A 261,637-nucleotide genomic window follows, 5' to 3' on the forward strand; every position below is an offset into this window, starting at 1 on the left:
TAATTGCCTGTAAAATAAAAGGCAGATGGAGGCTTTATTACAGTTGAAGGAAGTCGGGAATATTAAGGTAAAATGTCAAATAACAATTGATTTTCCTCAGACATAAAGGGGCGATTTATGGCTTCCTAGTTACTACAAATGAGAAATTATTTGAAGTTCTCAAAAGTATGAGGCGAAATAAAGATTAAATAGAAGATGAAATCATAGGGATTTCTCTGGGAGGTGACTTCAGTGCCCCTGGGGGTTTGAATTCATGTGGCTGAGGGCCCAGGCAGCTGGGGCTTGGTGTGGCACTTTCAAGATTTAGAGGCGAGGTGTCTCTAAGGAGTGTTTGCTTTGTTGGAGGAAGTAGGGAGGGGAGACGGGGTGAGAGGTGGTAACAGTTGGGGTGATTTCAGGCAGAGGGACTCAGGGTGAGGGCAAGATGGGCTTATTTGAGCTGGGATACAGCTCTGCCCACCTCGCTAGCAGGGACTGGGTATGTGGGAGAGGAAAGGGCCAGTTGGCTTCCCCGGGCCCATGATGGCCATCTTCCGGTCAGGTGGGGGCCCGGCCTTGCTGATCCCTAGCCAGCAGTGAGCGCACACTCCCCTCCAGGCGGCAGCACTAGCCAAGGCCCTGTGGTGACTTCCTGGTCTGGGCCAACCTGGTCTCCAGCCCGAGAACCAAAGAGGACTCACTTTCTGGCTGTCAGACCCTGTGTGAAGGCTTGTCTTAGCCTGGGGGGGGGGGGGGCCTCCCAGAAGCCTACCCAAGACCAGGATTTAAGGGCGAGCCGTTAATCCGAGAGACGCTCACAGTAAACTCCGGGAGGAGGGCAGGAAGTGGGGCAGGGCAGAGAAGACGTCTTACGAAGAAGGCTTGGTATGAGGCTTCCTGTCCCCGTGGATAACTCATTAGGGCTTCATCTTGCAAGGGGGCTCGGGGAGCCAGTGTGGGAGCCACGGCCCAGAGTTATCCCGCCTGAGGGCTGAGGGAGCTGGAGTATTTATACACACGCTCCCCTCTGTCACTAGGTGAGCCTGTGGGGTGGGATGGGGGCCTTCATTCTCTGGCACTTCCAGGCCCTCAGGGGGTCAGACATTCGGTCTTCTGAGCTCCAACACGATGGGACCCGGGGGACAGAGCCTCTGCCTCTGTGCTTAAGGTATTTGTGTTAATCCTTACAATTCCCGGCCCGTGCACATCAAAGCCCCTGCTTTATGGGAGAGACTGGGGATTGGGGGTGTTGAATAATTTCCCCACACTAGGAGGGCTCGGCCCAGCCAGGAGGGTGCTGACTCCAGGGCACTGTCTGCTCCACGATATCTGTGGAGTGAGACGCACCCGGGGAGCGTGTCAAGCTGCACGTTCCCGGGCCCCCCCTCAGTCTCCAGTCTGGCAAGGCATTTCTGGAGTAAGAGGGGCGTCCAGGCATATGCACTTTAATGAGCTGCCAGCCAGGGTAGGCAGGCCACCTGCCAGCCTTCCAGAATGACTATGCCACAGCCACTGCTGGCCTCTTTTTCACAAGTTTCCACCTTCCCTCCTCCCCTCCATTTGGGTCGTTCCCCAGGCGCTCCCCCTGGACACTCACATGTCCGTCCCTGAGGAATCCAGACCCCCAAAGCTCAACTGAGGATGAATGGTCCCACTCTCTGGCTGCGGGGATGGTGGTTGAGAAAAGGATGGGGGTGGGGTGGGGAAGTGCCCTTGGACAAGGTCACTGTTTCTGCAGTTTCTCAGAGGTAAGAGGGGGCCTTGGGAAGAAGCAGGAGAGCTGAGGGTGTCGTGATAACCCTTGGGGGTTGTGGCTTCCTTTCCCGAGACTGCGGTGGGTCAGGCTGCAGAAAAGCTGCAAAGAACCAAGGAAATGGGAGAAGAGTCCCATCTCAGCCCAGCATGAAAGGGGGGCGTCACAAACCAGGGGGCAGCAGGCGGCAGCCAATGGTCCCGTGCCCCCCGACCCCTGCACGAGAGGTGCCACTCTCGCCAGGGATGACGTGGGGTGACCTTTGGGGTAGGGCGTCCCCCCTCTAGCACTGTCTGCAGACGTGGCCACGTGCCCTTTGCCGCGACAAACACAGAGTTAATACCTTGTGGTTCTGGGGGTGAGCAGTCCTAAAATCCAGGCGTCTGCCGGGCCGCGTTCCTTCTGGAGGCTCTAGGGGAGAATCTATTCCCTTGCCTCTTCCGGCAGCTAGAGGCCCTCGAAGTCCTGGGCTCGTGGCGCCTTATCATTCTGGCCTCTGGCCTCGTGTCACTGCTCGGTTGCCTCCCTCTTTCCTCTGCAAGGATGCTTTTGATTATATCGGATGCATCCAGGATAGCCTCCCATCTTAATATCCTTAATTTAATCACCCTGGGAAAAGTCTCCTTTGCCACACAAGGGTAACATATTCGAACCAGGGAATTTAGGGTATCCAGATGTGGTCATCTTTGGGGGTGGGAATAAGGACCAAGGGCTCTTGTCTCACACTGGCCTCAATCCGGTGAGCAGGAGCGAGGACATCCCTTTCCGGGCCTTGGTTTCCCCACCTGTGCAGTGACAGTGGGCCCCTCTAGATCCTTCCATGGTTTTTCATGGAGGAGCGTTGGGGGGAGGGTGTATGGTCATTCCATTTCGGGGCCCGCCAAAATCTCACAGTGGTGTCTCACAGTGGGGCATGTGTGTGTGTGTGTGTGTGTGTGTGTGTGTGTGCGTGTGTGTGTGTGTGTTTAATTCTCTACATTTGGATGTGGTCCTAATCCAATAAATGCTTAGGAGATTTCTCTAGAATAGATTAATTTTTACTAGAAAAAAATATAATTGGCTGATGTTAAGGCCACTGCCCTGACAAATCTGCCTGGGCCATATATCTGAGAAAGTAAAAGGCCCCATACACTCACACATAAATATGCCATCCTCCCCACAGGCCCTGGCGAAGCACTCCGGGGAGGGTTCCCTCTGTGATTTATTCTTCATTAATAAGCTCTATGCTATATTAGGATCAGATTTATGACTCTGCCTTTCCAATATTTCTGACATTTCATCTGCAAAGAATTACAAATGATATCTTGAAACTTTGCTGCCTCTCCCGGCTGGTGCCTGGGCATTGTATGACCAAGGGGAGACTGGCAGGATGGAGGGGCCCTGGAGAGCTGGGCACAGAGGCGCATTTCCAGGGGAAAGGAACATTCAGCTTGATTTTGGGTGGCCTTGGGTTTTTGAACAGCTCGGGAAGTGAATAGTTCAGGCCTGATGGCTGCGGAGTACAACCGCGGTAGCCGTGATATCAGTAACGTTTCATTCTTTCTTTCTTCTCCTTCTCCGTCTTCTTCTTCTTCGATGTTTATTTATTTTTGAGAGAGACGGAGAGAGAGCGCAAGTCGGGGAGAGAGGATCCCTAGCACGCTCTGCGCTGATAGCAGCAAGCCCGACGCGGGGCTCGAACCCACGAGCCGTGAGATCATGACCTGAGTTGAAGTCAGACACTTAACCGACTTAACGCTCAACTAATCAGGCGCCCCTCTATACTTTTCAAGCAGTTAGCTCTGATAGCAACATTTCTTAGAGGCCTGCTGTGGTGCTAGGCGTGGTGATTCATTCACTCATTCAATTCATTCATTCGTTAGTTCAACAAATATTTATTGAGTATGTACTATGTGCCAATCGCTGTGCATGTTGCTTGGTGATCCGGATACAGCAAAAAAAACAAAACAAAACAAAACAAAATGAAGCAAAGACCAAGATCTAGCAAGGGTAGGAGGGCTGCCAAGGAGGAAAGCATGAACGTCACAAAAAAGGAAAATAATAGAGTATGTTTGCAGGCGAGAAGGGCCTTGGCAAAAGGGGCAGGGTAAAGGGAGCTGACGTGCAGCATGGGCTGGGTTGCAATGTTAATTAAGGAGGCACTTGAACTCAGCAACTCGAGGAAATGCAACCCTTCCCAGTTCACAGATGAGGGAAGAGGGTCAGGGCAGGTAAGAAGCTACACGGGGACACTGTGACAGGAAGGGATGGTTTGCAAAACGCTGTCTCAGCCCTCAGTGTGCGTTCTTCCCTGTGCTGCAAACCAGAATCTCCTGGGGACCTCGGAAATTCTGTCGCCTGGGTCCCCGTCCCCCCACAAAGGGTCCGGGTGTTTAAAGCTCTCCACCACCCTCCCCCACCGTTAGTCTATTATTGTGTTGCCAGGGCTGAGAACCCCTGGCCTCAGGGCCAAGTTCAGGCATTAAAAGCAGGGACGGCTGCCTGTAAATTTCAGCCTCCGGGTTCTCACCTGTAAGGTGTGGGTAAAAACTTGTGTCCCTGTTCTTTGAGAGGATGGCACGAGAGTGGCACGTGGTGACGCTCCGGGTTCCTCAGCCCCCCCCCCCAGCCCCTCGCTCCCAGCTGGCCCCCCCTGACCCCAGAGCGGCTCTGATCATTCCACTCCCATGTCACCGCTTGGAGGCTGCTTGCTCGGAGACACAGAGCTCCCACATGGCAGGTGGGGACGCAGGTCGGAGGCCTCCAGTGCGACCAGAACTAGCTGTCTCTGGAGAACAGAGCTTTCAATTCAAGCTCGTGAATCACATCCAGTCCATGACCCCCGACACTGGACACAGTGGAGCCAGCCACCATCCCTGGTGTCTACCTGTGTGTGACACTGAGCTTGTGTGTGTCACACTGTGTGGGACCATGGGGCTGAGGGAGGATTCAAAGGGGGCGTGATAGGGACCTGCTGGCCACAAGGAAGAGCCAGAAAGTGCTCTTGGGTCACTCCAGTGCTGACAAGTGCCCCTTGAGGTCCCAATAGCCAGCGGTGATTTCTGCCAATGCCCTGGCAGGTAGGGTGGCAGGAGGGTGGGACTCTGTCATTCACCCCCATCCTGTCCGTGGACTCGCCTGGGGGGAGGGACGTGGGACTCTGTCTCCACCCACTCCCTTATTTCACAGACGGGAAAATTGAAATAACTCAAAAAAAATTAAGGTGCTGGGCAGAAAGGGCAAATGGCAGGTGTATGTGGGAGGTGTGTGTGTGGGGTGGGGGGCAGATAGGAGGCCCAGAGAGGCTGTGGTTGCCCTGCTGAGCAGTGGATATTCAACCAAGGCAGGGAGGCTTCCCGGAGGAGGAGGGGTTAGTAGAGGCGGAAGAAGTGAGGCCTGACATGGAGGTTTGGAGGGTGTTATGAAGGGGACCCACAGCCGGTCCTCACCGCCTGCAGAGGACCGCCTCCATTCCTCCCCCGCATTATATCTTCTGTCCGGGGGATACTCTTCAGAGGAATACGAGCAGGGAAGATGAGATAGACGGAAAGGGGTGAGGGGAAAGGCCAGGACATACAGGTGGAGGGGGAAGGTCGTTCCAGACACCAGGCCTATGCACTTGGACTTGATCCCTGGGGAGCCAGAATAGCTTCCTGAGCAAGGGAAGGGTGGGGTGAGGATCCAACTAGGGCTTGAGGGAGGAGCCAAGAGGCTGCAGGTCACGTGGGAAATCTGCCACAGGTGCTCCTGTTCACGTGCTCTGGGGTTTGGGACACTCACCACTGCCCCAAGCTCAGACTCAGGCTTATTGGTTTAAGGGGGATCATGGTGCTGATGCTTCAGGGCAATTGGGAAGAATCAGGTAAAGTCGGTGAAAAGTGGTTTGAAAGCTATAAACCACAGTGCGGGTTCTGTTGTTGCTGCCGTCTGAAGGACTCACTGAGGCACAGGGAGGAGAGTTGGGGAGGCCCGTGAGGAGGCCAGGGGGTGATAAATACACCCACCTGGGACCGGTGGGAGCTGAGAGAAAGGACGAATCCCAGGAAATGCTGGGACCAGGAGACAGGCCTTGTACGGAAGATAAAGGTGGAAATCGGCAAGAGTCAGAGCTAGAGAAGGGAGGGGCAGCGGCCAACTACTGAATCCTACTGGTGGCTACAAATAGTGCTGGGCCCTCACGGGGGGAAACTGAGGCGCAGAGAGGTGAAGTAACTTGCCCAAGATCACCCAGCCAGTAAGGAGCAGAGCCTGGATCGGAACCCACGTAGCCTCATTCCAAAGTCTTTCGAAAGCCAGATTGCCCAAACGCGCCCAACCGTAAGAATCTCCTGGGAGTTTATTACAAATGTATATTCCCAGGTCCCTCCTGCAGAGGGTCTGAATCAGTGACCCGCATTTGTCAGCAATGCTGCGCTATTACTCACGTGGGTGATAGCTTGTCTCTGGCAGTGGCCACACACAACCAAGTCCAGACATGAGTAATAGTAACACCAATAATAGCTTAACCTTTAACGAGCCCTTACGGGGTCAGGCTCTGGGCTAAGGATTTTATGAAATGATGCCGTTTAACCCTCACCACAACCTGTGAGGGGGGTGTGTTGGTCTTATTTTACAGAAGGTTAAGGCCCAGAGAAGTTGTGCGACTTGCCCAAGGTCACACAGCTTAGAGAACCTGAGATTAAACCCATTTTATCCCAGGTCAGAACTTTCCTTATCACTCCACTCTACCCCATTTCCCAGGTGATATTTGTGCGCCGCCCCTTGGAGAATGAGATTTTTTTCAGCTTTAGGAAGCCTGTGTCATGTAGAAATGCACCCAGAATGGTCTGCATGTTAAGGAGGTTTGCAAATGTGTCCACATCAAATACTTTTGCTCACTGTGTACTGAGAGCCTGCCCCTTGCCAGGTCCTGGTGGGGAGGAAGAAGGAGTCAGAATCCCTACCCTCAGGGAAGCCCTTTGTGCTCACTAAAGAAAGACGCTGAGCCTCAGTAGGACTGACATTGTTTTGTTTTGTTTTGTTTTGTCTTTTTAAGTAGGTCTCTTGCCCTCACAGAGCCCAATGCAGGGTTGGAACTCACAACCCTGAGATCAAGACCTGAGCTGAGATCAAGAGTTAGATGCTTAACTGACTGAGCCACCCCACTGCCCCAATACTGACATTTTGGACCAGATAATTCTTTCTTGTGGGGACTACCCTGTGCATTGTGAGATGTTCAACAGCGTCCCTCACCTCTGCTCACTAGACGTCAGTGGGATGCCCATGTTTTGACAAGCAAAAAATGCCTTCAGATATAGGCAAGTGTCCCCTGGGGGCAAAATCACACCCAGTCGAGACTTCTGTATCTTCCACTCACGGACTAAACTTCATTGACATTGATCTCAAATGACCAATTCCATTTCCATAGTGACATATTTTTTACAAGCTGCCACTTTATTTCCTAATAAGGCATCGATCAAACCGAAGGTGCAGCTAGATTTCCTTTTGTAAATAATGCCCAAAGGATTTACTTTTGTTGGTTGCCTAGGAAGTTCTGGTAGCTCGGACAGACGTGAAACACCAGTCAGTGGCATCGCAGCTGATGCCAGCACTCTGGCACCCCCGTTAAAAGCCATCTGTGTTTGGGATTCTCAGGCGGCCTATACCTGAAGAACAGATTCCTCCCTTCCTGTCTTTGAGGTTCTGTTTCTCTAGGTCAGGGATGAGGCCCTGTAACCTGTGTATTTTTGAAACTCTACAAATACTTTAGATGACCATCTGAGTCCATAGTATTTATAACAGAATATTCCCCCCCATTTCTCCAACATTTATTTATTTTTGGGACAGAGAGAGACAGAGCACGAATGGGGGAGGGGCAGAGAGAGAGGGAGACACAGAATCGGAAACAGGCTCCAGGCTCTGAGCCATCAGCCCAGAGCCTGACGCGGGGCTGGAACTCACGGACCGCGAGATCGTGACCTGGCTGAAGTCGGACGCCTAACCGACTGCGCCACCCAGGCGCCCCTCTTCCCCCCCATTTCTCATTGTCCTGAGTCAAGCTAGAAAGTAAGCCAGGCATTCTGCTAGGTACAGTTCCGCTAATGGCCACGAGATGTCGCTTTCCAGCCATAATTCCTGCCAGATGGCCTATGGACTGGCAGGGAGACAGGTGCTTGGCCTTCCATGATAGACCTTGGCTGATGGGTCAACTCCGTGGCATCCTGGCTCCTTCTAGATGTAAGGCCTCTCCACGGTTGTGAACTGTCCCCGCTCCCTGCCTGCTTCTGCCTCAAACCAAGCCTCTCTGCAGACTTGAGCTGACAGCTACCAACTGGGCTAATACTTGTTCCTTTTGTGTTCGGAACCACCAAAGGCAGGATTACTAGAGTCGAAAGGGACCTCAGAACATCTGGTGCAGTGAGCTGCAAACTTTTAAAATCATAGTGCGATCTTGGACAAGTTATCTGTCCTCTGCCTCAATGTCTTTCATCTGTAAAATGGGATATGAATTTATCTTGTGCGGACGGTTGTTAGGAGGGCAGAGAACGAGTACGTGCAAAGCACATGGTTATGTCATCCCTCCATAAATGGCAGCTTTTGTTGTTATCATGGTTTCACATATCATGGTTTCACATATGGGTAAACTGAGGCCCTGTGAAGGGAAGTGAGTTGCCCGAGTTCACCTCGTGAGATCCTGTTGGATCTGGGGATCCGTCTCAGAATTCCTCATTCCCAGTCTACTTCCATTTTCAATGTTCTGATTCCTCCTTTAGGCAAAAGCCAAAACCTCAGAAGACAGTGCAAAGAACAATAAAAGGTGGTTTTTGAGGCAGTGAGTTCCACTGGAAAGTCAGGAAAAGCTCTGATCCTGGCTTGGGGACAGAGTGGTGAGTTCCACTTTCTCTGGTGTGTGGGTGAGGATAAGTCTATCCCTGGGGCCATGAGGAGAACAATGGCTGAGCCTCTAGGGGCGCAGTGAGGCTCTGACAGACGACCTGACAGGTATCAGCGCTCAGTGTGATTGGAAACCCCGGGGACCCTTCCCCAGTCCCCAAGAGAGGTGGCCCTTACAGGGGGCTGTGGGTCCAGGACTTGGCACCAAATTCAGAGCCCAGGGACCTAGGTCTAAATCTGGTTCTACTGCAATTTGCTGTTGGGCCTTTGTCAAATCACTTCCTCATTTGCAAACTCGGGGAGTTGGATGAAATTATTTGGCAGCTTCCTTCTGGCTCTCGTCATCCTTCCATGGTCACTACAACCTCTTTGATTTGGCCAGCGTGGTCCCAGAAAGGGTTAAGCAACACGCAGCCCCTTCCCAGAGGCGGCAGCCCCTCTCCTTCTTCAGACAGGAAGGTCAGGGGTGAGGTCAATATGGGACGTGGCCGCTGTCGGTGGAAACCATAATATTTACTTCCTCGGCTACTTTCGTTCCCTCTCCCCGAAGCCTTGCCTGCAGTGCCTTCGTAAGGATGTTGGCATGGAGCAGGAGAGCGGCTCAGCCCCCCTCTGAAATGGATACGGTCACACCCCCTCAAGGCTGGTCTCATTTGCCTTCTTCATTTTTAGACACATTCCAAACTTTTCAGCAAATTACAGTGTTTGCCAACTGGCCGTCTGGGGCCCAGGAGAGACGCTATTTATAGCGGGGCTGGGACGCTGCCATCCCGGAGCAGCCTGTAAGAAACGGGTCCAGGGTGGCCAGCAGTGGCGTCCTGTGCCCTGGGGAGAGGCTGGTGCTCCTGGAGCAGGGTGGCGAAGCTGTGCAGCCCACCGGCACACCCCCACATCTGGGCCCTGGGGTCTGCCCTCCATGCCCTGCACCCCGGGGGGGCTCCTTGGAGATTTTCCCAAGAGCCCCGGGAGACACAGCTGTGCTCTGTGGCCACTGGGCAGAATTGAGGTGAAGACTCACCAGAGATTAGCTGTTGATCATGCTGACTGCCGCCCCATTTCACTTCATTTATTCCCTCATTCCTTGGGGTCTGAGTGCTAGCCCCATCACCAGCTGGGAGGGTCAAGTCACCTGAGCCTTGATTTTTCCCGTCCTGTAGAGGGCAGGTCTGAGCTCCAAGCTTCCTTTTAGCCTTAAGAGTGAGACCCCCCCCCCCCCCACAAGGTGTCTAACATACAGTAGGTGCATAATAAATGTGTTTGTATTGCCACCCTGCCCAGTGCTGGGCACTAGAGTGCACAGAGAAGAAATATGAATAAATGTGGTCCTTGTCCTCGAAGAGGCTCAGTACCCAGGCCAGATGTGGGACACAGAGCGGGGCCTTCTACAGGAGAGCAGCACACTCTCCCATTTGTGCTGGGCTTTACAGTTTCCAAAGGGTTCTTGCGGTAGCTGCTGTTCCCTACGAAGTGCGGTGACGCCAATTCTCGTGGGGAAACATGGCAACTCGGTGAGGCCAAGAGACTTGCTCAGGCTCACGCAGTCCATAAGTGAAGAAAGAGCTGGGGCCTCCTGGGGCCTTTTCAGGGCTCTGCCCTTCATTTTAACCTGCTCTCTTGGACTTCCCGGACTCTGGGTCTCCTCTCCGTGGGACCCCCCCCCCAACCACCACTTTCCATTAAGAACTCAATTCTCTTGTTTGTTCTTCCCTCCTCCCATCTCTAGAAAACTCTTCCCACTCCAGAAAAAGCTTTGATTCAGTCGTAGCCCACACCCAAACTACTGTGGGGTCCCTAATGCCAGCCTCATCTCCCACTGGAGAAATCAAGGCCGCTGTGCCCTCCTCTGCTAGGAAGGGGTATGGAGGGCCAGCGGCTGAAAACGCCTTTTTTAAAGAGAAGCCATAAATGTTCTTAGTCAGATTATGCATGGTTTTTCTCTTTCTTTTCTGTATTTTCCATATTTCCACAATAAGCATGCATTACTTCTACAGTTAAAAAAAAAAAAGTAAACCATCCTCTTAAAGAATAATCAGACACAAGGCAAGATACGCACAAGTGCCAAATGGCGGGAGAAGCATTGGTCCCCGAGGCCCTGAGTGGCCCAGCCTTGAGGGAGGGGCAGGAAGGGGAAGAGCAGGGAGGGTAGTGGAAGCACCCTAGGGGGCTCTAGAGTCTGTAGATTCTGTGAGGACAGAGGTCTGCTGGGTGTCCCTCTGCTCCTCAGCACCCTGGACAGTGCCTTGCACACAGTAGGCCCTCGGTAGATACCTATTAATTTCAAGGCAAGGCAAAGACCTAGATGCAAAGTACCTTGCCGCCAGGGCAGGGCGGTGGGGGACCCAGCTAGGCTGGAGGAAAGGTTTTCTCAGAGAGCAAAGATGAGCTGAAACCCAACTGGAGAAGCCCAGGAGGGCTCCTTCATCCCATGGAGAAAAGCAGCCACCCAAGGTAGGAGGCGAGGAGTGACATTTTGAAATCAGCATTTTAAGAAAATGGAGCTGGTGGCCCAGCCAGTGCTGACCTATGAACTAAATGGACTCTGGGAAGAGTCTACAAAGCTGCCAGGTTTCACACAGTCCTTGGAGAGCCCCTCACCTGCTGATGGGCTCAATTTAAACCGAGTCCAGTGTGAGAGGACCACAGGCCACGCCAGGGATATGTCCAAGCAGGGAGCTGTTGACAGAATGCCCAGAGTTCCAGAGACAGGGTGGGGCTCGAGAGCTGGGAGCTGTCCCCACCTCGAGAGCCCAGCTAGGGCTGGCTGGGAACAGTGGGAAGCTAAGGGCTGGGTGTCGGGGAAGGTCCAGTTAGGGGTAATGGGGAGCAGAAAAAGTGGCAGGGACTATTGGAGTAGACGAGAGGGGAATAAGGGTAGGGAAGGGCATTGAGACAATGCCCTTGGGGGAAGGGCGAGGAGAACCTCAAGGAAAAGCAGGGGAATGAGGACTGGGAAAGGCCCTGGACACTGGCTGGAATGTGGCTTACACTGGTCCTGTCCTTACAGATCCCAAACCAGGGGGGGCTCAGCAGTGACCCCACCCCACTCTGCCTTTTCACATATTATCAGGCTCTTTCATCAGACAGCTAGAAACAACTTATACTAGATGATGTTAATAAAATTCCATGTCCTTCCCACAGGATCTGGCCCTGGCCCCTGAGCCATCTCCCAGCACCCACACCCTGCCCCTGCTGGCTCCTTCTGCTCCAGCCACACAGGCTTGCTCCTATACAAAGCTCGTTCCTGCCTCAGGACCTTTGCACTTGCTATCACCGCTGCCTGGAATTCTCTGCTCTAGGTAACCACATGACTCATTCCCCAACTTCCTCCAGCTCTCTGCTCCCTTATCCGACAGTCTTTCCTGGCTGCCCAGCTACAGTAGCCCTCACCATTCTCTTCCCCTTCTCCAGCTTTCTTTGCATGCCTGTCCCCGTCACTACCTGACATCATACATTTCATTTACTAGCTGGCTTGTTTAGTTTTTGTTTCCTGCCCATCTTAGTCAGCTGTTGCTGACATAATGCTGTGTAACAAACCACCCCAATACTCGGGGGCTTAAAACAACAAGCATTTATTTGTCTTATTTATGAGTCCGTTAGTCAGCTGGGGTTCTTCTCATGGAGAATGGCAGGGACTTAAAAGCCACAGCACCTTTCAGGGTGCTTATGACATGCTGCTAACATTCTACTGGCCAAAGACGCATCATGGCCAAGTCTAATACCAGGGGAATGGGAAGTATACTCCCCCCACAACAAGTGTGTGAATGGGTGGATGGGGGCAGGTGGGGCGAGTTGGGGGGTGACTGTTTTCATAACAACAGTCCAAACTGTCACATCCTCAGTAGAGCATCAACTGCCCGGGGCTGGGGCTGCGGCTGTATCCAGCTCTACCCCGGCACCTAGAATAGTTCTCCTTCCGTAGCCAGGATGCAATGAACACTTGCTAATATACAGATCAACCACTTAGCATTCCAATGACAGGGCTGTCCCTCTCTTCTCAGCTTCTGGGATGAAAGGTGGATCGTCTCCCCATCTCCCTAACCCAGCTCTCCTGTCCCTACCTGTGCTGCCTAGGGGTTAGCTGCCGTAAGGAGGCACAGGAGCCTCCTGTCTGCGTCGAGTTCCTAGTGCCTTGGATAAACTTTGTGCCCCTCTCCCTGCTCACCTGGATTTCCATCCCTCGTGACCTTTTGGAAGAAGCTTCCAGGTCTTCCCAAGCCCAGCCAGCTCTTACATCCAGCCCCTCTTGTTATCCCAAGCTTGGACTTGTTTTCTGACCAAAACACAGCTTCATTCCTCCTACCTGATTTCAGAGTCCTGGCCAGCAGTTTTGGGGGGGAGGCAAGGGAGCCAGGTCCCTGGGGACCCTGACTATTGAAGAGTTTGTCAGGTAGGATTGAAAAAAAAAAAAGAAAAGCTACTTAGACCATCATTGGGATTCAAAAATGGACTGTGTAGGGGCGCCTGGGTGGCTGAGTTGGGTAAGCGTCCGACTTCAGCTCAGGTTATGATTTCACAGTTTGTGAGTTCGAGCCCCATGTCGGGATCTATGCTGACAGCTCAGAGCCTGGAGCCTGCTTTGGATTTTGTGTCCCTGTCTCTCTGCCTCTTCCCTGCTTGTGCGCTGTCTCTCAAAAATAAATAAATAAATATTTTAAAAAATAGACTATGTTAGATCATAGTATTGTGCTGATAGTCCATATCCTGATGTTGATCATTCTCCTGTAGGTATATAAAATAATGTCTTGGAAATATTTAGGGAGGAAGGTCGTGATCTCTGCAACTTACGCTAATGGTTCAGTGAAACAAAAGGCTAAGAAAAATACTGTGTCTGTTATTATATTGGATATACATATGTGTAGAGAGAAAGAACTTAAAGCAAATGTGGCAAAATGTTAAGAATGAGTGGATCTAGGTGATAGGTGTGTATCTAGGTAGGTCTAGGGAGTTTATAATATTCTTGCAACTTTTCTGGAGGACTGAAATTTTTCCAGATAAGTTTAAAAATAAACACAAAAGCTGACAGGGAGGGTCTTTTAAGCACCGTCCGAGGGAGCTGGGCCCCCCTTTTTCTGTCCCCTTGTTTTCTGCCAAGCATCCCTGCCCCCACTCAAGGGTCCAGCTTTTGTTTACTAAACAATGAGCTCTCACCGCCCGATTTCATCAATTATAAATGTGGTCGCTACTCGCCACAGGCCAATTTGTGACGGACTGTGGCTTGTGGTGAGAGTAGCACCATCCAAGTTCACCGCAGCCGTGAGCAGAGACGAGGATTAGGGCCAGACACAGGGCTGTGGGGGCGGCAGGGGCACCCAGGCAGCCCTACCACCTTCCTGTTTGTCAGCCAAGTTGGGCTGTGGAGGGCAGCGGGCAAAGGGGGTCACTGCTCAGGCGGGCGACTGCTGCCAGGCCAGCCTGGTCAGATCTTGGGCAGCCAGAGTTGGAGGCACCCCCGGATCGGAGGTGTCCCAACTCCTGGGAACTGAAGCAAACATTCTGGCTAGCCTTGCTTTAAGTACCTTATCTGTATAAATTCATTTAAAAAACAAAAACAAAAAAACAGGGGTTCCTGGGTGTCGGCTGAGCGGCCGACTCTTGATTTCGGCTCAGGTCACGATCTCACCGTTTGTGAGCTCGAGCCCCATGTCAGGCTCTGCGCTGACGGCTCAGAGCCTGCTTGGGATTCTCTGTCTCCCTCTCTCTCTGCCCCTCCCCCCCTCTTGCTCTCTCAAAAATAAATAAATAAGGAAGCATTTAAAACAACAGACCTAGGAATAGCTACTGTTATTCTATCTATTTTTCAGATGAGGAAACTGAGGCACAGAGAAGTAACTTCCTCAAAGTCACTGGTAAGTGACAGAAGCAGATTTTACTCGCAATTATGATGCCATATGACTACGTAATTCACACTAGTAGATCCTAACAGACATCTAAGGATTAAAAATCACCAGCAACAATTTCACTGCTCCCTTATTCACCTCCCTAAACACCGTGTGGATAACCTCTTTTCTCTGTGTAAGAGTGTCCGTTAGCTTTTGCTGCCAATTTATCAAGTACAAATCCTTAATCTGTATACAGTCCCCTTTCCCACCTAATTTCCTCTGTCCTGGCCCCCTTCTTCTGGTAATAGCCCTTTCCCTACCTGCAACACACCTAGTTCAGGGGGAACTGACTCCACCTTGCCTCACTCCAGACTGATCACATGACCCAGATCTGCCCAATCAGGTCACTGACCCGCCCCACTTCATAGTGATTGGCTTATGGAGAGACACGTGACCCATCAGGGCCAATGAGGCTGTATTCTGGGACTTCTCTCTGAACTCACGGGAAAAGAAAATCTCTCCTAAAGTTGGGGTGGCTGAGAGAGTGTATGTGAGTCAGGGGCTGTTGGCAACCGTCATGCTGTTCCCCCTCAACTTCCAAGTTATCACTCCTAATCATTCCAAATCTTCCCTCCCTGCCCCCCTCCCCCCCACCCCATGTTCTTCCTCCCACCAATAATACCACAGCACTCCAGGGTTTATGTGGTTTCTCAAATTTTTGGAGTTAAAAGCTGCCTTTTGCCTTGTGGCTTCCCTGGCCACAGTGAGGGTCTGAGTCCTGGCTGCTTTCTGCTGATCATGGGGAAGGCTTAGGCTGCCTGCCCTTCCTTTCTGGTTAGTTCTCAGAGTGCAGATTCCCTGCCTCGCTCTTCTCCCACACAGGAAACAAGAGAGTCAGGTGGTGGCCCTAAATGCACAAGAGACTGGTGGTGGAGCAGAGAGAGCTCCAGAGTTGGGGCTAGAAGACTTTGGTTAGAATCTAAACTTTGCCATTTACTAACCCAGCGTCATCAGGCATGTTAGTTAATCTCTCCTGAGGCTCAGCTTCCCCATCACTGCTGATGGCTAAATGAGATGTAGCCTTTAGAAGCGTTCTCTAGACTGCAGAGCACCATGCTTCCTGACTATTGTCTAAACAGAGACAGAAGTGGGGCGCGTGGGTGGCGCAGTCGGTTAAGCGTCCGACTTCAGCCAGGTCACGATCTCGCGGTCCGTGAATTCGAGCCCCGCGTCAGGCTCTGGGCTGATGGCTCAGAGCCTGGAGCCTGTTTCCGATTCTGTGTCTCCCTCTCTCTCTGCCCCTCCCCCGTTCATGCTCTGTCTCTCTCTGTCCCAAAAATAAATAAAAACGTTGAAAAAAAAAAAAATTAAACAGAGACAGAAGTGAGTTTCCCCTCATGGAGCTTCCGGTCACCGTGAGGTGGGTGACTGGGTGTGGGTCTTTGAACATCCAGATGTGACTGGTTCTCTATCTGTGGGGCTCTCCCAGCCAGCATCAGCAACATGGGTACCCGTCATCAGAGTTTGCAGAATCGGTGAGTAAATGAGAATTGTGTCAGAATACCAATGTAGATACTGTCTTGTTTTCGTTATTGTTACTCAAAGGGACCGTTCTCGCCACGGTAATAGCGCACAGGCTCCAGAAATTCCAGTGTCTGAACGGAGATGGTGTTAGGGACGTAAAGTGACTTGGGACTCTCTCCTACCTCAGAGTGGGCAGAAAAGTCATGGGCCTGTGGGAGGTGTCATTCAGAAACAGGAGATCACTCTTACCGAAGGAAATTTAAAGGAAGGTGGGAGACAAAAATAAAGTTGCATTTTGATGGTACGAGCTGTGCTTGTTCAGCGTACCGGTGATAACCTGCCATCACGGAAGTTACGAGTTAGAGAACCCGGCAGTCTAAAATTACATCCAAAAGGCCTCTGAGGGCATGGGAACAGGGGGGGCCCCCTGGTTAAAAGTGTGAATTAAACCCCAAGAGTTTTCTCAGCCTGTCAGCCCCCGTTTCTAGGGACTCTGTCCTTGACTCTCGCTGCTTCCCCCATAGGCTGTTAGAAGTCTGAAAGCTTCCCCCCAACCCCCCTCCTCCAGCTCCAGTCGTGGGAAGGGGAGCCCTTCAGCAGCAAGCCAAGCCCTGTTGGATGTGGACCCAGATTCCCATCCAAGGGGTGGTCTGGGCAGTGGCCAGCCAAAGAGCGGTAATTACTTCGAGGTGCGGGGAGCTCAGGTGGGGCTCCCCCATGCCCCCACGTCCATGTAGGCAGTGAATGGCCTTGGAAGAGATGGTGTCAGCAGGCGCCTGCCCACCCCTTGCTGGGTTCCCAGGCCCCTGGAGCCCTCTCATAATAGGAGCCATTTGCCCCATAACCAGTGGGTGACCAGGTTTTTAATCTCAGAGCCCCCTCGGATCGCAGCTGGGAAGTGGGATTTGTCAAGTGGGGAGGGGAGGGCCTGTCTGGGAATGCCAGAGGGCCTCTCAGCAGAAGGAGGTCGTCCTGGGGCAGTATGTCTCTGTTCCAGACCAGCCCCCCATCTTATCCCTCCAACCTCCCCTAACCCCAGAAGATGGTTTTGCCCCTCCAGGATGCCAGCAGCTGAAAGCAAATGTGTGGCTGAATTCGAAATCGGGATGGCTTATTTTGTACTAACTCAGAGGCATCCAATTGGGGTGCCTCTTTGCTTGAACCTCCTCCCTCGTCTTTTGAAATGTCCTCACTGTCTTGGTCCCTGTCAGCGACTGCCCTGTAAAGACCCTCTAACTGGTCACGGAAGAAGTTGCCTCCTGGCTGTCAGGAGGGATGAGAAGAACACTGGGCCCAAACCTGCCTGCTCTCTGCCACAACTTGCTGTGTGACCTGGGGCGAGTCACTTCTCCTCTTTGGTCCTCAGTTTCAGCAGGGGGACAGACTTGGGACTTCTTGAGTGCCCCGTAGGTACCATGTTCCCGATGTGCATGATCCATGACCCTTGCCAATGACCCTGTGACACAAGGTTCCCTCAGGTTACAGGGAAGAAGACACGGCCTGGGAGAGGGGGACCAGTTGTCTCAGGCCTCACAGTAAGTTGGTCCAAGGCCAGGCTCTGAAGCCAGGATCCTACTCCACTGCCTGAGCAACTTCTCCGCTGAGACCTCCAGGTGAGCCTTCCAGACTAAAGGTAGGGAGCTGAGATTTTAGCGCCCAACCTCTCATGCCTTCCCCGTGGCTTCTGCCGCCTGACCACTTAGCATCTTTCCACCGAAATTATTCCTCCGGTGTCCTCTTTCCCCCAACTTCTTTTCCCCCAATTTCACTGAAAAATAATTGACCAAGTTCATCGCTATAGAAGTTAAGGTGTGATCATTTGATTTACATATATCGTAAAACGATGACCTCAACAGATCCAGCTAACATAGATCTTCTCACAGGGACCCAATAAAAAGAAAAGAAAAAAAGGAAAAATAAATTTTCTCCTTGTGATGAGAATTCCCAGGATCTACTCCCTTAACAACTTTCCGGGATGCCCGACAGCAGTGTTAGCTGTAGCCATCACGTTGTATGTTCCGTCCCTGGTACTTCACCTGATAACTGGAACTTTGTACATTTTGACCACATTCCACTATTTCCCCCTCCCACAACCCTCCACCTCTGGTAATCACAAGTCTGACCTCGTTTGCTACGAGGGCTTTCTCTTTTTTCAGATTCCACGTATGAGCGAGATCGTACAGTATTTGCCTTTCTCTCTGTGGCTTATTTCACTTAGTAGACTGCCTTCAGGGTCCGTCCGTGTCGTCACAATGGAAGGATTTCCTCATTTTTTATGGCTGAATAATATTTCATTGTATGTACACAGCACATCTTCTTTATCCATTCACCCATCGATGGACACTTTGGTGGTTTCCATGTCTCAGCTATTGTAAATAACGCTGCTCTGACCATGGGGTGCAGATACCTTTTCGAGTTAGCGTTTTCATTACCTTTGGATATAGATCCAGAAGTCGGGTTGCGGGGTCATATGGTAGTTCTGTTTTGAATTTTTTGAGGAACCTCCATACTGTTTTCCATAGCAGCTGCACTAATTTACATTCCCACCAGCAGCGCACGGGGATTACCTTCTCACCACATGCTCGACAACATTTGTTATTTCTTGGCTTTCTGATGCTGGCCATTCTAACAGGCATGAGGTGATACGCCATCGTGGTTTTAATTTGCATTTCCCTAATGGCTAATGACATTGAACATCTTTTCACGGACCTTTGGCCTTGTGTATATCTTCTTTGGAGAAATTTCTGTTCGGTTCCTCTGCCCATTTTTTTTTTTTTTTTAAACTGGGCTATCTGGTGTTTTCTTTTTCTGCCGGCAGAGAGAGTTATATGAGTTCTCTCTCTATTTTGGATATTAACCCTCTTATCAGCTCTGTGGTTCGCAAATATTTTTTTCCCCATTCTGTAGGTACCCGAGCTTTTATGGCATGCACAAGCCGCCCTAACCTTGACCTTCGAACCTCAGTTTCCTTATCTGTGAAGCAGCCTCCTCAGGTACCACTTCCTTAGAGAAGTCTTCCCAGACCACACCTCGTGAGCCAGAACCTGTCACCCTCCCAAGGGGTCAGATCGTTTTGCATTTTCATTTGTTTATCGTCACCCGTCTCCCCACTAGAATGGAAGCTAGGTAGGGGTTCTATCTGGCACTTTTGCCATTTTATCCGCAGCCCCGGAAACCATGCGTGGTGAATGCAGCGCTCAGCATGTATCTGTGTGTAGGTATTTGTTCCATATGCTGTATGAACAAATAAAACGATTTATGAAGTGACACAGCTACCATTTCTGGAGTGTTTGCTGTGTGCCAGGGACCATGTCGGTCTTCACAACCACGCCACGGCCCCAAGGGAGGTCATTTATCATACCCATTTTACAACCAGGGAAATGGAGTCCTAGGGAGGTTGAATCACCTGCCCCCATCCTATGGTCTGGCCTTGAACCTCTGCGTGTCTTACTCTAGTGTCCGTCGGAAGGCTTTGTCAGTTGAAGAGTGCCCCAAAACTCAAGGGATTTACATCGACAGAGCTTCTCCTGGTCTTGCTGAGAGCCAGACCCCAGACATCAGAGACGCCCCGTGCACATCTGGCCCTCTCCTCAGCCTCTCGCTCTTGCCAACAGGGCAAAGCATCAAGGCTCCACAGGAGCCCTGAGCACAGAGCCCTGGATCCTTTCCCTCTCGTGGGCAATGGTCCAAAATTGAAAACAAACACTTTAAAATAAAAGCCATATTAAAAAACAAACCCAACTTTCTGCCTTAAAATATTGTGAGCCAGGGGGGCAATTAGCAATTATGCTGTATTTTATTATGAGAAGATGGAATTCTAATTGGACTGATTTGAATTCCACACACCTCCACAGATTGTTTTGGGAATTAAGGTATCAGTTGTATCGGTAATTATGGTTTACCATTAAATTACCTCCCCCCCCCCCCGAGAAAACTGTTAAATTGTCTGACGGTGCTTAAATTTAGCCCAGACCCATGTCCTATGAACACTGCGCAAGTCAATACAAGCCACCCGGAAACCACTGGGTGCCCTGTGCCAGGCGGTAATTAGGGGTTGAGGTTTCCAAAATTTCACCTGAGACAGCAGGGACAAGCCTTGGGCTGCAGGGTGCTCACGTGGAGGGTTTGGACGTCTCCTACCCGCCCCCCCCCCCACAAACACACCCCACCCCCTGCCCCCTGCCAGAGCAATGTTCTTAGATCTTGCCCTGCTTTGCTGAGCTGCAAAGCATTCTGGAAGGCTGTGTGTTTTCAGATGATAGGCGACACTTTGTGACACCAGCACAGCGGGAGTCCTGGGGCAAGGAGAGACAGCGTGTGGCTCAAGGGCATTGCAAGTACGCACATCTGGGAACCTCTCTTTGATGTTTCTGTGCGGGACACAACGACTGGACTAGTCGGGAGGGAAGGCTGGCTGTCCTAACGTTGAAGAGTTTTCGATAGGGACCGTCAGATGCTCGTGGGTTGCTTTGATGTGTGAAAGGCCTTCTCCCCCTCTTACCTCCATACGTTGGTTTCTGCTGTTTCTTCTACCCGGAATGAGGTCTTCCCATCGAGGTTTGATAATCCTACACATCCCTGAAAGCTGGATGGAAATCCCATGTTATGGAAGAAGTTTTCCCGATTTCTCTACCACGACAGACCTCTCCTTCCTCTGGCCCTTACAGGGTTTGCCCTCGTGGTCCCGGCCACGCAGAGTGTGGGCTTGTTGTCACAGCTGCCGACCTGGCCAAAACCCTGAGCTGTCCCACCTATCCCAGCCTGTCGCATGGTGCTGGATCCCGGTGACAATCACAGGGTGGGTGTTAAATGGAACACAACTGCTCTTCCCCGCTAACACAGTGTTTTTCCTTTTTTCAATATTCGCTACATGCCAGATACCTTATAAACCCATATTGTGTGTTCCCCCCAATCCCTATGAGGGGTTATTCTCTGTTTTAGAAATGAGAAAACTGGGGCACAGAGGAGGTTAGCTAACCTGCCCACAGTCATACGACTCATGAAGCAGGGCGGCTGGGATTCAAACCGGGGCAGCTTAGCGACATAGCCCCAAACATGAAACGGCCGTGACAGATCCCTCTGCAGCTGTCCCTCTGTCTGGTAGGGCCTTGAAAGGATCCAGCCAAAGCGGGAGGCTGTATTCTCTATTTCAGTGATTCCCCCTTGAGTCCATCGACTTGTCTCTCAGACCCAGCTAGGCAGCAGCTTCTGTGTGATGCTGTCCTAACTCCTTGGCAGGCCTGCTGTTCCCTTGACCCTTAGCCCCTGTCGTCCAGCCCTGACCACCGTGAGGATTAAATGGGGTGATGTCTGAGAAAGCCTGTGGACAGTGCCTGGCATGGAGTGGGTGCCCGTAAGTGACCAATGGAGTTGAGAGTGCTTTCCCATCTGCCTCCCTGGCTGGCTGGCTGGGGCCTGGCTGCTTCCTTCTGCCTGCGTTCCAGCACAGGGGGTGGGGAGCGGAGGGGTAACGCCTGCCACACTCTCAGTAACTGTTAGACATTTGTCATGGGGGGGGGCGGGGAGGGTACTCAGCATCCCACACTGGGGAGTGGAATAGGCCTGGAGTCGGCCTGGCGGGAAGGGGATCCTACCACAGAAGTCGGGGAGGCCACATCCTCTACCTCTGTCTGGGGTTGGACATGTAACCCTGGCTTGGCCAATCGGACGCTCCCTCATCTTGCCCAGAATTCACACTTGGCAGTGATCTCACAGCAGAGGCCCTGGCGACCAGCAGGGGTGGTGCCTGGGCAGCCTCCTAACCCAACTTCCTGAGGTGTGACGCCGGCTGGCTTCCTGTCCCCTGGCCCATTCCATCCCAGTGCTCAGCCTTCCCGTGGACCCCCTGTGCTCACTAATATCCTTCCAGGTAACTCCTTTGCTGCTTTCTTTTTAAGTTTATTTTCAGAGAGAGAGAGATTGAGCAGGGGAGGGACAGAGAGAGGGGAGGACAGGGGATCCGAAGTGAACTGTGTGCTGACAGCAGAGAGCTCGATGCGGGGCTTGAACCCATGAACTGTGAGATCAGGACCCGAGCCGAAGTCGGACGCTTAACTGACTGAGCCACCCAGGCGGCCCCGCTCCTTTGCTGCTTCCTAGCCGCATTGCTTCCTGTCACTTGCAACCAAGACCTCGTCTGCTAGTAGGCGGTGCTTGTGGGAAAACATGGCCCAAGGCAGGGAAGGACTGGCCTGAGGGAGCAGCCACATCCCCCCAGTTTATACCCAGTTTCACCCAATGGGGAGTCAGGCTGTAACCATTACCAGTCTAGGTAGCCTCTGTGCGTGGGCTTCCCTCTGTGTTCTCCGGCAGGGTAGCCAAGGGGTCATGAACTTCACTGGAGCAGACGAACAGTCAGAGGCACAGCTGGACCCCAGGGCCCAGCAGGCAGCTGGGGTGGAGGGGTGATTCTGACAGTGCTGCCCTCCGGTGACAGCATGGTAGCTTTCCAGCGGTCCCGTGGGAAGCAGGCTCTGGAGGCAGGAGCTGTGGGTCTGAGGGGTCAGAGGAAAGCACGAGTTACCTGGGTCTGGACCCTCGTTGGCGGGTACCAGTTTATCCCAGTTTTCAGACACCCTGTCCTGCCCTCCACCTCCCCTGTCAGACGTTCAGACTTGTCACTCCCAAGGCCTCACTGTCCTCCCACCAGGGAGTCCCTCTTGACAGGGCCACCTTCTGACCTCTTCTCTGTGGTGTAGCCAATGGGAGGACGGCTTGGGGGCCTTAAGCGAGACTCTGCCAAGGGCTCCCTGATCCCAGGGACAGCAGTGACGTGGCTGACCCACCCGGAGCTTCATTGTGATAGCAACGTTGGGACCCACATCCCGAGTGGCTTATCCCAAGAACACACGGGTGTCTACAGAAGAAGAGAAACCAAGTCTGTCTTCCCTTTGGCCAACTGTCCCCTACAATTGTCCCCTCTCTGTGGGAGACACGGCATCACACCAGATGGTTGGAGTGTAGTAGATATTCCGTCCTCAGTTTCACCTTCCGGTCCTGGTCTTGGCAAATCCAGAAGATTCCGCCACCACCCAAACTGGCGAGGGCCCGGATGCACTGAGAGGGAGATGGTTTCTCCCAGAGCAAACTCCAGCTGCCCCTCCTTAGCCTGTCACTGAGGGGGTCAGCTGTGCTACAGAAGACAAAGATGACGAGAAGCTGAAGGCTTCTCCCGATTCATAAGCTGGCTCAGCAAATCCCGCTAAAGGGAACCCTGCAGGGTGGACGCGAAATGGGGGCTTGGGAGTGACAGGTGTGAACATCTGACAGAGGGAACAGAGACAGCAGGCGAGGGAGTCCGAAATCTAGGAAGCCCGCCCTTCCAGAAAGTACCGACACTGGGGGGGGGGGGGGGGGAGGGCTCTCCTTTCCCCTGTGTCACCCTTCCCCTGTCCCCACCTGGAACGGCTCCCACGGACCTACCCTTTGGATCCCCAAGGTCGTACCCTTTGTGTGCGGGTAGGGTCGTGCAGTTTACACATTTGGCCAGCTCCTCCTTCCAAACTGTAAATCATCAGACACAACCCTTTTGGAAAGCAATTTAGCAATAATACCAAGTGACATAAAACTGTTCATAGCCTTTGGCCCAATAATCTTCCTCCCGGGAATTAATCCTAAGGAAATAATTCATCAGGAAGAGGGAACAATTCTATATCTACAAAGACATTTACTGCGATGTTATTTATGATAGGGAGGAACTGAAGGCCCCTCCCCCCCCCCCCCCCCCCAGGGGCATGGTCCCGTAAGGGCGGCCCAGAGTACCAATGGCAAACTGGAAAATTCTGTGACAACCAGAAACAGTATTTGGAAGTTAAAGGCATGTGGGGGGGGGGGGGAAGTGCACACGACTCTATATTTGCCACCATTATTACAGCGCCGACAGGCCTGTGCCTGTGGAGGGGTGAAGACCGGCCAGAAGCCGGAGGAATCAAAACAGCTGCTGCGTCGCGTGTTGGGGATGGGGAAGGTGGGTGTCACCGCGCTTCGCATGGCCTCTTCCACGGCGGCTGCCGAGTCCTACTGGGAAATCATTTGTGTACCATCGGAATTTGTCACCTTTGGTTTTGGCTTTCTTCATCGCGGGGCGGGAGGGGGCAGGCAAGCAGCCCATCTCCGACCTAGCCTCGGTGGTTCCGCGTCCCCAAAGGAAGGTGCCACCCCCCCACCACCACGTCCCCGCTTTGCTCGGAGCTCCCGGTGGCAGACAGAGACTTGGGGCGCTTCTTCATGGTCATGATTCAAATTACGTGTTGAAGCCGGGCCGAGGCACGAAAAAATAGCAGCGCCGCCCGCACGCGGGCCTGCGGGGGCGCGGGGAGCGCCGGGGCGGCTGCAGCGCGCTCTCCGCGGCGGCCCGGCCCTGAGCTCATTTCCTGGGGCGCGCGCGCCGGGCTATTTCAGCCCCGGCGCTGTGCAAACAGGACAATTTACTGCGGCCCAAAGGCGCCCAAATTACAATCGTATCGCACACAAATATCCGCCACGCCAGGCCTCCGGAGGCCGGGGAGGGGGGCCTCTCTCCGGGCGCTGGGGGCCGCGCGGGGTCAGGCGGGTCCGCGGGGCTCAGCCCGGAGCGCCCTTCCTCCCGGGCTCCTGCCGGCCCCGCTGCCCCGCAGCAGGAAGGGGGACCCCCCGCCCCTAGAGATCGTTCCTATCTGAGCTGTAGTGCAGATAAACCTTGCCCTTCCCGGCGGTTCTGCCTTGACTCAGGGCTGCTTCTCTGCACCGAGGATGACCCCCCCCCCCCCCCCAGTCGGCCACCGTAGGGTTCAAAATCCTATCTCCTTGCTCAGAAACCTCACCCTTTCCAACACCCTTCGGGAAAAATCCTGAGTCTTTAGCCCGACAGAGAGAGCACCCGTGTCCTGGCCCAGATCCCTGGCCAGAGTTAGCCCCCCCCCGGTGCTCAAGGCACTGAGAACACGCGGGACCTTTCCCCAATTTCACGGTTTGGCATTTGCCCTTTCCGCTTTGCCTGAAGATTTCCTGTTTTCGCTTCCTAGCAAACTCTTAACACGTTCTTCAAGACCCAGCTCACGCATCATCTCTACCATGAAGCTTTCCCTGCCCTCCAGGCAGGGGCGGACCCCTTCCCCTCCTAGCACCCTGCAGAAGTATGTGGTACTTCTCCCGTCCAGTAATGATTTGCTTGTAGGCCTGTGGCACGCCGTCCCTTCGTTCGCAAATATTCTCGCCTCCTCTCTGGAGAAGAATCCTGCTTCCCCGACCCGCGGGCCTCACTCAGGCTTGCCCCTGTGACTTGTGCTGGCCAGTGAAGTGGCGCGTGTGTGCGTCAGTGGGGAGTGGAAGCTTCCAAAGCCAAGTATGGTTCACCAGGCTCCCTATTCCCTCTGCTGTGAGGATGGCAGTGCCCCAGCCAGAAATCTTGCTGCCAGCCGGGCACTGGAGTGAAGATGGTGTGGAGCGCCCCAGGAGCTGACACATGACACGCAGGAAGTGTGAGAGACCAATGAACTTGGTGGCAGTTGAGGCCTCGGAGACCCTGGAATCATCTGTTACTGCAGCATAAACCAGCTGATCCTGGCTTTTACAACCTCTGCCTCCTTCCCGGGTTTTGCCATCACAAAATCAAGAATCTCCTCTGACTCATATTACAGGGTGGGCTCTCAGCCCAGGTTCTTGGAATGGCTGATAACACGCATAGCGAAGGTTTGTTGAGCGTTGGTTGTGTGCCAGGCCCTACAACAGCACCGGGTGGGGATACTCCCATATGGAACTTACAAAAGAGGGGTGCCTGGGTGGCTCAGTCAGTTAGGCATCCTACTTTTTCTTTCTTTTTTTCTTTTTTTTAGAGAGAGAGAGAGAGTGCAAATGGGGGAGAAGGGCTGAGGGAGAGAGAGAGAGAAAGAGAGAGGGAGAATCCAAAGCAAGCTCCGTGCCCAATGTGGAGCCCAACTCAGGTCTCAATCCCGCGACGACCTGAGCCAAAACCAAGAATCAGAAGCTCAACCGACTGAGCCACTCAGGCGCCCCAAGCATCCTACTCTTGATCTCAGCTCACGTCTTCATCTCAGGGTTCAAGCTTCACGCTGGACTCCATGCTGGGTGTGAATGCTACTTAAAAAACAAAAACAAAAACAAAAACAAAAAACCTTGTAAAAGAGAAAGGGGCTCAGAGGAATGTTAGGGGCTTGCCCGAGATCTTAAAGTCAAGAGAGGTGGAGCTGGGCTTTGAGCTCAAATCTGTCTGATGCCAGAGATCTCGGACTTTCTGCCATTCAGTCGTGTGTGTGTGTGTGTGTGTGTGTGTGTGTGTGTGTCCTCACTCCACCAGCACTTCCTGAAGGCACTTCCTGAAGGCACTTCCTGAGGAGGACTTGTGGAACTCGAGAGCTTAATCATCTCTGATTTCCCATTCATTCAGTCACTCAATAGAGATTTATTGAGTGCCTCCTCTGTGCCAGGCACCATCTTATGTGCTGGGGACACAGGAATAAATAGAGCAGTAGACATCTCTGTGATTAAACTAACTGATAGTGACAAAGGCAGATCAGGGTTGCCTGGGACGGGGGTAGGGTGGGAATGGGGAAAAGTGGGGATGGCTGCAATTTTGGGGGGTACCGGAAAATGTTCAGTATCTTGAGGGTAGTGGTGCTTTCACAGGTATATACATCCAACGAGCCTCAGAAATGCACATTTGAAATGGATGCTTATTATATGTAATGATACCTCAATTAAGTTATTTCTAAAAAATCTGTTTTTTTAAATTTTTTAAATGTTTTATTTATTTTTGAGACAGAGCACGAGCAGGGGAGGGGCAGAGAGAGAGTGAGACACAGAATCCGAAGCAGGCTCCAGGCTCCGAGCTGTCAGCACAGAGCCTGACATGGGGCTCGAACCCACGGACCGCGAGATCATGACCTGAGCCGAAGTTGGACGCTCAACCAACTGAGTGAGCCACCCAGGCGCCCCTGATTCTAAAAAATCTTTGCTCTTACGTAGAAACATTCCACTGGAAGAAACAAAAGATAAACACATGGATAAATGAAACATATATCAGAAGGAGGTAAGAGATGCTGAGAAAAATAAGTCAGGGTAAGGAGATCAGGAGTGCTAGGGGTTGCAATTTAAGATAAGGGGGTCCCAGGGCGCCTGGTGGCTTAGTCGGTTAGGTGTCTGACTCTTGATTTCAGCTCAGGTCATGATCTCACGGTTCGTGTGATCGAGCCCTGAGTGGGGCTCTGACTGATAGCACAGAGCCTGCTTGGGATTTTCTCTCTCCCTCTCTCTTTGCCCACCCCCCTCAAAATAAATAAAGTTAAAAAAAAAAAAAAAGATAAGGGAGTCCAGGGGAAGCCACCCTGAGAAGGGTGAATGCAACTACACCCTCATCTGGGGCACCCGCGCCCCCAGCCTGCAAGCCTTTTTGAAGCCACCTTTAGAGAAAAGACATAGAGAGATCCATGATCAGATTCTAGAAAAAGACAGTGTCCTTTACCCCCACAGTGAACAGCTTGGAACCCCAGGTCCTGCACGTTAAGCAAAATTGACCTGACTTCTTCTGGAAATCTGGCCCTCCCTTGGGCTCTGAAGAAACTTTGTAGCCAGTCTCTGCTCCCAGGGCTGGCACCACTTTCCGCACCTGGGAAATCCACTGCAAAAGTAGGTGGGACGAATACACTCCTCTTCGTCCACCCTCTTTGTCGCCCCGTCCACAGATCACGTGTCTGCACAGTCTGGCTATTTCTGACGCCCCTAGTGGGGGTTGCCTGCTCCTCCTACTTGAAATCACAGCTCGGGGACTCAGTGTCAGCTCCAGGCTGACTGGCCTGCTTACAACAGAATCAGAAACATGTGAAAAACCTCAAACCCTCAGTTTTTTGTTCAGAGGAAATCCTAAAGTCACCATAGCTCAAGGTTCAAGTGCTCCAAAAAAGACAGGAGATTGCCAGTGTTGGCGAGGATGTGGAGAAAAGGGAATCCCTGACCCAGCAATCCCACTTCTGGATCTATCTCCGATGGAAATGCAGTCACTACCTTGAAGAGATATCTTCACTCCCACATTCACTAAAGAATCATTCGCAATAACCAAGATACAGCAAACACGTCCGCAGAGAAAGATGGGAAATGTTAATATCAAAAGGAAAGAAAGCCCGTCGTATGTAATGACACAGATGGACCCTGAGGGCACCAGGCGAAGTGAGAGAAGTCAGACAGAGACAAATACTGGGTGATCTCATTTATATGTGGAATCTGAAAAAGCCGAACTCCTAGAAACAGAGAGTCGAGTGGTGGTTACCAGGGGTGGGGAAATGGGGAGATACTGGCCCAAGGGTGCAAACTTCCAGTGACAGGATGAGTAAGTTCTGGGGAGCATCTAATGTACGGCATGACTACAGTGACAACGCTGGATTGTATACTTGAAAGTGACTAGGAGAGAAGATCTTAACGTTACACAAACAGGTAATTATGTGAGGTGATGGAGGTGTTAGCTAACCTTATTGTAGCATCATTTCACAATATATACGTGTATCAAATCATCACGTTGGACACCTTAAGCCTACACAATGTTATCTGTCAGTTATAAATTTGTCAATAAAGCTGGAAAAAAGAGTGGAGATATATATATATTTTATATATATTTATATTATATATATTTATATATATTATATATAAATTGATTAAAGTTTTGTTTATTTAAGTAATCTCTACAGCCCATGTGGGGCTCAAGCTCACGACCCCGAGATTGAGTCTTATGCTCTCCCAACTGAGCCAGCCAGGTACCCTGAAACTGGATGTATACACATCTATATTTTAAAGAGTTTCAACAAGTTTTCGATGCTTACTTACTTATTTTGAGAGAGAATCTCAAGCAGGCTCTGCACTGTCAGCAAAGAGCCTGACGCAAGGCCCAGTCTCATGAACCACGAGACCATGACCTGAGCCAAAATCCACAGTTGGACGCTTAACCGAGCCACCCAAGGACCCCTGGATATACATTTTTAGAAAGAGAGGTTTTGGGGTGCCCAAGTAGCTCAGTCAGTACAGCATGTGACTCTTGATCTCGCAGTCATGAGTTTAAGCCCCACATTGCCTACTTTAAAAAAATAAAAATTAAAAAAAAAAAAAGATTTCAAGTGCCCATAGAACATCCACAAGAGGGAACTAGAAGTTTAAGTTCATTTCCACACCCGAAAGTTAAAAATCTTTGATCTCTTCCTAACCTTCATGGCCTAAGAATTCCACGGCATTGTGGGGGCTTTCTTTGAAGTAAACCCAGCCACAAAAATCATCCATTCAGCCCTCACTGATTAAGTCCTGTGTCCCAAGCAGAGGGAAAGCAGAAATGGGTAGGGTCTGTCTTCAAGGGGCTCAAAGTCCGTGGGAAGCGAGGACCTGGAAACAAATTAGAGCGCAACAGTGTGCTGAGTGCCATAATGGCCATGTGCATGGCTGGCTGAGAAAATACGAAGCAGGGAACCACCACCTCTTATGAGAAGCCCAGGAACGTACTCAAAGTTTGAGTTGGACTGAGCCTTGAAGGTTGAAGAGGAACTTCTCACAGAGAAGACAGAAGTGTCCTGAATACACTAGGAGCCAAAACGTCAAGTGCTTACCAAGCTCAGATAGGTAACATAAGTGAATGGGCCGGTGGGAGTAAGGCAGCAGGGACTGCTGGAGGTGGTGAACTGGAAGGCCCACCTTCTGCCTACAGGGCCTCTGCTGGGCACACAGTCTGGTCTGGGATTCGCTCCCATTTGCAGTGCACAACCCACACAACCCCACATGGCCGCCTTGACTGCCTAAGCTGGCCATCAGCTGCAGATCGCCCTGCAGAAGAAGAGAGCTTAGTTTTGCTACATCCTGCTTTTCCAAGAAGAGCCGGAAACCCAGATTTTCATGTAAAATGTTTCCAATTTGTCCAACACTGTCAAGGCCAAACAAAAATCTAACCTTAGACAGGATCTCCCTTAGAGTTCCAGTTTGTAGCTCCTTTGGGAACCAATCCCCGGGACACCTTTCACTCTCTCTCCTTCTCATTTGCACACACAACATAGTCCCTTTGCTGGGATTTGACAGGGAAAAACAGTTTGTTGGTGAACGCCCTTCAGGCTTCTGCAAAGCCCCGACAGAAAGACCATATTGGCCGCCGGACAGGAGAAAGCAACGTGGGGCTGCCCGACAGCGGCCACCCCATGAGATTAATGGGTAAAACTTTAATTTATCTAGGCGCTTTGCTTTGAGAGAGCCTCTCTGCCCTCTTGGCTGCCCCTACCCCAAACCCCTCCTGTTTCGCTAATGATAAATGACAAGCAGTGGACGTTATTAATGAAACTGCCCCCAGTTAGCCGGGGGTAAAAACCACGACCACCATCAGAGGAGGCATTCAAAACATTCCTGCTGTCCCCGTCCAGGGCATAGGCCCCAGGCTCCTTCCTGCCCTGGCTAGAGCAGGCCCCCGAGGCCACAGCCTAGCACAAAGGGCCTTCCTAGGAACCGTCTGGGCTCAGCTCTGTCAAATGGAAATCACCAATATGGGCCACACGGTAATTAAACTCCTGGCATTCTTTTGACGAAAAGTGTTCCTCTCGGGACATTCCCACAGGCCGCTGAAGGACTGTCTGGGCCCTACAAGCTCCCAGCTGATTACCAAGGGATTTTTGAAGTTGGCCTTGACTGTGGATCAAAAGGGGTTGGGAACTCAGGGCCTGAGGTTGGGGGGGGGGGGTGGGTGGGAAGTGCCTTCGAATGGAATTTATCATCTGGTCGTTGGGCCTGAAGCATCAGCACCTGCTTCTCCCGGACCGAGATGGGCAGAGATAAAAACAGATGGTCAAGGCCCATTTATTTATACATATGTACATATACATACATATATACATATGTTTATACATATGTATAAATGCTTATATATATGCATACATACACATATATTATATATATATATACATATACACACATGTATATGTATATATATATATATACTTCTATTGTTTGTTCACCGATGCATCTCAAGCACCCAGAACAGAGCCTGTCATATAGCAGGTGTTCAATAAATAATTTGTTGCCTGATCACCTGGAGATGCACTGTGGCCGATTCTTACAAGCGGCAGTGAGGAACAATTCCTAATTAAGGTCCTAGAACCAGTGGCTTCTAATTGTTTGCCGCCACAAGGTTGTGATAAGGATGAGGTCAATGTCTTATTCAACTGACCGTGCCCGGAACCAGGCACAATGCCCAGCCCAGGGCCTGTGCGCAGTGGTTTCTTGACGGTGTCTGTTGACTGAATGACTCAGGGCCAAGCCACACGCCAGGGCTGGTCCGGCCGAGCCCCACCGGGACCTGACCCGTGTGTACTTCCCTTGAGCTGCAGCGGCAGTCGCAGCAGCTGCTGTGGCAGCGACAAGGTCAAAAAGCTGAGGAATCAGACCCACGACAGACGTCACAGCTAGAAAAGCCTGAGAGCCCAGCCGGCCCCTGACCGGACGGCGAGAAGCAACAAATTAGCTACGATTCAGGGGCCTCTAAAAAACTGAACTTGGTTTTCCTCTGTCTCCCTTTGAGACCCTCATTCTGCCCAGTAGCAGAGAACAATGGCATCGATGTCAGCTGAACTCAGTAATTTCAGATTTAAGTTCAGTCTCTTCAAGGTTTTCTCATGTCCCTCCCCAGGTCGGCTCCTTAGTTCCAGGGGCTTCTGTGGCATAGGAGGGGAGTGCTGAGCCACGGTCTGTGGCATCTGTCTCAGTCTCTTGGGTGTGGTCACTCTACCTCCCTGGTATCTTTTCAACCCATGTCCTTTCTTCTGTGGCCATCAGTCCACACACTCTGTACCCTCCCCACCCTGTGCAAGAGGCCCTCCAGGACCACTCATCCTTGCCCAGCACCTTCCATGGCCTCCTTGAGAGTGTGGGGAAGCCAGCTGACCCCTCAGTACGCGAGGGTCCAGGGAGGCCCTCATTGCCCCTGGATGTAGTGACAGAGCAGGGCTATTACCCACTCAGGGCTCTGCGGGGATGGCGGGGACACAGGGCCTTCTGCTCTGGTACACTTCCCAAATCAGTGAGGAGGAAGGGGTTGGTGCTCCCCTCCCCCCACTTGACCGTTGTCTTCATTGTGACCTATGGATGGCCATGAAGGGGAGTGTCACCGGCAACAAGGACATGCAGGGGAGGGAACAGAGGTGACCGTGCAGCACTGAATCCCCTGAATGTCACATGGGCATATGGAGAAATGGAGGTCAAGAAAGCGGAAAGGCTCACGGCAGGCCATAAATCGTGAGTCTATGGCCGCATCAGGTCAAGGGCCTGGGACTTGGTAAATCACCCCTGAGCCTCCCTCTGAACCAGGCCCTCCCTGTCCCGGGTTCTATCGCGTCCAGCTGCAACAAGCAGGGTGTGTATAACGGTTTTAAACCACGGCTCCAAATTCTCTGACACTCTTCCTCTTGAAATCCGCGGTCTTGGCCTCCTTTCCTTGAATATTGTGACTGCTTCGATCATCAGAGGATAGTGAGGTGATGCTCTGTGACTTCCAAGTCTAGGCCATCCCTGGCCACCAGCTCCTGCCTTGTTACCTGGAACACGAATCCTTAAGACGTGAGCTTCTGTGCAAAAAGTCTAATTACACCGAGGCTGCCGGGCTGTGAGGAAGCCCAAACCTGAAAAACAGGTCAAAATGCTTGGCTCCCACCTTGAGAGATTTGGCTTCGGTCAGTCTAGAGCGGAGCCCGGGCCCCTATATTTTTACGTTCCTCCCTGGGCTCTGACGCACCGCGTTCCCGCCCCAGCATTTGAGGACCGCTGCCTTAGAGCATCCTCTCTGGCGCCCTCAGCAGACAGAAGAGGAAAGTGAAGTGAGAGAAGGACTGTGAACAGCACCCTTAGCCCTTGGCCCTTGAGAAGGCAGCGGGTCTCTACCCCTCACCTCCACCTGTTTTGGAATCCAGGGGAAATTCTGTCTTCCTGTTCTCACTGAAGGGGGCGGAGGCACAAAGCCATGGGCAGGGGAATCAGATGGGTTGGATGTGACACCCCACTCTGCTACTCACTAGCACTGGGACCCAGCAGCGTTGGTAAAGAATCGGCAGACCATTTTTTAAAGCACATTTCTTAAATTTTATAATCTGTATTAAGTCCTTAGAATAACCAAAAGAAGAGAGAAAGCTAGAACACTGAAAGAGATAGGTGATTGGGCAAATACATCATTAGATAAATTGGCTTCGGGCTGACGGTTTGGTTGCCATGACATTGGGCAAGTTACTTGTCCATTCCAAGCCTCGGTCTCCCCATCTGTAAAATGAGGCTGATAAGGCCCATTTCACGGCGTTGTTGTAGGGACGCCGTATGGCAGCGTGGGTTACACGCCAGGCAGATGGTAAGCATCCAAGAGATTCGACCTCCCTCCCTTCCTGAGCATTCGGACCACACAGAGGCCGCCCTGCTCTTGGCTTTGGCTTTAAGGAGCTTGTGGTCACTGAGAGGATATTTCACACTGGAAGTACATGCATTCCAAATTGATACCTAACTGTATATTTTTTGGTATAAACTATATGTCGACTCTAACTTTAGCCCGGGGGGAGCTTTGTTATTTGTTTCCCTCTCATGAGAGCTATAATAGAGGAAGCGAAAAACTTGCCCTGTGAGTTCCAACTCCTAAATACACAATTTCCAATTTCCTGGGATATTATTTAAGTTTATTTTAGTTCTGGAGTCTCACCGTCCCCATGAGTAGCTTATTGAAGTTCCGGGCGGGCTCTAGAAAGGCCCGGAACAGCGTCTCAAAGGGAGGGGAGGATAATCTTCATGTTCATTAAATAGCAGGGCCTGGGATCTTTGCTGGTTCTAGGGCCTGGAAGCTTCCCTGACACGAGCTGAGGGATCTCAGTAAGAGGGCCGAGCTCACACCAAGCGGTGTTTCTCTTGGCTTCTTTCTGACTTTTCCATTCTCTGCTCATACTGAGGCCAACGAGGGAAATGCTGGATCGTGGTCTGGCTGGGGGTTCACTTTCTTCTCTTCTTTCTGGAGTTGATCGTTGGCCTCACTGCCCGTGACTGTGCCCCATGTGTGAGAAAAGACCTGTGAGATTCTTCAGGTTCTCGGAGGGGTCGGGGGACTCCAGAAGAATAAATGCCACAGGCCATATGGTCAATGTCTACCTCTCTCCCACCCACTTCGTGTCCCAAGCGCTGTTCTTGGGACAAGGCCTTCTCTGGCACTCAATGGTAACAAGAGAAGCGGCTAAGGCCACGGTAGCACCATTGTGTTCTAGGTGCTGTTCTAAGAGCTTACAAACCACAGCCCCATGAAGGAGGCATGTTTTCACTTGCCAGATAAGGAAACAGGCACAGAGAGGTTGAGTGGGGTTTACCCTGGGGCTTCAACATGAGGGGCGCCTGGGTGGTGCAGTTGGGTAAGCGTCAGACTCTTGATTGCAGCTCAGGTCATGATCTCACAGTTTGTGGGATCAAGCTCCGTGTCAGGCTCTGTGCTGACAGCACAGACCCTGCTTGGGAGTCTCTCTCTCTCTCTCTCTCTCTCTCTCTCTGCCCCTCCCCCACTCAGGCACACCCTTTCAAAATTAATAACTAACCTTAAAAGAAAGAGTCTCAGGGAGATACAGCTCAGTCCACAGCAGGAACGGAGCTGGGGAAAGTACGTGTAGAAAACAGCAAGGAGAGGGGCGCTTGGGTGGCTCAGTCGGTTAAGCGTCTGACTTTGACCCAGGTCACGATCTCACGGTTTGTGAGTTCGAGCCCCACATCAGGCGCTGTGCTGTCAGCAGATCCTGCTTCGGATCCCCTGTGTCCCTCTCTCTCTGGTAAAGGTAGTTTGGCCCTTGTTGTATAATAAAGAATTTGTCTGGTCTTTGCCCTGGATTTATGGGAAGGAGCTTCTAAACCCTTGGAATTTCCCTACAGTGACAGGAGGGTTTGTTATTCATGGTAGGTCCCTGAGATCACCCTGAGTTTATGCTAACAAGGTGACTCATGTGAACCCTAGATGGTTTCAGGTTAGGGGCTGGTCATCTGGAAGCGTTGGGGCTCCGAACCACGTGATGTCAGCCTGACCTCTGGTGAGGGAAGGGGGCTGGAGATCGAGTTCAATCATGGGGCCGATGATCCAGTCACTAATGCCTATGTAATGAACCCCCAGCAAAATCTCTGGGGATGTGATGAATATATGAAAGTGACAAATCTTGATTTGGCGGGAGAGCACGTGGAAGGTCCGTGTGTCCCTGGTGAAATAAAACTGTAATTGCAAGTATAGTGCTTTCCTGAGGTCTGTGAGTCATTCTAGCAGATTATCAACCGTGAGGGGGTTGTGGGAAACTCCAAATTTATAGCCAGTTGGTCTGAAGTTCAGGTGGCCTGAAGACCCCCAAACTTGTGGCTGTTGTCTGAAGTGAGGGCAGTCTTCTTGGAGCCCTTACCCTGCAGAGTCTATACTAATTACTGGTAGTGTTGAATTGCATTGCAGTATTGTAAAGCTAGATGCATGAATGCCCGATTCAAGAATTGGACTTTATTTGCCTGGGTGGCTGGGAGTCATAGGTTTGCGAGAAGATGGTTGTCAGGATTAGTAACTGGGGTTCTGGAAGAATAATCTGGCAGAGAATGAGGATGGCCAGAGCTCTCCCTGAGTCCCAGGCACCCTTGGTCACGCATTCTCCACATTGACATGCAATGCTGGTTACCAAAGATGCTTCCTTTCAGAAAATAAGGAACAGCCCACATATATTGGTAGAGTTGGAGCCACTCGAGGTAGGCCAGCCAGGAAGCTGCAGAAAACACTCACTTCCGGGAGGAGAAGCGCATTTCTTTCCGGTTCACGCTCTGCAGATACTAAAGCTCATGTAAGAGTCCTGGATCCAGGCCGGGCCCAAGCCTTCTCTTTAAACGTAAGGGGAACATGGGAATGCAAACTGGTGTAGCCACTCTGGAAAACAGTATGGAGATTCCTCAAAAAACTAAAACTAGAACTACTCTACGACCCAGCAATTGCACTACTAGGCATTTATCCACAGGACACAGGTGTGCTGGTTCGAAGGGACACATGCACCCCCATGTTTATAGCAGCACTGTCAACAATAGCCCAAGTATGGAAAGAGCCCAAGTGTCCACCGACGGGTGAATGGATAAAGAAGATGTGGTATATATATACAATGGAGTATTACTCGGCAATCAAAAAGAATGAAATCTTGCCATTTGCAACTACGTGGATGGAACTAGAGGGTATTATGCAAAGTGAAATTAGTCGGAGAAAGACAAATATATGACTTCACTCACATGAGGACTTTAAGAGACAAAACAGATGAACATAAGGGAAGCAAAAATAATGTAAAAACAGGGAGGGGGGCAAAACATAAGAGACTCTTAAATATGGAGAATAAACAGAGGGTTGCGGCAGGTGTTGTGGGAAGGGGGATGGGCTAAACGGGTAAGGGGCATTAAGAAATCTACTCCTGAAATCACTGTTGCACTATATGCTAACTAACTTGGACGTAAATTAAAAAATAAATAATTTATTTTAAAAAACCATAAAGGGCAGAGCAGCAAAAGCAGGGTACAGCTTCCCCCTGGGTATTTGGGAAACCTGGGGCCCCTTTTCTTAAGCTTCCTGCGCTCTCCAGCCTGCTTCTCTCCAGCGACAGCTAAGCGCAGGGAACCTGTATTCCGACATTTCTAGAATATTCCCTGCAAGCGAGGCACTGCGCTGCAGGCTCCCCCCTCACTGGATCTGATTCAACCTTCACTGAAACCCTACCCGAGGAGATGACTTAATCTCTGGGCCGAGTGAGTGGAGCCACGAAGTTCAGACGGATTTTGCAAGACAAAAACCTAAATCTATTTTGTGGCTGCCGGTACACATTCCGACTTCGCCACATCCGCGGTCATTCCCACCACAAACACAAAAGGTGCTATAAATTCATTTCCATGCAGGATTCATTGTTTCTGGCATTGTTCATTTCTTGATAAGTCGGCCAGTCCAAATAGCCACTTCGGGTCCGTCACTGATCCCAAGAGCGCCATCGTGGTGTCCTGGATTTACTGACGGTGTTTGGCCTTAATCGCTTACAGCTGTTTCTTTTCACGAGTTGTATTTTCTCATCGACTTTGATGAGAAAAAATTTCAAGAGAGACGCTGGTCAAGAAGTTTAACTGCACATACGGAAGCAGGAGACTTGGCCATTTTTTATTTATTATTTGTATTAAGTCATGGCCATCAGAGAAGACTCGAAAAATAGGGATGTATAAAGAAGAAAACAGAGCACCCGTAACTTCATGGCCTGGAGATAACTGATGTTCACATTTTGGTGTGTTTTCTCCGTCTTTTTTCTGTGCACGTGCCTGTGCTTTTTGTCCTTGGTCCCAGCAAGCAGCAGAGGAAATCACCTGCGAGCTTGGCAATGCGGGATCTCAGGCCTTGCCCCACTCCTACTGAATTAGAATCTGCATCTTACCAAGGGATTTCTCCGCGTAGTAAAGGTTGATGAGTGCTGGTTTATCCCATGCTTTTTGCGCTCTGATTATATTGTAAGCATTTCCACATGTCATCAAAACATTGTCCCGTAAGGTGATTTCTAATTGCGTAATTGCATAATATTCCATCGTGCATGTGAACCACAATTTGCGTACTGCTTCCCCTCTCGTCCTCCACGTTATAAGGAACACTCCAGGGGAACACCCTTGAATCCACTTTGCTCCCTACCTCTGATGATTTCCCTGGAGCAATTCCTAGGAAGGAAATTACAGAGGCAAAGGCTATGGTGTTATACAGTGTTTTTCACGCTTTGGGGCTGCTCAGTACCTTTTGAATACACTTCTTATATCTGATAAATTTCCCACCACGTGAGTTCCATATGACCCTGGTAGAAGCCCAGGGGCGCCTGCATGGCTCGGTCGGTTATGTGTCTGACTTCGGCTCAGGTCACGATCTCACGGTCCGTGAGTTCGAGCCCTGCGTCGGGCTCTGGGCTGATGGCTCAGAGCCTGGAGCCTGCTTCCGATTCTGTGTCTCCCTCTCTCTCTGCCCCTCCCCCGTTCATGCTCTGTCTCTCTCTGTCTCAAAAATAAATAAAAACGTTAAAAAAAATTTTTTTTAAATAAATAAACACTAAAAAAACAAAAGAAATTTAATAGAACATTGACACAAGGGCCGAACTTAACCAAAAAGTAAAGTATAAAACCTTAAGAACAGGGGCTCCTGGGTGGTTCAGGTAAGCATCTGACCCTTGATTTTGGCTCAGGTCACAATCCCACAGTTTGTGGGTTCAAGCCCTGCATCAGGCTCTGCATTGACAGTGCAGAGCCTGCTTGGGATTCTCTCTCTCCCTCTGCCCTTCACCTGCTCGTGCGCTCTCTCTCTCTCTCTTTCTCTCAAAATAAAAAATAAATAAATAAATAAACAAACAAACTTAAAATGAATAAACTCTCAAAATAAATAAACTTTAGAAAACCACCTTAGGAACATGGCCCACCAGACATGTACAAGGGTTCTAATTTCTTTACACCTTGGACAGCACTCACCATTTTCCATTCTCTTTTTTTTTTTTAACTTTTTTTTTTTTTAATTTTTTTTTTCAACGTTTATTTATTTTTGGGACAGAGAGAGACAGAGCATGAACGGGGGAGGGGCAGAGAGAGAGGGAGACACAGAATCGGAAACAGGCTACAGGCTCTGAGCCATCAGCCCAGAGCCCGACGCGGGGCTCGAACTCACGGACCGCGAGATCGTGACCTGGCTGAAGTCGGACGCTTAACCGACTGCGCCACCCAGGCGCCCCTCCTTAGCTCATTTTAAAACTCGGTTATTTGTCTTTCCGTTGTTGAATTTCCAACGTTTGTTATATATTCTTGATGCTAACCCTGTAAAATATATGATTTGCAAATATTTTCCTTGTGGTTTGCTTCTTCGCTTTCTTGATAGTATTCTTTGATGCACAGTTTTTCATTTTGATGAAGCACAATTTACCTATTTTTTCTTTTGTTGCTTGTGTTTTGGTGTCATATCTAAGAAACCGTTGTCTAATCCGAGGTCATTGAGATATACAACTATGCTTTCTTCTAAGAATTTTATACTTTTAACTCTTACATTTAGGTCCTGGATCCATTGTCCTTTCCTTTTCTTTTTTTCTTTCTTTCTTTCTTTCGTTTATGTTTATTTACTTTTGAGAGAGAGAGAAACAGAGCATGAGCGGGGGAGAGGCAGACAGAGAGGGAGACACAGAATCCGAAGTAGGCTCCAGGCTCTGAGCTGTCAGCACAGAGCCTGATGTGGGACTCGAACTCACCAACTGTGAGATCATGACCTGAGCCGCCCAGGCGCCCACCACCCTCCCCTTTTTTTTGAGAGAAAGAGAGTGAGAACATGTGTGAGCAAGGGAGGGGCAGAGAGAGAATCTTAAGCAGGCTCCACACTGGGTGGGGCTCAGTTTCACAACCATGAGATCATGACCTGAGCCGAAATTAAGAGTTGGACGCTCAACCCACTGAACCACCCAGGCACCCCACCCCCCTTTTCTGGATCCACTTTTTAGTCAATTTTTGTATGTGGTATGAGGTAGGACTCCGAATTCATTCTTCTGCCTATGGGTATCTAGTTGTCCCTGCATCATTTTGTTGAAAAAACTATTCTTTTCCCATGAAAATGGTCTTGGCACCCCTCTCAAAATTCAACTGATGCAATAACATCAAAGAAATAAAATACTTAAGAATAAACTCAACTAAAGAGGCGAAAGCCTGTACACTGAAAACTACACATTGCTTAAAGAAATTAAAGAAGACACCAATAAAAAGACATCTTATATTCATAGATCACAAGACTTAATGTTATTAAGATGTCAATACTACCCAAAGCAAATCTACAGATTTGATGCAATCCCTAACAAAATTCCAATGCCTTTTTTTTTGCAGAAATAGAAAAACCCATCTTAAAATTCATACAGGATCTCCCAAATCATATTGAATAGCCAAAATAATTTTGAGAAACACAAACAAAGTTGGGGGTTTTACCCTTTCTGATTTCCAAACTTACTACAAAGCAACAGCAATCCAACAATGTGGTACTGGGATAAGTCAGACATCTAGACTGAATAGGGAGCCCAGAAATAGACTCTCATATATGTGGTCAAATGATTTTTGATGAGGGAGCCGGGACCATTCAATGAGGAAAGAACAATCTTTTCAACAAATGGTTTTGGGAAAATTGGATATCCACATGCAAAAGATGGGAGTTTGACCCTCACGTTATACCATATACAAAGATTAACTCAAAGCGGATAAAAGACCCAAGCTACAGTTTAGTAAGAACTAACACTATAAAACTCTCAGAAGGAAACCTTCATGACATTGAATTTGGCAGTGAGTTTTTAGGATATGACACCAAAGACACACATGACAAAAGAAAAATGGTAAATCGGACTACGTCAAGATTAAAAACTTAATGTGAGGGGCACCTGGGTGGCTCAGTCGGTTAAGCGGCCGACTTCAGCTCAGGTCATGATCTCGCGGTCCGTGAGTTCAAGCCCCGCGTCAGGCTCTGTGCTGACAGCTCAGAGCCTGGAGCCTGTTTCGGATTCTGTGTCTCCCTCTCTCTGACCCTCCCCCGTTCATGCTCTGTCTCTCTCTGTCTCAAAAATAAATAAACGTTAAAAAAAAAAACAAAACAAACTTAATGTGAATCAAAGGAGGTGATCAACAGGGTAAAAAAGGCAATCCACAGGATGGGGACGCAAAATAAATGGACAAGCAAAATGAATGACAGATAAAGGGGTAAACAAAATGTGGTAAACAATACCGTTCAGCCTTGAAAAGGAAGGAAATCCTCTCACGTACTACAATACGCCTGAACCTTGAGGGCATTACATTAAGTGAAATAAGCCACAAAAAGACAAATACTGTATGATTCCAGTTATATGAGGTCCCTAGAGTAGCTGAATTCATAGACAGAAAGTAGAATGATGGTTTGGGGGCATGCGGATGTGGGAAGTTATTGTTTAATAGGTAGAGAGCTTCAGTGTTGCAAGATGAAAGAGGTTGTAGAGACGAACGGGAAGTATGGCCACACAACAACGTGAGTGTATTTAATACCTTTGAACCGTACATTTTAAAATGGTTAAGATGAAGGGGTGCCTGGGTGGCGCAGTCGGTTAAGCGTCCGACTTCAGCCAGGTCACGATCTCGCGGTCCGTGAGTTCGAGCCCCGCGTCGGGCTCTGGGCTGATGGCTCAGAGCCTGGAGCCTGTTTCCGATTCTGTGTCTCCCTCTCTCTCTGCCCCTCCCCCGTTCATGCTCTGTCTCTCTCTGTCCCAAAAAAATAAATAAACGTTGAAAAAAATTAAAAAAAAAAATTTATAAAAAAAAAAATAAAATGGTTAAGATGGGGGGCACCCGGGTGGCTTAGTCGGTTGAGCGTCTGACTTTGGCTCAGGTCACGATCTCGAGGTTTATGAGTTCGAGCCCCGCGTCGGGCTCTGTGATGTCAGTGTGGAGGAGTCTGCTTCAGATCCTCTGTTCCCCTCTCTGTCCCTCCCCCACTTGCGCTCACTCTCTCTCTCTCTCTCTCAAAATAAATAAATAAACTTTAAAAAGACGGTTAAGATGGTGAATTTTATGTTGTCTGTGATTTACTACAATTAAAAAATATATTCAGGGGTGCCTGGGTGGCTCAGTCGGTTAAGCATCCGACTTCGGCTCAGGTCATGATCTCACAGTCCGTGAGTTCAAGCCCTGTGCTGACAGCTCAGAGCCTGGAGCCTGCTTCAGATTCTGTGTCTCGCTCGCTCTCTGCCCCTCCCCCACTTGTGCTCTGTCTCTATCAAAAATAAACAAACGTATAAATTTTTTTTTTAATATTTAAATCAATTCACCATACATGTATGGGTTTGAGAAACTTTTTTTTTTAAGGACATTTTTCAAATGCTCAAAGAGTATACCGTTCTTTGTTCCAATAAGGGGCCATACCCTGTCAACCTGTCTTAGGATGTGGCGACCTCCAACATTTTAGCAGCTTGGCTAGCCACAAGAATTACCTCTCTCCCATTCCACGCAGTCCCAATGCCACACTGTCAGTTATGGGACACCGACCTCCCACCCCTGTCCCAGCTAGAGCAATCGGGCTTAACCCCCAGGCATTTGGATCTGGAGGGAGTCATCAATGCAAAAGAGCAGGGATTCCTGCTGTGAGAACCACACTGCAATGTCAAGGCCTTGTGGGATTTCTGAGAACCACACCCCATCTGCCCAGCTCTGAGACCGGCAGAAAGCCTTTGGGATATTCGCTTACGGGTTCAGTCCGGCAACATCTACTAATGACCCTTAAATCCTGTGCAAATGTATTTGAAGTGGCCCCGGGGGTTAAGAATCTGACCATTGTCTCTCCAGCAACAGCACTTCTGCCCCACAGCCTGAGGGATTTTCCGTTCTGCTTGCTATTAAATATTTGGTTATTGCATATTAATATACATCAGAAGGGACACCCTCTTCCAGCCTGTTTGGGTCACAGGATTGCAAAGTGGTACCTGTCTTCTGGAAAGCGATCAGACAAAATACGTCAGGAGACACAGAAATATCCCCCTTCTGGGAAAATAGATAATCCTAAATACAGAAAAGTCGATTGGGGCAGGATGTCCAATGTCCACGGTGACACAACCGTCTGCCTTGTATCCCTCCAACCTCTGACTGGGGGACTCGTGACAAAATCAGCCTCTTTCTGCTTAGGGTGGAACCTCAATGTGCCGCTCTAAAGATTTAGGATGCTAACAGATTCCCTCTCCTAGGGATGAGGATAGAGAAGGGAAAGAAGCTGACAGGGCCGGAGAATCCCATCCACCATCCTGACAATAGTGAAAACATTATAAACCATCAGATGTTTCAAATGCCCTCTTGCATAGCCAGAGCAGGGTCCCAGGAGCTGGGGCTAGACAGGGGAGTTACTCTAAGCAACAAAGCATCAGATCTAAGCAGGGCAGGCCAAGGCCAAGGTCCAGTTGTAGAGAAGCATTCTGGATTGCCTGTTTTTTTCAATTGGGTATGGGTGTGGGGGGTGTCTGGAGAGCCCTTATTCTGGGTCTAATCATCTCAATGGGTCTCACATTTAGCCTTCTGCTATTATTTGTTTAATGTTTTAAATGTTTATTTCATTTTGAGAGAGATAGAGCATGAGCAGGGGAGGGACACAGAGAGAGGGAAACACAGAATCTGAAGCAGGCTCCAGGCTCTGAGCTGTCAGCATAGAGCCTGATGCGGGGCTCGAACTCACAAACCACGATCATGACCTGAGCCAAAGTCAGATGCTTAGCCGACTGAGCCACCCAGGTGCCCCTCTGTTATTATTTTCAAATGCAGTCGCATGCTTAGTCCTAGACAGCAAGTCTAACAAGCCCAAAAGAGGACATTTGTCACTTGGCCTTGATCTACCCCTGGACAGTCAGTACCACCCATGCTGCCTTATGAATCTGTACTTTTCTTGTGAGTCTCGTAATACTGTTTTACCACCTTATTGTCTAATAAGAGTATTCACCTGTCCAATGTAAATATTGAAATTGCTGGCAATCTTCCTAACTGGTTCTCTTTCGGCATATCTTCATTTTGTAATATACTAAGAGTCTCAAAAATGCTAGGTAATTCAGGATTTTCCAGTCTTTGAGAGGGCCTTCTCGAGGCCAGATCTGAGGGTTGAGTGTAGTGCACCAACTGGGAGACGAAGCATAACGTCTGCAGCAGTGAGGACTCAGGAGGGGGTCAGGGCGTAAGGGGCTGGATTGAGGGGAATAGGGCTTGGGGCTTGAACAGGGCCGGGCACTCTGAGTGGGGGGCCTGGCCCCAGGATAGGACACGGTGTGCTAACGGCGGGGCGGGAGTGGTGGTCAGAAGGCAACAGTCAACCCTTAAGGAAACCATGGCCTATCATCTCAATGGCCCTGGCAGCCACTGGGAATAATGGCTACGAAGGCCCCTGTAGCACCGTGAAAAATGCTTATGTTATCATGGAGAATACATAACTTTGTGGGCCTATATCACACATATACTCATGCAAAGGAAGCAAGACTAAGGCTTGTGCTGACTGGGACGGGTGGGACTGTGGGTGGGTTCATTTGTCCTGTATTTTAAAATAAAATCATGGCACAAATCAGGAGATAACTGAGTCACTATCTCATCCAGCAGCACTCAGACCCCTTGGGAGAAGCCCAGGGCAAGCCGAATTCCCACACCACGGCCGAGAAGGTTGGCTGGGATGGCTGAGAGTCTCTCTCTCTCTCCCTCTCCCGGGACCCTGAGTCCCACTCCTTGGGGGACCAGGCGGGGATTAGGAGCAGATGTTGAAGCTGGCAAGGCCCGGCTGTGTGGAAGCCAGCATGCTGTGGCTCCTGTCCTGGTTCCAGCTCCCTGGCTGTCCGTCTAAAGCAGCCCTGAGGCCGGTCGGCCCTGCCCCACACATGCCCACATCCCCGGCCAATCAGGCCCAAGGGACCTCCAGGACAGCATCTTCCTCACCGATGTGCTGGAGAAAGAATCTGCTTCCTGTTCCAGCTCCTCGGGAGACCCACGTGGGAGGTCCTCAGAGTACGGGCTGCGGTGGCACCCCACCCATGGATGGCCCTGAGCCCACCCACCATCCACTCATTTCTTCCCAGCTGCTTCCTTCTCAGAGTTCTCAGCATTCCCAGGACGGCAAGGAGACTTTCTTGGGGCCAAGGCGTCGCTGGGCCTCCGTGTCCAGGCCAGGCCCCTGGCAGGGCTCCACACCTAACCTCTGCACTTACCCCCGCTGCCATTCCCCTGGTGCTCCCCCGGTAGCCCTTTAGGAAATGTGGGAACATTTAAATCCCATTCAGGGCTTTCAGTGAAAGCAATATATGATCTCTAGGGACTTATAAATAGTTTGACAGTAATTATCGTTAATAAACTAGGTAACAGTCATTAATTTTTCGGTTAGAAAAAACAAGAAGTTTCCTCTATTAAAGAATCCAACTCAGGGGCACGCGGGTGGCTCCTCCCATTAAGCGTTGGACTCTTGGTTTCGGCTCAGGTCGTGATTTCACAGTTCATGAGTTCAAGTCTCACGTCAGGCTCTGCTCTAACAGTGTGGAGCCTGCTCGGGACTCTCTTTCTCTTCCTTTGCCCCTATTCGTGCTCCCTCTCTCTCTCAAAATAAACACTAAAAAAAAAAAAAAAATGATAAAGAATCCAACTTAAACTATAAAAAACAGATTCAGCCCCCTCAGAGTCAACCCAGTGTGGTCAACTGCTTACATCAGAACCACTCATGGCGTTTGGTAAAAATTGCAGATTCCTGGGCTCAGCTCCAGAATCAGAATCTTAGGGAGGTGAGGGCTGGGAACCTGAATTTTTAAAAAATGTTTATTTTAAGAGAGAGAGAGAGAGGGGCGCCTGGGTGGCGCAGTCGGTTAAGCGTTCCGACTTCAGCCAGGTCACGATCTCACGGTCCGTGAGTTCGAGCCCCGCGTCAGGCTCTGGGCTGATGGCTCATGATGGCTCAGAGCCTGGAGCCTGTTTCCGATTCTGTGTCTCCCTCTCTCTCTCTCTGACCCTCCCCCGTTCATGCTCTGTCTCTCTCTGTCCCAAAAATAAATCAACATTGAAAAAAAAATTAAAAAAAAAAAAAGAGAGAGAGAGAGAGCGTGAGCAGGGGAGGGGCAAAGAGAGAGGGAGACGCCAAACCGAAGCAGGCTCCAGGCTCCGAGCTGTCAGCACAGAGACCTACACAGGGCTCGAACCCATGAACCGTGAGATCATGACCTGAGCAGAAGTCAGAAGCTTAACCAACTGAGCCACCCAGGCACCCAGGGAACCTGAATCTTTAACAAGCTCCTGTGGTCATTCTGGAGGACAGCAAAATGAGTAGCTGAGTGGCTTCTCTGCTGAGGGAGTCTGGCTCCCTCCCCTAAACCCCACACCCTGAGCTGGGCACTGGCCGGCCCGCACGCACCTCGGGATCCCCAAGAGACCCTGAGAACCTGGGGGTGTGGATGACGCAGCAGGCAGTGGGAGCTGTATTCCGGGTTTATACCAAGTTCTCTAGGAGCACAGGAGAGAGCGGGACTCCGAGAGAAGAAAGACGTCTAGGAGAAAAGGTCTCAAGGGCCACATCACAAAGTGGCCGTAGAGTTGACCAGGGAGCAAGGCTCTTCCAGATCAAGGGCGCAGCATGAACGGTTCAGGGCCAGGGCCCAGGGAGGGGGTGGGGTGAAGCAGGGGCAGCTGGGGAGCTGCAGGGGGGCAGGAGAGGGGTGGTTGGGGGGTGGGGGAGGGCAGCTCCACCCATTGGTTTGGCTAAGCTGAGAACCTCCTTCCCCATGGGGTCTGGGGCAGAGTTGCTCTGAAGAGGAACTTCCAGGAGATTTGGAAAAGAGAAGCATCATCATGGCTTTCAGAGGGTTGTCTCCACCGCTGTCTCCAGAGGCAGGGGCCTCCCCCCACCAGAGCCAGCTAGTTTGTCCTCGCGCTATTCTGCTCCCTGTCCCGCCCGAGGGCCTTGCTGGGCAACGGCCCCCACAGTCCTCTCCATCGGCTCCCTGCACGCCTCCCCCTTGGGCAGCTGGACGCACTCACATTTCCCTGCAAGCTCCAGCTTGTCACCCAGTCAGGACTTTCTCTGATTGTCCAACTCTCCTTGCTGAACATTATTCAGCCCGTCCCACGTTTGGGTAAGGTCTAATGCCTATAATAATTCCCTTATTCCCATATAGGCTGCTTCCCTGGTTGGACCCTTTCCAAACAGTCCTTGTCATGAATCTTTTTAAGAGCAGGAAAACCCTTCTGTGTAAGCATCTTACACACACACACACACACACACACACACACACACACATGCACACAGCTCATCTGGGGTAGATCTCTTACTATCCAGGGCTGAAGAAGGAGAGGTCCCTCTCACCCTCACATGGTAGGAGAGCTGTGCCCTCTTTCCCGCCACCTGCCGGGGGCAGGAGGGTGGGGGGGCCCGGGTGGTCCAGTCCTTCACTGACGGGCCATCCTCAGCTTCAGATCCTCTCCAGAAGCTCGGAGGGCTGTCCTCTGATGTGCCCTTCTGAAACGCAGTCATGGCTGCTTGAAGACAAGATCAGACCACAGGTTGCCTAGGGCCCCTCTTTTCCCAGAAGCCTCTAAACTCAAATCAGTTTCCCTCCCGGGAGATCAGATCTTCCTCGCCGGGATTTCAAGGTAAAGATGGTCCAATTTCTATCCTTCAAGGCTGACTCCTCCTGCAAGTTAAGTCACAGGATTTTCACATCAGGGGCTTCTCTGCAGTCCTGAGCATGACAGCCAGCCCCTGTCCTCGCCACCTGGCGATTCGAGAGCACTGTACGAAGAGCAATATGGGAGAAACTACATCGTGCCATGAGAATACGGGGGCGGGCCCTCACCTAGGCAGGGAAGCCGAGAGGGGGCTTCCGGGAGGAAGTGATGTAAGCCGAGGCAGGAGCAGCAGGTGGGGCCGGAAAGGCTTTCAGGTGGGGAGTGAGCTGCATGAAGGCAGGAGGTATGGGAGAGGAGGGGCTGCGGGGAACTAAGTGGTGCCCAGTGAGGCACCTGGGAGGCCGTGGGAAGAGAAGGAGCCGGAAGGCTGGGAGATCTGATCAGGTTGAGCTGAGGGCTCTCTATTCTGGGGCCCCAGTCAGCAGAGGAGGGGCAGGGTCAGATTCTGCTCCTTTGGGAAGACAGGCTTGGAGGAGGTGTGTCCGGAGGCCAGAAAACCTCAGAAGCCAGGACAAGGGAAAGGTGGCTGAATCAGGGGGCAGCCCTGGAGAGAGAGAGAGAAATGGATTCGAGGGTCATACGGCTGCTGGAAGATGGGGGAAAACCATGCACGTGGTGGTCGGTGGGCTGGATGCAGGGGATGAAGGGAGCAGGAGGAGCCGTGGGGGATCCCAGGTATCTGGCTGGAGCCCCTTGAAGGGCTGGAGGCGCCCAGTTGGTCGGCCGAGCGGAAGCTACAGTGTGAACAGTATTGTCGGTAAGGTGAAGTCTCTAATGAAGGCGTGACTATCAGGAAAAAAAAAAAAAGGAAAATAAGATGATCGAGGGGAGGGAAGCATTTCGCGCCTGAAGAGACTAAGAATGAGAACTAGAAAAGCTGAAAACGTGTTTCCGGGTCTGGGGCCTCTCACCCCTGCACCAGAAAGAGGGCCACGTGGACCGACGGAGGCGCGACAGCGTTTGGGGTGTGGTATTTTTTTTTTTTTTAATTTTTTTTTTTCAACGTTTATTTATTTTTGGGACAGGGAGAGACAGAGCATGAACGGGGAAGGGGCAGAGAGAGAGGGAGACACAGAATCGGAAACAGGCCCCAGGCTCTGAGCCATCAGCCCAGAGCCCGATGCGGGGCTCGAACTCACGGACCGTGAGATCGTGACCTGGCTGAAGTCGGACGCTTAACCGACTGCGCCACCCAGGCGCCCCTGGGGTGTGGTATTTAACTGATGGCTGCAGTGGTGGGCTAACAGTGGCAGCAAGGCCCACGGCCACTTCCCCTTGCTGGTTCACTAACTCGGCAAACACCTACAAAGCACCTGCTTGCCACGTGCCTGGCCCCGTGGTCTCAGCACAGGGCACACGGCCCTCAGGCCCTGCCTGATAGAGCTTCTGATTGGGTGCGAGAAGCAGACATGAGGCGACACTGATACGAAATGACAAATCGTGATAAGCGTTGGTAAAGACGAGAGTGGGGTCCTGTTTCAGATGGGGACAGGCCTCCGAGGAGGTGACATCTGAGCTGAGATTGGAAGGCACAGGACTCAGGAAGAGCATTCCAGGCGGTGGGAATAGTGTCTCCCTCCCGGTGCTTTCGAGGAATGAAAACAGAGGCAGTGTGGGTGGGGGGGGGGCCAGAGCTGGGTGAGGGTTGGGGACACCGATAGGAGATCGGCTGGAGAGGCAGCAGGCGCTGGCTGTGCTGTTTGGAATATTTTAGCCAAGTCCGGGCCAAGTGATTCCTCAGGGCCCTCGTTACCCCAAGTTTCAAGGACATTTTTTCAGAGTCATCCTGATCCCTTCTGTCATAACAGGCTCTGGAGTCTGTTTCCATCACCAGCTCTCCTCTGAGAAGAGAGGGCACTCAGGCTCTCACGAAACAGGTGACCCGGAAGATGCCCCTTGGTGCCCTGCCAACCGCCGGGCAACATTTTTAGAAAAGTTCCCTTTTAAACTCAACTTCTCTTAGCCAAATTGACCGGGGAAAGATAAGTCCCTACAAATAGCGATCGCCAGTGCATAAGGAGAGTCATTATCTTAAATTGAGGCTGGCTTCTAAGAAAAAAAGAAAAAAAACCCGCACGCCACTGGCCAAAACCTCACCCCCACCCACCCCCGGCACAGACGTGAGCGCGGTGGCTCCATCACCCTCCTTGCAAGGACAGGGCTCGACATGGGCCTCTGTGTAAAGGGAAGGAAACAGGCAGAGGAAGGAAGGCCAGAGATTAGAGAAGTTGACAGATGTAAATAGCCTCAGAGGAGCCACACTGTCCCAGCGATGCTCCCCAGGGAGCCTTTTGTACCAAGGAATCTGGTTGCCTGAATGAAAAATGATATCATTTATTTCTTTAGTCAGAGCTGAGCTGTTTTCTTCAGACACAGAAATAACTCAACACCGCAACACCAAATTGTTGGCCAAGTGCTAGAGGTATCTGTAATTTGGGCGCTTGGTAACATCCTAGGTAAAGGGCCAAGGACTTGGTTTCTTGGGAGGGGCCCTGCTCCCCGCAACAATGTTGCAAAGCTCAGAGGGACGGGAATGAAAGAAAAGCTCTTGCAAAAGTCCCAGAACTCTAGCGTGCTGTGGAGCTGGAAGGGAGCTGGACTTTTCATCACTGCTGCTCAAACCATGCTCCGCCGACCAAACCTCCATTCATTCAACAAGTATCTACTGAGCACTGACTGGTCCAGCCTGTGCAAAGGCCCCGGGGGCTACAAATGTGCAAAAGCTGGGGCCCTGCCCTGGAGAGACCCAACCCAGAGGGGAGACAGCCAAGTTCAGCCCGTGTGGCAGCCCCTGGGATGCAGTGGTCTGCCCCCACGGAGGAGGCAGCGTTCGAGTTGACTGGAAGACAAAGAGGACTTTCCAGACCAGCGAAGTGGAAAGAGAGTGTCCTAGATGGAACGAACAGCATGTGCGAAAGCACAGAGGCTTTGAAACTACGCCCTACTCTTTGGCAACTAAAAGAAATACAATATTGCAGGGAATAAAGTGTTAAGGAGGCCAGTGGTTGACGATGTGACTGGACAGGTAGGCAGGAACCGGATCCTATCTTTGTGAGCTAAGGAATTCAGAGTTTATCTTTTCGGTAAAGGGGGCCAAGGAGGAATCTTCAGCAGGGAAGTGATACGATTAGATTTTTGTGTTAGAGCACTCACTCCTTTCTGTCTTGAAACTCTACCATACATCACGTCGGAAAACTAATGCAAGCAACCTCTTTACGGCATTGTTTGTAAGAGTGGGAACACTGGAAACAAAATAGATGTCCAGGAGTAGAAAAATGGAAAAGCAAATACTGGTGGAATTATAAAATGTCATAGGGCTCAATAGTTAGCATGGCTCGATCTTAAAAGCATGATTTTGAGTAAAAAAGAGGTGAGTTTCAGATTATGTATGGTATGGTAAAATGTGTGTAAAATTGAAAACCACACACGTTTGTATATCGTTATGAAGAATATATATGTAGAAAAGCATAGAAACATGGATTGGTGCTTCTGGAGAGTGAGGGAAAGGCATGAGGAAGGGGAGAAAGACCGAGAGACATTTATCTAGAATGTTCTATTTGTTTTTATGTACAAAAGAAACAAGGGAGCAAAAGCAGTAAATTTCCTGCATTTAAAAAACTTTGAACTTTGTTTTTTAAAAAACCAAAGATCCATCTGGTGGTCCTGTAGAGGATGATACGGGAGAGGCTGAGAGAAGGGAACCCCGGCTGGCCTCGCTGCCTCCATACGGCTCCTCCTGGTTGGGGGCGAGCTGGGGGCAGATCCGAGGACCCCCAGAGGGCAATGCACAAGGAAACACCCCACCTTCTTGGGCTGCCTTCAGCCTCTGGACAGAGCTGATATGCAATTCTGGCCTCTTGGCTGGTGTCCCTGGAAAACACAGCCACTGCTCGTCCCGTCCAGCTCACTGACAGGAATGTTCCTCAACAGTTCAAAGAAGTAAGAATGAATCCTTCCAGAAGGAATTCGTTTTTAGACAACTACTTACCACTCAGATCTCCACCCCCTGACCTAGTGGGAGCAGGAGGAGCATGTATACATCTACATATGTTTATGTGTCTGGGCTAGAGACATGGCAGAAAAGAACAATCAATGCATTTACGTTTATGCTTTCCTGGGCCAAGCTAATCCTTGCTTCCATCGGAGCCTGGATTTTGTGAGCATCCAGTAAGGGAAAACTGACTTTTCTGCAATTCCATGCAAATCTCATAACTTAGGTGTATCCTAGAAGGAATACATCTGCCCAAAGCCCACAGCCTTACTTAAACAAACCTATCATGCTTTTTTTTTTTTTTTTAAGTTTATTTATTTATTTTGAGAGGGAAAGAGAAACAGCACCAGCTGGGGGGTGGGGGGCAGAGAGAGAAGGAGACAGAGAATCCCAAGCCGGATCCGTACCTTCAGCGCAGAGCCCAACACGGGGCTCGATCTCACAAACCATGAGATCACATGACCTGAGCCGAGATCAAGAGTCAGATGCTTAACTGACTGAGCCACCCCGGTGCCCCTATCATGCTTTTTAAGAACAGAGGCATCCATAGCTACATAATTAATAATATGCAAATTATTCTTCTTGGGAGGGGAGGGAGGGCACCCCTTGGTCTTTAATATATAGAACCAGGAGAACATACCAAAGAGAGACTCACTCTCTTTTACACACACACACACACACACACACACACACACACACACACACCTCCCCACTATAATTATAATTACCATGCTGGTTTCCAGATCAGGGGTTAATAGCCTTGGCATGGAGACGCCTGAAAGGCACCCAAGACAATTAGTGGTGTCCCTTCACCACCCCCCTACATGCTGTCAGAGCCTTTGCATCCCCCAGGTCCCTGTGTGGCTCACTCCCTTGCTGCACTTAAGTCTCGGCTCAAATGCCACCTCCTCAGAGAGGCCTGACCCGGCCACCTGGCTCTCTGTCTGCTTACCAAGCTTTATTATTTTTTTTTTACAGAACTTTTCATTGCTGGGCATTATGCTGTGCATTTCTTTGTTTTCCAGCATCTGTCTCCCTGCCCTAGACCGTGAGCTTCATGAGACTTCATCATCACAATAACATGTCCGGAGCCTGGGGCAGTGCCTGGCACACAGCTGGCATTCTGTCCATCATAGTGGGACGAATGAATGATCATCCCTCTTTTTCTCTCCATGCCTACTTCTCCTTTCCCCGACTTCCTCTCCTGCCCCATCTCTCCTGCCTCCGTCTTAAATCTGCTGGCAGGATCAGCCCTCAGGAAGTTGTGAGGCAGGTGAGGTTCTTGCCTCCTCTCCTCATGTCCCTTGCCCAGCCTCCCTCATGAGTACCTGTCTCCCACCTGACAGCTCCGGCCTTCTCGGTGGGCAGGACTCAAGCTCAGGCACGCCCGATGATTATAGGAAGTTGGGGAGTGGGGCTGGAAGGAAGAGTGTAAGAAACGTAGGGCTCAGTCTCCAAAGCAGCCCTGCCAGGTCACAGAGAACAGAAGGTCATCCGGGGCACCCGTTAGTACCCAGGACCCAGCTTCTTGCCTTTCGCAAAGGAGCCAGCACTGCCATTGTAGGGACTCAGCCCCTTCCTCCTTGCCCCTGGGTGCGTCCTCTCTCCTGCCCCGAAAGACAGTATCTGACTCTGCCCCACCCCCACACCGCTGTTCCTTCTGGCTTCTGCTGCTTTGTGTAATAAGCTGGGATAGAGAGATCTAGCTGTGTGCCTGGTTCCACGCCAGCATCACCCCCCACACCTGGTGTGTGTGCACCCCCCAACCCCAGCTCTTTTTCTTCCACTGCCTCTCCTCTCTGCCCCTCCTCGTCCTGGCAGCCTGCAAAGCTCAGCTCGGCTGGACCCCACCACTACCTTGCTCCCTGGAAACCCACACCCCCTCGGGTCTCTACCACTCTGGCAGCAAATGATCACATACTCCATGGTGGTATTTTCCACTTGATTCCCCAGCAAGATTACAAACTGCTTGGGAGTCAGGGCTGTGTCTTAACCTCAGAGACCTAACCTGCAAGGACGGACTCAAGCTACTTCTTTTCCCCAGAAGGCAGATAGCCTCCTCCCTCTTCCCAGCATCATCCATACATCCCGGTCCGTTCTATCCAACCTAATCTCACAGGAGAAGAAATCCTGGATAAACTGAACAACTGTGTAACCACAAGGCACACAGGCGCCTACTGTATGCTGGGTGCCGGCGGTGCTCTGGTGAGCAGCGACAGACCAAGAATCCCTGCTTTCCTGGGTCCTCCAGTCGGGGCGAGGGGAGAAATTAATCAAACACTTACATGATTAAATCTATCATTGTGTGACTACTAAGGTGAGTCCTTTGAAGGAAGGAAGCGTCGCTCATGAAAGATGAAGCATGGTTTCGTCGGCCAGGGGAAGTGACACTTGTCTGAGGCCTGCGGGACAGACAGGCCTTGAGGAGGTACGCAAGGGACTTTCCAGAGGGGCCAGCATTTGAAAAAAGGCATCTGAGCCCCAGCCTTTCCACAGAAAGCTGTATCTCTTATACTTGCGTCTATAATAGCCACGTAGGGGCGCCTGGGTGGCGCAGTCGGTTGAGCGTCCGACTTCAGCCGGGTCACGATCTCGCGGTCCGTGAGTTCGAGCCCTGCGTCGGGCTCTGGGCTGATGGCTCAGAGCCTGGAGCCTGTTTCCGATTCTGTGTCTCCCTCTCTCTCTGCCCCTCCCCCGTTCATGCTGTGTCTCTCTCTGTCCCAAAAATAAATAAACGTTGAAAAAAAAATTTTATAATAGCCACGTAATTTATTGCTCGAACAGGATATTTCTGAGGATAAATGTGGGAGCTATTAATAATTTCACTGGGCCAATAGGTGTCAGTGCCTGGGCAAATTGGGCGCATGGTTCCATTAGTTAAGAGTGACAATCCCACCGCCTCCTGCCCCTCTAGCAATGAAAGGAACTTCCAACTATCGGGGTGGAAGCCGCCAGAAGCCTGAGGTTCACCTGCCGGTGGACAAGGGAGAAGACAGAGGATGCACTCTAGGAACATTGTGGGGGGTGGGGGGCAGGGAAGTTTACACAGGCCCCAGGGCTAGAACCAATGATCAGGAACTAGGGCAGACCTGCGTCAGGGGACAGGTGGGAGGTGGGCGGTGACACCAGTTTCCAAGGGCAATGACTCCAAGCCTGGCGTGTGAGCTCTCCGCCCTCTCCAGCTGCCCAGGTCCTGCCTGCTTCAAGGGAAATGGGGAAGTTTGGGTTCCTGTGGCTTCTTTGAGTTTCTTTTGCTTTACCTCCTTGTGCAAAGGTGGCCTGATTTTACTTGGAGTGCAGGTAGAGCCTGATGGATTGCGTGTGTGTGTGTGTGTGTGTGTGTGAGAGAGAGAGAGAGAGAGAGAGAGAGAGAGACCTGTTTCCCTCTGCCCCTCTGTCTGACTCTCAAGACTATTAATACAAACCCCATGTCTGGCTGTACCGCCAGAACATGTGCTCCCCACGGCAGAACGCCACCCCCACCCCCCACCCCCCCCCCAGCTGAGCCTGTTGTCTGTTCTGTTTCTGATCGGCGCCAGGCTCATAGACCCCATGTAGGTAGAATATAACTTTCCATAAATAACCCCTAGCCCGACCTACAATTTAGGCTTTGGGTTTTTTTTTCCCCCTCGTGGTAATGAGATTATAGCCTGGGCTGATCCCTCCTGGTCCTGGGGTCCCAGAAAGCAGACCCTAGGTCTATCTGGGGTTGGACATTGCTTGAAATTCCCCGGCTCCCCCACGCTGCCTGGCACATGGTGAGGACTCAGTGCATGTTGAGCAATGTGGTGGACCGAGTCTCATGCCCCCTCGCCCGGCCACGCACCTGCAGCCTCAGTGCCTTTGTTTGGGCCAATGCCCTCTGCTTAGAATGCCTGTGCCTCCTTCCCCACCGGGCAAACTTCTAAGCAGCACCCACCTCTGCGACAGCTTCCCGGAGCTTTCCTCCTCATTCCTACCACAAAGGGAGTCCTCCTGCGCTCTGTCCCATAACGCTTTGTACAGACAGTGTGACCTGATGGCTTGCCCACGTGCCTGCCAGGCTCCCAGTGGCTTAAGTGAGTGTCAGAGCAGGAACCGAGCCCACATCTGGCTGCGGGCAGACATTTAACCCCTTGGTGCCCCCACTTTCCTTCGAATCAAACACAAGCCTGGCTCCAGAGCCTGTGTCCCCATCCCCTGTAGCACATGGCCTCTGGGGCTGGACCATGTGTCTGTTTCCTACCTGCTCTCATTCCCCAACTCTGAGATATTCCTCACGGTGCATGGATTCCCTGCAGGCTCTTGCTGGGGCCTCCTCGGGGCCTGGAGGCAGATACTGACAATTATCAAAAACTTGCTGCTGATGATAAGGAATTTAGGAGGGTTCGTTGGGAGTTAAAGTGAAAAATCGGCGAGGCTGGGAGGGCTTTGGGGTGGGGTTACCCCGAGAGGGGCTGGACTGGATTCAAAGCTTTGAGTCATCCTTCCTTGTGGCAATTGAAGGATATTTCCTGAGTGTCAGCCAGCGTCCAGCGCTGTGAGGCGCCTTGGTGAGGCCACGCTGAGAGAAGGGTAAGACGTCGGCCCTGCTGGTGAAGATCGTTCATTTTTACCAGGGAGGCGTGAGGTTCACGTTTGGAAAAACGCCTGAATGAGCCCCCTGTGAGCTCCAGGACTCCGCAGGGCTTGACCAGGTGAGACACACGTCCACGAATGAGTATCGCACGGAAGACAGAATCAGGAAGCAAAGCGGTGGCATGGACAAAAGGCCTGGGGCACATGAGGAGAGATCAGTGGGGATTGCAACATCTCTGGAAAGTACAGGCTCGGAGGTGACAAGGAACATGAACTCCGAAGTAAGAGCAGGCGTCATTGGGGGTGGTCTGAGGCTGGGGGGTGGGGAGGATCAACTAAAAAGGCAGGGGCGAGTATAGTATAGTTCGGCCTCTTGGAGTCAGGAAGGAAGTTTGGTAGAGGGGGGATGGGAACCCAGCAGGGGAAGGCTTCACGTGTCAGGCTGAGAAGCCCCAACTTGATCTTGGGCAAGGAGGAGCTATGGAAGGATTTTGAGCAGGGGTGAGGCACAATGAGAACAGTGTTTCTGGATGACAGTGTGGAGGGCAGGCTGCTTCAGGGAGACCAGGCTGAAGTTATTACAATGGCCACGGGGAACGAATGAGGTTTAGGTTTGGAAAGGAAGGGACAAACATGACTTTTCAAAGGGAGGACATAATTGCCACAAGGGCCACCACAGCCCAGGCAAAGGTGCCTCCAAGGTTGCAGTCCTAGCGCCGAAGAAAAGGATGTCAACTTTGACAGGAATGGCTGTGTGTGGTTGACAAACATGAGACCACATCCTCTCGGAAATGATTCATTGTCTTTATTAACAATGCCTCTGGAAAGAACAGACTGGTATTTCATAAAGCAATATTAACGTTGTCATTTCTCTACAAGAAAAACTTTTGCATAAATAACTTAAGTGAGAAAATAAATATGTAACTTAACTCTTTGTAAAAACCACGACTTTCATTCTTGTGGACAAATCCCACATGGAAGGATTGTGGAAAGGACCAGCCTGGCGGGATTTCACACGGCATGTGCTTCTGGTCTGGTGTGTGTGCGTGTGTGTGTGTGTGTGTGTGTGTGTTACACAATTAGAAACTACACAGAAAGTAAGAGGTGTCTGGAAATGACTTTCAAAAAGATTTTTGGATGACATCTATCAGGCTTTGTGGTTTCTCGGCATATGTACAGCACTTGTCATTTTTTTCCCCAAGTAATATTATTTCAGTGTAAGATATGACATCACAGGTAACAGCACTAAGAAGCTAGGTTCTAGACAGAATTGTGTCTGTGAGTGGTAGGCAGGAGGATGTCTGCAGAGGGATTTGCTGGTCTTTGCATGGGTGGTGGCTGCTCCCTTGGGCCTGCAACTCCAGTGTCCCGGGACCTTCTCCTTCTCGACCCCAATCAATGGCATTGTTTCTGCATCCTTTGGGATGGAGGGGTGAAGACAGGCAAACATCCGGGGAGGGCCAGGCTGGGAGAGAACACAGCTTCTTCCAGGAGTTTGTCAGCCCTAAAAAAGACGCCAACCCCGCACCCCACCCCCACGGCCGCACTTGTTTTTCATCTTTGGCTGTCAGATCCGGGCATCACAACTCTGAATTCTGGACATGACCGTGGCAGCATTTCAACCCAACCTCTCTCTCTCTCTCCTTTGCCCATTCAAAAGACACGCAAGGCCTTGGAATCAGGTGACCGTAGACTCCTGGAGATACAAATCCCACCCCCACCTCCATTTTCCGAATAGGAAATTGAGGACAAGAAAGAGAAGAGTGTGGTCCAAGGTCATCCAGCACGTTAGCGGCAGAGTCCGGACTAGAAACCATACCTATGGACCCCGGTCCTGTGTTCTTGGCACAACAAGGCACTAAAGGCTTTTTGAGGGGCAGAGAAGTGGAGAGGGAATCTTCTCGCACTTTCTTAACCAGTCCCGGGACTTTCCTCCTCCCCCACTGCTCCCTTAGAACCCCTGGGCGGTGAAATGCTTGCTTTTCTGCCTCCTCGGAAGCGGGACCAGCAAAGGTGGGCGGCCCCTGTAGGCGGGGCTGCGTGTCTCAGTGTCTGTGACTCTCAGCGCCCTCCCCTGCCCTGCGGGACCCCCTCGGAGACGAGGGAGTGGGGGCTCTGCTGGCGCCCGGGATCCGCAGGGCCTGGCTACCTCCTGCCGAAGCCCAGAAGGTCTCAGCCCCCTGCCCTGGGTTGCAGGCATACAATGAGATACAAACAATCAAACCGCGCGCCGAGGGCAGAAACCCGGGCGCCTGGGCTGGGGCGCGGGTTGCGGGGGGAGGCGCGGCGCGGCGCGGCGGGCGGCCTCTAATAGGCGTTCTCCAGCTCGGCCTGGTTGGCTTTGGCGCCCCGGGCGCGGGGGCGCGGCTTTCGGCCCTTCTGCGGCCGCGCGGCCTCGGGCCCGAAGTCCTTGAGCTCGGACTGATTGTGGAAGCGGGTGAGGCGCTTGCACTTGCACGAGGCCACCAGGCGCACTTTGCGCGCGCGCGGCGCCGCGTCCCCGGGGCACAGCAGCTGCACCCGCTGCGCGCGGTAGCGGTCGGGGATGCAGCGGAAGTCGGGTCCGCTCGGGCGCCACCACTTGCCGCGGCCGATGGCGTTGGGCAGCAGGCGCGCCGGGCCGCACTGGCCGGAGCACACCAGCTCGGTGACCGGCTTGGCGCTGCGGCAGGGCCCGTCCGTCACGTAGCGGGTGAAGTGGAGCTCGCGGCAGCTGTACTCGGACACGTCTGCGGGAGAGACGGCTTGTGAGGCCAGCCCGGCTCCCTCCGCGCCACCAACCCCCCCAGCCCCCAGCCCCCAGCCCAGGTCTTTTCCAAACCTGCGGGCTCTCCAGATGGGCATCTATTACTGGGAGGGAGGGGGTGGCGGCTGGTGGAAAGAACGCTGGCCCACCCTTTCCCCCTAAAACTTTGGAGCCAAGCGTCTGTTGCCGTTCGAATACCAGCCCCATCACTGTGTGATCATGGGCAAGTCACTTAGCCTCTCTGTGCTCCTTATCAGAAAAACGGGTTGTCCTAAGGAGTTAGTTGCGTATATGATGCAGGGGACACTGTGAGCACACAGTAAGAGCTGGAAGCGTTGGCCGTGGCTGTGTGTTATTCTTCTTCTTCTCCAAGGGGGCCCTTTTCTCCAGATGGAAGTCACATCTGTGCCACAGAGGGCCTGGTCGAGGCAGAGTAGGTATTAGCCACACCCTTTACATGGTCTTGGCTTCTCCTAAATTCTTTTTCCAGCCACTTGGGAGGGATGGTGAGGGGATAGAGAAAGGAGTAGGGGTTAATTGGAGGTAATAAATCAGGGCAACTGCCGCCAAGGACAGGGATGGAAGGGGAGGTGGGGAGGAGAAGTCATTAGACGCGAAGAGAGCCAAAGGCAGCTTGTCCAACCCTCTCATCATCGCTGAGGACACGGAGGCCTCGAGAGGGAATAACACTTGCCCAAAAGGCAGAGTTGGGTCTCCTCACCCCAGTTCCCTGGGGCCCCAGCACCTCTGGGGTCCCACAAAGGCAGAAGCTATGTGCCTGAGCACCCAGGTGGGAGGCTGGGCTGGGGGTGGGGGCAAAGGGCTGCCTTTTACTGCAGTTACTTCCTGCCCCAGGGGACAGAGCTCTGACTGAAAACCTACAGGTTCGCCTGCCACAAACATTTATTAAGCACCTGCTGTGTACCAAGCACTCTGCCGGGGACATCTCTTGTTTTGTGCCATTTAGATGGATCTCCGAGGGTGACACAGGCTTGTTCCTGGGTTGGGGGGGAGGGGGGACTGGGCTCTGTGGCCTGGCTTCGTGCCCTGAAGGCACCTTGATCAACTCTCCTACTGTGGGCTTAGACAGATGGCAGCCTGTCCACCACCCGAGGGTCTCATGGGGACAGTTCCCATGTGACACAAGGGATGAAAAATAGCCCACGACCAAAACCAGAGAGAAGCAGAGAAGGCTCCACTCCCCAGGCCCTGCAGAACAAGCATGGCAGGGGAGATGTGGGGTCCGCCTTCCTCCCGTGGCTGACCTGGTTTCTGCGCTGGTTTGGCATCCTCACCACTGTTCCCGGGCTGCAGGGGTAGCGTGTGGGGGTGTCCTGTTTGCCCAGGGAAGGAGGTGTTTTGGACTTTCCAAGAATAGTGCCCCTGGGTCAGGCACTTCCTCTGCAGAGGGTGACTTTGTTTTGAGCTCACAGCCTCCTCGGGGCCTGTGGCCTCTTATAAGAGCCCGGGGAAGTGGATGGTTTGTACTTGGGACCCAAACAGCGGCATGAAGCAGTCGAGCTTAATCAACCTTGCCCGGCGGGGGGTGGGGAAGGGGGTGATGTGTTGCCGCCCTCCTCTTGTGAAGACTTGAGGCCCCAGGCCTCCTGTGGGGTTCCCCAGCCTTCACAATTGTGGGGCAAGGAGGGATGGGTCGAGAGGGGCCTGGGCAGTGGATTCCTCACCAGCCCGCCCAAAGACCGGAGGGCAGTGAGGCCCTCCCTCTGAAGTGTCATTCCGGCCCCCGCCCCCAGCCATTCCTGCCAGCTGCGGAGCCAGCTGTCACCCCCCGCCCTCCCCGGGCTTCTCTGCGCAGACCTGACCAGGAACCCAGATGTGCCCTCCAATGGGGCTGTTGCCTTGTCACTGGGGTCAGGCTCCCTCCCTAGGAACGAGGCAAGGCCTGGTCTGGGGGCAGAAGATGGGGGCACCTGTGTCCACTCCCTGCACGGAGGATGCCACCTCCCCTCCAGGGCCCAGCCCCAGCTGCCGCCCAGGTCCGAGGCTAAGACTGTCCCTGCAGCTTGCGTTCCTTCAAGTGCCAGCTGGCTGGACAGACCGGGGGCAGGGGGAATGTCCCTTTCTCATGGCTCTGTGTGGGGTTTTCTCTGGCTCTCAGTTCCCCACCCCCCCCCCACACGATCCCCCTCCAGGGCTGTCTTGGAATGGGATCAAACTGGGGTCAAACCCGAGCTCTTCTCACTACCACGTTACTTAGCGTCTGGAGATCTCATTCCTTTACTTGCCAGCTGAGAGGTCACCTCATGGGGCTCCCGCGCGGTGGATCCCCGGGGTAAGGTTCAGGTGTGGCCTGTGTAAAGGATCTGCATACGGCAGGTGCTCACAGCTGTGAGGCTCCCTTGCCTTGTCCCCTCTCCCGAGGTGCCAGCTGGGGGACCTATCTCCTGTGATCTCCGGAGGGGATTCTTTGAAACTGTCTCCGTTCTGAGGCTCTGAGCCTGTCCCCGAGTTGGGCTCTCACCACCTCAGCCTCCTTCCTGCCCCGGGCTCCCGCGGCCAGCCCCCTGCTAGCCCCGGGTCCCCTGCACCTCAATGCCAAGGCTGCCTTAGGCATGCTGTCCTCCCCTGCCTCCAGGCAAGACTGTCCCTCCTGGAGCACCGGCAGCGGGGGGGGGGGGGGGGGGACTGTCTACCCCAGTCTTCAAAACCTCCCAGAGAGAACCCTCCCAGGCCCCTTGTGCTAAACATGCCCTCCTCTACCCCATACCTTTGGTCTCAAAGGGATGGTGAGGAGGTCTCCCTCCGTTCTCCGCTCGGTTCATGGTCTTGTTCTCCAGCTCTGGCGGAGGCTCGGGGTACTCGCCCAGCTCAGGGATGATCTCCGTGGCATCGTTCTTGAAGGCCTGCCAGCCCTGGCCCTCCACCACACGGAAGGCTGCGTGCACCAGCAGGCAGACAAGACACAGGGCGAGAGAGAGCTGCATGGCGCCAGCCAGAGGAGGGCACCCAGCCTTCCAGTAGCACAGGCTCCCGGTCCCCAGCCTGGGACACGTTTGCCTTTTTAAAGCCCCCTCTGCCTCGTGCCAACCAATGAGGACAGGCTGGGGCAGGGCTGGTCCCACGTTTCTCTCAGCCCAGGGGGAGGGAACGGGTGTGCTCGGAGCAAGCCCTCCCCAAAGACTTCTCAGGCACAGCAAACTCCCTGGGAGCCGGTGCTCCCAGGTGACCTAGAGAGAGGGGGGGGCGTGTGAGGCGAGCCTGCCCTCCAGCACCTCCCACGTGCAGGCAGCTGTGGTTTTCGGATATCAAGATGAGCTCCAGCTCACAATCTTTACCTCTTTGGGCCCCTCGGGCTTTCTCAAAACAAGCTTTGGGCCAGCTTCACAAAGAAAACTACAGCCCGGAGCCCTCCACAAGGCTAAGCCCAGCCAAGTGCCTTTCTCAGGCCAAGTTCGTTTGTTACCCCACCGACAAGTGGCCCGAGGGGTGTATCTTTGGCCCCCACAGACCCAGGCAGGGGCAGAAGGATACTTTTTAAGAAACCCCATTGGTCCCGGTTCCATGAGGCTGAGCATCGATTACACTGATCAAGAAAGCCCCCGTTGGCACCCTCTGGAAGGCAAGAGAGAAAACTGGAGGGCCGCGGGGAGAGTATCTGCTTGGGCGAGGGGGCGGGGATTCTGGTTCCAAGGCCAGGATGAGTAAGTCAAGGGACAGTGGTGATGGAGCGCGAGGAGGAAACCGTGGGGATTCTGCGCATGGTGACAGGCACTTCTTGGCCAAGACACTCACTGCTGCTTGCGGACTGATGTGCCCAAGGCAGTCATTTCCCTGGCCAGGCTGTGGGTAGGAACGGAGAGCACAAAAATCCCTTTTCGTAGCAAAGACCAAGGCCGGCATTTTCAGTGCTGACATCCTTTTTTTCTTCTGCATCATCTTTTTGTTTGGTTGGTTGGTTGGTTTCTCAGACGATTATATTTTTCAAAAACAGCTTTGAGTCCTAGATGGAAAACCTTATGGGTCCATGCTATGGGGTGCATTCCATGAAGCCATCCCAGGTCCAGCTAGCCACAAAGAAATCAAAAGGAATTGCTACCTTAGCCCTGGAGCAGAACCAGGGGCCTGGGAGGGGTAGAGGCACTGGGGAGGAAGGTTCACACCTGAGGTGCAGGAAAAGAAAGGAGAGCCAGCGGAAGCTTTCACTGCAGATGGATTGTTCCAGGAGGCTGGGAAGAGGGCTGTGGCCCGGGTCCCCTTGGTATTTTCACTGGGCAATGAATCAGTATGCCCCACCTGCAGAGCCTCCGCGAGGCCTTTGCCACCTGCCTTGACTTGCAAGCCGCTGTGTCCATCTGAAGCCGTCTGTCCCTCCTTTCCACCATCCATCACTCGACACATGAATGCAGCTGCCCTGACAGTTTTACAAGCCAGACAGAAGCCCCTGCAGGAAGGGCCCTCTCTGATACCTGCTTCCTAAGTCAGTTTCCTTCGGGGCAGACGAAAACAGCTGTGGCCATTGTTGGAGGTGATCTATCTCTCCCAACAGAGCCCGTGGGTGTTGTGAGAAGCCGGCCCTCTGCGCCCCCTCCCCCTGTCTGTGACCCTCCAGCCTCCTTTTCCCTTGCTCTGGAATGTAGACCATTAACCCTATCGTGGCCGGACAGCCGCCTTCTTGCCCTGGATTTGGGAGAGGGCAGTTCCCGATGCCCGGATTCCTGAAACTTGGCGCTGTCTGCGCGGGGGAGCCCCACCTGCTGTCCGGAGCTACAGACCCATCCGCCTGAACCGGAGCCCGTGGGGGCCCATCCTTGGGACACTCCTGCCACCTGCTGGAGACCGAAGGGGGAGCCAGCGGCCCGAGGATGGCGAAGGATTTCATTTGGCTTCAGGGTTTTATTTGAAACTGAAGTGAGGTGAAAAGAAACAAGAGAAGAATCCAGTGGATTTGAACCGATGAAGTGTGTCCATCCTTTCGAATTCTTCTCTGCCAAGGTATAGCCGTGCTCTCCACGGAACGGCTCACAGATGCCATCGATGCTATGATGCTCATCTGCTTCACTTCCTGCTTATCCAGCTTTATATGTACTCAGTTCAGGAGTCTGTCCTTCAGAGTTAAACCCCTAGGGTTTTAGCTCACTTCTGTTGTGGATACTTTAGGCTATTTCAATGCTCCCCTATCCTCAGTAGGGATGCTATGAATTTCCTTGCCCAAAGCAATTTTTTGAGTTAAACTTTTTGAGATCATTGTAAATTCACATGTACTTATAAGGAATAATACGGAGAAAATTCCATGTACCCTTCAGCCAGTTTCTCTCTATGGCAACATCTCGCAAAGCTATAGTACAATATCATAACCAGGATACCGACATTGATACAATCCACCAATTTAGTTCAGATTTCCCATTTTACTTGCCTTCTTGTGCGCATGCACACGTGTGTGTGTTTCGGTCCATGTAAATTTATCACATGTGTAAGTTCAAGTATCCATCACAGCTAAGATAATGAATCACTCTGATCACAAAGATCCCTCTCACTGCCTTTTTATAATCACACCTACCTTCTTCCCACGCCCTCCCTCTTCACCCCTAACCCATGGCACCACTAACCTGTTCTCCATTTCTATGATATTGTCATTTCAGAAGTGTTACCTGAATGGAACCAAACAGTATATAGCCTTTTAGGATTGGCTTTTTTCGCTCCACATAATTCCCTGGAGATTCATCCTGGTTGTTGCATGCTTGTATCAATGCTACATTGCTGCACAATAGTCCACAAAGTAATTGAACAGACAAACAAACAAAACTTTGGGGTTATTTCCAGAAGCGAACGCTGGGTCTGAGAGGGTGAACAGTTGGCTGTGTATTGCAGGGTTGTTCTCCAGAAAACTCAGCCAGGTCCCCGCTCCCACGAGTGACATACCAGTAGGCCTGTGCGTAGGTCAGCCAGGGCTGCTGAAACAAAGTACCACAAAGTGGGTGGTACAAACAACACAAATGCATTGTCTCCGGGCGCCTGGGTGGCTCAGTCGGCTAAGCTCTTGATTTCGGCTCAGGTCATGATCTCGCGGTTGGTAGGATTGAGCCCCGCGTCAGGCTCTGTGCTGACCCTGCAGAGCCTGCTTGGGATTCTCTCTCTCCCTCTCTCTGCTCCTCCCCTGCTCACGCGTGTGCACACGCGCCCTCTTTCTCTTTCTCAAAATTAAAAAACGAAAGAAAAAAAGAAATGCATTGTCTCACAGTTCTGGAGACTGAAACTGTGAGACCCGTGTTGGAAGGGTTGGTTTCTTGTGATGGCTGTGATGGGAGAGTCTGCTGCATGCCTTTGCTCTAGCTTCTGGAGCCTCTCCTGGCAATCTTTGGTGTTCCTTGTTCCTTGACTTCTAGAAGCTTCACCCCGATCTCTGCTGTCACCTTCACATGGCGTTCCCCGTGTGTGCTTGTCTGTGTCCTAATTTCCCCTTTTTTATTTATTTTTTATTTTTTAATTTATTTTTGGGACAGAGAGAGAGCATGAACGGGGGAGGGGCAGAGAGAGAGGGAGACACAGAATCGGAAACAGGCTCCAGGCTCTGAGCCATCAGCCCAGAGCCCGACGCGGGGCTCGAACTCACGGACCGCGAGATCGTGACCTGGCTGAAGTCGGACGCTCAACCGACTGCGCCACCCAGGCGCCCCAAATTTCCCCTTTTTTATAAGGACATCAGTCATATTAAATTAGGGCCCACCCTAATGACCTCATCTTCTCTAATTACATCTGCAACAAACCTGCTTCCAAATAAAGGTCACGTTCTGATGCACCAGGGGTTAGGATTCATGATATGAAGTTTAGAGGGGGCACAATTCAGCGCATAACAGCATGTGTCTCCACAAGGTGGCCAACACTGGGTTTGGGCTAAACAATTTTTAATTGCATTTAGTAATTTACTCGTTGTAACTAAATTTCTAGCAAGGCTGTTTTTCTTTTTCAATTTTTTTTTTTTTTAGTGTTTATTTCTGAGACAGAGAGAGACAGAGCATGAGTGGGGGAGGGGCAGAGAGAGAGGGCGACACAGAATCTGAAGCAGGCTCCAGGCTCTGAGCTGTCAGCACAGAGCCCGACGCAGGGCTCAAACTCACGGACCGCGAGATCATGACCCGAGCCGAAGCCGGACGCTCAACCGACTGAGCCACCCAGGCGCTCCGCAAGGCTGTTTTCCTACGTGATGATTTGCTGGTTTTCATTTCCACCGAGCTGCCTGTTCATATGCCCACTTGCCAAACATTTAACGAAGCAAGACCTCATCTCCTGCTAGGAGGTGTGGACTGATTCGTGCCCCCCTCCAGGAGCTCCTGTACCAGGGAAGAAAAGAGTTCTTCTACAAAGAAAGCGGTTAGTGCCACTGAGGAAAGGTGCAGATGCTTTATTTTTTTCTTTAAAGGGACAAAGTGTTATGAGCTTTCAGAGGGGAGAAGAGTCTCTCCCACCTGGGATGGATCAGGGATCCTCACAGGAAGACGAGGCGTTTGGACCACGCTCTGAAGGACAGGCCAAGTTTGGAAAGCAAGCTCTGCTCCTTTGAATCCTCAGGATTACAGGATCTTTGATCTGAAAGGACGCTCCAAAGGCATCTAACTCTTTACTTGGTACTCAAGCCACCTGTCTATAATTCATGGGACCTGAGACTTCTTGTTGGCTGCATTTTTACACAGACTTTGCTCCCACAGGTCGGGGTAACATGGGGTCTCTGGATTCGGAGGGCAATCTGTTTATAGGCAGCTGCCTGCATTGAGGGACGTCCACACCAGCCTGTCTTTATTCACAGCTGAGAGACTGTTTCCTGGAGAGCACAGGGTCTCAGCACAGGTGGAAAGTGGAACCCTTTGACTTGTTCAGTCAGCAGCTTCTGAGGGACAAAGAGGAGAGGGGTCCCAAAGACCATTGTCACTTACCCCCACCCCCTACTCCATGCTTAGAATGGGCCAATGGTTCCCCCAGCCCCAGGATGGAGCCACCGTGTTCTTTCTGGAAACCAGGACAACTCATTCCAGAACCTCCCCAACGGCCATCCAAACTACCACCCTCTGCCTGGAGGGCCCCTGTCTGAAAACCCTAAAGAAACAAGTATTCGTGACACTTGTTAAAAATGGTAAAGTCAGGGGTGCCAGGCTGGCTCAGTCAGTTAAGCGTCGGACTCCTGATTTCGGCTCAGGTCACGATTTCACGGTTCAGAAGTTCAAGCCCTGCATCAGGCTCTGTACTGACAGTGCAGAGGCTGCTTGGGATTTTCTCTCTCTCCTTCTCTCTCTGCCTGCCTCTCCCACCCCACTCATGCTCGCCTGGAAGGCTCGGTCAGTCGAGCATCTGACTTTCCGCTCAGGTCATGATCTCGCGGTTTGTGGATTCGAGCCCCGCGCCGGGCTCTGTGCTGGTAGTTCAGAGCCTGGAGCCTGTTTCGGATTCTGTGTCTCCTTCTCTTTTTGCCCCTCCCTGTTCACACTCATCTCTCTCTCTCTCTCTCAAAAATAAACATTTTAAAAAGTTAAAAAAAAAAAAAAAAAAGAGTTCAGGAGAAAATGAGTAAACTCTGGCCAAAGAGAGGTTCTGTCACCCCATGTGTTTGGAGACCGATGTCCCTCTTCCAAGCCCAGCTGCACCTGTCCTCTGCTCTCCATTCTCTTTTCAACTCTTCCCTTCCTCTTCTTTCTGTCCTCCTGCCTCTCAGGGCGGCTGCCCCAGTGCTCCAGTGCATGGAGAACGTTCCACTGGAAGGCCATTTAGCTCATGGGCTTGCAGACCAGATCTCTCAAAACCTCACATTTCCATAGGGATGTCTTAACGTTTTAGTGTATGTGCTGCCGAAGAGAGCACTTAAGGTTTTAAAAATATGTACATTTCAATTATTTAAAAATATAATAAAAGCACATTGATCATACATGGTGTGTATCTGCTTTTAATGAACTAGAGACCCCCCCCCCCATTCATTGTATTGCTCTAGGTTAACTCATTCTAGTGTAGACTGCCGAAATCGAATCTTTGCATTTGAACTTCTTATAAATGAGTCATCAATTCAGAAGGCCATGGCTCAGAGACTGCCTTTCTAAAAATTAGGCTTGGGCTGCCACCCCCATAAAATCATCTTTTTTTAGGGGTGTCTGGATGACTCATTCAGTTGGTTAAGCATCCGACTTCGGCTCAGGTCATGATCTCGCGGTCCGTGAGTTCGAGCCCCGCGTCAGGCTCTGTGCCGACAGCTCAGAGCCTGGAGCCTGTTTCAGATTCTGTGTCTCCCTCTCTCTCTCTCTGACCCTCCCCCGTTCATGCTGTCTCTCCCTGTCTCAAAAATAAATAAACGTTAAAAAAAAATTTTTTTTTTTAAATAATCTTTTTTTAAAAAAAAGTAATCTCGGGGCGCCTGGGTGACTCAGTGGGTTAAGCGTCCGACTTCGGCTCAGGTCATGATCTCACAGTCCGCGGGTTTGAGCCCCGCGTTGGGCTCTGTGCTGACAGCTCAGAGCCTGGAGCCTATTTCAGATTCTGTGTCTCCCTCTTTCTCTGACCCTCCCCTATTCATGCTCTCTGTCTTAAAAATAAATAAAATGTTAAAAAAAAAAATTTTTTTTTAAAAGTAATCTCTACATTCAACGTGGGGCTTGAACTCGTGACCCTGAGACCAAGAGTCCCACACTCCACCGATTGAACCAGCCAGGCATCCCATCGGGCCCCCATGAAATTGTACGGGCGAGTACAGAACAATCCTCCTTAGCTCTGAGTATGGGGATGTGCTTGACACTGTGCCACCACGAGAGATGACAGAAATTAACAGGATATAAAGCAGATAAATTGCAACTGTCACTCACCTCATTTCGACATTCTGTGCTCCTTTAAAGCAGCCTGGACCTTTAAAATAAGAGTACAGGGGCACCTGGGTGGCTCAGTTGGTTAAGCGTCTGACTTCGGCTCAGGTCATGATCTCGCGGTCCGTGAGTTCAAGCCCCGTGTCGGGCTCTGTGCTGACAGCTCAGAGCCTGGAGCCTGTTTCGGATTCTGTGTCTCCCTCTCTCTCTGACCCTCCCCCGTTCATGCTCTGTCTCTGTCTCAAAAATAAATAAACGTTAAAAAAAATTTTTTTTAAAGAAAAGAAAATAAGAGTACAGAAACCACCATATACCATACACAGTGGAATGCTATGTAGCAGTAAAATGAATGCTACTGTAAGAAACAATTGTCCGTTAAGCAAAAAAAGCCAAGTGCAAAACATTTTCTATGGAATCTCTCCACATGTGCCTGGGATTTTCCTAGCAGGATATACTTCTTAAGAGTGGCTTCCTGGGAGAGGAGGGATTAAAAGTTTGGGGGTAGGAGACACTTTTTGTGATAAGCCTTTTGTATTGCTTGAATTTATACTATGTATATATAGCATTAGCTTTTCAATGAAAAGGTTTTTAAACTTGTATTTTAAGAAACACTTTTCCCAGTCTCCTAGATTAGTGTTTGGCCCTAAAATCCTATGTAAAGATATAAAGATTATATTTGTCCAAAGAGACTGGACAAATAACGAGTTAGTCTAGGTGCCTCTGCTACGGGGAACGAGAGATGAAAAAGGTTTTTTTCTGTCATGGAGAAAAGGCACCCAACTCTTGAGGTTTTTATTCGGAGAAAAAGAAAAAAAGCCAATGTTTATCATAAGGGAGATAAAAGCTAATGGTGGAGTCCAAGGCGTCTGAGGGCGGGGCCAGGTTTGGGGACTGCCCATTTGCAGGACCCCCCAAACCCTAAAAATGCCACCCAGTCATCTTCACGTGAGGCCACCTCGAGACTGTCACCCCCAGTCTCCTACTGTCTTGGGAACATAGATCTACCTCCCTCATTTGGGATGGGCCACTCTAGTCAAGAATATTCCAGTCAATTATCCCTCACAACAGCTGCAATTTTTAGAAATTAAATAAATAAAAAGATTATTCCTATCACAGGAAATTTCTGGTACAGGGAAGATGTTTAACAAATATCTACTGCATAGGGCACCTGGGTGGCTCAGTCAGTTGAGTGTCCAACTCTTTTTTTATGGTTATTTATTTTTGAGAGAGACAGTAAGAGCACAAGCGGGGGGGGTGGGCAGAGAGACAGGGAGACGCGGAATCCGAAGCAGGCTCCAAGCTCTGAGCTGTCAGCACAGAGCCCCACACAGGGCTCGAACCCACGAACCGTGAGATCGTGACCTGAGCCAAAGTCAGACGCTTAACTGACTGAGCCACCAGGTGCCCTGGAGTGTCCAACTCTTGATTTCAGCTCAGGTCATGATCTCGAGGCGATTTGGGCTCTTTGCTGACAGTGCGGAACCTGCTTGGGATTCTTTCTCTTCCTCTCTCTCTCTGCCCCTCCACCCTGCTCGTTCTCTCTCTCTCAAAATAAATAAACATTTAAAAATAACGAAATAAATACCTACTGCATAAATACAATCATCGTGGAAATGAGAACTAGTTCAGGAGGGCTAATTTTTAGATGATGCTTATTTTGAAAACTTAGAAAAAGCAAACAGAAGAGCAGGGAAGAAAATCAGCTGCGGTAAGAAGGACAAAAAGACCATTTCTATGTAATGTAAGACATTTATTTTGGTTACAGTTAGTGTTTTAACACTGATTTGTGATACAACAGACGTTAAGCTTCCTTTCCTTTAAAACCGATTTAATACCTTCCCCTTTTCTGCCCAGAAAATTCACGCTTTCACAATCAAATCACCCTAACAGCTGGCAGGAGGTAAGTTGAGCTTCCGACGGATCTGCTCTCTCAACCGGAGAGGGTTTCTATTTCCAATCAGGATAAAATCTTGACTTGGAAAGACCAACTCTGTTGGCTCTTCGGTGATTCCTGACACCGGTTTTACGACAGAAAATTTCCTGCGAGGAAAGTTCGTATCTTCATATTATAAGATCAGTGCTTATTTTAATTAAAACATTAGCATCTTAACATTAACTTGTGACACAAAAGGCACCAACTTTCCTTTTCCAACCATCCATCACCATGGGTGGAACACAGTGCCACCTGCTGGTCATCATGTTATTACATACCCTATAATTTCCAGGTGGTGGTAAATTCCAGGTGGGGGTTCTCAGAGAACCCTACAGTGTCAGGGCCAAAGGGACCTTAGAGGTCTTCTAGATGGGCCCCCTTGTTTGACAGATGGGTGGTTTCTGCTCTCCAGATAACTCAGAGTGGCAGGGAAACAGACCAGCCTGTGGAAAGTGTACTGCTTTAGATTTGAGAAGAAAGCCATTTGGTGCTCTAATTCGACCTATGTGAGGGTCTGCTAGTCAAAGAAGGGATCAGGTCAGGGGAGGGGGTAAGGGGGTAAGGGTAAGGGCACCCTGAGTTCCTATTCCACCATTTCCCAGGGGTAGAGAGCTGTCCAGAAACAGCTTCCACTCACAGCTGGGCATATGCTGGCTCTTACACAAATAAGAGTTTTATTTTACTCAAAAATTAGGAGCTAAATCTCATGAAGTAAATACGGGGTTTCTGGGACTAAAGACTACCAAGAAATCCCAAATTATCAGCATAAAAGTAGCCCCAGAGTAAAGGCAGTAATTTTCTCAATGGCCTTTTCTCCCTCGTGCCCCCACAAAAAGGCCTTCGAGAGGTCTGGTTAACTAGCCTAAGTAGCTGTGGCCGTCCTGTGGGGTGACCACTGCCTAAGTGTGGGAGGGGGAACCCTGGCCCCCCAGCCCCAGAGCCTCTTCTGGAAGCAGAGCAGAAAGCTCAAACTTAGGGGTGCTACATGCTTCCTGGAGGAAGAGCCACACATTCTAACCAAATCGGGGACCCACGTTTTACTTCCGTTTCCTGGAGCAGGGATGGGTTTGTACCAACTCCCCCCCCCCTCCCCCCCCGCCTGCGTGCAGACCCCCGGGCAGTACAGCTTGAACCACTGTACTCCATCCAGAGCACCAACTGGCTCTTGTGCACACAGGCTGGGTCAAGGGCATGTTCAGGGCACCTGGGCACTCCCAGGGAGCTCCCGTCTTGGGGGAGGAGGGTAGCATGAGACAAAGAATTCAGCTTCAGGGAGCAGCAAACTTCAAAGTCTTGCCTTGGCTCTGCCTTAAGAGGCCGGGACAGCCTGGGGGCCATGCCCTCCCTCGGTGTGAACCCCAGCTCCTTTTTCTTAAAAAAGGTAACCATACATGAAGAAGCTCTACCAACTTGATCGGGTTACTGAAAGGATCAAGCTAGATTACGTGGGACAGTGCTCTGGTAACCGTGAGGTGAGGTACACAGGTTAGAGAGGATGGCCGTTTCACTTAGGTGGGTCTACGTGGGCAGTCCGGTATCTGGAAAAGACGACAGACCCTAGTTTGTCCAGGGTGACTGTGGTCACAGAGAAAAGGGACCATGCAGCAACAGAGGTCACGACACCCATGAGGCCCTGCGGCACCCTGCTTCTCCTTGTCTGGCCGGACGTTCCAGACGTTCCCGGTCAACTCTTGAAAAAGGCGCATTCCCCGCCTCGACGGGTCAATGCTGCCAGAATTCAAATTTAAAACGGAATTTTTAACTACTCAACGAAAGTCCTGAATTTTTCCCTTCAGGCCTTCTGGGAGCTTGATACACCCACCAGAACAACACCCTGCACACGTCTGGTGCTCAAAAAAAAAAAAAGAAAGTTTAATTCCACCAACTTTTATAGACCTCTACGTGCTAGGACCTGGGGGTGTGGCTGAGGGCCACCTCTCTGCTGGCAGGGAACCTGGAGAGACAGGAACGCCTCACTTTCCACGGTGACGGTCATGGAAAGTCCTAACAAGACCGTGTTTGAAACAAAACTCCTATATTCTGACAAGCGTGTGCACGCGTGTGCTAGTGCGTTCCGACATCATCCTTACAAAGTCCTAAAAAAGGCTGTTCCTGTTTGTGGTTTGCTCTACCAGCAGTGAAGGCTCCATTTGGACGCGCCGCCGTGTTTCATTTCTGCCTGGCTGAGTCATTTTTGCTCCCGGGGCCCCAGGCTCGCTCCTGGCATCACAGAGCCGTTAAGAACTACCTACAAGCGGGCACGGTGAGGAGCCACTCGTCCATCCTCTGCCTGTGTTTCTGAGACACACACCCCCCCGACACACCCACACACCCACACTGTAATCGGCCAACTTCCTCCCGTCCTTGGAATAGCAACCGAGACAAGAAAGCAGTTAGCATGAGAGGCTGGCGCTGGCCAACACGGTCATTCAGGACAAACCCTTTGTAATTCTTCAAATGGTGGGGTTTTTAAATAGGCTGGAACTTCAACACTCTGTTTTCTAAAAATAAAAATGAAAATAAAAATAAACCATGCCCAAGGCATCACGCTTCTAACAGACCAAGTGACCTGAGAGCAGTCCAAGGGGAACATTCCAAAGCAGGGGATTCTGAACGCAAGCCTTCCAACGATTCGCACATTAAAAACTATTGACTTAGGGGAGTCCTCCGGGGGGAATCTGTTTGCCCCTCCGAGGGCCTCTTCGTTTAGGTATCTTTAATCCTAAGGAAATAATTACGACGCAGTCTCTTCATGGGAATTTCCACCCGCTAACAACTGATGGCTTCTCCAGGCCAGTTCAGACCTCACGATGGGCCTCTGCCTCTGAGCAAGGTGCGGACAGCTGGGAGGAGCAGGGGGAGACAGGCATGGTGGAGGGAGAGGAGCCTGCGTTTGCATAGTTCCCTTACAGGGCTCGAGGTGGGGGGGTCCCCGCTCAGGAGAGGCCCCAGGGGTGGATGGTAGGGAGCAGGGGGGAGGGAGGCAGGGGGCAACGGAGGTCAGGAGGGACCCCCGTGGGCATCTCGAGCCTTACACTTGCACAGACCTCCTGCCTTCGGTCATCCAGGAGAAGGACACATGCCACACGCCTTCCCCCTCTGCGCCCCCACCTCAGGGAGGGGACATCATAAACTGCAGGCACAGGACACACACCAGGGAGCAAGAACGCCCTCCTTAGCCGGCTTCTTTATATGCTCCCCAGGGGGAAAGTGGCCCAGGGCTGTGTTGGGACAGACTTGTGGGCGAGTGCCTGGTGATGCTAGGAGCAGGGTGCACTGTGTTTCCTAAACTTGGTGGCTTGGGACACCTCAACCGGGGGCTCCCCTGTCTGCCTCTAGAGAAGAGGCGGCGGGAGTGCCCTAGAGTTTCAATTTCCCCTCCTTGACTAGTCTGTCATTGAGCTGGCAGAGCTGAGCCAGGAAACCATCGTTGGGGCCGATCTCACGGTTCTGCCTCACGATGCTCAGCGCAGACTTGACATCCATCTTCTGGCGCATCATGAGGTACGCGATGACTAGGGTTGGGGAGCGGCTGTAACCTTCCCGGCAGTGGACAAGCACCCGGCCTGTAAGAAACAGGGACACGTGAGCTGGAGCTGGGGCCGTCCAATCACAGAAGACCCTAGTCAAAACTCTCCCGGGGGCACCTGGGTGGTTCAGTGGGTTAAAGGGTCTGACTCTGGATTTCGGCTCAGGTTATGATCTCAAGATTCTTTTTTTTTTTTTTTTTTTTTAATATCTATTTAATTTTGAGAGAGAGAGAAAGAGAGACAGAGTGTGAGTGGAGGAGGGGCAGAGAGGGAGACAGAATCCGAATCAGGACGTGGGGCCCGAACTCATGAAGCATGAGAGTATGACCTGAGCCAAAGTCAGATGCTTAACCGACTGAGCCACCCAGGCGCCCCTGATCTCACGATTCTCGAGACTGAGCCCTGCATCAGGCCCTGTGCGGACAGCACGGAGCCTGCTTGGGATTCTCGCCCTCCCCCTCTCTCTGCCCCCTCCCCTGCTTGTGCTCTCTCTGAAAATAAATAAATAAACATTTTAAAAAATGAAAACCAAAACCAAAAAAAAAAAAAAACAAAAAACCCTTCCGGGGAAATGCAAATGAAAAGTAGAGTAAGAAGCCATTGTGTGCCCACCAGAATGACTCAGTGAAAAAGACGGAAAACACAAGGTGTCAGTCAGGCCGTAGAGCAGCGGGACTTCTATCTGTGGCTGCGGAGGGGGCTGTGCCCCAGCAAAACGTGGGGGCAGTAGGTGCTCAGCCTGGACACACGCGGCCCCTACGGCCGGGTGGGAACGTGCGCACACGTCCACCAAAAGACACCAGAACATTCACAAGGCAGCGCCCGTCACCATAAGCCCCGCTGGCAACTCCCAAAGGCCCACCAACGGTAGAAGAGATAAAGCACCAAGAACGAACACCAGAAACAACACAGATGAAACACACACAGAGCATTTGGGACCCCATGGAGCAGGAGAGCGGGCAAACTGCTCTGTGCTATCGGAAGTCTGGATGGTAGTGATGGGGGGACTGGGAGAGAACACGTGGCTGGCTTTCTAGGGTGCTGGTGGTGTCCTGTTTTCGGATCCAGGGGCTGATACGTGGGTGTGCGCGGCGCACTGATCCACACGCCTGTGATACGGGCGCTTCTCCACATGAGAATGCTATTTCAATCAAGAGCAGAACATGGAAACAACCCAAATGCCCGTCAACAGGTGAATGGACAAACCGGTACATCCACATGTGGGAAGACTACTTGGCATTAACAAGGAGCGAATTGTTGATACTTGCAGCAACATGGATGAAATACCCAACAATTACACTGAGTGAAAAAGGCCAGGCCAAAAGAGCGTACATATAATTCCATTTATACAGAAGTCTACGAAACGTATACTCAAGTCTGGTGACAAAAAGCAGACCAGGGGTTGGAAGGTGGAGAGGGGCAGAGCGGAGAGGTCACGAAGGCTTATGAGGAAACTCCAGGCAGCGGGGGAGGGGATGGATGTGCTCACTATCTTATTTGTGGTGATGGTTTCACAAGTGCATCCGTATGTCAAAACTTCAAATTGTAGGTTTTAAATATGTGTGATTTACCGAATGTCAATTATACCTCGACAGAATGGTTTAAAAGATAAAAGAAACATGCATGTCAACTACAAACACAAAGACAAAAATACCAAAACACACCCAGGGCACTTGGGTGGCTCAGTGGGTTGAGCATCTAACTCTTGATTTTTGGCTCTGGTCATGATTTCACGGTTTGGTTTGTGAGTTCGAGCCCCACGTCCATCCGGCTCTGCACTGACAGTACAGAGCCTGCTTGGGATTCTCTCTCTCTCTCCCTCTCTCTCTCTGCCCCTCCCCAGCTCGTGCATGCGTGTGCACGCGCTCTCCCTCTCTCAACATAAATAAACCTAAAAATAATAATAATAATAAACCACACCAACAAAAAACACTCTCTCATGGCCCTTCAAATGGCCCACGAGGCCCTACTAAAGCTGGCCCCCCACGTCCAACACCATCTCCCCCTATCCCGTTATTAACGTTATTAATGCTATTAACGCTATGACCTATCTAACCCCATGACGCCTCAATTTCCTCATCTGGGTTAAGAGCACCCATTGCATGATGTTGTTAGGGGACTGAAGGAAATGACATATAAAGCCCTTAGGCTAGAGGGGCGCCTGGGTGGCTCGGCCGGTTAGGTGTCCGACTTTGGCTCAGGTCATGATCTCACGACTCGTGGGTTCGAGTCCCACACCGGGCTCTGTGCTGACAGCTCAGAGCCTGGAGCCTGCTTCAGATCCCGGCTCTCCCTCTCTCCCGCTCACACTCTGTCTCTGTTTTTCAAAAATGAATAAACATTAAAAAAAAATTATTTTAAACGCTTAGGCTAGAGCCTGGCACATGTAAACACTCAATAAATAACTATCATCTGGCATCAGGAGTCCTCTAGTGGCACCTAGTATCTTCCACTATGGCAGCCCAGCTCTATGTCACTGTTGGCCTTGCACAGATCCACCCCTCCTCTGCCAGACTGTGAGTTCCTTGAGGGCAAGGCCTGTGGGGTATTGGTTTCTGGATGCCCAACCATCCCTAGTATACACTGGTGTTCAATGAGTATTTGCTGACTAGCCAAGTAAATGATTACCCACCAATACATGTAGACTGCCATTACTTTGAAGGAAAGCGGCTGGTCCAGAGTCAAACACAGTCTCTTCTGTTCCCATCACCCCACCCCCAAAACATGACTCTATTTCCCCAGTGCCTCCCAAGCAGGAAGGGGGAGGCCTCCACTTTCCTGCCCATTCACTCTCCGGCCAGTGTACCCAAAGTCCGCAGAGCGGGGGGACTCCCATCCATGCCCTGACCCTGGCAAGGGGACCATCTGCACAGAGGCTTCCTCACCACCTGGAACAGACTCAGAAGCCCAAGACGCACAGAACCAATGGGGAAGGGGAGGGCTCGACTCCCATCCTTCCAGGCCCCGCCCAGACGCCATCCTCCTCCATAAAGCCTCCTTTGATCTTCCTGGCTGGAAACGACGGCTTCCTCCTCTGAGCACTCCTGGCTGTTCCCGCTTCTCCGAAGTGATGGACACCTGGTTCCCCTGAGCCCTGCACACTGTTGGAGGCCAGTGCATTTCTGTTGACTCACTCGGCCGATCAACCCCAGAAGCATTTACACTTGGCATTAGAGTCCTTGGAATTCGTTTTTGTCACTCACTCGGTAATTATTTGCAGCGCTGTCTGCTATGTGCCCAATACTACATCAGGGGCTGGGGAGACAGACAGGGGGACCCAGTGGACCCAGCCTGAGGGCAGGCTTCATGGAAGAGAGAACACTGTGCCCAGTGCTAAAACGCAAGGTGGAGTTTGCCAGAGGACAGGGTAGGGAGAGGCAGAGAGAAATTTCCAGACTCAGCCCACGTGGCTCCTGCCAAGGCAGGAGGTCACAAGAAGTCAAGCTATGCTCCTAGTTGTATGGAAAGAGAAAACAAAGTCAGAAAGCTCTAAGCTCCCCGAGTGGATGACCAATCCATATACAAGATGAGCAAAACGCACCCCCTTACCTGTGCCCCTTGTTGCCATCCACACAAAAACTCAGTACAGCCGAAGCCGGGGTTGGGGGACACAGGAGACCACGAAGGGCCTGACAGTGAAGTCTGCAGATTCCCTGCGTGATAACACTTCCCTCCTGAGCCCCAGATACGCCATAATCAGCATGTGGTACAAACTGGTCATTGGAAATCATTCTGGGGCAGAGGCCAGGCACAAGAAGCATTATGTAGTAAAGACAGCCTAGAATCAGGGGGACGAGGCTGACCGTGCCTTAATGGGGGGGAGGGGGGGCACTTCCCCTGAGAAGGTTGTGGGGAGGGGAGGAAGAGGCTGGGGGAAGCAGCTTGAAGGTAAAGGCAGCTGCTGAGAGAAGTAAGCTAAAAGCAGAAAGGGCAAGAGACCCAGCCTGCTCAGCTGATGTCTGCCTTCTGCCTTCTAGGATTTCCCCCAGGGACACCTTCCCTGACTGACAGTTCCTCACCAGTTCTGCTTCAGTCTAAGGTTTGGGAGCATTTAGAAAGTAGCTGGAAGACGTGGCCCATGGGCCACAGCTTGCTGAGCACCAGCCTAAGCCAGCCACGGCTGCCCCCATTCCTCTGGCCAGGCATTCAGGTAAGCCAAGTCCAGCCAGCGAGATGTGAGGGGAACCCTACTGAGGAGTTTCTGAGGACCATTCTACTCTTGAAAGGAAGGAAGGAAGGAAGGAAGGAAGGAAGGAAGGAAGGAAGGAAGGAAGGAAGGAAGGAAGGAAATACATGAGAAACAGACGGCGGCCTTGTCTTTGGCTGCACTTTGTCCTGCTGGGATGCGGTGACTGGGTCTGCCACTGCCGTGGTGGGACCACTAGGGGACTGTCCAGCACGGAGGGCGGCAAGAAAGAGAGAGGAGAAACACCTTGTCCTGATGCCATCACTGAGCTGCTGAATCAACCGGCCCCAGAGCTCCTTCACCTCAGGACTTCTTACCACGGAAGATAAACTGTTATTACTGAAGCTATTTGAATTGGGGACATGTGGGGAGTGGCTGGAAATGAACTCTCAGCCAAAGTCAACTCAAACACAAGGACCCCAGGGCTGCCACCCGGTGAAAGGTTTGTACATCTTGTGTAATGTAGCACCACTTGATAGGTTCCAAGAGGAAGCCCACTGCGGGCCTCTTTTCCAGAAAAAAACCCAGTCAAAGTTGCCTTGCACTGTTTCCTGGGAGGCAGGTGCCTTACCGTTCTTTTGAGCCAAGGCCTGGTCAATGAAGTCTGCAGCCCTTTCAAAGTAGGCGCTGAGGTTGAACTCCTGCGTGTCATTGGCTTTGATGCCCAGGTAGGTGATGCCGGAGTCCTTGTAGAAGTTGGCGTTGGTGTTGACGTGCATGAAGGACCTGCCCTCAGCAGCATTCAGAACATGGGTGATGCCTAGTTTCTGCAGCTTGGGGATGTCTTGAGCCACAGACCTGGACAGAAGAGAGCAGCAGGGAATGATTAACTGACCCAGTGGCAGCCCCAGGGGGAGGAAGACAGGGAAGATTCTAAGTCTCTTGGCAAAGCAAGGAACTCTCCACGCTCAGCCCCTGCCAGCTTCTCCCCATCTTATGACCCACCTCCCTCACGCCAGCCATATCTAATTGCCGGCAGCTTCCCCAAATAGACTGGGTGGTTTCATACCCGTGTTGTTCCCGCTCTGGAATGCCGTCCTCTAGCTTCTCCATGGACACACACCCTCTCATTTTTCACCACCCTCGGCAGTATGTCCCGGTCACCCCTCCATTCCATCTGGCATTGTGTTCCCTATGCTGAGGCGGTGGTAGAGCCCAGTGGCTAAAAATGGGCTCCAGAGCCGGCCTGCCTGGGCTGAGTCCAACTCTGAGACTCACCAGCCAGGTTAACCTTGAGCAAGTCCCTTGACCTTTTTGTGACTCCAGCTTCCCCGTCTGTAAAATGGGGATGGTAACGGCAGCTACCCCGGGGGGGGGGGGGGGTTGTCATTGAGTGTTAAATGTGCTATTGTGTAGACAGAGCCTGACACTGAGGACAGGGCTTTTCTAATGCCTGATGGTGCTTATTTGTTTTGACGGGCAGGCTGTGAGCTCCTGGAGGGAATGACCACGTCTGCATGCCTAGCACCTGCTATAGCACCTGGCACATAGTAGGTGCCGAATAACATGCAGTGAATCAGAGGAAAAGAAGGAAATCGGCACCACCTAGGCAGCCCCCCTCCTCGGATTATAAAGCACGGCAGCCCCGCCAGTCCCCCAGAGGGACCCTTTCCGCCACAGACCACCAACCACGGTTCTGAAGCTCTCTCGGGTGAGGAAGCACTTGGGGACCAAGTGGCGCCACCAGAACTCTGGGGGTTACAAAACATTTGATCTGAATAGTCAAAGGGCTCCTTTATTTCATCTCACAACAACATCCCAATTCAGACAGCAGTGTATACTTTACAGAAATGCCTTCTCCTACAGGATCCTGTTTGCCTATCACAGCAGCCTGTAAGGAAGCAAGGACTCGGCTTAGACTCGGGCCCAACAGGACAGCGGAAGGATGTGCTTGCGCTCACGTGGGCTGCTTGGAGGCAGAGCCGGGAGGAGACCTGACGCCACCTCTGTTCTGTCTTCCCCTCACTCTGCCTGTCATGTCCACATCAACTGCAAATCCTGAGTTCTAGAAAACAAGGCTCATACAGGATCCTCTCTGCCCTGTGAACCCTGATTTGGTTAAGGGGCTCCCACCATGTGGGAGCACCGCCCCCCCCCCCCCACACACACCCTCATGGCCAAGTCGAAGCCAGATTCACTAACTGGGCAGGGGATGTGTTTTCTACAGTGGCTGTCAGCACTTGCCAGTCTGGCTACCACCAGACATCCACAACCTAGGTTTTCACTTGATAAGTGGTGGCAGCCGAATGTGCCAAACTGCCCAAGACAGCGGGTCCCAAGGATGCCAAGGCCACTTGCTGCTTGCGTTGACTGGACAGGGGGCTGGCTTTCCTCAGAACTCTGCAATTACTGAGCCGTCTGGCTGAGGCTCTGGGACTGTTTTAGCTTGTCCCTGCTCACCATACTGCACACGGTTGTATTGTAAGGCACTGGTTGATGAAAACAAACAACTCTGAAGGTGAACTCCCATTCACCTCCCTTCTCTATTACTTGACATTCAACAAATTTACCATTATCATTAATATCCCTATGAATGCGCATTATACAGTGCCTGACACACAGTAAGTGCTCAATATGGTGAATGAATAGATGCAATGGAGGAGACGGTCCCCCATGAAGGTGGGACCTGCCTTATGGACCCCTTTTAGCCCCGCGATGATCCCCGTTTTTGTGGCACTCCTTAGGGTAAGCAGCAGTCCTGTAGTACAGGACAGGGGGTACAGACATGAACAAGACTTTGACCCTGTCCTCACAATCCCTCAACCACTCTGGGCCACCATTTCCCCCTGGGTAAAAGGAGAGAAGAGAGTTAGTTCTGGGTTTCCAACACGTAGACCCTGGCCCACAGAGCTCAGGGCGTTGGTTAATCAAACCCTATGTGCAAGGCAGGAAAAGGAGCGAGGAAACCCCGGCCCCGCTCTCCGGATCCCACATTCCTTGATCAGGCCTGCCCAGCCGGGAAACTTCCACGCCCGGTTTGTGACGTCAGTCCGTTGCCATGGTAGCGAAGGCAGACATTCCGCGGTGACCTCACTGCAGTGCCAGGCAGCTGTCACATGACGCGCGGGCTGGAGACCGGCCGGGTGACTGAGGGCCACCTGTTAAGTGATCACGGTAGCCCGACCCCGCCCAAAGCCAAGCCCCTAGCGGGCCGCACGCCGGGCTCCGTGCCCCCCGCGAGGGGGAGGACCTCGTGGGGCCGGGGCGGGGTCTAGCCCCTCCGCCCCCACGCACGGGGGCGGGCGGCGACTCCAGCCCCCTCTGTGTTCCCGGACGGCGACCACGCCCCGCACCCCCCCCTCCCCACGCCCGCGACGCCCCCACCCCGGCTTTCGGGTGGGCGGGGCGCCCCAGCGGCGACTCACGCGTTGCCCACGTAGATCCTGGGGGTGACCTCGTTGCAGGGCTGGCTCGGCAGGCTGTAGCAGCCGCTGCCGTCCGAGAGCAGGTCATTGAGATCCTGCACCGAGAGCTCGAACGGGCCCGACATGGCGGCGGCCGGGCCCAGCACGCCGGGGCAGCAGCCTGCGAGGGGAGAGCCGCCGGGTCAGCTGGGCGGGGGCTCGCGAGCCGGGACCCGCCCCGTCCCGCCCCGGAGGCGGGCCCGCCGGGCGCGGGAAAAGGCGGAGCGCGGGCGGCCGACGCGCCCCGCTCCCCGCGAGAAGGCGCGCCGCTGGGGTCGCGCGGACGCTCCGAGGCCCCTAGGCACGTGCCCCGGCGGAAATGGCGCCGCCCGTGTTGGGGGGGGAGGGGTCTTCGGCCCACCCGCGGCCTTTTCTGTACCATTATCCACTGGGAAGTGCAGTGGCTTTATTGGACTAAACTCGGGACGCAATAAATGTTCCTATTGACCAGGCTCCGCTTGACACCACAGGTGTCGCTTAGTTTTGCAGGGTTACCGGGACACCAGGGTTGGGCTTGTGACCTCTGACTGCCTGGTGCGGGACCAGCAGCCCAGACCTCGCCCGGGGAGCTGGTCCGAAGGGCAGAATCTGCGCCCCAGCCCAGACTTGCCGAATAAGAATGTGCCTTTTACAGCACACACTCCCTTCCCCCACCGCGATTCCTACAAAGGTTAGAGTTTGAGCAGCACAACTCTGAGGCACGTTTCTTCCAACAGTTATGGAGACCCAGCATCGTGCCCAAAAGCTTGGGTTCTGCGCAGCCAGACTTGGCATTCTGACGCTGGTCTCTCTGAACCTGTTTGCTATTTAAAAAAAAAAAAAAAAAAAAAAAAGGATACTATTGATGTGGGAAACAAAGACAAAAGAAAAAGTTAAATTTCCCTGCTACTCACAGCCCATTGATCAGTCCTTGAAACAGGCAGAGTGACCTTCCTCTGGGAGCTCAGCTGTCTCCACGTTGATACTTTGCTAAGGGCAAAAGGGAATCTTAGCTTAACGTTACCCTCCCCCCCTCCTCCTCCTGCCAGGATCTTGTGAGTCTACTTTAAACATATAGAAATTCCTTTGGAAACTTCCTTTACCTCTACCCCCCAAGATGTATATTAGCAATCATCCTCCAAGCATATGGCCCCCGGATATACATCTGAAAGGGCTCCTGACTTTTTAGGAACAGTAATAAATGACTTCTTCGTAACAATAGCTAGCCTCCTCAGGGTCCTGGAAATCTTGTTTCCAAAGTTCCTTACAGACTTTCTCTGTCCCTAACCCCCTCCCGACTTGAAAGTATATATTCAACTTTCCACAACCCCAGTGCTCTTTCTCCCCACTGGTCCTGCCCTCATGCTTTAAGAAAACCACCGATGGGGCGCCTGGGTGGCTCAGGCAGAGCATCCAACTTTGGCTCAGGTCACGATCTCGAGGTTTGTGGGTTCAAGCCTCGTGTCGGGCTCTGTGCTGACAGCTCAGAGCCTGGATCCTGTTTTGGATTCTGTGTCTCCTCCTCTCTCTGCCCCTCCCTCATGTGTGCTCTGTCTCTGTCTCTCAAAAATAAATCAATGTAAAAAAAGAAGACCACTGTTTTGCCCCAAAGATGTCTCAAGAACTCTTTCTTGATCGTTTGCCCCAACATTTCCACATCATTTGTGCCTCGTTCCTAGGGTTGTTTGAAAGATTAAATGTGACGCTCAAGGAAAGCGCCCAACACTGTGCAATGAGCACTCAGTGGGCGTTCTCCTTCTACTTTGGCCAATGTAATGAGCACCCACTGGGTGCTACTACACCTGTGATACTGTGGAGGTGAATCAGGCTCCTTTGCAGCCGGTCCGAGAGCAGCTGCCAGCCCAGGGTTGGCTGCTCCTCATTTGCTGAGATCCCACTAAGAGCGGACGCCAGTCTCCGTTCTCCCCCACTGCCGATGGCAGATTACCCACACCCACCCTTACCCCTCCCAAAACCAGATGTCCCGGGAGTTCAGGAAACCTCATCCTGAGTCCAGCCCGGCCACTAAGTTGGTTCTTGAGCAGCAAAGCAGGCTGTGACTCTGGACTTCAGTTTCCTCATCTGCAAAAGGAAGAAATTGGAGGAGATTATCCTTCAGGCCATCTTTCACCTAACCACCCCCCCCCCCCAAAGCTGGTGGTCTCACGGCTCCAGGGGATCCATCGCGGTGGAGACTAGTTAGCTTAGAGCCCAAGGTGTATAACCAAGGCTGGACTCCTCCACCCCAGCCTCCACCCGGAGCCTTCCCACCCCTCCCAGCGCACCAAGCCTTTTCCCGTAGTGCTGGCGGCATCTGCCTGCGAGGCAGGTGGGAGAGCGAGCTTCTGAGTCTCGCCCCTCATCTTGACTTGGACCTAGATTAGCTTTCAAGCAGAAGCCCAGGGGTGGCCAGGCATGCTCCGCCACTCCTCTTCCTTCCCTAAGACCCGTCCCTGATGTCATAACTGGGTAACTATGACAACGTGTCACGGGGACGGCTAAGGACCTCACAGAGGAGACTGAGTGCCTCATTTCTGAAGTGAGACTAGGAAGAGAAGATGAACAATTGCCTGGATTATCTCGCCTACCCTGTAATCGTCTCTAATCACAGGCAGAGCACGACCTTCAGGAAGAAACTGGACTTTGGCCACTACGTATTTCACAAGAATAGGATACAAATAGGTATGTGGGCCATTGGGGCAGGACACTGTGATTAGGGGTTCTGGAAGGGTCCACCTTAGAGAGATTGACAGTAAACCAGACCAGGACAGGGCTTTGCAGTGATGTGGCCTTATCTGCTGGGTTGGGTCAAGAGAACAGCGTCAGTGACAAAATTTATCATCCACCTGGAGTCCAGTGGGCAGAAATGCTCATTTAAACTCATTAAAGCCAAAGAAAACTAGAGAGGCTCCCAACAGGCTAGTCCTATTTTGGAGGATGAGAGAGACGGGTTTTTTTTGTTGTTTTTTTTTTTTTTTTAATGTTTATTTATTTTTGAGACCGAGAGAGAGCATGAGCAGGGGAGGAGCAGAGAGAGAGGGAGACACAGAATCTGAAGCGGGCTCCAGACTCTGAGCTGTCAGCACAGAGCCTGATGTGGGGCTTGAACTCCCGAACCGTGAGATCAGAACCTGAGCTGAAGTCAGACACTTAACCAACTGAGCCACCCAGGCACCCCGGGAGAGGCTCTCTCACTGGGTGCAAAGAACATCGATCTCTACGTTTTACTTGTTCCCGCCCTCACGTTCTTTTCACGTCTGCTAAAAAACTCATCAAAGATGTCAGCTTGGGACAGTTAAACTTCCCGAACTAGAGTAACGTCGGAATTCAAAATCGTAATGTGTATTAGTAGGACGGTCATTTAGAATGAGTGGGTTTTCCGAGGTGGCTGAGGGGACTCCTGTGTCGTAACGTGGCTCTCTTTTATCCTTCTCTAGTGAAGCCTACTGTCGATACCAAACCTCCGGTGGCACACACGCATCACATTTTAAAGCTGAGCAAACTACAGGTATTTGTTCTTGCCATTTGCAGATGTACTTGACTGATCTTTATCTATGTCCTGAAGGGGTCCAGCTTCCCAGAGCCTCATAAATACCCACCTAACCCAGAGATTTGTTACTCCTCCCCTCCCCTTGCACACCAGCCATTTCCTGTGCTCTGCTCCCGTCTCCATGGTGGCCCCCAATTTGCCCCTCCCCCACCATCCCAGAGGACGGTGATCCTGAGCCGTTGGGTGTTGGACGATGTCACCATGCTGGGGTGTGGTTTCTCGCCAGGGTGAACAAAAGCGAATCGACAGAATCGAATATGAAAACAAGCAACTGTGTCAGAAAATCGCAAACGCCCATCGCGGCCCTGCCAGGGTGGATTGTTGGAACGAATATTTTTCCAAGAGGTAGTGTTCTTTCTCCCCTTTTCATTTTTGGAAAGTCAGAATTGACCTGCCCCTCGTTGAATTTTAGTGCGAGCTTCCCCTGAGCAGGAGGAGGACTCGAAGGAAGGTATCTTGACGGGTAAGCCGGAGAGACCAGATTAAGGAGAATAGAAACTACTCAAAAGGGGGACCTTCCTCTAGCGTTAAAGACTCCTAACTTTTATTGCATCTAAGAGACTTTTTGGAGTCCTATTCAGAGTTTGTCACGGGAAAATACCACATAGTTTTGTCAAATGGTGACCAGAGGTGGGACTCTGAAGCACAGTGTTCTTAAGGATCGGTTCCTCAAATATTTCCTGAGCAACTACTATGTGCTAAGTGCTATGAATAGAGATGAAATATATATATATATATATATGATGAAATATATATAGATGAAATATATCCTTGTATATCTGAAATAGTTGCAATAGTTGAAAGCTGAAAAGAAGCAAAGCAGAACTTGTCCCTGGCCCTTTGTGATGTATCCATAGGCAAGCCCCTTCCCCCCATGACATAAACCAGACATTCTCAGTCCTGGTTTCACATAACCATTCCTGGGGTGCTGCTACCAAATGCCAATGTCCAAGCTGTACCCCAGACCAAGAAAGTAGAATCTTCTAGCAGACATCAGGGTTGAAAAACCACTGATACAAACCTACCAATGCTGTGCACGTTCGCCAGAGTGTAGTCGATTTAAACAGGTATCTGGGGCCTCAGGGATCAGCAGGACAGTGCGTTCCCTGCGCTTAGGCAGCCTGGATTTATGACATCACGACTTCATCCGAGAGGGGTATTTTATTCTTCAACCATCTCAGGATTTTGTGTTTTTCAGCTTGAACAGAGAAACAAGAAACCGGGAGCTAGTGAGAATCACCGTGGAAAACCAGGGCATTCTGAAGAGGCTTGGCGATCGAAAACCGCACTATGACCGCAGATCATCCGAGATAGATTGGCAGGCATGTGGATACTCCGCCCTATTCCCTCGCACACACAGAGTTCGTCTGTGTTCAGAGTAGAGTCGGTCTCAGAAGAGACCCCTGAGTGGCTGAGGGAGCGATCATGAGAAATGCAACAATCGGTAAAAGGGAAGCTACCCAGAGCAAACAAAGCTAAGGACAGGAGCAAGCCACCCTCCTTGGTAGCAAAGCTGCTATGCGTCAGTTTCAGAAAAAAATACCTCCTAGCGTCTTCCTTCGGGCTTTAAAAGCCAAACGTACAAGCAGAGAGGAGGAAGGGTATACCATTCAGTGTGCGGTTGATTTCCTTCACTTAGGAATGACCCTTCAAGAAGGAAAAAAAGAAAAAAGGCATCTGCGGTGTTTTTAAAAACCCCCCACTCCCTGGCTTTGGTCTGTAAGCCTTTTCTAAGCCAGCCTTAGGAGTTAGACTTTCAACTTAAAAAAAAAAAAATTTTAACGTTTATTTATTATTGAGAGACAGACAGAGAGAGAGCAGGAGCATGGGAGGGGCAGAGAAAGGAGGAGACACAAAATCGGAAGCAGGCCCCAGACTCCGAGCTGTCAGCACAGAGCCCCACGCGGGGCTCGAAATCACACATCCTGAGATCATGACCTGAGCTGAAGTCGGACACTTAACCCACTGAGCCACCCAGGCGCCCCTAGACCTTCTACTTTAGCACCAGCCCCCTGGCACTGACATAATTCTCTCTGATTTTTTTCTTTCAAGAATTCAAGGCGCTATATCAGAAATACAACAAAATATCTTCTCTCCGGAGATGAATAGGTATGTCTTCCCATGGCTGCTTCTTACTGTGAAATAACAGTGATCACAGTTGATATCAAAGCCCTAAGAACTGTGTAGATGAAGAACAAGGGGCCCAGTTAAAGGGATGGATTTTGCTCTTCTGTTAGTATAAGGGAACTTAGGGCTGTGTCTTCTCTCCCTATGAGTAGGAAATGACTGGCTTTTGTCATCAGCTTTTGAGTCTTCATGTGAGTCTTAAGGGGAAGTGATTTGTTCCAATAAAACATAAACAGGAGGTCTCGTGGCTTTCCTGTTGTGCCAAAAGTTGAATTATATGTCTCTGTCACTGTTCAAAAGTACCGTTGTGTTGGCATTTTGTATTATTTAACTTTATTAGTAATGGCCAAGTTTGGGATTTTTTTTTTTTTTTTTTTTTTTTATCCCTGGGGAGAAGGATAAATGGACACGCAGGCTTTCCAAAGAATAGGTCTGTGTAATTAATGTGTCTCTATTTCTCTCCCTCTCTTTTCCCCTGAATACAAGGTTACTCACAGTGGAAAAGATACAAGAGAAAGCCCTAGGATTTCTTAGCTGCTTAGACTCTCAAAACACTCCTAAGTGGCTGAATGCTCAATCCTAGGATGCTACAATAAAGCTTGGAACATAAAATGAGTAAGTTACATTTAAGGTACCTGAAGGCTTTAAGTCCCATCCCAAAATGGAGACAGAGTGGGGCAGGCAGAAGGAAGGATACAACCATTTTTATTTGGGGCTATGAAAAGAAGTGTCTATGAGAGAGAAAGCAAGAGAAGCCTACACCATCACCACCATCGTAGAGGGGAGGAAGGCGGGGTAAGATGACCCAGCCACAAACACAGCTCTGTCAAAATGGAAAACAGAAGCACGTGATACGATTAAGGTCCTGACAGCACAGAGAACAAATGCCATTTCTCTGTGAATACACAGAATTGGAAAAGAATGCTTCATTGAAGTTTCCGTGTACTCTGTTCATTTATAAAGGGGCGGCCACAGTGAAAATGTCAAACGTATCTCAAAACATATGGCAAGACAACATTTCCCTGACTGCTGTGACTGGTCATGCTGGGGTTGAGCCTGACTTGATTTAAACTTTTTATTTTGAAAGAGAGTAGATCTTAAATGTTGTCATCACAAATAAATAAACTGTTTTAAAATAGATTCACAGGAAGTTGCAAATAAAGCATGGGGTGGGAGTGGGGCACTCCCACACCCTTCACCCAGCCTTCTCCGCAAGTTAGCATACTTTTTTTTTTTTTTTTTTAGTATCTTGCACAACTGACAAGATGTAGTTTCTAGCTTTTTGGACTATTACGAATAAAGCAGCTATGAATATTTGTTCCAAGGGTCTGCATGAAAATCAGTTTAACTTCCTTGGGATAAGCACCCAAGAATACAATTGCTGGGTTGTATGGTAAGTCTATTTTAGAAGGAACTCGGGGCACCTGGGTGGCTCAGTCGGTTAAGCGTCCGACTTCCGCTCAGGTCATGATCTCACGGTCCGTGAGTTCGAGCCCCGCGTCGGGCTCTGTGCTGACAGCTCGGAGCCTGGAGCCTGCTTCGGATTCTGTGTCTCCCTCTCTCTCTGACCCTCCCCCATCATGCTCTGTCTCTCTCTGTCTCAAAAATAAATAAACATTAAAAAAAATTAAAAAATAAAATAAAATAAAAAATAAAATAAAAAGGAACTACATCAGGGTACCTGGGTGGCTCAGTCAGTTGGGCATCTGACCTTGGCCCAGGTCATGATCCCGCACTTTGTGGGTTCAAGCCCTGCGTCGGGCTCTGTGCTTCAGCTCAAAGCCTGGAGGCTGCTTCGGGTTCTGTGTCTCCCTCTCTCTCCCCTCCCCTGCTCGCCCTCTCTCTGTCTCCCAAAAACATTTTTTTAAAATTTTTGTTTTTCAATGTTGATTTATTTTTGGGACAGAGAGAGACAGAGCATGAACAGGGGAGGGTCAGAGAGAGAGGGAGACACAGAATCGGAAACAGGCTCCAGGCTCTGAGCCATCAACCCAGAGCCTGACGCGGGGCTCGAACTCACGGACCGCGAGATCGTGACCTGGCTGAAGTCGGACGGGACCGCGAGATCGTGACCTGGCTGAAGTCGGACGCTTAACCGACTGCGCCACCCAGGCGCCCCACCCAAAAACATTTTTTAAAGAAACTACAAAACTATTTCCAGAGTGGCTGTACCATTTACCTTTCCACCAGCAATGGATGAGTGCTGCAGTTTCTCTACGTCCTCATCAGCGTTGGATATTATTCTCCATTTTAGCCATTCTGATATGTGCGCAGTCACATCTCATGTGGTCTTCTCATCTGCATTTCTGTAGTGATTAGTGACGTTGAACGTCTTTCACATGTTTGTCATCTGTATATCGTCTTGCATAAAATGCCTGTGAATATCTTTGGCCCATTTTCTAACTGGGCCATTCATTTTTTTAATATTGCATTTTGAGAGTTCTTTATATATTCTAGACCAAATCCTTCGTTGGATCTGTGATCTGCAAAATATTTTCTCCCAGTCTGTCATTTGTCTTTTTGTCCTCTTAACAGGGTCTCTCATAGAGCAAAGTATTTTATTTTAATTTTTTTTATTGTTTATTATTTATTTTTGAGAGAGAGACAGAGAGAGACAGAGAGAGAGAGAATGAGCAGGGGAGGGGCAGAGAGACAAGGAGACACAGAATCTGAAGCAGGCTCCAGGCTCTGAGCTGTCAGCACAGAGCCCGATGCGGGGCTTGAACCCACGAACGCCGAGATCATGACCCGAGCTGAAGACGGACGCTTAACTGACTGAGCCACCCAGGCGCCCCAAGAGCAAAGTATTTTAATGTTGATGGCATCCAATTTATCAATGATGCAAGTGTTCTGTGTTTTGACTATATCGATGTCAATATCCTGGTTGTGATATTGTGCCGTAGTAATGTGCTACCCCTGGGGAAAATGGGTAAAGGGCAGACAGCATCTCTCTGTTATTTCTCACACCCACGTAAAATCTACAATTATCTCGGGGCGCCTGGGTGGCGCAGTCGGTTAAGCGTCCGACTTCAGCTAGGTCACGATCTCGTGGTCCGTGAGTTCGAGCCCCGCATCAGGCTCTGGGCTGATGGCTCAGAGCCTGGAGCCTGTTTCCGATTCTGTGTCTCCCTCTCTCTCTGCCCCTCCCCTGTTCATGCTCTGTCTCTCTCTGTCCCAAAAATAAATAAACGTTGAAAAAAAAATCTACAATTATCTCAAAATAAAAAGTTTAAAGAATAAGTCCATATACCCAAATATAAATTAACTGGGTCCAGTTTATCTCAGTTTGAGGAATTACCTCAATCTAGATTCTTCTAAACATCCAGGTTAGAAACCCGGGGTCATCCTTTACTTTGTACCTCTTTCTCCCTCCCCTGACTACATATTTTATTATTTTTTTAATGTTTATTTTATTTTTGAGACAGAGAGAGAGCGTGAGCATGAGTGGGTGAGGGGCAGAGAGAGAGAGAGAGAGACAGAATCCAAAGCAGGCTCCAGGCTCTGAGCCATCAGCACGGAGCCTGATGCGAGGCTCAAACCCACGAACTGTGAGATCATGACCTGAGCCAAAGTCAGAGGTTCAACGGACTGAGCCACCAGGCGCCCCTAACTAGGTATTTTAAATCGAGCACTCCTATCGCTTTGTCTCTGTGTGTGCTGTTAGTTTCCCTTCATCTGAGAATGTCCCTTCCCTTTCATTCCTTAAGGATAATTTCATCACATATAGAATTCAAGATTGACAGTTCTTTGCTTTCAGCACTTTATAAGTGTTGTGTGACTTCTTTCTGCCTCCATAGTTTCCTTTATAGGCAATACTAAAATAGAACTTGAATTGGTATCCCTTCCTGGTTGTTTCCCCGTTTTTCATACTTTAGCTAAGTGTTCAGCTTTCAGAAGATTAATTATGATCTGTCTAGTGGATTTCTTTGGTCTCAACCTACTTGGAGTATATCAGCTTCTTGAACCCACAGGTTTCTAACTTTCACCAACTTTGGGGAGTTTTCAGCCATTATTTCTTTGAATACCTTTCAGCCCCACATTTCTCCTCTCCTAGGATTCTGATGACACAAATGTTAGCTCTTTTGTTATTGTCCCATGGGTCCCTTATCCTTTTTCTTTGTTGGGATTGAGTAAATTTCATTGATCTGTCCTTAAATACCCTGATCTGATCTTTTGTCGTTTCCATGCTACTACTACTGAGTTCATCCAAGTTTTAACTTTCATAGTAATTTCTCATTTCTATCATTTCCATGTGGTTCTTTCTCATAGCTTCTATTTCTTTGCTAAGCTTTTCCAATTCAAGAGAATTTGCAGTTGATTGTTGCAGCATTTTTATTATAACTGCTTTAAAATCCTTGTCAGATAAATTCTAACATCTGAATCATATCAGTATTGGTATCAGTTGATTGCCTTTTATTTACATTGTTGTTTTCCTGGTTTGGGGTATGATGAGTGATTTTCTATTGTATCCTGGACATTTAGGTCATTACGTTAGGGATCTTTTAATTCTATTTACATCTTCTATTTTAGCAGGTGGGAGTCCTGTTTAGGTGTAGTATATTGGTTCTTTTATGGGTTTTACTTCCAACGACCGTTTCCTTCTTTGCTTTTTCTTTCTTTTCTTTCTTTCTTTTTCTTTTTTCTTCTTTCCTTCCTTTCCTTTCCTTCCTTTCTTTCCTTTTTTCTTTTCCTTCCTTCCTTCCTTCCTTCCTGTTTTTCTTTTCTTTTCTTTCTTTTCTTTTCTTTTCTTTCTTTTCTTTTCTTTTCTTTTCTTTCTTTTCTTTTCTTTTCTTTTCTTTTCTTTTCTTTTCTTTCCAGTTTTATGTTTTATTAACACGAATATGACATGTACATAAGCTGTCTATTCATTTTCTTCTCTGAGCAGCCTCGCATTGGGGTTGGTGACTCCGATGGCCAGCTGGGCTCCTCTTTCCACAAGGACTTTGTGGTTCTTGGAGGAGATGCTGGAAACGATCTCTGCACAGGAAGGTTTGCTGCTCTTCAGTGGTACTTTCAGCTCCTTGGCATTGTAGACTAGGAACTTCCAGAAGCCACTGGGCAGCATGGACTTTCTTTTCTTGTCACTCCCATAACCAATGTTGGGCATCAAGATCTGGCCCTTGAATCTTCTGCGCGCCCTATTGTCCGCGCCTCTGGGTTTCCACCATTTGCACTTAACTTTGACATATCAGTCTGACTGGTGCCAGATGAGCTTCTGGGTCCTCTTTTTCACGATCTTGGGCTTCCCCAGGGGTCTGAGGGCAGCCAGGATGCCGAGTAAGAGCTGGCTGCCACCTCCACAGGCAGCATCGAGGAAGAGACGGCAGTTCGGTTTGTTTTTTGAGCCCTTGCAATACTATTCTGGTCTGCGTTGTTCTTTTGGTGCAGCTGGGGTTCCTGCTCAACCCCTGCCGGTGTCTTCTGTGGTGTCAGAAGGTGCTTCCCTGGGTCGCATGGTGTTGCTGGGCCTTCTGCAGAGGGACAGGCAGGGAGACACAGGACTTTGCAGCTGCTGTGAACAATTCGGGCCACCTGCTGGCACGCTGGTCTGAAACTAGGGCTGGGGTTCGCCGTAAGTCTCTACTGGGCTCCCCCTTTCTTGTCCTTTGGCTGAGAAAGCAAGCTTTCCACTTTTTTTTTCTTCCTCCTCTTTCTGTTGGTGGCTCTGGGTTGCAGGCCCCTTCAGAGCTTAGTCCAGGGTATATGGGAAAGGAAAAGAAAACCCAGGGAGATTCACCACTTTGTTGTTCCTTGACTCTCAAGGGCCCGAGCCAGTCCACCATCTTCTTTCTAGCTTTCAAGGTTTCTAGCTATCATGGTTTTTAAGCTTTCAAGGTTTTTAGTCGTACTTAGAGAAGGAAAAACTGATTCTGCACCATCTGGTTCTAAAACCACAAGCCTGCCTTTTAAAGGAAGCAGTGGTGGGGCGCCTGGGTGGCGCAGTCGGTTAAGCGTCCGACTTCAGCCAGGTCACGATCTCGCGGTCCGTGAGTTCGAGCCCCGCGTCAGGCTCTGGGCTGATGGCTCAGAGCCTGGAGCCTGCTTCCGATTCTGTGTCTCCCTCTCTCTCTGCCCCTCCCCCGTTCATGCTCTGTCTCTCTCTGTCCCAAAAATAAATAAACGTTGAAAAAATAATAATAATAATAATAATAAAAATAAAATAAAGGAAGCTGTGGTTGGAGACTGTATTCAAAGGGCAGGAAAAAATAAAATAGATAAAGAAATTGACCCACATCAGCTCCCCCAGTTGGTTCCTTGGTTCTGAACCGTATGACTCAAAATTGGGCCTTGAGCTTGGTCTGGTCTGTTGTCATTAAGTAAGTCATCAAGGGCTATCATTTTGGTATGCATGATTCCGGGGACTGGTGGCACAAATGGTGTGACGCTGGGTAAGTGGATGGATGTAAAACTGTGATGGGCTACGTGTCTTTATGTGCGTATTCAAGCACACAATGGTTTTAAAAGCACAATTGGCTAAGGTTTATCCTAGCTGAGCACTGCCTGAAGGAGGATGGTTGTAACTTTCTTAAACCCCTCTCCTGCAGAGAGTGGAGGGGGTGGCAGGCATGGTTACAAACTACTGGATCAGGGATGGCAAACAGGATTAACTCATTTGCTAATTCTGCTGAATCGATGCCGGATACTTTGTCCTGAAAGATCCAAAAGCAGGGCTTAGATTCAGGGACATGTTCCATGAGTTCTGTGTGCCGTGGATATAGGAACGGGTGGTGGCAGCACATATGCCTCACCCGTTTAACATCCCCGATCTAGAAAAGTCCTCCAGAGCTCACATTCTTCCCATAGACACAGGCAGGGCTTACCTGAGTTTGAAGGCCCAAGGGTGGAAAAAAAAAAAAAAAGCGATCTATCTTGAAGAGTATGTAATAAAGAGATTTCTTGGCATGGGGGCCCAGAGCGATGGGCTTTTGCAAAGATTTTGCCCAGTGGTTCAGCACGTAAATAGTTCTAGTTGGAATGAGACTTGGCCTGATATTTACACAAGTCTTACCAACATCTATTTGTAAACAAGTGCGTGTTTTGTCTTGTTTTGTTTTTTAGCAAGACTTTTCTGCCTTTTACAAAGAGTAGAAACACTTTCCAAATGACCTCTGACTCTGGGGCCCTACCTGTTCTACTCACAGACTCAGTAGCAGACAAACAGCTGTAGACACAGCTCATCTCAGGGGCCAGGAGGTGATTCAGATGGGAAATAAAGCAGGAATCACATTTCCACGCCTTGCTTCATCATATACAGGAAGAGAATTATTACCATTTTATCTGACAGTTGTGTAAAAATACTAAGAAGCCAAAAACGCCTGTTGTGTAAATGAAATACAAAAAAAAAAAAGAAAAAAGAAAAGGAAAAAGAAAAAGAAAAGAAGGCTTTAGGTGCTCAACCACTGTTCATATACTGGAGGAAAAACCACCAGAGGGGACTTGGCTAAGAGTTGGTTGTTGTCTCTCAAGGGTCCTTTTGACCTCTGCGTTTTCTGCCTCGGTGCTGACTTTAGATCCTGGCTCTCCTGTGTAACAACACAACTTTGTACGTGTCATTCACACGTCAAGGGCCAGCTGCCTCCCTGCCCTGCTGCCTTGTGGAAGAGGTCAAGACTCCTTTCACTTGTGAGGAATCTAGCACCTGGTCAGTGCAAAGAAGTCTGCGTCCTTTTGCTTTTTTAGAATGTGATCCTGGCAGGTGGACCTACCAGGTTAGTGAGCTACGAAGTTGCAAAGGTGTCTTTGTAGGAGAAGGCAAAAATGGAAATTTCGACATGGGCAGCAAATCTCACAAGGGATAGAACTTGCAATGGGTAAGCAGCCTCCTCACAATCTTAACAGTTACACCCCCCGCCCCACCCCTGCATTTTGTTGCAAATTCTAGCTGGAAACACAGCCCTCACATATAAGTCAATTCTTTAACGGGTGGCCTCAATTATGGGACCACAAAAGGACGAGGCAGCGGAAGATACGGATTAATGACCATCTCTGGTAGGGAGACTTGAGTTCAAACCCTATGGCTCTGCCATTTCTTTAGAACTATGTGAGCTTGGACATGTTGCTGAAACTTTCTAGGCCTGTTTTCCTCATTCGGGTAATGGGGTGATAGGCCTACGTCATAGGCTTGGTGTATTTGTCAAAGTAATGTATATAGTGGCCTTAGCATAGCTCCTGGCACAAAATCAAGACTTATACACACTGGCTATTAACAAGAAATCAAATTCTCTGAGCAGCTAAGATATATCACAAATCCTGTGACGTTGAGCACTTTTGCTCAAGGACAACCCATTAGGCCCGCACTGAATCTTTATACTTTGATTTTGACAGTCAGGACCGATTTGTCTTTGACAGGGGATATCATTTGGTTTCCCACGACCTAGCATGGCAAAAGCCTCTATAATCTGAAGGTGGGGGTAGGGGAGAAGCAGGGCAATTGTCAGGGACAAGAAGGACAAGTGATGGAACAGAACAGAGCAAAGCCAGGGCTCCATTCTAGGAATCTTGAGGGTATTTAGAAAAGGTACAAGCAGCCTTGTATTCCTCCCGAGTCCCTGAAAACACCACTGTGTCGTCCAACAGCCCAGTGATTCATGACGACGGTGAAGTGTGCCTTAGGCTTCAGATAAAGTTTGTGCTCGATATTTAAGAAGGCAGAGAGCCAAGTTTTCCACTGCCAAGCAAACACTATCAGGGAGGTCAAAATCAACACGTTAGTGCTTGATGACAGGGGAGTCTCAGTTGCATGGAACATCTCGGTGGGCAAAACAACTCAATTCCCAACAAAGCTGAATAAATGAAGCGTCGCTCTGTTTATAAAGCTTAAACATCTCTGGGGCACCTGGGTGGCTCAGCTGGTTAAGCAGCCGATGTCGGCTCAGGTCATGATCTCACGGTTGGTGGGTTCGAGCCCCGCGTCAGGCTCTGTGCTGATGGCTCGGAGCCTGGAGCCTGCTTTGGATCCTGTGTCTCCCTCTCTCTCTGTTCCTCCCCCACTCATGCTCTGTCTCTCAAAAACAAATAAACGTTAAGAAAAAAAAATGTTTAAAGCTTAAACATCTCTGCAAATCGGCACTGCATAAATTCACCCCCGCCTCCCCCAAAAGACAGTGGCCACTTCACTTTGGTGCAAAGAATCAGGGTCAACTTGCCTGTGACACTTTTAATGAATGAAATGTGTTCTTTTGTGATATGCCCCCTCTCAATTCGTGTTTTCCGCTCCGAAGGGGCGCAGTGAAAAACAGCAGACAAAATCCAGTAACAAACAAGACCTCACGCACGTACTCTTCTCGACAACGGAGTTTATGGAAAATTCTGCTCCTCTCCACACTTGAGGTTGCTTGATGGTTGGCCCGGGGGAGGCCGGACTAGGTGGTGTTCCAGGTCCCCTCCGACCCGGCCGTTCTAGGATACAGTTACCTGACCCAACTAACAGGTACCCAGTGAGTGTCCTTGGTCAGCTTCTCTAGGAGCGCTCTGAGCTGGCTGTGTGCGCTCTGGAGGTCCTCCTTCACCAACACAGAGTCTACCAGGTGTCCGTAGTGCTGGTCTATGAAGGCGGCGGAAGCGGCCATCTCCCGCTGCTGTTCATCCTGCAAGGAAAAGAGGCAGTTACGGAGCAACTGGGTGGTTCTCGCTCAAAAGAAGACACCTCCAGTCTTCTTCTCGGGCAGTGTTCCAGCCTCTCGTTTTCCAGCGATGAGCCGGCGACTGGGGCCCGTGAGTAACCGACGGCGCGCACAAGAACAGGGTGTAGTGGTGACAACCCATCACGGCCCCAGAAATGTCGCCAGGCGGTAGACCTCATCATCGTTCGTCCTCTCGAAATACCTACTACGCATCTGTTCACCTCCAGCCATGGCATGTGCTCTGGGGGGGGAGGCCGATTCTCTACCCATGCGTACATCTATGTCAGTATCACACTTCCTATTGGAAGAGATTTCCAAAGAAGCGGTACTGCTGTGCTGCACGTCAACTTGGTTGCATAGTTACAGCAAAGCACTACAAACACTACTAACTAGAAGCAAAGCAAGCATTTCTGGAATCGACGAAGGGGAGAAAGGAGAACGAGTAACTCTAATGCCTTCTCAAAACTCCTAACTTCAGCACCTAGAACTGAATTCTTCTTGTCATTTCCTCAGACGCAGAGCCAAACACTAGCACAGCAGCTAGAGTTTTTTTACGCAAGGGCTGGGATAATCCCGACCAAATGCCCCATTTCCTTTCATCAGACTGCTTTTCTGACACGTAACGGGTAAGGGACAGGTAGCCAGTGACCCCTCCTTTGCTCAGCCTGCTCAGGGTTTGCGTCTTCATTCAAAAGCACTTGGAATAAGCAGAAGCTCAAGCGGATAGCTGACTGACAATGAGCTTGATTTGGGCGGGGAAAGGCCAGCGGCAGATCTTACTTTAAGTAACACTGCAAAATGAAAACGGGCCTCTGGCACTCACCCACCTCCCTTTCTATCTCTTTCCAGTCTTTTTTTTTTTTTTTTTTTTTGAGTTTTATTTATTTTGAGAGAGAGAGAGAGAGAGACAGCATGAGCAGGGGAGGAGCAGAGAGAAGGGAAGAGAGAATCCCAAGCCTGACGCGGGGCTCAAACTCACGACCTGTGAGATCATGACCTGAGCCTAAATCAGGAGTCAGACACTTAAACCTGACCGAGCCCCCCAGGCGCCCCCACCGCTCTCCAGTCTTGGGCTTAACAGAGACTCAGTGCTTTTACAGAGCAGGGCAAGCTGTCCTCCCCCAAAGAGACCCACATTCCAAAATTCTCTCTCCTCCTCTTCTCTCTGTTGCCAATCAGCCCCAGACTCCTACTTTGGTTTAGAAGATATGTTCTAAAGGTCTAGGAAACAGGTTGGCATGCTACCACAAAAACGATAGAGATACAAGAGAAGGCTGAGGCTCCTTCTTCTCCTTCTTTCTCCCAAGAGGGGAAAAAGTAGATGACATTGGGAGAATCTTTCCTTTTTTTTTTATCTTTGAAAGAGAGACAGAGCACGAGCAGGGGAGGGACAGAGAGAGGGGGAGACACAGAATCCAAAGCAGCTCCAGGCTCTGAGCTGTCAGCACAGAGCCTGACGTGGGGCTCAAACTCATGAACCATGAGTTCATGACATGAGCCAAAGTCAGATGCTTAACTGACTGAGCCACCAGGCACCACTTTAATTTAAAAAAAAAAAAAAAAAAAACTAATGTTAATTTATTTCTGAGAGAGAGAGAGAGAGAGAGAGGCAGAGAGAAAGGGAGACACAGAATCCAAAGCAGGCTCCAGGCTCTGAGCTGTCAGCACAGAGCCTGATGCAGAGCCTGAACTCACAAACTGCAAGATCATGAACTGAGCCAAAGTTGGACGCTTAACTGAGTCACCCAGGCACCCCCTTTTTAAAAAAAATTTTTAAAGTTTATTTATTTTGAGAGAGAGAGTGAGCAGGGGAGGGGCAGAGAGAATTCCAAGCAGGTTCCACACGGTTAGTGCCTAAATCAGGAGCTGGACGCTTAACCGACTGAGCCACCCAGGCGTCCCCAGGAAAAGCTTTCTAAATAAATACTCTCTCCCACAGGGCTCCTCCCCTACTCAAAAGCACTCTTCAGTAAGCCAGCGCTGTCCCTGGATCTTCAACCCCACCTCCCCATCCACCCCACATACACACCTCCTGTGCACCTGTCCCCCGCTTCTGGAGTTTCCCCACCTCCAGGCACCCTCATTGTTCATCTTGGAAGCATTTAGCTCTTTAAGAAATCATAGAAGGAAGATTTTTGCCACTAAGTACCTCAATCCTCCTAATATTTGCATCTTGAGGGAACTCAAGTAAATCTCTCACGGAGTAAAATGGATGACGTTTGTTTTACAGCCATAAATCCCCTGAACCCTTTTCCTGGCCTGTAAAGGTGGAACTCAACCACCTGTGGCTTTAGCAAGAAAGTCACAGGGGCACCTGGTGACTCAGTTGGTGAAGCGTTTGACTTCACCTCAGGTCATGATCTCAGAGTTTGTAGGTTTGAGCCCTGTGTCGGGCTCTGTGCTGACAGCTCAGAGCCTGGAGCCTGCTTCAGATTCTGTGTCTCCCTCTCTCTCTCTCTGTCCCTTCCCCACTCACACTCTGTCTCTGTTTCTCAAAAATGAATAAACATGAAAAAAAAAATTTTTTTTAAAGACCGTCAGTCCTGAATAGCAGACAGGACGGATTCCTGCCGTGCTGTCGTCTGCCCCATGTTGGATTCACTTGCTGGATCCAAGTTGGTATTTTAATTAAAAACTACTTGGGTTTGGCTTGGGAATTTAACAGATTCGTGTGATCAAGTTCTTGACAGATGTCCTTGATTTTCTGGGAGGGTGCTTATGTGAAAGAGTGAAGCGTGGGGAGCCCAGGCAAAGTCATTGCTGTCTGAACTGGGAGGAACTTTCAGATGCCCCGTTTTGTGCCTTCTGGTGACGTGACCATCTAAGTCTGGCCAAACAGGCAAATGGAAAGACGGTCCTGTCCAGAAGGTACAAGCACCCTTATGCAGCTGGAACAGGCCTTTTTAGGCCTTCAGAAATGATCAACTTTAAACTTACAAGCGGGGCTGCTGTGTCCTCACAAGCTGGGGATGTAGGTGGCGTCTTCCTTTTTTCCTGTATTGCAGGCTTTACAAATATAACATAGGGCTTGAACTCTGAGGTCCTCAGTTGTTGCAGTGCCTGTGAAAGAAAGTTCAAGAATAGTATGCGTTTCGGAAATACGTTACTGTGAAAACGCTTTTCGAATGCTCAGGAATGGTGTGCTTCATCATATGACCTCGGTGGCAAACGTCCTGAGCACACGGTCCTATGACACTGGACCTCAGCTGGGCAGACCAGCTGCTCCTTTTCCCGTCCTCCACTTTGACACTGGACTTGGCTGGGCCCCAAAGGCCCACTTGCTGCGAACGAACGTTCCAAAGCTCCAAGAGTTGCCATTTCTTTAAGCCCTGACCCCACAAGCTCTGATTAACCTTCTTATGCCCTTCTCCACCTGCCCAGTCCTGACAGAAGAGGCAGCAAGATTCAACGTGCTTCTATTTAGTCAACTGTCGTCAATTTGGACTAATCCAAAATATGTGTTATCACACAGGCCTCCTTATGATATTCAAAGAAGAAAAGGTTTGCTAAGCAAATGAGGAGACGAAGAAATCATTTGAAACAAACCCTAAAGACTTTAGAAGATGTTCAATATGCAAATCATCCTGTTCATTAGCACATATGACCTATGACATTAGGGCGTCAATTTGGAAATACTGCTAAATGTACAAACTGTACCCTGGCCCCCAAAATCAATAAAATCACTTTTCAAAGAAAATGCTGAAATCTAGACTTTTAATTTCGATTACCAACCCCCAGTAAGTCCAAATGAGAGAGGGTTTTCCTCCCTAGACATAATGTGCTTGCTGGAATCTGTTTCAAGCCAACTTCTGTAAAATAAAGCCTTACAGCTTATAGTGTAAGCTGTGTCTATAGAGGAAGAAAAATCCCCAGATTGGGTTCATGGCTTAGAAGTTTTTCTCAAAGACAAGGTTAAAAAAGATGGTTAGGTCCCGGTCAAACACACAGCATGCAGCGTGTGCAGAACTGGAAATGTTTTTGAAGCACTTCACGGGGTCAGGTCTCCCTCTCTTTTCCCTTTCAAACTGCTCTCCTGATCGCCTCCTTCGGTGATTCCCTAAGTTACTGTTTCACTTGTCTGGGGAGGTGGTGGGGCTTGGGGGGGGGGGGGGGGAAGGAGGCACTAGGGATGCGGGAGGGGGGCGGTGTCCTGACACCGAGAGCTGAGCCCCAGTCTCCACCTGCGCACGGACATCTAATTCCCGGTCACGTCATGGGTGACCACTCGGTGCCACCGTCTACTCCATGATTTACTCGATGCAGAGGCTACTGTCCGAGGCCTGCAGGCCCGCAGAGGGTCCACGAGCGCCCTGCAATTAATGCGGCTTCGTGTATAGATGGGCACAGTCGGGGGTACAACAAGGCTTCCGTTAGATTCTCAAAGGGAGACTGAAGGACATGCAGTACTCTGGACTAGAAAACCCTAAAACTGAAGTTCAAATGTTCTGTAAAATACACAGTCCCCTCGTTTACGTATCCCGTCAACAGAAAATGCCCAACTGGCCCAGAAACTCACGTCTGGCTCCACGTCCACCAAACACACTTTGTTTCTGGCCATCACGGCCTGAATGGCGTCCAGGCTGGTTCCATAGAGATTTTCCTTATATTCACCATGCTCCAGGAACCTAAAACACCAACGGAGATCAGGCCTTTAGTTCCCAAGCCTGTCTGCGTGAGTGTGGAAAGACGGGCAGACTTTGCACCGCAAATTCTCTCCCGCTTCCCCCATCTCTTCCGAGAGCCCTCCCATGAGGTCAAGTGGACCACTGGACAAGCGCAAAGAGCCCCAGCCGCACCGAGGCCAGCCGGGCCGGCAAGTCCACATACTTGTTATGATGTAAGTCGGCCTCGAATGCTTGCTTAGAGACGAAGTGATATTCCACGCCCTCCTTCTCGTGGCTCTTTCGGGGCCTGGTGGTATCTTTTAAAGAAAGGAAAAGGGAAACTGGGCAAAGAAATGTCACCTCACAGTGAGCGAGAACAGCGGCAAGCCCGTGGCCGCCTTCCTCTCCGGAACCCATTGCTGCTTTGCGGATAAACGATTTGTCTGTGTCCCTGTGGGGCAGGCACAACCTGTGACGTAGGAAAAGGAGGCCTCCCACTTTGCAGGTGAGGACACTGAGGTGCAGTCTGTGGCTTTTATTTATTTATTTATTTATTTATTTAATGTTTATTTATTTTTGAGAGAAAGAGAGAGAGAGAGAGAGACAGAGCATAAGCCGGGGAGAGGCAGAGAGAGAGGGAGACACAGAATCCAAAGCAGGCTCCAGGCTCTGAGCTGTCAGCCCAGAGCCCGACGCGGGGCTCAAACCCACGAACCGTGAGATCATGACCTGAGCTGAAGTCTGACACTCAACCAGCTCGGCCACCCAGGCGCCCCAAGACCGTGGCTTTTAATGAATCACAGAAGGGATCCCTAATCCTAACCTTTGATGTCCAAATTGTTTTTCTTTTTGAGAGCAATGGGGCCCCAAATAGAGATGACGCTACTGTATGCTTTTAATTCCTTATTCGGCTAGTTCTCATTTTGCAAGAAAAGGCATGAAGACAGTCCCGTTATGGACTAGATGTGTCTCAGCAAAGCTGGCTCTCACGCTAATAATTTAAAAACACACACCGTTTCCCCACTGATTTCTCTAGCAGACTTGAGATGCACACTCTGGGGAAAATCCAGTCCTTCACAGAACAAGAGCACACGTGAAGTAACACACCGTTTTCCGGAGCATTCCAAAAGAAAAGATGGGATCTTGAGGGACGTTTTCATGCCCTTGAGAACTACCCGGGGATGCTCTGTGCTCCATATGTGGCATCTCTGTCCAACCTCTCGCAGAGCTGCGGGGTCACTTTTCAGACCATGCCATTCACTTGCTTAAACGCTTTTTATTCACCGCCGATTACACTCTAAAGACCTTAGATGAGTCTCTCCTCCCACATCACCCACACTAACTTCCCCAGTCCCTAACGCTGCTACCCTGGGTCACACCTCCATCCCCGTGGATGCACAAAGGGAACTATTCCTTTCTTCTCTGCCTGGAAAACTCCTATTTATGCTTCAAAACCCAGGCTAAGAGTCACTGCCTCTCTAAAGTGGGAAGAATCGGGAAGCCCTCCTCGACTCTCTTAGTTCCTAAAAGCACGGGGGAAAGTCACCTACCCGTGGTGTGCCTGGAAGCAGGTAGGCCAGACCATCCATATACCCCTGCCCCGGGGGCTGGATCTGAGGGTCTCCAAAGGACCAGAAGCAGTAGGCCGCAGGTGAGAGGCCTTTTGTGTGGCCTCATTAAGGACACGACTGGGCAGGCTGCCTGGTTTGAAACTTGGCTCCGCTACTCACCAACTGTGTGACGCTGGGCAAGTTACTTAACCTTTCTGAGCCCCATGTCTTCCTCTGCAGGACAGGGTGGTGATAATCCTTCTCCGCAAGGGTACTGGGAGGGCTGTCCAAGCTACCAGTCTTGCTACACGTCCTAGACTCTTCATTTTCCTCTTCCTTATCACATCCGGAACCAGGACCTCCTGCCTACTGGCTCTCAGCATCCACAGCTGCTTCTAGACTCAGGAACTGGCAGGGGCGTTAGCACCTAGGAGGATGCCCAGCCCCTCCGAGGGGCTGGAATCCAGCTACAAGGGCTCTCTGGCTTCTCTGAACTGCTCTCTTACCCAAGCAGAGGGCAGCGGCCATCGGGGTCAGAGTCATTGTGAAGAGGAAGCTGGAATGCCCCCTGAGGTTTCCACTTTGCCTGCAATGTGCTCTAGACTCACCTCCCACCCCAGGAAGGAACTGGGCAAGTGGACTGCACTGAGAGTGGGCAGAAGTGGCCTTCTTGCCTCAAAGGGTCCTAGTGGACCACTGACAGTGGGTTTCCTATCATGTCTAGGTCTCGTGATCTGCATATAGCAGGCAGTGTGTCCATCGGTCCCTCAGACCCAAAGTAAGGATTAGGATGGATATGGGGAGTCAAGCCCCCATGAAATATCCGTGCACGTGCACGTGCGCACACACACGCACCGCCCCCCGCCCATCCCCCTCCCCGCCCCACCGCCATGTGGGCCCTCTTCTCTTACGTGGAACAGCAACACCAAAGTGCTGTGGGTTCTCTGCCACCACCTTGTGCTTCAACTCGTGCAGTCGGGCTCCCAGAGATCCTGGGAAACAAAGGGAAGGTGACCAGGGTCCCTGCTGAGCAACCTCCCCACCCTTCCGGGAGGAAACCAGGGAGGAAATCCTGCATTTGTCCCTGGAAATGCAGGACATCACCTACCAATCAGAACCACCAGGCGGGGCCGCTCACCAGGCTGGTGCTGGTACCTGGTTACCTCCTCATAGGTCAGCAGCTCTGGAGACTCGGCTACTGCGGACACCTTTCCCTCCTGGGGGCTTCCCAATCTCTCCCTTCGGCCCAGCCGGAAGCTTCTCCGAAGACCAGCTTTGGGGGAAGGGCAAGGGGAACCGCGGCATTAGTCCCAGGATCTCCCGGTAAAGACTTTCTCCCCCTGGCCGGACCTTGGAAGGGGGACTGAGTCCCACCGGCCTGCATCCCTTCCCTCCCAGGGCTCTGCTCCCAGTGTCTGCACCCCAAAGCCTGGGCAGGTCAGCCCCTCTTCTGGCTGACAAGAAACTGAAGGGAAATGTGAGCCCCCCAGGCTCAGCTGTTCCTCAAGGATTCCTGGGGATGAGATCACCCTGCCTGGTTTGGGAGCCCACAGCCAGCTGTGCACGGGCAGGGCAGCGTCCCCACTACTTACCCACATAGTGCCCTTTGAGGTACCCCTCACAGTCAGACGTCTCTGGGAACCAAACAGAGAAAGGGCGGCCAGTGAGCCATGCTGGACACATCCTCTGACCCAAAGGTTCCCGGCCCCTGGGGGCCAGGCGGAACCCACTGGGATGGTGTCTCAGGGGGGTCAGGAAGAGACGCCATATCCTGGCCCCCCAGGAAAACAAGCTCTTCTGTTTCACTCAGTGCTCCATGCCGAGGCCCCAAACAGCCTTTCCAGGCCCTGGCAGGGGTTTCTGGGCCAGCAAGCCCCTCTGGGCTAGGATCAGTATGCATCAGGAGGGGACATTCACTCGCCCTGTCCACCCCCTGCAGTCTCCTGCCTGCCACCAGCACCGGCAGCCCAGCCCAGCCGGCGGGGGCCCGTGTGCTAGGCGGGCAGGGAGGAGCTCTGTCCCCAGCAGCTCTTCACACCTCAGGGCACAGGGAGAAGGCAACAAGCCCTTCCAGACATTCTACAAAAAAAGGAGTCTCATCCGGGTGCACAGGGGATAGATACCAGCCTACCTTTGTCACAAGGCTGATCATCTGCGGTTTGCACAAAAGACAGATGGAAGAGCGTTAGCGGAGGGGAACCAGGAGGCCCTGAGGCTGACAGGCAGCCGTGGCCTCGTGTGCGGAAGCAGCCCTCCATCTGTCCCCTCTTTCTTTCCTCCGACAAACCTGTGATCCGAGCTGCGGTGCACTATTAAACTGAGACTAGCTCTAATTAGTCTTCCTGTGTGTGTCTCATTAGCGGCCCCAAGCAGGCCAGCTCATCACCGGCGTTAGCAGCCTCAAGGCCAATTTACTCAGCAGTCCTTCTGACTTGAGAGCAAGTCTGGACAAGTGGCCGTGGGCGGTGGCCCGGAGCCAGCAGAGCGGCTCACTCCAGGATGCCTGCCGGCAGCGGGCTGGAACCTGCTCTCTCTTTTCCGGGGCTTGAGACCTGCCTGGGCAAAGGCAGGTGCCAGAGGACGGAGTGGCACCGAGCAGGGCTGCGGGCCAGCTGTCCCCCGGTCACCTGACACCCGGTTGGCCCCCTTGCTTGGTTCCGAGCCCCCCTGAATCCGAAAGGCCATACCACGGGGAAGCTTCCTCTCTATACGCGGCCCTAACCTGGACACTCTGGCCACGGGCCCTCTGAAAACCTGACACCAGCCCCCACTCCGTTCTCCCATGTTGGAAAAGAGGATGTCCTGACTCCCCTACCTCACACTGTGATGATTAAAAGGCAAGGTGAGTGTGTTTTCGAGAAGGTAGGTGCTACACAGAGTAAGCTGCCAGATAAAAATACAGGACACTCAGTTAAACCTGAACTTCAGATAAACAACAATTTCTTAGCATAAGTAGATCCCAAATATCGCATGGGTTACACTTATATTAAAAACTCATTCATTGTTTATCTGAAATTCAAATTTAACTAGTCATCCTTTATTTTTACTTGCCAAATTTGGGTCACTCACAGCCTTCTCCACTCCTCCACCATCAGTGGCTCTTGAAGTGTCAGGGTCAGAGAGCCCCTTGGGAATCTAATGAAGGCCGTGGACACTCTCCCAGACAACACAAACACACAAACACAGACACACACAATTTGCACACAATTTTGGGAGAGATGTTTAACATGTCCCCCAGTATCATCTATGGGCCCCAAATATAGTAGCTTCTCTCCAGGGACTAGCCCCCCTGACCTACCCCATTGCCCCTCCGCATCCCTCTCCCCATCCCCTCCTTCCTCTGGAGGCCTGTGAGCTCAGACAAGACCCATCGTGCCCTCTCCAGTCCAGTGCTTGCTTCTTCGGGGCACAAACCCCCCGAGTCCCAACCCCGGCCCCTCCCTGAAGTGCTTCCCTGCCCATCTACTCACAGGGGGGCTTCCTGAGGCTCTGTGGGCTCGGCAGGGTGCCTGTGGCTCTCCGGTAGCTTAGTCGCCTAGGAGAACACAAGGAGATGGGCAGGCCCATGAGCTGGGCCACAAAACCAGTCAGAGGGACTGTAAAACTTCTGTACAACTCAGGGAAACTAAGGCCTGGATTGCACAGGTAGGAACAGCCTGGCACTCCAAGGGCCTCCCAGCTTCACAGTCAGTTTCCATAAAGAGAGACACTTTCACGGGAGCTCAGTGGTTCGCGAGGAGGAAGAAACCAAGTCTTTTGCTCTGGGAGAAGCAAGACAGTCCGGCCCAGGACGGTCAAGCGATCAGTCGGTACTTTCCTATGACTGATTCTCAAGGAAAGGAGGTCTTTTCCTCACTCTCCCCTGGCCTCCCCATCTCCAAGAAAGCTAGGAAGCAGCAGAACAACTCCCAGGAGAGGTCAAGGGCAAAAGTGACTCTAATTTAACAGCCTTTTCCCCCCAAATCAGAGAGCTCAGCCAGGCACGTTGCCCAGTTTGGCCATCAGTGGAGAGACCGTCACCAAGGCCTCATCTCTGATCTGAGAAAACACTCAGGGCTCTTAGAGGTGTCTTGAGTTCCATATTTAAATGCAGCTGAAGACCTCTCCCCCAAGACCTGTGAAACCAAAGACGCATATGGGTCTGAGGTTCCCCTGAGGGAATAGGGCAAAGGTTCGCAAACTTCGCCACCTCAGAATCACCTGGAATGTCTGTTGGGACACAGAGCTCAAGTCTGCCCCTAGAGCTCCTGATGGCAACAGGTCTGGCGCAGGGCCCAGGGGTCTGCATTTCTAACACGCTCCCAGGGGATGGTTCCCAGGGGATGCTAATGCGCCTGGCCGGAGACCACACGCAGGGGCACCGAAACGGCTGAAGCCTGAAGTCTGTCCCTAGAGCATTCCACACCCCAAAAGATGGAGGCGGGCTACAGGCCTCAGAAGAGGTGACGCGGTCGTTACTGCCACCCCCTCTGAGGCACGATTTACACTTTTGGAAATCTATCCTAAGGAAATAATTTGAAGCATGAGGAAGAGTCTAACGTGCAGGGTGATTCCTGCAGTCTCGTAGCACTGAAACAGTGCAGACACCTGAAAAGTACAGCCCCGGGGAGGCAGTGAAGTCACCCAGGTATGATCCTTCCCCAGAGACACCTCCCTGCACGCCCCGATGAGGGGCGACCCTCGTACGATGTGACCTTGCAGAGCACGGGTCCTCCTCCCCAGCACCCGCCACATTTATATAAAGTGTTTGTCTGAACCCTGTGTGACTTGCCTGCTAAACTGTCAGCTCCTCGGGGGCAGAAACCACACTTGCTGCCCATGAGTAAGCGGTCTGTTTTCTGATGCGATATTATACAGCCATTAAAATCACACAGTAAAGAAGAGGCAATAATGTGGGAAATGCTGACGTCAAAATATTGAGTTATATACACACAAAAAGCAGGACTTCCGGGGGCGCCTGGGTGGATCGGTCTGTTAAGCGTCCGACTCTTTGATTTTGGCTCAGATCATCATCTCGAGGTTCGTGAGATCGAGCCCCGTGTCGGACTCTGCACTGCAGTGTGGAGCCTGCCTAGGATTCTCTTTCTCTCCCTCTCTCTCTGCCCCTCTCCCCCTCGTTCTCTCTCAAAATAAATAAACGTTAAAAGAAAAGGAAGACTTCCAATGCTACGTGCATCACTTACATAAAAAGCACAGGAAGGAAATAAATGATGCTGTCTCAATAGGGGCAAGACTTTGGGCAATTTTCTTTTCCTCGCCCTTCCCTTCTGTATGTTTATGTCTTATTTTTCAACTTTCTTTAGGTGTGTGTTATAAAATATACGTTAATTTAGGAACATAGATTTCCATGTGTTTGTTTAAATCTCCAACAGCCATCACCACCGGTTAGGGCGCAGAAGACAAAACACACAAACAACCAGTACTTACCTCAGGAGCAACACACAGTGTGCCCCTCCGGCCATGGTGGCAGAGATTTAGGGCTCTGCCAGCTACCTGTGCCTCTAGCCACTCCAGAGCGCCCCCCCTTACAACATACCCCAGACCCACCTTTCCTGGAACTGCTTGGAGGGGATGAGACCGGCCCGGAGGTTGGTGTCCCCTACTCGCTTGGCCTGCCACCACGTGGGATCATCCTGGCTCACCACCTCCAGGACCTGCCTGCGCTGGAAAGGCAGGCCCGCCTCCTGGCAGGGAATGGCCCGGTCCTCCCGAGGGTTGTAGTGGAAAAGAGCCCGCATGAACACCTGAAGGGGGCGTGATCACAGACAGGTCTATGCTGCATCGAAGGCCAAAGGACAACTATCGCCCTCAGTCAGGACAAGCAAGTAGCCTCGAGAGCAGAAAGCTACTCAGAAACACGCTGCACGTATTTTCCTATCGTTCTTCAGCCATTTTGAATATTATAGTCAGGAAACCCATCAAGGTTCAGAAAATTAATAGATGGGCTCTCTATCTGAATTTCTCGTTCCAAAACTAAATATTTCCTTATTTACCGGATCTGCTGTCCTTATAACAACCTCTTAGCGTAGACAAAGCGGCAATTAGTCCTGGGAACAAAAAGTAAAGGCAAGCACGATTTTAACTAAAATGTTATTTTTGATATGCTAACTGCCCCTGATGAAGTCAGCAGCCATCTGCTAAATAAGTAATCTAGATATTTTGGTAAGAACCCAAATACTAACAAAACTACTGCTACTGACTCCTCACCATCCCCTTTCAGTGGGTAATTGACATCCACATTTTTTACAGCTCAGTCCTGCCTCCTCTGTCACCTACTGGGCCAACCCCCAACTCTCCCCTTTACCCTGAAGTCACCCTCTAGAGAAGATGATGGGAAAACAATAGCATTTTGTCACACTTCCCTGTTCTATAACTTAGTGGATAGATTTATTTTATTTCTATTTCCAGACCATTAAGGCCCAATTACATTAACAGCAAACAGGAAAAAAAAAAAAAAAGCCAGGGGGCTTCCTTAAACAGATCCAAGTCATATTCCTTTATGCACCAGTCAGAAAAGATCCAGTTAGACAACAGTAAGAACTTTCTGGCCAGATATTGCAAGGACAGACACCCTCAACCAGCCACAGATATCATCAAGGTCCCAGGTACCCGTAAGAGAGTATAATCTTAAATGCCCAGCCCAGATCAAGCTTCTGGATCAAGAATATTTAGGAAGGATGGGCTAAGGCACAGGCTACCCATTTTATCCTCCAGGAAAACCAAGTTTTCTCCCTGTATCGAGTTAGAACCTGCAAAAGCTGCTTACAGAGATCATATCAGCATGTCCAAGAAAGAACCACCTTCCATCAGATAAGAGTCTACATTAGGTAAGCCCTGGGATTTAATCAAAGTGTGCAAATAAGAAACAGTCGCGGAGGGGCGCCTGGGTGGTTCAGTCAGTTAAGCGTCCGACTTCGGCTCAGGTCACGATCTCACAGTCCGTGAGTTCGAGCCCCGCGTCGGGCTCTGTGCTGACAGCTCAGAGCCTGGAGCCTTCTTCAGATTCTGTGTCTCCCCCTCTCTCTGAACCTCCCCTGTTCATGCTCTGTCTCTCTCTGTCTCAAAAATAAATAAACATTAAAAAAAAAAAATTAAAAAAAAAAAAGAAACGGTCGCGGAAAGACTATGTGTTCATTTGCTGTGAAACACGGACATCAAAGACGTTGTCCATTACTGATCCCCATTCACCAAAATGTTTATTGACAGCTACTCTGTGCCAAGTGTTGTAATGTCCCTTCTTTCATGCACTTAGTGCTGGGAGGCAGGAACCGGGAATCACCTTTCTTGAAAAACTGGCATGCTTCCTTCCACCTACTAATGAAAAGTATGTTGTGCATTTCATCTCCTTTCTGCCTTGGCTGCCAGGAAGACCAGATCCAAATTTATTTGAAATCAGAGCAACGCCCTCTTTTCCGCTCTACCCACCACCTCAGCTCGGGTCATAATAATCTCTCACCGAGGCTTTTACAACAGCCTCCCCACCAGGTCTCCTTGCCCCCAGTCTCTATCCACTCTAGCCTCCCCCACGGAGCTGCCTGGGAGCTCCCGCATCCCCCGGGGCCTTACCATTCCAGTGCGCGCCAGGCAGACTTCCAGCAGCCAGCCCCGGCATCTCTTTGTCCAAGGGCTTTCTCTGGCCACTGCTCTACTCTAATCCAGCCAGCAGGGATTGCTGGGAATTAATTCCCGGGTGCAGCCTGGTGCGAGTTGGTGCCCAGATCTCCCAGCTGCCCTGGCTCTTGTGGTGGGAAGACGGAGGGCGTGTGTCTATAGGGCAGCCCTGAGTTTGTCCCAGCAGGATTACACCCACAGTGGTAACTTCCTCCTCTCCACACCCTTGAGCCTCCGCATAACGCAGACCCCTCTGCCTGAACCTCCCTCCTCCTCATCTTCACCGGGGAAGTCCTACCAGTCCTCACCTTCCTCCAGCCCCACTTCTAACACCCTTGCTACATGACACCTTCCAGGGCACCTGTAACTCTGCTCGGGATCCTTCTGAAGCACCAATCATCTAGCAGTGAAACACTTGGTCCCCTGCCTGCCCCCCCGCCCCCCGCCCCTTCTGAACTAGGAATCCTCAGAGCTACTAACTGTCCCTGTCTCCAGCACCTGGCAGAGCGCCCGGCACAGAGGAGGTGCCCAAAAAAGGGTGCCTCACCGAAGAATTAAACAAATGGCAGTTACTTAATTGGTCCCGAATCCAGCACATTTGGTACCTTCTCCTCTTCGTGGCCCTGATTTTCTATTTCAATTAAAATAACCTTGTCTTTTATTAGTAAGCTACGTCAAATCCTGTTTAGAAAGAGACAGGTACAAATACATGAATCACACTGTGACTGAATCACAGTTCTCCACTGAGCGTGCGGTCCAAGGACCAGACACGTGATCTCTTCCGGAATGACTGCTTCAAAGCCCTCCCCCACTTCCAACCCTGCCATACCTTGCTGTCCTTTAACCGGCCCTCCTCCTGGGTGGCTGGGATGATTTTCAGGGTAATGGATCCCTGGGACTGCGCCTGAAAGGGGAGAGGGCGAAGCTTACCACCTCCCACGTCCAAACCTCCGTGAGTTCAAGTCTTACTGTCCAGATCTGGAAACTCGCGTTCAGAAGGAAGTCAGACTCGCCACCACCCCTGTGGCCCACTGTCCCATGGTGGCACCCAGTTGGATTAACTAAAGGAAAACTCAAAACCAAGTACCATTTGCATTTTCATGGGACAAAGGGACAAAGGAGCACCAAGGACAGCGCATGCAATGAATTCCACTTTCCCATCCCTCCTGACCTCCCGTGCCCCAAAGGGCTGACCTCTCATGCCTCAAAGGGCCGCCCTTCTTTCTATTCTCTCAGGTTATTTTAATAACCAAGTGCAGTTTCCTTTCCCTCCCTTGCTTCCATTTTCCCTACACGGGTTCTCCAATCTCAAGCCACTCCTCCTACCTTTCCAGGGGTTCCCCTTCCCTCTACCCGACACAGACTCTGCACCCCCACGTGGGGGCCCACGAGGCAGAATGCTGGCAGCCCACGAGAGCACGTCTCGCCCAACGGTCTCCCCGGGCCCAGCACCACCCTAGAACACAAGGAGGCCAGTGCCCAGAACCAGGGAAAGGGCAGTGGCGGCAGGAACACCAAAGGAGCCTGCCCGCTCCCTACAGCGGGGCCTCCTCTCTTCGGATCTTCCCATTTCTGCCCCTTCCCGAGCCATCAGAAGTTAGAAAAGAGGGTCATGTTCGGGGAGGATGCCTTAGGGTAAAGAAGACAAAACTGTGATTGGGGCTTCTTACAACTGCAGCTTGACTTGAACTTCCAGTATGGGCTCTGGAGGTGGTTTGCGTCCCAGCACGTAACACCCTCTAGAATCCCCTTACAGATTCTACAGGAAGTGCTGTACCCTTTCCCAGATGTTTGCATCCTAATCATAACCGCACACTGGATGAGAAGCCACCCCTGCTCCGACTTTACAGGAAAGTGAAACGCAAAGTGAACTAATGACCTGCCCGAGGCTGCACAGCTAGAAAGTAGTGCAGGCAGGATTCAAACCCAGGACCCGCTGACCCCAAAGCCCTTGCTCTTGGGCCTCCCTGTGCTGCAGCTTCTTGTTCCATATTCCTCAGCCCTTCGGAAGAGGGGGCCCTTTTGAGGGGATCTCCCAGAAGGGTCCTCGGGAAAGGGACAGGGGGAGGGGGAGGGCTGTGCTGAAGAGACGGTCTGAGAGGCAGGAGGCCCGGAAGCGCCATTCTTCCTGTTCCCCCCCGCCCTCGCCCCTGGACACGCTGCAAGGCCACTTTGCCTGTAGCCTCTAAAGACCCCCCCCAACCCCCTGCTCCCCACCCCCCTTCCCTCCCCCAGCATGCGTGCAGCACAGACCAGAATCTGGCTGATCTCGTCCGGGCGCTTATGCAGGACTGTGATCCCGTTCACTTCTCGGAGCTCATCTCCAACGTGGACCAGACCTAAGAGACACAGGGGCTGCCCCTCAGCACAGGAAGGGGCCTCAGCCCCAGGGCCCCACTGGCGCCCACCCGAGGAACCCGCCGCACGCACGGCAGACCCAAGGTGTAAAGGCAGCGGGTGGGCCCGGGACTGGCTGAGCCCTACTGCACGCGGGGTCCCTCACTCGGCACCGCGGCCTCAAAACCACCCAGGGAAATCCCCAGTTTACAAGGGCGCAGCTGAGACCCAGAAAAATAACGCAGCTTGCCCAAGGCCGCTCTGCCAAGAAATAAAGGAGCCTGTGTTCGAACACATTTATTTTGACATAGAAGGCCTGTGTTCTCTCACTTATAACCTTTGCTTCTTTAAAAACATTAACTCTTCACCTTCCCGGATTAACAGACACACTCTAAGAATGTCTTTCTCCAGTCTTAACAAGAAAAACCGAAGGGCCTCGGGAAAGATGGCATCAAGGGTGTCACACACACCTGTCCACTGGCCTCTGCTTGAATGACAAGAGTCTCTACACACTGGGCCCTCTTTGCTAATCAAAATGAGGCCGGCAGCAACGGCCCCCAGAAGGCAGGCAGGAGTGCGGAATCTTGGGCCCGCCCTCGACCTGCTGAATCAGAACTGCATTTTAACAAGATGCTCGAGAGGGTGGGGGGGGGGGGGGGGGGCTTCTGTGCTTGTTAATGTTTGAGAAATCACTGGACTTCACAACAGCGATCCCCAGACTTCTGGGGTAACACCTCTCTACACCAGAAGGTTTGCCTCCCAACGGAGTAGCTCTTTCACACAAGTGATTCTCAACCTGTTTCCCACCCAAACAAATCTGGGGCGTGAACACCCTTCCCTCTGTAATAGTGACAACCGGGGTGGTGGGGAAGGGTGTCCCGGCTCCTCAGTTAGAAATTACCCGTCAAGCCCGTGCTGTGGGCTGAGCTACCATAGCCCTCGGCTAGGCCACGGGGCAAGAGCCCGACGTTCTCCAGGCCCAAGGTATTTTCAGACGATCGAAATTTCTACCAGGCTTGGGAAGAAGAGAAATCCAGCCACACTTCCCGAAAGCAAAGCACATCCCAAACAGGGGCCAGAGAGGAGGAAAGGAGACTTGTGGGCCAAAGGGAGAAGGCTGGGGCACGCTGGCCATCACCTCGGCCAGGCCAGCACTGACGCCACTCACCGCTCCGGTCTGCTGCGCCCCCTCGCATGATCCGGGCCACCACAACAGCCCCTGAGTGCTCATCCCGCCGGATGGTGGCACCCTGCATCAGAGACAGAGCGGGCGGGATCCTAAGAGGCAGCCCCAAACCTCACACCCCAACTCTCTGGACCCAACAGAGTGTCCCCATCTCTCCTTTTGTCACCCCAGAGGGCAGATCAATGGGGCTCTTTCCAGTGCTGAGGACATCATAAAACCGGCATCTCACATTAACACAGCACAGCAATTTACACCTTACAAAGCACAATAACACTGGGGCGCCTGGGTGGCTCAGTCGGTTAAGCGTCAGACTTCGGCTCAGGTCATGATCTCACGGTTTGTGGGTTCAAGCCCAGCCACGGGCTCTGCGCTGCCAATCACAGGGTACTGGGCCTTCTGTGGTTGCCGAGGGGAACCAGTTATGCACCAGCCAGAGCTTCGGGACCAGGACCTGGCCCGTGGACCACAGCAGAGATGATGTCTAGGGTGAGAGGCGCTAACAAGCCCTCAGTTTCGTGCACCATGCAGGCGGGACTGTGGCAGGCAGGGCAGTGTCAGGTGAAGGGCCGGAGTTGGATGACCCTGGATTTGAATCCTCTCTGCCATTCACTGAAAGCATGCAGCCTTAGCAAGGAAGCCCCTTATCTTCTCTGAGTCTGTTTCCTCTAGGGTGTGGGATAGCACTTAACTCCGGGGGTTAGTACAAGGGTTCTATCAGGTAATGCAGGCAAGCCACGTAGCATACAGTCAGCACTCAATAAACGTTAACCTTTTATTGTTGGCTGTTCCTGCAAACGCATTGGCACACCCGTTATTAACTTTGTTCACGCCGCCTATTTGAAGTCCATAGGACAGATACTGCCAGAAACCATCAGCCAAGAACCCCACGGCTTCTTGCTCCCTAGACCTTCAAACTTTCTAGCATCTCTGTCCATCTTTCCTCCTTTCCCCCCTCTCAGAGGAGGGGCGCCTTCCGTCTGGGCTGGTTCTTCTGTCCCCTCCCTTTCTCTGCCGCAGTCTCAATGCCCCATCTCTGCTGGCTCCTTCTCCTGGCTCCAAAAATATCACATCCCCTTCATCAATAAAAAGCCTGCCCCCCTCCCCCCATCCAGCAGCCACCGGTCTCTTCCTTCGGAGCAAATATCTTTTTTTTTTTTTTTTAATTTTTAAATGCTTATTTATTTATTGAGAGAGAGAGAGAGAGAGAGAGAGAGAGAGAATCCCAAGCAGGCTCTGTGCTGTAAGTGCAGAGCCCAACACAGGGCTTGAACTCACAAAATGTGACATCATGACCTAAGCCCAAACCAAGAGTTGGATGCTTCACAGACGGAGCCCCCCAGGCGCTCTTGGAGCAAGCTTCTTAAAGAAGCAGTCGCATCTGCTCTCTCCACTTCCTGCCCCCCGAGTCCCACCGGCTGCCAGCTCCCATGTTCCATCTTCTCTCCTCTCTCTCCCATCTGACTTTGGTGCCCGCTCTCCCTTCGGGATCTTCTCTTAGCCTGGGCCCTGGTGATACCCCTCTCTCCTGGGTCTTCTCGGTGACAACTTGTGCTCCTCAATCTGTCTTTCAAACGGTGATTAAAAGGCCAGGATCTGGCCCTGGCCCCCTTCTTGCTTCACTGTCTACTCTCTACCCAAGCGGTCTCGACCTCTCAGGTGTGATTTTCACCTGTCCGGGATGCTGGCGGCTGCCCACTCTGTATCTCTGAACAAATAATCCTTCCACTTCCTGGATGCCTCCACTTTTGAATTCAATGGGACCTAAGCTCCCTATTCCTCCCTTGAATGATGGCCCCAGTGCCCACCCGGCCGTCCCAGCTGGATACCTGGGCACTATCCCAGGGATCCCCCCCCTGACTCCTGACCAGAGCGGTGCAGCCACAAAGTGACATTAATTTTTTTCTGAAATACTTCTTGGCTTTCTCTTCCCCGTTCCCACAGGCCTAAGTCAAGCCCTCTTTCTGAACCTCCACCTATCTGGTCCCCACCTTCAAATCAGTCCTCTGCTTCTGGCCTCCTCCTCCAGGCCACTTTCTATCTGGCGACCAAGATGATCTTTCTTTTTCTTTTTTTATTTAAAAAAAATATATTTTTTTAATGTTTATTTATTTTTGAGAGAGAGACAGAGTGTGAGTGGGGGAGGGGCAGAGAGAGAGGGAGACACAGAATCCGAAGCAGGCTCAGGCTCTGAGCTGCCGGCGCAGAGCCCGATGCGAGGCTCGAACTCACAAACCGTGAGATCATGACCTGAGCCGAAGTCGGACGCTCAATCGACTGTGCCACCCAGGCGCCCCTGGGATGATCTTTCTAAACTGCAAATCTGACCATGTTATCTCTTACCTAAAACCTTACAATAGCTCCCCACTGCTTTCAGGATCAAGCTATGACACGCTGCAGGGACAAACAGCATCTCCCTCCGATCCGGCCCCACCTCTGTCTCTCCTAACCACAACTTAGCATTCTACATCCACACTGGGAAGCCCAGAGCTCCCTGAATATGACAGAGCGGGCAATTAACCAGATATAAGCAGGGAACAAGTGCTTTCTGACTGATAAAATAGCGGAGGCCAAGTTCCAAACAGCCAGAACAGACCCTAGGGGATACGCCCGAGTTCCTCCCTCTGATCACTTCCCTACAGTAACCGATGGCTTCATTGTAATGCACTTACATTGTGGTTTTTAACCCCTTGCCCCCGCCCTCCCCCATTGTTGCCCTGACAGGTCAGACAAGGACCATATGGGGCTAAAAACTCCCCCTCCCAACTGACAGGAGGAGTCCCTGGACAGGAGGAGTCCCTGGCTGCAGCCTTGGTCAGGAACCGCCCTATCTCTGACCCATAACCTATCCAAACAGAAAAATGGAAAGACAACCCTGACCCACAGTGCAGCTGTCACTTCTGGGCCTGCCAGCTCTCCAACGGTGGAGAGTGTACTTTCACTTAAACTGCTATGAAACCCTTGCTTGCGGGGCGCATGGGTGGCTCAGTCGGTTAAGCGTCCGACTTCGGCTCAGGTCATGATCTCACGGTTCACGGGTTTGAGCTCCGCGTTGGGCTCAGTGCTGACAGCTCAGAGCCTAGAGCCTACTTTGGATTCTGTGTGTGTGTCTCTCTCTTTCGGCCCCTCCCCTGCTCGTTCTCCTGCCTCCCCCTCTCTCTCAAAAAAATATATTAATTAACATTTTAAATAAATAAAAATAGACTAAAATAAACCCTTGCTTGCTTTAGAGTTTGGTTCTAAATTCTTTCTTGGCCAAACTCAGGAACCAAGGCCGGAGAACAGGACTGCCCGTTGACAAATACACCATGCTGTTTCCCTCACCATGATTTTGCTCAGGTAACTCTAATGTGCGGAGGGCCCTTCCTCTCCCTTTTCCTTCTGGGAAACTTGTTCCCTCTCTTGGAATTCAGCCCCGGCCTCACCTCCTGCGGGACCACCCCCCACCCCGCCCCGTCACTCTTCTGTGACCTCCCAGAGGGCAAGGACTAAGTCTTAGTCATCTCTGAACCTCCGGTGCCCAACACGGTGCCTGGCACATGATATGCTCACTGCATCAGTGGATGCCTGCCCCATTTTGCAGGTGGGGAAACAGAGGAGCACTCCTCTTCCGTTTGCAGAAGTGGTTTAGCTGGGGGTCCTTGGTGAGAGTGGAATGGGGGTCCCTGGAACGCCAGCTGCAGTAATTATCCGGGGCAAACACTCAATTCTCTGGACTTCCTCCACTTCCCTCCATCTAATAAACACCTCTGTCCCTTTGCTCGGTAAATCGGTGCTGAACTAGGACCAGAATGATGACAATGTGTCAGCTGGGGAGGAGAATGGCTGCTGCCCCGCGCTTCCTCAGTATTCAGAGCAGGATTTGGCCAACTTTTTCTGTAAAGGGCCAAATGCAAATATCTTAGGCTTTGCAGGCCACACCATCTCCGTGGTAACCACTTAGCACCGCTGTCACGGGGAGAGGCGGCCACAGACAATGCGGAAGTGAAAGGGCATGGCCATGTGCCAGTAAAACTTTATTTACAAAAACTGGCAGCGGGTTGGGTGCGGCCTTCGGACTATAGTTTGCCAACCTCTGATTCGGAGCAGGATGATCAGGGTGGCCCTGTACAGCTGCGAAGGTTATTTACTGCACAAAGGAGCTCGGCCACAGTTGAATGAGGCCGTATACACCCACAGAAAGAGGTACCCTGTACACAGTGGTGCCACGGGGGACTCGTGGCAGCCGTGATGAAGCTGCCGTCACTCACTCCAAAGACCTCGGGGCTGGGGGGGTCTCTTCCCAGTTTTCTGGGTGGATGAGGGACGGGTACAGCGACAGGGTGGCGGGGGGAGAGGTGAGTGTCACGTACCAGGGGCTCCTTGTTCTTCACCAGGCGGACAATCTTCACTGATTCTTCATCAAAATCCTCGTCAATATTCTCGGGCAGAGGGGGGAGAACAGGATCGAAGTTCTTTTGGGCAACCGTATCGTGCACCATGAGCATGGCCTGTCAGGAAAGCGAGAGAAATGAAGGGCTCCAGCCCCGAAGCTCACAGGGGCCCCGGGGAGACCTGACTGGGCAATGATTTGGAGGTCCCCGATCTCAGGCCAGAGAGACCACCGCCCCCCAGACACCGGCACTGAGGACCCCCCCCCCCCCCCCGCTCAGAATTCTCCTTCCTTCCTCAGCCTCCTGGCCGAGCGCTCCCTCCTGCCCCCATCCCAGGAGACGCAAGCTGCGGGGGCAGGCAGGGACTGTGGCGTGACTACCTTGAGGTGGGGGGTGGACAGCAGCTGGAGCAGCTCCCTCTCGTCGCTGTGCACGGAGGCGGCCTGCAGCTCCTCTATCACCTGTAGAGGAAGGACCAAGACAGAAGGCACCTGCCGGAAGTCGCCCAGGGAAAGACACCGCTCCCTGAGCTTCAGACCCAAGGGCCCTCGCAGGAACCGTGACAGCACCCAGGAGTTCACTGGCCCCTCAGCCACCCCAGGACGGTCGCTCCCAGGGAACTCACAGCAGGGATCAGAAGCGCCTCGGTAGCTCCGTAAGGTATTCCTAACGGGAGCTAACTTCTTAAGCCCTTCCTACGAGCTCTTCTGCTTTATGCAGAGCTCCTCGCCTAACTGGCACAATGAACTGAACACAGAAGGTGCTGTTGTTTCGCCGTTTGGCAGGCGAGGATCAAGTAAGAGAGATGAAACATCTTGCACGAGGTCAAAAAGCCAGGATTTGAACCTGGGCTTAGCTGGCTCTATTATCTGTGTCCTCACCACTGTGCTATTTTATAGATGAAGCAGCTGGGGCTCCGAGAGGTTGACTGACTTGTTGAAGGCCACAGAGCTAGTAGGAGAGGCAGTGCTGACAACCTAACATGCTCTCAGTCACATCACAGGAGCGAGGGAAGGTCTGCACCCACAGGCTGCAGCCGGGCCTCGCCAGGCCGTCTCCTGAGGTTAGGTGAGTTTATTCAGGAGCTGGTCTTGGCAACCAACTGGGACAGCTTTTCCCAAGCCATGCAACACAGAGGACAGGTCTAGAAGAAATTAGGAAGCATTCCTTTTTTTTTTTTTTTATTTTTGTTAATGTTTATTTATTCTTAAGAGGGCGACAGAGCGTGAGCTGGGGAAGGGCAGAGAGAGTCAGAGGGCAACAGAGAATCTGGAGCAGGCTCCAGGCTCTGAGCTGTCAGCACAGAGCCTGATGTGGGGCTCGAACTCATGAACCGAGAGATCATGACCTGAGCCGAAGTCAGATGCTTAACTGACTGAGCCACCTAGGCACCCCTAGAAGCATTCCTGTAAAAAACAAGAACGCTGGGGCGCCTGGGTGGCTCAGTCGGTTGAGCGGCCGACTTCGGCTCGGGTCATGATCTCGCGGTCTGTGAGTTCAAGTCCCGCGTCGGGCTCTGTGCTGACTGCTCGGAGCCTGGAGCCTGTTTCGGATTCAGTGTCTCCCTCTCTCTGACCATCCCCCGTTCGTGCTCTGTCTCTGTCTCAAAAATAAATAAACGTTAAAAAAAAAAATAAAAAAAAAAAACAAACAAGAACGCTGGGGCGCCTGGGTGGCTCAGTCGGTTAAGTGGCTCTTGGTTGTGGCTCAGGTCATGATCTCGCAGTTTGTGGGTTTGAGCCCCGCTGGTAACACAGAAACTGCTTGGCACCCTCTTGTCTCCCTCCCTCTCTCCCCCTCCCCTGCTCGCCTTCTCTCTCTCTGCCTCTCTAAACAAACAAACAAACAAACAAACAACAAATAAATAAATAACAAGAACCCCGAACCAGTAAGCAGGGACGCACTGCAAGTCTTTGGATCCTAGGGCTTTACACGGGGCCTCCCCCAAAGCACAGAACAAGGTGATTGTTTGACCTTCATATCGCCAGTCCTCAACAACGTGAGAACTGCTGATCTGATCCAAATGCTCTCATTTCACAGCTGGGGGAAGAGACTTTCTCGGGAACACACAGTAAGTGGGCGTCATCGTGTCCCCTGGCCTCGTGCAAGGCTCACAGGTTCTTTCCTGCCTGTTAGGAGGCCCAAGGAGGAGCAAGAAGGGAAGGGAAAGAGATGCCTCTTCACCTCTGGGCTCCGAGCCCCTCTGTCCCCTAGGCTAAGCGATGGTGACAGGCAACGTGAAGGAGCCCTATGGGGTAGGGAGCAGGGCTAACACCATAAGGAAAAACCTGGCTTACATCCTCAGCAAGGGCCACAGCGCTGTGCAGAACTGGGGTTGGACTTTGCCTCTCGTAATAGCGCAGCTTCTCGTGAATCTGCAAAGACAGCCGATTTCAGGCTGGGGCCTCCCAAGTCAGCTGCCCCGGTGTGCCCCGGATACCACACAGCCTGCCCATGACTGTGGGGCTGCACAGTCTCTAGCCTCTAGAAATTTCTAGCCTCTAGAAATGAGGCTTTTACCTTCATTAAGTAACTGAGGCTTTTTTCACTGAACACATCCCTCAAGAAGCCCATCTCTTCCTTGTGGTTGGAGTCAGGTCTGAGCTGAGAAGTCAACAGTGCCAGGGTTTCGTGCAAACCTGAGGAGAGTGGAAGAAACACAAAGTAGAGCCAATGCAATGGGTACTTCCTGGGGACCCCAGGGGACCCGAAGTGGACCCTGCCGTATGGACATGTTCTCTCCCCAGGCCCTGGTTCCCAGGGTTCGCAGGTAAGGCCGCTCCCGTGAGCCAGGGCTGGGTCCACCTGCTTTCTGTCCAGCCTCGGGCTGCTGAGCAGGCTCTTGTCCTTCAGGGCTATGGCAGCCCAGCCAGGGGTCACACTCACCGGAATCCTCAGACAACACTGGCATGTCTGTGCTGGTCAGCTCCTGAGCTCCGCCTGGGGATCCTGGGAGAAGGAAGGTAAGCGCTGTAGCTCCGTCAAGCATGTTCATTCAACAAACAGTGATTACACGTCTGCTGTGTCTGTCCGTGATCAATCTGGGGACAGAGGGGTTGGGAACAAGTAACTGCTCCCTTTTGTCAGAGAGCAAAGGAAGACTAAGATTTGCTAGTACCCCCGATGTGCCAAGCATTATGCTGGGTGGTTTCATATGACATTTTTCTTAATCTGCACAAAGCTCTGAGAAATGGATACTAATATCCCCGTTTTAGCCTGATGAAGCCTGATCAAGAAACAGGCTTGGAGGAGTTGAGCAGCTTGCGGGTCAGAATCCATGCTCTGGTGGCCCTTCCAGGCTGGTCTCAAAGGTACAAAGTGGCCTCTGCCCGACAGTGGGTGCTCTCCTCTGCAGCATCCCCTGTGCCCTGTTACCTTCTAAGAGGTCGTGGTCCGGTCCCTTGGCCTTCACAAGTCCCTCGTTCACCTCCAAGTCCCTTGTCACACCTTCAACAAGTACCTGGCTGGGCCTACGAGCTCCCTCCTTCCCCACCACCCCCAAGTCCCAAACTGAAGGGAGCCTCCCCCAGAATGGAGTGTTAGAGAGGAGCTGGAGAAACGGGAGTCGGGTTTCTACTACGCAGGACTGGGGAGCCCTAGTTCAGGAGCCACCCCCCCCCCCCCAACATGCTCTGCAGCACGTGGACCTCAAAAAGTCCTCCTTCGGAAGGGGACAAGGAGAGTAATGATTCATTCATTCCGCAAACATGGAGCACCGGTGACACCAAGATGCCAAAGAATGATCCTGGGCTCTCCAGCCACCGCGCCCCCCCACCTCCATCCAGGCTCACCCTCCGGTTCCTTCTAGCCGTGCCTCCCACCCCCCCCCCCCCCCACTCCCCGAGGCGGCCAGCCACGCACTCCAGCTCGCTTTCGGAAGGAACCTGTGGGACGAACAAGGAGCGCGGCTGGCCGAAGGGGAGGCGAGCCCCAGGGGCCGCTCGGGGGCGGTCGGGAGAATGCGGAGCGGCGGGAAAGGAGAGCGGCGCACAGCCGGGAGGGGGGGGAGGTGGCGAGCGCGGGGAGTGGGCCGGGGGCCGAGGGGCGGGGACGCGGCGCCCCCTCCCCCAGGAGGGGAGCTCGGGGGGCCGCGAGGCAGCCGCGCGCACGAGGGGCGGGGCTCGGCCCAGCCTCCCCGCCCCCCGCCGCGCCCCTCCCGCCGCAGCCCCGCTCCCGGGTCCGTTCCCCGCGGGGGTTCCTACCTGGGCGCGCCGGGATCTCCGCTCCACCGCCGGGAGCCGCGCGGGTGCCCGGAGCCTCGGCCGCGGCTGGCTCCGCCTCCCCGGCCCCTCCCTGCCGCGGCCGCGCGGGGCGGGGGTGGCGGAGCCGGAGCGGGCGGGGCGCGGGAGGAGGCGGGGGAAGGGGGCGCGGGAGGGGGCGAGGGGAGGAGCGCGGGGAGCCCGGACGCCCGGCCCCGCCGGTCCTCTGCGGACCCGGGCTCCGCTCTCGGGCCCCGTATACCCCCACCGGGTGCCCACCCACCGAGCCCCGAGGAGCCCGCGCCTGTGTCCTTCTACCCGGCACGCGGCCAGCTCTCCCTTCTGCCCCCACCGCCCGCACATCCCCCACCGCCGCGAGTTGAGGGCTGGACGCTTGCTTCACGTATTATTCAATATCGCAAACATTTATGGAGTGCTCTCCAAGTACCAGGCACTGTGCGGGGAGGCTGGGGGTTCAAAGACGACCAAGACAGACAACCTGGATTTAAGGAACTCCTAGGCCGGACCGGGGACAGTCAGACGCGAGGGCAAGTGGCTGTAACAATGCAGCGTGCTGGGGAAGATTTATCGGTGCACCGTGCCCAGGGGGCGCGGAGAAGGGAGGGAGGAGAAGTCGAGCTGGGAAGACAGCCAGGCTCAATTCTGCCCCGGTGTAGGGGGTGGGGCTGTGGGGCGATGGGGGCGGGGGGCGCGGAGGCAGCTTGTATGCTGGGACTTCTGGGCGACAGGCACTGTGAAATGGCCGTGAAGATCACTGACTTTTATTGTGCTGTCTCTATGCCCAGGTGCTCCTTAGATCGCTTTGCATCATATCAGCCCCTGAGATAGACACCATTATTATCTGGGCTCTGTAACCGAAGAAACTGAGGTTTAAGGGTGCAAGGATGTGTATGGAGGAGAGGGCAGAAGCTGCTGGGTGAGTGAGCAGGTGGCTGTGGGTATTAAGAGGGTGAGGAGTAGGCGAGTGAGTTCCCTCCCCTGTCTCCCAGCAGCAAAGAACGCGCCGCAGCACTTGTCGGGACTGGTGGACCCTGAGATTGCTTCTGAGAGTAAGCCTAGCGTCTAAGAAGAGGAAATGAGTTCCCAGGACCCCGCAGCCTGCAGTAGCATATAGGGAGGCTGTCCGCGGTGGAGTGTCATGATGACATTTCCCCCACCTTCATCAAAAATGATCTACACCAGTGCTTCTTTCTCAAAATGTAATGTGCCTGTGAATCATCTGGAGGTTGTATAGGACTGGAATGGGGCTGGAGTCTGCATTTCTAACAAGCTCCTAGGTGGTGTGATGCTCCTTGTGCTGGGTATTCACTTTGAGCACAGAAAGACTGCACAGACACATTTTTACCAGAGAGCTGTGTTGGAGAGATACCAAGAGCCATCCGATATAGAGTCAAATGATTTTTTATGAGCACACCAACAAATGATGCTGGTACAACTGGGTATTCATGTGTGTGTGTGTGTGTGTGTGTGTGTGCGTGTGTGTGTGTGTCGGGGGGGGGGGTACTGCAATCCTTACTTCACACCGCAAAGTTCAATTTAAGACGGACCATAGTCCTAAGCATAAACTGAATTGATAAATCTTCCAGAAGAAAACATAGGAGACTATCTTCTCCATCTTTTGGTAGATCAAGATTTCTTAGAAAGGACATAAACAAGAGAGACACTAAAAAAAAAAAAAAAAAAAAAAATTGATAAATGGACCTCATGTGAATTTAAAACTTCTGTTTATCAAAAAGCACTATCAAGCCACGGACTGAGAGGAACTATTCAGAGCAGATATATCTGACAAAGGACCTGTACCTGGAATAAAGAACCCCTGCAACTCAGTAATAAAAAGGCAAACCACACAGCCAACACACACACACACACACACACACACACACACACACACAAGCAAAAATGTGAACGCACACTTCACAAAAGAAAATATATAAATAGCCAATAAGCATAAAAGAAAGTGCTCATCCCATATCATTTGTCAGAGGGAAATGCACCAGCCGCCAGCAGGTAGCACTATCCGTGCACTGGAGGGTGAAAGTGAAAAGTACAGGTAAGGCGGTGAGAACACGGAGCACCTGGAACTCTCCAACTGTGAGTACAACATGGTACGACCACTTAGGAAAACTGGCAGCTTCGTTGGAAAATTGAACATGCATCTACCGTGTGATCCAGCAATTCTAGCCCTACGTGCTCATCCGCGAGATATAAAACCATGTGGCTACAACAGCTGTACAAGAATCCGATGCATCTTTATCCATAATAATAAAAAATGGAGAACAATCCAGATGTCCTTCAATAAGTGAACGGATAAGTTGTGGTGTATCCACATGGGAGTATCATCCTTAAAAAGAAATTCCTCTTCGAAGATTATCCTCACCATGCAACAACACAGGTGAATGTCAAAATACATAACAGTATGATTCCTGGAGTGTTAGGATCTTTTTTAAAGATCTCAAAAGTGAGAGAGAGAGATAGCAGGTGCACACCAAGGGGAGGGGCAGAGAGGAAGAGAGAGAATCCCAAGAAGCACGGAGCCCAAGTTCATGTTCCCATGAACAGTGAGACCATGACCTAGGCTGAAACCAAGAGCTGGACGCTCCACCGACTGAGCCACCCAGGTGCCCCATGGGGTGTTAAGAGCTTGATGCTGTCACTGCACCCAGAGGACTTGATTGGTCCAGAAACCCAGTTTATTATTATCATTATGCAAATTACCTAAATTATCCCAGAGGAGAGAGAGCTATTAACAGACCCATTTCAATAGAGTGGAGTTGTTGGGGCACGTGGCTGACGCAGTCGGTAGAGCTTACAACTCTCGCTCTCAATCTCAGGGTCATGAGTTCAAACCCCGCATTTGGGCGTGGAGCCTAGTTAAAGTTAAAAAAAAAAATAGAGTGGAGTTGTCAAAAAATTGCTCCTTCGAAAAGCACCAGATAGTGCTGCAGAATTTAACCACGTAAACAGACACCTTAACCTCTTCTAAAACATAGAAACAGAAGGAAGTCTTCAGAATTCTTTTTATGAAGCAAACACAGCACTGAGATGAAAACCTGATGAAGAAAGCAAAAAACAAAGAAACCCAACCCCAGAAACCTATCTCACTTATTCCTGAAAACTGCATGAACTGACAATTTCACCAGAACACCAAAAGAATACATCATTATCAAGTACAGTATACTCTAAACGTGGCTTAATATTTGGAAATTAAGTGGCCTACCGTTTGTAAATCTATTACTGTAACTCCATGTAAAGTAATATATTAACGTAATAAAAAGTGAAAATTAATATTAAGTCCATAGATGCATCCGTACATGATTTTCTTAATATCTTTGAAAAATGAAGGTGAACAAAAGGTTAAACCTACAGTTACCGTATGAGCCAGCAACTCCACTCCTAGACATGTGCCTAAGAGAGATGAAAATGAAAACACAGAATTTGTACAAGAATGTTCAAGCAGCATTATTCGTAATAGCCCCAAAGTGGAAAAAACCCAATGTCTATCAGTTGGTAAATGGGTAAATAAAAAGGGGCATCACCATGCAATGGAATTTTTTTTTGACTTTTTTCAATATTTATTTTCGAGAGGGGGGCAGAGGGGCAGAGAGAGAGGGAGACACAGAATTCGAAGCAGACTCCAGGCTCTGAGCTGTCAGCACAGAGCCCAACGTGGGGCTCGAACTCGTGAACCTCGGGATCATGAACTGAGCCAAAGTTGGACACTTAACTGACTGAGCCACGCAGGTGCCTCACGGAATAGTATCAAGTAATAAAAAGAAATGAAGTACTGATATATGCCACAACCTGGAAGAACCTGAAAACGTGATGCTCAGTGAAAGAAGTCAGTCATAAAAGGCCAATTATTGTATGATTCCATTAATAGGAAAAATCCAGAATAAGCAAATTTACAGAGACAGAAAAAGGTGTGGTTGCCTAGGTTGGGGGAATGGGAGGTGAGGAGTGAAAGGTAATGGGTACCAGCTTTCTTTTGAAGGTGATGAGAATGATCTAAAATTAGATTATGGTGATGGTTTTACAACCTCTGTTGAATATACTAATCTCTGTGAATCTACTAAAAATGCTACTATTCAGTCTCTGAATAGACTACAAGCCATTGAGTTGTACAGTTTACATGAAGAGGTTTTATGGTGTGTAAATTATATCTCAGTAAAGTTGTTTTTATAAAAAGTAAATAGACTAAATCCTCCAATTGTAAGGGATTGTCAGACTGATTTAAAAAGCAAGACTTGGGGGCTCCTGCGTGGCTCAGTCGTTTGAGCATCTGGCTCTTGACTATGGTCTCACGGTTTGAGACAGCCCCACACTGGGCTCTGAGCTGGCAGTGAGGCTCTCTCTCTCCTTCCCTCTCTGTCCCCCACCCCCCCCCAACTCGTGCTTTGTCTCTGTCTCAAAATAAATAAATAAACTTTAAAAAAAAAAAAAGGCAAGACTTAACTGTAGGCCAGCTAGAAGAAACTCACTTTGTACATAAAACACTTGGGTTCAGGTCATGATCTCTCGGTCTGCGAGTTCGAGCCCTGTGTCAGGCTCCGGGCTGACAGCTCAGAGCCTGGAGCCTGCTTCAGATTCTGTGTCTCCCTCTCTCTCCCCCTCCCCTGCTCATTCTCTGTCTCTCTCTGTCTCTCAAAACTAAATGTTGAAAAAAAAATTTTTAATAAAAAAAAATTTTTAAGTTTGGTACCGAAGAAACCACCAACAGCTAGACAAATAGAACAGGCTAGAAAGTGCAGAAATAATCCTCATGTATATGGTAATTTAACTTTTTAGAAAGATGACATTATAAATAAGTGTGGAGAGAGGAATTACTAAAAAAAAAAAAAATAGTGTGGGGACAACTAGCTTGTCTTTATGTAAAAAGAAAAAATAAGAAAGCTGGATCCCCACCTCACTTCTCACACCAAAATACTTCTCCAGTGGATTTATTTTTATAATCTTGGAGTGAGGGAAGGCCATTCTAAGCCAAAATCCAAACCCAAATCTATAAAGGAAAAGATAGACATGTGTGACTAAGTGAAACGTAAACACATTTATGGACAAAATATTATTTGTAACATGATAGGATATGGTACACAACGTGACCCATAGTTAAATTCCTTAATTTATAAGCATTCACACAAATCAATAAGATGGAAAAAAGGGGCCACCTGGGTAGCTCAGTCGGTTAAGCAGCTGACTGGTTTTGGCTCCGGTCATGATCTCACAGTTTGTGAGTTCAAGCCCCACGTCGGGCTCCGTGCTGACAGTACGGAGCCTGCTTGGGATTCTCTCTCTCTCTCCCTCTCTCTCTGCCCCTCTCACTCTGTCTCTCTTTCTCTCTCTCAAAAATAAATAAAATTTTTTTAAAAATTTAAAAAATAAGGGGCACCTGGGTGGCGCAGTCGGTTAAGCGTCCGACTTCAGCCAGGTCACGATCTCACGGTCCGTGAGTTCGAGCCCCGTGTCGGGCTCTGGGCTGATGGCTCAGAGCCTGGAGCCTGTTTCCGATTCTGTGTCTCCCTCTCTCTCTGCCCCTCCCCCGTTCATGCTCTGTCTCTCTCTGTCCCAAAAATAAATAAACGTTGAAAAAAAAAAAAAGTATTAAAAATTTAAAAAATAAGATGGAAAAAGGAAAACTGGCTAAAAAAAGTAGTTTGCTACAAAAGAAATAGATACAGTCAATAAACATACAAAAAGATGCACAACTCATAATCACAGAATTCTAAACCAAAATAAAAAGCGATGTCCCTTTTCACCTACTAAGGCAAAAATGCTTAAGTTTGTTGACATCCAGGGGCGCCTGGGTGGCGCAGTCGGTTGGGCGTCCGACTTCAGCCAGGTCATGATCTCGCGGTCCGGGAGTTCGAGCCCCGCATCAGGCTCTGGGCTGATGGCTCAGAGCCTGGAGCCTGTTTCCCATTCTGTGTCTCCCTCTCTCTCTGCCCCTCCCCCGTTCATGCTCTGTCTCTCTCTGTCCCAAAAATAAAATAAAAAAAGTTGAAAAAAAAAAAAATTTTAAAAAGTTTGTTGACATCCAATGCGGTCAAGGACATACATGGAAATAAACAGCTTTATACTGGAAGGGGCGTTGGTGCATGCCTTTGGAAGATGATTGAGCATATTAGTTACTAAAATGTTTATATGTCCCTGTCCTTTAGCCCAGGGGATATTTGGGCCAGCAAGTTGGAAGGAAAAATACGCAGAGAGAGAAAGACAGGGATGCTTGGGTGGATGAGAGTCTGGATTGGAGAGCTAGGGAGAAGCCTGCACCCCAGGACAGAGATGACTCAGGGCAGAGTGGGCCAGGATGGCTGGGGGCCCAGGCAGGGCTGGCGTCAAGGGCCAGGTCGGGGGTGCTCTGGGCGGGTCAGCTGCACGCGGAACAGGAAGAGGAGCTTGGTGGCAGAGAAATGAGTGGCTTGGGGTCCGTCCTTACAGGGAGAGGAGGGTAAAGGAAGCAATTCTGAAAAAGACAGACTGTCAGCGATCCTCAGAGAGGTGACGCAAAGAATCCTTGAGGCTACAGGTCTGCCTCGTTCGGTTTGGCACTTGGCCCAGACACCGAAGGGAACAGGGAATAATTCCAAGACGAGAAATGGGCTCCCTCCCAGACACACATCAGGAGGGTGAGTCAGAAGGGTCTGAAGAAAGGGCGGGTTCAGCCCATTTACATCTCACGGAGAACAAAGGAAAGTACTTGTAACTACTTTTTTTTTTTCTGGTAACATTTCCCATTTGTTGCTATTGTTATCCCATCTCAAAAAAAAAAAAAAAAAAAAAAAAAAAAAAAAAAAAACCATGGTTTAGGGGCGCCTGGGTGGCTCAGTCGGTTAAGCTTCCGACTTCAGCCCAGGTCGTGATCTCACAGTACGTGGGTTCGAGCCTCTTATTCCTGCTTTCTGGATTTACCATCTAAGTGTATGCACGATGTGTCTGGTCCGTTTTTAAACTTTTCTAAATGGAGTCCTACGGTATGTCTTTTGTATGCCTGGCATCCTTCACTCAGCGTAATCTTCTTTTATGATTTATCCAATTTATCCGCGTTGACTGAGATGTATGGCCAATATTTCTCCCCCATGTGGGGACCTAAGTGTCCAAACACTACTTAATGAAAAGACCACCCTTCCCTCACTACTCTGTTGTGCCACCTGTCACCACTGGGTGTCTATACTGTGCCTCCCTGAGACCCAGGCAAGAGGGTCCCCTGCCCCAGGCAGCAGGTGCTAGCACCCCAGTTCGCTATTATCATCTCAACTGTGTCTGATCCGAACCCCGTCCGTTGGATTCTTCATCACAATGATCATACTTTTTTCAGTTCTAGAATTTTATGTCGTCCTTTTTCGAGTCTGCTATGTAATTTTTTATAGTTTCCACTTCTCTGCCCAGCATTTCAAGCTTGACCTGGACCTCCTCGAACATAGTAAGAATGGTTGTGTTCAGGCTGCCGCTGCTGTTTTCAACATCTGGAGTCTCCACGGGTCTGTTTCTATGCTCAGCTGTCTCTGCACGTTCTCGCTTATGGAGTCTTGTCTCCTCATACAGCTGGTTATCTTTGATGGTTTATTAGATGGTATTTTCTTTTTTTTTTTTTTAATTTTTTTAACGTTTACTTATTTTTGAGACAGAGAGACAGAGCATGAACAGGGGAGGAGCAGAGAGAGAGGGAGACACAGAATCTGAAACAGGCTCCAGGCTCTGAGCTGTCAGCACAGAGCCCGACGTGGGGCTCGAACTCACGGACCGTGAGATCATGACCTGAGCCGAAGTCAGACGCTTAACCGACCAAGCCACCCAGGCGCCCCCTAGATAGTATTTTCAAAAACAATTTTTAAAATAACTTGAGACTCAGGCTGATGCTATTTTCCTCCAGAAAGGATTTTTTCATTGGTATCTTTAAGGTATCTTTACCTGGGGGTAAGGGTAGGGTCTGAAACCAGACCAGGACCATTTTGAATACAGGTTTAAAGCCTGAAATTTCCTTTTTTTTTTTTTTTTTTTTTTTAATTTTTTTAATGTTTACTTTTGAGAGAGAGAGAGAGAGCAGGGGAGGGGCAGACACACACACACACACACACACACACACACACACACACACAGGATCCAAAGCAGGCTCCAGGCTCTGAGCTGTCAGCACAGAGCCCTACTCGGGGCTCAAACCCACCACCTGAGAGATCATGACCTGAGGCCAAAGTCAGATGCCCAACTGGCTGAGCCATCCAGGTGCCCCAAAGCTTGAAGATTCCTAAGACACCTAAATGACAGAGGAAGCTGAGTGAAAGTCCATGGTGGCCTCATTTATTTGCAGTTCACCCCTCTCCCAAAATGCAGCCCTTAGGAGTTCTAGCCTAATGTGATATTATGTATAGCTATGTATGATACCTAAGGGTGGGCAATCTGGTGGATACATATTGAGAGAGAGGGCCACAGACTCCTAGCTCATCTTCTTAGCTGCTTCTTCTGAATCAGTACATACTCTCAAGGACAAAAGCACCTTGAACACTCAGCTCATCTTTCTGGGTTTCGACTTGTAGACCTCGGCATAGTAACCCCTCACACTCTTATTAGCTCTTCCCCGCTTGCTCTAAAACAAAAAACAAACAAACAAAACTTGTATTGTGAAACAATCTTAGATTTACAGAAAAGTTGCAAAGATAGCCCAGAAAGTGCCTGGATATCCCTCACTCGGCTTCCCCTCAAGTTAACATCTTACATAACCTGGTACATTTGTCACAATGAAGCAATTAACATGGGTACGTTACTATTAGCGGAACTCTAGACTCTATTAGCATTTCACTAATTTTCTTCCACTAATAGCCTTTCTCTGTTCTGGGATCCAACCCAAGCGACCACACTACTGCATTTAACTTCCAAAGTTTTTTTTAGATTTTAAAATCTATGTCTGTTTCATCCAGCTTCTGAGGGAGGATGGTCCTCATCAGCTCATGCGCTTTGCTGCCCTCCCCCCAGGATTTCACAGCTACTCCTGGAAGTCAGATGTGTTTCAGAGGTGTTTCAGCGGAAGGGATTGAAAACTTCAGTTTGCGACTGGCTGGGGATGGGGGAGCCACAGGAGGGCTAGAGAATGGGATGTGTGTGAGGGAAGCCGACTTTGTGGTGGTTTAGGCTATGTAGCCTCTCTTTGTTTTAGCAAAAAACAAATTGAAGGGCTCAATGGCTAAACACATCAAAGCCTGCCTCTTGCTCACGCCTAGTCCACTGCAGGCTTGGAAACTGGGGGGGTGGGGGGGGTGGGGGGGGCAGCTTTCTTCCAAGCGTGATTCAGGGATGCAGACTTTTTCCAGCCTGTGGCTCATCCATCTTAGTTGGGGGACACTTCTTCCCTCTTCCTGATGTTTCTTTCCTTCCAAGAGGAGAGACCCCCAGTGGTGTTAACACCCTTGGTCTCTCTCCACACCTTTATTTATTTGATTTGAATTTGGAAGGAGATACAAGGCGTGTATCAGGCAGCCTGCTTTTCTTCTCTTTCTCCTGGGAGCTGGCTCGCCTGCAGAGGGTGTGTTAGGCGCTGCCACTCCCGGGCTAGGGTGGGACAGGGACAGCCCGGCCCTCGGTGGGGGGAGGGCTGCAGTTTTCTAGCACTGTCTATGACGGTAGAAAGTCGGTCTGATTCTGGGGTTCAGATGAGGAAGCCCACTCTGCTCTACCCAAAGCCTTGTGTGTGCACCTGTGTAAACACAACTTACACAATTTACACTTTTTTTGAAGAATTTCCTCTTTTTTTTTTTAATTTTTAACGTTTTTATTTATTATTTTTGAGAGAGAGAGAGAGAGAGAGAGAGAGAGAGAAGGGCAAAGAGAGAGGGAGACAGAATCTAAAGCAGGCTCCAGGCTCTGAGCTGTCAGCCTAGAGCCCGACGTGGGGCTCCAACTCATGAACCGTGAGATTGTGACCCAAGCCGAAGTCGGACGATTGACCCACTGAGCCACCCAGGCACCCCACGCTTTTTTTTTTTTTTTTTTTTCATCGATTCAGTCATCATCCAAGGCAGTGGCTCTCCACCTAGAGTAGTTTTTCCTCCCAGGGGGGCATTTGACAATGTCTAGAGACATTTTTGATTGTCACGACTTGGGGGGCAGGGAGGACACTACTGGCATCTAGTGGGTAGAGGCCAGATATGCTGCTAAACATCCTATAACGCACAGGACAGCCCCTCATAACATAGAATTCTCTAGTCCAAAATGTCAATAGTTGTGATGTCCAGAAACCCTGATCTAAGAGGAACAAATCTCCGTCTTAGATCAGCGGAAGCGGCTTATTCCAGGCACGTCCAATCCAGAGGGGAACCAGACCCGGTGACTGTCAAGCTGGGCTCTTTTCTGGCCAGATGTTGTCTGCCCTGCTTACAAGTCTTTCTAAACCCTGCCCCACAGCTGGAACTTCGGTTTCAATGAAGGTTTTCTCAGATGGCTCAGAGTAAACTTGAGAGTATCTGCCCCACTCTCCTTTCTCCCTAAGGTGGTTCTAAGTCTTGGAGGTCATTAATTACCATTAGGAACTAGAAAAGTAGGGGGCAGCCTTGACCATTATCTACCTGTGTCAGCATCCGCTGGGCTCTCCACTTCCTGGGGGGCTGTTCCTTCCTCCCCTGGTCTGCCGCCCACCCCATCACCCCAGCCGTGGCACCTCCAGGCTCACGGATGTCATAAGGATGTGATGAGGCTGCCACACAGAGCCACAGATCCAGGAGCCCCTTTTCCCCACTGCTCTCCCATCCTGTGATGGCTGGGCACCTCCCAGCACTCTGGTAGGAAGCAGGACACAAGGGCTGCTCTCAGATCTCCAAACCCATCGGGGGCATCTATCTGATGCTCCTCACATCCCCCATGGGATAGGACTAGCCACAGCGCCCACACCGACCTTCACTCTAGGCCCTTCTCCCCAACTCACGCACTACTTTTGGGCCTGAGGATCTATTTCTTTTTTTTTTTTTTTTTTTCAACGTTTATTTATTTTTGGGACAGAGAGAGACAGAGCATGAACGGGGGAGGGGCAGAGAGAGAGGGAGACACAGAATCGGAAACAGGCTCCAGGCTCTGAGCCATCAGCCCAGAGCCCAACGCGGGGCTCGAACTCACGGACCGCGAGATCGTGACCTGGCTGAAGTCGGACGCCCAACCGACTGCGCCACCCAGGCGCCCCTGACGATCTATTTCTAATGGAATCTTCAAGCCTAGCTCCTGGCTAGGGGTGGGGCTGGGAGGGCAGAGGGAAGGACTTCACAATACGCTCGCCTGGAGCAGGGACGATGCATATTGGACCCAAGACCATTTTCATAAAAATAAAATTTTTGTTAATGCCTCCTTTACTCTCCGTAAATGACAACCATAAATAGTATGCCTTCTCATACACTTAATTTTTAAAAATCACAATACCGTATCTGTACCGTAACTGGGAGGGGGGAAGGAAAACAACTTGTAATCATATAACACATATTTCAAAATGTCAGTGCTCACGCCCCATGACACTGGAAAACATAATAAAGTGTCAGATGCTTGCCTCTGCTTATAATAAGTAAGTTCGGATTTAAGAAAAGTAAGAAGATCAGAATTTACTCTGTATAAGGACAAAAACAGGAAAGAGAGAGATAAAGATCAAAGGCTAGAATAAATATTATTTTAACCTGTGTTTTTATTTTATTTATTTATTTTGAGAGCGACAGAGAGAGCAGGGGAGGGGCAGAGAGAGAGAGAGGATCCCAAGCAGGCTCCAATGGGGGGGCTTAAACCCAAGAACCGTGAGATCATGACCTGAGCTGAAATCAGAAGTCCAACGCTTAACCCACTGAGCCACCCAGGCGCCCCAGCCTGTGTTTTTAAAACTGCAAAAATTGATTACCTTTTGTAGTCTGTACATGTGATGGGAGTCAGGTTCCCAGGTCCCTGCCCATTCAATGCCAGCCGTACCTCCTAGTCATTGTGAAATTAAGACATGTCTCCCCACATTGCCAGAATCACACGCAAATACAGTCACGGTTCCTTGAACCACTGAGTTAATGCTTCAAATAAATATTAACCCACCAAATGAGAAAAATTCCAACTGTATATGTGGCAGCATATATCCCAAATGTTAACCGTCGTTTTCCAGAGGGAAGGGGAATTACAGGAAACATGCCCATTCTTTTTTACTTTATTTAACATTTCCCAATAAAATGTTGCTTGCAACCACTATGAAGTTTTGCGACCAAGAAACCCCCGACAGAGCTATCTTGAAGAACGGTGTGCCAGGGCTCCCTCTAGTGGGCGTGTTTGTTTTTGCTGCTTTAAAGGCGGATTCAATTCTGTGATGAGACATTGTCAATTCACTTTTTTTTTTAATGTTTTTATTTTCTTTTTGAGACAGAGAGAGACAGAGCACGGGCGGGGGAGGGGCAGAGAGAGAGGGAGACACAGAATCCGAAGCAGGCTCCAGGCTCCGAGCTGTCAGCACAGAGCCCGACACGGAGCTCAAACTCACGGACCGTGAGATCATGACCTGAGCTGAAGTCGGACGTTTAACCGACTGAGCCACCCAAGCGCCCCATTAACTCACTTTTTTTTTAATGCCAAGATAACGCAGACGGGGAGCCCCGCCTCACAGCGCGGTCTGCAGGTGGTTCCAGGTATCCCGCTCCTCCCAGTCCTTCTGCTTCCCTCAGCCTCTTCCGCATCGCCGCCCGGTGGCCAAACGCGGTACTGCGTCCTCGGGAGGCGACGCAGAGGGAGGGGGCAGTGGGCGCTGCCACCAGGACCCCTAACCTCGGTACCGTTGACCACTTAGTCTGGTAAAGCTTATGGACCTCCTCTCAGAAGAACCGTCTTTTAAACATGTAAGATCACATCCATATGCCTAAAAGAAAGCCAATAATATTGAAGTGATTATCAAAGTACTTATAATTGTGTAATATAGTAATAAATGTGTTCCATCAGCGCTTTCAAAAATCAGCTCTGGTGGCAGGCCTAGTAACTCTTTTCCAAGTCCTGAGGGACACATACGGTATTTGGAGCTGTCGGCGACAACTTGATGTGCTCTATCTAGTGTCTGCCTTTTTTTTTTTTTTTTTTTGGTGACAGAGTCACAGGCACTGCTAACACTCACACTAGAAGGAAAAGATAAATCCCTTAAAGGTTAGTAAAAGTCAATGTGCAAGTTTTTTCCCATCCAAATTCTTGGACTCCCTGAAGGCTACACTCAGACCTTCTGGGGTGCACGGCGGCGGGCATGGTTAAGACCCCTCCCCCCCCCCCCAGGGGCACGGGTTTGGGTGAAGCGCCCCGGGGGGGGCGGGGCTGGGGAGGGAGGGGGACGGTAACCCGAGGGGCTGGCGCTGCACCGAGGGTCAGTAAAGGGAATGGCAGAGGCACCTCCCCTTGGGCGCGGAGGGGGTGACCGACACGGCCCCTCCCCCCCTTCCGTGTCCTGATCTCGTGCCTCTGGAGGAAGTTAAAGCCCCGCGTGGCCCGGAGAGGAGCTCCCAGTTCCCGCGTGTGCTCCTGCACGTCTAGCGCCCACCATGTGGCCCCTCGTCCTGGTCCTGCTGTGGGGCTGCCTCTTGTTCCCAGGTGAGGGGAGGGGGGCGGGGAGGGAGTATGGTGGAGGGATGCGGGGCTCAGGCCCCGGCTGGCAGAGAGAGGACCTCTTGATCCCAGCGTCCCTTTTTGTGACCCAGCCTAGCCGCCTGATCCTTCCAGGTTCAGTCCACCGCACTAGCCCTCAGCCCGCAGAGGTTTGGGGGGGGGGGGGGAACGGGGGGGGGTGCTGTTTCTTAGAGCCGGGTTTTCTCCCTGCCCTTATCCGTTCCAAACCCTCCCTGGTCAGGTGGCCATAAGGGAGGTTTTTCCTCTCTCATCTTTCTTTTCCTACTCCACACTCAGCCTGGAGGGAGACCGGATGCCCCCTATGTGGTTGCCATGGTAAACTCTGCAAATATGTCTAGAACCTCCGCTGGTGAGACATAAAGTATCCTGTCTCATCACTTCACGGCCCGTCTTTTTTTTTTTTTTTTTTTTTTTTTAACTTTTTAACATCAAGTATCAGGATGCCTCTTGTCCCCGATGACAATCGTTCGAGTGACGATGCTTTTTCTTAGCGGTATATAAAATTATGGTGTCTCTTCCATGCGACAGCGTCTGAATTTCAATGAAATAGGACGGTATCATCATCATCATCTGTAGATGAGAAAACCCAGATGGCCAGGGAGGTCAAGCAACTTCCCCCAAGGTTGCACAGCTACTAAATGGCAGTGCCGGGATTCAGACTCTGGGCTGTGTGACTCTAGAACTTCCCCCATCACCATCCTTCAGTACCCCCAGTTTAGGGGACCAGCCACGGCCCTGTCCTAATATCCCTTGGCGGGGAAGGGACTACCAGCTCTTAGAGGGCAGCCGCAGGAGGGAGTGAGAGAGGAGGCGTCTTGTGGTCTTGACCCTGGTACTTGCATCCAAGGGATTCCGACCTCCGTCCCTGCTCTGGCTGCAGGTTGTGGAGCCCTGGTGGGCCCCAAGGAGATCAGCGGATTTGAAGGTGACACCGTGTTCCTGCAGTGCACCTACAGGGAGGAGCTGAGGAAGCACAAGAAATACTGGTGCAAGGAGAGTGGGTTCTTTATCTCCCGCTGCTCCAGCACCGTCTACGCGGAGGACGACGGCCAGGAGAGGACGGAGGGCAGGGTGTCCCTCCAAGACAACCCCCAGGAGCTCACGCTCAAAGTGACCCTGAGGAAACTCACCCTGCAGGATGCCGGGAAGTACTTCTGTGGGGTCTCAAAACTGGGCCGAGATGAATCTTTCCTGGTCTCTCTGCTTGTCTTTCCAGGTAACAAATGTCTCTCCTTCCCCGGATGGGGCATGGGTGATATGGAGGGGAAGAGGGACAGGTGGGCAGCTGATCGGTGCTGGACCCGGTTCCCCATCACCAAAGGGTGGAGTGCTCGCATAACCTCATCAGGGCGGGGCGCGGGCTGGGGGGGGGGGAGAGGGCGGGTCTCAGGGACTCGGTGAGGTGACACCAGGGTGGCCTGAGCCTCAGCGGCTGCTTCACAAGGTCACATCTCGCAGATCCGTCAAACTCTGTGCTCAGTGCCTTTCCTTTTTGCCCAGATGCGGGAGAGAGATTGCCATGGGCTGGGGTGGGGGGCGGGGTGGGGGACAAGGTGAACGTCCCACAGAATAAAAAAGCCTCCCTCCTCAGAGTCAGAGATGTTCCTGAGGATTCCGCAGGCAGGACCCACCATCGTGCATCCCAGACCCACTCCACCGCACTGCCAAGCCATGGCCACACGGGCCTCGCCTGGCTTGTGGCCCCAGCTCTTCCTTCTTGCTTCTCTTCCCCAGATCTTGAAGTCCCAAAGTCAAGTGTGAGGAGGGCCTGGGAACCAGCCTCGGAGGAGCTCGTTGAGCTCAGGGACACTAGGGGACTGAGGCTGGAGTCATGGGGCTCTGGCTGGGGACTGAGCATTTCTCTGGATGCCCAGAATCCTACCTGGCTCTGCAGAGCTGAGAAGAAAGAAGTCAGAGAGGACCCAGGGAGGTGGGCAGCCCCCGTCCACTAGCCAGCGAGGGTGAGGCAGGTCTTTGCATCTTGTTTGACACATCAGGGGGCCGAGACTGCAGAGATGGAATGATTTGCCCAAGGTCTCATGGCAGGGAGTGGTGGAACCAGGATTCCAATCCAGATTTTTTCCGGCTTTGGTGTCTCCTCTTGCCCTGTCCTGGCCCCGTAGCTGAGCCCCATCCCACCCCCGGCCCCATCCCCACTGCCAGATCCCCGACATCCATGGGTCTTTATTTTCATTCAAGGAAATAGAAATGCGCTCACGAAATAATAGCAGCAGCACCAAAACCACATTGAACCTGTTCTCCATGATTTACAAGATTCTCTGATTTCTTCTGATGTTCATCGGTATTCAGACCTCATCCTTACCTAGTGGTGGTCAATTTTATCTGTGTTTGGGCTCTCTATTTTCAATGTTTACCTCACTTGTAAATATTCATTTGTGTATGATGTATGCATTATTATGTTACCCTGTGTCAGACGTGGTTAACCTTTCTCTGATAACATTTGGGATACAGAACATAAAGAAGATTGACGGCCGTGGCATGCTGGTGAATGACAACCGGCTGCAGAAGCTCTGATTTGCAATGTTTGCCAGTTTCTGTGGTTTAAATGCCCCTGCCCTTGCCAATTTCCAGCCACCAATAGTTTAACAACCAGCTCACAAAATTCCTGAAAAGGTGGGCAGTCCGCTCTCCCGGGTCAGTGTGAGCTGTCTCCAGCGCACCACCGAGTACGGTACAAGATTAGAATTTCTAGAAAGGTCAGAACAAGACAAGAACCCGCTCTCATTTCTTTTGTTCACCATTGCCTGGAGGCTCGAGGCAATGAAATGCGACAAGATAAAGAAGTATAAATATTGGAAAGGGAGAGATAAATACTCTCTATTTGCGGAAGATCGGAGAAAGCTTGACCTTGTGTTAGAATAGAGAATGGTGGGGAAAGGGAGTGAGTGAGTCCGGGATGGCTTTCCAGCACAGAGGTGACTGAGGGGCACTGGGGAGTCAGGGAGCTCGGCGGCTCCCGGGGGATCGGCCACACCACGTTTCTGCCCACTGTGCTGGCAGAAGCTAGGCATTTTGTTCTTGAGGGGTCCTAGCCTCGCAGGGAGTCCCAGGAAACTACGTGTTGCAACATAATTGGGCGCAGGGTACTGTGGCTACGCAGGAAGAAGGGACTTGCTCCTTCTGGGGAAGGCGTGGTGGAGGAGGGGAGGACAGAAAGAAGGTGGTTTAGGCCAAGATGGAGAGGAGAGGCAGGGGACACGCAAGGCATAGAGGCGGGCGGGACACCCTTAATTAGGCACAGAGGGCAAATAGTGGTGTGGCTGGTATACCAGATGGCAAAGACGTAAAGCCAACATAGCGAGCGGAGATCTGAGTTTTAATGCTTATTTATTTTTTTGAGAGAGAGCGCAGGCAGGGGAGAGGCAGAGAGAGAGGGGGACAGAGGATCTGAAGGGGGCTCTGTGCTGACCACAGAGAGCCCCCGGTGGGGCTTGAACTCCTAAACCGTGAGGTCATGACCTGAGCCGAAGTCAGCTGATCAACGGACTGAGCCACCCAGGCGCCCCAGGGTCTGAGTTTCAAAGACTTTGAAAGGCATGTTGCAAAGCTTGAGCTTCCGCTTATAGGCAAGGAGGGGGCCATTAACTGCTCTAAAGCAAGAAGTGATGGGATCCGGTATATTTTTAGAGACAAAACCCCTATTGGTGCAAAGCGAGCCATGGAAAGGGCAGGCTGGTGGGCAGCTGGGGACAAGGGAAGCCGAGGGTCTGAGCTGAGTGGGAGGCCAGCCGTCAGCTAGAATCTCTACCATCCATGGCTCCCAAGCGGCTGAGGGGAGACTGCGAAGGCTGTGAACAGAGGTGGGGGCGGGAAAGCCACTGGCTGCAACCAAGGCAGGAAATCTGGCCCGGAGCAGTGATCCTGGCCTCCCCTGAGACCAGCCTCTCCCTTTCCCTAGGTCCCTGCTGCCCTCCCTCCCCCACTCCCTCCTTCCAGCCTCTCGCTACAAGGAGCCTCCAGCCCCAGGCAAAAGCTTGGCAAACTCCGCTCCCAGAATTGAGTGAGTGAATGGTTTTTCTGTCTCTCCTCCATTCCTCTCTAAAGAAACACCCCGGGAGTGCCTGACCTGGTGCCAGGCACTGCCCTTTATGGGCCCCCAGAGCCTGGGAGCTGTACTGTCCGTGGAGGAATCAGGGACTCAACGGGGTTAGTTCAGGCGAGAAGCCGTACAGCCTGACCCCTGGACCTGTCCCTGTCGCCCTGCCCTGTGGACCCCGTGGCTGCTGAGGGAGGTCAAGGCCTGCAGAGGCATAGGTGGTGAGGGTGGGCCTGTGATGGTGACAGGAGGTGAGGGCAGAGGTGATAACTCTCCAGGACCGTAGGGGGAGGGCGGGAGGGCGGGAGGACGCCTGTGTACTGAGTGCTCATTGGATAGGTCACAGAGGTAGGGGTGGGGTGTGATCACACAGGCACCGAAAGGGGCTGAAAACCACACACGGGTGTGGGGTGTGCCTGAGATAAGGCCTGCTTGCTCAGATGGCTTCGTCTAGGACACCCGGGGTGTCCTTTAGCTGGGATTGTTCTGAGAAGTTGGTCCTGCGTCCAGGGATCGAGGGTCAGAGGTCTGGGAAACGCTGGGATTCGAGGATCAGAGGAGGTGCTGAGGCATTGCTTTTGGACTTGTAGCTTCTCCTGGTCTCCACCAAACAGTCACCACAGCCACGCGGGGGAAGACAGGGGCCGAGGCCTCTCCATTCCCAGGGACTACTCCGTCCAGGCCCACAGGAACCACCCCGTACGCAGGAACCTCTCCATATGCAGGCACCTCTCCTCACGAAGCAACCTCTCCTCATGCAGGGACCCTCCGCCCATCCACACAGCCGGAGCCCGCCTCGACAGAGGACACTCGTCTGGCCCCCAGCAGGACCTCCCTGTCCAGGTGAGCCCCAGGCGACCAAGGTCACCTTTCAGGCCATCCTCAAAGCATAAGGTGTCTTTGAGCAAGTGAGGTCCTAGCACTTCCCCCAGGCCAACACAGCCTCCTGTCACAGTGCGGAGGGCAGACGCGGTCCCCAGCCCCCTCAGGAGAGCCCTTGAGCAGTGAACGACCTACACGGCCGAGCCAGAAGCCCTGGTGCTGTGGACACACAGACCCCGCCCCCCCCCCCCCAGGTGAAGAGTCCACCGTGGCCCCAGTCCCCACCTCTCTCCCTGCCCCAGCCTAAGAGGCAGCCACCCCAGTTTTGCCTGCATACTTTGCACTGGGCCCTGGGCCAAGCATGAAAATATGGAACCCTACCCCCCAAAATTGGTTTTTTTTCTCACCCAAATGGAGTTCCAGCCTGAAGGATTGGTTCTTGGGGGTTATATATCATTGCGTTCAGTGACTGACTGAGGCTTCCTGCCTGACTGTTGCCAAGTCCAGACCTAGCTGAAAGTGTTTCCTGGGGTTGGTAGTGGGGGCGGGGGTCCCTTCCACCGGGACCAGACGCTGCAGTCCCTGGTGCCCTCTGATCTCCTGGGGAGAGTCAAAGGACATGGCTGGGAAGCAGACTAAGAATGCCACGGTGCACGGCATGCCACTGACGTCTGGTGACAGCTGCTGGGCTCCTCCCGCCTCACCCACAGGGTCTCCATCCCAATGGTCCGCATCTTGGCCCCCGTCCTGGTGCTGCTGTCCCTTCTTCTGGCTGCGGGCCTGGCTGCCCTCGGCAGCTATCTTCTCCGCTGGAGGAAGGAAGGTGAGCAAAAGTGGGGAGGAGAGGATGGGAGGCCAAGGACCTCACTGAGACCTGCAGTCCCCCCACCATTGCAGGGACACCTTATGGGTCAGTGTTTCCCTCTGAGATATGGGCATCAGGAGCCCCCCCCCCTTCCCTTCAGAGGGAGCCCCAGGTCAGTCAACATTAGGAAAAAGCAATTCAGATGTGGGAATGGGAGAATGGGAGCTCTTGGCTTGCTCCCATCTGTCCGAACTCATCAGTCACTTCTGTCCCTACCGATCCCAGCAAACCCACGTCCAGCCTCCGCAGATCTAGCTCCCTGTGTGACTGCTGTGGGGGCGGGGCGGGACGAAGGAGGGCTAAGAGACTAAGCACTTGACCAGGATGGACCCTGCCTCGGGGTCTTGAGCCGTGCTCAGCTCCCGTCAAGGCGTGGCTTCAAATCCCAGCTCTGCTATTTTTTATCTGTGTGACCTTGGGGAAGTCACCTAACTTCCCTGAGCCACAGCTTTTTCAGATCACAGATAGAGAATACAACAGAAATAGAATACAAGCCACACATGAAGTCTAAACTTCTCGAATCGTTAACATGAAAAAAAGGACAAAGAAACCGGAGCTGTTAATTTTAATCATATACTTTATAAACGTGATCTTTCCAAAACGTTACCCTTTCAACGTGGAATCAGTATAAAAAGCTTAGTGATACATATTCCACATTCTGCATTTTTTTCATATGGAGTCTTCAAAACCCGGAATAATTCAGAGTAGTCATGCCTGCATGACTGTGGCCGTCGCGGCTCGTGGCTCCTTTGATGAACAGCACAGTGTAAGAGGGTTGGCTGAAATGACGGTCACAGGAGCTGCTATGTGCCTTATGTCGCTTCTGTTGCTTCTGTTGCTTTTATCCCCTTTAATGCTCTCAATACTGTGGCATTAGAAACTTACTACAAGTGCCCCCGTTTTACAGGGGAAGAAACTAAGGCAGGGTGGTTACTCGGCTTGCCCCGAGTTTGCACAGCCAGGAAACGGTGGAGCCAGGAAGAAGGGTGCCAGAGCCCTTTGCAAATGAGCAATGTTGTCCTAGTGCAGGTGGCCATGGGGGGGATCCTGGCCATGGGAGGGGGGGAGGGGGGGATCCTGGGCCTGCCTCCGACTTCTTCCTGTGTGGCCCCCAGGAAGAAATGTCGGCTTTGCCCATGTCCCCAGGTCACCGCAGAGGAGTCAGGGAGAGCACACAGAGTGGGAGCATTCCTGATCAAGACCTCAGAACTTTTTAGCACCTTGCCTCTCAAATTGTGGTCCCCAGCTAGCAGCAGTGACATCCCCTGATAGCCTGTTAAAAGATTCTCAGGCCCCGAGGCGCCTGAGTGGCTCAGTGGGTTGAGCGTCCGACTTCGGCTCAGGTCATGATCTCACAGTCTGTGAGTTGGAGCCACGCATCGGGCTCTGTGCTGACCGCTCAGAGCCTGGAGCCTGCTTCGGATTCTGTGTCTCCCTCTCTCTCTGCCCCTCCCCTGCTTGTGCTCTGTCTCTCTCTGTGTCAAAATAAATAAAAACATTAAAAAAAAAACCTTTTTTTTTTTTAAATAAAAAAAAGACTCTCAGGCCCCACCTCCAACCTGCTGAATGGGAGTGGGCATTTTTTTTTAAATTTTTTTTTTTGTTTCAACGTTTATTTATTTTTGGGACAGAGAGAGACAGAGCATGAATGGGGGAGGGGCAGAGAGAGAGGGAGACACAGAATCGGAAACAGGCTCCAGGCTCTGAGCCATCAGCCCAGAGCCCGACGCGGGGCTCGAACTCACGGACCGTGAGATCGTGACCTGGCTGAAGTCGGACGCTTAACTGACTGCGCCACCCAGGCGCCCCAAGAGTGGGCATTTTTATAAAATGTCCCGGGATCCTGTATGCACACTGAGGTTTAAAAGCAATGACCTTAGCCCATGGAATTACTTCCCCAGCCAGTTTCCGGCCCACACAAGGGGATGTCCGTGGACTGATCCCAAAAGGCTGGATCCGTGCTGAGGAACCGAGCTGGAAGGAGCTTCTCTGCACAGCCTGTCTGCCTGCTTCCTGTAGGGAAGGCCCTGCTCTAAAGTACAGGGGGGTCAGTCCACCTCTGTGGGAGCCGGTGCAGGCTTCAGGGTATTCCTGCTGGTCTCTTTCAGCTCAACTGGCCACAGAGACACAGAGGAACGAGAAGGTCCACCTCTCACACTTGGTAAGGAAGGCAGCTGGCCCAAGCTCGGATCCCTGTGGGGTAGGACATCAGGCTTCCCGGCCCTGCCTCTGCGTCTCCCTACCCGGTTGCCCATGACCGTCCTCCAGGCAAGGCTTGCATTCCATCTCTGGGGAGTGTGAGTGAGCCCCAAAACCAGGTGCAAGCCACAGAGTGCCCCTCCTCACCCTGACTCCCCAGCGGGTACCAGGCAGGGGTCTTTCCCGGGGACCCAGCGCCCTCTTCCCCTCCCCCTCTTAGAACCAGACATTGTCAGAGCAGGATCCAGAGGAGTCTTTGGGAGGGCTGCAGAACCACGGGCTCAGGACACAGAAGCCACCCCTGCCTCACCCAGCCCCCCACCCCTCCCTGGGCTGTTTACTGAGATGCCTCCACTCCATTCTCTTAAACATGGGGGCAGGAAAGGGGGGCCGCCATTGCCTTCTTTCCTGGCGCCAGCAAGGACAAAAGACTCAGGCCTGATCCCCCGGAGGAGGGGCTGGGGCAGGAATGGGGTACTGGGCTTTGGTTTAGGAAGCAGCTGCTGTTGTCTCAGGAAGCTCGACAAGGCCAGAGATGGCGGACAGAAGTGAGAGAAAGGTCATGGACAAGGATGGGAGGGGGGCTGCCAGAGCCCCGCCTCCTGGCTATGCCTCCTGGGGTGCACCTTGCCTTCTAGAAGAAGGGCGGGGCAGGAGGGAGAACTGCTGGGGAGGCCAGAGTGCCTGCACCAGCCCCCTGTGCCCACACTGGGGAAGGGCTGCATGGGACTCTTCCTGCTTAAGTGGGAGGAGACAGGAAAGGGCACAGGGCCGAGAGGTTGGTGGGTGGCTGGGGGACCCTTGTCGAGGGAAGGATGAAACAAGGTCTCCCGAGAGGGTCCGAGGCAAGAACCTGTGAACATGACCGATTGAGAGCTTTTGGTTTTCTTTGGTTTATTTCCCTTTTGGCTTCTTTGCAGTTTTTCTAGCAGAGTCTGCAGGTGGAATTTAAAGGGCTTGGGGTTTTCTTCACCCACATTCAGGTCCAAGAGGGAAGGGGACGCTCTGCCGGCTCTGCCAGAGAGCCCCAGGGGTGTGTAAACCTCAGAGGGAAGCATGAGGGGTCAGACCAGCATTTCCGCTGCCCAGAGAGCTATTGCAAGAGGTTCTCATCCCGAGAGGGCAGTGCTGGGCTGCGATCAGGACTCGACTCCCACTTCCCAAGGCTTCCCTGATTCCCTGCTATTTTTCTAGCGCCTGGACCAGGAGGCTCTCCTATGTAGCTTGTATGTTCAACCACACAGAAAATGTCTCCACACTTGCTGGAGCGGGCCTGTGGCCCATGGCGTGGGCAGAGGGACCAACGAGGGACCCGCCCTGGACGTCAGGTGGTGGTCCTGGCTACTGCCTGCATGCATGTGTGGTTTAGTCTCTGCTCCATGAGGCTCTTTCCTCAAATTCAGTCACCCTTGAATAGGTGACACTGGCGTGGCTGCTGGTGGTCAGCGGTCAGCAGTCGCCGGGTTTGGGCCAAATCACAAAGCTATAAATACGGGGTTAATGGAGAATGGATATGACAACGGGAGTCCTCTGATCGAGCCCCAGCTATGCCGGGTCCTCACCGTAGGCAGGGCCGGGAGAGACCAGGGCCATGAGTGACAGGATTTGTGACTTCTCCTTCCCCTTCCCCTGTTCCCTTGTCCCCTCGTGTCCCCAGTCCTAGCCTGCCTGAGAAATTGTGCTCTGATTTTCATCTTGTCCTGTGAGCCTGGATGTGTCACCAGAGACGGTTCAGATGTCCGCCTCTGTCTCCATCCCCTGCTGCTAGGGCGGTGATAGCAACAGGGGGAAGGGGGCAGTTAGGAGACAAGGGACATGGAAACAAGAAGTGTGAGTCACGCCCTGCCAGGTCGGCAGGCGGGCAGTGTGGTATAGGAAAAGAACTGGGGTCTGAGGTCACATGGTCGTGAGTACAATTCCCAGCTCAGCTACTCAGCAGCTGTGTGACTTCTGGCAAGTTACATCACCTCTCTGAGCCTCAGTGTCATTGGGTTGTGGTGAGGCACAAGTGAAGTGAGACACTCAGAAAACGGGGGTTTCTTTCTTTGTCTTTAGTGCCCACTGGGCCATGGGACTTACTGGCTGGGACACCTAAGGGCAGCTATGCCCTTGGGAGACTTGGTTGGGGGAAATGGGGGAGGGGCTGGCATTCCCGACCTGGGGACCTGTGGGGACCGCCAGGCCTGGTCACAGGATGACTCCTACTCACTCGGCCTTGGTTTCCTTATCTGATCAAGGAGGGGGTGCTCAGACTTAACGATTTGTAAAGAACTTTTCCTTTGCGGTTTGTTAATCGGTGAACCTTTGAGGTATTCACATTTGCTCCCCCCGCCCCCCCCCCCCCCCCACCAGGCCCTGCGGAGAACCTTGAGCCTGTACATTCTTTCTGCCTCAAGGATAGAAATAACAATAATAAAAACAAAATCCTTCCAGGAGTTCCCAGGTGTTGAGCTGTAAAACGCTGCCATGAATAGTCATTACAACCCCGAGGGAAGAAAAATTCTTATCCCCATTTTACGGCTGAGGAAATTGAGCCTCAGAGAGGTTAGGAGGCTTGCCCAAGGTCACTCTGAGATGTAGGAAACAGGACGGAAGGACTCTGACTCCACAGCCTGTGCTCTCCACCCCCACCCCCTTGTTTCCCTCCCCTCGCTGTGGTGGGGGAACATCACCCCTGCCAAGAATGGACTGTTCTGAGTCTCTGTTTCAGTCGCTGGACTACGCCGTGATCAACCTTGCAGGGCCCCCTGGGCCTCGAGCCAGCCCAGAGCCCTCCGTCAACCCCTGCACAGAAATCCGGGGCCTCAGCCAGGTATGAACAGAGGGCACTGGGGGCTCTGACAATGCAGGGAAATTGGTGGGTGGAGGGGGGAGGCTTTCTTCGGCATCCGCTCCCTGAACACTGCCCCCTGCGTCCACCCACCTACCCCATCATAACTCAGGACTTTTCATTCAGAACTCAGGACCCTTGACCTTACATCCTCTTTTCCCCCCTATCCAGAAAGTTCTTGAATAGCTTGTTGGTAGTCACAGTTGCAAGAGCTCTGGGCTGCCAGAGGCTATGAAGATGCTCTCCCAAGGGGTGGATGTTTGGGAGGAGGTGAGGGGCATGAATCAAAGCCTGAGAGGTCTGGGGAGAACTTGTCAGTCTCTGCCCCTTAGATAGAGGCCCAGAACTGTGGAAAAGGCTAGGGTGGACCCCGCAGGCACCTGGGCCACCCCCCCTCCCCCCCCCCCCCCCCCCGGCCCAGCTGGACTCTGCTTTTCATTGCCTGACTGTTGTCTTTACAGACTTCAGAGGAAGAAGAAGTCTATTTCCAGGACCAGGAGGGGGACATGATCCCAGGGCCTCCCCTCCACATGTCTGGGGAGGAGCTCGGCTTCTCGAAGTTCATCTCAGTGTAGCGGCGAAAATGCTTACGGGGGATCTGAATGGCTGGCTATGCGCTAACCCGGATAAGTTTCCTGCTACAGCTTTCAGAGTGCACCTGCCAGGCTCTGGAGCTGTCCCCTGACCCTTTCCAGGCTCTCCTCCTTCGTGCCCCAGCCCGACTGGAAGCTTTTGTCAGCCCTGGAGCCTGCAGTGGGGGTCTCACAGTCCCAGCGGGAGCCTGGGACCTGCCCAGTATGTTCACATGCTGGCCTAGTCGTGCGGCCAAGGAACTTACAGCCCGTGGAGCTCACCAGAGCCGGGCCCAGCTCCGGAGATCTGGTCTGACTTTGTATCTGTTGCAAGAAATCCCCTGGGCCTGGGCGCCCAACAACAGCCACCCTCTCCAGACCTCACCATCTTCTCTCTTCCTTCCTGACTCAGCACCACTGTCTCCTGCATAAGTGAGTGAGAAAGAAATCTTGCTGGGGACAGACGGGGTTCTGATTTTCGAAATGTGCCTGTAAACCACCTGCACCGCAGTCCTTCAGGAGGCTGGTTAAACATGTGATTCCCTGGGGGTCCCTGGGTGGCTCAGGCGGTTGAGCATCTGACTCTTGATTTCAGCTCAGGTCATGATCCCAGGGTGGTGGGGGCGTTGAACGTGGAGCCTGCTTGGGATTGTCTCTCTCTCTCTCTCTCTCTCTCTCTCACTTTGTCCCTCTGCCCTCCCCAATAAAATTTTTAATTTAATTTAATTTAATTTTAAAATATGATTCCGGGGACCTACTGTGGGCTGGGCTCACAACCCTGCCTTTCTAACAAGTGTCTGGTGACTCTAATACTTGAGTTTGAGAACCAGTGGGCCTGTTAAATTTTCGGGTTCATCCAGCTTAGAGTCTACATTCGGTGTCTGGGGACTCCCACCTGCCCCCCCCCCCCCCCACACACACACAGAGGCTGCTATGTCCACGAGAGGTGAGTTCAGGGCTGGCAGGGACGGTTGCCTTTCCCAGATCCCCACCCAGACATGCATCCCAGGCTTTGGAAGTAGGATGGAGAAAAGCTTGGCTCCTTCCTTGTCTGGAAAGGGTTAATTGCCTATGGATTGGGGCTGGGGGCGGCGGGGGGGGGGGGGGGGGGTGGAGGTAGGAAACCACAGGGTGCAGGTGGGCTTCTGAAAGGCAGGAAGGAGAGGACTGGACAGGAACCTTAGAGGAACCTGAACGTGACCCTGAGTCTGGATCCCTGGGGAGGGGACAGGGGTGGGGGTAGAATACCAGAACTGCTCTATTTTCTTTTTCCACTTTCTTTAAAAAATGAAATGAGGGATTGCTCAGTATAGATAAGTTAGAAAGACAGAAGGGGAGGAGAAAAAAAACAGGTCGCCCAGATTCATTACTGCAGGAGACCATCATTGCTGCATTTTGTTGGATTTCCTTCCAGTTTTTTTTTTTCTCCACATCATTTGCTGTTGTTCTCTTACAGACTCTTTTGGATATACAACTTTATAGCCTGCTTGTCATGTCCCACTTAATTCTTTTTTTAAAAAGATTTTTATTTTTACATAATCTCGACACCCAACCTGGAGCTCGAACTCACAACCCCGAGATCAAGAGTCGCACCCTCCAGTGACTGAGCCGGCCAAGGCACCCCAGGAGAGATTTTTCTAAGTTCCTCCAGGAGGCGGTGGCTCATAGGCTAAGAGAAAACAGAAGCAGAGAAGGTAGAAGGGGGTCATGATGAGCTTTCAGGCACCTCCAGAGCAGGAGACACGTGCTCTCCATATGCACTTGGAGAAGTGACTTTGCAGAAGTGACAGGCACCCAGCGCTACAGCAGGGGGAGGCATCATGGGGCTCGATCTGAGCGATCTGAGCGTGAGGCCCCCGAGCCTAGCGCCAGAGCAGGAGGTCTACTCCTCTTGAATGGATCACATGGGTTTATCCCTTTTTTATGAAGTTTATTTATTTATTTTGAGAGAGGGGGAGAGAGAGAAACCTAAGCAGGCTCTGCAATGTCAGCGCAGAGCCTGATGCAGGGCTCGAACCCACGAACCGCGAGATCATGACCTGAGCCGAAGTCGGACACTTAACCGACTGAGCCACCCAGGTGCCCCCCGAAACAAATTTTTTTCATAAAAATAAAAAGAGATGTTGAAAGCAGACATTCTTGCCTTGTCCCTGATCTTAAGGGGAAGGTACTCGGTCTCACCAAAAGTATGATACTGTCTATAGGGTTTTCATCTTTTATCAGGTTGGGAAGTTTCCCTTCTGTTTCTAGTTCACTGAGAATTTTGTTTGCTTTTTTTTAATGAAAAGTGAATATTAATTTTGTCAATGATTTTTCTGCAGCTATTGAGATGATCATATGTTCTTTTAGTCAAAAAACAGAGTCAAAGACTCTGTTCTTTGACTTTCTAATGTTAAACCAGCATTGTGTCCTTGGTGTTACTTTAGCCATGAAGAATGTTGGCTGGTAGTTTTATTTTTGTTAAGCACTCTGTCTGGGTTTGGTATCAGTGTAAGCTGGGAAATATTACCTCCTTTTCAAGTCTCTGGCAGAATTTGTGTAAATTACTAATCGTTCTTCTTTATACACTTGGTAGAATTCAGCAGGAAGGCATGTGAGCCTAGAGTTTTCTTTGTGAAATGGCACAAACTAGACATTGTTGTTGTTGTTTTAAATGTTTATCTATTTTTGAGAGAGAGAGAGAGAGAGAGACAGAGACAGAGACAGAGAGAAGGGATGGGGCAGAGAGAGGGGGACAGAGGATCTGAAGCAGGCTCTCTGCTGTCAGCACAGAGCCCAATTTGGGGCTCAAACCCATGAACTGCAAGATCATGACCTAAGCCAAAGTCGGACACTTAACTGAGCCACTCAGGCACCCCTAAACATGTTGTTAATTGCTATTTTACATGGATGACACTGGCTTAGATTCTTGCGTTTCAATTCTTCTTTTTTTTTTTTTTTTATGTTTATTTATTTTTGAGAGAGAGAGACACAGAGCACCAGCGGGAGAGGGGCAGAGAGAGAGGGAGACACAGAATCTGAAGCAGGTTCCAGGCTCTGAGCTGTCAGCACAGAGCCCGACGCAGGGCTCGAACCCACCAACCGCGAGATCATGACCTGAGCCGAAGTCAGACGCTCAACCAACTAAGCCACCCAGGCGCCCCTTGAAAATATATTTAAAAAAAAAAAAAAAAAAAAAAAAAGCACACTGGCACTTTGTTCACCACTCTGCCTGAACTAGATTCCAATTCCCATTTTCCAGGCGCTGTGTAAGTCCTTTCGATCTTTGTAGGACTCCGGGGAAGAGAGGAAGCCCTCCAAAACAGGAGTGAGATTTCATTTCTTTCTACTCTGATGAGCAGAGACTCAGGGAAAAATAAGATTCAAGTTAGAAGGAAAAGGAAGTATTTCTTACGTTGGCACATAAGATAAAATTCACAATCACTGCGTCGGAATAAAATAGAATTCTTAAACTTAAATCTGTTCGGCTTAATCGTAAACTTTCCGCTTTGTTCTTAATTTCCTCGTATCGTCACAGATGAGATGGTCCGCAGACCAGTGCCTGGGCGCCTCTGCCGCACGTTATGAGGGCAGGTTTCTGGGGAGCTGCAGAAAGGGGAAGATGTGTTTCTGGAAGGAAGACGAAGCCCCGAAAAAGATGGGTGGGGTGGGGGCTTTAAACGCTTAGGTAATTTGTGAAATTGTCCGGCACTGCGCCAACGTGCGCGGAGATGAAAAAAGAGGGAAAGAAATCGAAGCAACCTCCAGATGCTGCCGACACGGCCCTTCCCCCTTCCTGGGCAGGGATGATGGTCAGAGGGGCACATTCACGACTCACACCTGCCACATGTGGTCTTTCCCAAAGACGTGTGGTTGCTCCCATGAACTGGACTCCCGCCACGAAAGAGATGTCCTTGGGTAAGCGGGTTCAGAGGACTGCTGTAATCATCAGTTTTGTCTTCTGGCAACCCTCCAGAAGGTTGACCCCTCGGGGTCAGCCTCGTTTTCCAACAGCTTTTCTCCCTGGGCCTTAGCATACAATAATTTTCTGATTTACCGGACCGAGAGTCCTGAAAATGGCTCTCCACCTGTGATTTCATGACTATTACAGTCATTATTGAAATTACTAAGTATTTCGAATCGTCCCTGTAGCGGACAGGGCCCATCCCACGGGTGCAGCTGTAGCTAAGGGTGTCTGCGTTTAAAGCTTCATACTATTTGCCTAATTGGGGCCAAATTTACCTTTATCCTTTTGTATTGTCCCAGAAAGGTCATGCTTCAAGATGCTTCTAGGTCCTTCGTCACGAATGCATGCTGCAGGCTGACTAACGGTGACAAAGAGAATTAAGCTCCTGTTCAGAACTTATACAGGGCGCACCCACCCCCTCCGTGTAAAATCGGGAGTCACGCTGTATCTTATAAGGCCCTTTCCTATGCAGAAGTTCAGAGACCACCGCCCAACTCATACATCTTTTAAGTTTATTTACGTATTTTGAGAGAGAGAGAAAGTGCGCGCTCGTGAGCGAGTGCATGTGAGTGGGGGAAGGGCGGAGAGGGAGAGACAGAGAGAGAGAGAGAGAGAGAGAGAGAGAGAGAGAATCCCAATCTGGCTTCACATTCAGCATGGAGCCTGATGAGGGACTCCATCTTCCAAACCGGGAGATCATGACCTGAGCCGAAATCATCAGTGCTTAACCGACTGAGCCACCCAGGTGCCCCTACGACGCATATGTTTTTAACGGAAGAAAATCTCAGCAAATGTACCTCGGATGGTTATATTCACTTGTTCAAAGATGATTTGGGGTTCATTATAATTGTACTAAGATTCGTGCCAAAGTATAGGAAAGCCCTTTTATAAAAAGGAGACCCTTTTGGCCCCTAAGAGTAGAGGACAGAGAATCTTAGGGTCAAGGGCAGTCCTTTCAAAGAAACGAATTTTGTTTTACAAGACAGTCACGGGGTCTCCTTGGTATAAGTCTGCTGCCGACTGGAGAGCACGCCAGTCGGACCAGTGCTGCTTGGAGGGCAGGTGGGGGGTGGGGGGCCTGGGCTGGAAGGAGACCTGAGTGAAAGGGAGACAGACCGGGGTCTTGCAGGAAAAGACTGCAGAGCGAAAACCCTTCTCAATGAGTGGCCCAGTTGCATGCAATTCCAATTAGTATCCCCACGGGAAAAGGGCGTACTCCGACAAAATGATCCTGGAGTTCACTTTCTAGAAAAAATAATTACTGAGAAAAATAACACTGATCAAGAGAGTAGTTGAAAACTTTCCTTACTAGATAAGTAAAACATAGAAGTTTCTAAATAATTAAAACCTTGATCATAACGACTAGATTAGATACACAGATGAATGGAATAAGCTAGAAGTTCTCCCTGCTCCCTTGCACATCCTGCTCAGTCCCCCCCAGGGCTGTGGGGTCACCACTACACCCAGTTCTGAGGGAGGGGGGGGCCGGGGCTGGGCGAGCTTTAGACCATGGGCACCCTCAACCACCTGGCATGCCTGGATCTCTTGAAGAGTTGAATCTGGGGATGGCAAGGTAGCCCACACTTCTGCTCATGGTCCCCTTTCTTATCCCATGTTCCTCCTCCACCAAGAGCACCCCACCCTGACTCTGCCAATCTGCCTCGATCTTTGGGAAGCAGCACTGGAAGGAAAGCCCCCAGCCTGAGAACCAGGAATCCAGGGGTCTGTTTCAGCTCCGCCAACGGCTTTCTGTGTGACATTGGACAAAGCTCATCACCTCTCTAGGTCAGTTTCCCAACTATAATATGATAAGAATCCATTCTGCCCTACTAACCATATGCTACTGTGCCAGGAGGGAAAAAGAATTTTTAAAATGGTGGCAGAATTCCTTTTAGAAATTCAACTATCTTGGGGCGCCTAAGGGGGTCAGTTGGTTGAGCGTCCGACTTCAGCTCAGGTCACGATCTCACGGTTCGAGAATTCGAGCCCCTCATCCGGCTCTGTGCTGGCAGCTCAGAGCCTGGAGCCTGCTTCAGATTCTGTGTCTCCCTCTCTCTCTGCCCCTCCCCTCCCTCTCTCTCTCTCAAAAATAAATAAACATTTAAAAAAGAAATTCAACTATCTTTATCAGGAAAATAGCTTGAGGCCAATTCGGGGCTAAAAGGAGATTTCCTCCACCCCCAAAGTTATGGCGAAAATAGGTGAACGGTGGTTGGCAATCTTGGCTACAGATTAGAATCACTTGGGGAGCTTTTAAAACAGGGCAGGGGCACCTGGGTGGCTCAGTCGGTTAAGCATCCGACTTCAGCTCAGGTCACGATCTCGCGGTCAGTGAGTTCGAGCCCCGCCTCAGGCTCTGGGCTGATGGCTCAGAGCCTGGAGCCTGCTTCCGATTCTGTGTCTCCCTCTCTCTCTCTGCCCCTCACCCGTTCATGCTCTGTCTCTCTCTGTCCCCAAAATAAATAAACGTTAAAACACAGGGCTTCCCAGACTCCACTCCCAGCCTGGCAGAGACTGGCTAGATCCCAGTTCCTCTTCCTGAGTACCAAGGAAAACTACATTTCCCAGGCTCCTTTGCAACAATCCAGGGCAACTTGATGAGATTCTGGCCAATGGATGTGGGCAGGCTGACCTAGCCAATAAAATCCCTGAGTAATACGCTACACTTTATTCCTCTTCCGTGACCTCTATGGAGCCTGTTTGTTAAAGACGGTGGTGTCAAAAATGGAAAGAGGCTGGATCCCTGAGTCACTGCTAGGAGTGACACCCAATTCCTACCAGATGTGATGTGAGCAAGACATTAATGTGAGCGAGAAATTAATGATAAAGCAGTCAGCCTTTGCAGACCTTCCGATTTAACTGACCTGGAGTATGGTCCAGGCAATTGGTTTTTTGTTTTGTGTTGTGTTGTGTTTTGTTTGGTTTGGTGTTTTGTTTTCCACACTTCCGGCGATTCTAATGTGCAGCCGGAATTGAGACCCACTGGATTAGGACAAAAATACAAGCGCGGGGTTGCTAGGTATGGCAATGAAATATCCATTTTCCAAGGACGCCCTGGAGATGGGCAGAAGGTTGTTCAACAATGAGAGGAAGAGGGTCCAGAAACACGGAGGGAGGCGGGGGAGCCCAAAGGGAAAGGTTGACCAGAAAAATATTCTATGTGCTGGGAATGATCAGGGAACATTCAGAGTTGGGGTATTTAACATTCAATTCTAAATTCTCATCAGAGCCGTTAGGTGGAAGACGTAAGCCCCTATGGTTGCCTCCAAATCACCGGTAAAGTCAGCCCCCACGCTTGTCCTTGTGCGAGTGGATGCTTTGGGGGAAATGGAAGGAAGAAAGCCAGTTCCACATTTGGTTGTTACAGGGAGAAGGGAACAGCTAGAGCCCCCTGCCGAGAATCCCCAGTGAACATTCCAGGCTCCCCTGAAGAATGCAAGGTGGGAAGGAAGGCTGATGCCTTCACCCTGAAGGATCTGACACACACACACACACACCCATGGGGACATGTGGGTGACATTTCAAGCAGCTCTCTATGGCATGTATGGTTGAACACCTAGAACCAATCCTAGCATTAGCGCTGGGAGAGTCCATGATACTTTTACAGAGAACGAACCTAAGAGGTACAGGGGCCTGCTCCACACAGCCAAGTTCTGGGTGAAGTGATTAGCCATGGAGTCCCTGGGTCCCCTGGCCCCCATGATTGTTCGCAGACCCCCGGCTCCGAACATTTAGAACAAGCATTTTCTGGGGACGGGGCATGTGGAATGGTGGAATGCGAATCTTAGAAGACATCACAGGACACAAGATGATTCACTCCAACTTCCATTCCAGAATCACTTGTGCTGGGTTCCCCCCTCTCACCCTGTCCAGAAGCCATCCACCGGGCCCCAACCAAAGACAAACAGAGCCCAGAAGCCTTTGTTTTCACATTTAATCAAAGGAAAAGAAAGAAAACTAGTCAGAGCAAAACTCAAGAATTGACTGAGGGAGGAGAGAAGAGGGGACAGGGCCACCAGGCTGGCACTGAGTGTGGACAGTGGGGGGCAGAGTCCTCATTATCCTGAGGTGCCTCAAATACAAGCGTCTGGGGCGAGGTGGCGGGGGGGGGGGGAGATGTAACATGGTGGGCACACACCTGTTCCAACCCAGCCCTGGGCCAGGGTGGGGGGGTGGAGGGGGGTTGGGCAGGGGAGGTAGGATGAAGTTCAGGGAGGGATGAAGACAGGAGAGGAGGGACCCAGCCCAGTCCCCCAGGCATCACTAGAGGTGGCAGAACAGCATCAACACAGGAGATCTGCCCTAAAAGGCCAGGTGCCAATGCTCCAGCAAGGTGCCCAGCCTCCTATGCCAACCTCCCTCCACCCCCGTCGGAGGATGGTCTCTCCATCAGGGCACTTTGGAGGTTAACCAAGGGCAGGGGGTTTGCACCAGCAGATCCTCGGGTGCCTCTACTCCCAAGTCCTCCAGGGGAGGCGGGAACTGGCAAAGGATACCACTGATTGCCTCGGGTGTTTTCCTCCCACTCCTGGTCCCCTTGGGCTGTGGGTAAGGGTGATGCAAGGAAGAGCTGACTTGAGGATGAAAAGAACATTGGCCAAAGGGAAAAGGGGAGTGTCAAGGCGACTGCATAGTGGAGGCAGAGCTACGCAAACGAGATGGGAGCAGGCTTGACCTTTACATCTCATTTGCATACCCTCTGCGAATGCAAATGGGATCCCTACTATAATAAATATATTTCTAACTTTGTAATAAATATTCTGTCTCTTCTCCCTCCCCTTCCCTACGAAATGGGCACACAGTGGTTCAGGGGCCAGCTTGGGCTGAACCTGCAGCGAAGACGGATTAGACACTCAGCAGAACTGGGAAGTCACGGGGGGCGGGGGGGCCGGTGGGGGCGATGGGGTGGTCCCGGCAAGGACAGACTGACCCCAGGCAGGATCACAAAGAAGGACGAGGGACAGATGCCTGGGGAAGTCTAGGACGGCATTATTTTCTTAAAAGGGATTCTCCTATTTTACACAATTGCCTTCCCCAAGGACTCGGGGGTGTCTTTTAGGATAAGGGAACAGCAGGAGAGGGGGAGGAAGACATCTGGGGAGGGCCAAGGCTCTGCAATCTGGGATAAGAGTCTCATAAGAAACGGGGGCTGATGGGGAACCCCCAAAAAGTGACCTCCAAAGCAAAACCACCCTTTGCTTCTTTTCTCCAAAAAACCAACACTGATACAACACACACCAATGGCACACACACAGACCAGGTGCCGCAGCATGAGGAACAGAAGCTGCGCTGACACCGTGTGGATAGCGCCCCCTGGAGTTGCTCAACAAGAAGCTGGCTAGAGCACAAATGTCCTACGCCCGAGCCCAGGCCCCATGGCCTGCTCACAAGGTCCCCTCTGCGCCCCATCCCCAGCGCCACACCCCAGCAGATCTGATGCAAGTGGGCCACCTGGACCCCCCCAGAGAGACCACAATGGACAATGGTCATGAACAGGGAGTCCAGATATGCCCCACCGTGGGCCACGATCAGTAGGAGCAGGCTCCCTGTCACTTGGCTCGGTCTTCAGCCCACCCCTACCCCTGTTGAGCCCACTCACCCCTGCTGGCCTTGCCCTGCGGGGGAGCAGAGCTGACCTGTCAGGGGCACGTTGGAGAAGTCTGTGGAGAGACTTCGGCAGTGAAAAGCTGTGGATGAGGGAAGGACAGGGTGGGGTTCGCTTGTGGGACTCTGCCCGATTCCACGGGAGCTGGGACGGCCTTGCTCCCCCCCCCCCCCCCCCCCCCGGCCGTGGGAGCTGGTTCAAGCTCGGGTTCCTCCAGCCTTCAGGACGGCACCAGGCTGCCACCACCGCCCAGGACTGCCTGGCTGCTGGGACCTGCACTCCCTGGTCTGGAAACAGCCCAAGGCCCACTCCTAGGCCACAGGTGTGAGAGGTGGGAGGAGCCCAGGAATTGGGTGGGCGTGGCTAGCCCAAGGAGAAAAGGTAACTGCAGAGAGGTGCCCTGGGGGCAGTGTACCTACTGACCACAGGGTCCCAAAGCAGCTTTTCTCTACTCTGGACTGAGCACTATGGAGGTGACTCTGACACTCCTGGGCACAGCCTGGCCCTCAGAGAGGGACATCTGGTGGCCAGTGGGCATGGGGAGTGAGCAGCACCTGGGCACAGAGGTACCCCATGAACACCCCATCTCCTTGGCAGTGCATGCCTCTGTGCTGAAGCCAGATTAGGGCCCCCTAGGAGCCATCACCCAGGGAGAGCCAGACCACCAGGGATGAGAGCTAAGGATCATGGCTGGGGGTCATGGCTGGGGAAGGGGATGGGTCGCAACCCAGAGGGGTGAGGTCCACATGAACAGGCTCAGTACACCCAGCTGACAGGCACCCACTGGGGCTCTGTCCGCAGCTTCTCCATGGCAGCCTGGAGCTCACGAAAGGTCCTCTCCAGGTTGGTGTTGACCAGGCTGAGGTCAAAGTAGTGCCCGTAGCCTCTCTGGATGCGGCTGCTCTCTTCCACTGTCCTCCTCAGGTCTGCCTCCTGCTGGCACAAGGGGACCTCGCGGCCATCAGTGTCCCCCAGTCACCCCCATCATCACGGGGAATCTACAGCCTCCCCCATCTATCCCCCTGCCCAGAGCCCAGCCATATCAGGTACAGACTCCCTGGCTAGGGAGGCAGGAGCCATCGCACATCTCCGGGCGGCTCTCCTGCAACCAGGGACAGACAGATGGGTGAAAAGAAGGAAGGAAGGAAGGAAATAACCTTTAGTCAGTGCCAAGCGTGGCACTAACTGCTTTGCAACCCACGTGATCTTCGCGATAGCTCTGCTAGGCAGGACTAATGATTCCCCATTTCCAGCAGAGAAAATTGAGGTTCAAAGAGGTCACCCAGCCAGCCAGTGGCTGCAGAGGGTCTGTCTGACCCCAAGGTCAGTGCTCCCTCCAGTGTGACCAGGCGCCTGAGATGCACCTCCCAAGCACGCCCCCACTAAGGCAATCCACGGGTGCCCCAGGCCACCGCTACCCCACACCTAATCAAAGCTGGCCAGCTGACTGAGCAGGGGTAGAAAGGACACTTTGAATGCTGACTTAAATGAGCAGAGGTGGAAGTTCTAGGGCTGGCCCAGCTTTGTCCCAGTGGCCCCAGTTGGCTATGTTTGTGGCCAGGGGACTTCAGAGGGGAGCCCAGCCCAGACAGCCTCTGACCAGGGGCCTGAGAACTGCAGTACCAGGCATGGCCAGCAGATGGACCCCTGAGCTCAGAGTTCTGCAAACCCTACATCCGGAGAAGGCGGCTCCAAGGGGTACCTGAGGGGGGAGGTAGGCGCCCTGGTGTCCTGTAACCAGTGACTTGAAGCTTCTCCTCCCAGCCTCCTCCCTGATGCTAACTCATCCCTCCAGCCATCCTTCCAGCCTCCAGCCCCCTCCTTCCTTTCAGCTTTTCCCTCCAGCTGTAAATGCCTGGCCCACTTCTGCCCAGAGATCACCCACCGGCCCTCCGGGCTCCCTTAAGCACTCTGTCCCCCCACAGTGGACGGAGTGGCAGGCCTTTCAAAAGCTCCTGCACCCCAGGCTAGCTGTATCCCTGACTCTATGAGACTCTGGGCACTTTACTTCCTTGCTCAGATCTCCGTTTCCAAACCGATAAAGTGGGAGTCAGGAGTCCAACCTCACTGACACCTTGGGTGGTGCCCTCTCTCCTTTCCCCAATGTCACCTTTTTCTCCTCATCAGCTCCAGCCTACCTTCTCCCTGGGCAGCCATCAGACCCCTCCCACCGCACCTCAGAGTCCTCACCGTAAGCTGCTTGGTGGACAGCCCACTCTCCAATGCAGCCCGGTTCATGGCCCGGAGGGTCTCGTAGTCAGGGGCCTCGATGAACACCACATAAGGGACAAACTCAGCTGTTCTCAGCACTTTCACTGCCTGCGGGAGAAGAAGGGGGTGGGGGAGTATATCCCCACGGACATCCTGGAAGGGGGAGGAGGGATAGCTGGGGGCTACCTGGGAGGGTGGGGAAATGGAACCTGGGGATGGATGGGAGAGGAACAGCTGGCAGGTGGCCGGGAATGGGAAACCGGAAGAGGCTAGAGAAGGAGGGGGCCTGGGAGGGCGAGAAAGAGATTCCAGGTGGGTTGGGTCCCTAGCAGTAATCGGGGGATATATGAGGGTGCTTGGGAGACCAGTGCCTGGAAGCATAAGGGGAGTGCTGGGGGTGGGGCAGCAGAGTACCCAGCGGGGATCTCAGACCGGCTGGGACTTTACCTGGGGGTTGACATCCAGCACGCACACTTTGCCGGCGGCGACCACGCCCCGGATGGAGTCGATGCGCGTGCCATACAGGTTGCCCTCGTACTCGCCATGTTCCAGGTAGCGCCCAGCGCGGATGTCCGCCTCCATCTCCCCACGGGACACAAAGCTGTAGCCCTGACCTTCCCGTTCGGAGTCCTTGGGCCGCCGGGACGTGTCTGGGGGGAAGGAGGGGCTGAGTGAGCACAAGCAGGCTGTACCATCTCAGCCGCGCACGGTCGTGCAGCCTGGGAGGGGCGGCCTCCTTCCGCCTTCAAAACGCTGCCGCCTCCCCACACCCGCGCCCTCACCCTCACCCTCATCCTCACCCCTGCCACACACGCATTCGAGACTCCCACATTGACAGGACCTTCAGAGTTCACTGTGCCAACCTAGTGCTCACAGATGGGGGGCTGAGGCCCAGAGGGGGCGATGTGCACCCCAAAGCCACACACCAAGGTCAAGGAGATCTGGGGTCAGCACTCAGGTTCCCGCCTCCAGGAACCAGGGGCTCTCACCACCCCAGGTGGTTCTGTCACCAAGAAGCCCCATTTTCCACAAGGCCACACGCAGCCCTGTTTCACAGGGGTTCCCAGCGGGGCTTCTCGTAAGTGAAACTTGAGAGGAGGAAAGGCGAGGCCTGCCCGCAGCCCACCCAGGCCACCCAGATTCAAAGGACAGCTTCCCCACCCCTCTCCAGCCTGCAGTTCCCCCTACCACCTACAGAGGGCGCACTCCCCCCACTCAAAAGTACCCCTTGACTTGGGAGTCCATGCAGATGCCTGCTCAGTGGACCCAGCCCCAGCCCCTGCTCCCAGTCCCCTGCCCACCAAGGCCCGGCTCCCACTCACAGGGCACGGTGGTGCCATAGCGATCTGGATCCCACATGATGAGTTTGTTCTTCAGGCTGCGCCGGCCCACACCCTGGGCTCCGATGAGCACCAGGGTTTTCCGGCGGAAGGGGGGCATGCGGGCCACCTCCTCATAAATGAGCAGCTCATGCCGGTCAAACTCTGAACACAGGAGATGGCGCTCATCAGGCTAAGCGGGAGGCGTGGGTGGGGCCGGGCCTCAGCGAGACCAAGGATAAGAGGGCGGCGGCGGCGGGGGGTGGGGGGGGGTGGGAGGGGCGGGGGGGGGGTGCAGCAAGAGAGAGACTGGGCAGGTCCTGGGGATGGGACTGGCAGCATCAGCACCAACAAGTCACTGGCAGGGGCAGGAGGGCGCATGCCATATCAGAGGAGGACAGGGAAGGGGGCCCCCAACACCCACCTGCATTCTTCGTAGTCAAATACATCATTCGCTTCTTTTTCTTTCCTGAAAGGCTGCCACATAGGGTCCCTGGCCACAGGGAGATGGGCGAGTGAGGCCAGGCAGGCTTGTGTCACATCCCAGATTAGGGGTCATGAGGCGGGGGAGGGGGGGGGCGGGAACCCTCATACCTGAGGTGGGTGTCAGCTCCAGATCCCGTTTGACAAAGGCTTTCCGCTTCTCCTCCAGCAGCTGGCTGGGGATGAGCCCAGCGCTGCCCCCTTCGACGTGGCATGCCTGAAAACGGACAAGGGAGAAAGATCTGCCTGAGTGAGAAGACACCTCCCTGGGCGCTCACCTCCCCCACACACCACGCCTGGAGAGACAGACACCGAGGGCTCACCTGCCACCAGTTAGCATCGTCCTGGTTTACAATCTGCAGTAAGTCCCCAGCACTGAAGCGCAGGCCGGCTTCCTTGCAGGGGATAAGGCTGTCTCTTGCAGGGTCGTAGTCGAAGTGGCATTTCACAAATACCTGGATGGGGGATCAGAGAAGGGTCAAGGGAGGAAGGTAAGGCTGGAGGTCAGAACCCTTCTCAGACCAGCCCCCTACCCCACTTCCCCCTCTGAGGGTGGGGGGACCGTCACCAGGTCCACTGTCTTCCCCAGGCCCTCACAAAGGTGAAAGAGGCTAAGGCGTGGCCCCCCTAGTAGGGGCATGGTGCCCCCAGGCCCCCCTGGTAGCGGCCTCCCTTTGCATCTGGAACAAAAGGACTCAGACTGATGGGGCCTGTGGTCAGGCCTGGGGCCTGAGGCGGCCACCCGCTGAGGAGGAGGCAGATCACTGGGTAAGGGACACAATCCTGGCTCTGGATCCCTCAGTCCACCCACAGCCGCCTCTTGGAAGAGGGGGCTCTGGCAGATGGCTACAGAGCCAGTAGGAGAAAGTGGACAGAACGGCCAGACCCCCCACCTTCCACCAACCAGGAGGCAGCTGTACAGGGCACCTGGCAATTCAGCATCGCGCATGCGCGCACACGGTACACATAGGCCCAGGGCTGCATCGATACAGGTTGCCTACGCGGGTACAAACGCGCGCACGTCCCTTGCACATGCGTATGAGTGCCCAAGACTCAGGCCAATGCACGTGTATGTGGGCCTGTGACCCTGGTGGCTGGGAGTCCCGGCTGCCCCTTGGGCCTTGGGCTGGGTGGGGAGGTAGGTGGAGGGACCCACCTGGCGGGGCAGATGGGGCTCCTGGTAGCTGGGCAGGATCTTGAGGATGACGCTGCCGCTGGCACTGCGCAAGAGTTCCTGCAGCGCGCGGGGGTCGCTGCCCACTGGCTGCCCGTTCACCTCCTTGATGATGTCGCCCACGTGCAGCAGGCCTTGCTGAGCCACCATGCCGCCGTGCAGAATGCGCGCGATCACCAACTCGCCGCCCTCCACACGGAACGTCACTCCCTGGGGGGTGGAGGGCGGGTGTGACAAGGCCCCAGCTGCTCCAAGGCAGAATCTTCACGTGGGTTTCCTAACGGCCCCTCCATTCCCACCCTCACCCCTTCCACCCCGGACTCACAGAGTCGCCCTCTTCCATTTTTCTGCCCCAATCCTTCACTTACAGGGCCACTCATGGAGGGAAGGGGGGCAGAGTGGGGAGGGTCCTGGCACGCGGACGTGTGCAGCTCAGGTGCACGGTGTCTGCGGTCTCCTGGGGCTGCACGGGCCTGGCCCGGGGGCAAAGCTGGAACCATCTTCCCCTTCAGCCCTCTCCGGGCCAGATCCGGCCTCCACTGCTTACTCTCCACCCCGCCCCCCTCCGGATCCCACCCCCAGCCCTGCCCCGTGGCCTCACCAGATGCTCTCCAGCGGTCTTGCGGATGCCCACCATGCGGACCGCGTCGGGAGGCACCGGCTGGTTGCTGAAGGTGGGGTCCAGGCCAGGGCTGGGCGGGGGAGTCTCATAGGTTTTCGAGGCCACAGAGTCGTGTGTCTCCAGGAGGGACTGGGGAGGCGGTGGAAACAGGAGGGACCGTGGGACAGTGCCCCGTGGCTCTAACTCCCCGCCAGCCCCTCTCCCAGGGGCCTACCCAGCCACCACCCCAACTTCCCGCCCCCCTGCCCCTCCGGGCTGGAACCTGGAAGTGAGGCTCTTGGAGGATGCGGGCCAGCTCCGCGGCTGTGCTGCTCTGCTCTGCCAGCTGCGCCAGATCCCGAAGGATCTCCTGCACCAGCTCTAGGTTGTTGTCCCGCACGGCCTCCAGCTTGGTCTCCTCCAGCCGCTCGTGGGCCTGGTGGGTGAGGGCGGGGCAGGTAACACCTGAGGCTCCCCAAGAACCCTGAGCTACCAAACACTGCCCCGCCCCCCCAGCGCAAATCCTGACTTCAGACCCCGCCCTTGGCACCGCTTCTGACGTCAGCTTCAGACCCTCACTCACCCAGCAGCGAGCACACTCCCACCTGCGCAGGCACACCTTGCCTTCTCCTTTCACCCCCAAAATGGTGATTGGGACCCAATTTAGGGAAGGGAGAGTACAAAGGATAAACCTTCATCCTGTTGCCACAGAGGGCCATGAAACTTATCACGCTGTCTCCAGCAACCCCCCCCCCCACCCCCGGGGACCCTATAAGCATGTGAGTTCAAGGACAACTTATTCCACCCAACATCATGGTCTTGGACATCCTATAGCCCAGGATGAAGAAGCCGGGGAGGTGGAGTAACTTGCTCAAGGTCACAGGCCCAAACTTGGGTCTCCAGGCCTTCAGCCTAGTGCTCCCAGTGAGGGAGGGGACCAGAAACCGGTGCAGTTGACCTTGAACGACACAAGGGTTTGCCACACCAACCCCGGCACAGTCAAAAATCCACATATAACTTTTTACTCCACAAAGACTTAATTACTGATAGGCTACTGGTGACTGGAAGCCTTATGGGTAGCAAAGAGTTGGTTGGGGTGCCTGAGTGGCTCAGTCGGTTGAGTGCCCAACTCTTGATTTCAGCTCAGATCGTGACCTCAAGGTCGTGGGATTGAGCCCCTATGTCAGGCTCCGCACTGGATGTGGGCTTTCTTGGGATTCTCTCTCTCCCTCTCCCTCTGCCCCTTCCCTTCTCACATGAGTGTTCCCCCCGTCTCTCTCTCTCTCAAAAAAAAAAACAAAAACAAAAACAAAGAGTTGGTTAACACATATTTTCTACGTTATATTATTACATACTGTACAATAAAGTAAGCTAGGGAAAAGAAAATGTTAAGAGAGTCATAAGGAAGAGAAAACATTTACAGTACTGTGCTTTATTTATTGAGAAAAGTCCACAGACGAGTGAACTCGCACAGCTCAAACCCACGTTGCTCAAGGGTCAAATGCACATGGCGCCAGGAGAGGACCTTGCACCTGCTTGTTGATTTATGGACTCTGGGCTCCATGTGCTCTGCAAAGGGGGAAGGAGGGTTTTACCAGTGACCAGTCCAGCAAGGAGAGTTATGTTAGTTGGGTCAGGAAGTAAGGAGTCTTATTTCAGGGATATAAATGAAGACTTTTTTCTCTCTGAACCATTTGAAAAATAGACCTAAGTCACTTCACCCCAGACTACTTCAGCGTACATCACCTAAGAACAAGTAGGAGGCCAGCTACATAAACTATAATACCACCACCACTTGGAAGAAGTTCAACGTTGACACATTGATGTAATATCTAATAGACAGTCTCTATTTAAATACTGGTTAGTGTCCCCAAAGTATCCCTTATAGTTTTGGGGGTTTGTTTTTGTTTTTTTTTTTTCTGATCAACAATCTCATCAAGGAGCAGGTGTTACATTTGGTTACAAAAAGGCCACATCTTTTTATTCCCCTTTAGACCAGATCCCAGTAACTTCTGGTCTTTCGGGACATTTTTAAGTTCAGGCAAGTAGTTTGTAAAATGCCCCACAACTGGATTTCTCTGATTGTTTTGCCATGATTAGACTCAGGCTAATCATTTTTGGCCAGAGCTCTACATAAGCAATCTTGTGTCTTTGCCACATCTTGAGACTGTGACTATTCTGTTCCCCAACAATCTTTCATTGATGTATTTAGCATTCATTTTTCTTTGTCCCATTTTTCAAATGTGCTCTGTGTTGGAAAGATAAGCCCTTTATCTGCGCTATCTCTTGCAAATATTTTCCCCCAGTTTGTCATTGTCTTTTGATGCTGCTTACGGTTTTCTGTCAATGCAAAGTTTGTTAACACATGCATCTGATTTTTAAGGCATAGTTTCAAAGGGGGGCTTTCCCAACACACAGATCCATGTTCTCATCCAGGATATGTATGGTTTATTTTTCACATTTACATCTCCGATCTGCTTTGAGTTTATTCTGGTGGATGGTGTAAGTATGGATCCGCTTTGATATCTCTCCAAAGGACAATCCAGGTATCCCAATGCCATTGTATTAAAAATCTATAGGAAATTTTGTTTAATTTTCTATGTGTGACAATGGTAGTGTGAATATATTTTTAAGAATCTTTATCTTTTAGCTATATATGCTGAACTACAGATAAAATTATGTCTGAGATTTGCTTCAAAATAATTCAGGAGAGAGGGATGTAGGTGGAGGCATGGATAAAGCAAGATTATTCATGGGTTGTTACATGTCAATGTGCAGCAATGAATGATGCAGGTTCAGGAGACATGTTTTTCAAGCCCAAGAGAAGAGATTTTTTTTTTTTAATTTTTTTTTTTTCAACGTTTATTTATTTTTGGGACAGAGAGAGACAGAGTATGAACGGGGGAGGGGCAGAGAGAGAGGGAGACACAGAATCGGAAACAGGCTCCAGGCTCCGAGCCATCAGCCCAGAGCCTGACGCGGGGCTCGAACTCACGGACCGCGAGATCGTGACCTGGCTGAAGTCGGACGCCCAACCGACTGCGCCACCCAGGCGCCCCCCAAGAGAAGAGATTTTAATAACACCTCATAGGGATACCCTGAGGATTCGGGGAGATGCACACAGGGCCTGGCACACAGTAGGTGCTCAGTAAAGGCTAGCTCTTTCTATCTTCTCTTCCCCAAACAGGCCAGGGGAACAGCATCCGCAGGGGGAGGCACGTTAGCCCCACAGTCACTTAAACCAGCCTCTGGCAGGTGAGAAGCATTTCAGACAGACGCCCACAGCCTGGCAGGGCAGAATGTTCCTGCGTGGGAGAAGCAGACAATTGAAGGGGCAAAGGAGTAGCACCCAGAAACCACTTATGCCTTGGGGCACCCAGGTGTCCTAGTCAGTTAAGCTATGGACTCTGGATTTCAGCCTCAAGTCATAATCTCACGGTCATGAGTTCAAGCCCCCCACGTGGGGCTCCTCACTGAGCATGAAGGCTGCTTGGGATTCTCTCCCTCCCTCCCTCTGCCTTCCCTACCTCCCTGTGCATTCTCTCTCCCTCCCCCCCCAAAAAAAATAAACATTAAAAAAAAAAAAAGAAAGAAAACAGTTATGCCTTGATGTTCCTTGATATTCCCCAGGCGCTAACTGAGGCATGTCTCTGAAGGTTCCACCAAAACATATCTGCTCTTGTCATTTAGCTCAGCACAGCACGCCAAGCTTTCCGGGCCCTGTTACCAGTGACTAGGACAATGCCTGGAGTCCAGGGCCCAGGAACTGCATTTCAAGAATGAACAGTGGCACTGGGGCATGCAACCATCTCACAATGGCCACTTTAGCCGGTCTGTCTCTTCAGCTTAGCAGGGGAGAACAAATTTCCCCAGGGGCCCTCACTAACTGAGCCGGAAGCCAGGGCCCTTCCCAAGCTGCCTACCTCCCATCCCTCCCTTAATGACACCTCCCTGCAGGCTGGTCCATTCGTCCTCCTGTGGCTGCCCCGGGTGTCTCACCCGCTGATATAAAAGCACAGCTCTCCAAGCTGGACCTTCACGGCCCAGCTTGGGCTGGGTTGAATCCAACCCAGAATTGGATTCATCCTATCCTTGCTCTGTGATATGTTCTCGTCATTGGTTTGGTTTGTGCATGGCTCCCTTTCAGTTTAGTCGGCATCGAGTTAGACATTTTTATAGTAATATAACAAGGATCGAAGAACCCACCATTCAAACCATAAATGAGGATCTTGACAATATCCTACATCTAACCACATGGCCCAGGCACCCATCCACTCCCAGAAACCGCCATCTTGATTCCCTGTCATCATCCTGCCCCGGCTTCCATCTTACGGTTTCATTGTCTCTATGCATTATACATATTTCTAGAATTAATATCATTTTTAATTATTCTTACCTTTTTTAAAAAAGGGCGAATTATGCTATATATAATTCCTGGGGGCCTGATTCTTTTCACTTAACATTATTAAGTGAAAAATTATTTTACCTACTATTTCTTTACCCACTATTATCTTGCTAAAATTTACTCTCACTTTCCATATTAAGAGATAACATTTTACTTTGTTTCACTTATTATTTTTCACTTAACATTATTCTTCTATGATTCATTCTTTTCCCCCCCCATATCACAGTTGTTCATTTTAACCATATTATATTCCATTGTGTGAATATGCCACATTTGATTCATGCCCTCTCCTTGGGAAGCACCTGGGTCATTTCAGGATTTGGGCATCGTGAACAGCACTGCTACGAACATTCCAGTCTGTATCACTTGGTACACATGTAAGAGTTTCTCCCAGAAACAAAATTGCTGGGCCATGGGGTATACGTACGTTCAATGGTAAAGCAGCACATTTACAAAATATCTCATTTAAATGTCATACCAGATGGGTGCACCTGGGTGGCTCAGTTGGTTAAGCGACTGACTTCGGCCCAGGTCATGATCTCACGGTTCGTGGGTTCGAACCCTGCGTCAGGGCTCTGTGTTGACAGCTCGGAGCCTGGAGCCTGCTTGGGATTCTGTGTCTCTCTCTCTCTCTCTGCCCCTGGCCCACTCATGCTCTGTCTCTCTCTCTCTCTCTCTCTCTCTCAAAAATAAATAAAATTAAAAAAAAAATAAATGTCATAATGACCCTGTGAGATTACTAGTCCCAAGGTCATTATCTGAGACTTGAGTGGGTGAAACGAATTCCTTCGGAGCCCAGAACTCATCTGTGTACCTCAGGGTACACAGTCAGTTTCCTGGGCTCCTCCACGTCTGTGGTGCCACCATCTGGGCACCTGTTTTGAGAATGCATGCAGTTGAGAGGCACTAGGCCCCACTACCAGGAAAGTTTTGAGTTTATGTGGTAACCATTTGTTGAATTCTGCTCTGACAATCATCTTCGGCACAGCAGGGGCTCAAGCTTATTACAGACCAGAAGCCTGGGCCAAGTATACAGTTAGCTAATGGTGCAGCTGGTACTTGAACCCTGATCTGTCAGCTGCTGGTCCGGAAGCAGACTGCAAAAGCAGAAAGGTCACACGGCCATTTCTCTGTGAGTTTTTCCCCCTCTGCCCTCACACTCCGACATCTCTGATTGTGGCAAAAGACAGGGAATTCTCATTTGACGCCTATGCTCATAATTAAATAGCTCAAAAACGGAAAGAAGTCCCAGAGGGTGGTGTGCCAGAAGGCAAAGTCACTCTTCAATCGTGATTTGATGATGTGATTTGCTTTGGTCGGGGGACATTAGCAAATATGATGCAAAAAGAGGCTTCGAGGCTTGTCCTCCCTTGCTGCTGAGACCGCCATGTGAAGAAACCTGGGCTCTCTCCTAGAGGGTGAGGGACCACACCATCCTAGACACTGCAGCCTTCTCAGCTGAGACACCAGATGTGTGAATGAAAACATCCGAGACCACCCTACTGAGCAGCCCAGACCAGAAAAACCACCCAAACCATCCAAAAAATCATGAGAAATGAATCATGGTTGTTTAAAGCCACTACATTGTGGGATGGTTTGTTACACAGCAGAAACCGACTGATACACTGAGCTCCTCACCACCGTAGCTTCCACTCACCACCGTCATGTCCCTTGGTCAGAGTCTCTATTTCAGTGACACCCCCCCCCCCGACTCCTTCATTCTTCTAGGACTCTCTCACCCCAGCCTTATTACAGGAGTGGAGTCTCCCAGTGAACTCTAGTCAATGGACAAGACGGCATTGTAACAACTCTTTATGGTTTGAAATGCACTTCTACATCCATGACTTTCCCCATCCCTACTACAACTCTGAAAGAGAGACATCATCATCCCCACTTTTCCAAAGAAATAACTAAAGCTCAGAGAGGTTGTCAGACAAACTAAAATCACACAGCCAACCAAGGACTCTTCTGACTCCAAACTCCATGTTCTGTCTACCTCATCTCATGTGGATTAGATCACAGGCCCCCCAGCTGGCAGATGTCTCCACTGGTAACAGTTTGCCAGAATTTCTGAATGTCAGCTGACTTGGATTCCTCACCTTCGACTTGCCTGTTGTTGGAACACCTGCTGAGGAATCCAAGTCGGCCCTTCCCTATGTCACCCGCCTGCTAAGGCTGCCACCTGTTGTCTGCAGCCAACCCCCTGGATTTATGATCTGTCGGCCAGATTTGATTTCCCTCCAGAGCCTTTACTCTCTGGCTTTGTCCCCTCAGGCCCCGCCCCTTCGTCCTAGATCTACTCAGCCCAGCCCCTCCCAGGCTGTCTGCCACATCCCCAGAGGGGACAGGCAAGCCCCACCCCATAGGGGAAGGGGCGGGGGCTTAATAGCTACCACTCGAAGTTCCAGCTTGTTTATGGGCCACTTTGCCAAGAGAACCAAGTTTTTACAACTGGATCTTTGATCCGAGCCCTTTTGTCTGGTAAGTTGGAAATGTATCTCTGTATGCAAGGCCATTAAAATTGTGAGAAGGAATAAGAAATAGGTCCTGTTGTCCAAAGCAGGTCATGGGGTCAAGCCCAGACTGAAGAATGGAGAAACTCTGCCACTCGATGAGACAAGTGACAAAGTTCCATTGCAAAGGGTCACACGTACAGGGATGGGAAGGATTCTTACTGGGCTCAGACAGGCCTTTATGGAGATGCACCTCTTGTCTGTCTCACAGCTCAGTGGAGAGAAGTCACAGGGTCCTCTTGGCCCGTCAGCCTGGCACTGGGGGGTCTCAGAGTTGAAGAAAGGTCCACCCTATTCTCTGTTGGGCTTTATGCATCTGGAACCATCCTGGGAATCTCTTGGGAGGAAATTCTGACCAGCTTATCCCCCAAGAACAAGTCTGGAGAAGGGAGTTGATGTTTCCAGTCTGATACGGTTCGTCGGTAACTTCTCAGGTAGGCTGTACCGTGACACCCCAGGGCGACAGACTCGGACTCCATCCGGAGAACAAACTATCTGACCGCTCCCTCCCATAGCCCTAGCACTGTGCCTGGTACTCGGTAAGCACGCAATGGATATTCGCTGTATCAGTGATGGCTGACCGGGTGAGTGATGGGAAATCATACAGCCAGCAATCCCCTCACTGGAGGGCCGTCTCGTGGATCAGACAAAGACACCGAAGAAGGACGCTAGCAAGGGCAATCATGCTTCAGAGGGACCTTCTAACCCCGAGATTCTGCTATCCTAAAAGCTCTCTATTTCATTGGCTGTCTCACTGTAGAAGCAACAGCTAACGTGACCCAGAGGGGACAACGGTCTAAAAAATCCAACTCTGAAATTGGCTTTGGCAGGTTACAGGTGTTGAGGGTCAAAATGTGCATATTCAGCAATGCCACTGCCAAGTGTCCACCCTAGAGAGACTCACACACGTGCAGAAGCAGCTGAACGTGAGGACACTCACCGCAGCGCTGTCCTTAGTAGAAGAAAGTCAACAACATCACACCTTTTCTCAGTAGAACCGATAAATAAATACACCAGGCTCTATCTCATAAACTGGAATACCACACAACAGAGAGGGAGACACAGAATCTGAAGCAGGATCCAGGCTCTCAGCTGTCTGCACAGAGCCCGCACGGCAGCGCTTGAACTCACGAGCTGTGAGATCATGACCTGAGCCGAGATCAAGAGTCGGACACTTAACCGACTGAGCCACCCAGGGGCCCCTACGACAACATCTTATTTCTTGCAAAGAAACAACAAGCACTAAAGAAAACAGGGCCAGCACTCACGACCTGGAGATAGGTACTTACACAGCTGTTGGGTTTAACTCCTACACTCTTTGTATTCATTCATTCAGCAAATATTTAGTGACCACCTACTATATGCTAAGGGCTGTCCTGCGCTCTGGGGATGCAAACAGAAGGACACCCCTGCCCTCCGGGACCTCACATGCTCTTTGTTGCAAACATGCGTGATGCCTTGTTTTTATTTTTTTCAATGCTCATTTATTTATTTATTAAATTGGGTGGGGGGCAGAGAGAGACGGAGAGAATCCCAAGCAGGTTCTGCGCTGTCAGCGCAGAGCCCGACAAGGGGCTCAGTCTCACGAACCATGAGATCATGACCTGAGTCGACATCAAGAGTTGGACGCTTCACCGACTGAGCCACCCAGAAGCCCCTTCCTGTTTTCACTTTTAATACACGAATACAGTCCTTGACCATTGAATGAAAAGCAACTGGCCTTTTCTCCAATTCCCCCCAGTCTGCTCACTTTTCTCCTCCCCAGAACATCCCACTACTGACCATTTCAGCCCTTGCCCCCTCCGTGGTTAGCAACCTCCCCAGGTCTTCATATGGAACGTTCCACACGACCAGGCTCTGTCCCCGGGGCACAGTGTCCCCTGAGTAGCTCTCTCCCTCCAGTGGGGCCTGGTCCCTCTCACACCCCATGCTGGAGCCAGCCACAGCTGTCCTGTGCCAGAGTCCCCATCCCTACCCTGAGGAAAAGCCACCACCTGGCTGTACCGCCCTCTACCGCTGTCTCAACAGCATCATTGTCACACTCCTGGTCACTCCATCGCCACTCCTTGAAACCCTGGGCCTGCCTCGGTCTTCTCCCACCCCAATGCCTGTCGTACCCTAGATTCCCACCCCACCCCCACACAAACCTTTCCTTTCTGAGCCTCTTTAACATCAATGACCTCCCCATCCACTGCAGCCACATCCTAAATTGTCGTGTTACCCCCTAGAGCTGTGCTCCTTGGAAATCTTTCACCTCCCGCCTCCCTCTCTCTAATCTCTGCCTTCCCTTCCAGTTATGCACTCTCTCCCCAAACACTCTATGACCTCAGAGAGCCCCCAGGCCTCCATCTTTTCCCTCCCTCCCCGCTCTCCCAGTCTGGGCCCCAGAAGTGATGCTCTGAGTCCCTCCCTCTCACTGGTCCCCTTCACACTGCCCCCCTGCATCCCAGCCTCCACAGCCCACAAGACCTAGACCAAAGCCACCCCCTTTCCTCCTGGCATCCCGGGACTGAGCCCACCCCCACCTCGAAAGTCCGGCATCTGCCACGGGCAGTCTGGGGCCCTGTCAATCCTGCTCCCTGGCTTTAGTGGGGACCCCTTGCCCTCCCTTCAGCGATTAGTCAAATCTTCATCTCCAAATCCCCCTGTTCCATCCGGATCCCTAATTTCCAGCAGACCACTGCTCCCCGCTTCTCTGAAAACTCTGAGCAATCACACATGATTCTCTGCAACTCTGCTGCCTCCTCCCCAGGAGACGGGGTGCCCTTCTACCCCCCCCCACCCCCGCACCTCAGCTGAGGGCACCACCAGCCTCTTACTTCCCCTATGCAGAATCCTGGGTGCCTTGCAACCTCCACCCCTCACCTTCCACACCCAAACACCAAACGCTGTCAATTCACTTCCTCAATAATTCTTTCCTCTTTCCCTCCCTCAAGCCCTGTTACTAGAGGTCTAATTCACGGCCATCTCCAACTCAGGTCTTTCCAGCTCCAGCCTTGACCCTCCAACCATCCTCCACATGGCTGCCAGAGGGATGCTCCTAAAATGACCATGTGCCATCAAAACGCCCTTGCTTAAAACCCACAAAAGGCCCCATGTCACTCACAGGACATCACAGGACGAGGCCCAAGTCCCCAGCACAGCCCCCGGCGCCTGCCACAACCTGTCAGCATCTCGGCAGCTTATACTCTCTGTCTTGCACCCGAAGCTCAAGCCTCACACCGACACTCACAGTCCCCCGCATACTTCTGGCTTTTTCTCACTTCTGTTTCTGCTCAAGCTCTTCCCTTGTCCCCAAATGCCCTCTCCCTCTTCTTTGTTCTTCCAGACTCAGCTCAAGTGGCCCTTCTTCCAGGAAGCCTTCACTGGCTACATCGGGCCAGGTTAGGCATCTGTCCTTATATTCCCCAAACACCTAGTGCATCTGCCTCTATCACGGCCATTACCAACGCGTTTCATGACTTTCTCTCTCAGTGAGTTTCTCCCCCACCTGATGTGTGGCAGGTGGCTTTAAAAAAGACACCTGCACAAAATGCTCGAAGGCAGGGAGAGACAGGCAGGATGAACTCTGGAGATTCCAATGCACAGACGTGCCCACCCCTCGGCAGACGCACCCTCCACAAGCTGGCAGTCACATCTGCCCACATGGGCCTGTCCACGCTCTCACCAGCCAGGCACGACACAGCCCCCTCACCTGCAGTCATGCAGATCCATCACCTGGGCACCATCATCATGCAGAGCCCCTCCCAGGGTCTTCTAAGTGCCACATGCCCCATTCCCAGGCACCCTGTGGCCAACACCCCACAACCTCCCCAGACACCGTGCTCTTATGCCCACCTCCCTGAAGCACTATACCTTGGCCAGGGATCTTACTATGGGACTTTCCATAATGCCTCGAAGGAAGATCAGGTCCAGCTCCGCGGCCCCCGTGGCATTGGGGAGGGATCCCAGGTTGTCCAGGACTTGCTGCATGGCTGGGAAGAAGGGACGGGCAGTGAGACACAGGTACCAGCTGGGCACAGGAGGCCAAAACACACCACAGCAATCCCACCCTCCTGCTCTGTGGACCACAGAAGACAGCCCCTCTCCAGCAGCAATTCCCTCAATGCCCAGCACCGACACTCCAGGCGCCTGAATGCCTGGGGAAGGGAGGTAGGGGGACGGGGGCAGTTTGCTTGGCTTGTTCTCTAGGCCCTAGGTAATGCCAGCCGGGGCAGGTGGGAGGCTCCTGGAAGCAGAAAATGGACTCGAGGTGCGAGGGGGGAGAAACGGAAGCAGTTGTCAGGTTCCAGGTTCTGTCCTAAACCAGAGAACCACAGATTCCTGACTCAAGCTCTGGATGGGCTGGTCCCGGGACTCAGCCACCTGCACCTAGAGGGTTCAAGGATAAGACAGACAGTACCCTGAGTGCAGGCCCAGAGTCAAGCAGGCAGCCATGCAGGCGGCCAGAGCCTCTACAGTACCCAGTACAAACAGTAGCACTAATTCAGTGTGATTTTTCAAAAGTCACGGTCCCTCACCGGCCTCGGTCTTTCCCTCCTATAAAATGGGTGGGTGCAACTGTGTCTACAGGCCCTTCAGTTCTGGCAGAGAGTGATCTGTTACCATTGAGAAGTTAACGTAGAACACAGAGAGCCAAAGCTGAGGCCCGGAACATTGGCAGGAGCTGGGGAAACGGGCACCCAAGGGCAGAGGTTAGACGAAATCGGCCCAGGGATCAGCAAACCCGCAGCCTGGCATGGGACATGACAAGGACGTGAGAATACCTGACACTGGGCCACCACAGTGGCTGCTGAGATCTGAGGTAGGGGCTGTCTTCACCCACCCACAGAGGTGGGAGCTCCTGGCTGTGGCAGGTTCTAGGGGGAGGATGGGAGAAGCAGAATGTGCCCAGCTGGGGGCAGAGATGGGCAGGGGGTATCATTACTCTCCCACCCAGCCACCCACGCCTGCATCTATGTAACAGCACTCAAGCTATGGAGGAGGGGCGGATACAGTCCCTGCCTCCTCTCACCACTCTTATCAGCGCCCCCTCCTCCAGGCAGGAATGGAGACGAGGAGGAGGGGGCTCTGAACTGGAGAAGCAGTCATGGCTCAAGGACCCCCTCTTTCCCTCCTCCCCCCCACCTTCTCCAGAAACAGCATCCAAGCCAGCCCTCTAGACCCCTCCTACTCAGGTCCGGGCTTGGCATTGATCAGAGACCTGCAAGGCCTTTAGTGGCCTCGGAAAGAAGCCAGGGTAGGGACTCTTCCCGCTCTGCGAGGGCATCCTGGGATCCACCCTCCCCGGCCATCCTCACGTACAGGCTCACAAGCCTGTCAGCCTTGGAGGAGGACAGAGGCAGGGGAGTTAATGCCCTCTGTCCAGGCCAGCTCTCCTGGCAGGCTGTGCCCCCAGACCTTTAGGCTCCTGAGAGCCCGCTCCCAGGACACGCTCTCCAGATGCCCAAACCCCTAGGGAGGAGAGTAGATTAAGGGTCCAGCTTTCCCCCCAGCCTCCCGCCCCGCCTTTCCCTACCTTCCCTCTGGAGATCGGCTTCCTCAGAAGAGCCCAGGGATATACCCTCCAAGGAGGCCCCGCTGCCCGGACTGCCCGCCATGGCTACCCCCCCACCCCCGGCTCCGGGGCTCCTGGAGTAGCCTCCACGCAGCCGTCGCTGCCTTCCCTGCCCAAGGAGGGCAGCGCTGGAGGAGGCGGGACTCGGGGAGCGCCCTCTGCAGGATCAGCCAATAGTTAGGCTCAGACTCCCTGCCCGCCCTGCTGATTGGCCAAAGCCCGACTGGAGCAGCCGGGTGGGGAGGGGCGGTGGTAGGGTGCGAGTGGGGCGGAGGGAAAGGGAGTCCTGGTCTTCCTGGTGCCCGATCACCCCCCGCCCGTGTTCGCATCAGCGGGGGTCGGGAGGAGGCGGCAGAGAAGAGGTTTGTGGGGCAGGGGGTTCAGCCTGCTGCCCCTTCACAACTGAGGCGGTGCTCAGAGACCCCTCCTCTCACAGTCCAGCTGCAGGAAACCTAAGGCGGGGTGGGGATTTGGCCCCAGCTTGTTCCCGCCCCCCTTTTCTGGAAGTCTCTTCTCCAATATACCCAGGCCACTTCCTCCTCTGACCCTCAGACCTCTACCGTATGTTCCTTCTCCAGACCCAGTTTCCTTTACGATGACCCCCTCAGGATCAAAGGAAGCCCCCAAGAATGACTCTCAGTACCAGGGGCACTCTCACTGCCAGGGGCAGTGGCAGTGGCATGGGGCAGATACCGCAAACCCCAAATGCCTCCCCCTACCTGCTAGCCTTGGGGGAGTGGAGGGGGGCGCAGAAGAGGTGTGGGGGGGAACAGGGAGGAAAAGGAGGGGAAGGGAGCACTATTACTGCGGGCAGGGGAGGGTGCCTCAAGCCCTTCTGACCCCACACCTCAGCCGCAGCCTCTCCCCTCCCCCATCACGCATTAGCTTCTCCCCTTAGATGAGGGATGATGCCTGGTGGGCAAGTCAGGCATCTGGGAAGGGAAAAGGTAAAGGTGCATTCTCGCAGCAGGGACACAGGTGGGCAGGAGCAAAGGACTTGGCAGTCACCCCAGCCCGGTGCCTCCATTCCTCTGATACCCTGTACCTATGAGGCCACCTCCAGACACTGCTGCTGCCACCAGCCAGCCAGCCAGCCAGCCAGCCAGCCATTCCCTGAGGAGTGGCACCAGGTCCTAACGCACCCCTGGTTGCCATGGCAGCAGGAGGGATTACACACCAGGACATTAACCCAGGGATGCAAGAGAGATTTAAAGAGACAGCTCCACCTCAAAACAGCCCACATCCCAGCCTCGATTCAAAGACAAGGGGGAGTCAAGTAAAGAGGGAAGAGAGGGTAGGGCTGCAGGTCTGAAGACTCCAGGGGTAAGTTCTCTAAATACCCAGCCCATGCCATAACCCACATATCTCCCAACCCATCCCCAAGAGGGCCCTCCACTCTACTAGAAGTAGAGTTGGGTCTCTCTGCGAGAATCCCACTCCACAATGACAATGGCCATGTTGACCCGTGGGGAAGGGTAGGAGGACATTGTTAGCTTCACTGTGCAAATCCCCAGGCTGGGATCTCTCAGGGAAGGGAGTGAGGAGAGGGAGGGTGACCCTGAACTCAGAGGCAGGGGCACTGCTATCTGTCTATCAGGCCTGTAGAAAGTGTAATGGCCACAAATGAGAAGAGGCAGATCCATCATTAGATTTTTGAGGCCAGGGGCCAATCCAGCCTGGGGCAGGCAGAGAGCGCTGCCTGCAGGAAGGACTGAGAGGCTCATGGTCTCAGGGTCTCACATCACCTCTTTACAGAAAGAAACTCAGGCTCCAAGAGGTTAAGCAGCCTGCTCCTGTGCTCCTTCCTTTGGATGTGGGAAGGCAGAAGTAGCCCATGGCAGAACACCAGGGGATCAGGGTCCCCAGGAGTCCTCAGAGGAAGCAGACTGTACCCATGCCCCTAGACTCCCCTCCCTGCCTGGCCCCCCACTGCACCCCCACCATGCCCCCATCAACTGGCCTGCAACAAAGAAGTCAAATTCCCCTCCCTCTACACCCCTTCCAGGCACTATTAATGGGTTTACTGGGCAGCCCCAGATTGAGAGGCCTTTAATCACGGGCTCAGGGATGGGCTTAATTAACTCCCAAGCAGCTTACAGTGGGGCCCAGGCAGACTGGAGCCGAGCGGGAGCAGGCTGGACAGGAGGTAGGGGCACTGAGCCCTCCAAGGCTGTCAAAGCTGGGGGACGTTAGTACAGTGCCTCTACTACATGGAGAAAAGGCCTTTCTTGTGGGGACAAGGGTGTCACAGTTTAGGGTCTGGCCTACTCACAGCATCCTTCACTTTCCTGGCTCACTTTCTCAGAGGAGAGGGACAGGGGAGTCATTCTAACCAAATTGGGAGGCCTGGAATGTCTTGCAGAGGCAAGGGAAGGGGCTGCATGGACAGGAGGTCAGATAGATCAGAGCAAAACAGAGCAGATTACAGTGTGAGGGCCCCTAGCCTCGAGCATAGGGAACTTCACCTGGTGGGCCCCTGAATGCACAAGGGGGTCCATGAACCCCTGGGGTAGAATGCAGATTTTGTACATAGAAGCATTGGTCTCTGATGAGGGCCCACAGCTGTCATCAGATTCTCACAAAGGGATTCAGGACCAAGAAAAGTTAAGAACACTTCTCCCGTCCAATCGCCTCATGTTACAGACGGGAAAACCTAGGTCCCAAACAGGACTCAAGGTCACAGCCTAATTGAGGTAATAACCCAGCAGCACAGCATAACAACTGTGAATAGTCCTATGATGGAAATATCATCATAGCCTTTGAATTTCACATCAACCTCTTGATAGAAGAGGAGACGCAGGCCCCAAGAGGTTAAGTAATTTGCTCCTGAGGCTTCCGAGCTCAGCTGGGCGGCTCACTCCCTTGCCCTAAAACCTCCTACAGAACCAGGTCCAGGCTTCCTGAACTGGCACTCCCCACACACAGGTCCTTATGTCCCAGCACACATAGACGCACATGTCGCTGGCACATGCTGGTTTACTCCACCTGTCTGGTGGGCACCGCACTGTGGACTTCTCAGCCCCAGGCTGTTCTGCTATAGTCCCTCTACTCCCAAGCCATCCTCCAAGGGCCAGCTCCTAAGGGCCACCTCCCCAACCAGCCTGGCCCCGTGCCATTGCCCTCCAGCAATACTGTGGATCGTCTCCAGAGCGCACAAGTCCCTGCCCTCCACGGAGGTGAGCTGTGCCACGTCTCTAGCCCCACCCTGGGGCAGACGCAGCAGGGCCATAGAAGCAGCTGGAAGGAAAGGCTGAGTGGCAGGATGGAGCAGCAGTGGGGGCCAGTTTATCCTTAGAGGTAGCCAGGTAGCCGTGGACGTGCCCAACTGCTGCTCTCCAACCCCAAGTCCCTGCCTGGCACTCTCTGAACCACTGATACAAACTGACATCCTGAGACCCTTCTTACCAGACTCAGAGTTGGTGGCAGCAACTGGCATGGTGAGGTCTGCAAGGGCTCTGCAGTGTCTCTCCTGGAGGAGGGGAGGAAAACGAATGAGAAGGAACAATGGCACAGCAATGGGGAAGGAACGGCGGTGGTGGGGGGGGGGGTTCCCCTCAGGATCAGGGCATTACCCAGAGACTATATGATCCCACAGGAAGGCAGGAAGAGCACATATTACATGCCCATTCCTCCAAGGAGGAGGAAATGAAGGATCAGAGAGGTTCATTGCTTTGCCTAAGGTCACAGAGCTAATATAGAGAGCTACAATGAAAACCCGGGATTTTAACTGTTTCTGTCTGCCATCTGTCCTTTATTCATTTATTTTTTTTTTTTGAGGGGGGAGGGTAAGAGTCCAGAATTCGAGGCAAAAGCAGGAAAGATGGGCATTCCCAGGCTGTAAGCTTCGTGAAGTCGAGAACTACACCTGTTTTATTTTGCTTCTGGAACCTAGACGTAGCCAGTGGAGATGCTCTACAATCGTTCGTCTGTCTGGCCGACAGAAATGAAGTCATACCTTCCCAAGCCCTCTCTGACTTCCTCTTTCTCCCTTTGCCTCTTTTTAGCCCAGAGCTGGGGCAAGGAAAGCAGTGGGCTCCCCAGTCTCCAGTGGGGGGCGGGGTGTGTGCAAGGGAGCCACCCACTACCTTTTCCTCCCTTCGCCTTCCTGGGCACTTGCTGCTGGTGAAAACCCTAATTCCCAGTTGCCGTGACAACTAGAGGCAGTGAGTGGCTCCCAGCAGGGGTGGGGGAGAGGAGGGAAGCAGCTGGCAGTGCCCACTTTAGGACTGAATGCCTGCTGGGCCCTGGGCGTAGGGAGCCACACCTTCGCCTCCCCCTAAAAAAAGGACTCTCCCCAGAGGGACCAATACCAGATTTTAATACAACCCTCCCTGGTCCCATGCCTGCCACCCCCAGGCCAGAGCTGGTCACCTGAGCTCAGGTAGCAGAAATTACAAAGGCTGGGGGAAGACTTCGCTTCCTCCTGGATCTGCCCCTTAAAGACATGGAAGAAAGGAGTTTTAGGGGAGAAGAAGGGCACCCCCCCCTTCCCCGTGAGGTTAGCACCCAGGCTGGGAGAAATGCCCAGCATCTACTGTGCCAGCCAGTGCCCCCACGCCAACCCCTGCTGTCCGGATTCCTTCCCTCCTCCCCCATCCAAAGTCCTGACCACCTGGAACCTGGGGCATTCTCCTGGCTGGTGCCGTTCTCCCCGACAGTTATTGGCAGAGGGGACTCCAGACATCTTCCTTCCTTAGAGAGCGGAAGGTGAGAAGAGGCAGGGAGGCTCCTGTCCCCTGGAGTCTTGCCCAGCCTGCCTGGGTTTTTCTCTGGGTAATCCGTTCCCACAGCATCGGCTAGCTCTTCCCCACCCCCACCCAGGCCTCTGAGAGGGCGGGGCCTGGCTTGTGCCCACATGAGAACAGCAGTGCCAGGCAAGCCAGGCTGGCTCTGGGCCAAGGTCCGGGGCCCAGGCTTCTGGGAACGCGCTCCTCGGCTTCCAAAAGCCTGCGCCTCGGTGTCCTCTCACCCCTACCTCCAGACCATCCACACCACCCAGGGTCAGTAGGTGATGCGGACCCCTCCGTCAATACACATACAAAGAGATGTTGAGGAGAAAGGTCTGACAAAGGAGCTTTGAAGACCGATAGATCGTGGGGAGGGGTAGACAGCCTAAAGGATGGGGGTCTAGGGACGTGCGGACCTGCACGCACCGACAATCAGAGAGCCCCAGCCCCACCGGCTCGGCCCTAACCCGCCGGGCGCTAGGACCTGGGGGAAGGGGGGCGTGTTGCGAGCCATCAAAGAAGGCTCTTTGCAAGCGCGCCCGCGGGAGTCTAGGGGATGAGGTCACTGACTGGATGCCCCCCGCCTCACTCCCCCCGCCCCTTAGTTGACCTAACTTTCTGACCCCGGCTCCTCGCTCCTGGCACCGATCCCCTCCCAGGTCTCCAGGCCGTAGCCCTGGCCTTCGACCCCGACCCGCCCCCGCTACAGCCTGGGAGGCGAAAGAAGCAGCGCGCCCCCCTTCCCAGGACCCCTTCCCAGGGTAGGTTGAAGTGTTGACCTCCCAAGGGGGTCTGAGGGGCCACGGGGACCCACGCAACCTCTGTCTCGCGCCCCCACCCCCCGGAAGCGCTAACAGCGCGGTTCTTACGTAATGCCCGGCTCCAAAGTCCCCCGAATCCGCACGGCCCCCGAAGAGGCCTCGCGGATACCGGAGCCTCGCTCAGCTCACCAGCTCTGAGCCCGATGTCACTTTACAGCCCTAACCGCGGGGGCAGCATCACGGGACACCGGGCTTTGATTTCTCCCTAGGAGCCCCCCGAGAGAGGAAGGGAGGAGGGAGGTGGAGAGGGAGGGGACGGACCCGAGGGAAGGGACCCGGGGAAAACCGGACCCAGAGAATAGGGCCCCAAGTGCTGTACCTGCACGAAGAGGAAGCAAGGACCTTGGGGTGAGCGCTGGCCCAGGGGTGGATGGGGGGCGCCTACCTGCGCCCCGGGGAGTCCGTAGCTCGGTGCGGCTCCAGCGCAACCCGGCTCTCCGCGTTTATTGCTTGTCAATCGTTACCCTGGCTCTTAAAGCGGCGAGGCCTCCTCTGCGCGAGGGGGCGGAGACGGAGAGGGGAGGGGAAGGGAGGGGGATACGGACGTCGCGGGAAAGGCCGGAGAAAGTAGCCTTCCCGAGCGGCTGGAGGGTAGGCGGGGAGGTGGTGGTTTGGGAGACACCGCACAGCCCAAGACCCCCTGCTCTCTTTCCACTCGGGGAAGCACAGGCTGGGACCTGTACCCACCCGTGTCCCTCGGCGCCCAGCGATCCCTTAAAAGGGCGATGGTGAAAGATTGCTCCCTTCTCTCCGCTTAGACCCGCGCGTTCCAGTTTCAGGCGGGCCTCGCCTCTCCCCGCTATCCTGCTCCCCGCTTCGGAAAAGGGAACAGGAATTCCCTTTAGGGAGACTCTCCAAGGGGCAAGAGACCCATCCCCAGAGGGTCTCGGGCTCAGGGGCAGCTTCGAAGGACTCGAATGGTGGATAGCTGGATCCCAGCCACTCTGGAAGAATTTGCAAAAATGGGGGAAATGTCTTCCAGGAGTAGTTTGAGATCTTATTTTAAGTCTGGATCGGAGAGCTAGTCCATACCCTTCCTACGGAATAGGGAAAGAAGTAACTTGCTATCCGTCTTCAGAGTTCCATCTCAAGAAGTAAATAAAGTGTTAAACCCAGTTAGTTGCCTGCCTTAGCCCAGCCTCTGGCTCCACCCCAGACCTGCTTGTAAAAGATAGTGTATGGCCTTGAATACTTGGAAGTTCAGCCTGGAGACCATCCTTGGTTCAAAGGGCTGAGCATTTGGGGCCAGCCACGGTACCTTTCTGACTTCAGTGTTCTCCCACCCCCTCCAATTGCCTTCCGGAATATGCAGAGATTATCCCTCTTTCTTGCTAGCTGGGATCCTAATGTCAGAAATGGAACGAAGCTCCTGGCTGTCTCAGTGGTGGTGCTTGCGGCTCTTGATCTCTGAGTTGTAAGTTTAAGTCCCACTTTGAGTGTCAAAATTACTTTTTAAAAAATCTTAAAGAAGAAAGAAAGAAAGGGGCGCCTGGGTGCTCAGTCCGTTAAGTCTCTGCTTCTTGATTTCAGCTCAAGTCGTGATCTCATGTGAGATCAAGCCCCAAGTCAGCTCTGCGCTGACAGCTAGCTTGGGATTCTTTTTTTTTTTTTTTTTTCTCTCCCCCTCTCTCTCTGCCGGTCCCTGACTTGCATGTGCACGCTCTCGCTCTCAAGATAAACATTTTAAATGAGAGAGAGAGAGAAATGGACTACATCCTGGAATCTTGCTTGGAAATCTCAGAAATGGGCTTGACTTGCGATTCCATCCAGGGATCAGGAGACTGGCCTCAGGGCCCCCAAGAGACTCAGTTCACCCCTGATGAGCTCTGGAGGGCTCCTGGTTATATAGGTATAGGGAAAAGGCATAACACCAGGCCAAACTCTGCTGAAAGCCATGAGCATCCATGCTCTCCACGCTTACTGAGGGAGGAGAAGAAAAGTAGTTAGCGACCCCAGATGGTGAAGACTGGAATTGCAGGCTTCAGTTGCCATCCAGAAGCTTGCTGGAGCACGGTTGCCAACCCCCTCCTCAGCCCTCAAACCAGAAGATCCTCCTAATTCAACTCAGAAAAAAAGTCCCCTTCCCATTATGAAGGCTACCCTCCACTGTCACCTGTCCATGTCTGAGTAGAGAATCACTCAGCTCATTGCATTTGGTTGGGAAGTGGAAGGATCTTGAATCCCTCTGAAATATTAATTACTTCTTTTCAATCAGGCAGCTACTATGCCATAGCAACCCATAACAAACCTTCAATTCCATTCAGGATCCCCAAGACAAGGTGGAATCTCAGACTCTGGCCCACGAGGGAGGTGGAGCCCAATTTGTTATTTTTACCAGCTGCTTGCCCCCACATACACACCCCAGTAGTCAGTCAACAAGTATCTTTCTAAAAGGGCCTTACAGAATGCCAGCCCCTCACATCTTTTTAGGACCTTACAATTGATAAGCTGATTCTCACAACAGCCCGGTGAGGTTCTGGTGTGGGGAGAAGAACTTCTTGATGCAGAGTAGGATGCTCCTATTCTGTTTCAGACAAGGGGCCAGCTTCCATCATACTGAGTCAGATGCCAGCTTGGATGCCAGGTTCAGTGACTCCTGATCTCCTGGAGCTCACAGACTGGGGTGGAGATCGGGGAGGTGGGTGGTGCCTGGTGGTATAGTTGAATGTCATAACAGAGGTGCAGTAATCGGTCCCCAAGGAATGAGAGGTACTCCTGGTGGGAGATAGAGTAGCTAAGAAGGGAAGCCGGTTGGAGAAGTTCACAATGCATCCCATGCCAGTCAGTGGCTGCCCACCGTGCTGGGAAAAGGGGGAAAGGGCGAAGGGGATAGAGTCTTCTCTGTGGTCTGTAATTAGTTCGGTCTTCCAGCCTCCGCAGGTCACAAGGGTGCAGGCAGTGTCTCTGCTTCCTCTAAAATCAAGGCTTTCCTCTGGTGGATGTTCATCCCAGGGCTTTGGGAATCAGGACACAGAGAGCGGCTGTTGTGAGTTATAGACAGCTCTGGCGCGGTGTAGAGTGATGTTACACTCCCGATAATGGCCAGCAGGGGCCGCCAACAGCTATCCCAAGTCTGTCTACACCCACCCGCTTCAACTTCTCACCCCCCACCGCTGCAACTTGCCAGTCTTGTTCTAGAAATCTTTCCTATTGGCTATATCTCTCAATAAAATAAATAAATAGATAAATAGATAAAAAACAAACAAGTTTGAAACTCTCACTGCATATATATACGTGGGTGATGTGTGTGTCCCAGGCCAGTTACCTCTCTGGGTCTCAATTTTTTTCATGTGTACAATGGGCATAACAGCCTCCGCCTTGGGAGAGGATGGATGTAAAGTGGCTGCCACAATGCAAGGCACACAGAAAGTGCTCCGAAAATGTTCCCCTTTGGGTCTGGATCGAAGAGGCTCTAGCAAGGTGCCCTCTGGGCAGTGGATGTTTAATCTCTGCCTCTGGATATCTGGTGTGCCCATAACTGACCTCAGGTCCTCCAGGGCATGGGACGTCCCAGGGCTTCTGGATCCCCAGGTATTTGGTATGGATTGTGTGTCCTCTTCCCGCTGCCCACACAACCATTGGTGGCATCTTGCCCAGCCCTGTCTGTGCCACCCACTTCTCTTTTCCTCTTCTTCCTCCATTTCCCCCACCAGGGTGCCGAGGGCTTTGCTGTGGACACCATATCAGGGGGCCAGAAATAAGTAGCCCATCACCAGAGTGGGGACGAGCTTGCAAAAGGCAATGCAGACCTTAAGAGTGGGAGGGAGTCTTGCTAGCCACCCCAATAGCCCCAAAACCCAATATCCATTGCTGGAGACCCTTGTAAACCGATTATGCCTTGGACTGCTCCTGTAGACCTGGACAGGCAGGGATGAGGGGCCAAAGGGGGAGAGAGTGGAGGGAGGCTATAGACAGTGGGAATATACGTATGCCCTGTGGGCTGTGTGAGGCACTTGAGTTGTTGTTTAGAGACAGAAAGAAAGGAGAGAGGGGTGTCCCTGCTTGAATCGGTGACCTGGAAGAGGGCTGCGTGTGCGGGCGTGCATGCACGCACCCACACCCTGGGCCAAGGGAGCGCTTGCAGAGTGGGGCTGGGGCAGAGACAGAAGGGACGGGGGCTGTGGAGATCATTAGGGCGGCTTGCTGGGAGACTTCAGGCAAGACCAGTTTGGCCTGGGCTGGGTAATATCCATCTCACAGGCTCTGTATAGACTGGAGCGGGTGACCCACATAAAAGTGCTTTGTGAACCATGGCAATGTTGCTCAGGGCATGCCCTGGCCATGGGCCCTTCCCAGGAATGCAGGGAGGCCCCAGGCCCCGATCCATTTTCTGCCCCTCCCCTGACACACACAGCAAAGGCTCTTCGCCCCCAGCCCTGCTTGGCTCCAACTGCTCAGCTCCAAGCCTCCCCACCACCATCTTCTCCTGCCCTCCTCATCGGGGTTTAGGCACACTGGGCCCACGATGTGCACTCTCCTGTCTGAGGTCACCACCTTCGGGGTCACAGCTAACACGCAAAGCCTGCTTTGCCCCGAGCTGTCTCTAGTGCCTGACGTGAGAATTGAACTCTGACAGCACCGAAGGGCCCCAGCCTCCTACTTCCTGGGCCAGATGGCCAGATGGCCCCTATTCCATGCTTCCTGGGGGAGGAGGAGAAATAGTATGGAATTAGGAGAAGTGGGGTAGCTCTTTCCTTTCCACTGTGTCTGGGGCATTTGCCGAGTCACTTCACCCCCACTGCTGAGATTTGCCTCCTTTTAACTTTCAGAAAGCTTACTCATAATTCAAAGCTTTATCCTGCACTCGTGGGCTGCCGCTCCGTGCTCCAACCACGATCCGCACCACAGCGGCCGTTTGTGAACCCTCGGCCCGCAACAGTTCCAGTCCCTTCGCCCGTATACATGCCTTTGGTCCTCATAACAACTCGTCGAGAGGCGGACTACTATGACCCCATTTTACAGATGAAGGCACTGGGGGCCACAGAGACTAAGAAATTTGCCCAGAGGCATTCCACTGCTAGGTGATGGAGCGGCGATTTGGCCCCAGGTCGTGCGGCCTCGGGCTCCACGGTAGATGCTGCGCCTTACTTCATAGGTACTATTTCTGGCTTTCATTTCTTCATAGATGAGTTCAGTGACTTGTCTGCCCAGGATCGCACAGCAAGCAAGTGGCAGAGCTAAGCTTTAGCAGGTTTTGTTAGTAAAGAAACTTGCTTAGTTTTCTATAAATTGTTCTCCAGTCTACAAAAATATGATAACTCACAGAAACTGCTGCACTTACGTAACATTTAAATGCGACTTAATTTAAGACAGTGCATAAAATTATCAGCATTACAAGAAATTAACTTCTAGACACAATTTGTAGTCTTTCCAGCTAATCCTTCGCTGTTACCCGTCACAGCTGAAAGTAATCTTGAATTTGTCTAGGCTTGATTAAAATACTGTTGCGAGTGGGTCCTAAATCTTTTATTAACTTGGCATCCGACCCTGGGCTTGAGAACAGCTGAGCAGTTCTCAAGAGTGGCTAGCAGTGAAGCCCTAAGGCAAGAACCTTCTGGCTTTTAGAGACCCCCTTCCTCCTCGAGTGTAGAAAACCTGGCTACTTGGCCTTGGCTTTTCTCATCTACAAAATGGGAGGTTTGGGAATTGGAATCCGTTTCCTGAATTCCCTTCCCACTCCATCAAAATATGTATCCAAGCTGACAACTTCCCACTCTGCTCATAAAGGGGCTAATAACCTTCTCTCTCTTTTTTTTTAATTTTTAAAAAATGTTTTAATTTATTTTTTAAGGAGAGAGACAGAGCATGAGCGGGGGAGGGGCAGCGACAGAGGGAGACACAGAATCCGAAACAGGATCCAGGCTCTGAGCTGTCAGCACAGAGCCCGACGCGGGGCTCGAACTCATGAACCGTGAGATCGTGACCTGAGCGGAAGTCAGGCGCTTAACCGACTGAGCCACCCAGGCGCCCCCCAAAACCCTCAGGCTTCCGGCCCCAAGTCCCCAACAGGGATTTCCAAGAGGTGGTATCTTGGTAGATCGTTCTTGAACTATTAACTAGTCCATTCGAGAAGTACCTACTCCCACTACTGTGAGGTCCTTTGAAGATAGTGCCTATATCTTATTGACTACTGTAACTCCAGCACCTGCCTGCCATCAGGTGGGTGATCGATTACACGGTGCGGACTCTGGGGGCAGGACCGTATAGTGGTAGTTGGAAAGTCCTCCGGGTCATTCCAGTGTACAGCCAAGGATGGGAATAGGTAAGGGATCATCATCAGACGATGGGCCTGGCGTGCGGACGGGTGAGGACTGCCAGGCTAGTTAGTGGATATCTGCCTCTCGATATCCGGATATCCTCTCTGCAGAGGAGCCAAGGACCCCGGGGTAGGGCAGGGAGGGGACGGAGGAGGCTTCGCAGAAAAGGAACGGCCAGAAGGGAGTCCCACCTGGGACTGTGCCAGGCAGAAGAGTGGAAGACGCTCATTCCAGATAGAAGGGACAAGCAAGGGCTGGGGTACAAAAGTGCGGAGCTGTTCGGGAGGCCCCTGGAGTCTTAACAGGCGGAGGGTCGGACAGGTACGTTGAGGGAAGAACCTGCCCACGAGCAGGTGATGTGGCTAAAGAGAGTGGGTGGAAAAGCCAACTTCCAGGACAGGGGAATGATAAACCGATGGTCGGTACATCCTCATCCAGGGACAATTCTACTCAGCAATAAAAAAAAAAAACAAATGGCCGATGTGCCTGGCAATACCAGAGAATGTCAAAAACGTTATGCTGAGTGGAAGAAGCCAGACAAAAAGAACAGACTGTTTGATGCCATTTATACGAAGTCGGAAACAGGCAAAACTAATCTATAGAGATCAAATCACTAGTCATTTGGGGCCAGATGAACTGGAAAGGGGCAGGAGCGAACCAGCTCAGGCGATGGAAATGTTCTGTGTCTTGACTGTGGGGGTGGTTACACATTTGTCAAAACTCATCCGCCTGTACACTTCAAATAGGCGAATTTTATTGTGTTTAAATTATACTCCTATAAAATTGTGTTTGAAGGCTTTGTGTGTTTTTTTAAGTGGGCTGTGGTCACATTGTGAGCGACCTCAAACGTCATGCTAAGAAGTTTGGGTTTAATCCAGGAAATAATGGAAGGCTTGTTAGCCAAAGTTTTTTTTTTTTTTTTTTTTTTTTTTTTCAGTTTGCCTTGGTTTGGCTCAGTAGCAAGTAAAAATCCGATTTAAGACCAGATGAAGCAAAAGAGGGGGGTTCTCTGAAGGGTCCTGGGACAACTCACAAAATTCAAGGAAGACTTGGGGCCGGAAGCCTGAGAATCCTTCTCTCAGCTTCGTCTCCCAATAGCCCCATGACCTAGCCCTGGTGTTTCCCCCGTAGCTGAGGACACCATGATCAGAGAAGCAAAGCGACTTGTCTAGGGCCACACAGCCAACGAGCGATTATGCCAGGCTTGGAACCCAGGTCATTCTGATACCAGTGCCTGTGTCTTGACCACCAGACCTGGAGGAACAGGGAAGAGTTTACTCAAAAAGGCGTCTAGGAGAAACAGAGCCAAGCAGATGGAGGGAGAATGGAAAGGGGGGAGGGGGCACAGAGCATGGCGAGAAACCCCACTCAGAGTCAGGAGTAGCTGACAGGCCAATGGACTGAGAAGTGATCGAGGGGAACTCCAAACTGCAGATGGCCTGAATCCCGAGGGACAGAGACAGGGTGGCTTTCCAAGAAGCTGGGACCGCTTCTCCAGATCTGAGACAGTCCTGAGCTTGCGTCTCAGCCCCACTAGCCTTGGGTAGTCTCATAACTTCTCTGAGTCCGTTTCCTCAAATGCAAAAGCAGGTGATGATGCCTGCAGGCGTCACTGAAATTAGAGACGCTGCATCAGAGTGCTTCTCCCGGTACCCGGAACTGAGCAACTGCAGTGATTATCAGTTATTAGTAAATAAATAGATAAGATACTCGGCAGGGCTATGAGGACTGTGATAATATTTTGTGATTGTGATAATAATATTCAGTGCTTTCTGCCTCCTTCCCCAGCCTGCTCACCCCATCAAGCATTTTCTCTTCTTCTGCCAGGAAGGAGGGTAGAGGAACACCATCCCTCAGAAACGTGACAGTTCCTGGAATGAGTGAGTGGAGAAGAGTGAGGGACTGAGAGTGAAAGCCCTGGGGTTTGTAAGGGCAGTTTGGGTCCTCAAAGCCAAGGCTGTACGAGGACACATCATTTGAGCTCTTTCAGGCATGGGGTCATCAACAGTGGGCTTGTGCCTAGATGAAATAAAAGATAGCCTGTTTGTGGGCACCCGGGTGGCCAGCCAGTTAAGCATCCAACTCTTGATTTTGGCTCAGGTCATGATCTCACGGTTCGTGAGTTCAAGCCACTACTTGGGAGTCTCTCTCTGCTCTGCCCTCGCTTAAGCAAGGGCATGCTCGCTCTCTCGCTCTCTCTCTCTCTCAAAATAAACTAACTTAAATATATATATGGCCCATTTGTTGGGATTTGATATCTACATCTGATACCTACATTTGATATCTACACTGATATCTACATCTCTCCTCCCAATCTGCACTATGGAATTTTATCATAGGAACCTCATTTCTTTTTCTTGAGAGTCTTGGCTCTCTGCGAACGCAGTCCCGTCTCACTTGGCTGCTGAACCATCGTAGAAACTTCGGTGACACTGACATTGAGTTTCTCATCCCTTCCCCCAAGGGAGAAGTGAGGATGGGGTCAGAGGGTGCATCCCTGAGTGGAGGGGCTCACATCATTGTGTGCCAGAAGCTGCCCAAGGGCTTCAGCTACATCATCCTACTCAACTGCCCACAACAACCCCAAGGCTATAGGTGTGGTCAGCTCCATTTCACAGGTGAGGATGCGGAGGCTCAGGGAAGATAATGCCCCTTAATCAGCGTCACATGGCCAGGAAGTGGTAAAGTGAGGATTCCTACCCAGAAGCCCCTGCTCTTCCTACTGTGTCCCTTCTGGGGGGGGGGGGCAGGGAGACAGGGACTGGCATGAAAAAGCTTCAGTCCGCTTTTTACGACCCCGCCACAGAAAAGCAGCACCATTGGGCAGGTAGAGGGGCCCTGACAGGCCGCACGGCCAAAGCTCTGTGACCTGAGGCAGCTCAAGGCCTGAGTTCATCACTGAGACAGCCAAGGCCCACCACACTTTAGAAAGTTCTGCAGGTCTCCCATCAGGGTCTCCAAGGTGGCTACACAGGCCGTGAAAATCTCCAGGATGAGCAGTAGGGCTTGCAATCCTAAAGGCAGAAACCTTAACTTCACCCATGCCCCTGCCAGCAGCCCTGAAGCCAGGAGTAGGGCTGCTGAGGCGGGGGGTGGGGGTGGGAAGCGCACCTGGTCTCTCAGCACAGCCCCCTCCCAACCCCAAGAACAGTCCCCGGGCAAAGCTCAGCCCCTTCTCAACCCCAGAGACTGTCCCTCCCTAGAATCTTTAGACTCGAAGCAAAACGTGACCCTCCTCCCCGGTGCCTCCCGCCTCCGCCGCCCACACCTCTGGGCCCCTGGCAGGAACTGTGCCCAGGTTGGGACAGCTGGCAGTCCCTGTGCTTCCACCCCCGCTTCCTCCCTGTTCCCAACTCCCAGGTTACGACACAGGGGCGGGAGGAAGCCGAGCTGGGGTGGGGGGACCTTAGCGGGGAAGGGGGCATGGATATAAAGAGCCCCGGGGAATCCTGGACAGATGCCCTTCCGCTGTGCCGCGCCTGCCCAGAACCATGGTAATGTCTGATGGCCAACTCCGGGACCCCTGTCAGCTGTGCTCTCCAGGAGCTTGGAGACGGAGGCTGGCACCAAGGGCCCTTCCTCAGGCACTAAGGGCATGAAGGAGTGAGGCCAGGGCACCCCTTCTGCCAATCTGATGGCCAGAACAGCTGCCAGGGTCTCCTGCCCCTGCTTTGGGCAGGGAGGATGAGGGGCGTGCCTGGTCAAGAGAGGGCTGAGGGTCCCAGAGGCCCTGGAGGGTGTGTATTAAGTGAATGGGCATCACAGTCTGTGAGTCACCAGACGTGCGCGTGGGTCGCCAGCACAAAATTCTCCGTGCACAGCTGGGGGCATACGTGGGGATCCCTGGGCGGGCTTTCCAGGATGTGGCCACATTAGGTATTCACGTAACATGTTTTATTGAGCACCTGCGAAGCATCAGGCACTGTTCTAGGTGCTTGTGCTACATCCGTGAGCAAAACAGGCAAAAGGCCCAGGGGTGATGGTGCTTCCACTGGCCGGGGGCGGGGCGTGCAGCCTGGGAGAGATGAAGACAATTTTTAAAAGCACAGAATATAAAGGTTAAAGCTGAAATGGAGGGGGAAAGTAGAACCAGATGAAGGGATGGGCTGCAATTGTAAACAGGGGTAGGACCCATTTAGGAGGTTGATTTTGAGCTGATGCCCGAGGCGGGGAAGAAGTTGGCCCTGTGGACCCCTGGAGGACGTCTTCCAGGCAGAGAACGGCCTGTCTGGCATTTTTGAGGAACAGCAAGGAGGCGAGAGAGAGAGAGAGAGAGAGAGAGAGAGAGAGATTGGAGGGGGGGAGCTGACCGCTGGCTCCACGCAGTCCTCCCGGTCCATCCGAGGGCGCGCGTCCAGGTTCATCTCCGCCAGCAGCGTTTCCCCGGTGCTTTGCGCGCGCAGGCGCATCACTGCGGGTCCAGCTGCGCCCCTCTCGGTCGGGACACCTGGGCACCGGGATGTCCCTGACGGCCTCGCGCGCCTGTGTGCGTCCCAGAGGCAGACTCGCCGCTGAGCGTGAGCGCCGGCGCGAGGCGCGGGGCTCGCCCACCAGGCCACTGGACCCCCGAGTGGGCGTCACGTGACACGCCCCTCCCCCGCGGCTCTGTCTGCCCCCCCCCCCGACGCCTTCTCTGCGCTGCGCGTGCGCACTGGTCCTGGTGTGCCTGGTGCCGCTGCTGCTGCTGCGGCCCCGGGGCGCCCTGGGCGAGGAACTGCGGCTGCCGCAGCCCCCCGGGCCCAGGGCGGCCGATTGGCTCTCCAACTTCACCCACTTCAACAAGTACCTGGAGAAGCTCTTCAACAGCAGGTGGGCGGGGGAGAGAGCGGGAGGGAGGACGGAGGGTGGGGGTGGGGGAGGAAACGGACGCCACCCGCACCCCCACCCACCGCTCCTGGCCGCCCCGTGATCTGTGCAAAGACGTGTGTTCCCCAGCGTGAAGTCTAAGGACCCCAAGAAATCGAAAAACGTTCAAAACCCCAAGAATGCCGCGAACACCACAAAAAGTCCACCAGCAAACACCGCGAAACCGCTACCAGAGAATGCTAGGAAACCTCCCCAACAGAACACCGGGAAACCCTAACCACTGACCTCCTCCCAGGGCCCCAGGTAGGAGAGCCTGGGCAGGCTGGCACCGATCCATTGATCGATCGATCGGGAGCTGCAGAACTGGGGGCAGGTTGGGCTGGAGGGAGAGGAAGCCCCTGGGGTGGGGGTGGGGATCCCGGGGCCGCAGGGACTTCCTTCTCCAGGCCGGGCCTTGACCTCTAGATGCCTGGCTCAAGTCTCCTCGCCCGCCGAGCCGCTTTATATTCCGCGAGGAGCCTTAACTTCTACCTGCCCACCTCCCCCACCCCCAGTGAGAACAATAAAGAGAAATCTTTCTACGGCTTTGGTGACTTCTGGGGGGTGACTTCTGGGGGCCATAGGCTGAAGGGGACCTGTCCTTCAAGGGGGAGAGGGGACCCTGGAGCACCTACTGCGAGTGAAAAAGACTCCCCTGCAGTTCTTCCCCGCCTTCTCCTTGCAGCCCAGCCACCTGCCCTCACCTTACACACATGCACCATTAGGGGGGGCTCTAACTAGAGGGCGAGCAGAGGTGAGAGGAGCCGGTCCCAGCAACCTCAAAGGAGGGACTCCAGCCATGACCCCCCCTCCCCCACACACATACACAGAAGCTTTGATGCTAGCCCAGATGTCCGTGTTGGCACAGGAACAAGCCGCAGTGCCTTTGCCTGCCCCTCAGGGTAAACAATGTGTCCTGCCTTTCCTTGCAGGTCTGCCTCAGCGCCTCTGGCGATGAGCAGAGCAGAGGAAGAGGCAGGAGCCCAGCCTGGGGCCTGCCCCTGAGACGCTGGGTGCCAGGGTGCCACTCTCCTCTGGGGGCTGGTGGCCATCAGAAGGCCTGGGCAGGGGCAGGGGCTGTCAGCAGCAGACGCATCTCTCCTGAGCCAATTCTCACACACAAGTGTGTCCTGAGCAGGATCCTAATTCCTGCCCCGGGGAAGTGTCTACCTCTCTCCCTGTTCAGAGCCTATCCTCTTAGCTGCCAGAGAAAATTCTGGGGCTTTGGCCTCCATCATCCAAACTCAGACTTTGTTCTGCTGAAACCGGCCCCCTCCCATCTACCCACTTGGGTTTGAGAATCACCTTCAGCCATGCCTTTGCCTCATAGCTGCCACACACACACACACACACACACTATCCCATCCCACCTACTCAAGGTGTCCAAGAAGGGCAAGGGCTGGAGAAGGCTACTGGGGCCCACCAAGACTCGAGACTTATCCTCAGTGCTGGCCTCCCTGGGGCAGAATCCGGGTCCTCAGCCTCATGGAACCAGAGTGTGGAAGCCGAAGACTGGACTCCTGGGGGTGGCTGGAACTCTCGGTTAACCCAGCCTCCTCCCAGAAGGCCGACTCCCCCTGCGGCCTCCCCTCCTGCAGCTGCGTGAGCAGCTCCTACACCAGGATTTCACTACTTCTCAGGACAAGTTCTCTCTAAGTTTCTGGTCCTCCCAAGACGCTTCCTTCTCATCACTGAAAGCCTGCCCTCCAGAGCCCCATCCAGGAGCCACACGGAGTTCACCGTCACCCTCTTCCAGAAAGTGCAGCTTCGCGTGTTTGAAACACGTTTCCTCTCTGCTCATCTTTCTACCTGCTTCGTGGATCCAGCTGGTTGGCCGGGAGCCGCAAACCAGTCTGCCCCTCAAAGGCTCCCATTTACTAAGCATTTACCTGGGTCGAGGACCACGCTAAGTGTTTTATATGTGTTAGTTCACATCACGCTCACGACAACCCTGTCATCCTTCCCACTCTACAGATGAGGAATCTGAGGCTCAGAGAGGTTATAGCCCTGCCCCCAAAGCACACAGACAGAAAGTGGCAGATCCTGGAATGAGACCCAAGTTCATCTGATTCTATAGCCAATGCCGTAGCCCTGTATTACTAGCTTGCTGTCTGCGCAGGACCTTGGATGAGGGGCTGCACCTCTCTGAGCCTCGGTTTCGTCCTCCGTAGAGTGAGGCTAACAGTATCTCCCACAGCGTTGTTGAATGCGCCTGGCACACGGTAAGCTCCTTTTCCCAACAGTCTACACATGACCCCATCTCCAGATCCCTCCCTGTCACAGTCCCCCTCCACTGGCCATGCTTCTGCCGGGCCCCGCACCCCCTGATGAGCCGTGTTCCTACTGAACGTGCACAGTGACACATCTCTGACCTGTCCAGGGAAGGGTGGCTCTTAATGCCGCTGATGCAGCACCAGTCATGACTTAGCACCAGTCATTCCTCAGGGCTGGGTGGTTGCCCCTGCCCACCCACCCACCCCACCCCACCCCCGCCGTGTCAAGGACACTTTAGTATAAATTAGTACTTCACCTATTGCCTGGGTGTAGGAAAGAATTGGTGGAGGACAGGATACATTTAGGGGCAGGGCTGTCATCAGACTGTTGACCAGGAAAGTCTAAAGTGCTGAAATGGGAAAATTCAAGTCTCACTGACTTGCTGAATGGCCTTGAAGGAGTCCCCGCCTCCCCTGGACCTGCCCCTCTGTGAAGTGGGGAGGAGGAGGTGACGGGCTCTGAAGACCCCACAGACCTTCTGGATCATTGACAATACCCTCCTTTCCCTTCTTCGCCTCCCTCCCCTCCCCCTTTCTCTCCTGAGCACTCGGCCTGCTCCTCCCCCACCCCCCGGCCCCCCCAGGGGTCCACAGAGACACACAGAGAAGCTATGACTTTGATTTGCTTTATTTAGTCTGCGGAGGAGCAGCAGGGAGCAAGCTTTGGCCATTGCCAAGGGCGCAGAGGGGAGAGCTGGGCCGGCACTGCCCTTGGAGCCAGAGGAAGCAGGCGGTGGCATTACACGTCCATCGGGCTGAGCTCCCTGTGAGAAGAGGGCAGGACATGGCAGTGGGGGTGGACGGTCCTTGTGCCCTCGCGACATCAAGCCAACTCTGGGCCTGTGTTCTCCCCTCCCCCCACCCCCATTACAGCCCCCGGGGATCTGGGCACACACAGCAGGGAAGCAAACCTACCTGGGGGCAGCTACGTGGGGAGAGCTCCACTCCAAGATGTCCAGCATTTCTCCTCTGTCTCTTTTCCCATACCTGGGGGGGTAGGGGGGCGTGGAGAGGCAGAAGGCGGGAAGACCTGTGCCCAGGGGCCAGCCCACCCGCCTCATGCCCACCCTTGGGCACCATCCCACCCAGGGCCCAGGGCTCCAGGCCTGGTCAATAGACATGCTCTGCTTTCCCAAGAGCATGGCTGGGCTCATGGGCCAGGGCCGCGGGGACGGGGATTTCTCTCCCTCTCTCTCGCGCACACCTGGGCCTGGTCAGCATGTTGATGTATCTGCGGAGCTCGGCCGCATACTGGGCCATCTGCTCCGGCGTGGCATTGTCCCCCGGGTACACCGGCTCCAGCGGGGCCCCCCGGGCACCCAGCGGTGGCTGCAGCAACAGAGCCACACAGGCAGACAGCAGCAGCAGGGAGAGGCAGCGGCGGGCGACAGGCATCTGAGGAACGAGGAGCAGGAGGATAGAGAGGCAGAGCCGAGTCCACCTGCCCGACCCCTTGACCCATCACTCATTTGTCCAAGCCTGGGGACAAAGGGGCAGAGTGAAGGGCTATTCGGCCCCCACCACCCCACCTGCTAGACCCTGCCCTGGGGGAGCACGGACAGCCAGGTCACCACTTGCCCAGCAGCCGGAGCTCAGCCAGGCCCTCGGCACAGTCGAAAGTGTGGCAGAGAAGGTGGGGGACGTGGGGCAGGGGAGCCAGGGCTCATGACATCCAGAACCTTGTGGCTCTGAGGAGGCAGACGCGGGGTGGGATGTAGGGGTGCTCCAACTCACCGACCGAGTGGGAGCACACAGAATGAACTTGGGAACCCAAGGACGGAAATCCCCAGCCCGTGGGTCTGCCGCCCCCCTCCGCCGCCAGGGTTGACATCCAGGTACAGCTCCTGGAGAGGACGCTGTCGCCCGTGTCACCCTCAGCCGATAGGCACGGTTGCACGGTCAGACCCCCCCCCCCACCAAGGTCATGGTCACGCACATTTGTGTGCGTGGCCACCACCCACTCCCCGCACACGTTTTCTGCCTTCTGGTCAGCAGACTGCTCTTCCAGGGTGGCAGATTCGTCCAGGTGTAGAGTCCACTCCAAGCAGGACCTCAGGACCCCCGACACCCACCCCTGCTCTGCAAGGCATCAAGTCCTTCCCCCATCCCAGGCCCGAGGCCCAAGGAGTCTGCAGAAGCTGGCCCCCACCCCGGCTGAGACCGCTTACCCTGAGTCCTGAGTGCGCGCGCACGCCTGCCTCAAGCCGAAGGGTGCCCGGGCCCCTCAGCCGTACCCTTTTATAGTCCTCAGCCCCCCAGAGTCCCCGCCTCCTGTCAGCCTCTCTCACTCCCCTGCCCTCACCCCTCCTCCCACCGTCTCCCTGGTACCCACAACGCCAGGGCCGGGAGGGGGCCAGGGCAGTGTTGTGGGTGCCAGGCCAGCCGCATAACAGGTAAAAGTGAACCACGGTAAGTCTCCCGTGGGCCCCCGCCCAGGCACCATCACAGGCTTGGTTCCAGGAGGACGTGGGTTCTAGGACCTCAGGATGACTGAAAGGCTCTGGTCGTAGGCCTTGGGACAGCCCCTCAGGCCTCCTGGGGATTAACTGGGATCCTCAGATGAAATCCCTCAGGGGCCTAAGATTGAGGCTCTGGGTAGGAGACTCCAGGACCGAGTCTGGACTTCCTTTCCAGGTCATGATGAGAACAAAGGGGGAACAGGGCGGTTGCCTGAGGTAACTAGACAGTGTGGGAAGGAGTGGGGACCCAGGCAGGGAGGAACCTTCTCCCTGCTGGTGTGTAGGGTGAACCTGAGAACTGATATGACTGGGGTTGGGGGAACTGGCGTGGGGGGATCGGGTGCCAGACCCATTTCCCAGAGCTCCTTTCCAAGCCACTGATGAAACCAGCATCATCTGCAAAGCCTTGAATTTTCCAGCGTGCTCCAAGCCCCATCAACTCACCGAGTCCTTTCGACAACTCCTCGCACGGACTCAGAAACCAACTCAGAGATACTAAGTAACTAGCCTCAGGCCACGTAACTCGTCCTTGGCAAATCCAGAGTTTAACACAACGCCTGACTCCAAAATCTGGACTCCTTTTTCCTAAGCGGGGCTGTCAAAGTATCCTTATAATTGGCCACTTTTTGGCCAAGAAGTGTGAGGCTCACAGAGGTGAAGACACCTGCCCGAGACCACACAGCTGCGTAAGACTCAAGTTCTGGCTTAGAATCCCCACCCCAAGATCGCAGCAGTGCCGCCTCACCTGCACCCCCCAGGAGCCGCTGGGTCTGCCCTACCAAGCGCCCCTTCCTCAACCCCAGCCCCCTCCCCAGCTCAGGCCCAGGAGCAGTAACTGGCTGGGTTACCGGGACGGCCACATCCTGGCTCTGCCGTTGGCTTGGTGTGAGCCTGGGCAAGAGTCCTTTTTCCGCCTCTCTGAGTTTTGATTTTCCGCAAGACAGGATAAAAAAGCAAGTCTCAGTAAATGTCTTGTTTCTCTCAATTCTTTTGTTTGTTTGTTTTTAAGTTTTTATTTATTCCGAGAGGAAGAGAGAGCGCGCTAGCGAGCTAGTGGGGGAGGGGCAGAGAGAGAGAATCCCAAGTAGGCTCCGCACTGGCAGCGCGGAGCCCCAAGCGGGGCTCGAATTCACCAACCACCCTGGGGTCATGACCCGAGCTGAAACCAAGAGTCTGACGCTTAACTGACCGAGCCACCCAGGCGCCCCTTGTTTTTCTCAATTCTGATTTCTGGTAACAAGAAGAACAATAATGCTTCACCGGACGACAGCTTACATCCCAAAAGCAAATTGGGAGGTGCGTCTGTTTGGGCAAGCCCTGGCCCTGGGGCCCACTTTGCAAAACGAGGGTGGCGAGGCGGCAGAGGCTGCATTGTGCCACCAGGGGGCGCCAGGCTCCAACCCTAGTTCGGAGGGCCTGGCCTCCCGCCAGATCACAGCCTGGTGGGACCTGTTAGCCATTACCCCAGTCAGGACGGAGCCCCTTCGGACAGAGGGTAGATCTGGGGATTGACCTGAGTGCCAGAGCCATGTAGAGCTGTGTCTTGTGCCTACGAAATGACGTGTATCCCACCATGTCAACCGAACCTATAGCTTTCATTTTTCTCCTTTGCGAACAACAGATTCCCCTTCTGGGTCCTCTCCGGGGTGTTGGGACAAAGAGAAAGAGGCTCTGGATGTGCTTTCTGAGCTGTATGGCCACTTCCAGAACTGAGCTACGCTTCTCACTCGTCTTCATAGGCCCAAAGGCTGCTGTGGAGCCCTGCTTAGAGGAGGCCCCGAGTACTTCCCGGCAGGCAGACTGAAGGAAGATGAAAACCCCCCTCTCCGCCTGCCCACCCCCATGCCCTCTAGGACAGGGAGGATGGCCACTGGGCAGCGTTGGGGGTGGGGTGAGGGCTCGGCTGAAACTAGGCGAGGAACACCCCAGGAACACGTGGGGTCCCAGGGTGAGGCCGAGGGCGCGGTCGCAAGCGGGATGAGGGGTCCCCACATAGGCGACAGGACCGCAAGGGCAGGAATTTGACAAGCCTCGCATCCTCCATGACCACCTGTCCCAAGGCTGCCTCCAAAGCGGCCTGGCCCAGCTCTTAGGCCAATGCCTCTTTCCCACACTGGGTGGTCGCAGCAAAGGTGCGGAAAGGCGGCTGCCCCCAGATGCCAGGAACCCAGGGGGTCCCCTCTTCCCTGGAGAAACCCTTAGGCTGAAGATAGCTGTCACACACACACACACACACACACACACACGCACACACCTTGAGCCCCCTTCCCACACCCTCGAAATCAACTCAGCCCGACTAGGGGCTCAGGTCACCCATTTGGAGCTTGGACTCTGCCCCCCACTTTTCTCCCCCCGAGAGACTCCATCTGCACCCAGGGCCCTGCAGCACAGAATTCAGTATTTTTCCCTCCCTGCCCACAGCACCTGCAAATATAAATCCTATCCTCGTCAGCCTAGATTTTTCCGAAAGTGGGGGCTGGATGGGGAAGGAGGGGGATTTTCCCTTGGGGTAGTTGGAAGGGAGAGTTGTCACAGCAGTTTGGACAAGGGTTAGAAGTGGAGGAGAAGAGTGAAGGATAACAGAGGGTGTTAATAAGCCTGTGCCAGGCTGTGCCCAGCTGACCCGGGCTGTAGTTACTCCTCACGAGCTCCACCACCCACCAGCTGTGTGACCTTTGGCAAAGTACATAACCTCTCTGAGTCCCCTTAAAGTAGCGAACTGTCACTATTATCGTTCAAGGTGTAAGTCTCCCCGAATGACCGGTGAAGAAATGTGTGCAGGGAAATGAGATGACGCGGCCAAGGTCACACGGCTGCTAATGGCAGACGGGACGCGAATCCAGATCTTTTGTCTCTGAGGCCCCTGCACCAGCCGTGGGCTCCCTGCCATTGAAGGACTCGGGGAGAGCCCCGTGTGACAGCTCAGATTCAGACTCTCAGGATTCCCACCTGCTTGATGAAGAGATGGACCCAGATGATTTCCAGACGGTGTTCAAAGGAGATCGTGTTTGTAACAGATAACATGAGTTGCCCCAATACTCACTCTCTCCTCTTTCCATCACAGAAGACCTTGGGGGCGTTGGTGGTATAGTGATCAGGACAGCTGCCTTCCATAAAAGAGCCTGAGGGGCGCCTGGGTGGCTCAGTGGGTTGAGCGCCTGACTTCCGCTCAGGTCATGATCTCGTGGGTTGGTGAGTTCAAGCCCCACATCAGGCCTTGCCCTGACGGGGTAGAGCCCGCTTCGGATTCTCTGCACCCCCGCCCCCCGCCCCTAAAATAAACGCTAAACAAAATTTTTTTTTAAATAATAATAAAAGAGATTGAGCTGGGCACAGGGCCACCCAGCTAAAGACCTCTCCTGGGTTGCTCTCCTGGTGAGGTGGGGCCACGTGACTAAGTGTTAATCAATGAGACGCGCGTTTACGGGTCTCGTGCTGCTCTGTTTCTAGGAGTGGGCGTGGGGTCCCAAGGCAGATTGTAGCAAAAATGACCACAGAAATACCTCCTATCCCGTGTGTAGTTCTACAATGGGGTTCATGTCCCCTCTTCTCGAAGGCGGGCCTGTGACCGCTTTGACCAATGGAGTTGGAAAGGTGATAGGTGGCTTGTGAGGCCAGGTCATAAAAGACGGTCGTTTATGGGTTGAATGGTGTCCCCACCCCCAAATTCATGTGTCAAAATCCTAACTCCCGGTACCTCAGGATGCAACCTTATTTGGAAATAGGGTCATTGCAGATGTAACTAATTAAGGTGAGGTCAGACCGGAGCAGGGTGGACCCCTATTCTGTTATGACTGCTGTGTTGTCGTTTTTTTCTAAATTTTTTTTTAACATTTATTTATTTTCGAGAGACAGAGAAACAGAGTGTGAGCGGGGGGAGGGGCCGGGAGAGAGGGAGACAGAGAATCCGAAGCAGGCTCCAGGCTCTGAGCCGTCAGCACAGAGCCCGACGCGGGGCTCGAACCCACGAACTGTGAGATCCTGACCTGAGCCAAAGTCAGACGCCCCACCGACTAAGCCACCGAGGCGCCCCAGCTGCTGTGTTTAAATACAAGGGCGATTTGGACACAGAAACAGACGTGCAGAGAGGGAAAACGAGGTGAAGAAATAGAGAAACTGTCCACAAGCCACGGAGAGAGGCATGGAACAGACCCTTCCCTCACAGCCCTGCCAAAGCCTTGGTTCCAGACTTCCCAGCTCCAGAACTGCTGGGAAACCACCCGGTTTGTGGTCTTTTGTCACAGCAGCCCCAGGAATCCCCAGTCACTGGATCTTCCTGGATCCTCCTGGAGCACTCACCGTGGGGGAGCCAGCTACCCTGGAGGTCCCACTACCCCGTCAATATCGTGCAGGTGCGGGGTCAGCAGACCCAGCTGAGCCCCCAGCCAGCAGCCAGCAGTGGCCACGTGAGGAAGCCTTCTTGGGCATCAGCCACAGGGGTGCCCTCAACCGACTGCAGCCCCAGCCAGCCTCTGACTGTCACTGCGTGAAACATTCCAAGTGGCAGGTGCCGAGCTGAGCCCTTTCCAAGCCTGGCCCACAAAAGCATGAGTGAAAGGAAAGGGTGTTTGAGACTGCTAAGTCTGAGGGTCACTGTGACACAGCATAGTGACAGCACGCCTGCACTTCCCCTTTCCCTCCCTTCCCACTGACTGGAACACAGAGGGGGTGAGGGGCCATCTTCAGTCATGTAGAGGAGGGCATTGGGATGCCACAAAATAGGACCCTGGGCTTCGGGATGTCCTCGGGGAAGAGAGCTGCTGACTCCCCAGATGCCACTTAAATTTTATATAAAAGAGAAAGAAACTTCTGGGGTGCCTGGGTGGCTCAGTTAGTTAAGTGGCCAACTTCAGCTCAGGTCATGATCTCACGGATCGTGAGTTCGAGCCCCGCGTCGGACTCTGGGCTAACAGCTCAGAGCCTGGAGCCTGCTTCGGATTCTGTGTCTCCCTCTCTCTCTGCCCACCCCCCGCCCCTGTTCATACTTTCTTTCTCTCTCTCTCTCTCTCTCTCTCTTTCAAAAATTAATAAAACAGTAAAAATTTTTAAAAAAAAAAAGAGGAAAGAAATTTCTGTCTTGTTCAAGCCACTGCTGATTCTCCCTCTATTTAAAAAGCCAAATCAATATTCTAGCAATACGGTGTGCGTAAGACAAATAGCTCGGTGCTAGAGCACGTAAGTGCTTCTTCCAGAAGGTAGCTATTATTGTCACCATTCATATCACATCTAAGGCCCCTCTGGCTGCCACATGGGTGGGGTCTGGTTAAGCCACCGGCTCAATACTCCAAGGGAACAGGTGCACCCCTGTCACTGGCGGTCAACCAGACGTGTCAAACTGAAACGGTCTGTGGTCGCACATAATTCACAGCAGGGGTCTCTTCCCTCAGCCTCAAACTGACCGAAGCTCTCCCAGGCAGGCCGCCAGCCAGGCGACCATGGACACCGACGCAGGCATGCACCGTCCCACTCCTCTGACAACACAGAATGAACCAAAGCTCATGGCAGCCATTCTGTGCTCCCACCCCGCCTCTCCTGGTGCGGAGGGAGTGGGATGGGAGGAGAGAAGAGGGGGGCAAAATGACACGGGAAGCGGCTAGCGCCTAGTGACAGGCCAGTAGGGAGACGGAACCAGAGACGCTAACTCTACCCCCGAGAAATCAGGAGAGGCTTCTGGGAGGAGGTGAATACTACCCTGAAGCTGATTTCCAGACCTTTCCCTGCAGGCAGGAGAGTGGCCTGGACAAAGGCTTGGAGCATCTGAGTCCGCATCGCTTGCGATGTGCACCAGGCCCTGGGCCTGCCTTCACTTCACCCTCCCGGCTCCACTCGAGGCAGCAGCACAGAAGAGGAGAGAGTCAGAGCCCCGGCCCCCTAGGATCTTCTCTCCTCCCGTAGCCCCCTAAGTGCAAATAGTCCTGCGAGACCCCTACCTCCGAAGTGACGCACGCAGCCTTCCCGACCTTCTGACCCTCTCTGGGTCTGGGGTTTGGGCTTCAATCCAATGCTCCGCCACACCCCCACCCCCAGCTCCCTGCCTTGGGCTTGTCCGTGTCCTGCTGCCCCAGAGGCCCAGGTGAGAACCCACAGATGGAGGAGGCTGTGTTTGAGCGGGCAGACATAGGCCTGTCCTTCAGGGGTTCCTCAGACTTAGCAGGGAGACCGGGCACAGCAACATGGACAGAACAGAGCAGCAGCCATGAGAGCTGGGCTGCCTCAGAGGGAAGTGTGCAGATCAGGGACAATCAGGAAGGCTTCCTGGACGAAAGGGGCTGGGAAGGAAGGGTATCAGGGAAGATCAGCCTGCAGGCAAGCTCTGGGATTCTTCTGTCATCCGTACAGAGTGGTCAGGGACTTGGGTCAGACTCCAGTTCAGACGTCCCAAGCGCCTTCAGCCTTCAGTGTCCAGTCTAGAGAAGGCCGGGGTGGGGGGCAGCACTGGAGGGTGTCCCCATAGCCTTGTCGCTAGGAAAGCACAGTTAGTGACTTAGCCATGGAGTGGGAATTCAGCAACGTGGGGGAGGGCACTGCTAAGGGAAGGGCACCTTCCACACTCCCACTGCCCCTCGTGCCCAGGGAATGGGAGATGTGAGAAATGACCCCTCCCCCTAGCACACATACACCCACCTCAACCCCGCCCCCTGCCCCATGACTTCCTCCACAGTCCCATCTTGGATCCCATCTCTGCTCCCAGCCACTCTCCTAGGCTGCCTCGCCGGCTCCCTTCCACCCCAGCCCCCCATCCTGTCCCAGCTCTCCTTCCGGCTCCTCCCTGCCCCTTGTCAGGAACTTTCATCCTGCCCCACTTCCAACCCAACAGGAGAGTGCCACCGAGGCTCCTTGCTTGGGCCACAGTGTCTTCTCTTAGCTCAGAGCCCAGGGGAGCTCCCAGCCCTGTCCTGGGAAGTCTTTTGTCTGGGGCGCCCAGTCTTCTCCGATCCTTCCCCCCTCCCCTCCCCCCCAGACCGGATGCCACCTCCACGAAGGAGAAGGGAAAGGAAATACGCACACATTCCGTTTCAGTGAAATTTGCTCTTTATTTGGGGACCGGGGAAAGACCACACACAGCCCTCCAGCCCAGGGGCCGGGGGCACGGAGAAATAGGATGAAGACCCCATCCAGCACCCCCACCCCCTCCCAGGCACAGTAGGCAGCGAGAGGAACCCAGGTTCCGGGGTCAGGAGCACACATGCAAACGAGGTCGGTGCAGTCGGCATGTCTCCCAGGAGGCCTTGGGGTCGTCACCACATGTACGCGCCTTCTGGCCTGTAGGACGGAAAGGAAAGGAATCGCCCAGAGCCGGCCTCGGATCCAGGCGTGAAAACGCCAGGTGGTGGGGCCAGGGTGGGGGCTCCGTGGGGCCGCACATCCCAGACCGAGCACTAGGGGACAAGACCGGTGGCCGGGGGGGGAGGGAGGAGGAGGGGCTTTTACCGTGACTTGACCTGGCGGTCCTCGCCGTCGGGGAAGAGCAGTTTCGAGAGGACCGCTTCCGGGCTGTTGCGTTTCCCGTACCTGGGGGCGGGGTCGGAGGGGGCGGGGTCAGGCGCGGGCACGCCCGGGGGCGGTGGGGGCGGCGGGGGCGGCGGGGGCGGGAGCCCCAGGGACCCGGCTCCGAGGCCGGCGCACGCGCTCACCGCTGCCGAGTGACCAGGTTGAGGTAGTGGCGCAGCGACGCGTAGTAGCGGCTCAGCTCCTCCGGCGACGCGTCTTCGCCGGGAGCCTCGGGTTTGGCGGGGTAGGCGTGGACCAGCGCCCCCAGGCAGGCGAGCAGGGCCAGCAGCACTGTGGCCACGGCGGGCCACGGCCGGCGCACGGTCACCATCTGGAGAGGGGGCAGTGGGTCGTGGGCCAGCCCCCGCCTCGACACCCGACGGCGGGAGGCGGCCTGCCGTCGGGGCCCACGTTTCCCGGCCTGTGCAGGACCGCCAACGGACCGAGGCTCAGCTGCTGGCTCGCCGTGTGTTCTGCGGCACTGCCCCATCTGTGCCTCAGTTTCCCTGTCAGAGAGGCATAAGCCCTGCCGGCCTCCCAACCCCCGCCCGTGCTAGAGATAAAGGGCTATGCTGGCCACTCAGCCCCAGTTTCCACCATCCTAGCCTCAGTTTCCCCACAAAATAGCCCGGGTTCCCCGGCAACAGGCCATTCCTGGTCCCGGGCCACTCACAGCGACAGTTCTGGAAGCGGAGATGAGCAGGTGGAAGGCGAGAGGAGTCCCAAGGGCTGGACTGCTGCAGGTCGGGCTGTGGCCTCCTCCTCTGCTCAGCGCTTTCCCTGCGGGGCTTATATCCCCGGCCTGGGAAGGGAGGGGGAGTCCGAGGAGGGGGGTGGGGAGCTCGAGGCATGGGGAGGGCCCTTCCTCCTCCTTGCCTCCACCCCTGCCAGACCGCTGAGCTTCCACCCAGACAGTGCGTGATGTCTCCACCTTGTAGGAGATGAGGGGGCAGCCGCCAGGCTCAAACTCAGACTCTGGACAGAGCCTGAGCCCCATCTTCACCCCACAGCCCCCCAACAGCAGGTGTAGCCTCCTGAGGAGGTGAAGCGTTTGTATCTAGACTCCTGAGGCAGCCCCTAAGGCCAGGGATGAGATAGTATCTTCCCTAGCCTGCCCATGGGTGGGAATAAGGGACAGAGACCGGACCCTTGACCTCCAGCCAGTGGGACCTGTGACCATTCCGTGGAAAAGGCAACCTCGCTCAGCAATACCTTGGAGAGGGGCCGAGGAGTGGCAGGATCTGTGGGGAAAGCCTCTTTCTACTGGAGGTGGGGTAGGAGCCATGACCATGATTCTTGACCTTTATGATCCTGGAGGAGAGGCCTCTCTGGACACCCCACTATGTCCCTTCTCTGTGAAAGAGTTGGGAAGAGCTGAAAGGAGGCAGAGGCCAGTCCCCCCCCCCCCCCAGAAGCAGCTGAGTCTGCCACCTGCACATCCAGCCTGACACACACAGACCCCCCCCCCCCCCGGCCCGAGCAGGCCTGGCACAGAGATCCCTCCAAAGCAGTTCACCCCTTCCCCGTCCAGGTGTTATCCAGGCTCTGCTGTCTTCTCAGGTTGAGTGATGCCCATGCACGTGCCACTCTCCCCAGCCCATTGCCGTCTCCACCCGGGTCTGAGGCCGAGATCCTCGCCCAGGGCCTTTGAAAGAAAAGAGGAAGGACCCACTGTTTATCAGGCACCTACTGTGCACTGCGCAGAACAGGATTTCAGCGCGACGACACAATGAGCTGAGTTTATCCCCGTTTTACAGATGAGGAAACTGAAGCTCTGAGAGAGGAGGGAACCCAGGATGCAAACAAGAGGAAAGGGCCGGGGCAGGGCCCTCTCGGCCGAGGGGCGGAAAGCCTCACTACCTGGAATGATCAACCACAGGGCTCAGAAGGTGGGCATGGGGGAAGGGGAGGGGAGGCTTATTTGGGGGCCTGCTCCCCTTTCGGAGAGGCCAGCCGCATCGGACCTACCTGCCCCCATTGGAAAAAGGGGGTTGTTGGGGAGTCTCTCCATAAAGCCCTTTCCAGGTCTCCCCTCCCCCATCTGGCCAGAGCCCCCAGTGCTTCCCTCCGTCCCATGGGCCCCTGAGGGCAGGAGGGGCCATCTTGGTTGTGGGCCAGCCCCTCCGCCCTCTAGGACAGATGGCTGTGGGTGTTATTTTTAGAGCTCTCTCAAGGTGGAGAGTCTAAGGCTCCCTCAATCATCTTTTTACAGGTTCAATCACCTGCACTCTCCGGAAATGGCTCCTTATCAACTAGTCAGGCCCCACGGGCCCCCGCACACCCTAAGAAAGGCCAGGGCAGCACGCTGAGTGTGGAGGCGAAAGAGGGCATAGACTCTATACTCAGAGGGAGGAGAAAAATCATTCACCTCAAGGGCAGGTCTTGGCCCTGTTCTCCAGGAACCCCAGTCTCAGAGGAGAGTCATAGCCATACCCTTGGGGATCCCCAGTCCGAGGGGAGGGGAGCAGCAGTATCACTGGGGAGCCCCAAACCAAGGGAGGAGGCACTCCACGATCCACGTAGAGCCCCAGTCTGGAGAGTTCCCAGGACACAGGGACAGGGAGGAAAACCGAAGGATAAGCCTGGGTCCAGTTGGGGGAGCGGACAGCAAAAATAAAAGAACACTCTTCCAGATGGCCATGGAAAGAAAGAGGCAGGTGCTCACCCTTGGGATGGAAAGGACAGCCAGGGGGGCTGGTTACGGCAGCTGTAACCCAGGGGTCAGAGCCTGGACAAGACCCTAAGGGCTAAAGGGGACAAGGATATCTGAGAGTATGGGGGTTGGGGACACAGCGGCACCAGCTGGGGTGGTAACAGGGGGTTTCTAGTGTACTGATCCCAGGCAGAGAGAGATGATAGGGATTATGAAATGCCCAAAGGGAAATGGTGGGCTTCCTGGAACCTTCTCATGCCTTCAGGAATATGGAGTCTGAGAATAGGTGGGAGCGGAGGAGAAACAGAGGAGCCAGAAGGCACTGGGGAAGGCCCAGATTCAGGGTACCACCCCTAAAGAAGTCGCTTCCCTCTTTATGTTTAGAGTGAAAGAGAGAGGGAGCTGAGAAGGTCCCTCAGGGGGGACCGGGAGCCAGCCTCCCACACCACACAAACCTCCCTCCGTCTCGCCCCGCCCTCTGATTCCACTTCCCAATTACAGGGCAAGCCGATTGGTTCATTAATCACCACCTCCTCATTGAAGAGTTTATTAACTTGTTCATTAGTGGGGAGGATGTCTCAGCCCTCGATCAATGGGCTCAGTTACCCCCCCACCCACACACCCGCCACCATCACTGACCCATGACTCAGTTGCTATTAGACATGTCTGGGAGGTGGGGGGACTGATATTCATAAAAGGAGAAACTACAAAATAATGGTTATTGTAGACTTGCGGCCAGCATCTGCCTCCAACCTGTGCTCAAAGGGTAGCGGGGGCAGAATCACTGGGGTTGCCTTGATCCCCATTCCCAGAATACCTAGCAAGGCCAATGCAGGGATCAGGGAGGCCAGGAACTTGGACCCCAGCTGAGCAGTCCCCTTACCCAGTGGGCTCAAGGGTCACTCATCAAGATAAGATGACCCGTGCCATGCATCCCCAGAGGCTTAGCATTCTGTACCCCACTGCACCACGCACCCACTGTCCCCCACTTTCCCCCACACAAAGGCTCTCTGTGATATACCACATACTGGGCAGTGCTAGACCACTGCCTTCCACCCTCAGCAAGACCTCAGGCCCAAGGTCCTAGGGACAGCAAGTTGCCATGCAGTAAGAGAGAGTCAATCCTCATTCAACAAGCCCTTATTAAGCCCCTCCTCAGTGGCAGGCACCATGACGAGCACAGAGGACAGAGCAGTGAACCAAAAGGCAAAATCCTTGCCCTAATGGAACTTACATGCTAGAGGCAGGAAATACAAAATCAGTAAATAAACAAGAAAGCGTGGAGCATGTCTGATTATGAGAGGTGCTATAGGAAGAAGTCAGGGTAAGGGGGATAAAGAGTCCTGGGGTGTACAGGGCTTCCTTTATGTTGGGGGGTTAGGGAAGGCCTCACCTATAAGATGGCATTTGAAGGAATGCCTACCTTCTTTCTACCTTGGGAAGAATGTTCCAGGTGGGGGAAAGAGCAAGTGCAAAGGCCCTGAGGTAGGAGTGTTCTTGGCAGTTTGAGGAGGGCAAGGAGGCCCATGTGGCTGGAGTGCAGTGAGCAGTGGGGCTGTTAGAAGGAGAGATCAGGGACGCAGGAGGGGACTGGATTATGTAGGGCCTTGTTGCCTGCTACGAGGACTCTGGCTTTTGCTCAGAATGACATGAGAGCTTCAGTCCAAGGAGTGACATGGTGTGACTTAGGTGCTTTTTTTTTTTTTTTTTAAAGATTTTATTTTACCTTTTAAGTAATCTCTGCACCCAATGTGGGGCTCCGACCCACAACCCTGAGACCAAGAGTCGCACACTCCACCCACTGAGCCAGCCAGGCACCCCTGACTTGGGTTTTGAAGGAAGCATCCTGGCTGCTGTGTTGAGAATAGACTGAAGGAGGGCAAGGTCAGAAGCAGGAAGGCCCTGGGGCTCCTGGGTGGCTCAGTTGGTTAAGCGTCTGAGTCTTGGTTTGGGCTCAGGTCATGATCTCGAGGTTCGTGAATTTGAGCCCTACATTGGGCTCTGCGCTGACAGTGCAGAACCTGCTTGGAATTCTCTCTTCCCCTCTCTCTATCTGTCCCTCCTCTGCTTGCTCTGTCTCTCAAAATAAATAAATAAACTTTAAAAAGGGGCGGGGGCGCATTGCCTGGGTAGCTCAGTCCGTTAAGCATCTAACTTCAGCTCAGGTCATGATCTCACGGATTGGGAGTTCAAGCCCACGTCAGGCTCTGTGCTGACAGCTCAGAGCCTGGAGCCTGCTTCGGATTCTGTGTCTCCCTCTCTCTCTGCCCCTCCCCCGCTCGCACTCTGTCTCTCAAAAAAAAAAAAAAAACATTAAAACATTTTAAAGAGGGGCGCCTGGGTGGCGCAGTCGGTTAAGCGTCCGACTTCAGCCAGGTCACGATCTCACGGTCCGTGAGTTCGAGCCCCGCGTCAGGCTATGGGCTGATGGCTCAGAGCCTGGAGCCTGTTTCCGATTCTGTGTCTCCCTCTCTCTCTGCCCCTCCCCCGTTCATGCTTTGTCTCTCTCTGTCCCAAAAATAAATAAACGTTGAAAAAAAAAAAAAATTTAAAAAAAAAAAAAATTTTAAAGAAGAAGAAGAAAGAAAAGAAGAAGGAGGAGGAGGAGGAGGGAGGAGGGGGAGGAGGAGGGGGGAGGAGGAGAGAAAACAGGGAAGCCAGTCAAGAACCTGCTGCAATAATCCAGCTAAGACTCGATGGTGTTACGGATGCACACACACACACACACACACACACACACACACATACATTCCCCATAGGTGTACATTCCCCATGACTTGCAATTATGTCCGGACAGTGCTGACAACCTTTCATCTAGCCAAGAAAGTCCCCTGGAGGAGACAGCAGAAAATCAATGGGTGCCAACAGTAGCTAGGCAGTGGACCTGTCTGCTCTCTGATTTTTAAGGCTCCTCATTTATTAGTCCATGTGAAACTCTCCGTGTCACCTTGATGACTAGCCGTAGCCCAGGAAAACATTGGCTACCATGATGGTGCTTATCGAAACGCAAGCTTGTTCATTTTGTCACGAGTGTAAATGTCCTGTTGCCTAAAAACACTCTGGCTCTTGGCCAGAGTCAAGGCGTGAAGCTGTCACACCTTGGATTCTGGTTATATATCTAGGGGGTGGGTTGGGGAGGTAGTAATGGCAAGAAAGAAAGGATTTTCACTTCTTACAACAGGAGTGCTCCTAGGAGACCTTCCCTTACCCAGAGTTGTTGGTCCTTCTATAAAACACAGCGACAGATGCCTGTGGCATGGTGGATTCCCAAGACCCAGGCTTCTCTCTGGAACAGGTATCAGCAAAGTCTCTCTGTAAAGGATCAAACAGTAAATATTTTAGTCTCTGTTCAGCGGTTCAACTTGGCTACTGTAGCACAAAAGCAGCCATAAAACTATGCAAAAGAAACGAGCGGGCGTGGCTGTGCTCCAATGACACTTTATGTGTGGATATTAAAGATTGAATTGCACGTCATTTTCACGTCATGAAATATTCTTCGATTGTTTTTTTCAACCGTCTAAAATGTAAAAGCATCCATTGTGAGACCATTTGTACTCAGGACGTAACCAAAACAGACCCGCGGAACCACAGTTTGCCGATCCCGTGGTCTCAAAAAGCAGGTACTTCAGTTGCCCCACCCCGGGGTTGAGTTGCTTGTTTACCAAGACTCAGCTGGATCTCCGAGCCTCTCTCAGCCAGGTATACTTGTCACTGTAATCCTATAATCACATAATCCTATTACCGTGTAATTCAATTAAATATTACACAAACTAATGAAATGTGATGCGCTCACTTGAAAGAGTCACTTCCTTGAAAACTAAGTTGGGGGCTTTGAAAAGACTGAACGGAGAATTGCTGAAATGTTGAATTAGGCTCCGGCCCCTGCCCAGAAGGCCTGTGCACACCCCCCCTCCCACCGCATAAATGCTCCTGTTCCTGGGGATGAGCCCCCGGCCTGAGTCCGGAACGTCTCGGGGACCTACAGTCACAGGAGGCCCGTGCTGCTGGTACAGAAACTCGGGTCCTGAAAGTGACGTGATTCTGGGAAGAAGCAATTCTAACCCAGGCCGTTTGAGACTTTGTATCTGTGACTCTGGATGTCTCACGTGGTGCCACCCAGGAAATGGCTGTTGAATCAGCGAACGAGCGGGAATATTAAGTTAAAATATTGGTGCAGCTGCCTTAACAGAAACCAAATAATGGGAGCTTAAATACCAGGGAGGTTTATTTCCCTCTCATAAAAGGGTCTGAGCTGGTGGATGGTCCAGAGGTAGGGCTCTGGTCCTGGCTCTGACCCACAAGGAGCCCAGGCACCTTTTGTCTTGTTACCCCAAGATTGTTGCATTCATCTGTATGCTGGGAGAATGCTCATTCCCCGCATCCCCCCCTCCCCCATCCACACTCCAGCTCATGGGAATGAGAAGAGGAAGTAGAGAGCGAGGATTTTCCTTTTAAAAAGACAATGGTGGGGGCACCTGGGTGGCTCAGTTGGTTGAGGGGCCGACTCTTGAATTCAGCTCAGGTCATGATCCCAGGGTCATGGGATCGAGCCTAGCATGGGGTTCCGCACAGACAGCATGGAACCTTCTTGGGATTCTCTCTCTCCCTCTGCCCTTCTACCCCTGCGCGCTCTCTCTCTCTCTCTCTCTCATAATTAATTAAGCGAGGAAGCTGCACATGTTACTTCGGCTCCTACTCCAGTGGCCAGAATTTGGTCACGTGGTCATTCTTCACCAGGAAGGAGGCCAGGATATGAGGTCCTCACCATGAGGATATCATCTTTCCCCCTCACCCCCCGGTTTTAACCCCCCTCTGTGGTGTTCTCCAACCTCCACAGCCAATGCTCTGATTCTCCTGACACCAGGTGGGTGCTGGACAAGTTGACTCAATTCTGATGCGAACTACGTCAGGTTGGCAGGGCTCCCACAGCTGACGGGTCCAGTCTCACAGAACTGCCCCCTACTTCAGACGCCACCGAAAGTCCTGAGCCCCTTGGACTGCTTTTTTTTTTTTTTTTTTGTAATGTTTATTTATTTCTGAGACAATGCGAGCGACAGAGTGCAAGCAGCAGAGGGGCAGACGGAGGGAGACACAGAATCTGAAGCGGGCTCCAGTCTGAGCGGTCAGCCCAGAGCCCGACGCGGGGCTCGAACTCACGAACCGTGAGATCATGACCTGAGCCGAAGTTGGACGCTTAACTGACTGAGCCACTCAGGCGCCCCGAGCCTCCTGGACTTCTGATTATAAATCTGGGACCCCCACGGCCCTCTCCTCAGGTTTGACAATTTGCTAGAATATCTCAAAGAACTCAGGAACCCACTTGATTGACATTTCCTGGTTTATTATAAAGGATGTTCTAAAGGATACAAATGAGCAGCCAGACAACAGGGACGTAGGGGAAGGTGTGAAAGGGTCCTGAGTGCAGGAGCCACTGCCCTCCTTGGGGATGGGGGTGGGGCCAGAAGTTCCAGGCTTCCCGGCAAGGCTTGGCGTCTCTGTCGACCAGCCCCCACCCGAAGCTATCTAGAGGCCCACTCACCAAGAGGCACCTCATTAAAACAAAAGATACTCCTTTCACCCGGGAAATGCCAAGAGATTTAGGGGCTCTGTCTCAGGAGCTCGGGACGAAGACCAAATATATATTTCTTATTATGCCACAGCCCCCTGTGCTAAGAATCCCCAAATCTTTGTCACCTGCTCCTGTGCTGAGCGCCTGACCCATATGACCCTCTGTCCCAGACGTATCCATTTGGTTGTCTCCCAGTCATCTAGAACTCCATGTCACCTAGAGAGCAAAAATAATGATTCAGGGGCCCCCGGGGGGCTCAGTCGGTTAAGCGTCCGACTTCGGCGCAGGTCCTGATCCCGTGGTTCACGGGTTCGAGCCCCGCATCGGGCTCTGAGCTGACAGCTTGGAGCCTGGAGCCTGCTTCGGATTCTCTCTCTCTCTCTCTCTCTCTGCCCGTCCCCAACCTGCTCTCTCTCTGTCTCTCAAATAAATAAACATTGAAAACAAATAAATAAATAATGAATCAACATTTCTCAAGTGCTGCCATACATGAGCTCCGTCTCCACTGCAGACATAATTAGCCCCATTTGGGGGGAAGATGGAGTTGAAGCGCAGAGAGGTCAAATCGGTAGCTGGCCCCTGACTTAACCCCCAAATCTCCAGGGATCCCCATCGCTTCAGGCAGCGGCCCCGGAAACCACAAATGGCTTGAATGACTCTTCGGAAGTCTGGAGACAGAACCGTGCAAATCAAAGAATGAGCAGCAGGTCTCGGAACTGGGGGGGTTGGGAGGGGAGCCACAGAGGAATTCTTCATAAAGGGTTTAACTTTATTCTGTGATATTCCCCTGGAATAGGAAGAAGCCAGTTGAAATCACAGCTGAGGGGGCGCCCCCCGCCCCCTTAATGCTTGTAGAACACATTTTATCCATCGGTATAAAGGGCCACATGCCGGATATACTGGGTTTTGGCTTACGTTTGTCGTTCAACAATACGTCGCAGACCTCCTTCTGTGCCAATAAATATACACCCAACCCTCCCCACAGCCCCCCCCCCATCCCCCTCACCTGCCCGATTGTTTTCCACAGCACTTACCACTTTCTATCACACTATATAATAACTTATTTATTATGTTTATCGTCTGCCTACTTGCAACGGGCTGAATGTCTGTGACTCTTCAAGATTCGTATGGGGACGGGCGCCTGGGCGAGGTCATGATCCGAGACTCACGAGATCCGTGAGTTCGAGCACCGCGGCGGGCTCTGTGCTGACAGCTCGGAGCCTGCTTCGGATTCGGTGTCTCCCTCTCTCTCTGCCCCTTCCCTGCTCGCATGCTGTATCTCTCTCTCTTTCTCAGAAATAAAGAAACTTAAAAATAAATAAATGACATTTTTTTAAAAAAGAGAAAAATATTCGTATGTTGAAATCCTAACCCCCAAGGTGATGCTCTTAGGACGTGGGGCCTTTTGTGGGGGATTAGGTTATGAGGACTCATGAAGGAGACACCAGAGAGGTCCCTCAGCCTTTCCACCACATGGGTAACATAACAAGAACAGTCTTCATGAACCAGGAGGGGGTTCTCATCAGACCCTGCAGCTACCAGTGTCTTAATCTTGAATTTTCCGGGGACGCCTGGGTGGCTCAGTCAGTTAAGCCAAATTGAGGAAGCCTGGACACGAGACAGCCGGGAATCCAGAACGTGCACTGCGGTGACGAGAGAGATCGCCCACAGAAACGCTCTGGTTCTGCCTCGAGGGGCGAAAGGGAGGGTCTAACACTCAGAGTAGTGCAGCCCCTGGTTTTCTCTTCTGCCTCTCTCCTGCCCCAGCCCCCACCCCCACCCCTCGCGACAGTTCCATGGCAGTGGCAGTGGTGACAGTGAGCCCCCTGACACCTTAACCTCTGAGGGAGGAAAACTTCTCCCTCTGATCAAAGAGCTACGGTCCCAAGGGGATAGGGGTGAGCCTGAACCCCGGGCACAGTCCCAGGATGTGTGCAGCAGAGAGGGTGACTCAAGCCCCCCCCCCCCCCCCCGGAGGGACGAAGTTCTCCCCCCCTGGAGAACGAAGAAGGGAAGTCCCGGGAAGTGAGAAGCACGAAAGAAATCACACACAGGGCCGAGCAACCTGGCCAAGTTGTTCACGAGCTGAGCTCACCCCCTCAGCTGTACTCCATGGGTCGGGCCCTGAGCAGTAAACCTACGGTTCTTCCAGAAGGCAGGGAGAAATTGTGCTACCAAAAAAAAAAAAAAAAAAAAAAAGTTTGAAGAAATAATGGCTGAAAACTTCACTTCCCAGATTTGGCAAAAGACCTAAATTTACAGATCCAAGAACCTCAGCAAACCCAAACAGGACAAATTAAGATCACACTCATACCCCTGAAAGCCAAAGCCAAAAAAACTCTTGGAAGCGGCCAAGGAAAAAAAGTTGTTCATCAGGAAACAACTATGCAAACGACCTCATATGTTTCACCGGAAACTGTGAGACCAGAAAGAAGTGGAATAACATTCTTCCAGTGCTGAGAGAAGCTGTCAACCCAGAATTCCATATCCAGTGAAAATATCTTCCATAATGAAAGTGAGGTTAGGAAAACCTCAGCGAGGGGCGCCTGGCTGGCTCCGTCAGCGGAGTCTGCAACTCTTGATCTTGGGGTTGTGAGTTCGAGCCCCACGTTGGGTGCGGAGGTTACTTAAAACCTTTAAGGGGCGCCTGGGTGGCTCAGTCGGTTGAGCTTCCGACTTCGGCTCAGGTCAAGATCTCGCAGTCCGTGGGTTCAAGCCCCACGTCGGGCTCTGTGCTGACAGCTCGGAGCCTGGAGTCTGCTTTGGATTCTGTGTCTCCCTCTCTCTCTGCCCCGCCCCCTGCTTGCACTCTGTCCCTCTCTCTCTCTCAAAAATAAACATTAAAAAAATTTTAATTATAAAATAAAATAAAATCTTTATAAAAAAAAGAAATTTTCAGTGAAAAAAAGAGCTAAGAGAATTTGCGGCTGGCATATCTATGCTCAAAGAGTTGCTGAAGGAAACTCTTCAGACAGATGTCTAAAGACATGGGCATTTTCTCCTAAAGTTAAACTTTAGAACCTTTAGACCCTGTATGACCCAGAAATCCCATTACCAGCCATTTATCCTAGAGAATACACGTGTCCACGCAGAAGCCTGTACATGAATGTTTACAGCAGCTCTATTCATAATTGCCCTAAGCTGGAAACAATCCGGATGTCCTTCAACGGGTGACTGAATGAACAAGTCACGTTACATTCGTATATTGGGATATTTACTACTTAGCAATTAAGAGGAATGAATTCTTGAGATGCAGGATAAATTCGATTAATGCCAATGGCATTAGGCTGAGTGCACAGGCTGTCTCAAAAGGTCACATACCGTGTAATTCCAGTTATAGGACATTCTCAAAACTATGGTGATAAAGAACAGATCAGGGGCTCCTGGGTGGATCAATCAGTTAAGCCTCCGACTTTGGGTCAGGTCATGATTTCATGGTTCATGAGTTCGAGCCCTGCATCAGGCTCTGTGCTGACAGCTTGGAGCCTGGAGCCTGCTTCGGATTCTCTGTCTCTGTCTCTGTCTCTCTCTGCCCTCCCCTACTCACTTTCTCTCTCTCTGTCTCCCAAAAATAAATAAACATCAAAAAAAATTTTTAAGGGGCGCCTGGGTGGCTCAGTCAGTTGAGCGTCTAACTCAATCTTGGCTCAGGTCATGATCTCCTGGTTCATGAGTTCGAGCCCCGCATCAGGCTCTGTGCTGACAGCTCGGAGCCTGGAGCCTGCTTCGGATTCTGTGCCTCCCTCTCTCTCTGCCCCTTCCCCGCTCATGCTCTGTCTCTATCTGTCTCTCAAAAATAAATAAATGTTTAAAAAAAATTTTTTAAGTCAATTTTACCGTATGTTAATTTTTTAACCACTTTCTTAAAGTTACTATCTCTAAAGAGCTCAACACAGTGTGTGGTAAATAGTAAGCTTTCAAAAAGCACTCAAATAAATTCCTGTCTTTTCAAAGCCGAGGCACCTGCCCGTATAAGGAACACAGGAGAAATGCCGGCTGGGGGCGACTTAAAGACCAGGAGAATATCCCGCTTCACTGGGGTCTGTGCCTTCGTGAGGTCACCCCCTAGGTGGTGTCCCCAGATGATTTTGTGCAAGCAGACGAGAAGCGGCATGAAGATTTATGATCATCAGGTGCAAACGGCTCCCAGGAGGAGGTGAAGTGAGAAGGCACAGACTGTGGGGAGAGGGTCCAGGTGCATTTAGAGAGTGTGGGGTCTTCTAGAAGCTCAGAGTTCAGCTCCAGAGCCAGGCAAATCCTGGTTCAGACTGTGCTCCTTCCGCTCCTAGCCTCCGTGGCCAAGCTACCTCATCTGTGAGCCTCGGCTTTGTCATCTGTGAAAAGTAGATCGTAAAACTAGCCATAAAGTGTTATGATGATTTAATATGGTGTCTGTAAGATGTTCGGCACCGTCGCCAGCTCGTTGTAAATGCCCGATAAAATGCTACGTTTTATGGCTATTATTTGCAATAAAGAGATTGGCAGGATACACCCTAAATGTGAACAGAGAGTTATGTTTTGTGGAGGGATTTTTTTTTTAAGATTTTATTTTTCAGAAAGCTCTGCACCCAATGTGGGGCTTGAACGCACAACCCCGAGATCCAAAGTCACATGTTCGTCCGACTGAGCCAGCTGGGGGCCCCTTATTAGGAATTTTTTTTTTTTATCCTCAACATTTCATTACCAAAAAACTTCAAAGTGGGGCGCTTGAGTGGCTCAGTCGGGTTGGGCGTCCGACTTCGGCTCAGGTCCTGATCTCACGGTTTGTGAGTTCGGGCCCCGCGTCGGGCCCTGGGCTGACAGCTCGGAGCCTGGAGCCCGCTTCGAATTCTGTGTCTCCCTCCGTCTGCCCCTCCCCTGCTTGCACTCTGTCTCTCGCATTGTCTCAGGGATAAATAAACATTAAAAAAAAATTTTTTTTTTAAAGAACAAAAAACAAAAGTAAAACAAAAAAATTTCAAAGTTACGGCAAGTTGAAAAGACCGTTCAGGGAATGTTCTTAGTGAGATCCAGGATGCTTTTTCTTTCTTTTTGCTTATCCATAGTTTGTAATTTTCTACAATAGACATATATTGCCTGGATAGTGAAACATAAATACAAGGAAGGGGAAAAGGAAAAAAACAAAAAAAACAACAACTATGAGGGAGAACAGGACCAAGGACAGAGTCCCATGGTTCAAAGTCACTCTCTCCCACCGACAGCCTCTGCTGGGCCATCAACTGTCTTTAGAAACGGCCCCACATCTAATTAGCAATTCTTTCAGCCATTGGGCCATTTCACCCATACATCACCCTCGTGTCCACGGGATGTCAGGAGAGATTTTGGCCAAGCGCCTTGCTGAAGTCCAGACACAAGGAGTCTATAGCACCTCCCCCACCTCCGTCCAAGTAATTCCATTAATGAGGCAAATCAGATCAACCCAGAGTAATCTGTCCTTAGTGGTTTCTGATCATGTCTTCCCCTCCACACACTTGCACACCAGGGGTGGTGGAAAAGGCACGGATTCTGGGGTCAGACCGGTCTGGGTTTGAATCTCGCTTGCATCTCAGCTGGGTGACTTTGGGAAAGTTGCTTGACCTCTCTGAACCTCGCTGCACAAAGGCAATAACAAAGCCCGTGTCACAGGCTTCTTTTGATACATAAAAAAATTGGATACACCTGTCTCCCTCCCCATCCAAACTGTGGTCTCAAGGCCAAGGCCTGGGCTTCCTATCTCTGCACCCCTCCCCCAGTGCCCAGCAGAGAGGGGGTCCCTCACCCCAGCCCCTGACACCCAATACCCCCTCCACTCCTCTCTCTACATCTCTGCCCCCTGCGTCTCCCCCTCCCTCTCCAGAGCTCTCGCCAATTCCCTTTCCACACACCGTCCTCTCCTCCCTCACCCAGAACCTCTGGCATCTCCCTGTCTCCCCCTTACCTCCCTCGCCCAGCCCAGTGACAGGCTTCACCCCTACTCCATTCCACGTCCCCTGTACAGCCCGTGGCCTGCTCCGTGGCCCTCGGTGGAGTGGTAAAGTGCTGTCGACTCATTTGCTCAATCACTTGTTAGCAGCTTCATTAGTTCTGAGGGCTCCGTGGAAAGCCATTAGTGTGACTCAGTCTGTGTCATCCATGAGGGGAGCGGGGAGGAGACAGCAGAGCCAGGGGAAAACAGAAAACAACGCACCATCCGCCCTCCTGGCGCCTCTCGGGGAGACCGAGGCCCAGGCCAGCTGCGCGGAAACTAGGGTTCCGGGGGCCTCTCCTTGACACCCCCTTGCACCTTATGAGACACAGGGGCTGCTGTCCCCAGCCGGGAGGACCCTGGCCTGAAGCCCGTTCTAGGCCAGCTGCCCCGGCCACAGGCACCACAGACCCGCCCAAACTTCGTATGAAGGGCCATCTTTCTGGGGAAGAGCAACCACGGCTCCCATCAATATTTAAAGCCCCCCACCCTCCCCGAGGTCACCCCCACTCCTGCTCTGTGGCTGGGCGCCCCCCCAAAAGCATAGCCCTCAACACCCTGCATTGGAAGGGCAGAGGTGTTTGCCCATCTGACGCCTGGATTGTGGGCACCTCGCCTACAGTGCCCTTGACTTACTTCTCTCCATCGGGGCGTCCAGCCCAGTGCCAGGCTGGGAAGAGCCTCAGTAAATGTGTGTTGGACAAAGACATGAATGAGTCTCCATTTCATAGACAAAGATATGGGACACAAAGAGGTAAAGTGACTTGCCTTCCCTGACGTCACCCAATCTTAACCAGCTGGGCCTGATCAAGGACTTGATGAGGAGATCACCACATGCTCATATACACTACTCTATGTCTACAGTGTGAACGGTGCCCGAGATCCGATGCTCTTGTGCAGTGCACAACCTGTATGCTAGTACTTGGTGGCTTTGCTCTCAGGCAGGAGTCGGGCAAAAACAGAAGGTTTAGCCAAGGTTCTGGCCAAAGCAGGAGTACTAAGGGAACAAAACAGATTTGGGCATGTGGCAGAAACACGTGGACAGTCTTTCAAGCTAATGAGATGTCAGTAAGGCGTATGCCTGAGGCTGGGCCAAGCTAGATTCTGTGCTCAACTGGGCATCTGGGCTCAACACCTAGGACCAGTCTGTTCAGTAGGCTTCCCTGGTCTGGGGGCAGCTGCTCATTTTGACCTAGATAAGACGGTTTGTCCCTCAGACAACCTTGGGCACAGGGTGAACTAAGAAGGAGAAGAATGGTGGTGGCACCGAGTGTGTCTTCCAGCATCGTGCTGAGGTCCTGAAAGCAGCTGGAGGTGGAAAACAGGGAGCCAAGGAGGGTTTAGGGGGCAGAGCTACAGCCCTGGGATGAAGGAGGCAGAGAGAGGGCGTGGTCACCTTCCAGGGGCTCTCCCAGGGAGGCCCCTCCCCAACTTAGCCCCCAGCTCTGGAGGCTGATCAGTGTAGCACAGACCCAGCCCTGCCAGGACACATACAGCCAGAGGCCACTGGCTTTTGGGACCCCACGGGTCTGGGTGCCTGGCCCCCAAGGAGACGAAGGTGAGACCTGATAGCGAGGGGTGGATTAATCCCAGGGGCCTGGCTGGAGGCGACACTGCTGGGTGTGAGGGTTGTTACTCCGCGAGGGGTGGGGGGGTGTTCATACATCAGGGGAAGAGTCCTTCAGATGCCCATCTGTACCCACTGCCCACCCTCCCATGCAAGCACGCACCCAGTTCTAGCCCTCGGGGACCTAGATGCTGCAGAGGGACACCCGCGTGCCGGTCCACCCACTCCACACCCTTCCCACCCCTCACCCCACACCCTGCCGGCCGCTGGCTGACCTCCTCGACGGTCGCACGCACGCCCCACCCTCCCCGGGGGTCCTGTGCGCCGGCTGCCAGCCCGAGGCGAGCGGCAGGTGTTTGCACAGCTAAGTGGCGTCTGTGTACAGAGCCGGAAAGCTGCCGCGCAGCGCTTATCTCCCGCAAACACATTATCTCCCGCAACAACATCAGCGCGCCGTGCCCAACCCCTCGCCCCGCCGCGCTCATCCGGCCAGCGCTGATAAGGACCGGAGGGAGCAGAGGGCACCCCTCACTTCCCGGCACCCCGCCGCCTCCGATCGGCCCGCGGATCCGGAAAGATGATGGGGTCACAGGAGGGCCCCAACCCGGGGAGGCTGGAGCCTCCCCAGCGCCCTGCGTCGCTGCTGCCCTGCTCCCACCCATAAGCCCTCGTCCCTCCTCTCCCAGGGCCTCGGCTACCAGCCCTGTCTGCCCTGAGCCACCTTCCCCTTGTGGCAGCGACGACACAGCCAGGGACCCATGTCTTGACCTGGATTCCCAATGGGTGGGAGCAGGAGACTCGTCAGGAATTACAGTAGTAGGAGGAGGTATGTAATTTGATCGAGGCTTAACTGGGCCGCAGGGCTGCCTGAGAAGCATTACAAGCATCTGATTTCATTTTCCCAACAATTCAGGGAAGTAGGTACTGTTATTATTCCCATTTTGCAGAGGTGGAAACTTACTTAGGTTCGAAACCTTAGCATATGGATTTGAACCTGGCACCCTCTGAACCCAGAGCCTACCCTGGCCTCCTCCTCCTAAGAGACCAGCGAGTTAGTCCAGCCTCCGCGGTTAACCGAGTTCACCGAGGAAGACGCCGAGGCACATCGGGGGAGGCAGCTGGCATCTGGATGTCGGGCACACAGTCGGGGCGCTGAGGTCACTGAAATTGATCGCCTAAGTCTAGGCCGACGACCTGGCCAGATCGTTAAATCTCGATTTTGCTCTTAATTAAATCCAGTCTGGTTGCATGAGGCGGTGGTTCTGGGCATGACTTTGTTACTCTTCCAAACTTGTACGAAAGTGCTTATATGACTTTCATAACGAAAAAGGAAAAAGCCCTCCCAAATACAAAACAAATAAAATAAATATTTTAAAAACTGTGTACGTGGGACTACGTTAATATGGAACACTTTTCTATCTAATAAAAAAAAACGAAGTGAAAAGGCAGGCTTTGAAATTAAGAGAATGTATTTACAACATATAAAACTAAAGAAGCATTAATTAAGATCTGGAATATATGAAGAGTACCTACAAATCAATAACAAAATGACCGAGACCCCCGTTTTAAAAAGCGAGCAAAGGTGGGGCACCTGGGTGGCTCAGTCAGTTGAGTGTCTGACTCTGGGTTTCCGTTCAAGTTATGATCTGATGGTTTGAGGGATGGAGACCCGCATCGGGCTCTGGGCTGACAGTGCAGAGCCTGCTTGGGATTCTCTCTCTCTCTCTCTCTCTCTCTCTCTCTCTGCCCATCCTCTGCTCAGGTGCTTGCACGCTTTCTCTCTCTCTCTCTCTCTCTCTCTCAAAATAAATAAATAAACTTCAAAAACAGTGAGCAAGGACAATAATCAAGTCACCAAAAAATGTGAAAAATATTGATTCTATTTCACCATTAATCAAAAGAATACATATTAAAAGAAAGAGATACTTTTTTTCTTATTAAAAAATTGGGGGCAAAGATTTTTTTTCAATGATAATACCCAGTGCTGCCCAGGCTATGACCAGCCCCTTTGCAAACACTGGAGATGAGACCAGCAGGAGAATTTTCAGAACGCTGGCTTAGGGCAATGGGTGTCTACCTTTTATCCAGGTTTCCATTTCTGTGACGGTAACAGTAGATATAGCCAGAGGTTAAGTACAAGGATACTCAGCACAGTGGTAATTAACAAAACACACACAAAAAGGGAAACACAAAATTCCCAAATGTCCAACAATGGGTAAACTATGATACATATGAAAGATGTACAATGTTAATGGAGCCATTAAAAATCAGTTTTGAAAATTGTTGAACGACATGGAAATATTTAGGACATATGCTTACAGGTGAAAAAAGCTGAGTACAAAAAAAAATTGTAGCGGCACCTGGGTGGCTCAGGCAGTTGAACATCTGACTCTTGCTTTTGGTTCAGGTCATGATCCCAGGGTCATGGGATCGAGCCCCTGGCCGGCTCCAAGCTGAACATGGAGACTGCTTGGGATTCTCTTCCTGTCTCCTTCTCTCCCTCTACCCCACTCACTCTCTCTCTCTCAAAATAAAAACTTTAAAAAATTGTATAGGGGTGCATGGCTGGCTCAGTCAGAAGAGCATCCGACTCTTGATCTTGGGGGTTGTGAGTTCCAGCCCCATGTTGTGTGTAGAGATTATTTAAATCAATTTTTTTTTTAATTAAAAAAAAATAGTACATACAGAAAGGCTCAAAGTCCCTCTCTCTCTCTTTCTCATATATATATATACATATATATATGTATATATATACACACACACATACATATATATACATATATACATATGTGTATATATACACACATATACGTGTATATACATATATACATATATGTGTATATACATATATACGTGTATATACATATATATACACATATGTGTATATATACATATATACACAAACACATATGCGTGTATATGTACATATATGTATATATACATATATGTGGGTGTGTGTGTATATATATATATGCCTATACATGGAAGGAAATCCCTCAGAGATATTCTATACATAAAAATGTCAAGGATAGTTGTCTCTTGGGATGGAACTACAGGTGATTTTTTCTTTATATTTTTACGGAATTTTTATAGTTTGCAATGGATATTACTTTTATAATCAGAAAAGTTGTAACTGAGAAAATTAAAAGCAAAAGAAATAAGAACACAAAAAAATGTATAATCCATCAAACATTGTTCTCTTTGTTTTCTCGGCACCCTAGCCCGGGCCAGGGAACCGTACTTTTGAAGTTTGCTCTGGGGGAGGAGACCCCACTTCCTCCTCCCAGGGCCCCAGACTTCCTGAAAGCTGCCCCAGGCTGGTCACCTCCCCTCGCCGCCCCCCCCCCCCCGCAGGGACTTCTATCCTGGCCCACGGGTGTCTCACCCGAACCCCACCTGCTGCCATCCCCTTCTTTCCTGCCTGCCTTCTGCATGGTGGGAATTCGTCCTGTCCCCCAGCTCCCTGTCCCCTCTCCCTCCATCTTGTCGGCCCAGGACTATAACTTAATGTCTTCCACTGACACCTTCCTACCCTAGTCCCAAAGCCCGGCCCTCTCCCCCTCCCCCCTGCAGCCTCTAGCCAGGAATGAGACCTGAGGAAGGACCAGAGCCCAGAAGGGCTGTGGTCTCAGCAAGGAAAGCGCCTGCACCAGGCTCAGTGCCTGGGAGGAGCAGAGACTCAAGATTGGCCAGGATTGGGCAACACGGTGGGCCCTTGGCCCATAAAGGGAGGTGAGCGCCCAGGCATACGTCTTCTTCTCCTGAAGACATATGCCCAAGTGTCTGTCCCAGAGGGATGGCATTTGGGGTGTCTGAGGAGGAGGCTAGGTGCCCCCATTGCTCCCGTGGTTCTCCCCGGGTTTCTTGCAGTCCAAAGGGAAGAGTCATTTGAGGACTGTGGCCCCAGACAGGCCTAAAGTGGAATCTCAAGTCTATAGCCCACTGATTTTGCCTCTCTGAGCCTCAGTTTTCTCACCTGTAAATGGGAATAAGAATAATACCCTTGCAAGGTCATTGTAAGGAGCACAGAAAATGGAGCAGAAACACAGAGGAGGTGGCCATGAACCCGACCCACGGCTGTTACGCCTGCCCCAGCACTCGGAACCGTGTGCCACTGTCAAGGGAGCCTGCGCGCCCCTGCCCCTCCATCCGGTGCCCCGCTCGCAGGTGGATGCACTGTTGTGCCCAGCCACCACAAACTGGCTTTCGAATCCCAGCTCCGCGTGTCTGCTGCAAGCTAGGCACACTGCTAAGCATTTTACATTTACTCCCCATGGCCATCCCATAAGGTCTGCATTGTCAGCTCCGTGTTACTGATAAGGAAACTGAAGCTCAGAGAGGTTAAGCAACTTGCCCCAGGTCCCACAGCAGGTAAACGGATACCAGGGTGGAAGCTCAGGCCAGTCTGGCCCCAGGCCCAAGCTCTTTCCTCTGTCTCAGGCCGTCCTCCTGGAGCCAGACGCCCGCACGTTCCTCCTCGGGCCTCTGTGTCCATGCCTGTGGGGGTCAGCAGAGATGTAGGTGACTGTGGTCCTGAAGCCATGTCTCTATTACCAATATGCCCAGACCGTGCAGAGCTCTCCCCGCCTCCACCCTTATTAATTGCACCAGGAGCCACCCCAGGAAATCAGGCCTCCCTCCCTGCAACCCCTGCTGCTCTGTGGCTTAATTACTTCTCCTCCTGGCTGTAATGAATGTCTCTGAGCCCCTGAGACAGGAAACTTCATCAGGAACAGCCGCCTCCATGATTCAGCCCTGCCTACCCCAGCCCTGTCCCTTTGGACCCAGACAGCGGCTCAGCCTCTGCCCCATCTCCGACCTAGTCCCAGCTTCAGCTACAGAGGGCATCTGGGGGTGGGAGGCTCCTTCTGGCCTTCAGCCTCCCTGCCCCCCCCCATGGAATGCAGGCCCTAAAACCAGACCACAAGGGGTCTGCCCCAGACTGGGGGCGCGGGGGGGGGGGTTCCAGATCCTCAGTCCCTCATCCAGCAATCTGCCCAGAGGCATTGGAGCAGACAGCTCAGAATGGCAGCTCCTCCTGGTTTTCTGCACACCCACACCCGCGGGGGGCAGCACAGAGAGATCATTCTTTCCTCTTATTCATTCATCCCACATTCCAGGAGCACCTATTCTGTGCCAGTCCCTGACCCAGGCACCGGGAACATGACAGGGAGCAAGGCAGACAAGATGCGTGCCTTCTAGGAACCTATGGTCCAGCCAGAACAAAGCCCAAAACAAGGGAACAAGCAGATAAATAAAACTACTCTTGACTCTTGAACGACATGGGTTTGAACTATACGATCCACTTACTTGCGGGCCTTTTCAATAAATACAGTACAGCATTGTAAATGTATTTTACATTTCTTCTTTATGATTTTCTTTTTTTTTTTTTTAATTTTTTTTTTCAACGTTTATTTATTTTTGGGACAGAGAGAGACAGAGCATGAACAGGGGAGGGTCAGAGAGAGAGGGAGACACAGAATCGGAAACAGGCTCCAGGCTCTGAGCCATCAGCCCAGAGCCTGACGCGGGGCTCGAACTCACGGACCGCGAGATCGTGACCTGGCTGAAGTCGGACGCTTAACCGACTGCGCCACCCAGGCGCCCCATATGATTTTCTTTTTTTAATAATTTTTCTTCTTTACGTATTTACATCTCTTCTTTATAATTTTCTTTTTTTAATAATTTTTTTCATTTTTTAAAGTTGCTTTATTTTGAAAGAGAGAGAGAGAGGGAGAAAGAGAATGAGTGAGGGAAGGGCAGAGAGAAGAGAGAGAGAATCCCAAGCAGGCTCTGCGCTGTCCGTGCAGAGCCCCTTGCGGGGCTCGATCCCATGAACAGTGAGATCATAACCTGAGGCAGAATCAGGTCTCAGACGTTTAACCAACTGAGCCACTCTGGCGTCCCAATAACATTTTCTTTTCTCCAGCTTACTTTATTGTAAGAACACAATATAGTGTAATTATAACACACGAAATATGTGTAATCGACTGTTTATGTTATCCATAAGGCTTCCGGTCAACAGTGGGCTATTAGTAGTTAAGTTTGGGGGGAGTCAAAAATCATACATAGATTTTTGACTGTGCAGGGGGTTGACATCCCTAACACCCGCGTCGTTTCAGAGTCAACTGTATTTTTTTTAAGTGACTTTTTTTTTTTTTCAACGTTTATTTATTTTTGGGACAGAGAGACACAGAGCATGAATGGGGGAGGGGCAGAGAGAGAGGGAGACACAGAATCGGAAACAGGCTCCAGGCTCTGAGCCATCAGCCCAGAGCCCGACGCGGGGCTCGAACTCACGGACCGCGAGATCATGACCTGGCTGAAGTCGGACGCTTAACTGACTGCGCCACCCAGGCGCCCCTTAAGTGACTTTTTAAAACATTTTTTTTAAGTTTATTTTGAGAGAGACAGAGACAGTGCAAGTGGGGGATGGGCAGAGAGAGAGAGGGAGGGAGAGAATCCCCAGCAGGCTTCACATTGTCAGCGCAGATCCCGACTCGGGGCTCCAACTCACAAACCATGAGATCGTGACCTGAGCTGAAACCAAAAGTCAGACCCAGAAGCAACTGAGCCACCCACATGTCCCAGGGGTCAACTGTATTTATAGGGAGGGGGGAAAAGTGGGAGCTGAGATGGAGTGATAGCTTGAGTAGCAGGGATGGGCAGAGAGAGAGATGCCACATTCACTTCCAGCCCATCCTGTTCAATCCCTACATCAGAAGTCCTCCAGCCGTCTTCCCTACATCCTTCGTACTTCAAGGCCAACCCGTGGTCTTACTGGATTATCACCTCCAATCACCCAGGGCTTCGGCTACATACCCACCCTACCTATCACCTCAAACAACCGGAGGGAAAAGAGACGGTCCTCGGTGTGGGAGCCTGAGCCACCATGTCAGGAAAGGGGACAGCAGAATGAAGACAGTATTCCCTGCAGCCACCCAACATCCCCTTTCTGTCTCTCCACCCTCCCACTGGGGTCCCCAATCCCCCCACCCCCTGCCCATTACTGAAGTAATTTCTTTTTTTTTTTTTTTTTTTCAACGTTTTATTTATTTTTGGGACAGAGAGAGAGAGACAGAGCATGAACGGGGGAGGGGCAGAGAGAGAGGGGCAGAGAGAGAGGGAGACACAGAATCGGAAACAGGCTCCAGGCTCTGAGCCATCAGCCCAGAGCCCCGGGCTCGAACTCACGGACCGCAAGATCGTGACCTGGCTGAAGTCGGACACTTAACCGACTGCGCCACCCAGGCGCCCCTACTGAAGTAATTTCCAGGCAGACTCAAGAGTTACACGTAAAAGTAAATTGAACCATAGAAAATCGGGAAGAAAGAACAACCAGACCTCTCGAGGGAAGAGAGCTTTGTGAGTATAAAGAAAGCACGGGACGAAATCACAGAGAAAGGTCACCAACCTTGCCCACAGAAGCGTTAAACGCATGTGTGTGTCATAAACACGTAACTGAAATTACGCACGAACCGCTTCTCTTTGCCAAGCCCACTTCTCACCCGTCCTAGATCCAGCCGGCAGGGAACTTTCCCTCACCTCGCCCCCACCCTTCACCTTACCCAGTGTGGATTGGCTGTTGCCCCTGAATGTTCCCCCCCCCCCCCCCCCCCCCCCCGGCTGCTCCATGTTCTATCAAAGCACAGATGAAACTGTGTTGTGCGTGTTGGTTTCTATTTCGATCCTCGTGCTCCGTGGGCATCTGGACATCTTATTGATTTTATAATCTCCATGCCCAGCACACAGAAATACTTTACAGAGTAGAATTAAGTTTTTTACTGAATATCTGTTATATTTTCTCCTTCCCTAGGTTTGTTTGTTTTTTTTTTTTTTATGTAGCAAAAGACACATAACAGACATCAGAAAAATACACATAATGCAAAATTTACCACCTTAATTTTTGGAGGAAACACCAGCCTGTTTCCATAGCAGCTACACCGCTTCACATTCCCGCCAACAGCGCACAGGGATTCCAATTTCTCCGCGTCCTCACCGACACTTGTCATTTTCTGGTGTTTTTGTCAGTAGCCATCCTAACATGTGTGAGGTGGCGCCTTGCTGTCATTTTGATGTGCATTTCCCAACCAGTCGTTTTTATTTTTATTTATTTTTAAAGATGAAATTTATTGTCAAATTGGTTTCCATACAATACCCAGTGCTCTTCCCAACAGGTGCCCTCCTCGATACCCATCACCCACCCTCCCCTCCCTCCCACCCCCCATCAACCCTCAGTTTGTTCTCAGTTTTTTAAGAGTCTCTTATGTTTTGGCTCCCTCCCTCTCTAACCTCTTTTTTTTTTTTTTCCCCTCCGCCATGGTCTTCTGGTAAGTTTCTCAGGATCTACATAAGAATGAAAACATATGGTATCCCTCTTTCTCTGTATGACTTATTTCACTTAGCATAACGCTCTCCAGTTCCATCCACGTTGCCCAACCAGTCGTTTTTAAATGAAAGAGCCAACAGACTAAAAAAAAAAAAAAAAAAAAATCCATATGGCAGATATGAGAAGGGGTTGATATCTTTTTTTAAGTTTATTTATTTATTTTTGAGAGGGAGCATGAGCAAAGAAGGGGCAGAGAGAGAGAGAGGGAGAGAGAATCCCAAGCAGGCTCCATGCTCTGTGCGGAGCCTGACTCAGGGCTCGATCCCACGACCGTGAGATCATGACCTGAGGCAGAATCAGGACTCAGACATTTAACCAACTGAGCCACCCAGGCACCCCAGAAAAGGCTAATGCTTTATATGTTAAGTGACTATACAGATCTCGAAGTAAAACATTAGGGTCCCCAAAAGATAAATGGATATGAACAGACAATTCCGAAAGAGGAAAGGTAACATTGAACAAATGGCATCCCTGGTAACCCAAAAAGACAAAACAGAATACCGTGCTTTACCTGGTAAGATTTCAAGACTTAAAAATAAATAAAATTGGGGCACCTGGGTGGCTCAGTTGGTTGAGCGTCCGACTTCAGCTCAGGTCATGTTCTCATGGTTCGTGAGTTTGAGCCCCACATGGGGCCCACTGCTATCAGCCCAGAGCCCGCTTTGGATCCTCTGTCCCCCTCTCTTTCGGCCCCTCCTCGGCTCACTCTCTCTAAAAAATGAAGACACATTTTTAAAAAAGAAAAAGTATTTACACACTTTAACCTAGGAATTCAGTTTCTGGACACTTACTGAAAGAGACTTCTTTCAGCAATAGAAGCACAAAAATGTGTACCTCAGCCAATTTATCACAGGGAAAACTTGGAAGCATCGTAAATATCTAACAACAGCACGTTCAACATTAAATTTTAATAGATTCCTATAGTGTTAACATCACGCAGTCGCCCAAAAGATGATTACGAATTATACGAGATGAGAGGCTGTCTTGGATTCTAAGTGGGAAAAGCAGGATACAAAATGTTACCTGCAAATAAGCTCTCGGCCCGGAAAAAAAAAAAATAAGGCTAGTAAGTGTATGTACAAATATACAGCAGAGCATGCAACTCTTGATCTTGGGGTTGTGAGGTGGCCCTGTGGACGCCTCCCTCTAGGACTTCCAGTCTCCCCACCGGTGAGACCATACATTTCTGCTATTTCAAGTCACCCGGGCTGTGGTTCTTCGTGAGGGCAAGCCTCAGAAACTAATACAGGACCTACTATGAAAAATGTGTCTGGGGGCGCCTGGGTGACTCAGTCGGTTGAGCGTCCGACTTCGGCTCAGGTCATGATCTCGCGGTCCGTGAGTTCGAGCCCCGCGTCGGGCTCTGTGCTGACCGCTCAGAGCCCAGAGCCTGTTTCGGATTCTGTGTCTCCCTCTCTCTCTGACCCTCCCCCGTTCATGCTCTGTCTCTCTCTGTCTCAAAAATAAATAAACGTTAAAAAAATTAAAAAAAAAAATGTGTCTGATATCCTTTTTTTTTTTTAATGTTTTATTTATTTTTGAGAGAGACAGAGCACAAGCGGGGGAGGGGCAGAGAGAGAGGGAGACACAGAATCCGAAGCAGGCTCCGGGCTCTGAGCTGTCAGCACAGGGCCCGATGCGGGGCTCGAACTTATGAATCATGAGATCACGACCTGAGCGGAAGACCCACGCTTAACCGACTGAGCCACCCAGGTGCCCTTGTTTCTGCCATCCTAAGTGAAGATGAGGAAAATAATTATAGGTGCACAATAACACAGCCATATTTGTTTGTTTAATGTAGAAGAGCTTGGAAAGAAATAGACCAAAGGCAAACAGCAGCTCTATTAGTAGACTAGGGAGGTTTTATTTATCCAGTTTTCAGTAATTTTCCTAGATTACTTACAAAAAATGCTTTTAATGTTTATTTTTGAGAGGGAGGGCGCACACAGGGGAGGGGCAGAGAGAGGGAGACAGAGGTTCCAAGGCGGAAGTTTCCACGTGTGGACAGCAGAGAGCCCCATGTGGGGCTGGAACTCACCGACGGGGGGAGCAGGCTCCGGGTTCTGAGCTCTCAGCACGGGGCCTGACACGAGGCTCAAACCCACAAACCGAGAGATCATGACCTGAGCCAAAGTAGGCTGCTTAACCGACTGAGCTACCCAGGCGCCCCCTAAATTACTTTTATGATGAAAAAAAAATAAGTGGTTTGTTTGTTTGTTTGTTTGCTCTTAAGTATACCCTAAACACGTAACCACCAGCTCCTCTTCCAGCCCCACCCTCAGGCCTCCGGTCTCTGCCTGGGGTCCCCCACCTCCGCCCCACCCCTGAACTTGCAGGAACCCAACTGAGGTCGGGCCACTCTGCTCCTCCAAGCCCTGGTCTCCTCAAGCCGCACCCACACCACTGGCCTCCCTTCCCTGGGCTTTTCCCTTCCGTGCCCTGGCCTGGCCCTGCCACGCTAGCGGGCTCGGGAACGCTGGTACTTTCCCTGGGGTTTCTCAGTCCGACAGGCAAAGACCAGCGAGTCACCGGTGAATGGAAGGGAAGCCAGCTTTCTCCCCACAGAGAACAGGAAACAAAAGATCCCTGCAGTGGGAGGGACCCTCTTGCTCTAAGCAAGCCTGAGGCCACTCTGTGAGGCTGGGACTCCAACGCATGGGGTCTGACCCCACATGAAGGCAAGCGGGCCCGAGCCCTGCCCCCGGATTCACTCGCCCAGCACCCTGCCCGGTCCATACTGGGAGAGCCCTTCATGTGTCCCGACTGAGGACGGCTGAGCCCCTCTTCCCAACTTTGCTCCCAGTAAAACCTCCCACTCCTCTCAATGCCTTTACCCCTGACTCTCCCTTTGGCTGCACCCTCAATCGCCCACCCTCCCCTACCCTCCCCACCTCCCCTACCCTCCCCTACCCTCCCTACCCTCCCCACCTCCCTTGCCCCCCCCGGGCAAGTGCCCACCCCGGCTGGTGGTCTTCAAGCAGGAGGGTTGGGGTTTCGAGATGCGATGCGAGAGCGACGGTGAAGATGGGGTGGCTCTGGAAGGGTGTTGGCTGGGATGGGGGCAGCCAGAACGCGGAGGGAGGGGCGGCAAGCCTGGGCACCAGGGGACCAAAAGTCAACACCTCCCCTCCCCCCCGCCCAACCCGCTGCCCAGGGCGGGTTTTCACTCGCCCCCTCGAGCAGAGCGGATCGCTGTAACTTCAGAAGGAGCGCACCTCGTGCCTCCAGGCCGGGCCGACACTGCCCTCTCGTGGCAAGAGTGTGTAATTACAATCTGCGGGCGCACGACGGAACCCGCGTCCTTATCCACTGAGGACAGGTGGGGTACCGCCCAGAGTTCCCTGAGTCCAGGAGTCCTGGAGTCAACTCCAGGACAGTTTCCTAAGCCCTGATACCCCACAATCGCTGCCTACACGTTAACTTCACCTTGGGACATGCGTATATTAAGATGAGCCATATGTGGCACAAAAACAGACACATAGACCAATGGAATAGAATAGAAACCCCAGAACTAGACCCACAAACGTATGGCCAACTCATCTTTGACAAAGCAGGAAAGAACATCCAATGGAAAAAAGACAGCCTCTTTAACAAATGGTGCTGGGAGAACTGGACAGCAACATGCAGAAGGTTGAAACTAGACCACTTTCTCACACCATTCACAAAAATAAACTCAAAATGGATAAAGGACCTGAATGTGAGACAGGAAACCATCCAAACCCTACAGGAGAAAGCAGGAAAAGACCTCTCTGACCTCAGCCGTAGCAATCTCTTACTCGACACATCCCCAAAGGCAAGGGAATTAAAAGCAAAAGTGAATTACTGGGACCTTATGAAGATAAAAAGCTTCTGCACAGCAAAGGAAACAACCAACAAAACTAAAAGGCAACCAACGGAATGGGAAAAGATATTTGCAAATGACATATCGGACAAAGGGCTAGTATCCAGAATCTATAAAGAGCTCACCAAACTCCACACCCGAAAAACAAATAACCCAGTGAAGAAATGGGCAGAAAACATGAATAGACACTTCTCTAAAGAAGACATCCGGATGGCCAACAGGCACATGAAAAGATGTTCAGCGTCGCTCCTTATCAGGGAAATACAAATCAAAACCACACTCAGGTATCACCTCACGCCAGTCAGAGTGGCCAAAATGAACAAATCAGGAGACTATAGATGCTGGAGAGGATGTGGAGAAACGGGAACCCTCTTGCACTGTTGGTGGGAATGCAAATTGGTGCAGCCGCTCTGGAAAGCAGTGTGGAGGTTCCTCAGAAAATTAAAAATAGACCTACCCTATGACCCAGCAATAGCACTGCTACGAATTTATCCAAGGGATACAGGAGTACTGATGCACAGGGGCACTTGTACCCCAATGTTCATAGCAGCACTCTCAACAATAGCCAAATTATGGAAAGAGCCTAAATGTCCATCAACTGATGAATGGATAAAGAAATTGTGGTTTATATACACAATGGAATACTACGTGGCAATGAGAAAAAATGAAATATGGCCTTTTGTAGCAACGTGGATGGAACTGGAGAGTGTGATGCTAAGTGAAATAAGCCATACAGAGAAAGACAGATACCATATGGTTTCACTCTTATGTGGATCCTGAGAAACGTAACAGGAACCCATGGGGGAGGGGGAGGAAAAAAAGAAAAAAAAAAAAAAGAGGTTAGAGTGGGAGAGAGCCAAAGCATAAGAGACTGTTAAAAACTGAGAACAAACTGAGGGTTGATGGGGGGTGGGAGGGAGGAGAGGGTGGGTGATGGGTATTGAGGAGGGCACCTTTTGGGATGAGCACTGGGTGTTTTATGGAAACCAATTTGACAATAAATTTCATATATTATAAAAAAAAAAAAAAAAAGATGAGCCATATGAAATGTCCATTTGCTGACTTCTGGCATATAAAAACACAAAAATATACAAAAGTCACACATGAACTCTGCCCCACACCTCACCCTTCACACATGCTAAACCCTCAAACACACACACACACACACACACACACACACACACACACACGAGCGCCTCTACACATTCCTCTTTCCTCTGGGGGACACACACATGGGTATCCCTCCAGAGCTCTCATCCGCGGGCCAGAAAGTACCACCCAGGACTGCTGCCTCACCCACGAGCCCCACACAACACCCAACCCCCACAAAGCCGTAACCACATCACCCCTGAGTCCAGCTCCTCCCCAGTGTCTTCACCTCTTCCTTGGCCTCAAACTCACCAGGGACATCCCCATATTGAATGCCACCTCTCTTGACCTCTAGGGGCCAGCCCACATCTCTGCTCCAATACTTTTCAGATTTGAATGCCCATAGAATCCCCTGGGGACCTCATTAAAATGCAGATGCTAATTCAGTAAGCCTAGAGAGGGCCCCAGATTCCTCATTTCCAACCAGCTCCCAGGTGATGCCATGAACCATACTTTGAATAACGAGGTTCTGTTTCTTTCTCCAGCCACAATTCCCCCAGGATTTCCTATGGGCTCAGCCTAGGCCCCTCTCCAACCACTTGCTCCCTGGCTTTCCCACCCTATGTCCCCTTCCCATCCCACTGAAATGGAAAAGTCACGCGTGAGTGAAGCCAATAGCCTTTTCTCAGGATTTGAAGTATCTCTGCCCCTTCCTTCTTGAAACATCTCCCCCTATGGATTCTGGGTGATTTCTGGCGGGCCCCCTTCTACCTCTCCATGTGTTCTCCCCTTTCTACAGCCCCTCTCTGGCAGCTCCTGGCCACACTCAGGGTTTCATCCATCACCTGCTCCAGGGCCTCGCCAGCCCTGACCTCTCTCCTGAGCTCCAGGATCCTTTTCCACCCGTCTGCTAGGAAGCTCCACTTGTGCCCTGAAAGCACTTGACCTCCACTTGTCTAAAATCCACTCCTAGGATCTCTGTACTAATGGTAACACCTACTTCATGGTGTTAGTGTGGGAATTAAATTATGTGAATATGTATCATGGGCTTAGAATAGCACCTGAGGAAGGGTTTGCCATTATTACCTTCAAGACAGTAGCCTTTCCTAAATACCCCCAACCCACAGAGATGCTAAACTGTAGGAAGACTTCCTATCATAGGGTTATCATAGGGTATGGACAAATTCTCCCCCTGCCCCCGCCCCCGCTTTCTGTGTGTGTGTGTGTGTGTGTGTGTGTGTGTGTGTGTGTGTGTGTGTTCTGTCACCTCAGAGGTCTCGATCAGACGCTAACGGGTCTGCAGGTCTGCAATAACTCCCTCACACTGCTGATGGTTTCCTCCTTTTAGCAACCCCCCAGAGCAGCAGCCAGAAAGAGAGGCAGAGAATAGGGAGTCCCCTGCTGGACAAGAGGCTCACGGCACACTTGGAATTGAAACACTCATAAATTATGTATTTGTGGAGTATTTACCATTTCACACATTTGTGCCTTGAAGGCAAACTACTCATGGAAGAAGCAAACTAGCTTTTACTGAGTGTTTACGTGTCAGGCTGGTAACTTGCGCATATGGGAATTCACCGAACTTTTTTTTTTCATCCGTCTCATCATACATAGGAGTCGAGAGATAGTATAATGAATCCCCTGTGCCTGCTGTCCAGTTTCAACAGATATCAACTCTGACTCATAGCCAGCCCCGTTGCACCTGTTCCCCTACCCTGCCTTCTCCCCTCCAGCGGTATTTTCAAGCAAATGCGAGACATGTTACCATTTCATCTATAAATATTCAGTATGCACGCTAAAATCCTTGGAGTAGTTTAAAAAAAACATAACACACAATCATAGCACACCTAAAAATTAATAGCTCAAATATCCTATGTGCAAAAAATTTTTCCAATTGTCGAATTTTTTACGGCTTGTTTCAGTCAGAATCCAAACATGGATTAAAAGAGACTTTTTTTTTTAAGTTATTTATTTTGAGAGAGAGAGAGAGAGAGAGAGAGAGCCGGTGTGCATGAGCAGGGGAGGAGCAGAGAGAGAGGGAGAAAGAGAGAATCCCAAGCAGGCCCTGCACTGTCAATGCAGAGCCCAATGCGGGGCTCAAACCCACACACCATGAGATCATGACCTGAGCCCAAATCAAGAGTCAGATGCTTATCCAACTGAGCAACCCGGGTGCCCGGAGACTTTTAAAAACATCTTTTTGGGGCACCCAGCTGGCTCAGTCTGTAGAGCATACAACCCTCCATCTCAGAGTCGTGAGTTCAAGCCCCACATTGGGTTTAGAAATTACTTCATTGAAAAAAACACCTCTTTTCATCCAATTCCACCTTTCCTACTCTTATAATTTACTGGTTGAAGAAACCAGGGTGTTTGTGTCCCACGGGGGGGATTTTGCTGACTGTATGCCCACAGAGAACTTTTCGTCTTCACTACTACGTAAAGAGACTAAGCTTTGTTCTCTTCCCCCCTTTTACAGGTGACAAAAGGGAGGCTCAGAGCAGTCAAATGCCTTGCCCAAACCTTTGCAGCCAAGAAAGTGGCAGATTCCAGCCTCCTGAGCCAGGGCAAAGTGGGACTACATCTTCAGAGCGCCCCGCTCACTACCTGACGCATAGCGCGTGCTCACAAGACTGCGGCTGGTGCAGAAGGCCTTCGTACATTCCCCCTGGGCTCGGCCCCCTCACAGATGGAGAGCCACCTTGGGGCCACCTGGGCAGTCCTGGGGCCAGTCCCATGACACAGACTCCACAGAGCCAGGTCTCCCTTTCCACAGGCCCCTACCTCTTTTTTTCTGCCTTCTGCTCGTTCGTTCATTCGTTCGTTCGTTCGTTCCATAAACGTCTACTGGACAGTTCTCCCGCGCCAGGCACCATTGAGGCCCGTGAACGAGTACGGCTCTGTGCCTCTGCACGTGGGTGGATGGATGTGCTCTCAGGAAGGGTGTCTGTTTCTACCTCTGTATGGTGTGTGTGTGTGTGTGTGTGTGTGTGTGTGTGTGTGTACAAAAAGTCTGTACATTCATGTCCCAGATCTGAGTGTCCCTGTAGCTGTCCATGACGACAGCTGGGTGTTGTGCTCAAGGCTGAGGGCCCCCCGCTGAGGGGAAGTATCCGGAGGGGTCGGAAGGTTGTGTCTGTTCCCCAGCATCTCCAGGACCCAGGGCCTGGTGAGGGAAGACCGGAGCTCGATTCCTGGCACGGTGACAACATTTTTTGCCTTGAAAAACGAAACAAGGGCCCGCTTCAGAGGGGAACAAAGAAAATTTGAGCTGCGGGGAGCGCCTGGATGGCTCAACCGGTTGAGCGTCTGACTTCGGCTCGGGTCATGATCTCAGGGTCTGTGAGTTCAAGCCCCGCGTCCGGCTCTGTGCTGATGGCTCGGAGCCTGGAGCCTGCTTCGGATTCTGTGGCTCCCTCTCTCTCTGCCCCTCCCCTGCTCATGCTCTGTCTCTCTCTCTCTCTCTCTGTCAAAAATAAATAAACATTTGAAAAAAACAACGTAAAGAAAATTCAAGCTGGAACCCCAGACCGACAGTGATCCTGCAGGCCTTCTATTCAGAGCGGTAGGGTCAGTTAGGGGTGTTGACTTCATACACCCACATACATCCCCCCCCACAAAGCAGGGTCAGTTTTCCAACCAGAGGCTGGCCTTACCCCAGGGAGAGGCAGTGGGGACACAGTGGCCCCAGGGTCATTGGGCCTGGAGTTAATCATCTACCCAGGGTATCCCTGGGCCCATTGGCTGCCTGGGGACACGGCCCTCTGGGCTAACACCCAAAGCAGTGGGAAGCAGCTCCCCAGCCAGGGTCTGCCCCACTGGCCCAGGGGCAATGGGGTTGATGCTGTTGGCTACTGAAATGAGTGATCCCCAGTCTGAGGAGGGAGACAATCATCCCTGCCCTCAGGGGAGCCCCAGTCTGAAGGGAGAAACCCATCCTTGCCCTCACATAGGCCCTGAGTTGGCAGGAGGCAGGACTCAGCTGCAGCGTGGCAGGGAGGGGGGGACCTGGAAGGGGCGTACATTTGGGAGGAGAGGAATGAAGAGAGGCCAGGGCTCAGGCGGAGAGACCCAGCCAGCGTAGCAGAGGTGGGAGAAACAGAGAAGGAGGAATCCTGTGCGGGATGGGGCCAGGGAGGGTGGGAGCTCAGATGAGGGGCTTGGAAAATGATTAGGTCCCCTGGAGCTAGGACCACCTCTTCTGATGGATTCTGGGAAATGTAGGAAAGTAGGGAGTGGGCAGCAGTAAAGTGGGAAGAGAAAGAAGGCCCTAGAGGTGACCCCACAGTAGGGGGTACAGACTCTCCATGCTTCACTGTCTAATGAAACCCGGGATTTCCAAGTAGAAAAATGGAAAAGTCAGTGGAAGAGGTCACAAGTTCAACTCCGACCCCTCTGCCAGGAGTCTCCTGCCTGGGACAGTGCATGCATGTGCTGGCCGTGCACACGTGTTGGTGCGTGCATGAGGGTGTTGGCAGGAGATCCCGGGAAGGGTGTGCTCACCCAGCATCCTCCGGGATACTCAAGAGAGAGAAGCAGCTCAGGCCACGACTCGCCATTCAGGCAGCGCCCCGAGAGTCCTGACTCCCGGCACCGGGAGCGTAGAGCTGGGTAGAAGGAAGGGAAGAGCAGTGGTGAGAACTCAGGATGACTAGCCTCTGGCCATGACACTAACAGCTGGGTGACCTTGGTCAAGTCACTGCTCCTCTACAGTTGGTGTCCTACTCTACAACAGCAGAGAGTGGGACTCCCAGTGTACCTGAATGCAGGATGTGTCCAACTGATAGTGTACCCCGAGCTTTCTCGGGCAGCAGGTGGATACAATATCAAGTAACAATGAATCATACTCTGTGAAAGTTTTCGCTGTCCTTTTCAACTCTTAAGAGCATGGATCTGGAGCAGACCTGCTTTGTTTGAAAGAGCAGCTCCACTGCTAATGAGCTGAATGACCTTGACCCTCACATATTTCTGTGCCTTGATTTCCTCATCTATAAAATGGGCATTATAATATCTATCCTGGAGTCATTGTGAGGACTACATATGAAGCGCTTTGCCCAGTGCCTACCATTCTACATGTGTTGGCTGTTTTTCGACCCAGGAGAAAGTCTCTCAGGGGCCCAGGGGACCTCTGACATTGGGCACCTGCCAGCCTTCTGTGTTACCAGCAGAGCAGGAAACACTATCCAGCTAGAATTTAATAATATTTTATTCTGGCTTTATTTTTTTTTTAACGTTTTATTTATTTTTGAGACAGGGAGAGACAGAGCATGAACAGGGGAGGGTCAGAGAGAGGGAGACACAGAATCCGAAACAGGCTCCAGGCTCTGAGCTGTCAGCACAGAGCCCGATGCGGGGCTCGAACTCACGGACTGCGAGATCATGACCTGAGCCGAAGTTGGCCGCCCAACCGACTGAGCCACCCAGGCACCCCAATTCTGGCTTTATTCTTAAGGCTTTCTTCTGTTTAGAGCAAGTGATACTGGCCTTCTAGTTACAATTTCGATAGGGATAAATTTTAAACTTGAAAACTTTAATACTAAGGGTGCCTGGGTGGCTCAGTTCAGCATTGGACTCTTGCTTTTGGCTCAGGTCATGATCTCGTGGGTTCAGGGGTTCCAGCCCCAAGTAGAGCTCCACGATGGCAATGTGGAGCCTGCTTAGGATTCTCTCTCTCTCCGACACCCCCTTTCAAAATAAATAAACTTTTAGATAGATGGATAGATAGATAGATAGATAGATAGATAGATAGATAAAAACTGTATTACTAATAAGGATGATTTACCCTCCGGTTCCCTTTCCCATCAAATCTGAACACTGGTTTTGGTGGTCATAAGAGGAGGAAGAGAAACACTGAAGCTGGCCTCACAGTGCTTATGGTCTGGTATATAACCCATGGGCTAGTTTCAAACAAGGTTAAAAAAAAAAAAAAATTGGGCTGGCTGAGTCGGTTGAGCCTGGGACTTTGGGTGGGAGGGGGCACTTCGGGTCCTCTGTCCCCCTCTCTCTGCCCCTTCCCTGCTCTCTCTCTCTCAAAAATAAACGTTTTTTTTTTTAAATTTAAAAAAATAAGCGGTGATCTGAGGATATGACAAAATTCTTCAAAGTGGTACCCAACGTCTGGAGCTTGGCATACCCTGGTAATCCCATAATTCCTGATCTTCTTTGAACTCAGAGGACAGGACAGAGGCACACCCGACCTCCAGCAGAGAGCTGGCACTCCCCCACTCTCCTTCCACTCTTCCCCACCTCTCCTTCAGGTCTCCTTCCTCAGTCCCACGGTAACTGCCACTTTGCTCTCCCCTCCTGCCCTCATCGGACTCCCCTTTAATCATCCAGAACCCCGCAGACTGCCAAAGCCACTCAGGGTCCCCCGAGCCCTTCCTGGAACCGGCCTTGGCAACAGATTAAAGACGCCCCACCACGGTTTATCTCTGCCTCGTGACCCGCACTAGTGGGTTCCGTCCCCCGCGGGGGCGGGGGTTTCTGTTGGCCCCGCCCCCTGACCCATGGCCTGACCCTCTTCAAAGGCACCCAGAGACTACTCTGCGCCCCCAGTCTGCGCCCCGCCCCGGCTGGTCCAGCCCCTCCTTGTAGCAGGTTAAGAGCCCCCCAGAGCCGGGAGCTGCAGACAGAAGCGCACTCGTTGGGGGGTGGGGGTGGGGGGCCAGTCGTTCTCGTTGTCATGGCGACGGCGCGGGTGGCCTGGGCCCTGCGAGCCACCTCTGTGGGCGGAAGGCTGCGCGGTCCCCGAGGCACCGGGGGCGCCCGGAGGCTGAGTGGCAGCGCGCGACGGCGGGCGGCCAGGGGCACCAGCCCGGGGCGCCGGCTCAGCACCGCCTGGGCGCCCGCCCAGCCCGCGCGAGAAGCGGCCGGGGACGACACCCACTCGCCTGCCGCGGAGGAGCCTGAGTGGACACCGCCCCCCGCGCCCCCGCTGCCCCCCGAGCCCCCCGGGCGCGCGGCCGGCCGCTCGCTGGTGCAGCGGGACATCCAGGCCTTCCTGAACCAGTGCGGGGCCAGCCCCGGGGAGGCGCGGCACTGGCTCACGCAGTTCCAGACCTGCTACCACTCCGCGGACAGGCCCTTCGCGGTCATCGAGGTGAGCGGAGCCCGGAGCCGGCTGTGTCACAGCGAGGGGATCGGGGTTGTGCGGCAACGTGTCACCAGGCAGGGCGGGACCGACCGCAGACTCTGCGCAGCGGAAGCGGGAAGGGGCGCGACGGAGCCGGGACAAGTGCCCCGCGGACTGGGTGAGGCTGCGCGCTCCTCCAGCAGTCTCATGCCCGGCCCCGGGTGAGGAGCCTGAGGCCCCTGATCCGCCAAGTGTGATGCGCTGGAGAACTCCCCTTCGCCGCGGGCGCAGTTAGGGGTTCAGATGGCAAGTGGGGAACCTGGACGGGAGCCGCCTGTGTTACCCCTCCCCCCAAGGAGTCCTAGAGTCCAAGGTCGCAGGGAGGCACAGAGGGAGGAACACCAGTGTGAGATAAGAGGATGGCAAGACCCAACAGGGCAAAGGGCGGAGCAGGTGCTCGCCGTTGGCCAGAAATGGGACCTGACTGCTCCTGGGCAGGGAAGGGGCACCACGGGCCCCCTGCTGCTGGAGTGAGCAGGTTCGGCAGGAGTCGGGGCCAATGTCGCCGCTCCTGAACGCTCACTCCTCCTCAGGTGGACGAGGAGGTCCTCAAGTGCCGGCGGGCGGTAACCAGTCTGGCCTTCGCCCTGGCATTCCTGCAGCGCATGGACATGAAGCCGCTAGTCGTCCTCGGGCTGCCGGCTCCTACGGCGCCCTCTGGCTGCCTCTCCTTCTGGGAGGCCAAGGCACAGCTTGCCCAGAACTGCAAGGTGCTGGTGGATGAGTTGCGGCACAACGCTGCCACTGCCGTGCCTTTTTTTGGTGGCGGGTCGGTGCTGAGCGCGGCTGAGCCAGCCCCACATGCCAGGTTAGTGCCGGTCTTCCCGGCCCCGCGTCTTTAGACCTCGCTAACCCACCCGCCCGCCCGCCCCTGCCAGCCCGGCAGGCCTGGTGGGAGCCTTCTTGAGCACCACGTCTGGCCCACAGCTATGGCGGCATCGTCTCGGTGGAGACCGACCTGCTACAGTGGTGCCTGGAATCGGGCAGCATCCCCATCCTGTGCCCCATCGGGGAGACGACCGCACGGCGCTCCGTGCTCCTCGACTCGCTGGAGGTGACCGCGGCTCTAGCCAAGGCGCTCCAGCCCACCAAAATCATCTTCCTCAATACCACAGGCGGCCTGCACGACAGCAGTCAAAAGGTGTGTCCCCTCTTTACCGGCCCCATTCTCGCGATTCTGGGCCTGGCGGAACCCCTCTTGTGCTCCCTGCTTGCCTCCCAGATGGGCCCCAGAGTCATTCTCCAGCCGGGTGGGTCGGGAGTGGAGTGGTGCTCAAATCTGAGCCCTCCCCGGCCTAGGACTCCAAGAGGAAGGGAGGGTAAAGGGGTCAGTGAGGAAGGGCCTGTGGGGCAGGAGCACAGTCGTGGCCGGCTGCGGGCCAGAGGCTCACCCCCTGGCCCCGGACGCAGGTCCTGAGTAACGTGAACCTGCCCGCCGATCTGGACCTGGTGACCAACGCTGAGTGGGTGAGCACCAAAGAACGGCAGCAGATGCGGCTCATCGTGGACGTGCTCAGCCGCCTGCCGCACCACTCCTCTGCCGTCATCACCGCCGCCAGCACACTACTCACCGAGCTCTTCAGCAACAAGGGTGAGGGCCTCACCTCGGGGGGGGGGGGGGGAGGGAAGGGGGGCTGGGTCCCAGGAGTGAGCAGGGGAGGTGGCTTTCTGCCAGTCAGGAAGCCGCAGGGGGCCGCCACCCCACAAGCTCTCCGCTCTGGCTGCACCTGGGGGAGGTGAGCGCGGAGCAGGTGGGTGGGACTGGATAGACACCGGCGCCAAGTGGGAGGACCAGGCTAGGAACCTGGGGCGGGAACTGGAGGAGGGGTGGGGAGACCAGGGGCTGGAGACAGGGTTTCGGCGGCGAGGTAGGCGGGTCTAGGGGAAGTAAGTGGGACCACAGGCGATGGACGGACGTTGAGGGACAAACTGCCAGGGAAAAGCATCTCCCAGTGTGAAAATCACCGACGTATCTATGCAGTCCGCAGAACGCATTTCACTGTGGAGGTCTTCCAAAGAGGGTCACTGTCCCACGAGCCCCTGTCCTACCTGGAACCCCCGCCAGGACGCGCAAATGCAAGAGCGGATGGGACCTGGCTCTTGGGCGAAACTAACACCTCCTCCTCCATCCCACCCCCAGGGTCCGGGACCCTGTTCAAGAACGCCGAGCGGATGCTGCGAGTGCGCAGCCTGGACAGCCTGGACCAGGGCCGCCTAGTGAACCTGGTCAACGCCAGCTTCGGCAAGAAGCTCCGGGACGACTACTTGGCCTCGTTGCGCCCGCGGCTGCACTCTGTCTACGTCTCTGAGGGGTGAGCCTGTGAGCCCCAGAGGGCGAGGGACAGAGCTGGGCAGCTTGGGGCCGAAGGGAGGTCCCAGCCTGCCTCTCCCCTGCTGCGCCAGGTACAACGCGGCCGCCATTCTGACCACGGAGCCCGTACTGGGGGGCACCCCCTATCTAGACAAGTTTGTGGTGAGCTCCAGCCGCCAGGGCCAAGGCTCCGGGCAGATGTTGTGGGAGTGCCTGCGGCGGGACCTGCAGACGCTTTTCTGGCGCTCCCGGGTCACCAACCCCATCAATCCCTGGTAGGTCCCGCCCCTCCCGCCTCCGGGCCGCCCCACCCCCCGCCCTCCACAGCCACGCCCCAGAAGGCCCGGCTTCCCCCAAGGAAAAGGCCCAGTTCTGTGAGGCCCGACATTCCCCAAGGGAGCAGACCACACACGGAGCCTGAGATTTCCCCCTCGAGCAGAGCACACTTAACCCCGCTCTGCCCCGCTGCAGTGGATTCCTTGAAGACACTCCCCGACTCTTGAGAAATCCTGACCCTCCAGGCTTCATTCTAGGTCCAGTTGCCAAGCTCTGACCCCAGGCCCACTGCATCTCCAGCGGAGCATTTTCTCCTCTCTCTTTTTCCTTCTGCAACTATCCCTTCACCGGGGTCTGTGGGCACCAAGAGGTGAACAAGAACCCCACCCCTGGGGGGCTCAGTCAGTTGAGGGTTGAGCGTCTGACTCTTGGTTTTGGCTCAGGTCATGATCGTGGGATAGAGCCCCGCCCTCAGGCTCAGATAATAGCAGGGTGTCTAGCATGTAGTAGGTCCTCAAAATAACCAGTGAGTAGTGAGCACTGGCCTTGCCCTAAAAGATCCTTGCTCCCCCCCCTCCCCCCCCCCCCCCCCCCAATCAGGTACTTCAAACACAGTGATGGCAGCTTCTCCAACAAGCAGTGGATCTTCTTCTGGTTTGGCCTGGCTGACATCCGGGACTCTTATGAGCTGGTCAACCATGCCAAGGGGCTGCCCGACTCCTTCTGCAAGCCGGCTTCTGACCCAGGCAGCTGACCCTCACCACCAGCCCCGCAGGGCAGGGTGAACCAAAAGCCATGCCTGCTGGAGGTGACCCCAGGCAGCCGCAGGCTGACCAGGCTTGTTGGCTAAGGATCTGCAGAGGAGGAAGCAGCCCCTACTCTACTCTGCCCAGAGGGGGGCACCCAAGTGTGGACAAGCACAGGAAGAAGGGTGTGCCCAAGACACACACACACACACACACACACACACACACACACACTGGCTCCAAAGCTAGAACCAGACAGCCTTCAATTTTCAGTCTAGAGATCTGGGGGGTGGGGGGGGGGGAGTGGGGGGCTTGCCTTCCAGGGCTCCACTCAGGGCTAATCTTATAGGTGGGCCAGTCTCCTGGCCGCTGTGCTGTCTTGAGGCTCCCTTGCCCACAATATTACCCTCATTTGCTTGATATTCCACCACTTATTTTAATTCTTTTGGGTCTTACAACTTTCCAGGAGGCCTCGATTAAAACACAAACACTTGTCTTGAGAGTGAAGTAAAACACACTTGAAAAGAAACGAGCAGTGACCCTCTGAGAGCAAGATCCCGAGGGCCGGGGAACCAGGGGACTCCCAGGGGGAAGAGGAGAGCTCAATGAGACGGAGTTCCCCCAAGATCAATGCTGCCACCATCTCCCTCAGCTGGGTGTCAGCAGCCCCCCGAGGGGCTCCCTTACTCTGGAGTTAGGAAGCGTCCTCCACCCCACAGACCAGACCGACAGCAGCCGCAGCTGTCTCTCCAAGCCAGGCTCTGAGCCAAGCGCAGACTTGCATGTTTTCCCCTAGGCCCCACTGGAGGCTGTCTGCATCTGTGGGAGGGGAACACCTCAGACTCTCGGAGCCCAAAGTCAGAGGTTTCATTCCGCATTTTTGGCCCCCACGATGCACCAGGCCCCAGGCTGGCCGCCAGGCTACGTTCAATCGGGAAGTGCATGGACAAGTAGGGGAAAGACCACCACGGCACAGCAGGGGCCACGACAGAACCAAACCCCCAGAGCAGCCTCTGACTTTCCTCGGGAGAGGGGTGGCGTGGGGGGCACGGCTGTGCACGGACAGGCATCAGACAGGCCTGACCTAGAATCCAGCTCTGCGGTTGGAGGCAAGCTGCTTGCCTTCTTGGAGCTTCCATTTCCTCATCTGTAAGATGTCAAACCCTCATAGGGGAACCTTAACATTAGCTCTCCCCCTCTCGTTGCCCTCCAAGAATTCTTCAAAAGAAAGCAGGAGGACCGAAAAGGGGAGGACAAGACAACCTACAACACAGGGACCGAGGGTATGGGTCAAAAGCAGACCACAGGGAGGGTCTTGACCAGACAGCCAAGGATTGTGGGAACTCTCAGAACAGGGCAGAGATCACGGGAGGACTAAAGTGGGGCTTAACCAGATGCGGTCTTTCAAGAAACCCAAGATCAATCCCAGCCAATGGCAAAGTGCCCTGTGGGGAGAGCGGAGAAGCAAAGCCAAACATCTATATAAAATGTTTATTTTTGGAGGACTGTGTGGTCTGGTGTTTGGGAGGGCACTCACCCCAACCAGGCCAACCATACGGCTGGAAACAGAAGGCAGGAGGCGGGAAGTTGGCCGATGCCCGCCCTACCCCTGCACACCCCAGACTGGGGCCTGCTCTGCTTTCAAGGTGGGGCAACAGCTAGTGCGGTTTCTGCCCCTGGCATACCCTGAGAACTCACGTGACTCCTGTGGTGCCCCGCCCCTCAGCATCTCCCGGCCCGATCCACACATCAACACACATATATGCACTCTCAGTCTCCAAAAAAGCACTGTAGAGCCCAGCTGCTCTTGCCAGGTTCGAAAAGGAATTTTTCACATTTGCTCACTTCCGGTTCGTGAGCAGTCTTCCTTCCTCTGTCTCCCACTCTCAGTACCCCCACCCGAGCCCTGCCTTACTCCCTTCTCTGAGACAGCAGACCCAGGGAGCAGTCGGCCTCAGCTCTCCTCCTAACGAACAGGAAAAAACAACCCCGTAAGGCATCATCCTCAGGGCTCCCACCCCCAAGGGCTGAGCCCAGGCACTGGGGAAGAGACCTGCGTCTTACCGACACATACACACATAGCAAAGAACCAAACCAACAGAGCAGAAAGCATAAAGAAACAACTGGGCCAGCAAGGAGGAAGGCAGGGTGGCCCTCAGTGGCTCCCTGCACCCGTCTCAGCCTCTTGTCGTGCAACTCAGCCATCAGTGGCCAGGATGACAGCGGCCCCGAAGATGCCCACGCTCTCTCCAAGGAGCTTCATCTGGTTCCAGAACTCAACGCGCCGCGTGTTGTGCCAGTAGGCAACGTTGCCGTCAATGAGCAGCATGACTGGGGGTAGCAGGACAGCCAGGATCTGGGCGGCCAGCGTCACGTAGTAGCCCGACAGGAAGGCCAGCGCCAGGACGCCGTAGAGCACAAAGAACAGCTGGATCATCAGCTCCCCTCCCGGGAGATGGTTCAGATACGCCAGCCGGTCCTCCTTGCTGTGCTGCAGTGAGTAGGCCTAGGGACACACATCTGCTAAGTCTCTCCAACGGGCGGGGGAGCCTGTCTGGGGAGCGCTGCCCCTGAGATGGCACCTGGAAGTCAGCCTCTGCAAGCTGGGCTTCTGGCTCCCATCTCGGACTTGGGGCTCTCTGAAAAGTAGGACCTGCGTCTCCCTCACAGTCTCGGGAGCTCACGAGGTTAGGGCCTGTCTCTCCTCACCCGGGGGGGGGGGGGGGGCTCAGAAGGACGGAATTGTGTCTCCACAGCCAGACTGGGGCTCTCACCTCTGAATACACAGCGCTGCGTGTGGAATATGGTGCCCAGTAACTGAGATGGGGCCAAGCGACCCGGAGCCTGTCCAGGTCCCCATCCACACTGGCCCGCCCCTAGGTCCTCCACTAGTACCATAACTGGCTACCCTAGTCAACCTCCATCAACTCTGAGTGGTAGAGCCCCATCTGGGGCCTGGACCCCACCAAACCTCTCCTTGGCTCCCTCTCCCAGCCCTCTGGGGGCTGAATCCACGAGAGGACCGGTCCATCTCATTCTCCTCATTCTCGGGCTTGGGACTGACAGGTCAAGCCAAAGTCTTCTCTCCCCAGTGCAACGATGTTGGAAGAAGGGACTCTCAGCCAGGTCTCAGGCCCTGGAAGCCCGAGGCCCAGAAGCTGACTGAGGCAATTCCCAGGAGGCAGACCATCGGGAACTACATGCCCACGTCCCTGGGCTCTGCCAGGCATGGGCTCAAACCTCACGCCCAGGCAAGCGCTTCCAGCCAGCAGTCCCCCAACCTACCACGCAGATGAGGTAGATGCCCAGGAACACCTGGCCGGTGGACTGGAGGGAACGGCTGCGGGGCTTCCGGCGGTACAGCTCCCCAGCGCCGCTGGCCAGCACGAGAAAGCCGCCGATGATAGCAACCGTCCGCGAGTACATACGGACCTAGGCCGAGGTGAGGGGACCCAGTCAGAAACTGCAGCCACCACATTTCTGCCGGCTGTCCAGAGCACTGAACTGCCCATCTCTGTACACCCCATTCCATCTGATAAACCCTTTCACCAATTCCAAGTGTGGTGGGCAGGTGCAGCAGACAAGGATAACTCTTTTAATCAGAGTGGAAACTGAGGCCTGGCAGGGTTCATAAAATTGGCCAAGGTCCTACAGAAAGTGGCAGAATCCAGATGCCAAGTGTTGCCCCATCCATCTCTACTCGCAGGTGTGCAGACTCGAATCCCAATGTTCCTTCTCCTATATAGTACAGAGTCTGTGCCATTAAGAAAACCATTGGTCTCACTATCTTGTTCACACTTCTGCCTCCTCTACTGGATTGACAGTGCATTCCTTGAGGGTGGGTAGTGCCTTTGTCCAGGCTTATCTCCAAGGCTGCATTCTGGCGTTTTAAGGTTTAAATGCTGCACGAAGATTAATTAAATTTCATAAAAATCAGATGGTTGCAACCGGTTACTCTCCAAGGTCCCTTTTGCCCTATAGTCTGAAATTACTAAACTAATGCTTTAAAGGGTTCTGGGAACTAGGTGACCTAGGTTCTGGTCTCACCTGCAATGCTATCTGTGATGTGACCCTGGGAAAATCTGTTTCTCATCTTCCCACCTCGGTTTTCACACTCTGAAAGGCAGTCCTGTGTGGTCCCTAAGTTCCTTTCATTCTTCCAGTCTGTAATAATGTCCACAAGCCCGGGGGTTCTGCCTTCCCAGGCTTCACACTGTGCACCTAGCTGGCACCATGCATTACCCAACTGCCCCGGGGGCACTGGCCTCTGGCTCCCTATCCCCATCTCCCCTTAGGCCGAGGTGCTCACCTTCAGCCAGTCCCCGTAGTGGACGTAGCCCCCGATGTAGGCGGCGTAGGTGCTAATGGCCAGCTGGAGTGCGGCCCCCAGCGCGAACCAACGCCGCTTCACTCCAAAGGACATGAAGCTGGCGCACAGTACGGCCGCCCCCAAGTCGAAGTACAAGTAGGGCACTGGGATGTCGGGCTTCCTGCGAGCCGGAGAGGAAAACAAGCAACGGGGACAGGATGAAGCGGGAGAAGAGCCTTGCGACCCCTTGAGTTCCCACAAGCTCCAAGCTCCCCGAAACCGGAGACCCTTCTCACGGCCAGGATCCCGGCACTACGCCCGATGCCCACCTTGCCCCAGACCAGAGCCCTTAACAAGTCTAAGGTCCCAATCCCTCCCCAGCCCAAGGGTCCCAACTTCTTCCCCACCTCACCGCACCCCCGTTCCTGGGGAGGGCCGTACCGCCCCCCACCGCGTTCGGCGGCCGCGTGGGCCCGCTCACCGGCGCGCCTCGGCCCTTTCAGCGTACAGCATGAGCTGGCTGAAGCAGCCCCAGAAGGGGCAGCGCGTGAGCAACACCGAACCCAGCTGCATGATCAGCTGCAGCATCCACCGTCGCGAGCCCATCTTCGACGCCATCTTGGAGAAGGGCAGTCCGCTGCGGCGTCACTCCCGACGGGGAGGCCGGCGCCGGGATGCGACACGCAGCTTCCGGGTCCCGAGGAGCGGAGGAGGGTGAGGGGGCAGCATCTTTCCCTTCCGACGGGAAACAACGCTCTCGCTTTCTAGTTCCGGGCCGAAGGAGGTGTTCCAACTGGGAGTTCGGCCTTAATCGCCGCTCATGGAGACTAAAGGATCCCTTGTGTGGCTGCAAAATTGAAAACTAGACTAGAGGAAGGTTCCTTATCAGAACCATGGGCAATAACTTGATGTAATGAAGCGAACTAGTCTTTGACTGATGCTAGACCTGGGCTCAATCCTAACTCCCAACTCTGTAACTTTGAGTATATCACCTACACTTTCCAAGACCCATCTCTCAAATGGAGAGGACATCTACCTCAGGGTTGTTCTGATGTGTACATGTGGCAGTGTGGGTACTAGCTCATAGTAGGGTGCAACACACACACACACACACACACACACACACACACACACACAAAATCTCTCTACTTTTGTTTAATTTCAGAGTAAGGTGTTCCCTTGGCTAGGTCACTTGTAGACAAGTCTGGCTTTCCCTCTGTCCCCTGAGAGGAATAAAATCTGATGTGGATATATGGGACATCTTAAATCAGTGTATTCTCTCTAGCTCCAATGCTCCTGCTCTAGCCCAAACTACCATCTTTTGTTGGTTTGACTGCAGCAGGCTTCCAACTGGCCTCCTGGCTTCTCCTTTGGCCTCCTTGTTTATTCTCAGCTCCTCTATGTTTTCATAACTATCAGGTACCCTTCTTTTGAATCCCCGAGCACATTGTTAATTATATATTTGGGATTCTTTGCTAATGACCAGATTAACAATAGATTGTGAGTTTCATTAGGGCAAGGTTTCTGCTCACAGCCTAGTGTAAGATGCATTCAGGAAACATGTGCTAAATAGATACAAGAACAAAGGATGTCGCCACTATGTCTCATTCATAGTACTCAGTGAGTATTAGTTGAATAAGTGGGCAAAAGTTCCCGGCCCTCCAGGATTGCCACCACAAAGCCACCCCACTCATCTCTCTGCACCCTCCTACCACCCTGCAACACAAATTCATCTTCCCATATTGAAGTTAAGCCTCTACAAGCACTCCCACTAGACTGTTTAATTCAGGTCTGATTGTTTCCAGTTCCCTGGGGTCGGGAGAGGGGCCCCGTGTCCAAACCGCATTTCTGACAATGTGAATTAAACATTCCCAATCAGCCAGTGAAAGCTGAACAAAACACCTCTCACATTTTTTACAAAGTCACTGGGATAAACAGTGGGTATAACAGAAATGTGATGGAGGGATAGATATATTCATGCAAAACACAAAAATCAAAACAAAACAAGAAAAAACTAGGGAACAGAATTGTGTATGTGCATGCTGGGATTGGGGGTGGGGGAAAGGAATCTCCAGGCAAAGGAATGAGAAAAGGCCTGGATTAAAGGCCATTTTGTCTATCTCTGCCCACGTGCCAGTGACAAACACATGACGTTAAGTTTTCCACAGGCACATAGTATAGAATCAAGTTTTCAATTGTTTTTGTTTTGTTTTGTTTTGTTTTGTTTTTCCAGGCTCCATTCTTGAGTCAAATGTGACAAGATGCATAGCCCTTGGAAAGGAGCTAAGGTATTGAGGACAACTGGAACGGCCTGGGGTGTTGCCCACGGGAGCAGTACCCCTACCCCATCCCACCATCCTCATGACTTTAGCAACAACAGAGGCCAAGGACATGTGTGGGGAGGGGCAGGAGACCAGGATTAACCAAGCTTCCCTTGGTTCCCAGCCCACCCCCAGTTCCCTCTGGTCTTGTCTCCACCTTTTACTGCCCTAGTCCCCAGAGGGTTGTTGAGAAGCACTAAGGGCCAAATCCTTCTTTCTCGGGTTGAGAAAGATGCTGACATTGTGCTAGGTCAGAGAATAGATGAATGGGCGGGTCAGAGGCTCTGGGAGAGGAACACAGCCATTTGTCCCCCTGCCCCCCACTCCTCCCACTCCTGCCTGGGGTGACAACTGAGCTGTAAAGACTTCTGAAGAACAGCCCTTCCCCATCTCTATCCGCTCTCCCTCCTCCAGCTGCCTCCACTTCTCTCTGCAGCGCCCCTCCCCCACCTCTCCAGAGGGCTCTCCCCCCCCCCCCCCCCCGCAGCTCTTCTGAAGCCCTGCCTGCACTTGTGCTCTGCCACGACCAGAGCCACAGTGGCCAGCATGGTGCCCAGGATACCCAGCGTGGTAGTCGTCTCAGCCAGGCAGAGCCGGGCCTCCGCGCTGCTCAGCACCACCCCTGACTGCCGAGGGCCAGCATGTGTCAGGTTGCCCAAGTCAGCCACCCATAAAAGTGCCACAGGTGGACCAAGCTTCCCAAAGGCCCACTGCAGGTCACAGTCGTGCAACCTGGTTTTTGGCCAGCAGCAGCTGCGTACCCACCATCCAGATGTCCGCTGTCACCTTGAAACCAAAGTGCTACAGCCAGTCACCTATGAGAGGGGACGCCCAGCACCAACAAGGCCACAAAGGCCTCAGCCGCTAGCTCACTGATGTTATCCCCAGTTAGAGAGAGGACCTCCAGGCCTGGCATGGTGGCCAGGCCCCAGATAGCGGTTCCCAGCCTGCAAGAGTCAGTGTAGACAGAAGAGGCCCCCGAGCCTGGCTGTGCCCAGCTTGGTCAGCCAGTCGTGACTCAGGTCCAACTGCTCTAGGTGCCCCAGGCCCCCCAGGCTGCAGGGGTCCCGGGTGACAAGCAGGTTGTGAGAGCAGTCCAGGCGGCGTACAAAGCCCAGGCTGGCAAAGAAGTCCAGGGGCAGGCAGGCCAGCTGGTTGTGGCTGAGGCGCAGCCGCTCCAGGAAACCCAGGCGCCCCAGGGCTCCAGTAGCTGGATCCCACAGGACACTGTGAGAAACAGCAGTACCCGGTCACCACAGGCTCTGGAAGGAGCCTCCTGGCAGGCGACTCGGATTATCATGGCGCAGCTATGACAGCCACTCTGCCAGGGAGCCTGGGAGGGAGCCTCAGAGGGTAGAGGCCCCTGCAGTCCACAACACTGCCGGCAGCTGGACGGGTGCGTGGTGCTGGGCATGCTGCCGCCGGATTCCCATGGAAGGCCGATGCCACCACCGTGGCCATGGCCACTGTGAGGAAGCGGCCACACCAGCCCCAGGCACTCGTGGATGCATTGATCTTCGTGCGTCACTCCTTCACCCGGGACTCTGGGGAAGCGTGGGCATGCTAGGGGGAGAAAAATAAAGGCACCATGCAGGGGTCTCACCGTTTGCCACGTGCCCCAACATGGTCTTAAGGACACCTCCCTCCATCTCCCACAAATTTACGTGCTACCGGGGCGCCTGGGTGGCTCAGTCGGTTAAGCGTCCCACTTCGGCTCAGGTCATGATCTCACGGTCCGTGAGTTCGAGCCCCGCGTCGGGCTCTGTGCTGACAGCTCAGAGCCTGGAGCCTGTTTCAGATTCTGTGTCTCCCTCTCTCTGACCCTCCCCCGTTCATGCTCTGTCTCTCTCTGTCTCAAAAATAAATAAACATTAAAAAAAAATTTTTTTTTTTTTTTTTAATTTACGTGCTACCGAGGCTTCTGGGAAGAGCTGTCACAGCCTGAGACCCCAGCACCCTGATCCCCCACCCCAGCCACTTCTCATTCCCTTCTTCCTACTAGGATGAAAAGCAATCAGGGAAGATGGCCTTTTTAATCCCCGGCGCCCCTTTTTTACTCCCTCTCCATACCCACCCTCACCCCCACTTATTTCCCACACAGCCCAGGAGCTACTCTGCCTTCTCCTGCCCCTACACATGCCCTTGGTCACTCAACCAGCTAACGTTCGCAGAGTCGTTGTTCTGCAAGAGGACACAGCCTCGCCGAGATCCTGGCCCTACCTGACCACCTAGATGCTGGCCTAATCTGACCACTGAGGTCAGGGCCTCAGGCCATGGAAGTTCAACACACTCACCAGTGTTCCTGGCACCACCACCTGCCGAGTGCAGCCCCAGCCCAGGAATGACAGTGGAGAGATCTCAGCTCTAGTTACCTGCCCTCCTGCCCTCACCCCAGCCCCAAGCAGTAAAGAGATAAGCTCTCAGGGTAGCCACAGTGCTGAGCGAGGATTGGGGGGCGAAGGGGTGGGGGGGGGCAGGTTGAGGAAATCTCCAAGGCCTTGTGGCCTTATATGCAGGGGAACAGGGCTTTGCCCTGCTTTTCTAAGAACACCACTCTCATCCCACCGTATAGCCTTCTCCCCGAGCCCCACACGCTGCTCTATCTCTTGTCCAGATGGCAGCTTGGAGGACCTTGGAGGCCTCAAGTCACCACACCACAGGTCCACAAGTCAGGAAAGAGCCAGGCATCTCCTCTTTCATTCTATATGTACTATACTGTCTGCCTAAGACATCTGCCACCATCTATAATTCAGCTAGGTCTTGTCTAGACACAAAGGAAGACGTTCTCTCTTGTTTTCACTAGGCCAAAGGTTGAGATACCCCGTTCTGGTCTTCGAGAAGTGTCCAGCATCACCTTCTGAAATAGACAGGGATCTGGGGCCAGGTCGTCTGTACCTAGCTCTTCTGCCTTGCCCTAGGAGGCCAACCAAACAAGTTACTTTCTAGGTTTCCTAGTGTGTGTGCTCACCAGCCCCACCCAGCAAACTCTTAAGAGAATCATAATGGCCATCTGGAAGAGCTGGTTACCAAGGGCCTGGCGTCTCATTAAAGGCTTCATTTAATCCTCAACTGAGACATTCATTTTACGAAGGAAACTAATGCTTGGCAAGGATACAGAAGTTGCCAAGTCATACCGCTAATTAGTGGCTGAGGTGCAATCTTCTACAACCTCGACCTGTCTGAATCCAGCCATGCTCCTGACCACTGAACTACAGTGCTCCAAAGACTGGGCCGCTGTCCCGCATGCCAGCCAAACACCCCTCGAAGAAGTTAAGGTCTACAGGTGAATAACACAGACGATCTTCAGAAAGGGAAGAAGAGCTGAGCCACCATCAACTTAGGATATGAATCTGACCCATCGGTTGATCAGATCTGAGCCCCTTTGAATTAATTCAAGGGATCTGGCTCAGAGAAATTATGGTAAAAATTTTGAAAACTGCCAATAATCTTTGAGGGGTGCCTGGCTGGCTCAGTTGATAGAGTTTGAGCCCCACATATGGGTAGAGATTACATAAATCCTTTTTAAAAAAATTAAAAGGGGATTCTCTCTGTCACTCTCTCGCACTCCCCCCCACCCCTGCTTGCATGTGCTCTCTCAATATAATTTTTTTAATGTTTAATATTTTTTTAAATCCTTTTAACATTTATTCATTTTTGAGAGACAGAGAGAGACAGAGTACAAGCAGGGGAAGGACAGAGAGAGGGGGAGACATTCCAGGGCAGGCTCCAGGCTTTGAGTTGTCAGCACAAAGACTGACATGGGGCTCGAACTCACGAACTGTGAGATCATGACCTGAGCCAAAGTCAGACACTTAACCAATTGAGCCACCCAGGTGCCCCCCCTCAATATAATAAACATTAAAAATTTTTATAATAAGGGGTGCCTGGGTGGCTCAGTTGGTTAAGCATCTGATTTCAGTTCAGGTCACGATCTCATGGTCTGTGAGTTCAGGCCCTGCATCAGGCTCTGTGCTGACTGCTCAGAACCTGGAGCCTGCTTTGGATTCTGTGTCTCCCTCGCTCTCTGCCCATCCCCCACTCCCGCTCTCTTTCTCTCTCAAAAATAAACATGAAAAAAATTTTTAAATAAATTACAATAATCTCTGAGAAAATATTACAGACGGTTGCCAGAGACAGCTCAGCAAAAGTTCCAATTTTCACAAGTCAGACAAGTGTTAACAATAGTTAAAATTCAGAGCGTGTTGTGTGACCGGTTACCTAAAACATGATGACACTAGGTGCCCACGTGAGTGCACCCAAAATAAGTTCCACTCAGACAACTTTAATTCCTTTTTTGATAGGGTTAACCAGATGACCATTGCAGACAAACATCTGGATCTTATTAAAGTCTCTCATCATATCCCTCGGGATAATGAAAACACAGAAGACAGTTTATACAAATTGGAACTAATACAACACTGGGGTGGATGACTGCTATATTACAGAGTTAAGATTTTTTAAAAACTCTTAACAGGTTGGAAAAGCTGGCTGAAAAAAAAAAAGCCATTTCACTGGAGAAAACAAGACAGCTCCCAGTCACATCTGTGTGCCCCTTACCCAGGGGCTGCGAGGAAAAGGAAACATCCTGAAGAGCAAGGGCTAGCATGCAGGAGACCTAAGCTCCAGCCACAGTTCTAGAAATGAGCTGCTGCTTAGGACAAAAGGGCAGAGTACCACGTGTTGCTTCTCAAAGCAACTGAGCTCCCCCATCAAGGAAAGTGTTCAAGTAGAAGGGTGCCTGGGGGGCTCAGACGGTTGAGCGTCCGACTCTTGATTTTGGCTCAGGTCATGATCTCACGGTTTGGGAGTTCGAGCCCCGCGTCGGGCTCTACGCTAACAGTGCGGAGCCTGGGATTCTCCCTCCCTCTCTCTCTCTCTCCCCGCCCCTCCCCACTTGCATGCACACATCTCTCAAAATAAACTTTAAAAAAACGTTAAAAAAAAAAAAGCGTTCAAGTAGAGACAAGCTGTCAAGGATGCTATGGAGGAGGATATTTCAACTGGAAGGCTGGACTATTCCATATGAACTCTAACATCCCTGGCGTCTCTAAGTGCTGGGCTTCTGATACTGCCTGGGCCATCCCTGGCACTGGAAGCATCCTCTATTTGCACAATATTCGCACACTGACTTCTGGATTTACATGGCTGCATATCCTTCCTATAGCCAGGACCTGAGGATGACAGCAGGACGCTTTCAGAAAGCCTAATCTGAACAAAAACCAAAGTGTATCTGATGACAGCCTCCATCTGTAGGGGTGAAGGGTCCCATTACTATAACCACTCCCTTGCAGATATCCTCAGCGGAACTCCCGTCTCCCTCCATCGTACAGACCTGACGAACACCCTTGGTTGTACCCAGCTACCCACCTTCTGTGTCTGCACCTAAGTCACTTGACGTGACGAACATGAAGTCACACAATGGGCATCTGGTTAAACCCTAAATGCACGAGTACGGACCTGAGCAATCATGGCATTACCCGTGTTTACTGAACTACTGGGCACGTGCTCCTTCACCCTCACCTCCCTGCCAAATCTACGAACCCACCAGCAACTGTATTGTCTTCTCCTGCCTTCTTCATGGTGGGAGAAAGGCACCCTCCTGTCAGAGACCAAAACATCTTCTGTGGCCACGGTTCTCACCGCCCATCTTCACGGAGTTTGCAATAAGACAGTAACTCCTAAACACCTGGCTCCAGCCCAGTCCTCCCCACTGGACGCCAGGCTTGTCATTCAGCTGCCCATCTGCCAGCTGCTCATTAGTTTCATGGGCAAGACAAAAATGACAAAATAAGGCTTGATTTTTCCACGAACCTCTTCCTCTCCCACCATTCACCATCCACACACAAGCCACTCTCCGTTCCTCTCCCCCTCACCACCTTGGCCTCAAACCATATCCATCAGCAAGCCCTGTCAGTCGTGAAGTCATCTGTCACCACCGCATCTTACCTGGGTTTCTGCAACAGGCTCTTATTGCAGCGGTCTTTCTGCTTCCCTTTGCCACCTGACACCAGACTAAAGCCTTCAGCAGCTTAAAACCCCCTTACAGCTCCCCATTGTGCCCAGGACAGACTCCAATACCTACAATGGCAAGAAGGCCTTGCATGATCAAGCTCCTGCCAATTCCTCCTTCTGGCTCACTAGGCTTTAGCCAACCTATCTTCTAGCATTTCCTAAACACCCCAAGTTCTTATCACCTTCAACTTAGCACTAGCTCTTCCCTCTCTCCAAGTACTCTTGGCTGGCACCTCATTCAGATTTCTACTTAAATGGCAGCTCAGAGACCATCCCAGAATATTCTCTTCAGAGCAGTACACGTACACCCCTACACTAGGCATGAGCAGCTGCTCGAAATTCCGATAGAGACCAGAAAAAAAGGGGCCGGATTAGAAAAAGTAGGGGCCAGCCACTATAGCCCCTCTGCTAAAACTAACTGCTAGAAGGGCACCTGGGTGGCTCAGTCAGTTGGGTGACCCTTGGTTTCAGCTCAGGTCATGGTCCCAGGGTGGTGGGATTGAGCCCTACGTTGGGCTCTGCGCTGAGCATAGAACCTGCTTAACATTCTCTCCCTCTCTCCCTCTCCTCAACTGACATTTGTGCTCTCTAAAGTTTAAAAAAAAAAATTTTTTTTTTAAATAGGGGCGCCTGGGTAGCTCAGTCAGTTAAGCAACCAACTCTTTTTTTTTTTTTAATTTTTTTTTTTTTTTTAACGTTTATTTATTTTTGAGACAGAGAGAGACAAAGCATGAACAGGGGAGGGGCAGAGAGAGAGGGAGACACAGAATCTGAAACAGGCTCCAGGCTCTGAGCAGTCAGTACAGAGCCCGACGCGGGGCTCGAACTCACGGACCACGAGATCATAACCTGAGCCGAAGTCGGACGCTCAACCGACCGAGCCACCCAGGCGCCCCAGCAACCAACTCTTAATTTCGGCTCCGGTCACGATATCCTGGTTCGTGAGATCAAGCCCCGCGTCAAGCTCTGCACTGACAGTATGGAGCCTGCTTGGGATTCTCTCTCTTCCTCTCTGCCCCTTCCCCACTGGTGCTCCCTGGGTCTCTCTCAAAATAAATAAACTTAAAAAAAAACAAAAAACAAAAAAAACAAAACTGAAGTCAGCATCAGAAGGGTTAATTGGGAGAAAGGGAAGAGAAGTTAGTTGAGAGAGAAGTCACTAGAAATCTACTTCCCCCTCACCTCTCTTTGCCTGTTTAGGAAGAGATTTAGTTCCACTTTAGACTCTTCAACAAAACTGAGAGTTGCAGGGAAAATGGGACAGGAAGGCCACAACCTGACCAGGGTTGGTCCCAGCTGCCAAAGTTTGCTCTCCATAAACCTGAGGGACAGCCCTGCTGCTTCCACATCGCTCATCTCCCACGTCCTTTACTGGTCCCTTGTCCTTTTGCCATGCTTGACTTCAGGCGTTCCTCAAATCACGGTCAGTCCTGGATCACTTGTCAACGTGACTCAGGCAACTCATCTAGTTATTGAACTGGTAACTTTCAAAGGTCTACCTTCAGTCATACAATGGCTGGGTGCTGGGGAATAATACAAAAATGAGTTAGTCACTATTTCTGCCTTGGAGCCTCAAAATCCCATTAGACCACTCAAGAGAAACCTGAACAAGTTACTATAAGTAAGTCATACATGCCACAGGAGTGCTACAAAACAATTCTAGGAATAACTTTCCACTAATTAAAAAGTCAAGGATGACTTCACAGGTGGCTTTGAAGCAAGGCATTGTAGGGTAAGACAGATGAGATAAGATAGGCTGGGAGTCATCTGAGAGATCACCTAGCCCCATACCTTTCCTAGAGAACAATTCCTGAGATGCTAATATTACAGAGCAAGGCAACCAACTGGCAAGTTTCTTCTGACATTGTGAAGCACCCCGCACTGTCAGAAACGCAAGGGGCAGACTTCTTCTAAGAAAGAAGTCTCTTAGAATCCGGAGGGCATGAAAGACGTTAACAATGACGGGGGGGGGGGCTGCTGGAGGGAAAATGTTTGCCTCATCTTCTAGTGTCCCTATTATGAGCCACGTAAGGCTTTTAGAATACAAAAGAACAAACTCGTTTTGAAACTTGATTACCTAGCAGCAGTCTACGACCAGTGGATCAGCCCAACCTGTTAGGCTGTTTTCACCTGTTAAGTACTTGGGACTGTTATGTCAAACCCCTTAAGTTTACACAGTACATGGCGGTGACTTCGAGGTTCTCAAAGGGGAATTCTCTGGCACGAGCAGACTCCAGCAGCGATGAGAAAGCAAATCCATCACGCAGAGCAGACAATGGCCAATCCCAGTTCCCAAACTTGCCCCTGCCACTCTCCCCACTGCTTACCCTGCAACGTGGCAGGTCCTGGCCTTATACATTCTTACCACAGTATCCTATCAACGGACAGCCGAGTCTATCCAGGTGTAGGACTGAAAGCTCTCTACATCTTTTACTAACTAGTAGGTCTTGTGGAAGAACAGATTGCGACACACACATTCTTAGCTTCAAAAACGTCAAGGAGCCTTTACCCTGAATCACTGGCTCTGGGCTGAAGCCCCTGACCTAATACTGAAGTGCCTGAGCAATTTTCAAAGCAGCCAAGAAGCTGCTCAGACTCTTAACAGCACAAACTCGGTATCAACTCACCACAGGAAGGCTACGTATGCCCTACAGACAGTTCTACGCAGCAGTAAACTCAAAGGCATGTGGCAGTGGGAGGTCATCAGGTGCTGGGGTGGAGACGTCCGTGTGCACTGGGGTGGGGGGGGTGGGGAGACTGCCACAAAACCAAGGAGACATTGCAAAACCACCTGTACATGTGTCATCAGAGACGCGAACCCCCCACACTATACTCTTCAACAGTTCAGGGTGCTTCCAACCTAGCAGGCAACCTCACCCAGTCCTGTGTTCCATCCTACACCTGGCGAACAAGTGAGCGACGCACAAGCCGTCAGTTTGGAAAGTCACAGAGCAGCGACAAGAGTCCACGAGTGGATAAAAGGCTGGGGTTTTGCTCCAGCTCCACCACGACAGGCAGCAGTCATTTAACCCTGCGGAACCCACTCTCCTTTTGTAAAATGAGGCAAAATACAATCAAAGGAATTCCCTGGGACTCCAGAGCAGAGATACAGTAAGATCTGTGAGAGACAGAGGGCAGAGCTCTGAGACCCCTTCCCCACTTGCCTGACTGCTTTACGTATTAGCTTCACTTAAAACGCCATCTAAGAAAGATCTCAGGGGAACCTAGGTGGCTCAGTAGGTTAAGTGTCCGAAATCTTGATTTCGGCTGAGATCATGATCTCGCGGTTCATGAGTTCAAGCCCCGTGTTAGACTCTGTGCTGTCAGCGCAGAGCCTGCTTGAGATTCTCTCTCCCTCTCTCTGGCCCTCCCTCCTCACTCTTTCTCAAAATAAATAAACTTAAAAAAAATTTTTTTTTAATAAAAATCAAGACTTCGACAGCAAAGCTGGAGCCTCTGACAATCACCTAATCCAAACTCAACCATCCCAGGATCCAGCTAACACTTACATTAACATTTACAGAGCACCTTCTAGGTATCAAGCAGTTGAAGTATCTTTAACTTCCACACCAATCCTAGGAAATGGGTAGGTGTTCCATGTGTACAGTTGGGGAAGCTAAGGCTCAGACTCATGAACTGACTTACCCACAGCCTCAAAGTGAAGAATGGGAGGTGTGGGGATTTGAGCCCAACTATTCATGCTGCCAAAGCCCTTGTTCTTTCTTCACCTCCCTGCCTTTCACTCGACCTTAATTCCACCTCTTGAAGTGCTTCCTACCAGAAACCGTTGCTACCTACTGTCTCCCATTCATAGACCTAAAGGGGAGGAAGTGATGGTGTGGGACATGTGACACGGAGCTTCCTTCCAGCCTTCCAGTTTCCATGATTCACACTACTTTAACGGCATCTCTTAGCATTTCTGGAGCTTACAAGGTCCCTCTCCTTTCTCCCTTTTACCTTCTCCAGAAGCTTATACTTCCGTGCAGACTAAATTGAAGGCCTGGTACTTTAAATCTAGCTCTGGCCAGGGGCGCCTGGGTGGTTGATTCAGTTAAGCATCTGATTCGGCTCAGGTCGTAATCTCACGGCTCGTGAGTTCAAGCCACCCATCGGGCTCCATGCTGACAGTTCAGAGCCTGGAACCTGCTTTGGATTCTGTGTCCCTCTCTCCTCTGCTCCTCCCCCACTCACGCTCTGTCTCTCTCTCAAAAATAAACATTAAAAAAAATAATCTAGATCTTGCCAATGGCAAGTGGGTATGCAAGTACACGTATCAGTCTTCTCTTTTCTTCCAAACAGCCGTAACAAACAGCCTTGCATACGTGCCCACCCCTCTGTGCCCCTACCCCACTCACACACACCTCCCAACCCAGGATCCCTTTCTTAAATTATATACTTTGCACTATATCACTGGGAGAGCTCCAGGAGATGGAAGGAGAGAGAATAAAGAGTAGGAAGCAGAGAATCTAAGGGAAAGATTACCAAACACTTACTCCCCCCTCACGCCGCTCCCCCCTGGGGTCTCTAAAGCACGTACAAACCTGAGACATGAGTGATGGTTAAAAAAATTTGGGTTTTATTGTTTTTGCTAAACAATACTAAAAAAAAAAAAAATTCATTTTGAAGGCAGGGCTTGAATTATTTAATTTTGATCCATTTATTTAATTAAAAAAAAAAAAGGAAGGGGAAAGAGATCATGGCCAAAAAGATAGTAGTTACCCCCCACCCCACCCCCAAAGCTCTAGCCAGTCACATGAGCATCACCCACTTCCCACTCGGTGCCTGACATTCAGCTGGTGGCACACTCTGCCCCCCCCGGGCTGCCCTGAAGGCATGGGGGCAACAGGTGCCAGTTTTAGCACTCAGCAGGTTAGTCAAACCAGACAAACTGGTGGGCTAAAGTCCAGAAATTCTCTCCAGGTTTTCTGCCCATTGGCTGAGCACATACAAACTATCATAAGCTTGTAAAATTTCAGGGGGGTGGGGAAGGGCATAAAAGCAGGAGGTTGGTGGGAGCAGAGAAACTACAGGTCACCCAAGCTTTCTCCTGGGCTACTGGCTCTGGATACAGACTCCGAGAGACTGGGAGAAGTGGGCTCCAGGTTTCTTAGGAAGAAAATCATCCTTCGAGGAGGAGCTGAGACGTGCCATGCAAAATAGTTCTTCCTGCAGAGGGCACAGGAGACAGGGCAGCTGACTCTCCCATCTAGGAGACAGGAGTGTGGTGAGGAAGTTCTTCTAGTACCATGAAGTAAGACAAAAGGCAGAGGGAGAATCCTGAGGTTTTGGCCAAATGTGAGACTGGTACACACACACAGTTAAAGACTAAAAAGCCATCAGGAACCCTCACAGCCGAATCCCACCTGCAAACACCGGCTCTAGAAAGTGCTGCAGAAGATTCTTGCTGTGAACCAAGTCAAGTTAGTTGCCTGGCTATAGGTGGTGGGGA

At 52.3% G+C, this 261,637-nt stretch overlaps 10 protein-coding genes, 2 long non-coding RNA genes, 1 other non-coding gene and 1 pseudogene across 36 annotated transcripts; 5 read left to right on the forward strand and 9 right to left on the reverse strand.

Moving 5' to 3' along the window:
- Nucleotides 1-56,445: 56,445 nt before the first annotated feature.
- SOST (sclerostin) lies at nt 56,446-63,932 on the reverse strand. The gene is made up of 2 exons (XM_045489078.1): nt 61,135-63,932; nt 56,446-58,389 (listed from the first exon to the last, which is right to left on the reverse strand). Exons 1-2 carry the CDS (start codon nt 61,349-61,351, stop codon nt 57,968-57,970), a joined length of 639 nt encoding a protein of 212 aa, XP_045345034.1. The 5' UTR covers nt 61,352-63,932; the 3' UTR covers nt 56,446-57,967.
- A 1,819-nt stretch (nt 63,933-65,751) lies between these two features.
- On the reverse strand, nt 65,752-68,327 carry LOC123604685. Its single transcript, XR_006715427.1, has 2 exons — nt 68,204-68,327; nt 65,752-66,249 (listed from the first exon to the last, which is right to left on the reverse strand). It is a non-coding gene; the product is annotated as an uncharacterized LOC123604685 (long non-coding RNA).
- Nucleotides 68,328-69,929: 1,602 nt separating this feature from the next.
- On the reverse strand, nt 69,930-81,428 carry DUSP3 (dual specificity phosphatase 3). The gene is made up of 3 exons (XM_045489079.1): nt 81,215-81,428; nt 78,421-78,647; nt 69,930-73,699 (listed from the first exon to the last, which is right to left on the reverse strand). Exons 1-3 carry the CDS (start codon nt 81,337-81,339, stop codon nt 73,494-73,496), a joined length of 558 nt encoding a protein of 185 aa, XP_045345035.1. The 5' UTR covers nt 81,340-81,428; the 3' UTR covers nt 69,930-73,493.
- Nucleotides 81,429-83,736: 2,308 nt separating this feature from the next.
- CFAP97D1 (CFAP97 domain containing 1) lies at nt 83,737-87,524 on the forward strand. The gene is made up of 6 exons (XM_045489096.1): nt 83,737-83,914; nt 84,670-84,740; nt 85,009-85,127; nt 85,981-86,104; nt 86,835-86,891; nt 87,396-87,524. The coding sequence occupies exons 1-5, from the start codon at nt 83,791-83,793 to the stop codon at nt 86,889-86,891; spliced, it is 495 nt and encodes a 164-aa protein (XP_045345052.1). The 5' UTR covers nt 83,737-83,790; the 3' UTR covers nt 87,396-87,524.
- A 4,196-nt stretch (nt 87,525-91,720) lies between these two features.
- On the reverse strand, nt 91,721-94,088 carry LOC123602925 (annotated as a pseudogene).
- A 2,100-nt stretch (nt 94,089-96,188) lies between these two features.
- MPP3 (MAGUK p55 scaffold protein 3) lies at nt 96,189-122,508 on the reverse strand. Of its 6 annotated transcripts, XM_045489084.1 has the most exons (20): nt 122,052-122,363; nt 121,566-121,637; nt 121,077-121,139; nt 120,711-120,829; nt 120,488-120,565; nt 118,571-118,651; nt 118,170-118,307; nt 113,803-113,884; nt 112,551-112,636; nt 111,127-111,201; nt 108,234-108,430; nt 106,157-106,221; nt 104,818-104,838; nt 104,279-104,320; nt 103,795-103,959; nt 103,598-103,678; nt 101,360-101,453; nt 101,049-101,157; nt 99,470-99,592; nt 96,189-96,496 (listed from the first exon to the last, which is right to left on the reverse strand). In XM_045489084.1, exons 3-20 carry the CDS (start codon nt 121,099-121,101, stop codon nt 96,320-96,322), a joined length of 1,758 nt encoding a protein of 585 aa, XP_045345040.1. In that variant the 5' UTR covers nt 121,102-121,139; nt 121,566-121,637; nt 122,052-122,363; the 3' UTR covers nt 96,189-96,319. The 6 variants fall into 6 exon arrangements, with proteins under 6 accessions (XP_045345040.1, XP_045345039.1, XP_045345037.1 ...); XM_045489083.1 differs by lacking the exons at nt 121,566-121,637; nt 122,052-122,363 and adding an exon at nt 122,393-122,508; XM_045489081.1 differs by lacking the exons at nt 121,566-121,637; nt 122,052-122,363 and adding an exon at nt 122,393-122,469 and having other exon boundaries at nt 121,077-121,231.
- Nucleotides 122,509-135,754: 13,246 nt separating this feature from the next.
- On the forward strand, nt 135,755-147,786 carry CD300LG (CD300 molecule like family member g). 8 transcript variants are annotated; one of them, XM_045489087.1, is made up of 8 exons: nt 135,762-135,964; nt 136,881-137,216; nt 139,920-140,021; nt 140,648-140,900; nt 141,590-141,702; nt 143,853-143,944; nt 146,654-146,755; nt 147,235-147,464. In XM_045489087.1, exons 1-8 carry the CDS (start codon nt 135,916-135,918, stop codon nt 147,346-147,348), a joined length of 1,161 nt encoding a protein of 386 aa, XP_045345043.1. In that variant the 5' UTR covers nt 135,762-135,915; the 3' UTR covers nt 147,349-147,464. The 8 variants fall into 8 exon arrangements, with proteins under 8 accessions (XP_045345044.1, XP_045345043.1, XP_045345047.1 ...); XM_045489092.1 differs by having other exon boundaries at nt 135,815-135,964; nt 140,819-140,900; XM_045489089.1 differs by having other exon boundaries at nt 135,816-135,964; nt 143,853-143,905.
- Nucleotides 147,787-155,211: 7,425 nt separating this feature from the next.
- MPP2 (MAGUK p55 scaffold protein 2) lies at nt 155,212-181,221 on the reverse strand. Of its 8 annotated transcripts, none has more exons than XM_045489099.1 (14): nt 181,093-181,220; nt 179,531-179,594; nt 178,565-178,628; nt 173,458-173,576; nt 162,968-163,120; nt 162,685-162,834; nt 162,066-162,293; nt 161,233-161,364; nt 161,021-161,126; nt 160,851-160,919; nt 160,430-160,591; nt 159,555-159,757; nt 159,087-159,215; nt 155,212-157,829 (listed from the first exon to the last, which is right to left on the reverse strand). In XM_045489099.1, the coding sequence occupies exons 3-14, from the start codon at nt 178,593-178,595 to the stop codon at nt 157,653-157,655; spliced, it is 1,659 nt and encodes a 552-aa protein (XP_045345055.1). In that variant the 5' UTR covers nt 178,596-178,628; nt 179,531-179,594; nt 181,093-181,220; the 3' UTR covers nt 155,212-157,652. The 8 variants fall into 8 exon arrangements, with proteins under 8 accessions (XP_045345055.1, XP_045345056.1, XP_045345058.1 ...); XM_045489100.1 differs by having other exon boundaries at nt 181,027-181,154; XM_045489102.1 differs by lacking the exon at nt 181,093-181,220 and adding an exon at nt 180,756-180,943.
- A 10,372-nt stretch (nt 181,222-191,593) lies between these two features.
- Nucleotides 191,594-192,355, forward strand: LOC123603802. The gene is made up of 2 exons (XR_006715047.1): nt 191,594-191,773; nt 191,900-192,355. It is a non-coding gene; the product is annotated as an uncharacterized LOC123603802 (long non-coding RNA).
- A 2,339-nt stretch (nt 192,356-194,694) lies between these two features.
- PPY (pancreatic polypeptide) lies at nt 194,695-196,287 on the reverse strand. Its single transcript, XM_045489106.1, has 4 exons — nt 196,251-196,287; nt 195,287-195,477; nt 194,998-195,069; nt 194,695-194,846 (listed from the first exon to the last, which is right to left on the reverse strand). Exons 2-4 carry the CDS (start codon nt 195,475-195,477, stop codon nt 194,822-194,824), a joined length of 288 nt encoding a protein of 95 aa, XP_045345062.1. The 5' UTR covers nt 196,251-196,287; the 3' UTR covers nt 194,695-194,821.
- Nucleotides 196,288-203,555: 7,268 nt separating this feature from the next.
- On the reverse strand, nt 203,556-205,465 carry PYY (peptide YY). Of its 2 annotated transcripts, XM_045489113.1 has the most exons (4): nt 204,706-204,840; nt 204,176-204,363; nt 203,973-204,053; nt 203,556-203,804 (listed from the first exon to the last, which is right to left on the reverse strand). In XM_045489113.1, the coding sequence occupies exons 2-4, from the start codon at nt 204,361-204,363 to the stop codon at nt 203,780-203,782; spliced, it is 294 nt and encodes a 97-aa protein (XP_045345069.1). In that variant the 5' UTR covers nt 204,706-204,840; the 3' UTR covers nt 203,556-203,779. The 2 variants fall into 2 exon arrangements, with proteins under 2 accessions (XP_045345069.1, XP_045345070.1); XM_045489114.1 differs by lacking the exon at nt 203,556-203,804 and having other exon boundaries at nt 203,969-204,053; nt 204,706-205,465.
- Nucleotides 205,466-205,529: 64 nt separating this feature from the next.
- On the reverse strand, nt 205,530-248,544 carry TMEM101 (transmembrane protein 101). 2 transcript variants are annotated; one of them, XM_045489112.1, is made up of 5 exons: nt 248,337-248,544; nt 247,856-248,036; nt 246,832-246,978; nt 209,894-209,997; nt 205,530-205,677 (listed from the first exon to the last, which is right to left on the reverse strand). In XM_045489112.1, exons 1-5 carry the CDS (start codon nt 248,471-248,473, stop codon nt 205,545-205,547), a joined length of 702 nt encoding a protein of 233 aa, XP_045345068.1. In that variant the 5' UTR covers nt 248,474-248,544; the 3' UTR covers nt 205,530-205,544. The 2 variants fall into 2 exon arrangements, with proteins under 2 accessions (XP_045345068.1, XP_045345066.1); XM_045489110.1 differs by lacking the exons at nt 205,530-205,677; nt 209,894-209,997 and adding an exon at nt 245,024-246,052 and having other exon boundaries at nt 248,337-248,542.
- Nucleotides 238,862-238,994, forward strand: LOC123604738. Its single transcript, XR_006715470.1, has one exon. It is a non-coding gene; the product is annotated as a small nucleolar RNA SNORA61 (small nucleolar RNA).
- On the forward strand, nt 239,658-244,046 carry NAGS (N-acetylglutamate synthase). Of its 3 annotated transcripts, none has more exons than XM_045489107.1 (7): nt 239,658-240,180; nt 240,747-241,021; nt 241,141-241,354; nt 241,624-241,804; nt 242,354-242,525; nt 242,617-242,799; nt 243,058-243,392. In XM_045489107.1, the coding sequence occupies exons 1-7, from the start codon at nt 239,764-239,766 to the stop codon at nt 243,215-243,217; spliced, it is 1,602 nt and encodes a 533-aa protein (XP_045345063.1). In that variant the 5' UTR covers nt 239,658-239,763; the 3' UTR covers nt 243,218-243,392. The 3 variants fall into 3 exon arrangements, with proteins under 3 accessions (XP_045345063.1, XP_045345065.1, XP_045345064.1); XM_045489108.1 differs by lacking the exon at nt 243,058-243,392 and adding an exon at nt 243,401-244,046 and having other exon boundaries at nt 239,661-240,180; XM_045489109.1 differs by lacking the exons at nt 242,617-242,799; nt 243,058-243,392 and adding an exon at nt 243,401-244,046 and having other exon boundaries at nt 239,659-240,180.
- Nucleotides 248,545-261,637: the final 13,093 nt, after the last annotated feature.

This window comes from Leopardus geoffroyi, chromosome E1 (genome assembly GCF_018350155.1).
Source record: "Leopardus geoffroyi isolate Oge1 chromosome E1, O.geoffroyi_Oge1_pat1.0, whole genome shotgun sequence".
NCBI classification, from domain to species: Eukaryota; Metazoa; Chordata; class Mammalia; order Carnivora; family Felidae; genus Leopardus; species Leopardus geoffroyi.

Excerpts from the sequence above, each read along its gene's own strand:
- MPP3 (XM_045489081.1), bottom strand. The coding sequence starts at position 121,185 with ATGAACATGCTTGACGGAGCTACAGCGCTTACCTTCCTTCTCCCAGGA. Across the intron at positions 120,566-120,710 it reads GCCTCAGTTACTTAATGAAG|ATTCACGAGAAGCTGCGCTA; the intron begins GTAAAAGCCTCA and ends CTGTCTTTGCAG. Across the intron at positions 104,839-106,156 it reads GAGCCTCAGGAAGCCCCCCT|ATGATCAGCCTTGTGACAAA; the intron begins GTGAGTAGATGG and ends TGCAAACCGCAG.
- PPY (XM_045489106.1), bottom strand. The coding sequence starts at position 195,477 with ATGCCTGTCGCCCGCCGCTGCCTCTCCCTGCTGCTGCTGTCTGCCTGT. Across the intron at positions 195,070-195,286 it reads AACATGCTGACCAGGCCCAG|GTATGGGAAAAGAGACAGAG; the intron begins GTGTGCGCGAGA and ends CTACCCCCCCAG. Across the intron at positions 194,847-194,997 it reads CCCCACGTAGCTGCCCCCAG|GGAGCTCAGCCCGATGGACG; the intron begins GTAGGTTTGCTT and ends CTCTTCTCACAG.
- PYY (XM_045489114.1), bottom strand. The coding sequence starts at position 205,029 with ATGGGGCTCAGGCTCTGTCCAGAGTCTGAGTTTGAGCCTGGCGGCTGC. Across the intron at positions 204,364-204,705 it reads CCGCTTCCAGAACTGTCGCT|ATGGTGACCGTGCGCCGGCC; the intron begins GTGAGTGGCCCG and ends CCCCCTCTCCAG. Across the intron at positions 204,054-204,175 it reads AACCTGGTCACTCGGCAGCG|GTACGGGAAACGCAACAGCC; the intron begins GTGAGCGCGTGC and ends CCCCGCCCCCAG.
- SOST (XM_045489078.1), bottom strand. The coding sequence starts at position 61,351 with ATGCAGCTCTCTCTCGCCCTGTGTCTTGTCTGCCTGCTGGTGCACGCA. Across the intron at positions 58,390-61,134 it reads CCATCCCTTTGAGACCAAAG|ACGTGTCCGAGTACAGCTGC; the intron begins GTATGGGGTAGA and ends TCTCTCCCGCAG.
- NAGS (XM_045489107.1), top strand. The coding sequence starts at position 239,764 with ATGGCGACGGCGCGGGTGGCCTGGGCCCTGCGAGCCACCTCTGTGGGC. Across the intron at positions 241,022-241,140 it reads GAGCCAGCCCCACATGCCAG|CTATGGCGGCATCGTCTCGG; the intron begins GTTAGTGCCGGT and ends TCTGGCCCACAG. Across the intron at positions 242,526-242,616 it reads TCTGTCTACGTCTCTGAGGG|GTACAACGCGGCCGCCATTC; the intron begins GTGAGCCTGTGA and ends CTGCTGCGCCAG.
- CFAP97D1 (XM_045489096.1), top strand. The coding sequence starts at position 83,791 with ATGAACAATTGCCTGGATTATCTCGCCTACCCTGTAATCGTCTCTAAT. Across the intron at positions 85,128-85,980 it reads AACGAATATTTTTCCAAGAG|CTTGAACAGAGAAACAAGAA; the intron begins GTAGTGTTCTTT and ends TGTGTTTTTCAG. Across the intron at positions 86,105-86,834 it reads CATCCGAGATAGATTGGCAG|AATTCAAGGCGCTATATCAG; the intron begins GCATGTGGATAC and ends TTTTCTTTCAAG.
- CD300LG (XM_045489087.1), top strand. The coding sequence starts at position 135,916 with ATGTGGCCCCTCGTCCTGGTCCTGCTGTGGGGCTGCCTCTTGTTCCCA. Across the intron at positions 140,022-140,647 it reads AACTCCGCTCCCAGAATTGA|CTTCTCCTGGTCTCCACCAA; the intron begins GTGAGTGAATGG and ends TTGGACTTGTAG. Across the intron at positions 141,703-143,852 it reads TCTCCGCTGGAGGAAGGAAG|CTCAACTGGCCACAGAGACA; the intron begins GTGAGCAAAAGT and ends GGTCTCTTTCAG.
- MPP2 (XM_045489097.1), bottom strand. The coding sequence starts at position 175,202 with ATGGCGGGCAGTCCGGGCAGCGGGGCCTCCTTGGAGGGTATATCCCTG. Across the intron at positions 162,835-162,967 it reads TCCAAGAGCCTCACTTCCAG|TCCCTCCTGGAGACACACGA; the intron begins GTTCCAGCCCGG and ends CCGCCTCCCCAG. Across the intron at positions 159,758-160,429 it reads CTATGGCACCACCGTGCCCT|ACACGTCCCGGCGGCCCAAG; the intron begins GTGAGTGGGAGC and ends CCTTCCCCCCAG.
- DUSP3 (XM_045489079.1), bottom strand. The coding sequence starts at position 81,339 with ATGTCGGGCCCGTTCGAGCTCTCGGTGCAGGATCTCAATGACCTGCTC. Across the intron at positions 78,648-81,214 it reads AGGATCTACGTGGGCAACGC|GTCTGTGGCTCAAGACATCC; the intron begins GTGAGTCGCCGC and ends TCTTCTGTCCAG. Across the intron at positions 73,700-78,420 it reads GGCCTTGGCTCAAAAGAACG|GCCGGGTGCTTGTCCACTGC; the intron begins GTAAGGCACCTG and ends TGTTTCTTACAG.
- TMEM101 (XM_045489110.1), bottom strand. The coding sequence starts at position 248,473 with ATGGCGTCGAAGATGGGCTCGCGACGGTGGATGCTGCAGCTGATCATG. Across the intron at positions 248,037-248,336 it reads GAAAGGGCCGAGGCGCGCCG|GAAGCCCGACATCCCAGTGC; the intron begins GTGAGCGGGCCC and ends TCCGGCTCGCAG. Across the intron at positions 246,053-246,831 it reads GCATCTACCTCATCTGCGTG|GCCTACTCACTGCAGCACAG; the intron begins GTAGGTTGGGGG and ends GTGTGTCCCTAG.